Raw genomic sequence first — 288,358 nt, forward strand, 5'->3', positions numbered from 1 at the left:
GATTTGATTTCAGACGACGCTGAAGCTGATTTTAGGGTGGGTATGGTACAGTGGTTGTTGTGTCGCGTGTTCGCTTTAGAATAACATGCTTTCGTGGAATAGGTTCGGTATTAGCTGTGCTTTTCAATTTTTTCAATCGCTTAAGCTCTGAATTCGACCAGACGGTTTAACTGGTTCGTGGCTGGTTCGTTTAGGTACGAATTGATGGATGGCGTACAATAGAATGTTGGATGTCGTCGATGCGGCGAGGTAAGAATCACAGTCACGCAGTGCCTCTTCCAAGTCGACATTTGAGAGAAAATCGTTTATTTAGCTGAAGTTGGCTTCGCTAAAGCTATAGAAGACGCTCTCTATAGTGTCTTTGAAATTACGATGATCGTTGAGCTTTATGCTCACCACACTAAACGAAAATCAATTATTTTATTCATGTGTTTCACTTATACATTTTTGCCAAAACATCAGCCTTATACATTCCATAAGACAAACTACATAGGTCCTATAAGAATGCATAAAAGGTATGTGTGCCCGCTTATATATTTCATTTGACACATGATCTTCATTAACTTTTTGCAAGGCGCCTGCTTATTAGTTGACTTATACATTTTATGAATAATCAGCAATAGAAATTTGCCAAAAGATATAAGGAGATTTCCATCCGTGCAGCAAAGGAGGATGATGTATACAGTTTTAAACAAGCGGGGAGGGGGCTGATATGATAGAACAATCGAACATGCGGTTGTTATGGTTTGGAATTCCATTCATCTGTCCGAGTCTTGCAGTGCAATAGGCATCCAGCAAGTTATAAGACCAAATCACAAATAAGGGAAGTGCAATCCAATTTAATTAATTAACCACCACTCCACTAGAAATTTTAATATTATTTCAACAACATGCTCACTGTTATACCTTTTGCTGAAATGAGCTCTTTTTCGCATCAGTTGAAACCAGGGTTACTTCCACTCACTTGCTATAAAAAGATGTTTTTCGGAATTATGAAATCGTGAAATAGTATAATGCTAATTAGTACTTGTTTTTTTACAAGAAGAGGTCATGAAGTATATGTTTGACACATAAAATCTGTCAATATTGCTTTCAGTGCGTCACAATCAGCGATTTTACGACTCGTGAGCGCTCACTCAGAGTGAACGCTCACGAATCCTAAGATCGCTGATTGTGACGCTCTGAGAACGAAATTGACAGGTTTTATGAGTCAAACACATACTTTACACCCTCTTCCTATTACTTTAAAGTAGAACATACCATAATAACATCTAATGATTGCATAATTCCGAAAAATATTTTTTTATAGCAAGTGAGTGGAAGCAACCTTGGTTGAAACTAGAAAGGCTATATTAACGAAGGAGGTGGCACCCCTATCTCTACTAATAACAAGTAGCGGTAGCGAGCATAGGCAAGGACCCACGCTCTGGGACCGCTAAGGTTTTTGTGTGATCACGTTTTTATGCTGGCTACGAAAAGAAGGTGGCATTTCAGGCCCTTGATATTTACGCACACATTTTTTTTTTCTCTGTTCGGGACATAAAACCACTGCGACCAGTAATTTGATCTATTGTAGTATATCCCGTGTCCTTAGTTTAGTGCATGTCGTATTACTCCATCACTATTGAGAAATAATGAAGTATTCGGTTTTGATACAGTTGTCATTCTTGCCTTTATCGCAAGGAATCGACTCTAATTGAAAGGTCCCGCTATTTATACTCTTCGGAGTGTTGAAACACCCTCCAAAGGCGCGCCCATTTTGTCAGTCAAAATTGGATTCCTTAGCAAAAAAAACAAGACATGACACCGATAATGACCATGCATCAGAACCCTAGTCTTAACCACTTCAAACTAGGAAACAACGAATAAAAGATTAGGAATCACATAGGTGAAGACTAACTAACTCATTTTTTCCTTGTTTCAAGATCATCCTCGGTCCAGGCAACCCGAGGACTTATCACTATCAACAAGGCATAAAAAGTAACAAGGACTAAGATGTGTTCCTTTGATTACTGTAAAATCCTGTTCCCCTAGTTTGAAGTAGTCAAGACTAGGAATCGGTGGTAGATCTTACATCCCGTAACGTACCACGAAAAGGTGATCTACCCACGTTACGGGGTATTACGCACACATAAACTACAGACTTCAGATTTCATTTTGAATATTAAATTAAGCATATTAGGCAGAGACAACTAAAGTATCATTGATTATTTAAAGATTTTTTTTCACCATTTCATAATTTCACTATACATTTTGTTGAAGCTCGTGCGATTGCCTTACTAGCAACTTGCAAATAAAATCGCTTAATTTGTTCAATTGGATTGAAATAACGAGGAAAAAAAACGCAAACGAAAGTGGACTGTATTTGAATACTTAATCGTTCATAGAATGGTTATTGATAATCTTATTGTGTAAACTCATGTCCGCACCGCTGCTATTTGTTTTTGTCAGCAGCACTCTGCGATAAGATAAGCTCAAAAGTTGTAGTTTTCAACGTGCCATTAGCACCTTCACTGTTAGAGTTTATCACCTTCCTGGCTTAGTTTCGAACTTGACCTTGATCTTTCCGCAGTTGTTATCAGGCGGAATCGTTCCTAAAAATAAGAAAATGTACTATTTATTTAACTTAAAAGCCTTACCTCCGCTAGTCTGAGTTCAATGCACTACTGACGACCGACAAACTTTGATTACAATCCCAGCTGTCAAAATGAAACATTTCGTCGGACCACAGTAGATTGCCGATTCGAGCAGTTTTATTTCCAGCCCACATCCACTGTGACAATTCAGCTGACCGTCGCAGAGAATGATATGCTCCAATCTGTGCAGTCGCAGTTCAAACAAACTCTCTCGTTCTCCCGTCGATCACAACTACAGATGCAACCGGACCAAGTGTTGACGTTGCTCTTTTCCTCCCAGTTAGTAGGCAGGTAGTTGATCCCATTGGAAAAGCACAAACCACAACACACCAGGAAGACGGTTCTGACAGTTCGTTCATCCTTGCCACTGTTTACACTTGAGTCAAGCGTGGAGCGCGTGAGAGTGAGAGAGAGCAGATCCATCCGGACGGAGAGTCCTTTTGTACACAGAATAGGTAATCTATGGTATGGTGATTCAAACTCTCGCTGTCGATGGCACGAATCTCGAGAGCGCGCGAGTGCTGGAAAATTCGCAAAATATTATCCTTCGAGACGAGTTCCCTGCTCGCACTGATGTTTGTAGTATGTTGTAGTCAGAAAGGGTCGGATGAGTATCACTGTGTTTTCTCGGTGCGCGACTAGAAAAAGGAAGTAGGATTTTTTTTCCTGCTGCCGAAACGGGGTAGTGTTCGAATCGGGAAAAGTGTGGTGCAAATTTGCAATCCTTTCCGGAAGGATTTGGTCCGGGGATTTCTGATGGTTGAGGGGTGATTTGCCATTCGGAAAATTGATAAGTGCAGAGTGCTCGCACAGAAAATGTCTACTATAAGTGAGCAGGTAACGAAAAAAGCAGTGCAGTGAAAGAGATAGAGAGTGGAGGAAAAAAGGAGTTTTGAGGATCGTTCTGAAAAGTGGCGAAAAATGAAAATGGATAAGCTCTCAAAACATAAGAATCCTTGGTGCGTTTTTGCTTCTAGTAGTGGGCCTGTGCAATGCTAGTAGTGGAAATCGATTAAAAGCCTTAGAAAGTGGTGTTGCAATGGAAGCAATTATCCTTGAGAAAGAGATCTAATCGGTGACGAAATTTGTGAGATGGAAGGCTGGTGACTGGCGCCCGCGCTGGAGAGTGGGATTTGAGTGAAGACGGAAGGAGGGTGTTATCCACCCACCGAGAGTTTTCGGCCGTTCGTTCGTTCGTTTGAGTTCGTTTTGCGCCGTACCTAGTTGATTGGAATATGCCATCCTATGCCAGCAGTGAGATGAATCAGGAATAATACGCTTCGAATCGGAAATGTTTTTCTTTTCCCCTCACAGATCCATGATGTATCACACTTCAACTCTTAATAATTTCCAATTTTCCTCTCGTGAAAACTCCTGAGAAAGGCAGCAAAGTTTTCATTTCTTCGTCCTTACCATCTTCCTGCTGTCTCCCTATCTTTTTCCTACCAAATGGTGCTTACACAACTTCTGACGAACGGAAGAATTTTTTTGTCATCATTCCAGTATCGGTTGAACTGCTTTTTTCTTCTACTACATAGCGAAAAGTTTAACTCTCGTGCAAAAATTCAAACAATGCTTCCTTGCTGACACCGAGCAATGGCAGCAAAAGGGGTTTATTAAAAAAAATTATAAAGCTCATTATTGGCACTGGTGAGATAACTCCCCGGAGGTTTTTTTTTCTTCTTTGAATTTCCTTTTTCTGCAGAGAAAATATCGTCGAGAAAGTTTGTGACTTTGTTGTAGAAAAAAGTGCGGAAAACATAAATTGCGTATAGACAGAACTTGATGTTAAAAAGCATTGAAGTTTGTGTTCGATTATACATGATTTTGTAGCATAATTTGCTTTCACACTCTACCGTTTTTGATGTACACCTTTAAATGCAGTTTCAAAATATACTTTTTTCAAAGTTGCACACTATGAAAAACACACGTACACATTAAATTTTAGCATAAAGTCGTGAAAATCAGTTCATTTGAACGGATTTTCCCCAAGCTGCTAGTTAACGAGAAACATTGCAAGTTTTATCAAGGTTTTAAAGCATGCTGCAAATGTGAATTGAGGTCTACCGAACCCTAATAAAACCAAAATTGTTACTTGCACAGCTTAAAAAAGTAGTGTAAATTTCCGTTACTATGATGCACATAAATGGACCATCATAAATGATTCAAGTTTACATTATAGATCGTGTAAATTTATAAGGAATGTCTTGCAATATTCCATATATTGTATGCAACTGTTCACCTTTGTTTGCAACATGTCTTGCAAGTTGCTAGTTTACGTGAAATGGAAGTTTTCACCATCAGTTAAATTTTTTTTTTTTGCGTGGGATATGTTTGTTTACCTTTCATCCTTTACGTCAAAAATTAATTCCGTCTTGTGTGAAATTCGTTTTTCTAAGTCTGAATTTCTCAATTAAGAGTTTTCTCAGGACTACATGTCTTAATTGGAAAAGATCGTTTAAAGTTCAACATAGCTTGATTATTAAATCTGAGTCTTAGCATTAACCCTTTGTAGATCGTGATTGTCCCTTTCACCAGGGCATGGTAATACCTTTTTTAGACAACAGACTTGTGACATGTTATAATAAATATCGACAAGAAGAATGTCATCGAGATAGCCTTATAACATGTTATAACGGTTAAAATCCAAGCAACAATTCAAGCTGAACACTAAGAGCTGAACACTAAGAGCAGAATCTGGTTATTGGTTGATTTAAGGAGTACAAAACTGATTAACATCAGGCTGAATATATAGTTGATTAGTAGTTCATGAAGCGAATTGTATCCCCATAATCCAACCTCAATAATTTAGCTGATCTTAAGGTTGAACAAGCCTTATTTAAGTTTAACTCAATACCACAAATCAGCAATACGTTACATATATTTTGATAGCTTGATTTGATAAATGTTGTCAGTGTCTGTGTCACTCGTTCCATTTCCGGCATTTAAGTTCTTCTAAATTAACTGCCTATATGTCTAATTACAAGTAGTGGCAGCAGTAGAGACAAGAAAGAGGAGATTTTTAGGAATAACTCCATGTAGATGTGGGCTGCGACGACATCGGAAGTATTAACATTTGTATTCCTGTGTTTTGTCTGTTATATTGCACTGAAGTTTCAGAAAGTACTGCACTTGAAAATGAGAAGAATGTTTTACTGTCATCCCTTGTTGTCTACAATTCTGCATTGCTGCATAATACTCTTCCGGTTGCTATTATTCAACTAAAATTTGAAGTGCTTCAAGTTAATGATCATACCTTTTGCCCCACATATGTTTGAATGGCCCATTATATATGATTGACGCTGTGAGTCAGTGACAGCCGGTTCAAATCTCGTAATGCAAAGGTAATTTCAAGACTTAAGTTAACAATATAAATATGTAAATCCAATTTGTCAGCAAAAAAATTGAAGCAGTTCCATATAAATGCATAAGATATGGAGCGATCTTCCATTATTATATTTCAAATAAAACTTGAAGGCTAAACAAGGGTTGGAAAAGACTGTTATTTAGCTTATAACGTATATTACTGTTAAGTTTTTGGCTGATTAAAATCACCAGATTTATATGTTTAAAAGCTGAGCTAAGGTTCACGTGGTTTATGTACAGCAGTTATTTAATCCAAGGCCGAATTAAAATCAATTAAAAAACACCTGTTACACATACAATTGTTAACTGGAAACTCCTCAGTCCGGCCAGTGTTTAAGCAACTTCTGAATCAGAATTGCAGTTGCATGCATTTTTAATTTGTTTTATTTTTTTATAGTTACTTTAATGCTCTTGGGTCATTTGTGACTTGTCTGGGGGAGAGATTTGAACTCGTGACTTTGGCTTGAGAGGTATGGATTCTACCACTAAGCCAGGGTCGGCAGGTGCTTTGAGGAGGTAAGCCAATTTATATGTTAGAATCTCAAGCCCTCTAATGCTTTTGATTTGGTCTTGTGCAGACTACCGGGAATGCTCTATTATTGACATTCTCCCCATGTTTGAGTGGATTCAGCGTCTTTGCTCTGTTTTTGCTTGATAGCATTTTCCTTTTTGATAATTATTATAGCAGTTTATAACGCTGTAATAATAAATACTTTATCTTCCGCTATCCAATAAGCCTCCACCAGAACGGGAGCCGCTTTCAGTTGTTTCATTGTTTGGCAGATTCGCCAACGGGGGTCAGAGCGCTTCCATTGCAGCAATGGACGCAAAACGTGGTCATCACTCACACATTCATCACGAAACGGTTGCTTTCCAAAGTCGACGACGCATCGACTGAAAGAACTGCTGATGAAGAACAATAAGAAGGACCAAACAATGGTTGCTGCTGAGTAAACAGACGATCGCATGACACACATTGAGATTTGTCTGCTTCTGTTGACAGCCGAGTGAACACTCCCTTTTCTTTTGAGATTAGGCGCCATGGCGGCAGAAGGGAGTTTCTCCAAATAGACTTCCAAGCAGATTACTATAAGAATCCGCATTATCGATGAGGAATTTTACCTCGAGTAGGGTTCAAACAAAGGTCGAAGAGGAATAAGAATTGAACAAGGTAGAAAATGCACAGGTTGTGTGTGTGTGTTTGTGTATTCCCTCTAACCCCCACTGGCCGGCAGTGTTATTATGGAAGAACTCTCTCTACAATGTCGCATTTATGGTCATTGTAGACAGCTTTAGTCCGGGAGTTAGAAGGTGATAGCTCTATTGCAGATCCAGCAACCCATTTCAGAATGTCTGGAGAGTCACGCCCATTCCGAGGTTACTTTCACTCACAATAAGCCACGCATGTATGTATCACCGTTATCAAATGGATATTGGTGATACATACACACTTCCAGGTTCGAAAATATTCTTTTCAACCCTGGCATGTATTTAGTTAAATAAATGGAAAGCTCTCACCATATTATGCTCTTCCGCCGTCGTTATTTGCTTCTTTTGGAATCCCTTGGACTTTTTCTCTAACGCTTCGTATTTCATTCCGTGCTTCACCGGAAATTTCCTTCCGTAGACCGTCCTTGGTTGGTTGGTTCTAATATGATTCCGCCTTTTTTGGTCGGTTTGATGTCCACCATATGTTATTGAATTGCCATGGTGATCTGGGACGAGGCCCACGTCCAATGTCACTGGTCCATCGAGCGCTCCGTTTGCGAAAGGAGAATGAAAGAAATACGAAAGGGATCAGTTTAAAGAAGTGACAGTTTCATCAGATTCCCCAACTAACCATACTCAAGCAAAGTAAGAATATACAAGCTATATTGCGACTATATGGTTACTTCGGTACTCATAAGGCCGTCAGAATGGTTCATCGGTTGCGAAGTGAAGTATTTCTGAAAGTGATGCGTAATATTTCTCAATGTTTTGAATTTATCCTAACGTAACCTCAATGTTATATCACAGACAAGCAGACACAACACATTGAACATTTATAATTGTAAACCCTACCGGCATCTGTCGTATACTTTGATGGGCTATACACTCAACAGATGGTTGTAGTGTGTAAACGTCAAACGCTAGGGAATTGATTATGTGCACCACAAATGGCAGTACTAGCAACAAAGAAACATTTAAATTGACCGTTAAAGATTTTGATGAACGTTTTAAGAGTGTTATGTCTGCTTTTCTGTGATTATACCTTCACTATCGCAACTTCGGGTGATATGCAAAAGTACTTGAATTTTTCTCAGGCACTTTTGATCTAACTGCAATTATTCTCTCATACTCGAAATGTGCCACGACCAAATTGGCACAACGACGCCCTATACGCTCTCTGACCGAAGCGCAGGGAGGTAGAAAATGCACAGGTTGTACTGAAAGTGCTGGTTAAATTTGTTGTAGCATTAGGTAGCAGTAACACTTCCTTCAGATAAAAGCAAATAGAGTCACACGGCAAGAGAACACGATGCGGACAGAGAATAGCCTAGTCGGTAATGGCACGGTTTTACCAAGCCAAAGCAGTGATCGGTTCCCGGTCTGGTCGAGGAAATTTTCTCGACTTTCCTGGACATCTAGTAGAGTATCTAGTATTTGCCGAAACATATACAAACTCATGCATTTCGTTGGCATAGAAAGCTCCTAATTAATAGCTGATAAAATGTGTCTAGAACACTATGTTGAGAGCCGGAAAAATGGTAGCTTCCTAAGTGTAAGTAGGTCATGATTAAGGTGCAGTGAATCCAAACACATAAAGCAACCAACGATACAGACAAAACGGTTGCTACGACTAAGAAAAGACATAGGGGGATGGGGGCGAGATGGGCCACTGTTCGTTTGGGCATAATACCTATTAACTCAATCTAATTTTTTTACAAACTTGTTGAAAAGCTTCTAATATGCATCTCCATGAAAACCGTATCAAAATTCACTTACATGTCTAAGATAATAATGGAAATGTAACATTCGCTCAAAATCTCCAGAATATTATAAGATATGCAGTCAAGAAAACAAGCATTGCCTTCACTATATTACATTTTACTGATCCGCTGGTTCTACAGCGAGCAATACACGTAATTGTTGCTAAAAGAACTTATGTTTCTATTTCACATGATTCCTGAATGTTATTTTCTAGAGAAAACCTGTCAAAACGTTAACTTTTACTAGGGTGCTCGTATTTCTCCGGATGGTTGTTGATCGGAGAAAAAACTTCAAACATAATAATTTATTGAGTCTATCATATTTTATCCATATTTTGAACATTGTATATTATCAAACATATTCCAAAGCATGAGCATGATCACAGCTATCATACATTTATGAATGTTTTTCATATGATATGATGTGTTTTTCTTAGGGGGACCATATTGCCCCTATCTACCCTATCAAAACAATTTCCATTAACACACGTGTATCATCTTCGGCTTTACTTCGTGAAGCAGCTTGTCAACAATTTGCTCGTTTCCTTCTACCGCGAGTGAGCTGTGTCGCACGGGCTGCTTTTCATGAAAAACAAAGAAGAAGATTATATCATTATTGCTTTCCACTTCTGACATAGCGTTATCATTCGGTTTGTTGATCGCTTATCATTTTGTCATTTAGAGAATTTTTTGATTTCTTGTTAAGGTGAATAACTGCGGGAACCTTGTTTCTGATTGATCGCAACATCACCTAGAATTTTTTAGAACACAAATATCGATTCTCACAAAACATGCAACAATGCTTCTGGAACTCCACTGAGGCAAACATGAGCTCAGATTTCGTGGCCGTTGTTGCAAAAATGGCCGAGATTCGAGCTCTCAAAAACACGGTGAATTAAAAAGACCCAAATTTGAGTTTTTTTTAACTCATAAATCGCATAAAGTGCAGGAACTCAGCGATGAGTAAATTTTCCTCCATGTTTTTCCAGGTTCGTCCAGGAAAACTTCCTGACTATGAGAGAGGTAAAGATTGGATTCACTCAGTCTATTGGTACTACTCATTTTCCGGCAGATTTTTAAGATTTTTCACAGGGAACCAAAAGGCAAATTTACTCAACGCTGAGCTCCTGCACTTTTGGCAATTATGAGTGAACTAAACTAAAATTTGAGTCGTGTAGGGTATATCAGCCGTCATGCCGTTTCAGGAATCATCTTATCACTAGTAGAACACTTTTTTTGTATTCACTCTTGGGTCGTTCTTGACTTGTCAGGGGATGAAACTTGAACTCGTGACTGTGGCTTGAGAGATATGGTTGTTAATTAGGGCCGTTTCCTACACCTTTTGAATAAATCATGTACATTTTTGCAATATATATTGTCTCTAGATTTGGCTTAAATTTACACGATATTGCATATAGTTAGCTAGAGAATGGTCTTATGGTATTCCGCAGCCGCAGGCAGTGTTTGAGCAAAGTCAGGCGCACACTTTTTGGCTGTAGATTTGAAGACATAGGGGAAATGGATGTAATGTCGACCTTAATGCCTCTACTTTAGGTCCATACATAAATTCAATAATCGACTAAATTATCAATAGCGACCAAAAATATCCATTAGTACCGTCCCAATGACGCGTTCATCTAGATAAAATGGATAAATAGCAGATTTTTAGCGATGGGCCCAATCCTAGATCCATAGGCCAACATTATAACCATTTCCTCTACTTCAAATCTCCGCGTACATCGTACGGGTTAGGCAAAGAGTGTGCGCTTGACTTCAACTTCTATTCAATTTTCATACTGCCGTACTTTAACGGAACTATCTACCTACCCTCTTCTAAGACCATTCTCTAGCTAATAAATTATCACACTAAAGCTTCATGTTAGATAGCATCTCCAACCAACTCTGAAAATCGCAAACTTTGCGTATGAAGTAACATAAAAACACTTCGAACATGTTTAAATATTTCGTAACTTTCTGCTACGTTTATTTTTTCAAAGGCGAAGATACACTCCGCAGGATACTAATATTATCCTTTGTCAAATTGTGCCCCTTTGAAAAGATATGTTCTGCAACCTTTGTGATGTGCTCCTAAAACCTTGTTTCCAAAGTCCTTTGCGTCTGACAAATGTAGACACCGGCTGACATTCATTGATTCTTTCGTTGATCCTAACAATGATTTCAGCTAATTTGTCCTGCTGCTGAATACTAAATCTAGGCCAAAACTTTTTTTTGCTAATGTTTTTGTTGAAATTCACCGCTATCTGATTTAAGCCCTCAGTTACTGGTGTAAGAGTTGTCAAAGTACGCCTAAAATGTTCCCTTGTTCTTACATCGATTACTGCCTAAATTGTTTTTTTTTCTTGATACCCTTTAATACCCCGGACAGACTATGGCTTATATCATGTAATATAGGCTGGCTTGCAATGAGCACTTATATATAGGATTTCCAGTGAAAACTAGATGTATGATTGCTCATTGCAAGCCAGCCTATATTACATGATATAAGCCATAGTCTGTCCGGGGTATTAGTCTAGTGATTTAAAAAATGTGAGCTATTTCCTTTGATTTACCTGTATCACTAAGAGGAAGAGTTTGCATCCTGTGAATCATGTGGTTAAAAGCGGCCATTTTGTATTGATGGGAATGAATAGCTTGGCATTACTCTCTTTATATTTGTTTATGTTGCGCCCAACGCTTTTACGGTGAAATGTAGTTGTAGAAAAATGAATGTAAATTTAGGTGAACTGAGACAAACATATACAAGCGCCCAGTCAGCGCCGCCAGGATGTTCTGAGGCAAGTAAAGCCGTTGGTCCCCGGTTCATGAGTTGATGGGTTGATAGGTAGGGTCCAGGTGTGAAAGCTGCCTTTCTGGCGTCGGTAGCATTGGTGCTCACCACGGAAAACATGATCGACGGAAAACAAATCAAGGAAAAAAAACATATGCAAGCGCCAATTTTGACAAAAAATTGAGCCATAATAGACGCGAAGTGCGAACGTGCTTTTCGTAGAGTACCGAACTTTTCAGTCTAGGAGCATTTAATTTTACATGACATGCTTTGAAGTAATGATATTGGGTTGTTAGTGGAATGCTTTAATAAAACAGCAAAAAAGGGTTATCTTCCATTAAATTCCACTTAAATAATTTTGGTATCCATGACAGATACGTATTTCGACTACAATGTGCAGTCTTCATCAGTGTCATTCCCACTAAAGGCTTATCAAGAACCTAACCCCCTTAAGTACTCATCCTCTAGGTAATCACAAATATAAAATTATTTATACCATTTTTATACCTGTGATCTTGACATTTTTATGTAGGGGATGAGTACTTAAAGGGGTTAGGTTCTTGATATACGTATCTGTCATGAATATGTTCTAGCCCGAGTAGAACACTTTCATCACAATAAGACACAGCAACTTGTTTATGACTGAAATAAGTCGTATAAAGTTGATTTGTGACAAGCGTGCTACTAGGGAGGTTAGCCATGAACAATTTACATACAAAACTTTCAGTTACCGTTTCGACGTTAATCACAAGTATGTCGAAACATTCCATCCGTAATTTTGGAGTAATTCTGATGGCAAACGAGGTCAGGAAAAACTTTGACCGTAAAACCACATTACTGACCAATGAACCGTTGGCTCATTCTCGTTATTATAATGACACATTCACTCACTAACGGTGATCTCTTACCGAGAGGACTAACGAACTGCAATGATGAAAAGCAGCGAGCATTCGTGTGGAAAATGAGTCTTTCCTGGTGCTTCTGATGCAAGAAACGAAGAGCGGAAAAGCGCAGCAAAATGAGAATGTTAATTTAATGTTGGCCGAACAGCAAAAGGCTATAATATCAGATGATAATCAATCTGGTGGATTCACCTCTGATCCAGCACAGCGATGCTGTATTTGTCTCTTGGAATTTTATCCCAATCAGACATGTGGTTCCGAAGGTAAAAGCAAAATAGTATAATTTATTCCTTATTCTTCGTTTTTTGACGCTTCATCAACGTGCGTTTTTATGCTCTCAACTTAGTGTTCTTTTGAAGCTAACCAATGCATGAATTTGATAATCTAAATTCCAATCCGATAGATTTTCAATACTGGACCGGATTGCAAGACTGAGAAAGGATCCTTCCCTCGTTAGGTGGATTCATTTGGATTTTTTTAATTAATTTTTCCTACTTGTGGAGGTTAATTGGTAACCGGCAGGGGGATAAAATGTTTCACAGCAGATCCGTGTCGGCCGTCACCAAACTCATTTGGCTATGTTTGTCAATAAGGAAGCCCTATAACTTTACGGGATCTTTTCCCGGCCATTACTCTTATTTGGGTCAACTGCTTGGATTTCAGATTTAATAAGTGTTCAGACTGAATTTTCTGCTGATATGGAACTAAATGGTTTTTATAATCTTGTTAACATACAAAGCTAGATCCAAAGCTGCTTTAGGATTAAGCGATTGGACTTAAATACAAGCATAGGCCAACACTGTTACACAGTTACACTGAGTTTCCGATGGTAAAAAACGGAACTTATTTTTTCAACATGGTCTCTTTGTTCGATACAAAACTCATTTCCAACTTAAAACATACGATTTCGGAAAAGAAAGGTATATCACGTACTGCAGCGCAAAGCAAGTTCCGCACAATGTTGTTTCTTGTTGGATGGTTGTACTGTATTCACATCAGTTTCTTATCATTGCCAACCCACAACAACAAATGCGAACCAAAACTGCGACGTGCTCCGAACTCTCTACACTTTCACACACCGCCGAACCAATCTGCCAGTGTGCTGTGCTCTGTATTTGCCTTCCGGGCTCGTCTCTCTCCGACGCACAGTGAGACAAAATCAAAAAAAAAGTGGGACATGGCCATTTGCGACAAAACTACTGAGTGTAGCATTTTAACGGGGCCTCCCTTAGCTCAGTCGGTAAGGGCGTAGCTACAAAGCAAGATCATGCTGGAGATGACTGGGTTCGATTCCCGGTCCGGTCTAAGAATTTTTCTGGTTGGAAAATTTCTCGACTTCTGGGCATAGAGTATGATTGTGCTTGCTTATACTAATGCAAAAATTGTAGCAGGCATCGAAAGCTCTCAATTATTAACTGTGGAAGTGCATCTAGAACACTTAGTTGAGAGCACGCAATAAGCTAATATGTCATAAGCAATAAGCTTGAAATGCGAAGAAGAAGAAGAAGAAGAAGAAGAAGAAGAAGAAGAAGAAGAAGAAGAGAAGATTTTGACGTCTTCTCTTCTTCTTTCTTTTATTTAACGTCGGTCTCTGTTCTGCAATCTCTGGAGGCGAACCAGCCTAAGGCTGAAAGCCTCCTAAATAAAGCTAAATAATAATAATAATAATGTTCTGCAATCTAGTGCCAATCACCGACGGACATCGATTGCCATCCATTGACCAGAGATTTTTATGCCTTGGGGTGAGAAAGCAGTCACTCTTACCACTACACCATCGCCGCCGGCGCATTTTGACTTCTTCTAGAATGTTTCTTAAATTTGTAAGTACTTTATTTGAATAGTGAAAATTTTTGTTTAAGGAGGGTATACACTAAGATAAAAAAAAATAACTTTTTTATGTCTCGTTAAAATCGATAAACATCTATTGAGAGATTGTAGATGATACTATTTAAAGAAACTTTGTCGAAGACGACAATTTCCTATCTCTCAACTGGACGAAGTTATAGGGTGGAAATTGAGTATGAACGGTTGTTCAATGTTATACAAAGTTGTAAGTGCTCTAAAAAAAGCACATTTTTGTTAAAGAAAATAAATCGCTGTCTTTTCGCTTTAAGAATTTACGTCCGTTTTAATAATTTTTGAACACTATCTTTAAGGGGGTGTATCTTGCAGGTTAGCAGGTATTATCAGCTAATCTCAACATTATTTTGTTCAAGATCGTATACCATACTTTTACACATACAATTCGTAGGGGGATCCAAGAGGATGCCAAATTAATTTTCTAGTGCCTCAATACCTAATACCTAATGCCTAATGCCTAATACCTCAATGTTTTGTTACGTTGTTGCTGATTGCATGACAATTTTTCCAAGTGTTTACATTATGGTGGGCTCCCCACTGCTTTTTCAATGCTTATTCAGATTCCCAACAGCTGGGCAAAATTTGAACGAATTTGGTTATAGTCTCAATTTGTGGGACAATTTAAAATTTGGTACACACTTAATCTAGCTCGGTAAAATCTCCAACAGTCGATTACCTCGGCATTTAGTTTTGCTGATATTTCTGCAAAATATCTGTTTGTTAGCTGATATCTCAGCAAAAGTTTATTTGTTAGCTGCGTCTTGGCAATTGTTTTACTGCATCTCAGCTAAATAAATTGCAAAACTACTCGGCTGTTGGAATCTAGGCGAAACAATTTAAGTGTGTATGGGAAAATGTATGGAAAACGGAACGATCCTATTTATTTGCTAACCAAAAATCCAAATATTGCCCAAATGTCACCAAAATTCGAACTTAGATTGAGAATATTATACCAAATACCTTTGTCCAAGCTGCAACCCACCCTAATGTACATACTTAGAAAAAATGTAATGAAAACTGCAAAACGTACCAAACATGGAGGTTCTTTGTTAGAACATTCATAAGGCATTCCCTAGGATCCCCCAAATGAATTGTATATGTAACAATATGGTATAAGTTGCTTAACGAAATTACTTGGAGTTTAGCTGCTAATACTTGCTAACCTGTAAGATATACCCCCTTTAAGATAGTGTTAACAAAATTAGAAATGCGGATGTAAATCTTTTAATCGAAGAGATAGCTATTTGCTTTCTTTTACAAAAATGTGCAATTTTAGAGCACTTATAACTTTGTAGAATATTGAAAAAAAAAATTAAATTCATTCAAAAAAGTTATGATAAGAAAATGGTTTTAAAGGAGTACTACCGTTTGTACTCCATTTTCACCCTATAACTTCGTCCAGTTGAGAGATAGATAATTGTTGTCTTCGGCAAAGTTTCTTAAAATAACTTCATCTACAATGTCTCCAAAGACGTTCATCAATTTTAACAAGACGTAAAAAAGTTATCTCTTTTATCTGCGTGTACTAGCAAAAATGTTTACTTTTAAAATAAAGTACTCAAAAAATGAAGAAACATTCTAGAAGACGTCAAAATGCTACACTCAATACTTTCGTCGCAAATGGCCATGTCTCACTTTTTTTTTTTTTTTCGTCCCACTGTGCAACGAGATCTTGTAGCTAGTGGTTGGTATGTAAGTAGGGTTAAGATATTATTTCCATTGTACTAAGCACATGCTGCAATTTAATAATGTTTCTATCAAAGATGAACGTTTAATTTATTTACCTTTCCATACGTACCATTATCCTAAATAAAAGTTTCAACTTACTGATATAGGGGAAATGGCCCTCATGTTGGCGTGATCTAAGGATTGGGCCCATCGCTAAGAATCTGCTATTAATCAAATGTATCTAGATGAATGCGTCATTGGGACGTTACTAATAGATATTTTTGGTCGCTTTTGAACATTTAGTCGATTGCTGAATTTATGTATGGGCCCAAATTAGGAGCATTTAGACCGATATTACATCCATTTTCCTTATTGTTAACAATCTAACTCTGCTTCTTAATTCCAATTCCGTCATACGAGTTTCAATTCGGTCCAAACACATTGAATCGTTATTGGATTCACTTCGGCATACGGATGATGGCAGAATAGATGGGTTCTCTTTTGGCGCGCTTCTATTGTTTTTGAGAATGACAGATGTAAATATTCATATTGTTTATCAGGTTTGAGTTTGCCGTGTGATCTAATGATAGGCTATTTAGATTAGTACTGATCGGCAATTAATTAACTCAAGCTATTACGAACGGTAATCAATGTTGGATAATACTCCAGGATAGTAGCGAGTACGAGAGGTAGAGTGAACGACCATATGGACAACAATTATTTCCGTTCAGTCCTGGTTGGAGTCCTGGCGATGCGTCTAAGCTCTGATATCGAACGGGTTTTCCACGCATGGTTCCTTTTTACCTCTATAATGATGCGAAAAGCAAATGGTTCATTCTTTCGAAGAGATTTCAGTTTCTAAAAGATAACACACGAATTTATAAAAAAGTTATAACATGCTTGAAATCGAAAACGAATAAAATTTCGAATCCTACTAAAGGGTGTATTCGATAAAAATGGCACACCGAAAAACTTCTGTAAGTTTTGAACCGTATGAGTAAAAAAACTCATAATTTGAGTGAATCTTATTCATGGGTATTGTTAACATCTGCCAAGTTTCATAGTTATTCATACAGTAATTCCAGTCATGTCGTCGAAACAAGAAATTGTCCGTGAAAAAAATGCAGAGGCGTCCCACCGATGGATCGCTAAAAAGCTTGCAATTGCTAATACAACTGTGTCTCGTGTGAAAAGAACTTTCAAGAAGCGTCTGAGTGCCCGAAGGAAGGAAGGGAGTGGTCGTAAAAGTGGTCCACTGGACAGTAAAATGGCCAGAAGAGTGGTGCAAAGTTCAAGAACCGTCCAAACATGTCAATTCGAGATGTCGCTAAACAGTTCAAGGTGTCAGTCGGTTTTGTGCAGAAAGCCATAAAGCGTGCTGGGTTACATGTTTACAAGGTGCGAAAAGCCCCAAACCAGAATGAAAAACAAACCATCCCTGCGAAAACCCACGCCCGGAAACTTTACACGATGTTGCAAACCAAATCGTGTTGCATCGTGATTGATAACGAAACTTACGTCAAGGCCGACTTCCGTCAACTTCCTGGGCAAGAATATTTCGTTGACAAGTTCAATGTTCCACAGGATGTTCGATAGAAGAAATTATCGAAATTTTCAAAGAAGTTCCTGATCTTTCAGGCGGTTTGCGGAGTTCCTTAAGAAGCGTCTCTTGCCATTCATAAGGAAGCACAAAGGATCAACTCTGTTTTGACCTGCTATAGCATCCTGCCACTACGCTCGAATCGTGTTGGAATGGTACCGAGCCAACAGAGTCAATTTTGTGCCAAAAGATATGAAGCCACCAAATTCAACGAAACTTCCCGGAACCTATTTGAAAAATTCTGGGAAATTATAAAAACGGAACTTTGAAAACATCCCCAAACTATTAAAACAGAGTTAGAGTTAAAGAAAATTTGGGCCAAAACAACAAAAACACTGGCAAAATTTGATGGATGGAGTGAAAAGAAAGGTGCGTTCATTCGGGATGGGAGACGAAATATATTAAATCTAATTTTTTAAATAATTACCTGTTATTATCGGTTTAATTTTGGTGAGTAAATATGTATGTGCCATTCTTATCGAATACACCCTTTATCAATTCAAGCTCATACCACCGTTTTTGAAGATTTTTTTACGCATTAGGTATTCAATTTACGTCCCTCTTTTTACGAAGTATATTCCAAATAAAGATTATTTTTGCTCCACAGTATGGATATTTTTGGAATCCGCTGATGTCTGATGTAATTTTGAAATCCAAGATGATGGCTTCCGGTTACATAAAAGCTTTGAAATTCTGTCAAATACCCCACAATATGGGAGTTTTCGGAATTGGAACTACGTGGAGGGACTGAAAATCTATTTCTGATGCCATTTTGTAATCCAAGAGGGTGGCTTCCGGTTACCTATACACTTGAAAACTCTGTCAAATACCCCAAAATATGGGTAATTTTGGAACCGGAGTAATATGTAGGAACAGGAAAATGTTTGTCTTTCGCCATTTTGAAATCCAAGATGATGTCTTCCGGTTACAGAAAAGCTTTTAAATTCTGTCAGCTACCTCCACAATACGGGTATTTTTTGAATCAGCGTGAACCATTAATTGATGTCTGACGCCATTTTGAAATCCAAGATTACTGCTTCCGGTTTAAGAAAAGCCTGAGAATTTTGTCAAATACCTCACAATTTGGGTTATTTTGGAATTGGGGTGACGTGTAGGGTCTGGAAATCCATGTCTAACGCCAATTTGATTCAAGATGGTGGTTTGATGCCACCATTTTGGATTTAAAAATTGCATCAAACATGTATTTCCGGTCTCTACACTTCACTCCGGTTTAAAAAAAATATAGGGTTGTGTCCTATACACGACCGTAGTATGACGTACAACCACGCAAAATTGATGTGTGTCATGCATTTTTCACTATTATGCTTAATCTTAAATTTTTCAACTATTTCAATGTTTTGGTTATGGTCCCATCAACTCATGAACAGGTTTGGTACACATAACTTTTCACGTTTCGGTTTAGTGAAACGGAACCCAAGGATCATTTCTAATTGTGCAAGGTGATTACGCCGTCCACCTTTAGCCACCGACTTGGTCCTGCTTGTTACAGGACCAAGTGCCACGCCGTCTGAAGCGGTAATGAGCAAAAGCACGACAGCAGCGCTGTTTTATATCTTTTCAAGTTCAAGCAAAACGATGTAAAGGGCGAACACGAAATTATTGCGACACATTCAACAGGGCATAACTTTTTTACCATTGGGTAAAAATCAACCAAATTTTGCACACTTTCTCATTGATGTATATTGTGTACATCCTGTCAAACTCGAAGTCGTGTTTTTCGATTCAACGAAAATGGAGGTTGAGAGAACAAATTCTTTCCAAACACCTGGAATTTCCTGACCTGTCGCACCGGCAGTTGGGAAAAATGTTGAACATTCACCATTCAACCGTCTCCAGAGTGTTGAAGCGGTTCCAGGAGCGGTTGACGTTGGACCACGGCAAAGGAGCTGGAAGAAAACCGAGACCGGAGAACAAAAAGACGGAGGGAAAGGTGAAGCGGATGATTAAAGCAAATCCCAACGTCTCAAGCCGTGATTTGGCTAAAAAGATCGGTATGTCGCAGAGCTACGTCCAGAATGCAAAGAAGAGAGCTGGACTACATACATACAAGGTACAGAACTTCCCAAACCGCGATGAGCGGCAACAATCGACGGCTAAAACTCGGGCACGGAAGCTCTACGAGAAGATGCTGACAAAATATGGCTGCTGTGTGATGGACGACGAAACGTATATAAAAGCCGATTTTAAGCAAATTCCGGGGTTGGAGTTTTTCACTGGCAAGAGCAAGTTCAATGTGGACGACAAATTTAAGAAGAAGAAAATGTCGAAGTTCGCCTCCAAATATTTCATTTGGCAGGCCATCTGCTCTTGCGGACTGAGGAGTGAGCCTTTCGTGACAAAGGGCACAGTAAATGGCGAGATCTACAAATCTGAGTGCCTCGAGAAGCGCCTTTTGCCGTTCTTGCAGCAGCACGACAAAGCTCCGCTATTTTGGCCAGATTTGGCATCATGCCACTATTCTAAAAGTGTCCTGGAGTGGTATGAGGCCAATTCTGTCCATTTTTTTCAAAGGACATGAATCCGCCAAACTGTCCGGAGCTGCGCCCGGTGGAGCAGTACTGGGCAATAATGAAGCGGGAACTTCGGAAGAGCAAGAAGACAGTCAAAGACGAGATGGACATGTTAAGAAAATGGAAAAAAAACTGAGAAACTGGTACCGGATGACACTGTAAAGACTTTGATGGAGGGCATCAAGCGAAAATGCGTTCAATTTTACACTCAAGGCTCCATCGATTAACTTTTCTTTTGATTTTTGAAGTAAATATATGTATAAAACTACCCTAAAATTTTGGTTTGATTCTAAACATTATAAGAAAATTGGCATGACATTTTCGGTGTCGCAATAATTTCGTGTTCGCCCTTTACAACCCAATGATACTAGATTATGACGACTGGGTTAGGGAAAATCGTTTATTTAATGAAAACAGGATAAATTATCATTTGTACATTTCTAAAATGTTTTTTGTGGAAAATTGAAAAAATATTTATTTCAGCAGATTCGTAATGTAATGTAATTGATTTTATTTTCATCTATAAATGATAAAGTTACAAGCGTTCAAAACCTAACACTATTTCACCACACATATTTTTTGATTTGCACCCCAGTATTGTCGACAAAGACGTAGTTCTACGTCAAAACACTCATATTGTGGGGTATTTGACAGCATTTTTCTGTTTTTCTGTAACCGGAAGCCGCCATCTTTGATTTCAAAATGACGTCATACATGGGTTTGCAGTTCTAACACGTCACCTCGATTCCAAAGATACCAGGAAAATGGCCTCAGACATGGGCTTTCAGTCCTCATAGGTCACCTCGATTCCAAATATACCGAAATTCTGGGGTATTTGACAGTATAGTTTCTACGCTGGTTGGTATCAGGAGAACGTTCTAAATGACTTCTGAAAATTGTGGAAGGTTGATCTGCAAGCACAGAGAACAGAAGAACGTTAAGGATGACTACAGATCTCCTCCCTAATATTTTTGGGGATTGATCTGCAACAGCAGCGTGTTTAGGGTGTCTATAGAAAACGTGCTGATTTTTTGGATTATTTTCAAGTAGCAGAAGGACGTTTCAAGTGACTATTGATCACTTTTGAATATTTTAGAATGTTGAACTGCAACAACAAGGCTTGTAGGGTGTCTTAATAAATTTGAATATTTTTAAATGACTGCTGGATTACTATGAAACTCATACTTAAATTTTGGAAGGTGGATCTGTAACAACAGGGCGTTAGTAGTGTCTTGAGAAGTGTCATGATTTTTTGTATTACTTTGATGTAGCGAGATGGCTTTAGGCGTTGAAGGTGTCGTTAGAATTTCGAGTATCTTTTGATAACTATGAAGTGGTAAGAGGGCGTAAATGATGACTACTAGACTTCGTATTCATATTCACATTAAGCAAGTTGCACAAATTCGTAGGTGCTAAAAAAAAGTGCCAGACCATTCCCAACAGTTTTAGCTGCAGAACAGCTTCTACAGATAAAAGATAGCTACGTAAGACAATTTTTGACTATAGAAACTGGTCTGCAGCTTAAATTGTTAGTTAGGTTGTTTTGAGAGTATTTCCACCTCCGCCCGTTACCGTATTGGCCTAAATTTGGGATTGCTCTCGGCCTCTTAGATGCAAGTAGCACTATCTCCAACAATCGAGAACTATCCTGTCCACGTCTGCAACTATTAACTATGTGAAAGATTTTTAGTTGGACACTTACTTAAGAGAGATGTAGAGAACTCTATGACCTCTCATAAGTCTCATATGAGTTTGGAGGATTGTTAGTGGGAAGGGTGTAGTGCCATAGGATACGTTCGGTAAACTTCTTGATTTTTTTTTGGATGATTTTTAAGTAGCAGGTGGACGTTCTAAATTACTATTAACATCTTTTAAAAATTTAAAGAGATTGAATTGCATTAACAGGGAGTCTAGAATGTCTGTATAGGGGAAATCGATGTAATGTCGGTCTAATAAAGCATTCGAATAAATTTTCAATAGCGATCAAAAATATCCATTAGTACCATCCCAATGACGCGTTCATCTAAATAAGATTGATGAATAGCAGATTTTAAGCGATGAGCCCAATCTTTTAGATCCACATTAGAGCCATTTCCCCTATATAAATTTTATAATTGTTTGGATAGGGGAAATGGCTCAAATGTTGGCCTATGGATCTAAGATTGGGCCCATCGCTAAACATTTGCTATTTATCAATCTTATCTAGATGAATGCGTCATTGGGACGGTACTAATGGATATTTTTGGTCACTATTGAAAATTTAGTCGATTGCTTTATTTATGTATGGGCCCAAATTAGAGGCATTTAGGCCGACATAACATCCATTTCCTCTAGCTTAAGAGTATTTTGTGTGCATGAAAAACTGTGCTGGGGTGCTAACTCAAAAATTTTTGAGGAAGGGCATGGCCCTGCCTTGCCCACGCCACTGGCTCTCCCTACATACCAACAAGACAAATGGAAGTAAATATCTCAACGGAGCGCTTTATGCCCTTTTCGCCATTTACCCATTTACCGACAGCGAAAACAGAAGCTGAAATCAACCACATGGAACGAGCCATACACAGAAAGGGGCAAATGCAGGAGCAATTCACGTTTCTAGCAGGGGAAAGGAAAGAAGAGTAAGACAGCAAGGCACAAGATTAAACTATAATAAATAACGTTTAAAAGACGCTGACATGATTACAGCTCAGCTGTGTGTGAAGCTCAGCGATGTGTATTTTATCAACCGAGCTCCAGCCAGCCGTAGCCGACAGTCGGGTTAAGCTCTGGAGGCATTTCACTCGGAAAGGATGATGTGTGACTGAAGTTTGTTGAATGATTGCAAGGTTTCAGTGCCTTGCGGAACAGTTCTGTGGAGGGAGATTTTTTAAAGGTATTCTTCTGCCTGACTTACAACGGGCGTAGTTTTCTTTTTATATAGAACACTAGGTACTAATGAACGGGTTCAATTTAATTGTTATAACCATTATCATGTCAATTGGTCCGTTACATGTTGGATATGCCACAGATTTTGTTGGAAGAATAGTTGCGGATGTCACCTGAATTAACCAAATTCTTAACTTTTATTACTGAGAGTAAAAGGGAGGTTCCACATAATACTGCGAATGCGTCTTGAGCATTTCTTGCTATGCGCAGCTTTAGCGTTCACTTGTGTAATATGTAGATCTAGCAGTAGTTTATACACGCAAACCAAAAATCTATTACAATGAATGTTAGTTCCGTTTCCTATCATCCTCTGTCAATTCTAACGACCATGCAGGCGATGTAATGGTTTTTTGTCTTTTTTATTTTGTGTCCTATCTACGCTTTCGACTATACCAGTAAGCTTGTAGAACGACGCACATTGTAGAACATTGTAGAACAACGCACACACTTGCCTCGAATCTCTCCAGCAGAAAAAGCATACGAAGTCGAGTATGCGAGAAAATGAGCGCTTCATGTTTGCTTTTAGGCTATCCATATTCAGAAGCATGGAGATAGCAGTGGAGAAAGCTCAGGTCTGATAATCGCAACGCTCGTGGTTCGAGTCAGCCGCCAGTCTGTTTCCAATTTTTTTGACATAACTAATTTACCTCACTAATACACTCTACATTTTTCGGTCTCCAATTTTCTTGCATTGGACCGCAGCTTGGTATATCGCATCCACGGTTCATGCGGCAAGCAAATCTTACATCCCCCGGTGACGGAATACATCTTTGACATAAATAATGAGACGTAAACAAACATGTCATGTAAAATTACGTCCGCGTCTATTATGACTCAATTTTATGTATAAATTTCCGTTGGGATATGTCAGTCTCAGAACACCTAAATTAACATCAATTTTTCTAAGTGTTTAGGTTTTAGCACTAGATTATAAGACAAATTTAGATTTTAATAATAGACTAACTGCACTATAGCATGTAACTAGTATCTTCTTTTGTCTAATTGGTTTGTTATTTATCCTTGGTATCGCAGCCGATCCCTTTACCAGCGCGAGGTGTGGCGCGCAGTGATGCAGCGTCGAGTGGGAGCACCAACGCTCTAGGGGTGTAGTCAACGGGGCGTAGTCAATAGATTTTATTTTTTATTTCCTTTGTCTATGGGCCATAATCACTGCCACCAATATATTGATATTTTTTCAATGTTAACAGCATGTCATAGTACCTCATTACTACGAAACAGTAATGAGCTATTTGTTTTCGATTCAGTTAAATCATTAATACTTGCTCTTCTTACAAGAAGCCCTATTCAATTGTGATGTTCCGCATCATTCGAAGCGTACTGGTACCATTCCAAAAACGCGCTCTATCTTCAATCAACATTTCTTGTTTCCAGTCTCAAAACCGAGGCTCATAATCGTCAGCAAAAAGAGTCGTAATGAAATAGTTTCAACACTTTTTCAATAATATCAACATAGATGACAGAACGCATTTTAAAAAATAGATCAGTTTCTGAAGCCCAACGGTTAGTGACAATTGTCTTAAGCTATTATTATAATTCTAATTGTTATTAAAGATTGAATTTTTGCCATGCCCACAAGATGTTTGTTCTAAAATCCAGAGATTTCGTCCCAAAACACTGGAATCGATCTTGACCTCATCATCCGATCTTGGATGTTATCCGATGGTACTGAAAAATTCCGGGTAAATGATTGTTCATAAGCTAGTTATACCGTTTTTAAAGGTATTAGTTACCCCTCACTATTAAGTAGACTAAGAGATCCGCGATTTTTTCTTAATTGCATACAATCATGCCAACACCATATCGATTTTGCTACTGGGGCCAGAAAACGGTCCTCTGGACTTCCAGAATCATCGGGAAATGGTCAATTCCTGATAGTAGAACTGGGAATCTGCATTTTTTCCTAAATTGCATACAATCATGAGCATAGAGAAAATATGTCATCACCATATCGATTCTTCTACCAAGTGGCCAGAAAACGGTGCTGTGAATATCCGGAATCACCGGGAAAATGGTTGATTCCTGAAATTAGACCTAGATATCCTCGATATTATCTAAATTTCAAGCAATCATGAGTTTAGCAGAATTATGCCATCAGCATATCGCTTCTACTGCTGGATGGTCAGTAAACGGTCCTCGGGATATCTGGTATCTCCGGGGAAAATGGTCAATTCTTGCAACTTGGCAAGAAGAACGCTATTTCTGCTAAATTGCGAAGAGAAAATATGCCAAAACTATATCGATTCTGCTACTAGGTTGCCGGGAAACGGTTCTCCGGATACTTACTAACTGGATATAATTTCTTTCGCGTCACAGAGTTAGATTCGGACAGCAGCAGGAACATGGAAATCGAAGATCTCAGATATTTCATTGAAGCGTGAAGCCATGAATCGTATCGGGTCGTGTTCGCCGTATCTACTTTTGCGGGACCTCGTTGGTCAGGACCTTAGCAACGAAAACTGATTGCTCGTTAGACTACGTTTCTCCAGAGTCTCGATACCTGGCAGCATACATCGATGTTCATATGAGTGCAAGTTAGAACGGTCACACCAAGGTAGATTAATTAATTAATTTATCTTTATTAGGGAGGCTTTCAACCTGGGGCTGGTTCGCCTCCAACGCCAAGGTAGATGTCACAGAGCTAAGCATACAAATTTTCTTTGTATCGCCTCTAGTCGATCTGACCATACTCTTGTATATGGGCACCAAACCAATAAAGGGAGGAACGGTCAAAAATTGGTCAATCATAATTAAGTACACAGTGATCAAACTTTATTCTTTTTGAAGTTCAATGACTACAAAATACAGAGACATGATTTGCGCAGTACGGCGATTTTAGGCATAGAGGGTCACGGAAGCCATCGGCGAGCTTAAATATGAATCCAAGTTGTCTATTCACTTTCGAAATCATATCATTGTAATGTATCCGGAAATTGAGTTCAGAGTCCCGAAATCACACCGAGGTGTCTGACCTGATTCAATCGCTCTTGAACGTGGCCAGCCTGACGATACTGAAAGTGGATCAGATGACGCTTCCTTGTGAAGGAAATGGTATTGCACCTCGCTACGCACACCTCAAAGTAGTTTCGTCAGCTTACTTACCTTATCAATCATTTTTAGGCCTTGACGTCCTCTTCTGACCGAAGAATTCACGTCTCCACTCTACTCGATTTATCCGGGATCCGTAGGTCACCTTCTACTTGGTCGATCCACCTTTCCCGCTGCGCGCCTTTTCTTGTTCCTGTTGGATCACTTTCGAGATCCATTTTCACTGGGTCGTCGTCCGACATTCTAAGGACGTGCCCAGCCCACCGTAGTCGCCAATTTTTTACATTGTGGACGATGGATGGTTCTCCCAGCAGCTGGTACAATTTGTGGTTCATTGACCTCCTCCACATTCCGTCATCCATCGAAAACACCAAGGGAACGATCCGTTGGTCCTCGACGAGCAAAGTCCAGGTCTCGTGGCCGTAGAGGACTACCGGTCTAATCAGCGTCTTGTAGATAGTCAACTTCGTGCGGTGGTGAATTTTATTCGACCGGAGCGTCCTCCGGAGTCCAAAGTAGCCACGATTATCTGCCATGATGCGTCTTTGAATTTCTCTGCTGGTATCATTTTCGGCGGTCACCAGTAAGCCCAAATGCATGAACTCGTCGACCTCCTCGATTTCGTCACCATCAATCTGAACTCGGGGTGGAAGGCTAACATTATCTTCCCTAGAACCTCTTCCTCGACATCCTCAATCCTCGAATGAATCCAACAGTTTCTGCAGGTTGATACAGTTCTGAATACATGTAATAACCATGAAAATTGTCACGTCATCAGCATAGAACACCCAAGTTCCAGATGGTAGAACAAATGCCACACCCCAGACTACAGATACTCTGAGTTTTTCAAGTTTTCGAAGCAGAACATCATGGTTCCCTCGGTCGAAGGCAGCTTTGAAATCCGTGCATATAGCATCTGCTTGCAAACCGCCGTCCATCGATCGAATACACGATGAAGTGAATTGCGCGAGATTTGTGCTCACCGATCTTTTTAGGAAGAATCCATGTTGGTCAGTGGAGATGTAGTTCTTTCTGGTTTCAAACAAGGCATCGTTAACGACAATCTCAAACACTTTCGAGCAAGCACTTAACGAAGTTATTCCGCGATGGTTGGCTATGCTACATTTTGCTCCTTTTTTGTGAATAGGTGTCATAACGGAACACTTTCACCCGGAGGGGAAAATCGATCGTCGCAATGAAGTATTAAACAATTTCACAAGCGGTGTCAACAGAGCCATAGAACATATCAAAATATATCCAAACAGATTTATGGTACAATGGTAGATCATTGAGATGCTCATCAAATGATTGTACAGGGTGCGTGACGAATTTTTGCAGTAAATGGCATATTTGAGAAAAATACACCAGTTAGTTATTCTAGCAATGAATTTTGTGCGATTTATTTTCTTTCGCAACATATGGAAGTTGTAAGTAAATTTATTCAAAAAAATTGCCTTCCCTTTCGACGACTATAGTTAGAAGCTTCCGGAAACTGCAGTATGCACGTATTAAAATGTTTCGATCCATAGATGTCATCACTGCCTTGATTTTAGCTTTTAGCGACTTAAGTGTGGTGTGAGGGGTTCTATTGGGACTGCTTGGGGGCCAAATTTCTTCCACCCAAATTTACGAAATATTTTCCGTAAGCCATTTCTGTGCTTTATTAGCAGTATGAGCAGGTGCTCCGTCTTATCACTTTCCCAAGCCTTTTTTAATATTATACACTGTTCTTTCAGACACATTTACCGACCGAATTATTTCTTTCATGCATACTCCGGCGCGCAACTAAGCGACAACGGCTTACAGATTGCTCTCTTGTTTCGACATCTTTACGTTTACTCAACATTGTTTGTTTAAATCGTACACCTAACAGTATAAGCTATCCAGTGCTGCCAAATATATCTAAATCATGATGCACAAGAAATTACTATATGAAATTTACTGCAAAAATTCGTCACGCACCCTGTAGACTTTTGTATGACGTGAGTCAATCTAAACCATGACCTCCAATTTTAGTAAATAGGAGAACGAAATTCGTCCCAATTACTGAATTTATTGGTAAAGAAATCGTTGCGATCAAGATGGACGTTCCAACGACACGGGAAAAAACGGAGGTATGTGTTACAGCTGCTTATTTTCCAGGAGTCCCTCCTTCTTCGGTCGCAAATTGTGTCTACTACTGGAAAAAAATTAAACACTAAATTTATAATAGTGTTTAATCACATAATGTGGGGAAGTACCGATATTAATAAAACAGGTTAGGACCTTCTGAATTACATATAGTCTAACCATATTGTCATATGTAATAGAGGAAATTCTCCAACATTTATCAATGTAATTCGACAAGAGGTTCTCGATCATACGATTTGGGGTGACCTTTTGACAGAAAAAATAGTGAATTGGCAAGTTTCTGATGAAAAATCGTTGTTAAAATGTTCATTTAAGTAGATTTATAGAAAAATTTCCAATCGATTGACTTGTTTAGAATTAAAATCCATCCACTATTGACAGAGTTATAACGCCTGACCACTTTTCGTAACGCAGCCAATTTTTTTTTTTCAATGCACCCCCAATATGTTGCAACGTCAAAAAAAGTTTCTTTATTAAAGAGACATACGCAGTAAATGTATTTTAAGATCTCTAATCTACATTTTGGCTTAAGAAAATTTTACAGTTCTTGTCCTTATTTGGCATTTTTACTAACCCCAAACTTGAAAGTTTTATCGAACTTTGAAAGTTTTCTACAAGTCTAAATCTGCAACCAATATTGTTATTTGGGACCTAGTTTGGCTTATTTCGTTCTCTCAACTTAGTTTTCTTTGAGCACTTTCACAGTTGATGAAGAGCTTTCAAATCCTGCACTATTTTTGCATTAGTATTATGTGTGGTAAGTATGAAAAATCATACTGTATGCCCTGTAGACTGATGCAAAATTTGAAACTGTCGCTCTACAGTGCTCCAACGGTTCCAAATTGGGTCCTGATTAGCCTTCCAATATTTGAACTCATTTAGTAAGAAACATTTTGACCTAGAACTACGTCTGGGATGGGGGTTGACAAAACCGAAATTGGAACATGTAACGAAATTATGAAAGATTTTGAACTTTAATAACTCTGCTACCCCTGGACCAATTTCAATTATTTTATCACCAATCGATAAGAAATATTTCAACGCATCGCAATGCTTTTGACCGTTGATTTTCAACAAGAAACTATTGAAAAAGTGGTAAATGTTAAGCATTGTCCAAAAGCGTCGAAATAACTAACGAATCCACCAATTACGTACCTGCATATGCTGCTTCCCCAACATAGTCATCAGAGAATCGTTTCTAGACGAAACATGCCAATGTAGCATTTTTGTTGCCCCAGCACTTTCATCAGAATCGTTAGTACATCAGAATCGTTAGTAGACGAAACAAGTCGAAGTGGCATTCGCCTCCGATCTTCGGGCGCGTGCGAATAGGTAGGATGCAATTGCGTAATATTTTGCACACTTATCGTCATATTCAGAGCCGCATGCCCCCAACGACCACACAAAATGTTCTCCAAAGTTGTAATCTTGTAACCAAACTTGGAAACAGGGGGGAAAAGTGATTTTGATCGATTCTCTTCATAGACTTTCTGGTTCGTTGATAACTCGACGGCAAACACATTAATTGATTCGTTTGTTGTTCTGGATGATAGAAGAGCATGGCAGAAGTAGTGCGAAATAGGTTAGTGAAGCCATGGTCATCAAATGAGGAAATCGATGAAGAGAATTGACTTTCATCCCTCTGTTTCTAAGCCCCTTAATTTAGTCGTAGTCATTGCAATGAAAGCTTGCATCGCACCGCTTTTGGTTCTTGGGTTACACTTGCTGGTTGCAACTCTGCTGTTCGACATTTTCAAAGGACCACCAAAAAATATGAAATTACACTATTTACTAGGGATGGATCCAATTTTTCGTTTGACGATTAATCGAAAAGATTTTTCTAGCTATTCGTTTAAATATTTATCGAATTTTCAATTATTCGAGTGCATTACCCTTGTCCAGCAGCAGACGGGCCGAGATTCTTGCGAGTCCGGTCCAAATTTGCTGATCAAGCTACCTACACTTCATCATCATCTTCCAAAGGCTTTAAGCCTATTCAGGGCAATCATAAAGAGTATAAACAGAGAGAACCCCGCTTAAATTCCTATTCCTACACAAAACACAAGCTCCTGCTGCAGTTAACAAATAACATTTATTATATAAGACCACTTAGTCCTACGTCACCACCAAAAGTTATTAATGATTCAAGTAACTGATGTCTTATGATTATGCTTAACGAACTGTTCCGTAGGCAAAATTGGTGATCTGGCCTGTAGAATAGAATACAAAAGTCATGGCTACTGTCACACTGCAGAATACAGTGTTGCCCGCAAAACACCTGCTTAATCATGCCATAATATTATTAGACTTTTAAACAATTAATAACTATTTAAATTTATGTTTGCCTGAAAACTGAAAATCTGCTAAGTTGTAGATAAGAAAATTTTCCAGAAGAATAGATCTAGAACTTTTTAACAGAGCAATATGGAAAAAGGCTAGAAGTTAATGAACAAAAATTTGAGTTTTCCCATAGTAATTTCCAAATAAACTTCAAATGGTTTGTGCCTAGTCAGTTTCTTATCAAATGAGTTCACATTTTGGGTGGCTTATCAGGACCCGATTTGGAACCGTTTGAGCACCGTGGAGGAAAAATTTCAAGTTTTGCATCAGTCTAATCCCCAGGGAAGATGAAAAACTTCCAAATCATAGGCTTGGTAAATAAAAAGATGAATAACTTTGAAGCATATTTTTTAAAACTTTACCTACCCTAACTACGATCTTAACGTTTTGAAAACTTTTCTGAACATGAATCATTCAATCATATTTTTTTCATGGGATGCTCATTAAAGCATCCGAGATGGTCTTTTGACCCTTCATTCAAAGCGTTGCTCGGTTTTAGAATGTCCTAATCTTTGTTTCCACTGTGTGAGTCTCTTCTTACTCATTCCATTGAAGTTTTAGCTATTTGAGCCGTCCGCCGTCAATCGTTCGAGGATCACATTCTCGGAGCCATCCATCACTGAGAAAAATGCGTTTGATGTTACTTTGCTTCGCAGAAATTTCAAGGTTACCTATTTACAAAGCGCTTTCATGCACACTCTTGAACCGGTGTTTCTGTGCTTTCATCTCTGTAGGCACCTAGGGGAAATGTCGGCTTCGGCAATACCTTAACCTATTATCGTCAGGGGGGGGGATAAAGAAAGTCCTGGAGCACTTAAATTTGGCCAATAGATGCTCTGAAACACAATGTATCCTCAAGTCAAAATTGAGCTCTCAAGGACGTTGTTTACCCCCTGACGATAATAGGTTAAGGTATTGCCGAAGGTGACATTTCCCTTAGTTATGTTTGCTTCAATACGGATTGGATGGTGGCTTGGGTTCGATAGCTTTTGATAGGCCATAATTTTGCTTTTCCAAGCGCAATGAATGCAAAGTGGGGTCCCCTCTGGTGTGCCTTTTCTGAGCGGATTGAAACCACGATGATTCTTCTGTGTTGTTGTTGCAAATTAGGGTGGGATTTATGCAACAGTTTCTATCGATATACATTGCAAAAAATGGGTTCAGGGTTGAATGTGAACACATCATTGAAAAATTCGTATGCAAATCATGACTGTTATGACCAGATACATCCCTGCCCTCACTTTTCATCCGTCATTATCCCTTACCGATCGTGGATATGCTTTATGTTTCCACCCTTTGGATTCGCAACGGTCCGCAGCGAATACCGTGTGGCCATTATGTTTGTGAATTTTCCCAGACTTTTCCCACACCGACCGTAACCGTTTGTGGGTCGTTTCTATTTCGTTACGCTCATTTAATCTCAAGTCCCAAACCGCACACCTCGCTACCACCCGGTATAATCCGCTCACTGTTCTTCAAAGTTGCAGGCACGTGAAGCGAGTTACACTGGGGATCGTGATTTGCTTCTGGTCTTCCCTTCGCAAAATGGGTGAAACATTTTCCTTGCCGACCCGTGTAACACCGAGAAAAAGGAGGAAAAGCAAATTTTACGCGCCCACTGCCAGTCATTCGTCGTCATCAGCCTTCTTCCGCATGAGCACATCGCAATGGGATAAAGCTCTCCCCATTAGCACCCTGACCGGTCAAAGATAGACACCCTTTCACCTTCCCACACATTCACACACATACACACATGCGCTAGTGCTATCAAACGCCTTTTCAACCCTCGAAAAAAAATCGCGCTGAAGCATCCCATCTACAACACACAAAATGTTTCGTTTCGCAGAATTGTGATGTGCATCTGCATGCCGAGATTGAGGTGCTGAAGAACGCTCTCGCCGATAAACACTCGCAACTGTTGGCCATGGAGAACGCCTGCCTGCAGGAAAGTGACCGGCAGGTCGAGCTAGAGGACAGCATCATCGCCTGGCAGGACAAGTACGAGCGGCTGTATGAGTCGCACAAGCGGGTACAGAAGGTGAACCAAAATCTGGAGGATAAGCTGCTGAAGCTGGTCGATAGGAATTCCGGCGAGCGGGCACAGCTGACGAGCGATGTGGCCACGCTGAGCGTACGGTTGGCACAGGCAAACTACAACATCCAGAGCCTGAAGCGGGAAATTGTAAGTACTTTTTTTTTGTATTATCTCTAAGCCCTAAGCTGCCCTGGGATGGTACGATCATCTTGGCAATGTTGACCATATTTACAGGTTAAATCATTCACAGATGATGTGAGGCTTTGCTAGCAGTGAGCTACTATACCGTGTCCAATATACGCTCATACATTTTTGTTTGTTTTTTCGCATCAGTTATTCAGATATTATTAGTAAGATTATTAAATGAATGGCAATATAATATTGATTAATTACAGCATATGTTTTGGAATTACTCTGCCTTCAACTTGATTGCCGTTTCTCAAATGCGTCATAGGCATTTCGTCTCATCTTCGTTTGAATATGGCTATGAATTGGATCAAACTTTGTGCTCGTTCACCTTCGACAGTATTTATGACCACATGAAATAATCCAATTCCAAACGCTACCCCCTGGAATGGTAGTTTGGGGGGTCAGAAACAGCCTGCTAAAATATGAAGTCATTTGGTTCTCGGGAACCCCTCGTCAAACGGCTTGAAGTTTGTATTGTGAAAATCACCAAATTTATGGGGAACGAGCCACTATCACATTCGTGGCTCAAGGTGGCGCTGTGGTTTGTCGATTTTTTTCGTGCATAAAATGTAGAAGCTTTCGAGTATTGGAAACATCTTGGCTGAAGACCGCATGGATTTCGAGTTAACCCCGAAATGTTACTAGCGTTTCAAATGAAAACCACCTCCCGAGCAGGAAAAAATAACTTATTAATACCAAATTCAGGTATGAAACTAGCATAACTGGCAACCGAAATATGGTATTAGTGAGGCTGACATAAGAGGTAACATACCAAAAATAATACCTAAAAAATGTTCTTCGAATAACGAACTAATACATAATTTAGTTATTACAATAACAAACGGATAACAGATGCTTTTTTATGCAAGAATACCAAAGTTTGTTTTGAAGGTCTTCTAATACCAATCCAATAACTCTTTTAGGTGTTATTGTCTAAACACTGAAAGATCACATTTTGTTATTTTGGTATTCATTTGATATTTTCCAAAATATTTTGATAACTGAATAATATCAAAACAAGGTTTTATACCCCAAGCAACCCAAGTAACATTTTAAGTTTTATGAAGTAATACAAAGCTACTAAAAAACAACATTCATAAAACTCTGGTCAAAGCTAACTTTGCCAATGATGCATGCACCAAACCTCATTAAGACTAGAATCTGTCTAGTTGGCCCATTCTGGAGAAGATTCTGAAGGGTATATTTTCGAAGCTCTTCAAGTCACTGGCGTGCACAGGGTGGGGCAAGGTGGAGCAATTGCCCCACCTTTTATAAATAAGATTTTTATTTCCACATTTTCAAAGTTATGATAAAAAATATCTAGATTTCTTGATAACTTGATTTGACGGTAAAATTGAGACCCTTTTATTGCGTCAATTCCTTTGAGATGGTGCCTGAAAATTGCACCACAAAGGTGCATGAAGGGACAAACTTCAATGAATTTTTTTGGTCAAAAAATTGCACCACTGTGGTGCATGCAAAACATTTATGGTGTAATTTTTTTTTCAAGGTTGTTCATGGAACGTTAAAACAAAAGGGTAAATTTAAGGTTAAAAAAATTCACCTTCGTGGTGGTAAATCGAAGAAAAAGCTTTTTATTGAATATTTCTGGTTCTGGTTTAAAAATTTCTGGTGGAAAGTTTGCAACACTGTGGTGAATGTAAAAGCAAGGTTTATTATTTTTTCTGGTGCATAATTTGCATCGTTCTGATGAATGCAAGCTTCATTGACAATTTATGGTGGAAATTTTGCACAATTCTGCATGAAAAGGCAATGCCTAAAAATTGCACCACAAAGGTGCATGGTGAAATAAACTTCACTGACAATGGAGGAGCATGCTCTATTGAAAATTTCTGGTGTGAAATTTGCATCGCTTTGATAAATGAAATGAATAGAAAATTGTTGGTGGAAAACTTGCACTAATCTGGCAAATGAAGGCACAAGCTTTATTTAAAATTAAGCTGAATTTAAAATTTCTGGTGGAAAATCTGGACCGTTATGGTGAACGGATGGGCAAGCTTTTCGGAAAATTTTTGGTCTTAAATTTGCTAAATAGAGAAACAAATTTTAATAATAATTTCTGGTGTAAAAAATGCACCATTCTGATGATTGGAGGGAAGCTGCTTTACTGAAAATTTATGATGAAAAATATGAAAACAGGGGCAAGCTTTATTTGAAAATGTCTGGTGGAAAATGGAAAAAGGATGTCGGCACCAATCAGAAGATTTTGGAAGCAATTTTAATTGAACATTAACGGTGGAAAATTTGCATCGTTCTGGTCAGTTCAAATTTTCTGGTGTAAAATTTTCTGGGGGCAAGTTTGTATTGAAAATTTCTGGTGTATGATTTGCAAAATTCTGCTGCATGGAGGGGTAAGCTGAATTGAAAATTCCTGATCTAAAAACTGCACAGTTCTGGCGAATTTATTGCAAGCTTTATTGAACATTTCTGGTAGAAAAACTACGACGTTTTGGTGAATGGACAGACAAATTAAACTTGATTTCCGAGAAGAACGTAAAGGGTATTGAATTCTGAAGACAGTTCCAAAAGAAAATGTTTCTGGGAATGATTTGATGAAAATTCTGCCAATAATTTCTTGAGAATCCTGACAGTTCCAAGATAATTTCGAAAAGAATGCCGAGAGAATCAAATTTTCAATGAAATTCCAAAGGGATTTTGAGGTAAATTTCAAGAGAGTACCCATAATTTCCAGCTGATTCCGAGAATAATTCTGGATAATACTGAGGAGATTCTTCTGAAACTCCAAAGAATTTTAGTTCCAAGGTGTTCTGAGTAAAAGTCAAGGAGAGTTATAAAAATAATTCCAGGGGACTTCTGACAAGAATTTCAAAAAAGCTCATAGAGTTCTAAAAATTTCGAAAAATCATAAAGGAATTCTGAGGATGGATTTTTTTGCAATTGTACAAAGTATAAAGACAGCTTTTGCATTCCCTAATTCAAAAGTGGGTATTAGTTTGCCATTGAACTTTAGTCTATTGTTGTGTTACTAATAATTCGACTAGGAATCTTCTCTGAAAATTTAAAGTCATTTGTGAATTAATGAAATTGGGTAGTTAGCGGAATGCTTTAATAAAACAGCAAAAAAGGTTATCTTCCATTTAATTCCACTTAATTAATTCTGGTATCCATGACAGATACGTATTTCGACTACAATGTGCAGTCTTCATCAGTGTCATTCCCACTAAAGACTGCACATTGTAGTCGAAATACGTATCTGTCATGGATACCAAAATTAATTAAGTGGAATTAAATGGAAGATAACCTGTTTGCTGTTTTATTTAGCAGTCCGTTAACAACCCAATTTCATTACTTCACCAAAATTGTTGTCAATTTTTTCATTTCCCGGCAAATTTTTTAGGATTTCCACAGGAAATCATGAGGCAAATTTACTCATCGCTGAGTTCCTGCACTTTTGGCAATTATGAGTGAGCTAAACTCAAATTTGGGTCGTTCTCATTCGCTGTGCAGTTGGTTACTAACTACGAACCTGTGCTGGAAAAACACTTGGCGGAAGGTGCCAAAAATTGCCAGTACACAAGTAACCTTATTAAAAATGACATGATTACATCGTTGCACAATGTAATGTTGCGGAACATTGCGAAATCTTTGCTAGGAAAACCATTGGTAATCATTGCAGATGAGACGAGCGATTGTGGCCACCACGAGCAGTTGGCGATTGTCATCAGGTATATTGATAATGATCGGCCGACGGAAACATTCGTGGGTGTGAGACGGGTGTTGAAAACAGACGCGACGACCATCATCAATACTTTTGCTGAGGTTCTGACAGCGATGCAGATTAAATCTTAAATCAAGAAGAATTTCTTGGGAGCAGGTGTTGGCAGTATATTTTGACAGTACCAGCTCAATGGATGCTGGAGTACAAGCCAAGTGCAAGGATGAAAACAGCTATATGTATACTTTTATGAAGAGCTTTGAGCGTGTTGGTTTATTTTCTTTTGACAGATACGCGTATTTCGTCTACTACTAGCAGACTTCATCAGTGCCAAGTACTCAACACCACTGATCAAGATTGGATTGATCAAGAGCAATATACTGTTTGTTCACTGCTATGCGCACTGTTTGAACCTTGTACTTGTCGACGCAGTGTGCATGCGAAAGGAGAATGCGATTCTTATTGGTCATTCATATTGGTTTGTCGGTGCTATCACCACCATCTGAAGTGACTTCAGCTGAATCCAACCACCAAGGCAACAACATTGCAGCAAATATATCATTTCGGTTGAAGCCCTACTATTGCAACCATTTGACGAACTGATCATCATCGACATTGTCGATGGGATTAAATTGTCAGATTAAATGTACCATAGAAAAAACAATTGCCCCTCCTTCACAAGATTCCTGTGTTCGCTAGTGTTCAAGATTGATTTACTGCAAAAGGTTTTATGTCGAATAAAAGCTATTGGGCAACAATAAAATCCTTTTTCAAGCCATTTTCAAACCATTTGCTGAATCCACTAGAAAAATCATCAATCAAGAAAAGGATTCATAAATACCATCCCATCGTAACAAAATAATTGAAATATAAACTAATCATATGAAAATCCAACTCATTTTCAATATTATTGAAATTGTTCTCATAAAATGGCCAAATTGTAGATGCCATATTAAATGTTATGTAAAATGTACTTGAAAACATGGATACAAATAAGTCCGCCCTGGGAAAACGTTGATATTACTTATTATTTTTAATGAAGAAAATAAAAATTAGTTATTCTTCAGATTGATCATTTTTTATGATAAACGTGTTTCAAATATCTGCTTATTGAAAAATTTACCAAAATAAAGTTACATCCAAGGAAATACACATTGAAAACGAAGATTGTAAAAATCAAACAAAATATATGTAATATGGCGGTGGCTGAAAAGTTGGTTTTCATGGGCCACTTGTAAAAAAGTTGTTTTGCTTTAATGAAATCCTTAACAAATTCATAAGGTTTTAAAATGGCTTGATGAAGAAAACTTTCTGACTGAATTGTATTTATCTAAAGCCATTTCGCTTGATCCAAACCTGTTCAGATTTATGGCAGCATTTATGAAGGTAAAGTTGCCTGCAAAAAGTTAAACGTCAGAGTTTGTTTATCTTTCGATAGTTGCGTTGTGCGAGGTTTTGCGAGGTTTTACTCCATTGGAAGCAGCTACTCAGGAAGTGTGCGTTACTGTTTTGCAACATTTCGCATATATAATGGAACAGCTAGAAGCTCAATCGCTCCCGTAGAAGATCTCCTTCTTCCTGATGGTTCCTGAAGTGTAGGCCATCGAACGATGCAGTTTAAAATAAGCACGCTTGAATGAAATTTTGACCATTTCGCTGAATACAATCACTGCTATGAATCGGAAACCAGCCAATCTCTGGTTACTGGCAGTTTCATTGGTTTGCTGCCGATACAAATGCAAGTTACTTCGATCGTCCGATCTGGAGAAGGCTAGTCTGTTTTTAGACTGTTTCGTATAGGAGACGGTTAACACCGGTCAGAACGTGATGCAAACGCCAGATGCTCAGTCGCTGCTGAAATGGACTTCCCTTCAGTCGTTAACATCGCTTGAATTTTTCATCCTACTTCGTGTACACTTCGAGATTTCCTTGTCATAAATTTTGCTATTATTCACTATCAGGATCCAACTTTTAAGTTCTGTTTGTAAACAGAGTAATTGGGGATTTAATGATACACTTTAACAAGTCTAAAAAACAACAATATATGCTTTTTGCTCTCATTTAAAACCGAATGATTTTATAGCTGCCCTTATAATGATAGAACAACTTTATAGAGTATTTTATCAAGGCATTAATAAAAAATTGCTAATGCAGTTTATGATTGAATTACAGAACAGTTTTATGGAGGGATTGAGAACTGCTTTCAATTTATTTTTAAAACAAGACAGTTTTTGACTTGCTTGCAGTTTGCTACCTGTTTCTAAATACTAAGTGCCCACCGGAAGGCACCTTAATCTTGATTATTATGTATTTTTGATCAAAGTATGCCTTGATTATTCGCTGCAACAATATGAAATGAAGTAAAATAGTATTTTTTGATATATCATCTGGACATTGGCTCCAAATGGTCATGAGATGGTCTGCCGGAAGATTCGGAATATTCCTTTAATTTATTGCATCGTAAATTCGATCAAAGTAGGCCATGATATTTCACTGTATTTATATGCGATGTGGGAAAATGATGTTTGCTGATATATTAGCTAGTCATTGGGTCCAAGTGGTTCCCAGATGGTAAAATTGACTGTTGTGTAGATTTAATCAAAGTTTGCTTTGATTTCTGCATCTATATGAAAAGTAATTTAATGGTGATTTTTACATAGGGGAATTTACGTATTCTCGGCAACCTAAGCAGCGACCTTCTTTCTATAGCCTTTTTCTCTATGGAACGCACACATATGCAGTATTGGTTTGTTTACAATCTTTTGCTGCCAGCTGCTCTAACAATTTCAGTCGAAAGAATTGTCAAAAACTGTTTTGAAACGCTTTTACAAAGCTCCAATCTTCTCTAGTGAGAGCGAGTATTGTCGGCAACCAGTTTTTCTTCGACAACCGTTCCATTTGAACTGCATGTAAATCTGCTGTTCTATTATCGGCAACTCGAAATCAGCTACAATTTGTAGTGCGTGTGTTTCATTTCAAGAAAACCCTGCTAGATTGCTTTTCTCAGTGGTAAAAATATAGTCAAATTGAAGCTGAAAGCATAAAGAATCGTTTGCATGCATTCAGCGAAGTGTTTTCATAAGAAAATCCAGTGAAAATAGTGTTTCAATTTGGGTTGCCGAAAATAGTCTGTCATGCCGAAGCCGTAATTTCCCCTATCACCTGATGTTCACCAGATGGTCCGCCAGAAGATTAGGAACATCTGTGAAAATTTAATAAAACTACCCGAGCAAAGTCGCATATCAAAATTATATGAAATAACGAGTTTTATTTTGAGATTTTAGGAATCTGGTAAAAGCTGTGAAATACCCCACAATATGGGTATATTTGAAATCGGGATGACATGTAGGAACGGGAAATCTATGCCTGACGCCATTTTGGAATCCAAGTTGACGGTATCCGGTTCATCAAACACTGAAAAATAATGTCAAATACCCCACAATATGGGTATTTTGGAATCTGAGTGACATGTAGGAACCGGAAATCCACGTCTGACGCCATTTTAAAATCCAAAATGGTGGCATCCGGTTCATTAAAAACTGGTAAATACTGTAAATACCCTACAATATGGGTATTTTTGGAATCAGGGTGATGTGTAGCAACTGGAAATCTATGTCCGACGCCATTTTGAAATCCAAGATGGCGGTATCCGGTCATGAACAACTGGAATATACTTTATTATTATTATTATTATTATTATTATTATTATTATTATTATTATTATTATTATTATTATAGTCACATTAACACTCTTGGGTCATTCGTGACTTGTCCGGGGGTGATATTTAAACTCGTGACTTTGGCGTGAGAGGCATGGATGTTAACCATTACGCCGGGGTCGCCCCCACTGGAAAATACTATATGGTTAAGACACCAACTCCCTTAAAAGTAGTTCGTAAGATGGAGTCAGAATTTATAAAAGCGAGCATTCAGAGTCTCTACTCAAAGTTACTACAAGTCGTTGGAATGTTATTCCCTGCATTTGAAATTGGCCAAAGAATTCACACTTGAATTTCCACTGTTTTTGACTAATGCTTTTATTGGAGGACTGCAAGGAAAAAAGGAAAAGAAAGTTACATAACAACAAACTGAAGACACTACCATACTATTTGAATTACACAACACAGCAGAGAGACCAGAAATCACACAGTTCAGTTAGCACAGCTGTGGTTCAATCCGTCGAAGGTTTTGTGGTAAATCGCTCGACGCAGCAGTTCTCAAAAGAACAATTGACACTTCTCAGCAAGGGATTAGGATATGCGATCTCCTCAAAACCTGACGTGCAAGAGACCATCGTTGACATGAAGACTGCAATCACTCACACACTTCCTATTCAATTACACGAGATTGCCAGCAATATTATTTCAGAGACAATACAAAACGGAAAGGGACATTCACTTAGTAAAACCGAAAAAGAGAAAATTCGAATTCTCAAAGAACTAAAAACAAAGCCGGTATTCTATACAAAAGCGGACAAAGGTAATGCAATAGTGATTTTGGACAAAAAGGACTAAGACAATCGGATGACGGAAAAAAATACTATTGGCCCATACAGACAGTTGAGGATTGACCCCCTCTCATCTATGGTTAAACATGTGGATAAAACATTGAAATAGCGCAAGGCGTTTATTGGCAACACTACGAATCAATTGAAAGTTTCAAACCCTATTCTACTAGGATCAAAGGTTTACCAAAGATACACAAGCCAGGATACGAAATGAGGGAGATTATCTCGGCTGAAGGATTCCCCTTTAATAAGCTTGTAAAATGGCTAGTAAAGGAATTTCAAAATATGCCTAAACACTTTACCACTCGCTCAGTTAACAGCACACAGGTATTCGCAAATCAACTTCAGGCATCCGAAGAGATTCGGGAAGATGAAGTCATGGTTTCATTTGATGTCACAGCACTTTTTCCGAGTGTACCAGTTAAGAAAGCCATCAACCTTTTAGAGGACTGGCTTCTGAAACAACGTGAGGATTCTACTTGGAAAAACAGAGTTCGGTCATGTCTCAAGCTAACTCGTCTTTGTATGGAGGAAAATTATTTAATTTTCAGAGGAAGTTTTTATAAACCTATGGACAATCCGCTTTCTCCATTTTTTATGTAAATTGTTCATGGCTAACCTAGAAAATACTCTGGATGATATGAATTTGTTGCCCAAGTGTTGGTAAAGGTACGTGGATGACATTTTTAGCATTGTCAAAAGGGAAGATTTATCAAAAACTTAGGAGGCCATAAGCAACGTTCACATGGACATCAAATTTACTTACGAAGAAGAGAGAGACTGCAAACTCCCCTTCTTAGATCTTCTCAGCGTCAGGGAAACGTCTTCGTTCAATTTCAAAATCTATAGGAAACCAACAAATACAAAGAGAGTAATACCAAGCACTTTAAACCATTCCCATCAACAAAAAGGCCGCTTTTCACCACTTGGTTCACAGGATGCAAACTCTTCCTCTTAGCGATACAGGTAAATCAAAGCAAATAGCTCACATTTTTTAAATCACTAGGCTTCATGGGTATCAAGAAAAAACAATTCTAGTGGTAATCGATAAAAGAACAAGGGATCTTTTAAGGCGTACCTCGACAACTATTACACCAGTAGCTGAGGGTTTAAAACAGGTGGCGGTGAATTTCGACCAAAACATTACCAAACCATTGATTTCGAAGTTTAGAAATTTTGGCCTGGATTTAGTATTCAGCAGCAGGACAAATCAGCTGAAGTCACTGTTAGGATCAACAAAAGATTCAATTAATGTCTTAGGGAAAGCCGAAGTCTACAAAATCTCTTGTCCAGATTGCAATAAAAACTACATTAATCAGACGAAAAGGACTTAAACAAGGTTTAAAGAACACATCGCAGAGGTAAAAAAGGCTATTAAAGAGATGGATAAAGGACTTCATTATGAATTTAAATCCAAGGTTGCAGAACATATCTTTAAAAAAGGGCATAATTTGACAAAAGATAATATTAATACCCTGCGGAGTGTATCTTCGCCTTGGAAACTAGACGTAGCAGAAAGTTTAGAAATATTTAACATAATCCATCAACATTGCTTAATAGAGATCAAGGAAACGGATACTCGAGACTCTTTAGCATGCAACCTTAAACCACACATCATAGCATGCCTGTACATGTTGGAGGCTGAATTAAGGTACATGGTTAGGTAAATTGTCACATGGCAGTGGATACCTACTGATTTGTAGTACCTGTTGATTAGTATATAACTCAGGATTCTTCAGTGGTGTTGAGTACTTGGCACTGATGAAGTCTGCAAGTAGTAGACGAAATACGCGTATCTGTCAAAAGATAAGCAATTATAACGGAATGTAAAGAAAATAAACCAACACACTCAAAGCTCTTCATAAAGCGATTCCGTTAAGAGGTTCGACACAATATGGGTATTTATGGAATCGGAGTGACGTTTAGGGACCGGAAATCGATGTTTGACGCCATTTTGAAATCCAAGATGGTGGACCTGAAAAATCTACCATTGACATTGGCTTGCAAAATCTTGAAGTTTGACACCCATGTTGATATGGTTCCGGTCATGTCCCAAATTGGCCACTTCCTAAGAGGAACCTGCTCTAGGATGGCCATCGCAACTTGTGATGCTAAAAACGATTCTGGAGGCATCGCACTGAAAAATCATGAGGATTGATACCCATATTGACGTGATTCAAAAGATAAACACTGCGGTACCTTAGATGAATCTACAGCTGTTCTTAATAACGCTTTGAAAATGTGTACCAATCAACTAGTTGAGCAAAAGTTTGTTTCTTTGAAAAACTCGAACAGCTGGTACAATTTGGATATCTTGCGTCTTAAACGGAAAAGGGACAAATGGTAAAAAAAGTTTTGTAGATCAAATAATGACAATCATTGGAATAGGTACTCAATCGCGCCTAATAAGTATTCACAATCGATAAAGAAAACTCGTTGTGAATATGTTCAAAGGAAGATTGATCAGCTTCAAAACAACAGCAAAGAGTTATGGAAAATTTTGAAATCTGAAAACCTAGTAATTGCAAACCGCGGTCCATAACTTTTAATGGCAAATTAGAACAGTCAGAACAAGTAATTGCAGCTAAGTTTAATGATTATTTTGTCGACAGTGTTTTACTGATTAATCAATCCATTCAATTGGTCGATGATCCTGACGAAATGAAACAGCCAGTACTAGCAGATAGTAGCAGTATAGTAGTTGTAAATTTGAAGGTTTTCACCCAATTACATTAGATGAACTTAGAGTTATTTGCTTTTCATGAGGAAAATCAGCTGGAGTAGACAATGTTAAAGCTAGAGTTATTCAAGATTGCTTTCATGTCATTGGTCACATCTTGCTAGACCTTATTAAAGAATCATTGCAAACTGGACATGCCATGAATTTGGAAGGAATCCTGCTGTTGGAGTATGTAAATAGTTATAGTTTGTTGTTACCAGAACAATCGTGAAATTGGGAAGGTTATTTTTGTGAAACCTCATTGAATTTGGTATTAGCGAAGTGGAAAAATAACTTGGAGTGTAAAGATACGATTTTTGCTGTTTTCTTGATTCTTAAACGTGCTTTTACAACAATTTCTAGGCCCTTATTGTTAAGATCAATCAAGCGCTTTGGAATTACGAGTACTGCATATAAGTGGTTTGAAAGCTATTTGTCTGACAGAACTCAACGGACTGTTTTTAATGATTCTGTTTCCAGTCCCGTGGGGAATAACCTTGGAGTGCCCCAGGGAAGTGTATTAGGGCCCCTGTTATTTATTATGTATATTAATGACTTGCGACGTGTTTTACGATACTGTGTTATTCATTGCAGCTAACGATTTAGAAGTTGCCGTCTCACACTTGAATGAAGATTTGCGTTCTCTAAGTAGATGGTTGAAGTATAAGCAGTTGAAATTTAATACAAGTAAAACTAAATGTATGGTTAATTCGCGGAATCGATTAAATGAGAACGTCTCTGTTGTAATTGATGGATTTTTAATATTTGATTTAATAGTAGTAAATTAAAAAGAGTAGTCTACAAAGGTTTGAGCCTCGCGTGCGGATATAGAGGACTGAATTTAAAATTTGATAAAAATAATGCAATTTTGAAGCTTATTTGGACGATACCTTGAGTTAGTAGTAAGTTTTCTGGCAAATGTTGAAGGTTTGTGAGCATTCCTGACATTGCTGAAAATAATGATAGCATCAGATTGCGACATTGCTAGTGTAACAGGATGCTTTATTGATTGTTCATTAACTCTTGATTTCTTGTAATACTTATTAATATTTTAGGTGGACAAAAAGGCGAACTAAGAGGTGGAAGCCTTAGCTTTTACACATTTACATCGCTGTGAAGTAACTGTAAACTCTAGAGGGAATTTATATCTGGAACTGCAACAAGTTCGATTTTGTTTGCTAACCTGGTTGAATTGTCATATTTAATTATCTTAAAGATAAATCGTCCAGCTCAAACCTTAGTAGAGGTCAGAGGCAGGACCATCATCATCATCGTCATCATTTGAATTGCTATAAATTTCCCGTCCAATGCATCCAGTTACATCAACATTGGTTTATTTTTCGAAAAGTTAATGCCATTTGGATATTGACCAAAAGTTTACCTGTCACGATCATTTTGTCTATCCCTTTACATATTTGTAATCTGTATTCAAAACGGAACCGAAATCCAAAATTTCATCCAATTTTGGAGCAGTGGAAATATTTTAAATAGTACTAGTACAGTAAATACTATTGACAATAATCATAACAATCAACTCTTATATACATTGAAATACATATACACAGTTCGAAAAAGTAGTGTAAATTTCTGTTCAATATGATGCACATAAATGGAGCATCACATATCATATAAGTTTACATTATAAATCATGTAAATTTCTGAGACATTTCATGCAATGTAGCAAATATTGTATACAAAAGCCCATCTTTGTAAACAACATTGTTTGCAAGTTGCTTGATTGCGTGAAATGAAATACAAGTTTACGTGTGTGAATGTTTACATCACAATTAAAATTCAGAATTTTTATCTGTGTATAAAAGGGGAGGGACGGTCCAACAGGGCACCCGATAGAAGCGATTTGGACGGGGTGAGTGGGAATGCCAACTCCCTGTTGATAACATTTCGTGGATAAAAGGCGGGCTCTTCTCCCCACTCATTGGGGCATATTCCTATTTGGGGGCTTGTCTTTTTGAACAATTGGCTGATCAAGTTGCTGCAAGGAGACTCTTTATTGTTCCGTAGATGCGTATAGGCGAATTTGCCTATAGATCTACCCAATCCGTTTTTGGACCTTCATACAGCGACATGTTGAGGACAATCAGAGGTTATTAAGCTTGATCATGGCAAACAGAAAAGAGATCCCACTGCTGTCGGACTTAGTTTCCATGCTTCAATGGGTGGTAAACCACTATCATCACCAGTGTTCGGAAAAACTCAAAAACTCAAATCTCATGCATGAGTTTATACGCCTATGAGTTTTGCCTGCCAAAATTTAACGTCGCAAAAATCACCGCTGAGTTTTCAGGTTCAAAAATTCATTTCTTTATATGTCGGCGCTATTAATTGTTATTACTCTTGTTTGTGCAGCAGGGGTTGGAAAACTAATACAACATGCATAAGCATGCTAATAATTGACGTTTGAGTGGTTTTTATGAGTTTAAAGCTGGAATGATTTTACGGCGTTGTGAGTGTGAGTGCGTGAATATACATGAGAATATCAAGCATAAATTTTGCTTGCCACATTCGCATGCAAGTTTATTCTCGCAGGGAGACTCAATGAATAAGATTTGAGAGTGATTTACCGAACACTGATCATCACCATCATCAGTGGAACTTTTTTAAATAAGTGAGATTAAATAAGCAAAAAATACAATCTTAGCGCCTCTCGGATGTATGGAAGTGAAATTTCAACTAATAGATATAGTGTCGAAAATCAAAAAAATAAATAAAATCTAGATCTATAAATCAAGATAAATGTCTATGGAGTCGATAAAAATGTCGTTGTGCTCAGAAAACGAAGCTCATTTAGATAATGTATTAAAACCGGTATGTTTTTCGGATTTAAACTACCCCATTGTAAATGTCCAAGGAAGTTCAAGAAACCACAAAGATTTTAAGAAAAGGTCCGTGCGCATTAAGGTAATACGCAACCTTTAAAGAACTTCAAGACATTTCTATAAACTTCAGGAAATTTGTGGGAGCTTTGTGAAAATAATGTCAGGAAAATACAAAGAAATTCTCAAAAGTTGGAACTCTATGGCTTATGGCTTGGAACTCTATGGTATCTGTTGGAGATTCATATTCTCGTTTGAATCAAAGACGTTTATTGCCTAGCCCACTGTAATGCTGCGAAGAGTTTCGTTATTATCACCGCTTCCCAATTCTGATTTGTGAACAAAGACAGTGAAACAAGCATGGTGGGATAAGTTCTTTCCATATTCCAATGTCATTTAGAGGGAATTCAATTGTGTGTACATGAAGTTGTACATTCCTATTTCACAATTATGGTGGGCGGAACACGCACATGAATATAATCAGTGTGTAACCAGCTCCAAATTTACTGATCATTATTCAGCATTCGGCCAAATGACCCGAAACTCCGTCAATCCTGTTGTGATCCGGAATCAATTTTGAACCTCAGGAAATGACAAGAAGTCTTACTAGCAACATTCTGAAAAAAAATAAATCAACTTGTATTGAACCTAATGAACACGAACAGACAAAAAAGCACAATTTGCTTGTAAGCAACACTCTCGCAGCTCCCATATTATTCTAGCGCTCATGCTCCCGTCACTGCAGCAGACATCAAGTCTGTCGGTTCAACCCCACCACCCTCTATTGCCCCAAGCAAGGGGGTTCATTTCAAGCCAGACGCGATAAATTTTAAACACTACCCCCAATCAAATGCCTGTGCGCGTTTCTGACGACTACCCGGGCGCAGAGATCCATGTTCGCTGTCACAACCCATAAATATCTAGGAAATGCATTTCACATGTAGATTATACTCCACTCATGCAACCCAGCACGGACTGTACTACTGCTGTTAGTGGGTGTGATACAAATGCCACCGTCTATCCATTCAGAACTGACACGTCCTCTTCTTCGTCTTGTTGGTTCCTTCTTGGCAACTGCGCTGATAATAAAGAGAACAGCAATCCGAAGGCATTAATTCAATGGCGGTGACCTCCATTGTCCCGTTGGGAGTAATTTGATTATCCGCACCAAATTCATCTCCATATCAGCAGACAACGGGCCCGGCGACGTGCTACGGTTTTGATAACCATTAGGTACGAGAAATGGCAGTATTTAGCTATTTTTCTATCTCGGTGGTGGTTGCTGTGTTTATTTGTATGTCTATAGATTTTCAGCAATCATAGTTCCATTTTCAAATTACTAAACAAAATTCATTTCAGTTCCAGTATATGTACATGGATCAAAATGTTGCTGCAGCCCTGGTGTCGCCTTCTGTCTACTTAGCGTATCGCGTTGTATCGTCGTGTACTCTTGTCGTACGATGTCCTCTCTTGGCAGGCACGCTGTGATTCATTGTTGTGCAAATGAGTTCAAACGACCCAATCTCCCTCTTCCAGTGTCCCTGTTGCCTCCTCCGGTGTTTTTCTGCTGCTTCTATCGTGTTTGCATGTTAAAATAGGTTACCCAGATTGGATCGAAGAGAATGGTGCGCTCTGAAAACGCAGTTGCTTTCTTTTAAAGTGATTAGTTGGGTCCACATGTAGATCCGCATTCACTGGTTTGGGTGGACCATAAAATGGACAGTTTCATGAAAACAGGACAATGACAAATCGATTTTAACTTTAATGGAACGGTGTTTGTGAGGTGAAAAGAGGCTTTGTGAAGGATCGTGTTTTTCTCAGCTTTCATTATGTTAGATCTACATCTTGCTTGTGAGTGCTTTAGATGACAACATTCGTGAATTTATTTAGCAGTCATCCAAAATATGTTTGAATAACATTGCTGTTAACGTAACATTTCAGCAAATTTTATTCATTTGGCGCCACATATACAAAATCAAAATGGCGCTAACGTGATTAAAATCGTGGCGTCAACAAACCAATTACATCAATTAAATTCGTAAATTTACCATGACAGTGACATATCGTAATAATTCATAATACTTCATAATCGTCAACTGGTACAAGGTGATATGACCGGGTGTCTGTTGCATGAAAAAAAACCTGGAAATACAAATCATTTATTTTTTCCTGAAAACAACTGGGATTTTCAGGAAATCACATCACTGCACGGAGAATTTTCAAATTCTCTTACTAAGGATATTTAATGAATGCAAAGTTTTTTTTTCAATGCAAACATTTAGTTTTCAAATATTCAGAGCCTTTGAAGATTTTCTTTTCCAGTTCTGCAACATACATATTTTCTAAAAACGAAAAAAAAAACTTTAAGAGGTTTTTAAAATTCTGGGCTAAAAGTAATTATACTTCAAGAAATGTTCAAGAAGCTAGAGTTAAACCGTGATCGAAAAAAATATGGTCCTGGATTTCATTAGCACTCTAAACGCTGTGTCATATGACTTCCGTAGAGCTGACCATCGCAGTATTGTCCATATACTACTGTCTAACCTAGATTTGGAGCATATTCTAGATCCTGTAGACGTCAACATTGCTGCACAAACCTTTTCTCACGTCTTGGCATATGGGTCATTCCAGCTCAAGTGGGCACAGAATTTAAAAAAGTTGTGGTCGATGTCACCGATTTGAGCCAAACTTGGCCAAAACGCTTATTTGGCATTCTGAACAAACTCCTTTTTTTATTTTACTCTAAAGTGCTTAGATCCTTCTGCTTTCCTTATTATGTCCCAGGCGAATGTTGTCTTCTGAGCACTAACACAACTTACTACTTGTTTTATTTTTTTATTTCTCTAAATGAACATGGTTTGTCCACTTGTATGCGTGCAAGCCTAAAAATATATACTAATACTTAGACAAACATATAAGTCTGCAACTGCTTCCTGTACGTAGAATCAAATGCGTAGAAAAAGAAAATGACAGTTACTTTCATGAATGAAAAGTGTGTTTTCAACAAATGAAAAATAAAGGTTCAACGTTTATTTTTCTTTATAACTATAATAAAAAATAATAATTACTCAAATAACGGTATTATTCAAGTAAAAGCTGTCATTCCCAACTGAAATTTTATATACCTGCTAATCTATCTGATTTCATCGTACTTCTAAAGCACAACGTTTTGACTGTATCCCATAGGAACGAATTTTCACTTTTAGAACAACAATCAAATAATGGACAGAAGTAAATAAATGAGCTAGCTATGATTTCATATAATGAGAATCCTGCCCAGAATATGTGAAAAATAATATAAAAATATTATTGTTCCATCGGCGTGAAGGAATTCAAGAAAAAATAAAAAAAATATAAAATTACATTGATTTTTCACCAGAAAAGCTCAAAACTACCACTCACTCATCTGGTTATATCTAAAAAAGTATTTGTCCAAATTATTCGCCCTTGAAAACACATCAAGTTGTATAGTTTTGCAAAGTGTAGTGAAAATTTGAGCCCAAAATATAAATAAATAAAAAAATACCGCCCATCTGAAAATAGACCATTTTTTGACAATTTTGATACCTGTCGGTAATCAGCCTGCTTACTGTACTAACTATAACAAACACAAAATGTGGGTACTCTTTCAAGAATCTACATTAAAAATCCTTTAAATTGACGCTCTAAGAACACGAATAGCTTATTTGGTTGTGAAGTAATCTCTTCTGTGAGCCCAGAAGGATCTAACCACTTTAGAGTTAAAAACTACAAGGGACAGCCCTATGGGTTGTACGCAATGATGGCGTAGGACAACGTGGTCTTATATAATAAATGGTAATGTGTATCTTCATTGAGCCAGGTATTAATCTGAACCATATTTTAATTATTTTCCCTACCTCATTTTTATATTTTGATTTTCTGGTCTATTTCCAGAACAACATGTGAAAAGGGCATACAAGCTTTTTGTAAACAAACCTTTGTAGGCCCTTTTCTCACCAACCGAGGGTCGCTCATGCAAACCAGCAATATCATCGGGAAGGGGAAAGTGTCCCCTACCCGGTGATGTTAAAGGTTTGCATTGGTGTCATATGGGTGGCGAGAAAAGGGCCTACAAAGGTTTGTTTACAAAAAGCTTGTATGCCCTTTTCACATGTTGTTCTGGATTTACTATCGTACAGATTTGTCATACAAGCAGAAGTAATACTTTTGTGCGCGGAATCTGACGAAATATTGCTTGGAGCCAATGGCCATGATTGTGCTTGCTGGGTAATTTTATCATGAACCTCATGAAATATTTGCACCTGGACATGGATCGTGAGTGGACTTAATTTTCGTTCGCAACGTCCGCCTTGACAGTAAAAAGTAGAACTCTTACACGTTAAACCATCACTGGCGTGCACAGGCAATCGCCCCTCCTTTTTTAAACAAGATGTTTATTTCCACATTTCCGAATTACGATATAAAATAACTTGTTTTCTTGATAACTTGATTTGAAGGTAAAATAACTTCGTTTCATACTATAAGGGCACTGTAAACCTTTTATTGCGTCAATTCCTTTGAGATGGTGTCTGAAAATCGCACCACAAAGGTGCATGAAGGGACAAATTTCAATGAAATTTTCTGGTGCATACAAAAAATTCTGTTGTAATTTTTTTTTCAAGGTGGTTCATGGAAGGATAAAAGAAGAGGGTTAATTTAAGGTTGAAAAAAATTTACCTTCGTGGTGGTAAATCGAACAGAAAGCTTTTTATTGAATATCTGGTGTTAAAATATCATCAATCATGGAGGGACTAATCAAAATGAATAACCCTGGTGGAAAAATTGAATCACGCTAAAAATTTGGAGGTGCACATTTAACTGATTATTTCTTGTGGAACGTTCGCAATACTGCGGTGAATGTAGAAGCAAGGTTTATTCATTTTTCTGGTGCATAATTTGCATCGTCCTGATGAATGCAAGCTTCATTGAAAATTTATGGTGGAAAATTTCCCTGAGAATTGCACCACAAAAGTGCATGGTAAAACAAACTTCACTGACAATTGTTCGTGCACCATTCTGGTGAATGGAGGAGAATGCTTTATTGAAAATTTCTGGTGCAAAATTTGTATCGCTCTGATAAATGAAATTAACAGAAAATTTCTGGTGGAAAACTTGCACTGGTCTGGTAAATGAAGGCACAAGCTTAATTTAAATTAAGCTATATATTGAAAGCTTCTGGAGGAAAATCTGCACCGTTCTAGCGAACGGATGGGCAAGCTTTTCGGAAAATGTTTGGTCTCAAATTTGCATCCTTTTGCTCAATAGAGGAACAAACTTTAATTATAGTTTCTGGTGTAAAATTTACTCCATTCTCATGATTGGAGGGATGCTGCTTTACTGAAAATTTATGCTGAAAAATCTGAAAATTTGCATCGTTTTGGTCAATTGAAATTTCCTGGTGTACAATTTTTTGGTATAAAATTTTCTGGGGGCAAGTTTGTATCGAAAATTTCTGGTGTAAGATTCAATCTGCTGCATGAAGGGGCTAGCTGAATTGAAAATTCCTTATGTAAAAATTGCACAGTTCTGGTTAATGGTGGGGCAAGCTTTATTGAACATTTCTGGTAGGAAAAAAACTATAATGTTTTGGTGAATGGACGGACATCTTAAACTTGACTTCCGAGGCTACTGACCTAAAGGGTATTGAATTCTGAAGAGAAGTTCCAAAAGAAAAGATTTCTGGGGATGATTCCATTACAATTCTGCGAAAAATTTCTAGTGAATCCTGCAGATAGTTGCAAGATAATTTCGAAAATAATATCGAGAGATTCAAATTTTGAATGAAATTCCAAAGGAATACTGGGGAAAATTTCAAGGAAATTCCGGAGATAATTTCAAGTTCATTTTGGGAAGAATTACTGGAGAATAGAGAGGAAATTCTTCTGAAACATTAGGGGAGTTTCATTTCCAATGTATTCTGAAAAAAAAAGTTCTTGAATATTCCGAGAAGAACCTCAAGGATATTGAATTCTTAGGAAAGTTCCAAAATATTTCTGGAGAGATTTCAAATAAAATTCTGCGGATAATTTCTAGTGCATCCTGCAGATACACAGTTCGAAAAAGTAGTGTAAATTTCTGTTCAATATGATGCACATAAATGGAGCATCACATATCATATAAGTTTACATTATAAATCATGTAAATTTCTGAGACATTTCAGCAAATATTGTATACAAAAGCCGATATTTGTAAACAACATTGTTTACAAGTTGCTCGGTTGCGTGAAATGAAATACAAGTTTACGTGAATGAATGTTTACAGCACAATTAAAATTCAGAATTTTTATCTGTGTAGTTCTAAGATAATTTCGAAAAGAATACAGAGAAAATCAAATTTTGAGTGAACTTCCAAAGGGATTTTCAGCAAAATTTCAAGCGAATTCCGAGGATAATTTCTAGCTCATTCCGGGAATAATTTCTGAAACTCTAAAGGAATTTCAGTTCCAAGGTGTTCTGAGAAAAAAATCATGAAGAATTTTAAATATAATTCCAGTGGACTTCTAAGAAGAATTTCAAAAGAGCTCTTCGGAGAATTCTAAAAAATCCGAGAAGATCCTCAAGGATATTGAATTCTGAGGACTGTTCCAAAAGATTTCTGGGGAGTATTCCAAGAAATGTCTGCGAATAATTTCTAGTGAATCCTGCAGATAGTTCCAAGATAATTCCAAAAAGAATACCGAGAAAATTAAATTTTGAGTGAAAAGGGGATTTTGAGGAAAATTTCAAGGGAGTACCAATAAGTTCTAGCTCATTCCGGGAATAATTTCTAGATAAAACTGAGGAGCTTCCTCCGAAACTCTAAGGGAATTTAAGTTCCAAGGTGTTGTGAGAAGAAGTATTCTCAAAATAATTCCAGAGGACTACTGAGAAAAATTTCAAAAGAGCTCATAGAGTTCTAAAAATTTCTAAAAGAACCTAAGGAATTCTGAGGATGGACTTTTTCGCAACTGTACAAAGTTTAAAGACAGTTTTTCGTTCCCTAATTAAAAATTAGGTATAAGTTTGCCGATTGTTGTCTTACTAAGAATTTGTCTATGAATGTTCTCTGAAAATTTCAAGTCATTTGTTACCGTGGTTGACATGCTCAATCCTTCGCACAAGTCGTCATTCCGTTAACAATCCTGTACTCGTTTATCAAAATAGTTTTGTGCGCCTTTGGTCCAATCGTTATAAATTTTTTAAACCTTTTAATGATCCTATTAGCCTTGATTCAATTTTCGCTGAAAATTACCAAGTTCAACGTACTCGCAACGGTAACAGTAAAGTGACTATAACAGCATATAAGGGCTTACAAAAACACTTACTTGAAATATTCAAAAATTGTAACGATGCCTTCAAAATATACCAAAACGTACTGCACAAAATTTCAGAAAGGTAACTGAATAAAATATGATACCAGTACATTGAAGAATATATTTTCTTTGATTTGTATTTTTAACCTGTAACGCAAAACATTATTACAACGATTCTTACGGGGTTCAGAAATTTGGATGAAATCGACCGAGTTGCTGGGCAAATACAATCGCAGAGATACCCATGTTCGTGGACATTCGGAAGGAGCGGAAAGTGTGCCACCCAGTTGTTGGCAAACTACGATCCTGTGCTGGAAAAACACTTGGCGAAAGGTGCGAAAAATTGCCAGTATACAAGTAACCGTATTCAAAATGACATGATTACGTCGTTGCACAATGTAATGTTAAGAAGATGAACCACCACCGGAGCAAAAAATAAATAAAATGAGCTAAATTGAACAGTAGGGAAAAAGTGGGAGGAGGACAGCACTATCTACCACGTAGTTTGGAGTACTCCCCATCCCCAGATTAAATGCACCATAGAAAAAAAATTCCCCTTCCTGAACAAGATTACTGTGCACGCTAGTGTAAACCATCGCCCAGTTTTGTCACTTTTAGAGCTCTAAGCTCTTAACTCAGGGCGTTTATCATCGTTGCCAATCTGCACCGTATCGGAGTGTGAGCCAACAGCAAAGCCATGCTGTGTTCATCAGAACTCATCTGACAAATCAAACGGTCCTTTTCAGGGTCACAAAAATTTTCTGGCTATTTGAATTTCTTTCTTCTCAATGCAATAAAGTAGTTCTGTGTCAACCATCCTTAGCTCCCTTAGCTCAGTCGGTAAAGGCACAGCTACAAAGCACTGGAGGTGGCTGGGTTCGATCCCCGGTCCGCTCCAGGAATTTTTCGGGTTGGAAAATTTCTCGACTTCCCTGGGCATAGAGTATGATTGTACTTTTGCCACACAATTATACTAATGCAAAAATGGTACAGGCCTCAAAAGCTCTCAATTAATAACTGTGGAAATGCATCTAGAACACTTAGTTGAGAGCACGCAAAAAGCTAATATGCCATACGCAATAAGCTTGAAAAGCGAGGAAGAAGAAGAAGTGTCAACCATATAAGATCATTATAAATGCTTCTTTGTACGGCTACGCTGGACACGGGTTAACCCGGTGGTTGGAAAGACACTCATTGCTACGAGAAATGGACACTCAGAGAGCCCAGTTGCTTCTGGATTAGAAGCTTGGTTGTTACCGTTTTGCTGGTTCCAGGAATTTCATTCATGCCAAGATTAGTAGAATTCCTTAACAATCTCTGTTCAAGTTAGTTGGTGGCCCTGAACACGGCCGTTTCGGATAGGGAAAATGAACGAAGCTTAACCTCAGGTGCGTCCCTGTCGCTTCAGGTAACAGCGCCACGAATGACGTTTTCCAGCATCACCTTACCTTAAGCACACTCGGGTTTTAGATCAGACCGGAGATACGCTTGACATCACCACGACGAGCCAGACGACGTACGGTAGACTTGGTAATACCCTGTAAGTTAACATGCAACACAACTGGCTCCTCCTTTGCCGAGTCCTTTGCCGAGTCCTTTGCCTCACTTGCCACGTCCAGTCATTGTTTATGCTGTTGATGTTTCTTCGGGTAAGGTTGAAACGAATTTGACAAGAAATTCCAATTTTCTGCTTTTTTATACTTATTCGATAGTAGTGTCTTTGACAGGGCCCAGAGAGGCTGACTTGCAAGGACCCTTACAGGATACCTTAGACAATTTGTCTACTTGGGCTATTCAGCTAGGTATCGAATTCTCCACGGAGAAAACTGAGTTGGTCGTTTTTTCTAGGAAGCATAGCCCAGCACAACCGAAGCTTCAACTTTTGGGTAGGCCGATCACTCATTCCATGTCTTTCAAATATCTTGGGGTCTGGTTTAAATTCCAAATGCGCCTGGAGATCCCACATTGAGTATCTGAGACGAAAATGCCAACAAAGGATCAATTTTCTTCGAACAATTACCGGAACGTAGTGGGGAGCCCATCCGCAAGATCTTCTAACGTTGTACAGGACAACGATTTTATCGGTTTTAGAGTACGGTAGTTTTTGCTTCCAGTCGGCGGCTAAAACGCACATCATCAAACTGGAACGGATCCAGTATCGTTGTCTTCGTATCGCGTTAGGATGCATGCACTCGACTCATACGATGAGTCTCGAAGTGTTAGCGGGCATGTTGCCACTCTCTGATCGGTTTTCGGAATTATCCCTCAGGCTCCTGACCCGTTGTGAAATTATGAACCCACTGGTGATTGCAAACTTTGAGAAGCTTCTTGAGCTAAACCCTCAAACTCGTTTTATGACATTGTACTACGTGTACATAACACAGGATGTCAGCCCTTCGCAGTATAATCCCTATCGTGTTTGCTTCTCCGACTTCGACAATTCTGTTCGTTTTGATTTATCTATGACGCGGGAGATTCGTGGGATCCCTGAACATCATCGTTCCATGATTGTTCCGTCAATTTACGCTGCAAAGTTTGGCCAAGTTGATTCCGCAAGATCGTTTTTCACAGATGGATCATTAATAGAGGCATCCGCTGGTTTTGGTATTTATAACGAATTTCATAGCGCCTCTCGAATGCTTCAAGCTCCTTGCTCCGTATATGTTGCTGAGCTGGCGGCAATATATTATACACTAGAAACGATCGCCTCACTTGCACCAGATCATTATTTTATTTTTACGGATAGTCTCAGTTCTGTCGAGGCTATTCGCTTATGAGGCCGGTAAAGCACTCCTCTTATTTTCTAATGAAAATACGAGAGCTTTTAAGTGCTTTATCTTTAAGATCTTTTGTCATCACCCTTGCATGGGTCCCATCTCATTGCTCGATTCCGGGCAATGAGAAGGCGGACTCGCTTGCAAAGGTGGGCGCTATGGAAGGCGATATTTACGATCGACAAATCGCCTACGACGAATTTTTCTTCATTTATCGTCAACAGTCACTCGTCAGCTGGCAGAATAAGTGGAGTGAAGGGAGTTTGGGACGATGGCTATATTCGATCATCCCTAAGGTGTCGAAGAGTCCTTGGTTCAAGGGGTTGGATGTGGGTCGAGACTTCATTCGTATGATGTCTCGCCTCATGTCCAATCACTATTTGTTAAACGCTCACTTGTTCCGTGTTGGGCTGGGGGACAGCAATCTCTGTGAATGTGAACAAGGTTACCAGGACGCAGATCACATTATTTGGTCTTGTGCTGAGCATCGCGGAGTCAGATCTGAACTGTACGATTCCCTTCGGGCTCGACGTAGACAACCTAATGTTCCAGTACGGGATATTTTGGCTAGACGCGATCTGGAGTTTATGAAACTCATATATGTTTACTTTAAGAATATTAATATTAGATTGTAAGTTTGATTAACCTTGTGTTTAGTTTGTATTTTGTACGTGTGGGTTTTTTTATGTTTGTTTTCAAGATGAATAGAAATTAGTTCATGTTTTAGGATTAATTAAATATTTGTATCGTAAACCACATCTCAAACATCCCTCTCCCTTTTCCCATCAAAAAAAATTGTAAATCTCAACTAACCTCGAGACAACCGCGAGTATCCGGTCCAGCTCCTTTAACTTTAAAAATAAGACATCAATAATGTATAACGAAAATGATAACTCGGCTCTGTAAAGTTTATTCGATTGAGCCTGTACAAATAAAGTAATTAATAAAAAAAATATACTTACTCGAGGGTCAAATTCTTCTTGTTGTTGTGTTCTTGTTCTTTCATCGTTTATGATTGGTTGAACATAGCAAAAGCATGCTATAAAAGAGAATGGAAATCAGAGAAAAAAAATATTCATCAGATTGCATTCAACGTATCCACATCGTCGTCACCAGAAATCGACCGAGCTGCTGACTGCAAGTTGCCTTTCCAGCGTTTGGTCCGTGAAATCGCCCAGGACTTCAAAACCGATCTGCACTTCCAGAGCTTGGCCGTTAATGGCCCTACAGGAATCCAGCGAGGCCTATCTGGTCGATCTGTTCGCCATCCACGCCAAGCGTGTCACAATTATGCCAAAGGAAATTCAGCTGGCTCTTCGTATTTGTGGTGAACGCTCTTAACTTCCCCGTTGAAATCAAACAAAACCAGCCCTTTTCAGAGCCACTAAAAGATTCCACAAGAGAGTTGGGAAGGAAATTTCTGCTGCTTACAACTGATCGCATCACAGTGAATCCTGATGTAAAAATTGCAACCAGCAAGTGCCCTAGAACCAAAAGCGGTGCGATGCTATGGCGATGACTGTAAGGGGCTTGGGGTGATTATCGATTTCCTCTTTTGTGATGACCATGGCTTCCTATTTCACACTATTTCTGCTATGCTCTTCTATCATCCATAACAACAAACGTATCAATGAATGCGTTTGCCGTAGAGTTAACGTTATCTGACCGTGCACTTCGTAGTTGCTCCTCCGTGAATGATCACAACTAATCCACTTGCACAGAGTACTACATAGATGGTGCATGGGATAAGCTTTCCATCTTCAAAGTACAAGCACATTCATAGCGCCGGTCACGTCCTCACGGTCTTTTGGGGGAGGGAAGGATAATTAGTTCGACGTCCGGTTGTTACTAGAGACCGAGAATACCTCTACATCTCCACGGCTGTCTCGGGAAGGATAGTTGTGTTAGTGAGGTAGGTTATTTTTAGATCAGGATTCACTGTGGTAAGTGATGTGATCGGTTAAAGCAGAATTTGTTTTTATTTAAATCTAGTGGGGATCGAATAAGGCAAAGTGAAAAATTGCAAGGAATGGGACAGGCCTGGGATTGAACTCCCTACCTTCTGCTCAGTAAGCAGAAACGGAAACTACTGAACTACCGAACCTCGTCGTAATGCTACATCGACATGTTTCGTCTAGAAATGATTCTCTGATGACTGTGCTGGGGAAGCAGCATATTCATTAGACTGATGCAAAATTTGAAATTTTCGCTCCACAGTGCTCAAATGGCTCCAAATTGGGCCCTGATTAGCCTCTCAAAATTTGGCACAAACCATTTTAAGTTTATATGGGAATTACTATGGAGAAACCACAATTTCGGTTCATATCTATCTCAAAATTCACCAGTTTACTCTTCTTTAGAAAATGATAGCTAAACTGGTTGAAAATTTGTTCAGCTACAACTTTGTTCAAGACCACTTTTCGATCAAACGTAAGGAACAAACATTATTAATGATTCAAGTCATGGATGTCTTATGCTCAATCAACTGTTCAGCAGGCAACATTGGTGTTTATGGCGCGTAGAATAGAGGACAAAAATCATGGCTACTATGTCACACTACAGAATACAGTGTTGCTCACAATACAGTTGCTTAATCTTGCCATAAGATTATCAATCTATTAAACAATTAATAACTATTTTATTTGACGTTTGGCTGAAAAACGATTTTGGGCAAAGTTGTAGCTGATAAAAATTCCCATAAGAATAGCAAACGAATTTGTTAACAGTTCAATATGTAAAAAGACTAGAAGACAATGAACAAAAAGTTTTGTTTTCCCGTAGTAATTTCCATATAAACTTCAAATGGTTTGTGGCAAGTCAGTTTCTTATCAAATGAGTTTACACTTTCGGTGGCTAATCAGGACCCGATTTGAAGCCGTTTGAACACTGTGGAGCGAAAATTTCAAAATTTGCATCCGTCTACGTAATTGGTGGATTTGTTAGTTAACTCGACATTTTTGGACAATGCTGGACATTTACCACTTTTTTAATAGTTTCTTGTTGAAAATTAACATTCGGAAGCATTTTTATCGATGCGCAGCCATATTTCTGATCGATTGGTGATAAAATTATTGAAAGTGGACCGCTGGCAGCTGAGTTATTAACGTTCAAAATCTTTCAAAATTATGTTTCATGTTCCATTTTTGGTTTTCACATAGTTTACCCTCATATAGAAATCACAGACGTAGTCCTACGTCGAATAAGCGTTTGTTCAGAATGCCAAAATAAGCGTTTTGGCCAAGTTTGGCTCACATTTGTGACATCGACCACAGGTGGTGTACCCACTTGAGCTGGAATGACCTATATGTCAATGACAGGCACGTTTCCAAAAAGTTCATCCAAATCGACTCTCGTGTCCCGTGGATGACGAAAAATCTTATACTACTATGCGCTATGCGTACCGCTGGTGACTACACTACTGACTACACCGTTAAATTTGTGAACAATGATTAGCATGTGAAATGATCTGTCTGTTTGTCTAAGATATTAGACAATGGAAAACGACAATGGAATTACATAAAAGGTATGATTGCAATATATTTGAAAAAAAAATCTAATTTATATTTTTCAGGGGCGAAATAATTATTATGGCAACACTGTACTAAAAATTGCTGGTTGTAGATTCGTTGTTCAGTTATCTTCTTTATTCATTCAAAAGAGTAGGTCTGAAGTGGTTTTTATTGCTTTAGAAATTGCGTCAAAAAATTGAAAACTCTTTTTTTTTCTCTAAATGCTATATCACGTGCACTATGCTTTGAACTTTAGGTAAGATAATCTTTATTATGTAAAAAAGGCTGTGGATCACGATGGTGCTAACAAAACAAATATTTGGTGGCATATACTTAAAAAAACTCACGTTTAAAATTTTCAGTCTCTAAATAAAATATAAACATGGCAACACTGTAAAAAACTTAAAATAACCATTCTATACTATAGATGAGGAGATGAAAGTGTAGAATTTATAATTCCGTTACAGTATGGCAGTTTGAAAATAGTATATTGTAATAAGAAAACATTCCCTTTACCAAACTCATCCATTTATAAGGGGCCCTGAGGGGTGTCTTTACATGGATTCGGGATGTCTTTTACAGCATGTTGACCCGTAAAGTACCAGGACGAACGAATTTTTTTCAACAAACTCGTTCTCAGCAATGCCTTATCCGATTTTCATAAACTTTAATTTTTATTCAAGGGGAATAGTTGAACTAACTTTTGTCGTAGGTACCGCCCCCTTAAAACCCTCCTCGTTCTAGGGAGATGCAAATATTTCTGTGTTTTTTTTGTACTTTTTTAACCAGTTTGACCAAATGTTTTAAATTTTCAAGCGAATCGGTTGTCTGGTGCAGCAAATGATATCAGATAGATGAAATATGATTTGTAAGACTGAATGTAGATATTTCCATAACGTATGGCTACGATAATACTATGTCCTACCGAATCGATTTTCGGGACTCCGGGTACCGATAATACCCGGAGTCCCGAAAATCGATTCGGTAGGACATAGTATTATCTCAGGCAAACGTATCTTGTGACATGTCAAATCATGTCAAAAAGATAGAATCAAGTGAATGAAGATGATTTGGGATGATTTTGGCCAGTGTGACATCGTTTCCGGAACGTGGATCTGTTTGAACGGTTTGTAGGAATATAATTTCATGGAGGTTATGATATCATATTATGCCAAAATGACAAGCTATGATCACTGAAATCAGGTTGTAGTGTATCTGATGACACATGGACACATTGGCATCGGTTCCGGGAAATCCGTGGAATCCGGTTTTATACCCCAAAAGAAGCAAAAACCACGATAGAGCGGGTGAGAACCAGAGGAGCCAAGAACGAAGCCTATCAACGGTAGTCGGCTCTAGAGAAGGAAGTAAACCGCAATTGCAGACGGGATAAGCGAGTGTGGGTGGATTCCCTGACCGACGAAGGAGAGAATACAGCAACAACCGACGATATCCACCTCCTCTGCGATATATCACGACGTCTGATTGGAGCAAGGATGAATCCAAAGATGCCTATGAAAGACGTGACTGGACAGTTGCTTACTGATCCCAGTAACCAGCTGAAACGTTGGAATTGTAATATTCACTTGGGCTTGTTATGTTTCACTCCTTGGAATATTTCAGCCCAGACCATTAGTTCAAAATTACTTCTGGAGAATCTGGATCAGATCCGGTATGAAGGAATGTGTTCACAATTTCCTGAATGATTGGCATTGTAATATTCGCATGGGATTGCTATGGTTATTGAAATTATAAAATATTTTAGCCTCGTTTATTGCGCTGGAATTATTTCCGGGGAACCTGAATCAGATCGCGGATGGTCATACTATTTTGAATATAAATGACTTCCGGAGCACCAAGATCAGATCCTGGATGGTGACTACTGTCCTCAGATTATTTGCATAAGGAACGATCCATGTATTATGTCACGCTGAATTGAGAGAAAACTAACCCCCTTCCCTCTTTCGTCATGTTTTTCTATACCTATACTATTATAATGCATTGCTTGTCACAAAATCATAACCCTCTCCCACCCTTTAAGTGTGACTAATATATCAATCACCCCTTATAATATTCACCTCGGTTGAACATGCATGATTTTACATACCACGCGATATAGTAGTTTCATATATATCATTTCTAGTCATAATCCAGAATTTACGGAACCAGATACTGTAAGCATTGAAACAGAGGCCAATGTGTCAATATGACAATGAAATTATCTGAAATAATTGTTCATGCCCATATCCTATCATTGGATATGCGGTATGATTCATTTGCCTCAAATATGACTTAGGCCTAAAAACTGGATTATAAGATCCCCCCCCTTACCGTATCTTATTGCGGAATCTATGAAATGAAATTCTGGAATCCCGGAACCGATGCCAATGTGACCCGGGTACCGATTATATTGTAGCCATACGTTATGGAAATATCTATATTCAGTCTTACTAATCATATTTCATCTATCTGATATCAATTTCTGGTGCGATTCGCGTGAAAATATGAAACATTAGGTCAAACTGGTTAAAAAAGTACAAAAAAAAAAACACAGACATATTTGCATCTCCCAAGAACAAGGAGCGTTCTAAGGGGGCGGTTCCTACGACAAAAGTTAGTTCAACTATTCCCTTTGAATAAAAACCAAAGTTTATGAAAATCGGATGAGGCATTGCTGAGAACGAGTTTGTTGAAACAAATTCGTTCGTCCTGGTACTTTACGGGTTAAAGATTTTGTTTTTGAGAAATTTCCTACGAGTTTTAAAGATACGAAACTTTCAAGATGGTCACGATGAACTTTGATGGGTACGCTGACATTGAAGGTGTATTTCAAAGCTTTATACATTGAAATAACGCGTCCATATAATAAAGGGAGCTCAAATGATCAAAAACATTTCCAGAAAACTCGCCAAATCAGGCTAAAACTTGACGTGGCTCCTAATGAACGTAAATACACGTTTTTTCAGGCTGATGTAACTGTCCGCTCATATTGCTGGTTGTGGTGAAAATCTGAATCTTTTGGTTATATTCCCTGCCAGATCATCAGATTACAAGCAAACTTGTCCGCAAAACAAATTTTCATTTCTTGGGGACAGGCATGGAAAATCATTTGAATTCATTTCGTGCATTCATTTACATTCATTTGTCTCTAACATTTTTCTACGACAGCATTCCGCAAAATGATGCATAGAGTGTTTGTAGGTTTTGTTATTAGCTACAACTTTTCTTAGCAATTCATATCCATATCTCTTATGCATGACGAACCAGAGCGAACAGAAGCCCCTACTGTTTTTCAGTGAATGTATTTTACATTCACTGAAAAATAGTAACAAGTTCTGCCCGCTCTAATTCGTGATGCATAAGAGATACAGATTTGAGCTATGCACAAGAATTGTAGTTAATAACAAAACCTACAAAAGCTCTAAACATCATTTTGCGGAATGCTGTCGTAGAAAAATGTTAGAGACAAATGAATGTAAATGAATGCACGAAATAAATGCAAATGATCTTTCATGCCTGCTTGGGGATATCTCATAAAACTTCTGTCTCGGAAGCTGTTTGTCCATAAGAATGCATTCGTTGAGTTAGGTCAAAACCTGGTCATACAACTTTTGGGTCCGCGTTTTGGCCGGAATGTTTTGCTTTACGGTCCGGTTTTGTTGCTTAATAACCCGATACATGCACAGCTAAAAAAAAGTAGTGTAAATTTCCGTTACTATGATGCACATAAATGGAGCGTCATAAATCATACAAATTTACATTATAAATCGTGTAAATTTATGAGACATGTCATGTAATATTCCATATATTGTATGCAACTTTCCACCTTTGTTTGCAACATTTCTTGCAAGCTGCTAGTTTACGTGAAAAGGAAGTTTACATGCATGAATGTTTGCATGCATGGATGTTTACATCACCAGTAAAATTCAGATTTTTTTAGTGTGTGAAGAAACTTTCCCGAATGCGTATATTTCGAGCTGTACTGCGAACAGCAGCGAGTTTGTTGGCCACATCGACATCTAAAAGTCCTGGAATCGCTTTGAAAGCCTTCAAGGCGTCATGACGCAGTTTCCGGTCCACTGTACCGCTTCGACACCTTGATTGCACCTTCCGGGAAATAGACAAACGTTTCTTGAAACGTTTCAGCACTGCACAGACGGCGGTTTTGGCCATTTTCAACTTATTTGCCATCCTTGTACCCTACCTTGTCGGATTTTCATATCTTGTGGGCAAAATTAATTCTCTTCTTTTTTCTTCCATCGTGTGGCAGAAAACATAAACTTTTTTTTTTTTTGCGCATGATTTCAAGAGAAAGGCATGAGAGATCGAAGTGTGCGCTATACGTAGTTTAGTACGATTTTACCCAGAAAGTTTTCAAGAATCGCCAATGACGAAGAGAGGTATGCTAAATCTGCAAGATTTTGAAACTGGTCAGAAACCCAAACCAATGGAATCCCATGAATTTACCATGAAGGAATTCAAATAAAGTAAGATGCAGCTCTCAACATCACAAAATTGATACAATTTATCCATTTTTATTTATTAAAACACTTACACAGTCACTCACACATACACACATACACATTTACTTTATTTTGACACATAAATATAACATATCGTTTTCCGAACGTATGGCCTTACCCTGTCCACTAAGAAACCTACAAGCTCCTGTGACACTTATGAGCGGTCGTAGAGTTCTCTGCATCTCTCTTAAGTAAGTGTCCAACTAAAAATCCTTCCCATCCCCAGCAGTTGCAAGGACGGGGCCAGGACAGTTCTCGATTGTTGGAGATACTGCAACTTTCATCTAAGAGGCCTAGATCAATCCCATATCTCGGTCAATACGGTAACGGACCAAGGTGGCAATACTCACATAAAATGGTCTAGGACTTGTACCACCTATGAATTTGTGCAACTTGCTTAATGCTAATGCTAATGCTAATGCTAATGCTAATGCTAATGCTAATGCTAATGCTAATGCTAATGCTAATGCTAATGCTAATGCTAATGCTAATGCTAATGCTAATGCTAATGCTAATGCTAATGCTAATGCTAATGCTAATGCTAATGCTAATGCTAATGCTAATGCTAATGCTAATGCTAATGCTAATGCTAATGCTAATGCTAATGCTAATGCTAATGCTAATGCTAATGCTAATGCTAATGCTAATGCTAATGCTAATGCTAATGCTAATGCTAATGCTAATGCTAATGCTAATGCTAATGCTAATGCTAATGCTAATGCTAATGCTAATGCTAATGCTAATGCTAATGCTAATGCTAATGCTAATGCTAATGCTAATGCTAATGCTAATGCTAATGCTAATGCTAATGCTAATGCTAATGCTAATGCTAATGCTAATGCTAATGCTAATGCTAATGCTAATGCTAATGCTAATGCTAATGCTAATGCTAATGCTAATGCTAATGCTAATGCTAATGCTAATGCTAATGCTAATGCTAATGCTAATGCTAATGCTAATGCTAATGCTAATGCTAATGCTAATGCTAATGCTAATGCTAATGCTAATGCTAATGCTAATGCTAATGCTAATGCTAATGCTAATGCAAAAAGAAGTGTACTGATTATAAATTGATTAATTTAGATGGTCAAGTTTTGAACCCACCAGAGCATGCTTAGGCACTACTGTATATGGACGATCAAACGTAAAATACTGTGATAGCCAAAGCATAGTTCTGTCAAAACCTCAGCATTTTCATTCATCCATTGCAAAGCAACGAGCTTGTTCGCATAAAAGGCCGGCGCCGGTGGTGTATTGGTAAGCGTGACTGCTTTCTCACCCCAATGGGTCTGGGTTCAATCCCAGCCGAGGTCGGTGAGATTTTTCTGAGGCATAAAAATCTCTGGTCAACTCTTCCTTCGGAAGGGAAGGCCCATGTGTGTTGAATTTGAATGGATGTGATATCCTACGCAGGTGTGGAAGCTGCCTTCCTGCACATTCTCTTGCCGTCAATGGATGGCAATCGATGTCCGTTGGTGATTGGCACTAGATTGCGGAACAGAGACCGACGTTAAATAAAGGAAAGAGGAAGAAGAATAAATTCCCATACACTGATCACTTCTGTATTCGCACCCACTCAATGCATAATTCAGCCACTGACTTGTCGTTTTCAATAATTTCCCTGAAGCAACAAGCAGCGCCCATCATCATTATTTTTCCCTTGCAAAACCAACACAAAATAATTCATAAAACATGAACCCGCGCAATATTTATCGACAACACCGCGAACCATATTTCTCCTTATCAGAGTCATTAATATGCTTCTAGACGGTCTTGTTTTTGGCAATTGTTTCGTCGCTTTTTTCCACCCCCTTTGCCAGAGCACCACTGATAGACCCTCAGAACGATTTGATGGCAGAGAGTCAAAATGACTCGACCAGTGCTCCATAAATATGTACCAATCAATCAACCTGTTGTATATCCGCATTCGATGTGGGTACTGGCGATGACGATGACGGAGGGTCACAATTTCTACGTCGTCGTTGCCGATGGCGGCGGTGTCACCACAATAGCAGACGTCACCGATGAAGACCATTCCAGGCGCTTTTGATGCCACATCGATATAGACGTATTGAAAGTATACATAGCTGGTAGATTCAATCCCAATTGGCAATAATAGCAAAAAACCAGGCCTGCAGAGGGGTTGTGGTTGTGCCACGATGCTTCATGTTGAAGACGGGATTACCGGTTTTCATCCATCCATCGAACCGGGACGATGATAGAACCCGGATTTATTCATTGATTAGTACGAAAGCCAACTGGTCTCTATCGTGTTTGTTTTTATGAAACATTGATCGATTCAATAATGCTTTGGAGTGTCGTCTTCATCGGGCTTGTCCGAGGCACAATTGCAGAAGAATAGCAATCCTATTCTAAATACACCAATCACAAACGAATGTGTATATAGATCCATAAGTTCCAACGCCTGAAGCTTTCAAGATTGGAAATTGATGACCATCCGTTCAGTAAAACAAATCATAAGGAACGGAAGTACCCATCGATTGATTTGTCGATAAAACTGGTGTGGTCGGGTCCGGTAGGTGGCCTATCAGCCGACAAAAACGACGACGTGCTGATATCCCACTGCTCAACATTGGAAACTCAGCCAACCTGAAACTAAACCATCTGGAGGCAAGGAGGGCAGGAGGCTGTCCGTAGCCTAGGACTATAAATATCTGAATGTCAATTTCGTTTAGTTTTCTCCGCTTCATCCCAACTTTATTCGCCCGTACCTACTCCTGTTGTTTTTGTCGATAGTTGAGAAGGCATGACAACGAATCTGGCCAATCATCCGCTCCAGTCGGGGAAGGCGGAAATATAGTTTCAGTTTGCTTTTGTCTACACTTGGAATTGGAATTGATCGTCAGTCTGGAGAGGCGATTCGTGCTGTTTCACAAGAATGAAGAGTAAATGTGCTTCGCATTTTTTATTCTTAAAGCATCGTGTTGAAATCAAATAAAGGTTAAGTGCACGGTGAAATAGAAAATGGACACGGCGATTGGCAGTAATCAATTTGCTTCATTGAGTTGGCAAATTGTATCGGAGATGGAATGAAAGTGCAAGAAATTGGCGTGGCTGTCAAGAAGGTGCCGAATTTTTCAACTTCAGATGGCTTAGAATCCATTTGTTTCATTTGAAGACAGTGTCGAAGATCTCTTTTTTTTTTCTTTATTTAACGTCGGTCTCTGTTCCACAATCTAGTGCCAATCACCGATGGACATCAATTGCCAGCGGTACCGGTGGTTTAGTGGTAAGTGTGATTACTTCTCACCCCAGCAGGCCTGGGTTCAATCCCAGTCGGCGCCGCCGGGATGTTCTGAGGCATAACATCTCTGATCACTCCTTCCTTCGGCTTGGTCCCCGGTTTAAGAGTTGATGGGTCGATATGTAGGGTCCAGGTGTGTGGGAGCTGCCTCCCTGGCGTAGGTAGAATTGGTGCTCAGCACGGAAAACAAATCGAGGGAATCCATCCATCGACTGTGCAGGAAGGCAGCTTTCACACCTGCGTAGGATATCGCACTCATTCAACACACATGGGCCGGGACTACCGGCTTTACTCCCTTTCCGAAGGAAGACGTAACCAGAGATTTTTAGGCCTCAAAAAAATCCCACCAACCTCGGCTGGGATTGAACTCAGACCCATTGGGGCGAGAAAGTAGTCACGCTTATCACTACACCACCGGCGCCAGCTTTTTGAAAGTTTATAAACGTCTTTATCCTCATTTATGCGTTGGGCTATGTGTATGTATTTGGTATCGTTTGGGTTAATTTGTTTAGGTTGTTCGTGGTTTTCATATTTGTGTTTGAAAATTTGTTTTCTTTAGCCAGTTATAGTTTAACTGCTGAGTGAATTTTATTGGATTGCACAATTAAATCAGCTGCGTTAGTAATGTTGGACGTGCTTAATATTAGTTTGCGGGGTTTTCGTTTGTTATGGAGTGAAATGTATTATTATTATTGCCAGTAATAATTTGCACCTACTCGTTAATTGGAAGTTCGCTATACTTTGATTTAAGAGTTCTGTAAAGTTCGATTCGAGTTGAATAGAATCTTTCTGCGTAAATTCATATTTACCGTAAATAACTGAAAATGTTGTCTTTCGGTATCGTCGTTGGCAAGTTTGATTTGGTGAAATCCAGATACCAAGTCGATAGTAGAAAATAACACATTGTTCCCAGTTTATTTAGGATGTCAGTAATTTGTTCTTCCCAGAAGCATCACAACCCATATCGGAGAGGTGTAGGGCAATATTGATTCCTTTATGAACCTTAAGCATTTTTTATATCCTGTTCCTGGACTTCTGCTTCGAAAATTGGGTATGTGTACTATTTTGTGTGAATTATAATTTTATCTATAGTTCTAATACTATGCTTTATTTTATGAGTGAAGCACTTCTCTGTTGGCATTGACTACCATTTTGAGAGTTATTTTATCTTCATCGTTCATCGTTCATCGTTCTCTAAAATAATACATTGCATTATGATTTTCTCTTGGTACGAACATAAACAAATCTTTAAAATAATACTGGATCATCCTGAGGTCTTGAAAAATCATCTGAGAACTTTAGAACTGTTAGTTTTTCAAATAGTTTATAATCATCTTCGTATCAGAGGTGAGACTTGAATTTTTGGACAGTTGAAGGTCTTCAGAACAATACTTTATACATCTGAAAACTTTAAAAAATATCCTGAGGATTTCAGAGATTTCATCTGTAGGCAGGCATGGAAAATCATTTGCATTCATTTCGTGCATTCATTTGCCTCTAACTTTTTTCTTCAACAGCATTCCGCAAAATGATGCATACAACTTTTGTACGTTTTGTTATTAGCTACAACTTTTTTAAAAAAAGTCAAATCCGTTTTTCTTATGCATGACGAACCAGAGCGAACAGAAGCCACTACTGTTTTTCAGTGAATGTATTTTACATTTACTGAAAAACAGTAACAAGTTCTGCCCGTTCTAGTTCGTGATGCATAAGAGATACAGATTTTAAGGTTTGAGCAAAAGTTGTAGCTAATAACAAAACCTACAAATGCTCTATACATCATTTTGCGGAATGCTGTTGATGAAAAAAATTAGAAGCAAATGAATGTAAATGAATGTATGAAATGAATGCAAATGATTTTCCATGCCTGTCTGTAGGTTTTTGAAATAATTTCTGATCATACTGATATCAAAGGTGAATATCTTAGAGACGCTATTTGAATTTCTCGATAGTTGAAGATCTTCAATATGAAACCTGATCTACCTGAAGACTTTAAAAGATAACCTGAAATTAACTGCGGGAAAATTGTACCCAGAACTCTAGAAACTTGAGGCAAGTTTATCGTACTGTAAGAAGGTTCTTTCCAGAATTTTAGATTTTTTTTTTTCAGAACTCCAGAGGAATTCTTCTCAGAACTTCAGGGATGTTCTTCTCAGAATACCAAGGAAGTTCTTCTCAAAATTTCAGGAAAGCTCGTCCCAAAACTTCAAAGAAGTTCTTCCCAGAAGTTTTGGGATGTTCCTCCCTTGGAGGCGAACCAGCCCAAGGCTGAAAGCCTCATTAATAAAGTTAAATAATAATAATGTTCCTCCCAAAACTTCAGAAAAGCCGTTCTGAGAACTAAGGAAAAGTTCTTCTCAGATCTCCAGAGAAGTTTTATCCAGAACTTCAGAGATGTTGTTCCCAAATCTTGAGGGAAATTCTGTCCAGAGTTTGAGCGAAGTTCTCCCTAGAACTTGAAAAAAGTTCTTCTAAGGACTTCAGAAATTGTATTGCCAGTTCTCCAGGGAAGTTCTTTCCAGAACTTCAGTAAAGTTCGTAAAATAAACTTCAAGAAAGTTTTTTCCGTGAACTATAGAGGTGTTCTTTCCAAAACTATAGGAAAGTTCTTCAAAGACCTTTAGGGATGTTTTTTTTTCAGAACTTCAGAAAAATTCTTCCCATATCTTCAGGGAAGTTCTTCCCAGAACTTTAGGAAATTTCTACTCAGACCTATAGGGAAGTTCTTTCTGGAACTTTAGAAAAGTTTTTCTCAGAGCTTCAGTCAAATCTTCCCAGAACTTGAGGGAAGTTTTTCTCAAAACTAAATGGAACTTCTTCCCAGAATTTTAGGGAATTTCGTTTCAGAACTTCAGGGATGTTCTTTCCAGTACTTTAGTGAAGTTATTCTCAGAACTTTTGATACAAGTTCAGGGAACTAATTTTTACAATTCTAGCGACGTACTTCCCAGAACTTGACAAGAAGTTCTTCCCAGAACTTTGAAGAAATCCTTCAAAGATCTTTATGGAAGTACTTTCTAGAACTTTATGAAAATTTGGCCACGAATTTCCCAAAATTAAAGGAAGTACGTCCCATAACTTGAGGGAATTTCTTCTCAAAGCTTGAGGGAATTTCTTCTCAGAACTTCAGAAACCCAAGTGGCACAAAGCAGTGGCAGAATCTTGCAGAAACTTGATTGTGACTAAAATAAGTGGCATACAAGTTATTTCAATCGTTTAGAACCAAGTGTGCTGCTAGGGAATCTTCTTCGCAGAAATTCAGAAAAGTTCATCACAAAACTTTAGAAAAACTTTTCCCAAAATTTTAAGAATGTTCTTCCCAGAACTTGAGGGATGTTCATCCCAGAACATGAGGAAAGCTCTTCCCAGAACTTGGGGGAATCGCTTCCCAGAACTTGAGGGGATGTCTTCCCAGAACTTGAGGGAAGTTCATCCCAGAACTCCAGGGAACTTCTTCCCAATACTTCAGGAATAAACTTTTCTGTTCTGGCAAGTTCATCCTCGAACTCTAGTAAAGTTCTTCCATGAACTTCCGAAAAGTTCTTCCTATTACTTCAGGGAAGTTCTTCCCAGAGCTTTAGAACAGTTTCAATTATTTAGGAACATTTCCCAAGCTGCATTGAAGCAACTTCATGGAACTTTCATTCCAGAACTTCAGGGATGTTCTTTCCAGTACTTTAGTGAAGTTACTCTCAGAACTTTTGATACCAGTTCTGGGGACTACTTCTTACAATTCCAGCCAAGTTCTTCTCGGAAATTGACAAGAAGTTCTTCCAAGAACTTTAAGAAAATTCGTCAAAGAACTATATGGAAGTACTTTGACTATATGTTTTAGTATTATTTCTACGTGAAGTCAACGATTTACATAGTTGAAGATGCTAATTTCAAATAACAGACTGTAGTGGTTATTTTTATACGATAGATGGAGTAGATGAAAGCATAGAGTTGATAGTTCTGTTAGAGTACGGCAGTGTGAAGATTGCATATAGATATTAGAATAGCGAGCTAGAACAACTTTTAAGGAAGGTACAAAATCGGTAGAACTGTTTCAAACACACAGTTGGTACTTGAGCGGGTCGGTTTTCATCTCTTTTTGCCAGTGATGGCGGGGGGGGGGGACACCCCTCACCATCCCTCTCCAAAGGGGGAGTTTGGTAAAGAGAGATGAAAAAACCGATTTGTACCTTCCTTAAAAGTTGTTCTAGCTCGCTATTCTAATATCTATATGCAATCTTCACACTGCCGTAATCTAACGGAACTATCAATTCTATGCTTTCATCTACTCCATCTATCGTATACAAATTACCACTACAGTCTGTTATTTGAAATTAGCATCTTCAACTATATATGGAAGTATTTTTTAGAACTTTATGAAAATTTTCCCTCGATTTTCCCAGAACTTTAGGGAAGTTCTTCCCAGAGCTTAAGGGAAGCTCGTCTCAGAACTTGAGGGAATTTTTTCTCAGAACTTAAGAATACCAAGCATTGCCAGGATCTTGCTGCAACTTTATTGTGACTAAAATAAGTCTCATACAAGTTATTTGAACCGTTTTGCACCAAATGTGCTGCTAGTTAAACTTCTTCGCAGAAATTCAGAAAAGTTCCTCACAAAACTTTAGAAAAACTATTCCCAAAATTTTAAAAATGTGCTTCCCAGAACTTGAGGGAAGTTCATCCTAAAACATGAGGAAAGCTCTTCCCAAAACTTGGGAGCATTACTTCCCAGAACTTGAGGGGATGCTTCCTAGAACTTGAGGGAAGGTCATCCCAGAACTGCAGGGAACTTCTTCCCAATACTACATGAATAAACTGTTCTGGCAAGTGCATCTACGAACTCAAGTAAAGTTCTTCGAAGAACTTCCAAAAAGTTCTTCCCAGAACTTTAGGAAAGTTTCTAAAACCCTCGGTATTTTTAGAGGAATTTTCCAAGCTTCATTGAAGCAACAAGAACTTGAAAAGTGTTTCCAGAATGTCAACAGAGCTCTCACAAATTCTGAAATCTTCTAAGGAGCTCCCAGAATTTCAACAGGCTCGTCACAACTTCTTCGGCATTTACAGAACTTTTTTAAACTTGAATAAACTCCTCAAAATTTATTTACAAGACAAGAACAAAGATTCTGCGAATTTCAGAAATTGATTAACAAGCTTGTGGAAAGTTTTAAAACAAACAGACATTTTTTAAGAACTCCAAGAAAATTCTGAAAGCGTCAGGATAGTTTAGCAAATGTTTGAAAAGTTCTGCAAACTTTCTGTGACATCAAGCTCTGTTTACAAAAGTGAATTGTTTTTTTTAATGCCGTTGTATGAACAGTGTGAATAGGATGTAGAACTACGATAAACTATAAAAATTATGGTGGTATATGTGTGCAGTTTAAAGAAAACTAATTTTGTTGTTTCGACGCAAGAAGTGTGCTTTTGGCAACAATCAATTCTGTTCCAGTATTTTGGATATGATGAAGCACATTTTTGCTAAAATAAGATCTGTGCTTTCATTGGTTTGTTTGAAAGTAAAGTGTATGTTGAGAGCCGTCGTAAGGCTCCAGTTGGTGCGTAATTACGAAATGAAGAAATTGGGATGTTTAAGGTGCATTCAATTGATAACAAAATAGGTCAGTAAGAACAATTAATACAAGAATATAATGTTTAAGTGTACATTAAACACTGGCGTGAAAAAGTTATTTATTCAAAAAGTTGCAAAACGAAGATTTTTTCAACACGAATCGTAGTTTATCCAACGATCCAACGAAAGTTCAACGTACTTCTAAGAAGTTCCTTACAATATTTCAAAATTCCCTGAACTTCAATGAAGTTTAACGAAGCTTCTCGGAATGCCAAGTATATAGCAAAACATATTTAAAGTTAATTGAACTACAATAAAGTTCTACTAAGTTCCCTGACCTTTTAATGATTTCATTGATTTTCTAAGAAGTTTCCTAAACTTCTACGAAATGCCCAGACCTATTCCAAGTTCATTAAATTTCCACGAAGTACCATGATGCTAAACAAAGGTTCCCGGAACTTTTATGAAGTTCCCAGTAATTAAACCACTTCCATGAAGTTCCCCAAACTTACACCAAGTTCCCGTTTCTACGAAGTTGTCCCAAATGTTTACAACGTTTCCTGAATTTTCACGAAGTTCGTTTTAGCTCTACAAAGTAGACCGAATAAAAAAAAAACTAAAAAAAATCCTGTATTTCTACGATGTAACCTGAACATCTACAAAGCCCTTGAAGTTTTTCGAAGATCCCTGAAGTTAAGAAAAAATCTCTGAACTTCATCGAAGTTCCCCGAATTTCTTAGAAATTCGCTAAGTGAAGTCGTACAAAGATATTTGAACTTCTACAAAAACCTCGGCCCATCGAAGAATTTCACTGAAGTTTCATGAAGTTTTCTGAACTTCTACAAAATTGGCTGCACTTCTATGAAGTTTCTTGAAGTTCTTCGCAGTTCCCTGAACATCTTCAAAGTGTCCTTAACGTTTGCATAAAAAAATGGACTTTTTTTTTCGGATGGTGATAAAAAATAGCTAAGATAGATAATTTCTTTTGATAAATTTCCCATGGAAGGTAATTATTTAAGCTTACTTGCAAAAAAATTCTACGCCCTTGCGAGCGGCCTTCCGGCAGTCAACCGGAACATTCGCCATGGCTAAGGAAACATGCGTGTAGGCAGGTTTTTGAGTTCTTTCTTCGTTTTATTTATCAATTCCTCCTCAGTTTTCGCGACAAAATTGTTGGAGTAGATCTTACGCTTTAGGTTGGCCCAGAAATTCTCGATGCTGGTGGACGTTGGGTGGGTTCGCTGACCTGGGTACCACATCGATATTCAGCCGCTCCGTCTCCTCCAACGATCGCTTCGAGGAGTGCGCCGACGCCAGATCCGGCCAGAACACCGCGTCTTCGCCCTTATGGTCAGTCCGGAGCGAAAGAAGAGCGGTTCTGACATCCCCTTCTCGCTGCTTGTCAGCCACAGCAGCACCTTCTTGGGGAACTTGGTGTGTGAAATGAACTTCACTGCGAGGTGGGGGAAGTAAAATACGAAATGCCCTGCCAGTCGTTGCCATCCAGGGTGAGATAGGTCTCGTCGTCCATCAACACCGCCACGTCGTGATTCGCCGGGAAAAACGAGTTGACCATCTTATTCAGCCGCTGCCGCTGCGTCATTGCCTGCAGCTCCGAAACCAGTGGACGTGACTTCCGCTTCCTGACATGTATTTCATGTTCACCAGGTACTTTTTCACTGTTTGGCCGGTTGCACCGACCTCCCGGCCAAGCGCACGCAACGATGTAGCCACTTTTCCCTCGGTATTCCTCTTCAACATCCTTTGGAGCTTCTGGGGTCGTCGGCCGTCCGGAACCGGGCTTTTTTTCGATGCTCTGAGTGTTGTAGATGCCGGAACGGGCGTATCGGGCGTCCACAAAGTGCCGCACGATGTCCGTTTTCGACGCGGCGGGGTGTCGTTCTTTGAATGCGCACATTTCTGAACGGAGTTGCTTCACTCTTTTTGCGATCAAGGTTAGAGTTCGACTGATAGAGCTGTCAAATTTTGTCTGCTGACTCATGGGTTACTATGATTGATGCTGCATGGGTAGTTTCGTCAGAGCGGGTGAAGGTAAACCCATGACAATTTTTCTCCATTTTTTTAAATGCAAACGTAAAGCTCTACGGAGTTTCATGAAGATCTACAAAGAATATTGAAGTTCTACAACGTTGACTGAGCTTTAACGAAGTTCTCTGAAATCATAACTTCTAAAAATTGCCCTACGTTTGTAAAGGATCAGTATTTAAAATCTAACCTCTCTTGATACTATTCGGTAAAGACAAATTCGAAGAAATTTAGACGATCTCGGTGAAGATGGTTGTGGTTGTGGGAACGGAACGTACTAACCAAGACGAACGAGAAGAAGAATGACAACGTCTGTATTTAAGCTTCATTCGGGCGGAAAATTAGTCCAGTATGATAGAAGGATGACGCCGTGGGAAAGGAAGTGGGTGACAGTATTGTAATTTCCTCAAATTTACCGAAGCACTCCATCGTGGATAAGAAACGGTGCGTGCGGTTGAATGAACGGAATAAGAAGGCTGTATCTAGATTAGAGCAACAATTTTCAGTCGTAAGCTTGTCTTATCTTGATGTATACGTCGTCATCGACGAATCGTGACATTCTCATAAAATACCTGGGACTCCTGGGAGACACGTACCGTGAGGAAGAGTGCAGTAGGGTGGCTCAAAATTTTCCACCAGCAGATTGCAGCAATGGAAAAGTTTGCGATATTTCACGAAGTTCGTCATTGGAAAAGTTCGCAAGTCATAGCGTAATGAACTTTTCCAATGGTGTGATGGAGACATGTATCTAACGATTTAATATGAACCACCCTACGATGTATCCAACATCGATTGAAGAAGAAAGATTAACCCCCTGGCTGGGGAGTTGGATAATAAACAGTGTGCTAATATTAAATAATCCTTGGCGCTGGGGTCAATGTGGATGCTTTCAGTCAACTCGAGTTTGAATGTTCAACGGTGCGAATGAAACACGTCCCTTTTATTTGGTGTACAAATTTGAGCATCGGGTAGTTAGGTTTGGTTAACTGTCGGCGAAATGGTCTGTCACTGAAAATGGGTTTACCGGGCTTAAAAGTTGAAACTTGTCAACTTATGTACAACCTAGCTGTAATGAAGATATGCTGCTGATGCCCTTACTGATTGATTCCATCTCATTACGGTGCTTGGCAAAACAATCCTTCCTAGTCGAGAAATCTAATCACTCTCTGAAATAGTAATTTTCCATTGAAAGCATCTTCATCTTCGCCCCCCCCCCCCCCACGGTTCCCCAGCCGGATCACGGAACGGTGCTATGTAATCACTTTGGTAATTTAATCAAAACAAAACGAAGCGAAGCTTTAAATTTGGCGAACGTTTCTCGAATCCATGAACGAGCTGAGAAGTGGCAAATTTCTTCGCGTTGTACCAATGTCGAAGGCAAGGAGGTTAAAATTGTCGGGTCTGGAATGAAACTGGTCTGTTTTACCAACGGGTGAAATTTTACAACCATTTCGAAATGTTTCCGGTGGAAATGGCTGCCATGCGATGGAAGCGGTTTCAAATGGATGAGGGACGCATGGATGGGAAGAACAAATATGTACTTAGTTTGAAAATTGTGTTTGAGATTGGAATTGTTATCATATTTACAACGAGCGTTTCTGGAATGGTATTTAATCAAGAGTTGATATTTTTCGAACCTATTTAGGTATATTGTAAAGCCCCTCGTAAGTCATAAGTAAGCACCCAAGCTCACTCAATCATGAAAACAAAACTGAAAAACATTAGTGAAGATATACATTGGGGGAAGCGATCCATACATTTCCAGAAGATTGATTTTTTCCTCGAAATCCTTACTGGTTGGTACTTTCTAATTTATATCTTAATTCTACCTTTTACGTTCTGCCACCGGGAGCCAAAAAAAGGGGGGTTGAATGCTTGTGCATGTGGTTATTCTGCTAGAAATGTTACTCTTACCTACACATCCACAGACAGATGTCGATTTGAGCATTCCAGAAAAGATTAATAGGTGCAATCCTTCATGCAGGCAACCCGAATCAGGAGTGCCACTGCAAGTGATACAGTGCTTCTGGGTTGATGTGAAGTAGAAAACTTTCCCATTTGAGATGTAAGTGAAACTCGATGGGATTTCCTAGGGGGATTGATGAAACTTTTAGTTGGATATCGAGATTAAGTGCAGTCTGGAAAAATTTTAATCCAAAATCGATCACAATGAAAGCAAGCAATGGAATAAGTTGTTGGATTTGTAACTTTTCCTTGTGCAACGGAACGACCCATATTCCAGCACTTAACGACCTGTCCCAAACAGCTCACCATCGTCTTGGCCGCTGCTGATTACTTTCCGTAAATATCGGGCGAGCCACAATGCAAACTTACTGTTATTGTTACTTCTAACTGCTGTTTGCCATATCCTGAAAGCAGTGCATGCAACCCGCTCTGAGATTGACCGAACGAAATGGCTCGTAATGGCATTGTGGTTACCGGCTCTTTGCTACCAGCTGGATTCGGACTCAATTGATATCCCATCTCAGCGGACTAATTAGTTAGCTTGAGGTGGTTGATGTTATTAGCACTGTCAAGCAAGCGACAGTATTTACACTGAATTATGGTTTTGAATGCTGCATGACTAATTTATGTAGGTACCTACGTTTGGTTCTGTAATTCCGTTGCATGACACGTATTCGACATCTCATCTAATGTGCTTTCCAAGGAAAGCATGGCCGAAGCTGACTTTGTGATGCTGGTTGCATTGGTAAAACAGTAATTACAATTGGAAATGCAAAAGGTAAACTAGGTATGACAATGACAAGATAATAGTGGATGGGGATGTACTGTACTGCACCGAATGTCTAACAAAATTGAAGTGAACTTGGATGTTGTGGGGACCGTGATTACCACAGCGTCCATACAAACTTTATAGGGTGGAGATTTTGTCGGAAGGTGGATTCATGTTGATAAAATATTTGATCTTGGATACAATGTTTTCCGAAACATACGCGGATTATGTTTGTGATAAGAAAACTATGCAACTGAGAAAGAGTAAACTTATACTTTTCACTTTCATGAAATTTGATGTGATATGAGCAGTTTCAGGTCAAATAGCGGAAAACATCAAAATGAAAAAAAAAAACATGAAACTTTCCATAATTGTTTGTTATGGTCAGTCATTCACATATTTGCTAAAATGAGGCCTTTTTGGATCTTTGTATTTTTGACGTAGGATTACGTCTTTCGGCAATATATTGGGGGTGCAATTTCAAAAAGCCAAAATCAACCGCGCTACGAAAAGTGGTCAGGATTTGACCACTTATAACTCTGGCAATAGTGTGTGGATATTAATTTTATGTCATCTACGAATCTGCTTAAATGAACACTTTATCAATTTTCAAACGGTCACTATTGAAATGAAAATTATCACCAATTGACTGCGAAAAGCACTTTCCCCAAAATATATTTAAAAATAGAATTCACTCCTGTCTCACATTCAATCACCGCGTGTGGTGAGTGGTGGTGTCCAGTTGTCATCAACAGCAGCAGCAGCACCAGTGCTTTCGGCGCGTGGCGTTGTGGATTATTCTCCACGACGAAAGCCTGCCCGCAAGCGCGAGCTGCCGCCCACTGAGCGATCCATTCGCCGAAGAAAAAGGAAGAAGTTGCACCGCTACTGATCGAATTTCAGTTGCTCGTCGTGAAAGCCGCCAGCGCGTCACCATTCTAAACAACATACAGCTCGCCAGCCTTATCTGTGTAAAACAACATAATAGCTCAGCATTACTTAACCATCACGACAAAACGGTCCATTTCTGGACCACCATAAATTTGTCAAAGAGTATTTTCTGGACACTTCCCGTGTTAACTTTCAAATAGACCAATCTGCATTGATCGATTCTCTTAATCGACTTTCTCTGTCGTTAATATTTTTTTATTATTATAGTCACTTTAACGCTCTTGGGTCATTCGTGACTTGTCCAGGGGTGAGATTTGATCTCGTGACTTTGGCGTGAGAGGTATGGATGCTAACCACTACGCCGGGGTCGCCCCCTGTCGTTAATAACTTAGCTCCAAAAACATGTTCAGCTGTTATTATCGTCTAATACGTTTAATAATAGTTTCTGTTAATAGACTATGTAGAAAAAGTAGCCCGATATATGAATGCAGCCAAGTTATCAACGAAAGAGAGAGTATGTTTTTTTTTTTTAATTATTTATTTAGAAAATGTTTAGCCGTACTAGTTCATTTCCCTAAAAGGTGGGAAGCCTAAAAAAGAAGTCCCCCAGCCCCATTGCTAGAATGTCATACTACTTAAACATTTCATAATCTACTTAGCTAAGGGTATGAACAGTTAGTACAATAGCACAGTAGACAGCATACGAAAGAAACAGACTGAAAAGGTACAAATTAAGAAAAGAAATCAATAGATAAATACACTAAAAACCAACAACAAAAACATTGCTCCACTGTAGGAGATTCGTGGAAGCCCCCGTCCAGCGGGGATGTCCTGACGGTCGAAAGGACTAAATCCTGTAATATGGCGTCGCCGCCTTTAGGGCGTGTCCTGTCCGGAGCCTGGAAAAGATCCTCTGGTCTCGTTGGTTCACAAGGTCCGTCCACTTTCCGATGACGCCTTTGAATTTCCTAATCAAGGTTGAAAATACTCATTTCAGCTAAAAACATTTTTTTTTTTAATTATGAAATAGTTAGATGCTATGATCATTTTTTGAACTGGTAAGATACAAGAAGAGGTTGCAAAGAATGTGTTTGACATATTAAACCTGTTTATTTCACTTCATGAGAGTCACAATCAGCGATTTTTCACACACTCACTCACTCACTCAGCGATCAGCAAATCGCTGATTGTGACACATAGAGAGCAAAATTTACAGGTTTTATGTTTCAAACGCATACTTTGTAACCTCTTCTTGTATGTTACAAGTAAAACATGTCATCATACCATCTTTTGGTTTTATTATTCCGAAAAACATTATTTTAGCTGAAATGAGTATTTGCAACCTTGTTCCTAATGAAAGAAGTCTGGCGCTGGACCATGCCGTTGCCCACGCTGCACTATGGGGCATTTTCATACTACCAGGCGGTCAAAAATATTTCTATCATTTTTTCACAATTTCTGCTATTATTCTTGCTTTGTTTCATCAATATAAGGTGTGCGTTATCACTTTTCAACATTTTCACGACCAACTTTTGAAAAGGGCCTAACTTTGATTAATTAAAATTTGATTTTTACGATTTTATAACGGTTACAGTTTCAAGCTTGTTTTCAGAGAATAAAATCTTTTGAACAAAGATAACCTACCATGGTTTTATTGGGGGGAACACCGTAAAAACAAAAAAAAAACTCTTTTTTTGAAATATGTTTATTTTCTCAACAAATCTTCTGTTAAAAAAATACAAAAAGCCATGATACAATTATCAAAATCAAATATGATTCAATGAATTTCTGTTTATTCCTCTGTTACAATATCATCATGAACAAATTCTTCTTCAATTTCATCGACTGCTTTCATAAGTTCCTCCAAGGCATTGAAGTTATTAGTATCGACTACTGAATCACTTACAGAATTTTCAAATATCATGAAACTTTTCACGATGTCGGGATAATCCAGGGATACTTTTTTCTGTCGTCTTTTTGCCATCCAAATGGAACTGATCAGTGGGTCCGATTCATTAATGGCACGAATAAAGACATCATGTAAATATTCTACTCTTGATCGTTTCGATATTTTTTCAATTGTTTATGTTGACTTTCTGCTGCCTCTTCCGCTAATGAACCAGGTGGTGCTGGTGAATGTATGATTATTTCTCCGGCATGAGCGAGAACTTTATGCACGGTTGCAGGAATTTTGTACCAATCATACAATTTAAGATAGAGCCTATATGTTTCCTTGCAATATGCATCAAATTTTTCCGGGTTTATTGGCTTTTGGCAGTTAATAGCAATTAATATATTCCGGAATCTTAAAATTAACTCTTCATCAATGTTCAGCATGGAGCTTAAAAGCTTGGGATTTCAAAATGCTCTTCGACAAACGTTTCCTGTAGTACTGGTACCTGCTCCACCCGATCGTGGTTGATCTACTCTTACTCCAAATATTTTGTAAAGCTGTGCCGTCACATGTTTTTTTCTTTGTTCATATAGTTCTTTGAACGGTTTCGTTACCTTCCATTTTTTGATATCCATTCTGTATGCAATATGCAAAAGGCATTCGAAAAATCTTATCCAAGCATGAAGTGGAGATCCTTCCTCGAATTTCTCTGCATCATTCATTACATTTGGTGTTGCCCCACATATTGGACAATTCTGTATCGACGAATTTCCAGTGATATAAGTTAAGACTTTTCCGTCTATCATACTGAGGACAAAATCAAAATCAACAAGTATAAACTTGTCGTTTGAGAGTTCAATTTTCATTGGCGTTAGTTCACTCATTTCTTTTTCTACATCCTGTTTTGTAGTCAGAATAACTTCTTTACTCTCTTTAATGAATTCAAGGATGAATGGCCTACAAAATCGAATACTTTGAGGCATGGGATTAAACCACTTAGTTTCCTTTCGATCATTGTACACGAACAACTGAATTGGTGTTAAAGTGGACGAAAATACATCTGAATCGTCCTGACATCCTTCTGGTAGCACTTGATGATATTGCGAATATCCAGTTGATCCATCCATACCCCAGCTACATAGAAGAACCAGTTCCGTAGAAACTAGATCGTTGCTATCCATATACTCGTTGAGCTCTGCATCAATTATTTGGACGATTTGTTTCACTGTATTTTCCATCATCGCCTGGAGTTTCACTCTTATTTTCAATGCACTTTCTTCGATGAATTCACTAGGAGGGGCTCATATTTTTTTCACTGCTCCGATCACATAGTAAGGTGGAAATCTTGAAGGTGATTCACTATGCATTACTTCGTATTGAAATCTACTCAATCCAGCCTCGATAAGTACACTAAAAGCCTCTTCTGGTGACATCATTCCTCGTTGATCAGTTAGTTGAGCCATCATGGTTTTAGAGCTTTTTTGGTTTTTTTTTTAAATATGCCCAATAACTTTAACTAAATTAAAATCCTTTCGATTATAAGCGGTCCGTCTTGCAAATAACAAAGCTTTCTCGATGGTATCTAATTTTGGATCAACTGCTTCTTTATCGATGACGCGACGTTTTCCTCTTACACTCAAATCCAAGAAAGGTTTTGAAGGTCGTCCACATTTTGTTCCCGAGACCGAGGTTGAGGCAACACATTGCTCCTGTTCGATGAATTCCTCGATGCCAAATTCTCCATCAAGCCAATTCCGAAAATACGACTCAAATCGCTCTTTCGTGCGATTAGCTTCATGCCATTTGTTGATGTATTTAGTAACGATTTTTTGGATCTTTTCATCGAGACGTTTACGTTTTTCCACCGAGATGTTATAATTTTCACAAATGAATTTAATGGCTCTGTGAACATTGTCACTATGGCTTAATTTTGCGTCTAATAGATTAATAATGGTTCTATTATCCATGCTCACACTTGGTCTCAACCGTAAATTTGAATTACACTGTAGTAGTTTAAATAAAAGCTACACAAAATACACTATGGCTTCAAATTGACACTACAGTAGGTTAAGTACAGACTTAGGTATGAATTAAACTCATCCGCGCATATGCGTAGGTACATACTTACGCATATGCTTCTATAATCGTCATAACCCAGGTACTTACTTTAGAATAAAGCATAAACGAATGTAGTTTTACGTTCATCCAACAGTGAACTTTATGATAATGATGACTTATTTTTGTACAAAAGCTTAAGCCCTTTTTAAAAGTTGGTTATGAAATATTAGAAAATGTTCTTCAACAATATATTTTGACTATACCAACCGAATATAACTCCAAAAGTTGCAAAATAATTGTTGAAAAAGTTTGTTTCCAAACCGGCTCTTGTACAATTTAAAATCTCTAATAACCGAAAATTTTCAAATTGCTTATATTTCCAATGGGGCAGGTTGGGGCAGGCAAACTCTTCAGTACTTGTTAGAGTACACTCAAAACTTCATCCAGAGCTGAGAATTAGCCTGGGAATGTGCGAGACTCGAAAGTTTGTGATCAATAAAGTTAAATTTTCATTAATTTTCAATTATTTTTTTTTCTATTTTTATTTATTATTGTTTTTTATCTCCATCAAATTTCCAAATGGATTTTATTTTCGGAAAGCTTATTAAATTACCTTTCCAACGATATATAATGATGTGGTAGATATATGATAAATAGTGGATGAAATTTTATTTGAGTGGTAGTGTATTTTTGCGGCAAAATTTGTACTTTTCTTACTCTTTTTTGACTTCGACATCCGATATCTCACAAATTAAAACTGCTAGAAGCTTGAAACTTTCAGATTCTCTTAGTTGAAATGTTTACTATCGACCAAAAATAACAAAATAAGGATTAGTGAAAGTCGATTTTTTGATTGTTGATTATGACCGTCCACACTGTGGAAGTGATCCATCTCTGCACGTTCTGCAACGGCACCTTGTGCGAGTACCGAGGACCGGATGGGCCTGACCCAGGTAGGTTGTCCGCCTCGATGGTCCCCATGATCCCACAGTGTCTGGGAATCCATGCATAGGTAGTTTTTTTTTTTAAGAGAGAGTCGATGAAGTTAATTTATCAATGTAGATTGTTCTATTTGAAAAGTGACGCGAGACTTGTCAAGCTCATCATTTGGATGTCAGTTCCCATCAGTATAAATCTAACATACCATGTATTTTAAAGGCAACGTTGGGGGTGAAATTTGAAAAAAACCAAAGTTGGTCGCGAAAGTGGTCTGATTTTGACCATAGAAGATGAATTTCAATTCTTAATTCGCCAATCGATAAGAAATTTGCTTGGAAATTTGTCTAGGAATCTGGTAAAATTAAGAATTTATTACTTTTCAGAATGTCTATTGAAAATTTCACGAATGTGCAACTGTTGCTATTATACAATAAACAGTTTCTGCTTGACAGTCTGGCAATCATTTAATCAGAACAAATTAATTTTGTAATTTGTCCCTACGTTTCGGCTCTGATTAGGGCCTTCTTCAGGGGAAAAATTGTTGGATTTGTTCTTTGTCTCAATACTGTTTGAAGTCTAACGTCTGTTTTTCTGGTGGTAAGTTTTTATACATAGCGGTTTTTAGTTGAATATTCAAAGTTTTTTTTTGATTTTTTTTATATAATTTGTGTCGGGTATAAATTTTTTTGCGGTTGTGCACTCTTCGAGGGTTATGATAGCCACCATAACCCTCGAAGAGTGCACAACCGCAAAAAATTTTATACCCGACACAAATTATATAAAAAAAAAAACTTTGAATATTCAACTAAAAACCGCTATGTATAAAAACTTACCACCAGAAAAACAGACGTTAGACTTCAAACAGTATTGAGACAAAGAACAAATCCAACAATTTTTCCCCTGAAGAAGGCCCTAATCAAAGCCGAAACGTAGGGACAAATTACAAAATTAATTTGTCCTGATTGAGTGATTGCCAGACTGCCAAGCCAAAACTGTTTATTGTAAAACCTCACAGTCGAACACTCCAACACAATATGTTGCTATTATAATTAAAATTATCACTTATTGCCTGCAAAGAGCGCTTTCCCTAACACATATTTCAAAATTAAATTCCATCCGGTCTCACCAAACGGTGTTCATTCAATCATCTTTGACATTTTTCAAAAAATTGTAGCGGCATCTGAGACAAAGTTGTTGCTTATTGCTTATCGTATGTTATCTCATTGCGTGCGCTAAGCTTAGTGTTCTGGATGCACTTTCACAGTTGATAATTGAGAGCTTTCAATGCCTGTACTATTTTTGCATTAGTATAATTGTGTGGCAAGTACAATCATTCCCTATGCCCACGGATGTCGAGACATTGTTCAACCCGACTGGGAACGAACCCAGCCACCTCCAGCATGGTCTTGCTTTGTAGCTGCTCCGACTGAGCTAAAGGAGGCCCTCAACTCCTAAAGTCAAAAATGTTCTTGTTCAATTTTTGCATTATTTTTTTGAAAAATCGTTGATAGCTTAGTTGCCCCTCCGGTTTTTGATCAGAACAATTGTACAGAGCACCGGCGCTTGAGATTAGTTTATCCATCTTCGATGTGCAAGTTTATTAATTCAAGCTATTTATAGATCAGCACCGGCGCTGGCCATGTCCACACGGTATTTTGGGAGGGAGGAAGGATGTTTAGTATCCCAAGTACCAAAAATCCCAAGTGATGATGATGATGATGATGATGATGATGATGATGATGATGATGATGATGATGATGATGATGATGATGATGATGATGATGATGATGATGATGATGATGATGATGATGATGATGATGATGATGATGATGATGATGATGATGATGATGATGATGATGATGATGATGATGATGATGATGATGATGATGATGATGATGATGATGATGATGATGATGATGATGATGATGATGATGATGATGATGATGATGATGATGATGATGATGATGATGATGATGATGATGATGATGATGATGATGATGATGATGATGATGATGATGATGATGATGATGATGATGATGATGATGATGATGTTCACCCTTTTGTCACCTCAAAAAATTCACAAGCGTTCCCAGTGATCAACAGTTTATGAATAATCAACAAAGCTTTCTAATACACTAGCAACCCAGCAATCTGAAATTAAATTCAGTCCTCTATATCCGTAATACACATGCGAGGCTCAACCGTTTGTAGACTACTCACAATTACTTCTTTTAAATTAATTTTAAACCAAATATCAAAAATCCATCATCACATCGTGACGAGCAAAATAGTTTCTGCAGTGCAACATAAATTATTGAAAATCCTTATGAAGCTATCCTCTGTCATCAGCTAGAGATAACTTCGTCATGCTACATAATTTGTCATATCATAAGAGAAATCAATGGATAACTGTTCAAAATTTAAGTTAAATGCGTGAAATGCAGTGTCTCTTAAATTCTGTAAGTGTTGCTGAACGTTTGATACGTCTAGGCATCGGATTGAAAACATTAATTCCTTTAAAATAAAATAAATTTTGTGAAGCACAAGTCAAGAAATGTGGTGTCCTTATTTCATCCACGTTTCAAGTATTATGTCTATGAAAGTCACCTTCTCTTTCAATTCGATCACACAAATATCGAGTCACCATATCGTTAACTAGGTACTTCTAAAATGAACACCATAGCAAAATATACAATTCTTTGCCTCACCGACAACCATTTTAAAGCGTCTAGCATCAAAGTTGAGGAAGTGAATCTATTACACACACTTATAAATAATTACTTTTACGCGAGACGTTATCCATATTGGACGTAAATCATGGAACGTAAACAAACATTTCATGTACAATTGAGTGTTCAAAAACCGAAACATAAGCAATTCGACGAAGAGAACGTTTGATTGAATTGATTTTCTCGTTTCTTTCAACTGATTCTTATGTCAAAAAGGCCGCTTACATGTGTCGATCTCAGGGAACCGAAATTTACAGGACTTTTTCGTAGTGTGCATCTCTAAATCAAACGTATTATTTTATTCTGCAAGCGCTGTAATCTCGATATTTGTGTTTCATTAAAAAAATACATAAAATGGATGGGCAAAAGTCTAGATGAAGAGCGATGACTGATTTGTATAGATATATTTTACCTATTACCAGTAAAATATATCTATGCAAATCAGTCATCGCTCTGAATCATTTTTCAATCTACAAAGAATGCCATATTTCTTGGCAATCTGGTAATTGGTTACATTGCCAATGTGATAGTTGAACTTAAGTTTGTCATCATTAATCACGTTAAGATATTTAATCTTCCACATCATCAATTACAACGGAGACGTTCTTATTTACTCGATTCCGCGAAATGACAATGAATTTAGTTTTACTTATATTTAATCTAAATTGCTTATACTTCAACCATCCGCTTAGATAATGCAAATATTCATTCAAGTGTAAAACGGCATCATCTAAATCCTTAGCTGCAATGACTAAGACAGTACCATCTGCAAAAAGATTAATGTCGCAAAATCGTAAGCCACGTCGCATGTCATTAATATACATAATAAATAAAAAGGGCCCTAATACACTTCCCTGGGGTACTCCAAGGTTATTCCCAACGGGACTGGAAACAGAATTATTTAAAACAGTCCATTGAGTTCTGTCAGACAAATAGCTTTCAAACAATTCATATGCAGAGCTCGTAATTCCAAAGCATTTGATTGATCGTAATCATAAGGGCCTAGAAATTATTTAGGCCCTTATTATTTCGATTACGCGTTTTAGATCAAAGAAAACAGCAACAATCGTATATTTACGCTCCAAGCTGCCTTTCCACCTTTCTGATATCAAATTTAATGTGGTTTCACAATAATGACCTTCTCTATATCCCGATTGATCTGGTATCAACAAACTATTACTATTTACATACTCCAACAGCTAGCCTTTCACAACAACTTCTAAAATTTTCTCTAATGTGTGCAACATTTTGATGGGACGAAACTCTTCGGCATTAATAGTTTCTGCAACTTTTTTGAATAGGAACCACTAAGGATTCCTTCCAAATGTGTGAAACATGTACAGTCTGCAATGATTCATTAATAAGGTTCAGCAAGCATTAACATTATCTACTCCAGCCGATATTCCTAATGAAAAGCAAATAACTCAATGTTCATCTAATGTAATTGGGTTTCACCCATTCACCCAAACCTACAACTACTATTAACCAGTTGTTTTACTTTGTCAGCTTCATCGATCAATTCGATGATTAATCAATGCAATACTGTCGAGAAAATAATCATAAAATTTAGATGCAATTACTTGTTCTGACTGTTCCAATGTGCCATTAAAAGTTATGGACCGCGTTTTGCAATTTTTTAGGTTTTAATAAGGATCAAAATTTTCCATAACACTTTGCTAATGTTTTGATGCTGATCAATCTTCCTTTCAGCATATTCACAACGAGTTTTCTTTATCGATTTATTTATTTATTTATGATGTTTAAGTGAATAGCATTAAAATACATAGTCCAGCTTACTAAAATACACAATACAATAAAATACATGGTCAATCAACTGTAGCATCTCTCGTGTCAAGTTGAAATCGAACACTGAAGAAACTCGATTGAACACACGTTGAAGGCCGTCTAAAGCACCGATTATATATATATATCTTCTTAAAGCAACGCCGACAGTTTCACTAAATCCGTTTGGAGATGGCCAGTATTGACATCACGGCTTTAAACCTTGTATTGAAAATGCTTTTAGTGGATCCAATAAGCATTTCTTACATCTTGATTACAAGCGAAAATAGGAGGATCGCTTGGAATGTTGACTTTTTGACAGGTGGTCATGATTTTTGTTTTGTTTTGATTCGCTGTACCGAATAAAACCAGCAAGCTAGTTATATAGCTTAAATATAACTTAACGCTCTCAATTTGGACTACGAAATGCTAAGATACAACCATTAGGTTTATGTTATGCTATAGAATTCCAATCTAGGAGAATATGTTATATTGAGGTATTTTTAAGGAGTAGCAAGTTATAACGAAAAAAAAATATCGCCGTATGAACAAATTTCACACAGTATGAATAATTACGCTTTAATTGATAGGCAATAAAACACTTTCATACATCTATGCATAATTAAATAATATGTGACTGGTTATTGCTCAACAGTAGTAACAGTTTTGTACTAAATAGATAATCTTTTAATGAATCTTTAATGCATGGTGCTAATGCAGACAAATTAAAAATATCTCTTTATTTTAGTATTCACATGGCGCACTAAATTTATGCTCCTATTTGGTATAATAATCACCATAAATATTGCACGGCATGATGTGAAGCATATACAGATTTGTTTAAAATTATAATAAAGTCGTCTTATTTTCAATGTACAATAATATCAGCCATTATTACCAACGGACAAGGATCATGATTTCACATCAAACATCGAAAGAATAAAACCACAATAAAATATTTCTCAATATTAACTATCATCCAAAAACCCTAACTTAAAACCTTCAAAGTTATCAAAATGTTTTGCGTATCATGTTTTATCAACTTCTTCAGGAGCGATTTATGCGGTTGTAATATAATTTTATGGTAGTCATTAGAAGGCTGTTAAAACTTTCTGACCTGGAGGAGGTTTTATGTTTTCATTTTTAACAATCACGTCTAGAGTGTGATAAAACTGACATAAATACTATGCTCCTAAAGAAGTTCGCATATCAAGTTTTAATGACTGCATTAAAACTGGGCCGATTGGCCATGACATGGCTGTATTGCGGTTCTCAGGAGATTGTTAAAGCAATGTGGTCGTCAGTGAAGGTTTTATAATTTGGTTATATCAACTGCTATAAAACTTAAATAAAACAAAAATTGTTGCTTGGGTAGTGCGATGCTGAGGCAATCTTAACATAGCGTTATTTCGCAGCGCTCGAGGTTGGACGTTCACGTTGATCTTCTCCAGGATTGTAGAACAATAAATTCTTCCCTGTATACTATCCGCGATGAGCAGGGCCCGTGAAGTGTCTCTCCGAGTACGTAGAAGTTTAAGATCAATCAGTTGACATCGACTTTGATAACTTGGGTAGACGAAAAGGGTTTCTCCAAGGCAGCTTCCTCAGAGCAAATCTAATAAATCGACGCTAAACGGACTCAACGCTTTCAGCACCATTGTTATAGCTTGGGTTCCATACTGCAGAGCAATATTCCAGGGTGGACCGCACCAGGGAACAGTATAGCGATTTGAGACAATATATATCGGAAAAATTCTTTGCAATCCTGAAAATGAATCCCAAAGATCTTGACGCCTTGTCGACATTGAACGAGATGTGTTGCTTATACGTTAACTGGGAATCCAGAATGACTCCCAGGTCTTTTACGTGGTTGACACGGCTGATAGTTGTTTCCTGAAGTACAAAATTGAACATGATCGGTTCCTTCTTGCGAGAGAAGGTGATACCTGAACACTTCACGGGGTTGAGCTCCATTAGGTTCAAGTTGCACCAGTTAGCAAACGCTTCGAGCTGGCATTGGAGGAAGTGACAGTCATCGATAGAACGGATCCGGATATAGATTTTAAGATCATCTGCATACGATAGACGAGGGTCTTCGAGGACCAGATTCACGTCGTTAAAGTACAACAGGAAAATCAACAGGCCTAGGTAACTTCCTTGAGGTATCCCTGACGTGGCTGGGTAAGTAGCAGACTGACATTCACCAACGGTTACCATCAGCTGACAATCACTGAGATAAGAGCGAAACCATCGCAGGAGGTCTATCTAACTTAGCAATCGCAATTGCATGGTTCAGTTTATCGAATGCAGCCGACAAGTCAGTGTAACTTACGTCTGTGTGAGCCCGTTCTGTCATGCTTTCCGTGACATACGATGTCAGACAAAGAAACGAAGCCGTGTTGATCACTACTTAGATACTGATTACAATGAGAGAGCAGGGGCTCCATGATGACTAACTCGAATAACTTCGAAACTGAGCTCAACGATGTGATTCCACGGTAATTATCCACGTCCCGTTTGTTTCCCTTTTTGTGAACAGGAAACATATGTGCAAATTTCCAACAAGATGGAAATATACCACTCGAGATGGACATGCGGAATAGATGCTGCAACGGTGTCAGCAAGCTGGCGATATGCTTCTTCAGAAATACTGATGGGATACCATCCGGTCCTGGGTTGAAGGACGACTTAAGTTGTTGTGCGGCAGTGGAAATCAGCTCGACGTCGATGCCAATTGCACCCAACGCTTGACCGGAGAGTGGTACATTACTAGCTGCTAGGGTAACGTGGTCGTCGGTTAATAACTCATCAGAGAATACGCTGGCAAACGTGTCTGAAAACAAGCGACAGATCTCCTAAGAGGTGGAAGCAACTTCTCCGTTGAACATCATTGACGATTGTAGGCCAGACTCTTTGCGCTATTCGTTAAAGTAATTACAGAATTATAATTGTGAATACTTATAACGCGCGATTGTGTACCTATTCCAATGATTATCACCATTTGATCTACAAAACTTTTTGTACCATTTGTCCTTTTTCCGTTTAAGACGCAAAAGATCCAAATTGTACCAGCTGTTCGAGTTTATCAAAGAAACAAACTTTTGCTCAACTAGTTGATTGGTACACGTTTTCAAAGCGTTATTAAGAACAGTAGTAGATTCATCTAAGTTACCGGCCGCGAATGAAAAATCCACGCTCCTCTCAACAAGATTTGAAACAGCCTGCAATTTAAAAAAAAACATCTCTGAATTATTGATACTATCTGATACTTTAATCACTAAGGTGAAATTGATTGAAATAAAGCTTATAAGTTTCCAAAAATGAAAATTTTTTGTTTGATAAAAATCCATGATGCAAACGAAAATTTCCACAGCTTTTTTTTTTTTTGATTTTCTTTAACAGTGGAATTTTTCAAGATGAATTTGTTTCCAACTGTGTTTTTTATCAATAGCTGACAAAATTACAAATTACAAATTACAGTTTATCAAAGAAACAAACTTTTGATCAACTAGTTGATTGGTACACGTTTTCAAAGCGTTTTTAAACAGTTGTAGATTCATCTAAGTAACCGGCCGCGAATGGAAAATCCACGCTTCTCTCAACAAGATTTGAAACAGCCTGCAATTAACAAAAAAATCTCTGAATTATTGATACTATCGAATACTTTAATCACAAAGGTGAAATCGATTGAAATAAAGCATATAAGTTTCCAAAAATGATTTTTTTTTTTGTTTTATTAAAATCCATGATACATACGATAATTTCCACAGCTTTTCTATTGGATTTTCTTTAACAGTGAAATTTTTCAAGATGTATTTGTTTACAACGGTGTTTTTTTTTTATTATCAATAGCTGACAAAATTACAAGTATTTTTTTTTATTTGACTTTGACTGTGCAATGCTTGGTTCAAAAGTTATGATAATTTGAAGTTGATGGTGTCCGAGAAAATCAGAAAACTTTAACTAAGGTTGTGCGGAAAAATGTTCAACCCTGATGTTTTTGATTTTTTTTTGTAAATATATCTATTAACTCTACCTATGGGCGAAGAATTCAAAGAAATCCAAGACCCTTCGGCCCAATTTGCTTGATAATTTAAAAGCAAAAATCCCCAATTCCAAAATAATATCAAATTAAATGCTCAACAACTTTGTCTTTTTGACAAAGACTAGGGTAATTGATTCTGGTTGGACCTATCCAAAAACTGATGATGGTTGGACCTATTTTTCAATCGCTAGTTTAGTCAATCTTCGCTAATTTTTTTTTTTTTTTTTTAATTTCTTTAATATAATAAAAAACTCATTTTCTTCAATTTGCATGGGTGTTTTATTGAAAAAACTTCAAAACAATTGAGTTTCAATGAGTTTTCAAAACAGTTCACTTTCCACGCATTAGCTCGTCATTATGCCTTACTTTCAAACATTCAAAAAAGGAATACTTTTTACATTTATTTTTATTTTCATGCAGTAAAATACTGCTTTAAGGTGTAAACAACACGTTAGTATGCCATTTATCCATTGGTTTCACTAAAATGTTTGAATAATTGACGAAATTCGAATAGATAAATATGATCATGGTTGGACCTACGCATGATGATGGTTGGACCTATGTGTTTCCTAAGACGGCCGCTAGGTGCGCTTTGGTTTGCCTGCCTCTGCATCCTTCATGCGCAACTGATTTGAAATCCGATTTCGTTTTGGCCGAGTGATCAGCTTTTCGATTGAAAAAAATGGCAAAAGAAAAGAGTTATACGGTCGAAAATCTTCAAGAGGCCGTTCTTTTAGTAAGAAATAAATCACTTACCGCGTATCAGGCACAGAAAAGGTACAATATTCCGAAAACGACACTTCACGCAAAAATTAAGAGAAGCCACGGCAAGAAATATGGAAGGGAAATAGTGTTGAGTGTTGATTTGGAGAACCAGTTAGGGGATTGGGTTTGAATGTGCGCTGCTTCTGGCAGTCCCAAGACGACCAAAAAGATCTTGGAAGCTGCTAAAGACCTTGCGTCACTAGTTGGGCGTAAATTTAAAGGAGGAATTCCATCGTCAGGTTGGCTGAAAGGGTAACCACCGATTTCCGAACTACCACGAAAGCGCCGAAAGAATCTGTTAATATGAATTTACATTAAGCACTTCTCATACACCTTCTGTGTGTGAATTAACTTGAAATAAAAAGTTATCAAACTAAAAATTGTTAACTGAAACCAGGGTTACTTCCACTCACTTGCTATAAAAAAATGTTTTTCGGAATTATATAATCATGAAATAGTTTAATGCTAATTAGTACTTGTAAGTTACAACAAGAGGTCATGAAGTATATGTTTGACACATAAAATCTGTCAATATTGCTTTCAGTGCGCCACAATCAGCGATTTTACGACTCGTGAGCGCTCACTCTGAGTGAACGCTCACGAATCATAAGATCGCTGATTGTGACGCTCTCAAAGCGAAATTGACAGGTTTTATGAGTCAAACACATACTTTACACCCTCTTCTTGTTACTTATAAGTGCAACGTTGAATTATAACTTCTAATGATTGCATAATTCCCAAAAATATTTTTTTATAGCAAGTGAGTGGAAGCAACCCTGACTGAAACCTATTTTCGAAAAAAAAAACACCTAGGAGAAAAAGAACTATAAAACCGGAATTGAGTTCTGATATTCGGTCATTTTAAGCCCCTTAATTCCCCGGGGGCACCCAGAACATGCCCGAAAGTGGCCAATGTGGTCCAAGGCACTCAATTTTGTTATTGATCTTGTTATCGAATTTGGAAGTAATGTGAAGTGTTGCATGATAGGTTTTATTCCTTCCATGTCAAAATTAGGTCCATGATCCATATACCCTGTAACTTTTTTCGGCCATATCTCCGAAACCAGTTGACCGATTCCAAAAATATTTGATAGCTTTCAATGGGACCACAATACCTATAGTTTGACGTTAAAAAAAAATTTCAAATCGGGTCAATGATTTCCGAGAAAATGAGCCATGATGAATAGCTAATGCGTGGAAAGTAAACTTTTTTAAAAACGCAGTTAAACTCAAATTTCTTGATATTTTTTATAAATAGCAAATTTATAAAAACTGTATAAAAAGGGTTTTTTCATGATACCAATAAGCTCTAAACAAAGTTTTTGAACAAATATGGGCTAAACTAGCATTTGCAAAAATAGGTCCAACCATCATCATTTTTTAGGTCCAACCAACATCATAATTCTTTGCTGAACAAAAACGTTTTATAAAATCATTTGTTCATAATATTTAACTTTTTATGTTATTATTAGAAACAATAAAGGTAGATCTTTCTCCTAATCACGCATTTTTTATAATTATATGTAGAATTCATAAAAAAATATGACATGAATGTTGACGTCGTGTGAAACCGGCCTCAATAGGTCCAACCATCATCAGTTACCCTATGTCGAAAATCTAAAACTTTGACCGTCACGAAAAGGTGTTAGGTTTTGAACGCTTGTAACTTTGTCGTTTATAGATGTTAGGATAGGATATAGGATTTCAACAAATACACCAATCGAAAGAAAATAACTCTACAAATTTAAGAAAAAAATTTCCAGCTATCCATAAAAAAAACTTTTAAAAAAGGTATATGTAAAAGGTGATAACGTTTTCACTGTTTTACTGTTTTCATTAAATAAACGATTTCCCCAAACCCAGTCGTCGAGCACGACTTAGTTTATATCGTTCTGTTTTAACCTGAAAAGTTATAAAAGAGCGCTGCTGTCGTGTCACCGCTCATTTTCGCATCGGAAGGTCTGGTTACCAGCGGCGGTGTGGAATGAGACTCACCTCTTCAACGAACTGTTTTTACATTAAGCTCAATTCGCCCCTACCCGGTATCCGGTTTCCGGCAGTTTTCTATATTTATCTCGCCCTCTTATTCAAGTTGAAGCAATACATTAATCGATTCTCTTCATTGTCCTTCTCTTTCGTTAATAACTTGGGTACCGAACCGTTTCTTGTCGTGCTTGTCATATTAGAAGCTAGATAATAGCTCCTTTCATCGATATGTGTGCTGAAAATAACTGAGAATGTCTAAACATAGCCGTGAGGATGCAAAAAAAAGTCGACGATGAGAATCTGTCAATGTTACTTAGGACCTAAATCATTGATCAGCTTGATTTGTGGAGATGTGATCGGATGATATCGGGCAGCTGTGGGATGAGCTTTAAGTTAAGAATGATGTCGTACCTATATCCTGAGCAACTTAGTTGGAGGTGGAGCCTTCTGACTCGGATTGAACAATCGGTCCTTCTCAGGGCCACCAATTATGACCGGTATTGCAGTATAGGCCTATTTTCAGTAAGGCCGCAAATTTATTTCGCGAAAAATGTAATTTTTATAAACCGCCAGATTCAAATGTTTATCAAAATTCATATAGGGAAAATGGCTCTAATGTTGGCGTATGGATCTAAGATTGGGCCCATCGCTAAAAATCTACTATTTATCATTTTTATCTAGATGAACGTGCCATTGGGAAGGTACTAATTGATGTTTTTGGTCGCTATTGAAAATTTAGTTTATTGCTGAATTTATGGATGAGCTCAAATTGGGGACATTTAGGCCAACATTACATCCATTTCCCCTATATAGAGGTGCATAGTAGAGAAAGAAACTCTATCTACTATTTCCAATTAGCGCAGTATTACTCAGTAGTGCTTGTGCTACATATACTACTTGGAAGTTGTATGTCTCAACATATGACTGCAAAATGCATGCGTAAATCCCGGAAGCACGCAAAGGATCGTCGGGCGGTCGGTTCCCCAAAATGTCTCAAGACCGCTGTAGAGAGAGCTCGCATGAAAGCAGTCAGAGGTACTGCGTAACCATTACACTGATGCAAAGTTTGAGATTTTCGTTCCACAGTGCTCAAACGGTTCCAAATTGGGTCCTAATTAGACTCCCAAAATTTGAACTACATTAGTAAGAAACTGACCTGGCACAAACCATTTCAAGTTTATATGGGAATTACTATGGGAAAACTTATGTTTTTGTTGATATCTATCTAACAATTCACCACAAAATGGTAGCAATAATTGTAGCAAATTTTCTCAGCTACATCTTTGTTGAAAACCACTTTTCAGTTAAACGTAAGAAATAGAAGTTATTAATGATTTAAATCACTGATGTCTTATGATTATGCTCATTCAACTGTTCAGCAGACAACATTGGTGTTTCTATTGCGAAGAATAGAGCACAAATATCATTGCTACTCCGTCACACTGCAGAATACAGTGTTACCCATAGAACAGCTGCTTGATCATGCCATAAGATTATCAATCTCTTAAACAATTAATAACAAATTAATTTGACATTTGAATGAAAAACGATATTTCGCAAAGTTGTAGCTTAGAAAATTTTCCGTAAGAATAGTTATGGCACTTTCCAAAAAAGCAATATGGAAAATGGGTAGCAGACAATTAACAAAAAGTTTAGTTTTTGAGAAAATTCCTAGTATCACAGATAAGCGTAACACTTAATTATATAATTATTGATCATCATTCACGCCTTTAAGGACTGATTTGAATATTATCATTTCGGTGAACTACTCACCGCAGCGCCGGCATTTGATCAATTTGACGTTTCTATATATTATGTTTAACTTGCATTCAAAATTGTTTGCGACTTATAGTATGTTCAGACTACAGAGTTATAACATGTTATAGCGCTATCTTGAGGTGGTTTCTATGTTGCAATTATTTCACAACCGTTATAACATGTTATGACTGCTCAGTCTGGACAGAGCTTTAGCGAGCGGAAAAAATGTTGTAGAAAATTACCTAGTTGGCCGATCCTTTTCAAACTTTCAGACAATAAAATATAACCCATTAGCAAAGACAAATGCTTCGAACGAGTTTGACAGCAAAGATTACATCCTCAGAAGAAGGGTTTGTGTATTTGCTCATTTTTCTATGCGTTGCTTCCACCTTCACTCAGGTGCAGTGCCATTGTATCTGTGGCTTGTATTCTGGCAAAGTTGCCAGTCTTCTTAATTTGTTGTCTTCGCCATTAGTAAGCTTGCGGCATATTTATTTCATTCAACTTCAAAACCATAACCGTACGCTCGCACCTTACGCTTAACTCCACTCATTAGGTTCCGTACAACATCTGGCTGCAGATCTGTACGGAAACCCACTTTTTCTTCATGTCTTCCTCAGATTTGACCTCCTTGAGATGCTTTCGTAGTGTCTGCTTCATAATAGCCCAGTATTTTTCGATGGGCCTTAGTTCTGGTGCGTTGGAGGGGTTCATGTCCTTGGGTACGAAAGTGACCCCGTAGGCTTCGTACCACTCCAGGACAACATTTGAATAGTGACACGAAGCTAAATCCGGCCAGAAGATCGTAGGGGCCTAGTGTTAATTCAATAGATGAACCAGACGCTTCTGTGGACACTCCTTGAGGCAGATATCCCTGTTTACAATCCCGGTAGTCACGAACGGCACACTCCGTTTGCCACATCGCTTGCCAAATCATGTATTTCTTGGCAAACTTTGACAGTTTCTGCTTCCTTACTTTCTCCGGAACATCAAACATGTGCTGGACAATGACGAACAGTAGCCCCGGAAGTCCGCCTTGACGTAAGTCGCTTCATCCATGATCAGACAATGAGGCTTCGTCCGCATCTGGGTGTACAGTTTCCGGGCCCGTGACTTTCCCACCGTATTATGTCGTTCGTCACGATTTGGAGCCTTATGCACTTTGTACGTATGCAGTCTCTCCCGGTCCTTGGCTCTCTGAACGAAAGACTTGGACATACATAATTAGTAAGATCTCAACGAATTTCACTAAAATCGCCATAAATCGAAATGTATACATTTCGAAAGCCCTGACTATTTGCTTTCCAAGACAGTTTAAAAATAAAATAAATGTTTGAACCTTACTGAGTATACAATTTCAAATGTGGTTTCATGATGTACTCGACTGAACTAACAGTCTCCAATAGGTCACTTGAAAATTATTCAAAATTAACTTGGTAAGTTATACGTAAATTAAGCCACAGCTTGTTTCAGAATCAATGATGCCACCAATAGCTAAACCGAACCGTAAATCACTTTGTGCTAGATAACTATTTCCATTCTAACCCTTCCCAAAAAAAAACCCACTTTCCCAGTAAACGAGTTGTTTTCAAACAATTAAAAGCAAACCTTCTACAGATCCCAAGAAATGTCCTTCCCACAACTTCATTATGTTAATTGCGTACCGGTCAATCTCCTACAGTTCTAATTTCCTTTCTCTCTATCTCGACTCAATTTGCAGGAACGATACAAAACAGACATGAGCGTCGCCATCCAGCTGCTGCAGTGCAAACCGGATAGTTTCGTTTCGCCAAAGCTTTCCACGGTAAGTTATTCAAGACAACTGCATCGAATCTCACTTGGGCAACATTCCCTGAGCCATCCGGACCCGAGCAGCAAGTCGTTCAAAAACTCCATTTCGTCGTTCCGTTTCTCCACGCAGCTTCCAATCGAAATCCAGTCGAAGGTCGCCACGTACATGCGGCTCGATACCAACTCCCACTCGGACTCGGAGGGCAGCACCAGCGGGGTGGGAGTGGCCACCGCCAGTTCCTATCACGTCCTGCCAGCCTCGGACAGTCCACCGCCAATGTGCCCCTTCCCGCCAACTGCCATGGTCTATTCGATGCGGGGAATGGGTAAGTGTTAGTAGCCCGGAAAAGTGTAGCTGCTGCATAGTTTTGCTCCTTCTGTATCTCTTCTACACCTTACTACTACTATTAGTTGTTTGGATTGGCTCTGTTTTCGGTTGCTCCTGCTAGCTTTTCTGGATGCCTGATCTCTGGCGTGGGTTCCTTTGCCACCAACACCAAGCACATAGCACACAGTGGGTCATAATGGAAGAAATCGGTCGCAATTATTTAGATGTCCGTAGCTTTCCCAACCATTTTGATCACGATGTGCAGTGCATGGTATTGATATCACTATCGATGTGTGTATACTTTGTTTTCCACGACTAAACTCTTGCACCTGGCTGAGTCAACTTAATTTTACTTGCTTCCCTTCTTTGGCCATCGTATATACAGTGTATCTCAAAATTGAGCGTACAGTAGAGCTTAAATTTTATAAAAACAGCCGTTCGAGCACAATTTAAAAATATTGATAGCGGAATTTTTGGTTGCTGGCTCATCAAACATTTATTGGCTATTGATAAAGTGCTGGGTTTATTAAGTTTACTGTATAAGTAGTTAGAGCTATTTTAGAAAAACACCTTTTCTCATAACATATTTTAAATAATTTAGCTCATTTGTAGTTTTAATAATTGATGTCGCCATTTTTACTAAAACCCATCCACTATGAAAAAATCCGTAGACCAAAATTTAATTCTTTTTAACCTCTCCCTCTCCCTTTTATAACAATACATAGTACCCTTCCTCCACCCCTTTGAAGTCTGCGTAGACTTTCGTAATTATATAAAAAAAAGTTAAAATCGCAGATTATATTTTATTCATCATTTTAAATCGACGTTTCCAGATTATATATTCAATATGAATCAATGAATATAAGTTCTTCCGGCTTGTTTGTCGGCATCCAGAATACTAACGTTCGCAAGATTTTTGGTTTTACCGTACTTTTGTGAAAACTTTATACAAATGCGATTCAGTATGGAGCAATTCCCTACAAAATCGCAAATCGGTTTATTTTTGTATATTTGGTTGAAAATCCCTGCAACTCTAGTGTATAACGATAATACGCGTAAATTCTGAAATCTGCGTTAATAAAAACCAAAATCCGCTTAAAAAACTGCGTAAATTCCGAAATCTACGTAAAAAAACAACCGTGTAAATTCCGAAATCCGCGTAAAAATAACCCAGTAGAAAAACCGTGTAAAAAAAACCGCGTAAAAAGCGACTCCAGTGTACTTTACTTTTCTACTACAATCTATTCGCTGCAAGAATTTTTTTTTCATTACTGGGCTTTCAGTTGCCATGGCTCGACATTAAGCGACCTAATGGCCTCCTCAACAGGAAAAAACGAGTTTGTGTGCGGTGTATTTTTGAACGGACGCACGATGAAAATACAAAAACAAAAATAAATTTTGATGAGCCAAATAAATCTTTTCGTTTATTTAGAGAAATAAATAATGAATTAATCAATTAAAATCATTTGTTTTTATCACTCATTCAGGAAAATAAAGTACAGTCATTTCGGTAAACATTATACTGAACGCTAGTGCAAACTTTACCGATAATTCAGCAAAATTTACAGTCCAGATCAGCAAATTTTGAGAGCTCACAAAGGAAGAAAATTTACTGAACGGTAAATAAACAAATTACCGAATAGATTACCGAATGTTCAGCTGTTCTATATTCGGTAAAAAAAATTACAGTGTACTGTAAAAAAATCTAAGTGTGTGAATCTGCTTTATGAGCAAATGCCTGTGATATGAAAAAAAAAATGATTCGCTACGTAGACATTTTTAACTATTCCCTCCCCCCTTCCTCCCACCTCTTAGACTAGCGTAGACTTTTTGCTACCCTCTCCTTCCCCCTAGAAAGTCTACGTGGTTTATGAACGGTCCCCAATAAAGTCCAAAACTATACCGATAAATCAATAAATAGTTGTTAAAGCACCAGCCGAGATTTTAAAAAAATCTATCAATTGAAAGTTCATAAAATTGTACATGTATTGGCTTGCGCAATTTTGCTACACACTGTAGGTAACTTTCTACAGTTCTTCTTTTATTATAATGTTCATTATTTCCCCCTCGAGCAATGAAGCTTTGCATATTATTTTTTCCGGTTTTCTCGCTGGAAACCTCTTCGCCAACATAATGCTGGTAAATGGTGGAAGCTTCCGTGCATGGTTGGAAATTAAAAGAACGAAAAAATAGCACAGAAGCACCGCATTTAATATAGGTATAGGAAAACTGCGGGGAGGAAATGATAGCTAAACAGGAGTGCCTCCAGGTGAATGGCAATTTGCAAACAGGATCACGGTAGCAGTATGCACAACGTACACTCTTTCCTCTTTTAGTATATATGCTTTACATGCTTGAGATGCTTTCTATTAATAAGAAAATCTAATTAAAGCTAATGGGTTGTACGCTGCTGATTTATGCATGAAATAATTCTAACTCAAATATCACGTCTCCGCTCATCGTCGCGCTAATACTTGAAACGCCAAAGGATTTTCATTCAATCTAAAAATAACAAAGAGAACTTGATATCTACAGTAATAACAACTACTAACGGATTGATTATAATAAAATAAGATACTAACATAGCATAACCATGATATCACCCTAGTTTAAGAAATTTTACTTAGTTTTCAACAGCTTTTAGCATTTTCTGGTCAGGAATCACTTAGTGGGGATTTTCAACATGATGTTGCCCTCTCCTTGCGAAAGTACCCATCTCTCCAAAAAGAGCCTTATAAAAATGCTGATCACCACATTTAGGTAAATTTTCTCTCATTAGAATCACTGGTATTTTATCTCAAATATCATTGAAATTTTTCGTTGATTTTTCTCATATTCGAAAAGATTTATGAGGCCGGAAAATTTTACTCAGTCTACAAGTAAACTACGTTCACTAGAGTTTAAGTAATTTAAACTTAAATTTGAGTCGATTTTATATGCCAAGCACACCAGCAGCGGGGGAACGAGCACATTTTTGTGAGAGGTTCAACTTTCCACAACCTAAATATGGAGGATTCTACCATCAAAAGAGCAATGTATTAGCTTGTTAATACGATTTTAAACACTTCGTGCTCAAAAAATCTTGATGAATCAAGATCAGAGTTGCTGAAACGATTCAAATAGAAAGGAATATCGAAATACAGATCATCGAGAAATGGAGAGTACTGCACACTACTAAAAAGCCATGTAAATTTCGGTTCCCTGAGACCGACACATGTAAGTGGGCCTTTTGACATAAGAATCAGTTGAAAGAAACGTGAAAATCAATTCAATCAAACGTCAAATCAATCAATCAGTGTTTCGGTTTGAGAACACTTAATTTTACATGAAATGTTTGTTTACGTTCTATGATTTACGTCCAATATGGATTACGTCTCGTGTAAATGTAGTTATTGCTTAGTGTGCGTACAACGTGAACGATGAATTGGCACACTAACACTGTGGTAACTATTTTACAAATACAGTTTTAAAATAAGATATATCATATTCATTACATTTTGCAAAATAATTACACACCTGGGGGAGAAAAACTTGGCTAAATATAACACAAATAGCTGATACCAACATTTTTGCCTTTCTCGTACATCAAGGTGTGCCGAAAGGCTATGATATCACTTGAAAAACACAATTCCGTTCCAAGACCCGGAGAGACGAATGACATATACCAATAGACTCATCTCAACGGGATCGGAAAATGTTTCTGTATGTGTTTGTATATTAGGTTGGGTCATCATGATCATTTTTTTTTCAGACTAATGTTTTTTTTTTGGGTCCATTTGGGGACCCAAACAACTGTGAAAAATTTGGGAATGATTGCTTTTAACCCGGCTTTCCGCATTGCGTTTGAAGTTTGTATGGAAATTAGTATGGAAAACCTACTTTTTGATTTTTTCATTCCTAGGGACCACAATTTAGAACCATGCCAGTAATGACGTTAAAGTATATCATGAAGTGCCTAACAACAAATACAATTGCTCAATTTTAAGCGGCACCGGTGGTTTAGTGGTAAGCGTGATTACCTCTCACCCCTGTAGGCCTGGGTTCAATCCCAGTCGGCACCGCCGGGATGTTCTAAGGCATAACATCTCTGATCACGCCTTCCTTCAGAAGGGAAGTAAAGCCGTTGGTCCCCGGTTCATGAGTTGATGGGTCGATAGGTAGGGTCCAGGTGTGGATGCTGCCTTCCTGGCGTCGGTAGCATTGGTGCTCAGCACGGAAAACAAATCCTAGGAAAAAAAAAATTGCTCAATCTCAAAAACGTAGATGTAGGGGGAGGGGGAGTAGATGTAGGGTCGAAAACCACATGCTCCGGCGTTTCATCAACGTTGCCACACCCCGGACAGAGAGGTGACGCTGCGTGTCCGAACCGATGCAGGTATTTCCTGAAGCAGCCGTGGCCAGACAGGAACTGCGTTAGGTGGAAATTGACTTCTCCGTGTTTTCTTTTCACCCAGGTCGAAAGAATCGGTATTAGTCTATGTGTCCATCTACCGTTCTCCGTCGTGTTCCCCTCTTGTTGCCACTTAGCCGTACTCTTCCGGCTTCTCTCCACCTGTAGCACTCGCTGTACTCCGCCAGGGTGATGCCGATAGGGATCATACCGGCGATAACACATACTGCTTCCGACGAGATGGTTCTGTATGTACTCACGACTCGCATGGCCATGAGCCGGAACGTACTGCTCAGTTTCCTTTGGTTCTGCTTCGTTTCCAGAGCTGGAACCCAGGCTGGACCTCCATATCTCAGTATCGATGATGACATGCTGGCCAGAAGACGCCTCTTGCTACTGCTGGGACCAGCGTTGTTCGGCATAATTTTAGCTATAGCGTTGATGGCCTTCGAAGCCTTCTCACAGGCATATTCGACGCGGTTATTGAAGTTTAGCCGGTCATCAATCATCACTCCCAGGTATTTTAACACACGCTTCGAGGTTATGGTGTGCTCCCCGACGGTGATTTCTGCCACCTGTACCGCTTTACAGTTACTGACCAATAACACTTCCGTTTTGTGGTGGGCTATCTGCAGCTTCGCTCCTTGCATCCAGCTACCAATCATGACGATCGCCTCGGTTGACAACACTTCCACCTCTTCCATCGTCTCGCCTGTTACCGTCAAGACGACGTCGTCCGCAAAGCCAACGATCTCAACTCCTTTGGGCAGTTTCAGCGTTAGCACGCCGTTGTACATCCAGTTCCAGAGCGTTGGACCAAGGATGGAGCCTTGTGGAACTCCCGCTGTGATCCTAATCGATCTCTGTCCCATGTCTGTCTCGTAGACCAGAACCCGGTTCTGGAAATAACTCCTCAGGATCCTGCACAGGTAGTCAGGGACCCTCATTCAATGCAGTGCTTCAGCGATGGCCTCCCAGCTGGTGCTGTTGAACGCATTCTTGACGTCGATCGTTATCACGGTGCAATATCGATCTCCTCTCCGCTTCTGTTTGGACGCCTTCTCAGCTCTCTCGGCCACTGTCCGAATTGCATCCACCGTCGATCTCCCTTTCCGGAATCCGAACTGCCGCTCCGACAATCCGTGCTCACTCTCCGTGTTTTCGTCAGCCTGTTTAGAATGATCCTCTCCAAGAGTTTTCCGAGTGTATCCAGCAGGCATATAGGCCTGTACGATGCTGGATCCCCCGGTGGTTTTCCACCTGTCAGGGAAGTGACCCTCGTTCAGGCAGTTCTGCAGCATCATCCTGAACATGTCCGGGGATGACTGGATCGCCGCTTTCAACGCTACGTTGGGGATTCCATCCGGACCAGGAGCTTTCATCACCTTCAATCCTTTCGCCACTGCTACGAGCTCCTCGTTGGTGACTTCGACGTTATCTCCCTCTCCTTCTCCGTACGGTGTAGGTGGCCAGGTTGTTGGGCCGTGCTTCGGGAAAAGTCCTTCCACGATGACTTTCAGCTTCTCTGGGCACATTTCAGCGGGCATCGTTGGACCTCTGATCTTCGCCATCACATGTATGTTTTTTTTTTTTTTTTTTTTTTTTTTGGCAAGGAGGAAACCTTCAAAAAGGCCATCGTGCCACCGCTTGACGACTGGGCGCACAGTCGCGGTGACACGGTGTGTGGGATTCTTACCGCACTAAAACCTCCTTAGACGCCTTGCCCTTTTCCCCCGGAACCACTTGTCGTATTACTTCGGAGGGGGCCGTGCATTACGCACCTCACTTTACCTCAGCTAATTGGCGCTTCCAGTTCGCTGATCGTCTCTCCAATTTGTGAGCCATTTATCTCCCAGCGTCACGTTCTACTCGGTTATCCCTGGTGGTGGATACAGCCTACTCTGACGGAGAGTTCTCCCGGCTTCGGCTTTCAGTTCGCACTTGTGTGAGCACATTACTACTTTCTAGTTGGTCTTCCCGCCATTTTCGCTGCAGCGCTGACATGATCTGCGTTACTGCTCTGCTGACGGCGTTAAAGGTGCCCTCCTCTCGACACATTTCTTCGACGACATTCTCCGTGCTAAGGGCGAGCATATCCTCTCGCACATCATCAAATCTAGGACATTCGAAAACCACGTGCTCTGGTGATTCTTCCACATTCCCACACTCCGGACAGAAGGGTGACGTTGTGTGTCCGAACCGATGCAGGTACTTCCTGAAGCAGCCATGACCAGACAGGAACTGCGTCAAGTGGAAGTTGGCTTCTCCATGCTTCCTGTTCACCCAGGTCGAAAGAGTCGGTATTAGCCTGTGTGTCCATCTACCGTTCTCTGCTGCATCCCACTCCTGCTGCCACTTAGCCATCGACTCCGTTCTCACCATTTTTCGTACTCCTCTGGTTTCTCTCGTCATATAGCACTCGTAGTCCTCCGCCAAGGTGATGCCGATTGGGATCATACCGGCGATAACGCATACTGCCTCCATCGAAATGGTTCTGTACGCACTCACGACTCGCATGGCCATGAGCCGGAACGTACTGCTCAATTTCCTTTGGTTCTGCTTCGTTTTCAGCGCTTCAATCCAGGCTGGACCTCCGTACCTTAGTATTGATGAGGAAACACTAGCCAGAAGACGTCTCTTGCTGCTGCTTGGACCAGAATTGTTCGGCATGATTCTGGCTATTGCGTTGATGACCTTCGTCGCCTTCTCGCAAGCATATTCGATGTGGCTATTAAAGTTTAGCCGGTCGTCGATCATCACTCCCAGATACTTAAGCATGCGCTTCGAAGCAATGGTGTGCTCTCCAACGGTAATTTCTGCCCGCTGCACTGCTTTGCAGTTACTGACCAACATCACTTCTGTTTTGTGGTGGGCTATCTGCAGCTTCGCTCCTTGCATCCAGTTACCAATCGTATCTATCGCCTCAGCCGCCAACATTTCCACTTCTTCCAGCGTCTCACCGGTTACCGTCAAGACGACATCGTCCGCAAAGCCAACGATCTCAACTCCTTTGGGCAGCTTGAGCGTCAGCACGCCATTGTACATTCCGTTCCACAGCGTGGGACCTAGAATGGAGCCTTGGGGAACCCCCGCCGTGATTCTAAGCGATTTCTGCCCCGTGTCTGTCACGTAGACAAGGACCCGGTTCTGGAAATAACTACTTAGAATCCTGCAGAGGTAGCCTGGAACCCTCATTCTATGGAGCGCCTTGGCGATGGCCTCCCAGCTGGCGCTATTGAATGCATTCTTGACATCGATCGTAATCACGGCGCAGTATCGATTTCCTCTCCGCTTCTGTTTGGAAGCTTTCTCGGCTCTGTCAATCACTGTCCGAATTGCATCCACCGTCGATCTCCCTTTCCGGAATCCAAACTGTCTCTCCGACAATCCGTGTTCACACTCCGTGCATTTCGTCAGCCTGTTGAGGATGATCCTCTCTAAGAGCTTTCCTACAGTATCCAGCAAGCATATTGGCCTATACGATGCAGGATCCCCCGGCGGTTTTCCGGGCTTCGGCAACAGCACAAGCTTTTGTACCTTCCACCTATCAGGGAACTGACCATCGTCCAGACATTTCTGCAGCACCATCCTGAACATGTCCGGGAACGTCTGGATCGCCGCCTTCAACGCCACGTTGGGAATTCCATCCGGGCCGGGAGCTTTATTCGCTTTCAACCCTTTCGCTGCTGCTATGAGTTCCTCGTTGGAGACTTGTTCAACGTTGTCTTCATCTACCTCGCCATATGGTGTAGGTGGCCAGTTCGTTGGGTCATGCTGTGGGAAAAGTCCCTCCACGATGACTTTCAGCTTGTTGTGACACATTTCAACCGGCATCGTTGGGCCTCTGATCTTCGCCATCGCAACTCGGTATGCGTTGCCCCAGGGGTTGGCATCGGCATCGCGGCACAACTCCTTGAAACTATTTGACTTGCTCAGCTTTATCTTTCGTTTCAGTGCAGCCCTGGCTTCTCGGAACACCACCCTGCGCTCCTCTCTGTCTGCTTCTGTTCTTGCTCTCTGAGCACGCCTTCTGGCTAGAAGACAAGTAGCACGGAGGGTGCTAATTTCCTCGTTCCACCAGTAGGCTGGACGCCGCCTGTTCGTTGGCTCCAGTTTTCTCGGCATAGTTGTGTCACATGCCCTTGCTAATAATTCGGTCAACTCATTCGCGCTTAGGCCCGGGACGCTGTTGTCTACCCTTAGAGCTTCGATGAAGAGATCCTTATTGAATGCCTTCGTCTTCCACTTCCGCTCGCTTACTTTCGTCCTCCGCATTTCCACCGGTGTTCGTTCGCCGATACTGTACCGGATCGCCTGATGGTCACTATGGGTGTACTCCTCGCACACCGTCCAGTTCATATTTGCCATTAGCGACGTACTGCAGAAAGTAACGTCGATAATGGATTCCCTACCATCTTTGCGGAAGGTGCTGATGGTTCCTTCGTTGGCCAGACTGACGTTCAACTTTGCCAGAGCTTCCAGCAGGCTATACCCTCTTGCGTTGGTACATCTGCTCCCCCAATCCACTGCCCAAGCATTGAAGTCTCCTGCGATGACGACTGGTCTCCGTCGAATGAGCTCTTTGGTGAGCCCATCTAGCATCTGGTGGAACTGCTCAATTGTCCATCTCGGGGGTGCGTAGCAACTACATACAAAGATTCCATTGATTTTGGCGATCACGAAACCTTCATATGAGCTTGCCACCACTTGTTGTATGGGATACCTGCCCATGACTTGTATGGCCGCCATTCCTGCTCTATCCGCCACCCAGTTACCATTATCGAGAGGGACTCGGTATGGCTCTGCAATGATTGCAACGTCGCACTTTGTTTCCGTTGTTGACTGCCACAACAGTTGCTGTGCTGTGTTACAATGATTGAGATTTATTTGGGTTACCTTCATTATTGCTGGCCCACCATCGCCTTCTTGAACTCAGGGCACCTGAAACTTCCCGTCACATGGCCATTTCCGTCCTCCTTTTTGCAGAGCATGCACCTCGGTTGCTTTGTACAGTCTTTTGCAACGTGCCCCTTCTCTCCGCATTTCCTGCACAGATCAGATCTGTCAGCCCTCACATGTATGTATGTGTGTATGTATGTATGTATGTATGTATGTATGTATGTATGTATGTATGTATGTATGTATGTATGTATGTATGTATTTATGTTTGTATGTATGTATGTATGTATGTATGTATGTAAGTTCGTATGAGTGTAACTCACTCAATTTTCGGAGAGATGCCTGGATCAATTTGAGTGGAACAAGTTCCAGAAGATGTGTTTCAGATCCCCATAGATCGCTATTGATTTTTTCTCGATAGTCTCACCACAATCGCCTCTTTCGGGTGTACCGCGTACTCCCGGGAAGTGAACATATTCTGACATGTGTCAAAATGCATCGTCAATACCTCAATGCACATGGAACTCAACATAATGATAAGAGAATATTTTTTTTTTGCTTTATTATAGAGACTTTCAGCCTGGTTTGTCTCAAGAGCAATATTGATTTTGATTAATTTAAAGCTTACCTGATTCTTTGAAAAAGTTTGCTATGGGGCTTCCTCTCGGGTTCCCATTGATTTTTCTCGATTCTTTTCCACATTTTTACGACTCTTATTTAGGTTCAAATCGGCGAAAATGGCTGCTTCGTTCAGCACTAAAACTGCATCCGGGTTGGGTGTTCTCGATTAAAAAGATGGAATAGGATGGACTATAGACAGTCAAGTTATAGACCGGACAACGCGAGTTGACCTATCCAAACAAATCGTATTGACAATGTTCTTTTTGGATGCAATATGGCAGCACATTGATCGGTCTATAGCTATGCCGTCTTTAAAAGTGACAGCTCGTTCGTGTGGTGGATTTGCAAACGCATGAAATTCGAATGCCTGTTGTAAAATGCATCGCACGTGTAGTTTGATTAAAGATGTAAATCAGTGTAAAATTTTCCCTTGATTTCAAATGTATGTGAATAAGGTTTTTGATCATATTTCCATCCTACTAAGCACCACCCGCGCTTTACCTCTCTTTTCTGAACGAGTTTTAACAAATAATGGAATATTTTGTCAAAGATTAACTTTTGGATTTGATAAAGAGTCACAAATTGATGAGATATTGTTCAAAATCTAATACTACTTCTTGATTCTAAATTCGTTCTACGCGTTTCAATTCCGTCCTAACGCATTGAAACACCATTAGATTTTCTTCGTCCTACGAATAAACGTAGAAAATCCCCTCGCTAGGAGCGCTTCTTTTGTTTTGAGAGCAATGAGCGAAAATATTCATACAATGCGCTCTAACAGGATTTATGTTGTAGCTAATGAACTAACGCATCGGAACAAACCTATTATTGATTTGTGCATGGTGAAATCATTAATATTATTGATCTTTTCTGATCGATAGAACGGAAATGGGCGATTACGACGAAGTAGTGCTCTACCCTATCTGTGAAAAAACTTAAATGTCTGTAAATGTCTGTAACGAAAAAAATGCCTGTGAAAAAAAAAGTCTGTAAATTCAAACATGTCCGTAAATCTGGCATCTCTGGCGATCACGCTGATTTCACGAATCGTAAATTCGCTGATTACGATTGTCTGAATGTGAAAATAAACAGGATTTATGTGTCAAACACCTACTTCACAACCTCTTCTTGTAACTTGCATGTAAATAATACAATAATAACATGATTTCATTATTCCGAAAAACATTGTTTAACGCGAAGTGAGTGGATGCAACCCTGACCCCAGCTAATAATATCAACAGTAGGTTACTTTTCTTCATTGATTTTGTTTTCAGAAATCAAATGTCACGATTACGTGGGATTTGTCAAATAATGTAAATTGTATTGCCCCGTGCACCAATGAATGGTCAACCGTTGAAATTTTTACTTCACTGCGTGCAAATTATCAACACATTGAAACGTAGTTTTAAGCATAATGTCTTCAGCAATCTCATCTTAGTTCATTAGGTATGCATTGCTCGTCCATTCTATGCAAAGCTCTTAAGACGACCGGCGATGCTTACATAAACGCCAGAAGAGCACAGAACATTGGTTACGACTGTCAAAGCACATCAACTTCAAGACGTTGAAGACACACCACGGAACCGCTTACCCAATTTCAGCCACGTGGATGAAATCGATTAAACCCAACGTCTTTCGGGTTGCGTTAGCTCCGCCCGCTGCCGGTTTCCAAGCAACATTCCCACGCAGCACCGACGAATGTCTCTCGTTAGCAGAAGAATTATTGCTATCGGTGAATTGTTCCTCTGGAAGTGGCAGCCCAATGGGGGGTTTGATCCGGTAATTTCGCTTAAATCTAAAAAGCCTCAAACATCCAAATGTGGTTTAAAGTGAGTAAGATAGATGAAGTAAGCTATGTCAGTTGGATCTGTTATGCTTCGAATAAGGGAGATTCATTACCGAACCTTTTACCGAAATTACCGGATCCGGTAATTTCGGTAATCGGGTCAGTAATGGAGTTAGTGAGGACCCGAATTCGAAACAAAATAGATCCAACTTACATAGCTTACTTTATCTGTCGCTTTCACTCGCTTTAAGCCACATTTTGATGCATAAGGCGTTTTAGATTTAATTTTGATATAAAAACTTGAAACTTGAACAGCAGCTAAATTACCGGATGAGACCCCTAAGCCCAGCTGCGGCGGCTGCTACGGACAAATATAGGTTGGTGTCCTGTCTGACGGCAGCGCAGACCGTCGTACATTCGAAACATTCAAGAACGGTGAACGTGAAGCATAGGGAAAAAGCACCAAACCACCAGGAGTATAAAAATAAATAGACAACATAAAATTGACAAATCCATGTTTCAATCGACCACCGTGACGCTGCAATCGCAGCGGTGATAAGTCCGAAATAATGTGTCAAACTGAATACATTTTTGAAATTTCAACCAAAAAACTATTATTTTCTATTTATTCTAGCGAGTTTCTGTGGAAGTCAAAACATGACCCGAGCAAAAAAGTAGTACTCGTAATAATGGTATATAATGCTGAATTTTATCTTGCTTTGTTTCGAAAATATCTTCCAAATAAACAAACATCATCCAAATCACCCGAATCGTCCACCGACTAAATCTATTGTCACTTAAAAATTAATTTCAGTCGGTGTATTAATCAGCAGATTAAATCGTTTTTCGTCTGGTGCTACACCGAGCAATCGGCCTATTTAATAGTTTTTCGTCGATTGATTTAGTCGGCCAACTTTGTCTGTTGTTTAATCGGCAGATGATTTCAAACCTTAACATGTTTTCAGTAATTTATAAGTCTTGAAGTAGCTTTTTATTTAAGAACAATGCATTACAAAATAGTTTTATGCATTTTGTACAAGATTCATCCATGCTGACAAGAAATTTTCATGAAATTACATTGAAATTAAATAATTTTGCAAACAATCAATGAAATTTTCAAGGGCTGTCACAGACTTATCACCGTCGGTTAGTGCTTATTCCTGCCACCAGGCGCGCATGAGTTTAAGTTGGATTTCTCAATTGATGGTGAGAAGTGTAGGTTCAATTCGTAAACGATTCCGCACAACTCATCGACCAAAAAGACGTGGCCGAGGAGAAAGCAAGAAGCATCAAGAGGGCAATAAATTGGTGCACCTTGTGGGCATGTCTTTGTCAGAGTGTTGGTGGGAGCTATGGTACCGTAAACAGTTGGAACGTTGCCAACCTTCTGTTGGTCTTGAACTACCAGGACACCGGGGGCAGAAAATAATGCTCGATGTAGCATTTCTGGTTGATGAAATGGGAGAAATGAACCGAAAAACAGTGTTTCCTGTAATTTTCATGTGCCTGTTGTTGTCGAATCGAGTTGAATTTTGAGCGTCTTCTGTGGAAATTTGATTCCATAACCATGTGCAGGATTTAAGTCGAACTCACAAAAATGTGTAGAGGTTGCGAACTGAAGTGGTTTTCCTATTTCTGCACAATAAGTTCCATTTTGTTGTTCTAAAAACACAACCGGTAGAAGCTGATGCAACATCCTGAACAAAACAAAAAACGTGTATCATTGTACTACACAAACTCTACCTACAAATACACCGAGGAAAAGCTTTCAATGCTACAGTGTTCTGTACTCTCTGACTTGGCTTTCCCAACGTAGGGTAAATTGTCCTATTATGGACCCACTAGTAGTTGTTTTACCAACTGGAGAAATTATCTTTTAATTATCATTTGAGTAACTTTTTTTCTTCTTCTATTAGGTACGTGTTAATCCTTTGCTTATTATGGCTGATACTTTATATAAGTTATTGTTTTGATTTTACTTATAAATATCACCATTACAAGTTGGAGTCATTATTTATTTTTTATGGATTATTATAAAATTGATTAAATCCTATGATGGGCCGGCTAGAAAATAAAATCATCCGATTTAAGATGAAACTTTAGATTGAGTTTCATTACATTGAATTGAATCCAAAAACAGGCAAAAATGCCTCAAATTTTGTTTAAATGTTATCGTGGTCCAATTGTTCATTTGACAACACCTGGCGTTCGCCACAATAAAATATGATTTTCTCCTTGGTTTAAATCAGGCTTGCTGAAACTTCTCAAAATCACTGGAGGTTTTAAAACACTCTTGTCCTGCGACTTTAGCCAGCCCTCACCTCGAGTGAGTGGCGGCAGGAATATGGAAGAAGTAAACAAAAACTCTTCGAAAGGAGAGGATGATTTGACGTAAGGTGCACTTTTCGAGACTCCGGATCAGCGTTGCCAGTATTCCAGATTTATCTGGATTTTACAGATTTTCAGTCGTCTTGCCAGATACACAGATAGATCACGTTTATTTCCAGATTTTTAAAATATGTTCCAGATTTTCCCAGATTTATAAAATGTGTTGCTTTATAAATATCACTGCAATTGATGGACCCTCTAATCAAAAAATAAAAAGACCAAACTTACTACTTTAATTACTAGAGGTTATCAACGTTCGACATTATTGCAACATCATACATGTAATTGTTACAACATGTTTGCAATGGGTTGCAGAATCATGAAAATTGAGACATTTTCTAAACATTTTAGGCTGTCAAAAATCTTAAATTTTTTAAAAATATCGAGCCAGGAATTTTTTTTTATTTGTAGTTTTCGTATAGATTTTGGCTATGATTTGTTTTTTGAATCTTGGATTTTTAAAATCAATGTTTCAATATGGAAGAATTTTCCTAATTTTTGAATTTAGAGAAATCGAAACCTGTTCAGATTTGAAAACAATAAATTGAGCTTTGGAAAATAAGCAAGGCTTTTGAATCTAGACAACCACCAGGACTTTGAGGTATGTTCGTTATATTTTTGAGGATAATTAATTAGATAATTAAATAGAGTTTCAAAGTACCTGTGAATATTGAGTTACCTTAGCAGCCTGAAATACTTTAGAATTCTGAATTGCCCTAGATTTCAGAATTTTAAGGTAATTCTGAAAATTGTCTACAGTGAAGTGTAAGTATGCAGTCTTTGCAACCTTTGATTGAAGTGAAGACGGTATAAATTGTCTTTTGCAAACTCTGATGACTGGAGATTTTGTGAAGAAAGGAAATAGTAAGAATTCGGAAGAGAAATCATAGAAATATCTTAATATGAAACTTAAGGAGAATTCTGATATGAATCGTGAGTATAATTTCAATGGAATTCTGTCCAATGGTTCTATGGAGATTAGGTTTTATCAAGTTTTAAGAAATCTGGCAATTTCTGGGAGACTTTCAAGGCTATTTTGGCAAAGTACTTGAGTACTTAGAGTATACTGAAGAGGATAAGTTTGAGAAGAATGTGGCGGTCATTCTGAAGAGCGTACCAAGGAAATTATTAAGAATATTCTAAGGGAATTTCATACAGACAAATTGAGACAAAATTATGCCAATTCTTGGAAATTATTACCAGTTTGAAGGAATTTTGGAATCAGAGAGTGATAAGAGATAATGCTAAGCACTCTAAGAATGTTATAAGTTTGGATATTATCAAGATTAGTTAAGGGGAATCCAGAATAGAAGTATGATGAAATTCTAGGATGATTAAAATTGAACTCTGTAAATGAAGTGCATTCAGACTAACAAAAAAAAATCAATTATAAAAATAATTGGAAAAATATAAATTCCAGAATTTAGAACCATGAGGCTTCATGGGGCCTCCCTTAGCTCAGTCGGTAAAGCCGCAGCTACACAGCAAGACCATGCTGGAGGTGGTTGGGTTCGATTCCCGGTCCGGTCTAGGAATTTTTCGGGTTGGAAATTTTCTCGACTTCTCTTAGGGCATAGAAGTATGATTGGACTTGCCACACAATTATACCAATGCAAAAATGGTACAGGCATCGAAAGCTCTAAATTAAGTACTGTGGAAGTGCATCTAGAACACTAAGTTGAGAGCACGCAATAAGCTAATATGTGGTATGTAATAAGCTTGAAATGCGAAGAAGAAGAAGAAGAAGAAGAGACTTCAAAAATGACGCTTTCAGACTTTAATTTAGTTATATAATAACATTATTCTTTGTTATAAATTATTGGTAATGGTCATGTGGAGTTACCTTTAGTTTAGGTAAACTGTGTATGAGTGCCCGATGTAAGGCTTTGATTCTCACTTCAGCCAGAAGAAGCTTGCTAGCTTGAAATAAAATTGCCTTCTGGTCTACCGAGTGTTGTGAGTTGAATAATGTCAAGAATGAGATGTAAAGTCTGATCAATCTCAGAGTAACATTAGAATTATTTAGAACTAATTAAATCTTTAAGACATATTCTGGTACTGCATCAAATAGTAAGGACTATATCGACTTTTAGTAAAAACAATCATCCCATCAAAGTTGCTTAAATCTTTGCTGCGTCAGAATCCTAAAAATATTTTCTGTAGTATTTTACCAAAAATTTAAATCAATGTTGAAATGCTGCGTAATGGATATTTAAACTTTTTGGGAACACTGTGTCTATACTTTTCTTAACTTTTGGATGATTTTAGCAATGCTAACAAGTTTGCTTTTTATATATTATTTTAACATGGAATTCATAAACATTCTATTATACTTTGAATAAATTCGATGATTATCCTGACCGATTTTTACGGGAGATTGGCACATCACTTTGATTTAAATATCATTATGTTAAAAACAGATTTTTCCAAATTTTATATTTTGACTGGTCCAGATTTTTCTGAAAATGACCTAGCAACGCTGCTCCGGATGACTTTTTGGTTCGACGCAAGAAGCGTTCACCCAGAGTGAGAGTAAGAGCGTGTGATAGAAAACATGAACATGAATGGGGCAGCAATCATCACTCTCATTGTATCCCCCTTCGCTCACAAGCTCTGAAGCTCAGTGGAATGATTTGGCAGTAGGCATTCTACTCCTCAGAAAAGAAACCTGGTTTAAATAGTGTTTGACCAATATTTTCCCACTATCCGATACAGATGAGAGGCAAAAGGTGTATCCCGATGGAGTTTTCCTGTAGATCGCTTCAATTTTCCGATAAAACCGCATAAATCCGTAAGTGATCTACTTAAAGGAAGCGGTCCATAAAAGAAAAATTTACCCTAGGATCCTGAAATGAAAAGAGACACCGAAGGAAGGCGCACCGTAGAAAAATTAAATCGCTGGAGGTGCTTTCTCCGGACAAACAAAAGCTCAGCTCTGTGCCTTTTCATCAGTGTTGATTTAGCGTTGAGCCGGAAGAGAAAGCACGGGCGACAAGACGGGAGTCATTTTTCCTTCCATTTTCGTTCTTTTAGCGTTGTACACCTGAGACGGTTTCTGTACCTATAATTGGGGAGGAAAAATCGTGATCCATATTTTTATATTTTTTTAGCCGTTGTAAACTTATGGTTCACTGAGCTTATGAATATGTTTGTTGTTTTCGTTTTTGTCTTCAATGGCAGTGGTTGAATGGTTTTGTAGTGGCTTCCAATGGTTTTTGTTTACAAAGTGTGACTAAAGTTTTTTTCAAATTTCATGAAAAACATATGAACTATGCATTTTTCATTGCTGCTATCGTCTGTAGCTATAGTGTAAAACTAAATATTCCACAGTATATTTTTTTTATAATTTATTGGTTAAATTGTCTTGAATTATTCCAGAACAACAGTCGTTGAGCCTAAAGGTTGAACCCGACAAAATCTGGACACGAGCTTGTTGGTGTTTAAAAATACGTTTTATTTTTCATAGTTCAATGTAACAGCTAAATATTCATAAGTAGGTATTATGCTTATTGTAAGACCATTGATTCAGTCTACCTTCTAACCAAAAGCCATTGCTCGATCTTTTCTTCGTACACGGCCTATCACGAGCCCTGTTCCCACTTGTTTGGCTGCCAAATTCCATTTCCACTTGAAATCCTTCAGGTCAATAGCAGTTCCACCCTTTTCTTCAGTATGTGATTCACAATTGACCAGCTCCGGAGTATTGGCCGGATTCATCTCCTTGGAAACCACTGTGATGCCATTTTCGATCTACCACTGTTTGGTGGAATTTGAGTAGCGTCAGCTTGCCAAGTCCGACCATAATACGCAATCCACCTCATGCTGCTCCAGAAAAGGCAGTAGCCTCTTCCGTAGGTACTCCTTCTGAAAAATTTGCTGGTTCACGGTCCTAGAAGTAACGAAAGTTTCGCTTTTCAGCCCACAACTGCAGATTGCTTGCCAAACAAGAAACTTTTTGGGGATTCTCGACTTCTTTTTGATTTGACATTCCATCGGGCACTCTTTCCGAGGTATAAAATTCCTGCCCAGAAGTTTGATCGAAAACTGCCAGGAGTGGATAGGCCAGTATTTTTGTTTCGAACGTACAGGATCGAATCGTGACGTGCTTGCTCCGGTGAAGCCATAATGTAAATAAATGAACTTATCCCGACAACTAATGTCTACTGTGATTTAGCTTGATTCAGTGGATTTTTGAAAAATTTTACTTAGAAAATGCCTTAATGGCAGCGTTTTTATTGCGTCTATATTTTTTCGTGTTCAACTCTTATCTCTTCAATTTGAATGTAAAAAAAATAGTCTTGTCTTGACAAAATTGGGAAAACTAACTTTTTGTTTGAAGCTATAAAGGAATGCAGTCTTCAGCAAAGTTAGCTTAGCTTAACTGCATTGCAAAGCTTAATGTGTTATCTACCAATTTTGTGACCAAAGGTTAAATATTCAAAGTGATATTATTGAAGTTTCAAAGTCAATGAGTTTCATGCTCGAAGACATCTTAAAAAGTGAAGAATTTTAAAGTATTTGTTCTACAAACTTTCCACCCGTATGATATAAAAATGTGTAATCTACGTCATAATGATCCTCATATTGTTCTAAAAATATCTTTCAAACAGTGAGAACAATTTCGTGCAGATTCCAGAGATAAAAAATCAGAAAAGAGGCCATTATAGTTAAAATTCACAAGACAACAGAGCCAATTAAAGTTTCAATTAGATTGACAGAACAAAGTTGCATTGCTTTTCAATGACGACCGATGATTGTTTCATTGATAGATGATTTTTTTTAGTAATATGAATCTTCAGTAGACATGTTTTTTTATCAAAGGCAACTGTCACTCGAGCCATCCAAAATGTTCTTTATTTTATAAATTACTGTTATGGCTCGAGTGACATTTGATGATCCGGCCAGAAGATCGTAAGGCCCTCGTGTTGCTTCAACAGAGGAAGCAGACGCTTCTGTAGACACTCCTTGAGGTAGATCTCCCCGTTCACAGTCCCGGTAGTCACGAACGGCGCACTCCGTTTGCCACATGAGCAGATCGTTTGCCAAATCATGTATTTCTTGGCAAACTTTGAAAGTTTATGTTTCCTTACTTCCTCTGGAACATCGAACTTGTGCTGGGCGGTGAAGAACAGTAGCCCCGGAAGCTGCCGAAAGTCCGCTTTGACGTAAGTCTCATCATCCATAATGAGACAATGAGGCTTCGTCCGCATCTGGGTGTACAGTTTCCGGGCCCGTGACTTTCCCACCGTATTTTGCCGTTCGCCACGATTTGGAGCCTTCTGCACATTGTACGTATGCAGTCTCTTCCGGTCCTTGGCTCTCTGACCGAAAGACTTGGACAGATTCAACTTTTTGGCCACATCCCTGACCGTACTTGCCACACAATTATACAAATGCAAAAATTGTATAGGCATCGAAAGCTCTCAAGTGATAACTGTGAAAGTGCATCTAGAACATGGTAGTGCATCTTGAGTTGAGAGCACGCAATAAGCTTCAACTTGAAATGCGAGGAAGAAAACAGTGAACTTTATAGTAGTTCGAAAAAAAAAATCTATATGGGGGTACACTTTGTGAAAATTGAAAATGGAACATGTCACGAAATTATGAAAGATTTTGAATATTAATAATTCAGCTGCCTCTGGACCAATTTCAATAATTTTATCACCAATCGATCAGAAAAGTGCCCACGCATCAATAGCAATCCTTTTGACTGATGATTTTAAACAAAAACTATTGAAAAATTGGTAAGCAAGCACTGTCATATGTACAAATAAAATAAGTAATTTTATCACTGTTTTTTTCATGAAATAACCGTTGTTCCCAAACCCAGTCGTCATAATCGCGTACCACTTGGTTGCACATCATTCTGATTTATCCTGAAAAGATATAAAAGAGCGCTGCTGTCTAGCCTCAACTCATTTTCGCTTCGGACGGCGTGGTGAGCAGGCAGCAGAAGCATCAATAGCAGCAGGAGAAAGGTGGTGGCAGGTTAGGTAGTCCCTTATTCTACCCAACAAGCAACAATGACTGGTCGTGGCAAAGGAGGAAAAGGTCTTGGTAAAGCGTAATCGCAAGGTTCTTCGTCATAACCGCCATCCGTCATCTGGCTCGCCGTGGCGGTGTCAAACGTATCTCCGTTATGATCTACGAGAAAACACGGGGTGTGCTGAAGGTGGACAGAGTCAATATTCGAAGTGAAGCAAGTGTTTATTGAGAAATTCTGTAAAAAAAATCTTCAAAATGTCTCACCACATGGCTGCTAAATATAAATTGCTGAACGCGTTCGACCTAAGTAACAATTCAGTAACCATTTGGCATCCACTCTGATTTATGATGGTTTTATAACAGCAATGAACAATCCATTTAGTATAAATACAGTATTTCAAAGTGTAAAACATTCTTGCTTAGTAATTCAGCTTTTTGCTGTTTTAAAAACTTTTTATAGTCAAAAACTGCCTTGTTTAAAAAATAAATTTAAAACAGTTCTCAATCCCTCCTTAAAACTGCTCTGTAATTCAAGCATAAACGTCATTAAAAATTGTTTATGAATGTCTTGATGAAATTCTTTATAAACGTGTTCTATCATTATAAAAGCAACCATAAAACAATTAGGTTTCGCATTTGAGCAAAAAGCATTTATTTTTGCTTTGTAGGCTTTTTAAAGTTCATCATAAACTCTCCAATTATTCTGTTTACAAATTGAGCATAAAGATGGTTTTTCATAGTTAATAAAAGCCAAATTTATGACTAAGAAATCTCGAAGGATAGACGAAGTAGGATGAAAAATTCAAGTCAATTTCAGCAAAACTTACTTCTTTAGAAAAACCAGCACACCATAAACGACTGAGAAGAGTAAAGTGAGCAACGCCCTCGAACTCATAAAACATTATCTAAAGTTGAAAAACATACCAGCCTTCTCCAGATCTTGCGATGACAATCGAAATAACGAGTAGGTATAGTGACAAACACGAGAAAAAGGACGAGTCTGGGATTGAACTCTCGATCTTCTTTAAGCAGAAACGGTAACAAATAAGCTTGGTTTCTGCTTACAGAGTCAATTTGAATTTGGTATCGATTTTAACTCTCAAACCATCAGCGTCAAAACAATACCCTTTATAAATTCAAATTGTTTTCAAAATTGACAGATGTCCAGATGTTCATCAAAACATGAAGAGTTTGCGTTTTTATTTTTTTCAGATGGATAGATAAAAAAATGTTTAAAAATGTCGAAGCTATAATAGTTTTACCATTTTTCAGTATCAGTCATTGGGGGTTTGAGAGTTAATATCGAAAAACCAAACTGTCCATCCATCTGACCATTCTCCATGTTGCAATTAGAAAAGGTGATTAGCTAGACTTGCAAAGCTACAAATCTGGCCAGCACAATTTTTACAGAGAAACGAGTTGAATGGGCGATTGATTCTTGTGAACCTTTCAAATCACCAGGTAGGGACGGATTTTTTTTTCCAGTATTACTCCAGAAAGGGAAATAAACAATGACACCTATTCTTACAGACATGTTTAGAGCAAGCTTAACATTAAGCTATATTTCAAAAACCTGGCGTCAAGTTCAGGTTATATTTATGCCAAAGGCTAGTAAAAAGGATAAAACGTCTCCTAAATCCTTCAGGCCGATTATTTTATCTTCCATTATGCTGAAGATAATGGAGAAAATAATAGATGAGTATATAAAGTAAAAGTACTTGGCTACAATTCCTTTAAATATATATCAGTTGGTAAATCAACAGTAACAGCTCTTCATACGTTGGTTACAAAACTAGAAAAATCTTTTGAATCAAAAGTAATTTCCCTAGCAGCGCTCATTGATATTGAAGGAGCATTTGATAATGCATCTGATCACTCAATGAAAAACGCTCTACGATGTTCTACTTTATGTGCTTCCGTTGCTCAATTTATTCAATTAGAAGCCGAAAAGAAGTTCATTAAGGATCCGACGGTCACAGCACTTCCTTGAAGGTGATCTTAGAGGACATATGAGCATCCTAAAAATGTTCAATATTGATTCTCTTGTGATACACAATGAAGATTGGATGAAGAAAAAATATCACTTTACAATGTAGCATATCTGGATCGTGATTTGTGGGACAATGGGGGACGAAACATTCGTCCAGGATCAATAATCTTTTATACAGACGGCTCTAGATTGGATAAGCGTGTAGGAGCAGGGCTAATAGGTCCGGGAATAAATATCTCAATATCTATGGGCTTCTGGCCTACCGTGTTCCAAGCAGAAGTTCAAGCAATTCTTGAATGTTCTAAAATTTGTTTGCGTAGAAATTATAAACATTCAAATATCTGCATTATGCCTGATAGCCAAGCAGCACTAATAGCTTTGAAATCAGCAACATGTAATTCTAAACTTGTATGGGAATGTGCAATGTCACTCCAAAAATTGGCCTGCCAAAATCAAGTGAATCTATTCTGGGTTCCTGGTCACTGCGAAATTCAAGGGAATGACAAAGCCAACACACTAGCTAGGCTTGAATCATCTCAACAATATATAGGACCAGAACTATTATGCTTGCTCTCTTAGAATGGAGTTCAAGAAATCGGAAAAAAATGAAAGTGGAGACCAATTGGAACAACACTCTCATTGCTAGGAAGTCGAGCATTTTAATGACTAGCAAAACTCTTGAACTATCAAAGAAAGATCTCAGTATTTACACTGGTTTAATGACAGGACACTGTCCATGTTAATATCTTTTGAAGCCAATAGGAAAACTTCAAGAGGACATGTGTCGATTATGTGGAATAGAAAAAGAAGACTCTGAACACCTGCTATGCTCTTGTACAGCAATCTTCAATAATTGGCTTTTTTCTGGATAAGGGGCTGACAGAACCCTTTGATATTTGGAATGCAGTTCCCAGTCAAGTAGTGCAATTCATTCAAAATGTAATACCTGACTGGGAAAATGCTTTCGGTCAGTCTATGTTGGTCGCTTCATAAAATGGTGATACGACATAAAGCAATATTAAAATGGGGAATATATCACAATAGATCTAAGGACTGGTCGCAGTGATAAAAATATCCAACACGGAAAAAATAGTTACAATTTGAGATATGAAATATTCGATGTACACGAATCGAAAATTAATTATTTATTTATGCGTTTCACTTACATATGTTTGCCAAAACATCAGCCTTCAACATTCCATAAGACAAACCACATAGGTTCTATTAGCAAGCATGAACGACATGTGTGACCATTTATACATTGCATTGGACACATGATCTTCATTACCTTTTTTGCAAACCGTCTGCATATTAGTTGACTAATACATTTTATGAATAATCAGCAATTGAAATTTTCCAAAACGTATAAGGGAATTTCTATCCGTGTTAGTAAATGAGAACATCATTAAGTCTAGACTATTTGCGTTTGCCTTTTCAACGTTTCACTTAGATACCAACCTGTTACTCTTTAATGGCTCGTCACGTTTATTTACTCTTGAAAAATTGCAATCCAATCAAATTTATTTCCCTCGTGATTAATTAAAAAAAAGCATGTTTGATCAACCAATGAAAAGACAACAAAGGCCCGCATCCGATGGAACGATCACGCCAGTGACCTCTTCATAATTCAACGGATACACGCTTCGGCAAACATTTTCCGGCTTGCCGGTGAAACCAAACAACCGACGTTTTCCAGGCATCCAAAATGCATAGGCACATTTCATCGATAACCGATTGGAGTTATAAATTCATAACATTCCAACTGTTGCTATATTGCCGTTTTCCGAATCGAAACGAAGTCGAAACTCATCACCATTTAACCCATTCCCGTTCGAAACCGACTCGAATGACATGAACCGTCCAAATTCCATCAAATGATAATTGAATTCTTCTAATCGGATCTCCATTAGCTGTCGGCCCCGTATGCCATCGAAACATTACAATTCATAATCCCTAGACGGTGTGTGATTTGTGGAATCCATCGAATATTCACCTGACGTAAGCATGGATTCTGCTGGAACATATACGCTTTGACAAAATAGATGATTTTAGCCGTCAGTCACTTCTGTGCCATACCACAGCAACAATGGTCATTGGTCGACAAGTGAAGCATGTGCAGCATCCTGATCCGTAACCGGACGGACGGAAGCTGCAGTGACTCAAATTGTATTGGTGTGGTTTCCCACTGACTGACACACGGACTGGACTACACACAGTGGTTTTCGGTGTCCTCTTCACTCGTTTCCGTTCAGGCTGTGGCTCTCTGAGTGTGGAAACACACATTCCGCTTATTCGATTAAAATAAAATTATGATAATAGGTAAATGATATCCATTCATCCGTTCAGTCGGTTGTCCTCGGTACAAGCGTTGATTCAGTTATGAGGGGTAATTTAATGGGATGCTTTTCCAGTTTTCCAATGCATTGGAATGCAGGCCTGCGATTCAAATTATTCGAATGATAAACATCGACAGTAAGAACAATAACCGAAATCGAGAATTCTTCTGCTGCTGTTGTTTCTGTTGTTTGGGAATGTCGATAAGTTGAGCACAATGGAGGATGATATTCAACAGAGCCTTGTGACGCCACGGAAAAGCGAGGACAGGTGGTGTGTATAAAAGCCCTTTCCAAGCTCCATGAATATATTCAACATGCTTCGGAATGGCATTGGATTTAAAAGCCTTGCGAAAAGCCAGACAGAAAAGAATATATATACACAAAGAAGAGGTGTAGCGAAAGTGGCTGGATGTCTTCTGAAATGGAGCCAATCAGAGGCATGGGATAGATTCAACAATTTCGCCTGTTGGAGGCGGTTGATTAAGAATCCATAAAGGAAAATTTGGCGTCAGTAATAGGGATATAATTTTCTGTGACGCAAACGAAAGCAAATTGTTGATGATCACGAAAATAAAGTAATACAGGTATACTCCGATATAACGTAACTGTCGTTTTTGGCTTCCATCGCCAATATCTTCCTAATAACAATTGAATCAAACAAATTAATATTACCAATAGATGAAAGATTATCTCATCTGTCCGATGGTGTTATTACTTTGCTTGTTTGAATGATCGTTTGCGAGAAATCGGCGATGGAAGTCAAAAGTGATAGTTACGTTATATCGAGGTAAACCTGTATTATGATAGATTCGGAGCTAGGAAACGTTTCTTGTTGATTAGTTTCAAAAATGGCGGCGTTTGAAAAAAAAAATTGATTTTCCGTTGAAAAAATCGCTACTATTCGACGCATTAGATCTGAAAAATCCTATGTTAGAGGTTAGATAATTAATTTTTACATCGCAGATTGATCGAATAGTCTCCGAGAGCACTGTCTCGCAAGGTAAAAAAATGGTGGGGTTGCGTACAAGACACGACCGCATGGTTGACGAAGATTACACACTTAGAAATACCTGATCTTACACGTGACGGAATCCACCTTTGACATAAAGGATGACACGTGTCATGTAAAATTAAGTACTCCGAGACTGAAAAGTTCAAAAGTACGTTTGATTGAGCTGAATTTTGTGTTTATTATCACTCAATTATATGTCAAAATTGACGCTCGTATATGTCAGTCTCAAAACACCTAAATTTACATTAATTTTTCTAAGTGTCTACGTTAAGCTGTTTAGCGAAATTCTCGTGCCTTTTTCTAGATATTGGTTTTAAAAACAGTAGAAGTTACCTATGGTTTTGGTCAAATTTAGATATTTTGGATTTCCTACTTAGCAAAACTTGGTTAAATTCAGGACCTCATAAAAATACGAGTACATATTCAATTCCTTTTGGTTACTATTTTACAATTAGATATGAAGCATATAAAGATAGGGCTATCTTCAGGTGATTCTTCGAAGCGTCCAACAATGACCGTCATGATGGCTGATATTCCCAATCACTTCAAGATTTCTAGAGCACAAATCTTAGACGCTGTTGTGATATCACTCATGAAATTGGAACTCCTTGAGTACTTCACTATAGCAAACGTGAAGTTCCAGTTTCATTGTTATCCGTTTTGTGAGAGCTGATATTTGTGCTCTTGAAATGTTTATGTGTTAATGAGATTGATCAGAAATAAGGTTTCTACAGCGATTCTCCTTCAGAACGCTAAAAAAATTCATTCATTAATTCATTCATGCATTCATTTTCAATGAGATGCCACTGCTGTTGTTTGCGGTGACATCTATCGGAAGCAATGCATAATCTGTTTTCGGGAAATTGTTCATAGAGGGCAGTGTAGTGCAAAACATGTCTGGTATCATTTAATTTGCTTTTAGATTAACGTCCGAAGTCCCTCATTTTTTACATATTTTGCTCAAAAAATACTTAATAAGCCCCGCCCGGAAAGGATTTCTCACCGTAATTTATGAATGGGGCGGGGCAGAAAGTATCTTAAGTGCAAAATATGTATATGGATGGTAATCTAAATGCATATATAGAGGTACCAGACATGTTTAGTAGTGTGAAGTACTCTATGTTGTAATCTGTGAAAGGGAAATCACAAATCGAGTGTTATCAAAATGCATACCATGTTGAGAGATTGAGCTCGGGATAGAATTTTCTCTCATAACTTTAATTTTTTTGGCTCTCTGTGGACGGTTTAAAATGAATGAGAAAAAAAAAACTATGTTCATTTCATTTTAGCTTGTTGCACTAATTTTTTGGAAAAAAAAATGTCAGGCAAAGTTCTTACTTACCTTATGTACCAATCAGGCTAAGGCCTTGTTGCCCTCTACTGTCCGTTCCACTCTACTCGATCCATGGCCACACTTCGCCAGCCTTGTAGTCTGCAAAGGGTCCACAGGTCGCCTTCTACTTGATCGATCCACCTTTCCTGCTGCGCGCCTCTTCTTGTTCCTGTTGGGTCGCTTTCTAGAACCATTTTCACTGGGTCGTCGTGCGGCATTCTTACGACGTGCCCAGCCCACCGTAGTCGCCCAATTTTTGCAATGTGGACGATGGATGGTTCTCCTAGCAGCTGGTGCAATTCGTGGTTCATTCGCCTCCTCCACGTTCCGTCATCCATCTGCACTCCACCGTAGATAGTACGTAACACGTTCCGTTCGAAAACACCAAGGGCGTTTTCCACGAGCATAGTCCAGGTCTCGTGGCCGTAGAGGACCACCAGTCTAATTAGCGTCTTGTAGACAGTCAACTTCGTGCGGCGGCGAATTTTATTCGACCGGAGCGTCCTCCGGAGTCCAAAGTAGGCACGATTCCCTGCCATAATGCGTCTTTGAATTTCTCTGCTGGTATCATTTTCGGAGGTCACCAGTGAGCCCAAATACACGAACTCATCGACCACCTCGATTTCGTCACCGTCAATCTGAACTCGGGGAGGGAGGCTAACATTGTCTTCCCTAGAACCTCTTCCTTTCATGTATTTTGTCTTTGATGCGTTGATGACAAGTCCAATCCGCCTTCAGTCTGATGTACGTTTCCGCCATCGTCTCAAAGTTCCGTGCCATGATGTCGATGTCATCGGCGAAGCCAAGAAGCTGGATGGCTTTCCTGAAAATCGTGCCACTCGTGTCTATCCCAGCTCTTCTGATCACACCTTCTATTGCGATGTTGAATAGCAGACATAGCTGATCTCGATCGATTGTGTCGTATGCGGATTTGAAATCGATGAACAAATGATGTGTGGGCACGTTGTATTCGCGGCATTTCTGCAGAACATGCCAAATCGCGAAAATTTGGTCCGTGGTAGCACGGGCACCCATGAATCCCGCCTGGTATTGCCCCACGAACTCACTTGCAAATGGTGACAGGCGGCGGCATAGAATTTGGGAGAGTACCTTGTAGGTGGCGCTCAGCAGTGTGATCGCGCGGTAGTTGCAGCAATCTAACTTGTCGCCCTTTTTGTAGATTGGGCATACGACACCTTCCATCCACTCCTCCGGTAATATCTCCTTCTCCCAAATATTGGCAATTACCCAGTGCAGCGCTCTAGCCAGTGCTTCACCACCGTATTTTAATAGCTCACTTGGTACTTGATCTACACCAGTTGCTTTGTTGTTCTTCAGCCGACCGATCTCCTCCTCAATTTATTGTTGCCTGTCGTCTGCTGCGCGTGCTCCAAGGTCTGTTGCCGTGCCACCTTCGTTTTCTGCTGCTTCACCGTTGAGGTGCTCGTCATAGTACTGCTACCACCTCTCAATCATCTCACACTCGTTCGTGAGAAAACCGTCCAAGTCCTTGCTCATATCGCCTTGCGACACGTAGCCTTTGCGCGAACTATTTAGCTTCTCGTAGAACTTCCGTGTGTCGTTTACGCGGTACAGATTTACCATCGCCTCGCGATCTCGGTCTTCCTGCTGACGCTTCTTCCTTCGGAAAACCAAGTTTTGTCTGTTCCGCGCTTGTCTGTATCGCTCGACATTCAATCTCGTGCGGTGTTGCAGCATTCTCGCCCGTGCTGCATTCTTCTCCTCTACTAACAGTTTGCATTCGTCGTTAAACCAGTCATTTTTTCGGTCCTGGATTGCAGGAGCTAGTGCCGCTGCAGCAGTACTACCTATGGCGGAACGGATGTCCCTCCAGCCATCTTCAAGAAAAGCTGCTCTTCCGTGGGTAGTGCAACTTCCAGCTGCTGCGCGTAGTTCTGGGCAACTCCGGCGTCCCGCAGTTGCTCAATGTTGGGTCGCGGCGTTCGACTTCGACGAGTGTTATGCACCGTCGAGAGTTTTGAGCACATGCATACTGCAACTAGGTAGTGGTCCGAATCTATGTTCGCACTGCGGTACGTGTGGACGTTGATAATGTCGGAGAAGAATTTCCCGTCGATTAGAACGTGATCGATTTGGTTTTCTGTGTGTTGGTCAGGTGATCTCCAGGTGGCTTTGTGGATATCCTTGCGGGGGAAAAAGGTACTTCGAACTACCATACCCCGGGAGGCAATGCAGGCCCGATTGCCGGTCTATACATTGCCTCCCGTCCTACCAGAGCGTTCATGTCACCGATGACGATTTTGACGTCCCGTTGCGAACAGCCGTCGTACACCTGCTCCAGCTGCGCATAGAACGCTTCTTTCTCGTCGTCGGGTCTCCCTTCGTGTGGGCAGTGCAAGTTGATGATGCTGTAGTTGAAGAAACGGCCCTTAATCCTCAACTTGCACATCCTCGCGTTGATCGGCTGCCAACCAATCACACGTTGGCGCATCTTACCCAGCACTACAAAGCCGGTTCCCAGCTCGTTGGTGGTGCCACACCTCTGGTAGAAAGAAGCCACTCGATGCCCGCTTTTCCATATCTTTTGTCCCGTCCAGCAAAGTTCCTGCAGTGCTACGACTTCGAAGTTGCGTGGTTGAAGTTCGTCATAGATTAACCTATCGCAGCCTGGTATGCCGAGCGATTTGCAGTTCCATGCTCCAAGTTTCCAATTGTAGTCCTTATTTCATCGCGTAGGTCTGTGCCGATTGTACCGATCCGTATTTCTTTCTTCAGTATTTGCAACTTTCAGTTTTTTTTTTTTTTCCAGGGTGGCTTGTTAGGCCTGCCCCAACCCCCTGTCTCACCGGGGGACCATCGTGCACAGCTCTGTTTAGAGTCCCACGCTGGCACTGGGACGGTGATCAGCCGCTCCTAACATGGAGAACAGACACCGTTTTGAGCCGCACCTCCATGGTGAACAGACGCTCGGGTTTGGTGAAGCATTTCCTCTATCACCGTACTATGGTTACCACGCCAGTGTTCACGTCACACCTCTTCACTTTGCTATTGCCGGACTGGCAACATTGCCCAGGCTACGCCACCCAGCTGTGTCCATGTTTCAGCTGGTATTCTTTTGTTATCATATGACTCGGGGAGGCGTGAAGTAGGAACTTGTGAGGACCAGGGCTAGGTATTCCGCTCCTTCCAGGTTGTCAACTCACGATTTTGTAGCCCAAAGGGAGGGGGGGCAAAGTTCAAGAATGATTTATTTAGGTTGTTGACAAGGTGTGTTAAAAGATCTAAAAAATGCTACGCTTTTTATGAATGGTCCCTTATTTTACTTCCAAACCTGTGTCTCAATTGGCTAGTTAAATTTAACTTGTGGTTAAAATTGGCAGATGGAAAGTTATCGAGTAACCCTACTATCCGAGCGTGGTTGTTTCCAACCGGCTAGAAGTTAAATTTTGGCAACCGTGGCTGAGTTCTGTTTGAAAACCGATCGAAATGTCACTTTTAACCACGAGTTAAATTTAACTCGGCAACTGGGACACAGCCCAAGAAGTATTTGTAGAACGTGGGATCGTTTTCAAATCACTCAGGCAGAGTGCTTGCGCCATCGAGGCGACAGGGCTCGCTGCCAGCAGCCAGTGATCTCGTCGTTCCCGTCGCGCAAGATTCGGGGCTCAAACTGTTGAACGCTGCGGTTGACAGGAACTGCTGCTGCTGCTACCTTCTCCCACGCCTTCCGAAGCAAAAATGAGTTGAGCCAGTAGTCGAAGCAGTAATATTATGTTTATTTCTGTTGATTATGATAGTACATTGATTTAACATTTTAAATGATTAGTCTACCTGGCTCTTCATCTTTGTTTCATTTGCTGTTCTAATTTAATATTTGCGTTTTCGACTAGTCTACAGAATACCCCTTGAGGGTGTGTTTTGGTTGAATTTAAAGATTTGATAAGCTACCTACTTAATCTAAAGCTTAACCTAACGTGCCAGATTCCTAATGATCAGCTGTTCGGATTGCCTACAGCAATCTCTGAACCTTTGGATGGTAGCTGTTCTCCGTAACTCCAGCATCAGGACCTCAGAGTTCCTCATTCGTGGAGGACTGTTGAGGATCATTCTCAAAAACTTGATGTCATTATTCTCAGACGGAACAAGTCTGGGTGATTTGGAATGAGGAAAGATGATGACCTGGGTCTTTGCCGCGTCGATGCGGATCTTCTAGCTGTTGAAATATTCAGACAGGACGTCCAGGCCTCTCTGAAGTTTGGCAGCCAGAGCTCCGATGACCCTACCCTTGTAGACGATGGATGTGTCATCTGCGAACAGAAACAACGATCCACCATCAGGGAGAGCCGGCATATCAACCTGTTCAAATAGAATGGGGCCAAGGATGCTTCCTTGTGGAACCGGAGCACCGATGTTGAAAGCATCCGATGTGATGCCATTTAGAGATACTCGGAACGTCCTGTTCGATAGATAGTTGTTAATTATCTTCAGATTGGAAGACCTTAGTGCTGCAATTTGAACACCAGGCCATTATGCCAGACATTGTCGAACACTTTTTCAACGTCCAACAACGCCATGGCAGATGTTTTCGAAACAGACTTGTTCCGTCTGAGAATGTTTGTTACTCGAGTCAACTGGTGGACGGTCGAACGACCTTTCCGAAAACCAAACTGTTCCTCGAGTAACAAGTTGTTTTCATCGGCAGATGTTAAGAGCCGGTGGTACACTGCTCTTTCGAACAGTTTTGATAACCCTGAGAGAAGGCTGATTGGTCGATAACTTGAAGGAGAGGACGGATCCTTCCCAGGTTTCTAGATGGGTATGACTTTAGCTGACTTCCAGCACGAGGGGAAGTAGCCAAGTCGAATGCACAGGTTGTTGAGTCTGGAACTCAAGGGTTTGAGTTCCAGATTCAGGATGTTGTCGAAACCTGGGGCCTTTATGTTTTTAGATGATTTGATATAGGCTAACAGTTCGTCAGTCGTAATCTCGGATTCCTCGGAAAAATATTGGGAATCTGATAGAGGTTGGTTGCGTTTTCAGCAACCTCAGCTTCGTGAGGGCTGACGATGTTTTGTCCGAGATTATGAGAGCTGCCCAAGTAACAATTTTGGATTAATGAAGGTTCTGGGAGACCTTGATTTAGACTTGAAGCATGCTTTAAAACCTCGATAAAACTTGCAATGTTACTTGGTTGACGAAGTGTTGACCTATCGCGGCAGCCTTCTCTTCAGGAGCTATCAGATGGGTCGCCGGGACTATCCAGTGGGGTCAGTGGTGCAATGGGTCTTGGCTTATTTTTAAGAATTTTGGTTAGTTTCCGAAAGGGCTTTGCACAATCTGGGAGAGAGCGGATTCTGTTAGCAAAGTCCTGATTTCTGAGGTCCACCATCCTGGCTTGTTAGGCGATTACAGTGGGTCTTAAGGACACGCAGACCAGAGCGATGGTACTGCCTTCGGATGGTGTTACGGAGTCATATAACTTCTTCTTCTTATTCGCATTTCAAGCTTATTGCTTTGCGCATATTAGCTTATTGCGTGCTCTCAACTTAGTGTTCTAAATGCACTTCCACAGTTATTAATTGAGAGCTTTCGATGTCAATACCAATGCATGAATTTGTATATTCTGTGGCAAGCACAATGATACCAACAATCAATACGAAACTAACGATTTTAAATTGGCTCACCACTTTAGTAGCCTATTGGTCCCAAGCAAACGATTACCGTACCCTATTCTAGTCGAAATTCTAGTACTACGCAATGTTTGTTTTGATTCGTTATGAAAGTTTGACAGATAAAATGAGGGGTTATTGGTTTTCCCTATGTTTCGAGGGGTGAATCGATTAGCTCGGGACCGAAGAGAGTACCAGAGCTGAGCCAAAAAGTTGAGCACGTTATTTCGGGACCTTCTAGTCTTAGAGTTACCTCTATGATGATACTCTATGTCCAGGGAAGTCGAGAAAATTTCCAACCCGAAAGATTCTCTCGACCGGACCGGGAATCGAACCCGCCGCCTCCGGCTTGGTAATACCGTGCCTTTACTGACTAGGCTATGAGGAGTCATATAAGGTCTTTGGTAAATCTGTTAAGGTTCTGAGTATTACTCACCTGTCTGGATACTGGCACGTGTTGTTCCCTGGCCCGGGATATCGCCTCCTCGATGGAATGCAGACACTGGTCAACGTCTTCGGGCGTCTCCGAAAGGATACCGCCCAACTAACATTTTCAGCTTTGTAAGCCAACTTTTCCAGCGTTGTGCTGTAAAGTAACTGAAAAGAAGCTGCAGATACAGCTACAAGCAAAAACTAGCAAAATAGTTTTGGAGAGCGTTTACTCAACTTTCTCACAACCATTATTCAATTTGTCAGTCGCACTGAATAACATCAGCCAATAAACGCTAATGTCACTTTTAATCAACTTTCAACTTGTAGCGGCAAAACAAAGCTAACAAAGTGAATATGTTACTCATTTGATGGCTTCTACACAACCAACCACTCTTGCTGAATAAAATAAACATCAAAAGTGCTTTTTCAACAACTCAGCTTATAAACTGTGTTAGAGCAACTTCGGAAGCATTTTCACAGTCAACTAGGTTTATTTTTAGACGTGTGCAGTTTTACAACTTTTACTCTGCTCTTTTATAACTAGTCGAGAAAAGTGATTCATGTGCACTATTATACAGCCTCTACTCAGTGATTTTGTTGTAGAAGAGAATGTTGATTTGTTTACATAAGTTCAAAGTGTTGGCGTAGCACAGTTGGAATTGTCAAGGTTTGCCAATGAGGTCGTCTCGAGTTCGATTCCAGGTTCCGGTGCAGGGTAAATAATTTGGTGATGATTTGTAAATTAATTCCGATTAATTTGATTCACAGCAAATTAAACTCAATAAATTCCTTCATAAAAAAGCGTAAACAGTATTTAACCCGGCTTCAAGAGAAAGCTGTGTAGTGATTATTGTACAACCGGGAAGAGGTTGAATAAGCGCCTTTCAAGTTCACACACAACTAAACAGCAGGATAACAGCTGTATAGAAGCGTTAATGGATATGCAATAAGAGCTTCTCTCGACCGTTCCAATAGCCATAAGTAGCTGACTAAGTTCGCCAGATTTGCTTGTAACAGATTTGTTGAGTAAAGGTTTCCTCATATCGTACAACGTTTGAATACAGCTTGAGACTGTATAAATGAAATGAGTAAAGCGTTTACATTGTGAAAATTGTTAGTTGGGCGTAGTCGACAGTGGAATCGACACAGTGTTGGAACTGATCCCAGCTGACGCGATGGTAGTTGCGTCGTCGGGAAGCTTGGAATCGGTTGACGGATTGGCCACATTGGCCACCACCGGATAGTGGTCCGAACTCAGCTCCTGGTGGGTCACAGGTTGTGAGATGTTATGGTGGAGTGAACGCCTGACCGGCTCAAGCGGGTGGGAGAGTTCAGCGCTATTAAGGTGTAATTTGCCTCTTGCAGGTCATCGTTCAGGATTGCGTCGACTGTTGCTCCAAGCCTGGTGTTTGGCGTTCAGGTCGCCAGCGATGATGTACTTTTCACGGCGTCGAGTTTGTTTGATGATGTCTCTCCGCAGGTCTGCTGCCGACCCAGCCCTGATGGTGACTTGTTTGGGACAGTAGGCCGCAATGATAGTAATAGGGCCGACAGGAGTGGAGACTTCCACATCCACCGCTTCGATCATCTTCAGCTGGAAACTCGGTAGTAGTCGACAGCCAATATTTCTCCTCAATGCGATAGCCACTCCTCCTCCGCAGGAGCTGGTCCGGTCTAGCCTTACGAGCCGAAAATCGAAGAAGTGAACATTTATCCCCGGCTTCAGGTGTGTTTCGGTGATGACAGCGATGTCTATGCTATGTTCATTGAGGAAATCAACGAACTCAATTATTTTGCTCTTGAGCGAGCAAGCGTTCCAGTTGGCTATTTTGATGACTTCACGGTCCATACCTTTGCAAGAGGGTCATAACTGCACGAAGCTGTTCAGGTAGTGTCTTGGTGGTGCGCAAGATTATGATCACCTCAGTCACGAGGATCACTAGTTCGTCGCTTGTGAGTGGAGAATTTTCTTCTGACTTTGCTATGGTACGCCGCATAAACAGATTCTGTAACGTGGTCGTTTGATGTTTTTTTTAACGATGTTGTAATTTGTATGTTTGTCAATTTTTCGAAAAAAGTTTGTTTCCCCAAATGCATTACGACTAGACAATCATCTCATGTAGGTTTTTTACGAAAATATTCAGAAAACAAATTGACTGGGGGCCATCCATAAATTAAGTCACGCATTTAGGAGGAAGGTGCTCGAAAAAAATGTTTTTACTAAGCTCAAACGAGACATAACATTTGCTTACGTTACAAAAAATAGATATTGACAAATTGGGTTTTTTTTAAATCGAAATCGGATGAAACATTATTTCTTATTACGGAACACAAATATTTTCCATCATATACCAAAACTTGGAATCTTACTGTTGTATTTTTCCGTTAAAAGTAATAGATAAAAGTATGTTGATTTAATCTATTAATATTTTGGTATATTTTTTCAAATCAGGTTATAATGGTTATAAGTATTTCAAATCAGTGAAAAATTTCATGGTTTTAGTAAACCTGCTTTATGAAATATCAATTTTCAGAATACGTTGACATCAAAGCATAAATAACATCTCACGCTGAAAGTCTTGGGTTTGAATCTCATGCCGGGACAAGTTACAAAGGACTACAAAATTGGTTAAAGTGGCTGCAGTCAAATCTCCATATACCGACGTGCTATATCTCAATTTCATTAAAGGAATTTTAACTCTTGGTACAGTCATTCTTCTTAACTTCTACACATTTCATACTCTCGCTGTGCTGATGGGCACAAGCTTTAACAGCGTCGTATTTAGCTGCATGATCGTAGAAAATTAGCTAAAATAATAATATTCCTTCTCTTCAGCATGCTTTATCCTACCAACATATCATACTTGATGCCTCCTAATACAATAATTTAGCACTAATCCTAAAAATCATCATTAACATCGACACCGCAAGAGGCAATCCACTAATCGATATTTTCTGCTTTTCCCTTTTCATCTCGCCTCATTATCCACCCGGATGGATGGACGCTATGCCCTGCCAACTGCAAACGGGACAACGAAAATACATAACCGCCCCAACTTTTCTCGCCACATGTGGTTGGTTTTCCTGTGCCACATTTTCTCCGGTCATCCAATAATAATCGCCAACAGATGCGAACCAGTCCTCCTCTTCGCAGGAGGGTGGCGGAGGAGGTGGAGGAGGAGGTGGGGTCATCAGCGGTGGTGTGGGAGTAGCCGGAGCAAAACTTCCCTCGCACCAGGATCTGCTGTCCCTAGGTCATATAAATAGCGGTGACAGTCTGCTCGGAAGTAGCAGAGGCAATCGCAATGACCACAATGTCGTGTCACCGGCCGTGATGGCAAAGTTTCTCGAAGACGAACTGAAATCGAGTGAGGCTTTGCTTAATTCCTGCGTGAAGCATTGCGAGACCTGTGTCTGCCCAAGGAACGCCAACTTTACGAGTGGGTCACTAATCTTGGCTGATTTACTGGGTGATGGACAGAAGTACTACAGCATCGGAACGCAGACCATCATCAAGGGAGAGACAAACAATTCGCTGTGCTTAAGGTGTAACAATAATTTGAACTCGCCGTCCCACAACAATAGTCCTTATATCATGAAGTTGATCAAATCGAGCGATAGCGTCATATCGGAGACGAAGAGTAGTGTGTCCGACTACTTGACGACGCCGGACAAGACCTCGCCCAACAACGGGGGAAGTAGTGGTCAGTTGGCGCTTCCACCCGCGAAGAAGGATGACCTGATGGTGAATCCCATTCTAGGTCATCACCGAATAAGTGAAAGAACTAACAACTATAACAGTACATCGCCCAACTCGGATCCTCCAGTGCAGACGGGAGTTGGATTGGCCAAAAGCAGTAGCTACTCCAGCGGCAATGGAGGAAAATTGCCTCACCTAAATCAAAGCAAGAAGCACCTGGACATAATTAAACCGAAATCTCAAGCACCTCTAGCTGGGGGGAACAAGTTCACCGGTGAATCTCCATCGTACATTATTAAGGACATGGATCAGATGAGCGGAAGTCTTGCACTGCAGACGCCCAAGTCCGGCGTTGGGGGAGGATTTGGAAGTGTAAGTAGCCAGAATAAGATGGCAAGTGGAAGCGTTGGTAGTGGACTGTACCATGCGGTTGGCAGCACAAACAGTCTGTGGAGTAGAACCAGTAGCCGAGATCCTGAACGGGATGGGGCGAAGATATTTGAGAGTTTCAATAGGAACCTCATCAAAACTATCAAGGTAAGGCACGGCATGACATATATCCGATACGATGGATGATTGATTCTTTCATTTTTTTTAGGCTGAAAATCCAAAGATGTCCGGACCACGGATTTGCGCTCTCCGGATTCAAAACGGATCTAGTAATATTCTACTGGACAGTATGCAAGACGACGTCGTTGATGATCTACTTGATACCAAATCATCAACGGGACCTGTGATCTACACCAGACGATCCAAATTTCTGGACGAGGAACTGTTACTAGATGATGATCCGTCGATAGGACTGAATGGTGCCATAAAAACGACAAGCCTTCCGACTGCAAGCACTAGTGTAAATAATAGTAGTAGCAATGGTAGCAAGCAGACTTCAATGATTGCCAATGGCTCGGGTAGTGGAGTGCTGAGCAGTGGTCATGGTTCCGGTGGTAATCAAGGTGCGGACACATCCCATCAGGATAGCTCATCAAAAGACGTGTGTAACATGAGCACAACTACGTCGCCAAACTCTTCTGATCGCCTATGTACGATCGGAGAAGAAGTCAGCAATCTACTGTTGAACACAAAGATCATCTCCACCATTGCCCCCACCAAACTGAGACCCGATATCAGTGTGAACAAACTGGACGGCATCGATTTGAATTCGAAGAAATCCTGCACGCAATCAAGCTCAATATCCAGCGAGATAGATATTCAGGAAAGTGCCATGCTCAGAAGGCAGCAGTTGTCTCGAGTGGCGGAATGGGTACAGAACAACTCCAAGATTGGCCACCCGGAGAACTTAAGCAACATCGAGTCGGATAACGAGAACCTAGCGCTGGCTTCAACCACTCCGCTCACCCTAGTCGATAGCATCAACAATAACAATGCACCTAGCAATGGCATTGCGACGCTTGATCCCAAAGGAAACAGTAATAGCGACACAAAACTGGTAGCTAGTGATATGAAAATAAGTCGTAGTAATAGTAACAATGCCACGGCACAACCAATACTTAGCGATAATGTCCTTAGCAATAGTAACTCGTTCAACAATAACCACATCGTCAGCAGTAACAACAACAACAACAATACATTTGCTCAAGCCAACAACAACAATGGATCCGTTATGCGAACATTTGGCCACGCTAGTCTTAAGGCCCAGCTAGACTTTAACAGCAACAATCACAGTGCGTATCATGGAAACATCAGCAATAGAGCTATCTACGGCAGTGGAGGCACAACCACCAGGGGCAGCAAGCTTTCGCTGTTGGAATGTTCCCGCCAGATTGAAGAGTTGAAAATGCTTCCGGAACACCCGTTACGGCCGAACCAGGGCTGCGATCTGGACGATAGCAGCAGTGTGGATATAGCGCAGATGGAGTACAATGTGAAGCAGTTTCTGTTGAAGCAAAACGAGTGGTCGTCCATATCGCGACGGCTTTCGTCGTCCAACACGTCCGGAATAAACGAACCGCAGCAGCACCAGCAGCTGCAATCGGTGGTGGTTGATGAACCAGGAAAGAAGAACGTATCCGCTAATGGCAGAAGCAGTGAGGGTGGCGTGAAGGGAAGCTTCCCCGGGACAGCAGTTCAGCAGACGTCGTCACAATTTCACATGAACAAGTACCCGATTAATCCGCACAGGACGGAGACGAATCTGTAAGGTGGTTGGTGATGTGCTAGTGGATTAAGGGAGGGTCTGGAAAGGGCGGATGGGTGCTGTCGAGTGTTGTGGTCGCTACTGAATTGGCTGTCGGAATTTGTTGACGGCATAGAAGCGTGAAAAGTAGATCCAGTTGGTAGTTGGTACAGACGAAGGCAGTTGTATGTTTTCTTCGGCAGAGTTGCTTTTTGTTAAATATGAAATCTTTTAAAGATTTGATATCTGGTAAATTTAGAGTTATAATCATATGACGAAGTCTATACAAAATATTGTGGAGCTCAATCACAAAAATCAGCGAAGCCCAGTGTAATGATACCACTATCTAAAGATATCCATCTGGGTTCATAGGTCTATAATATATCATTTAGAAAACAATTCAATGTCGGAAGACGTACTCGGTCAATATGTGGGATATTAATCACTGCTAGGACATCATCTCATTCTTGACCCATTTAGTAGATCAAATGATCTGATTTTTGACGTAGGACTCCGTCTGTGATTTCTATATGGGGGTACACTTTAAGAAATCCGAAAATGGAACATGTAACAAAGTTATGAAAGATTTTGAACGTTAATAACTCAGCTGCCCCTCGACCAATTTCAAACATTTTATCACCAATCGATCAGAAATATTCCTACGCATCTGTTAAATTCACGACTTTATAATTTCTCAAAATGTCACTTTTGAAAATTGCAACTGTTGCTATGATAACTAAAATTTTCACCGATTGCCTGCGAAAAGTGATTTGCCTAGCACAGATTTCAAAGTTCAATTCCATCGGGTTTCACCAAACAGTGTTTATACAATCACCGCGTGGTGAGTGGTGGTGATCTCCAGTACACAACGAAAGGCTTCCCGCAAGCAGACAGCTATCTAGGGTGCCCACAACCGCTGATCAGCCATGTGAGCCATCTATGCCAAGCGCGTCATACAAAAGAGTATAAACAGAGAGAACCCCGCTCAAATTCCTTTTCCTGCACAAAACACAAGCTCCTGCTGCAGCTAACAAATTACATTTAATATATAAGACCATGTAATCCTACGCAACCATTGTGTACAACCCCATAGGGCTGTCCCTTGTAGTTTTCAATCATTCGGAAACTAAGAACACTTTTTATCCATGAAAGTTGATCCACAGTGCTCTTAAACCCTATGAAACTGTGTAGATAATTGTTGCTGAAAATATTGAAAATTATCAGGATGGAAACTTCCCAAGAGTTCCCAAAATCTTCCAGATGTTCATGGATTTCCCTGAAACTTTTGGACTTCCCCGAACTTCACGTAACTTCTGTGAAGATTTAAATCTTTGATTAAATTCTATCAACCTTTTATTGCTCTCTGGATTTTCCTGAACTTTTATTGACTTTTCGATGATCCTGGACTTCACAGGAATTCGCATGACTTTCAAAAATACCCTGGACTTCCCTGAATTCAACAGAACTATTAAAATTTTCTACAATTTTCCTGAGGTTAATTGAACTGTTGAAGTTCCTTGATCTTCCCTGAAGTTTGCTTCCGGAATTTCTCTTAAAATCTCCATTCTTTTATTGAACTTCGGTGGATTTTCCTGAATTTTTCAAAATTTACTAGATGTTCTTGGAATTCCTTCTCTGACAAGGATCGTCGTATGAAAGAAGCTCTCGATTCCGGAAGCTCAAGATGCTCCAAAAAAAGCTGAGAGTTTGCAGGAGAAAATTGTTCTGCTCAAATGATAAACATTTTTAAAAGTATTCAAAAAATAAACAAATATTCAACTTGGAATCTCTCGTTGTAATGTAAACTCACCGAGAGAATAAAATGTTAATGATAATTAAACTTACATTATTTTGCTATGTCTGCGGTTGTCATATGGAGTTCCAGAGAGTACGAAACTGACTAATGCATGAGCAGTGCATCCTCAGGTTCGTTTGTCAAAGCAAGAATAATCACTGCTCTGCTATTTTACAATAATTTATATGTTAAGAGAAAGGATCGTCCACGGGTTGATTTTTATTTGGTTGTGAAATTATGAACACAAATTAAGAGCTTGGTGACATTGATTAAATAGTCCTTTTATTACTTAGTAATGAATAGTGAGCCTAGTTATGAGCAGTAGTTATTCATTATTATATTATAATATGTATTTATAGGTAGTCGGTAGTCGGTCATATGTTCTCTAAAAATTGTATTAGTATCAAGTTCTGTTGTACGTGCCATGAGTATGCTAACTAACCTTAATTTACACTACGGTAAAGCACATCACGAAGTTTTGATGACTGGAATATTTCTGAAAACCGACTGGAAAGTCAAGGAAAGTCAGGGAATTTTATTTTCGACTTTGAGTCGACACCCGGCCGCGTTTTTTTTTTTGTGAAAACATTAGGAATTGTGATAAAAGATAGAATTTGGGGTCGTGACATAAAAAATGACCCGAATGACCTTGGGACTGTCCTCCGGAAGATCCATAAAAGTGGTCCATCCATAAAACTGATCCTAGATCTCCGCAGTTTTTTTTTTGTAATATTAGGAACTGTGCTATAAGAATGAATATGGGGTTGTGACATAAATATGACCCGGATGGCTATGAGTATCAGCCAATCAACGATCTTGTTTATATGAAACTCCTCGACATTTTTTTTAACAAAGTGTTCAACATGAGCTGAGGATTTCAAAATGGCTGAAGCTTAACTAAAAAACTTGAAATGAACCAGTGAAACTGCCTATGTGTGTCTATGCCCATTTAGCAATATAGTTGATTTCGTGCAAGCTGGTGGTATGAAGATCTAACCCTCACGTATGTATTGGTTGAGGAAAAAATGTAAACATTTCAGAAGACGTTAAAATAGAAGCTCTAAAATCAATTTCATGGAATAAGCACTCTTATGGATGTTCCGGATCTCACGGAAAATGGTCTCATAGCCATCCTGGTCCATATTTATGTCACGACTCCAAATTATTTCTTATATCACAGTTCTAGGATCAGTTTTATGAATTTACCACTTTTACAGATGTTCCAGATCTTCCAGAGGATGGTCAAATGGCCATCCAGGTCCATGTTTACGACACAACCTAATTTTTTTTCTCTTATATCACAGTTCCAAGTGTTTAAAAAAAATCCGTGGAGCTCTAGTATCAGTTTTATGGATTGACCACATTAAAGGATGCTCCGGATCTTCCGGAGGACGGTCCAATGGCCATTCAGGTCCATGTTTATGTCACGACCCCAAACTCATTCTTATATCACAGTTGCATGTGTTTTCGTGTTTCCTGTGGAGCTCTAGGATCAGTTTCATCGATGGACCACTATTACGGATGTTTTGGATTTTTCGGAGGATGACCTCAAGGCCATTCGGGAGCATGTTTATGTCACGACCGCAATTTCTTCTTATATCACAGATCTACGTGTTTTCGAAAAAAAAACTGTGGAGCTCTAGGAACAGTTTCATGGATGGACCACTTTTAGGGATGTTCCGGATCCTCCGGAGGACGGTCCCATGGTTATGTTTATTTCACGACCCCAAATTCTTTCTTATATCACAGTTCCAAATGTTTTCGAAAAAAAAATGCGGAGCTTTAGAATCAGTTTCATGGATTGTTCATGTTTATGTCATGACTCCAAATTCTATCTTATATCTCAGTTACAATTTAAAAAAAAAAAAAAAAAAACGCGGCGCTCTAGGATTAGTTTCATAGATTGACCACATTTATGAATGTTCCGGATCTTCCGGAGGACCGTTCCGTTATCTCCAGGATCCATATGTAGGAACCATGACTGTATTCTGGCTGATTATGAACATTTGTGCTAATTAATTTAAATTATAGATCTTAAGCCACTTGCAAAGCCCACAATCACTCCTTTTTGAAAAAGGGGGTAACGACTTTTTTCGCTTTTAAAAAAGTAGACGACCCTATTGTCATTATTTCTAAGACCAAAACAATCTACAGACGCTAGGAATTCTAGAGGTACTGCAATTTTTAAATTCATCAAGAAATGGCTAAGCTATGCCATTGCAAACTTGTCGTTACAGGCTTTTCGGAGGCATCGTATTCGGAGCTTTCACACATTGGATGTCCATCCCAAGTTACAATTTAACAGCCTTTTGGATTTCACTCTAATTGATTGTAGTTTTATAACGGCAATAGGCAATCTTTTTAGTTTAAATGCAGAATTTAACAGCGCAAAACATTCATGATTAGTAGTTCAGCGTTATGCTGTTTCAAAAACCTTTTAAAGTCTGACGACAAAATCATAAAGTGTCTGGTTTTAAAAATGAATTTAATACAGCACTCTATTCATTTAAAAAACTGTTCAGTAAATCAATTGGTATTTGTTTTATTGATGTCATGACAAAATTCTCCCTAAAGGTGTTTTATCATTATAAAAGCAATTATGAAACCGTTCGGTTTCAAACGGGATCAAAAAGCATATATTGATGCGTTTTGGTGTCAATTAAGTGTATCACAAAACCTGCCACTATTTAAAAATAAAAATAAAAAGATGGATCAACCTAGAGACAGAGAAAAACATAATCGAGTGGGGCCTTCAAATGCAGAGTCACTTGGAAATGCGAATGGATAATCGAGTAATAATTCTAGCAATGCTGTCGACGGAAGAGAAAATCAATCCAATTCTAGAACTTTCTGACAGGGCAGCTCCGACAACATCGGTCAACAACAACTGAGAGGAACGAAGTGAATGCGGTTTGCGAAGCACTGGAAGCCGTCAAATTATACGCTTAGAATTGATGGGAATAAACAGCATATTGTCAATGGCAGCCTTCTCCAGAAATAACGTTGCGATGAAGATCCGAATAGCATCAGTGCCAAACTGGGACTGCGGAAAACTGCTGACAGGAAATTCATCCGGAAGAAGGAAAATTTTTCGGGAACGATTGAGCTTCCACCTGTTCCAAGTTACGTAGACTCAGTAACTGCTTCCAAGTAACTGTAACTGAGTAACTGCTTCCAATAGATGAATTGCCCTTATCATGGATGTCACGCAACTTGTTGATATAACGATGGAGTAGAACATCGTTGCAATGACCGCACAACAAAACTATCGAAAGATAAACAAATTTTGACGTTTAATTTTTTTCCAGCCAACTTTGCCACAATTAATGCCGTCATAAAACTAAACGGAATAGGATCAAGCAAAATGGCTTCAGATAAAAACAATTCAGTCTGCAAATTATCTTCATAAATGTCGCATTCAAATGTTTTGCATTTGCATTATCTTCATAAATGCCGCATTAAAATGTTTTGCATTTGTTAGCGATTTCATGAAATCAAAAGAGCTTTTTGACAAATGGCTTATGGAAAATTAATGTTTATGCTATCGCCATATTGTTATTATTCCATTTGCATTTTTACAATCTTCGTTTTTCAAGATGTTTTTCCTTTAAATTAACTTTATTCTCTTCAATTCATCAATGAGCAGTAATAGAAATTACGAAAATCATCAAATTGCCTCGGCTGAGAGCAATGATTAACATAACATTTTGTTTTCTAAATTAAAAATAATTAGTAAAATCAACGTTTTCCGAAGGCGGACTTATTTTTTTTGATCTTCCGAAGCACACTTCACATTAGTTTTAATCTGTTACCTAAAAATAGACCACAATATGAGTTTCGATAATTTTAGTAATTCTTACACTTGATGAGGATGAGGAAATTTATGAGGATTTTCGACAGATTCATTTTTGAACAATGAATTCGGCAAGATGGGCCGATATTTATGTATCTCTTTTTATCTTGATTGATGCTTTATTTTTAGTGCGCTTCGTAAACGTCAAAGGCAAATGGCACAAGTATTGATGCCAAATGGCTTTTATTGTAGTGATGCCAAATGGCTTTTATTGTAAGGATTTCAAATGGTTCTCAATGCATTTGTCATATAACCTTTTTGCAGCAAGTAATTCTTGAAATGTCTCGATAATGCACTCTTTAGAACCTTCTTCAGGGTGGGTCAACTGGACAGATTCTAATCTTAATGAGGTTTTGGTGGATGCAAAGCTATCTTGACCAGGGTTTTATGAATGTTGTTTTATAGAATACAAGGCTTCATAAAACGTTAAATGTTACTTAGGATAGAAAGCCCATCGATGACAAAGAACCTGTGGAAGTGTTTCGTAATAACATTAAGTTGGGATTTGATGATTTCTGTTCGATAGGCCCAAAATTGGTGATAAGGTCGAATAGGTTATCTACCCTATTTGTAAAAAAAAAAATATTTAGGATTTTGGAGATTTTGAGAATTTTATCTTGGAGCAACTAAAGCGAGTTATTTATTAATATGCAAATTTTCTTTCACACACACACGTCTCTTACCGATGATAAGTGCTTTCCTCTCCGTATCTTCTAACTTTCTCATCTGAGGAGAGTTCCAAGCGAATGCAAATTTCTAAAAGACTAACACTCATAGTCATAGGGAGCAGTATTTAGTACAGTGATGAACCAGCTGTCAGCTGAAAATCACTTAAATAACACAATTAAAAAATGCAATGAGTGCGTCACGTGAAATTTACGGTCACGTTTTTCCTATACCTATACCTTGCTACACAGTTATAAAACCAGCTTTATGATGCTCCCATAAGAAAGTTACAAATGCATTCCAAGGTGAATATAAGGAGAATTTAGAGGCTAATTTGAGGAATTTACCAAGAGCCTTCCATAGGAATTTTAGTATTGTTGCAATTTGATATATAATGCAGAAGATAGTCTCGAGAGAGTACCTACACAATTATGATAAATTTTAAAAAAACTTCTGGAAAGATTCCAAAGATAATTTCTCGGAAATTTCGAGTAGAGCTCCCAAAATATTCAGAATAAAGTTCCAAAACTGAGAATAAATCCATGGAATTAGATGGTTTCAAGGTGAGTTTCAAAGGATATCTGAAGAAAATGGTAAGGAAATTCAAAAGAGAAACCTGACAAAATTTTAAGGATGATATGATGAAATTTTTTAGCAGAACTGAATCTGAGGTGCATTTTAATGGAATTTTGGGAGGATCCTTTGAGAAAAAACGTAATATCCATTGAAATTTTCAGATAACCTCAGTAAATAATTCCTACATGATTCACATTAGACAAATCTCAGGTGCTCTCCAAAAGAACATTACGGAATAATCCAAGAGCAATTTAAAGACAATTCCTGAGCAAAAATATGAAGATTATTATAAAGTGAGAATCAAGTGTTTCTTAGAGTGAATTTATTTTGAATCAAATTTGTCTCAGATATCCTTTTGATGGGAAGTGACGTTTTCGAGTTATGATTTGTTGAAACATATCGAATACGCCATTTTGAAATTTTTTTGTGCGATTCAAAATGGCCGAATTTTTACTCAAATGTTATAATGCTTCATTGAAATTCTAACGTGGTTAAATTTTGTTATACTGAATATCCCATCGCTGACTCGCAATACAAATCCTCTTTTTGTAACTTTCAAGTACAACATATCATTAAAACATCTAATGATTTCATAACTCCGTTAACACATGTTTTATTGCAAAGTGAGTTGAAGCAACCTTGCCTTTAGCAATTCCCAATGAACTTCATATGAGTCACAAATTCGACGTCTTTGAAATCGAGTATTATTCCAAAATCACTCAACAGCACCCTCCATCGACCAAATGCCAACTAAACGTTTAGAGAGCAGCTACGATTTAATCCTCGTCCGAATTGCTTGATTTTAGGAATAGAAAAATACACAACTAATTTACTTCAATGAAATAAACTATGTTTACAAGCCAAAATAAACGTCCCGATGTCGAAACCAGCAACCCATATAGCTAGTCAATGTAATCAAACAAAACAAAACGTATCATTCCCTGTTCGCAGCTTGGAATGCGGATGAGAACCGATCGGCAAAACATGAAAAAGGAAACGTCCATGAGCAAAGCAAAAAAAAAAAATGGGGATAGCTCTCCAAACCTTGGTGTTCAGTTCCAACACATTATCATTAGGCTTAGAGACTAGAGAATGTCCCACTCGTGTCCTGGTTTCCGTTACCTCGCCACCCCCACACACCGATAGGTGTGCTAGAGAAAGCCTGCTTGTAAAGTGTAACATTAGTGATCCCGCATTCCGCTGAAATCTACGGAAATAATGTAAGTTTAAGATTAAGAGAACCCGATAATATCAAGCTAATTAAAACAAAGTAAAAATAAACGGGAAATACCAATGTGTAATGTGTAATCAAACAAAAGTATGTGACGCAGCAGCTACGTGTAGGTGCATTTAATTCAGTAGAAGCGAAAAGCCGTTTGCATTAAATGCCTTTTTTTTTAATAAATTTCCAAAAAACAACCAGTGTAAAAATAATATATAACATTGCACTGAAGCGAAAGAAAAAAAAATACAATGTTGACAACCCAAATAAACAAACGTGTACCAAAACTAAGTCAAACTGCGAAAACATCCCAAATGTATCCAAGTGTAAGAAAAGATCAACTATTTAAAGGACTATTATAACTAACTGCAAAATGCATTCGTTCGAGAAACGCCTTGGTCGCTTTGCCAGAAAGAAACCATAGTGAGAAACGCAAATTCAAGGAGCGGAAGAGCCTAGTCAAAACAGGAACGAAGAACTAATATTTGCTAAATGCCAGCAAGCATCCGGTAAACTATAACTAAGCCAAGTACGTAGCAAAAATATATGCTTGAAAAGTCGCAACCCATCAGTGCTTGTTATTTCTCTATCTTACTCAACTATTTCTAGGTTTTTGAATCATCCTACTTCCACTGTACACACACTATGAAACTATATCTATCTACATTGACTATTACGATTAGTAACAAGTATACTACCGGTCTCATCGTTAAAGAAGAAGAAAAGAAAATCATCACCTAGTTGAACTATTGATAAGTGAGGCTTATTTCCTGCTGTGATTCTATTTGCATTTAAGTAGACAAGCTTGTGCGGGCTTGATTTTGAAGTTTAGTATGGTGTGATAATTTGTGGGTAGGTTATTGTGTTCTCGTTCTGTGAAAAAGTTTAGTTGCTCAGCATAATCATGACCAATCCTTCACCAAATAATTTCCCGGGCTTAGATCAACAGATTTGGATTGGATTGGGTTGAAATAGTGTGTAGTGATGCCAGAAACATTAAAGATGATATAAACTTCTAACCATAGGTGCCAAGCAGTGCAAATTAGTGTGCCCATATCTTTTTTTGGCACAGTGTGTGGAGTGACCAACTCCTTGATCACTACTTCTTTTCCTTTTCAATTGAAGTTGATGAATTATTTAATATTTTGTTTAAGGATTTCGGCCAGTGACCCAGGCCATTCGTATTTCATCGTCAAATTTCGTGCACCGATCATAAAGGCTTTCCTTTTCGCCACATGGCCTCCAGTCAGGCTATTTTCCATTTTGTGGTGCCAAGGCGTGGTCACTCGAGAGTGTCATCAGACTGAGTTTTTGTTTGTATAATGGTATGTTTGGCAACCCGATTAATTTGACAGTTCACATGTTTTGTTTTGAAAAAAACAAAATAACAAGCAGTGGAATCCAATCCCAGATCCTAACTGTCGTTACTCTCGGTTCGTTGCTCTTAAAGTCTATCAGAAAAGGACTACACTGAACCTAATGGGCAACGACCTCGGTCACCGAATCGAAGCTTCGAGCGAGAACGTTCTCCGGGGGAGGCACTTCCAAATTCCGACAGGTCAATACCGTAATAAAATTGCTATGATTATTTTGCTTAACGACGTGTTCGGTATATCATCCTAACCATGTGTGGAATAGTTCTATGGTATTTATTTATTAGGGTAACTTCTACTGGATTGGAGTATAATGAGGACTCGAATGAACCACTTGTGACGGTGGTAAGTAGACGAAGCGAGCGTGCATCATTCTGAGGAAACTGATCCAGATGCGTTTCTTTTTCCTTGATTTGTTTTGACTCCCCTGAGGCGTGATCAGAGATGTTATGGCTCAGAACATCCCAGCGGCGCCAACTGGAATTGAACCCAGGCCTGCTGAGGCAATCACGCTTACCACTACACCACCAGCGCCACTGGTCCAGATGCTCTTCAGATTCTGATGAATGCTTCCGGGATGAGTTTCTCCCGAAAGCCATCGACTCAGTCAAAGATGTGTCGCCAGCGTTCTAGTGGGAGTTTCTACCGGAATCAGACTTTCCTGGTGGAGGTGGGGTTAAATTTGTCCACATGGTCAGACAGTCCAACGATCGGACAAATGGAGAGAAGTCTCATAATCAATTCGTACCTCATAGAGTTCAAAAAGCTGCGTTCTACGAGAATTATTGCAAACATCGCGATGTGGAAATGCTTACCGAATTGCTCCAATCGCTGGGCACCAATGAAAACACCGTTCATTTTACACTTCACCGGGACTTCTTCTCCGCCAAGCCTATAAATGTTCTATTTCAAAGGCTGGGTTACCAGGGTCATGTCCAAGAGCTAAATCTATCCTCCATCCAACTCACCGATGTCGAATTTCAAGAGATCACCTTGTTGCAAGTGCTCCGGTAGAGCGAAAATTACCGAGAGGCGGACAAAAGCACAAACACTAAAGGGCAAAGGTTCCAACAAATCCAAAAATGAACTCCAGATGCATTTTTATACTTATATTTAGAGTCCTCCCATTGGTCCCTTACATTGAAGTTGTTCTTCCTCCTACTTTCTTACTACCTTACAATCGTACTTTCACCAAGAAGCCGGTGCCTCCTATTATCTTTCCAATCATATTTTCTCTTCTTGTGAGTACTCACTGTTACCGGCACCCTCCCATCGCTCGCTTTTCGACGAACCGCTGCAATCAGACACCGAACCGACGCTACACGACACCACACATCGATGCTTTCTCCTCCTCCCGTTGATCTAAGACCAATCTGCAGTGGTCTGACCCTTTGGGTACTTCCCGTCCGTCGTGTCCGCCGATCCTCGAAGTGACCATCTCTTGGCGGTGGTGATGAACTTCGCCTCCTTGTCGGTCTCTTGCCAACGGCGTTCCTGGCCGTCGTACGGGCAGCTCCGACGCGTATGCTTCGTCCATCTCGCGAAGGGCCACGACTTCGTTTCGTCCTCGAAGTGACCGTCTCTTGACGGTGGCTAAGAACCTCGCTTTCTGGTCAGCCTCTTGGCAACGTGCCCTGTCGATTGAACCGTCTTCGTCTGCGCTGCTCCGAATCGATGGGATAAGCGAACCTGCAAAACACGAAACGGAGCCTCCCTTAGCTCAGTCGGTAAAGGCACAGCTACAAAGCAAGACCATGCTGGAGGTGGCTGGGCTCGATTCCCGGTCCGGTCTAGGAATGTTTCGGGTTGGAAAATTTCTCGACTTCCCTGGGCATAGAAGTATGTTTGGACTTGCCACACAATTATACCAATGCAAAAATGGTACAGGCATCGAAAGCTCTCATTTAATAACTGTGGAAATGCATCTAGAACACTAAGTTGAGAGCACGAAATAAGCTAATAGGCGATACGCAAAAGGCTTGAAATGCGAGGAAGAAGAAGAAGAAGAAAACACGAAACAAAAGCCCTGGGGCGCTTTCCGCATTAGGCTCCATTTGACGGCCATCTTGTTGAGTAAAACTCACTTCTCTTGGAAGGTTTTTTGTCCAACACGGCGACCCGCCGCAATCACGTGTCTCTTGTCAGGGTGCTCGATTCCCAATCTGTGTAATTGTTTGACTCATTGTTCGTTGCTTAACTGTAGTCACTTACCGTGTATTCCAGAGGTAGGGTAGTTCCATAGAGGTAACCCTAAGACCAGAAGGTCCCGAAGAAACGAGCTCAATTTTTTGGCTCAGCTCTGGTACTATCTTTGGTCCCAAGATAATCGATTCACCCCTCGAAACATGGGAAAATCCACTAACCCCTCATTTTATCTGCCAAACTTTCATAGCGAATCAAAACAAACATAGTGTAGTACTAGAATTTTGACTAGAATGGAGTACGTTAGTCGATTTGCTTGGGACCAATAGGCTAGTCAAGTAGTGAGCCAATTTAAAATCGTTAGTTTCGTATTGATTGTTGGTAGTTCCGCGCTCTCTCACCGGTTGTCGACGACCGATTTGAACCGATTCCCTCAAATAACCGTGCACTGGTGTGTGCCGATCGTGTGACGCGAAGCTGTATCGAAAACCCCGTGTTAGTTTTGGTAATTGTTTATCATCATTTTCCTGGCCTAACCTTTCGACAGCCATCAAATCACGCGGCCTAATCCGCGTTTCGGCTCGATCTGCGTGGCAATCCTGACACCCACTCTCGAGAAGATAATTTTCCAAAGCACGGCAGATTCGGTTTGCTTGGAAAACGGCTATTGCAGATTACTTGCTACTGCGCAATCGGACGGTCTTCCGAACAACGGGTTTTCCCCACGCACTTCCTGCGTGCTATCGGAACTCGGTTCGACCACGGCAATCTGCACCACGAAGGAAAATAGCTTCGATCTCCAACAGCAGCACTCACAACGAATGGAATTCTTTCCACCACCGGCAGCTCGCACAATCGAGAATTGAATTTTCACACGGCACTACAAACCACGCCGTTTCGCGTGCTATTCGGACGAGGACAAGCAAACTTTTGCTCTGCCGGTTTCTCTGTTTCGTATGCCGGTCTATAGTGGTCGGTGTGCGTGCGGCGGAAGCGTTGTCAGCGGATCACTTAATACAAATAGCTTCAAAACTTAATCCAAACTCTAATACATAGCAACCTTCAAGCCCAACAACTGACCAATCAACATCTTACAATTCCACCTAACCTCCTTCGGCTGTGATTTTAGCTCCGTCACAAATCTCCCCGCCCCAAATCGATCTACCAACGTCTTCAGGGTCAGGGGGGTTCCACTAATCAACTCACTAATCACATTCTGAATCGGCATTATGACCAGTAGCAGTCCCTTCATGGTCATCTTTTCAATCAGCTTCCGGAACGATGCCACCCCCTTCCCAACTTCGATCAAACTGTTCTGAAACACCAAAGCATTCCGCAGCAGATGCTTGAACAGTTCGGCTTGATGACCTCGCTCATCCCGCAAGCATACCGCGTTGACTTTTTACCGGTGTTTAGCTAATGTCTTGAAAATATGTGCGCTGTGAGGAATCCATGGCAGAACTACGCCAGAAATTCACGGTTGAAGTTATGAAATCAAAAAACAATGATTAAAATTTTGACACATGCACAGAGTAGGCGCAGATATAGCACAGTATTGCCAGTAACTTTAAATATCATGAAAATTTCTAACCATGCGTGCCAATGAAAGTGCCCAGGGGTGCCCATCTGTAATGTTGGCACACTGTGTGGAGTGACAAACGGAGCTCTTGGGTGGTGGGCTTTTGGTGACAGCTGCGTTATACAGAATGCTTCTTTCCTCTGGCGTAGCAGGGAGATTTACTTCATATACGATCACTCCTGTACAATAGATTGATGCTAAATTTGAAATTATCGCTCGACAGTGCTCAAACGGTTCCTATTTGATTCCTGATTCTTCTTCTTCGCATTTCAAGCTTATTGCATATCGCATATTAGCTTATTGCGTGCTCTCAACTTAGTGTTCTAGATGCACTGCCACAGTTATTAATTGAGAACTTGCGATGCCTGTACCATTTTTGCATTGGTGTAATTGTGTGGCAAGTCCAATCATACTTCTATGCCCAGGGAAGTCGAGAAATTGTCCAACCCTAAAAATTCCTAGACCGGACCGGGAATTGAACCCAGCCACCTCCAGCATGGTCTTGCTTTGTAACTGCGCCTTTATCGACTGAGCTAAGGGAGGCTCCCGTTCCTGATTAGCCTTCCAAAATTTGAACTCATTTAGTAAGAAACCGACTTGGCACAAACTATTTGAAATTATATAGTAATTACTACGAGAAAACTAAATTTTGTGTTCATATCTGTCTGCTCATTTACCCTATTACTCTGCTCTAAAAATTGATAACTGTACTTGTGGTAAATTTTCACAGCTTCAACTTTGTTCGAAATCATTTTTCGATGAAATTTAAGGAGTAAAAGTTATTAATGGTTCAAGTCACTATTGTCTTATGATTATACTCAATCAACTGCTCAGCAGGTGTTTCTGGCGCGTAGAATAGAGCTAAAACATAATGGCTACTATGTCACACTGCAGAATACAGTGTTGCCCACAAAACAGTTGCTTGATCATGTAATAAGATTATTAATAACCATTTAATTTGATGTTTGGCTGAAAACCAATATTCCGCAAAGTTGTAGCTGGGAAAATTTTCCAAAAGAATAGCTATAGAATTTTTAAACGGTGCAATATGGAAGACGAATAGAAGACTACAAAGAAAAAGTTTGGTGTCCCCATAGTAATTCCCTTATAAATTTCAAATTGTTTGTGCCCCGTCAGTTTCTTACCAAATCAGTTCAAACCTTGGGAGGCTAATCTAGACCCAATTTGAAACCGCTTGAGCACTGTGGAGCGAAAATGTCAAATTTTGCATCAGTCTACTGTACAAGTCCAAGGGATTCAACAAAATAACCTAGAAATACTCGATACTGAAACTTGACCATTGACAGATTGGATTGTGTAAGGGAGAACAGCCCATAATGCACCCCTGGGGTAAAATGCCCACTTATAGAAAAACAGCGATAACTTTTCCTCAGATGCATTTTCCGGGTAACGGTTTGTGAGTGTTTTCAACTGGAGGTTTAACAAATAATTCTTGATCATAAAATCATGTATTGACCAAGGTTGCAAAGACTCATTTCAGCTAAAACAATGTTTTTCTAAATTATAAAATAATTATATGCCATGATCAAATTTTGAATTGGTAGGATACAAGAAGAGGTTGCAAAGAATGTGTTTAACATATTAAACCTGTTTATTTCACTTCATGAGAGTCACAGTCAGCGATTTTTCACAAACTCACTCACTCACTCACTCACTCACTCAGCGATCAGCAAATCGCTGATTGTGACTCATAGAAAGCAAAATTTACAGGTTTTATGTTTCCAACGCATACTTTGTAACCTCTTCTTGTAAGTTACAAGTAAAACATGCCATCATACCATCTTTTGGTTTTATTATTCCGAAAAACATTATTTTAGCTGAAATGAGTCTTTGCAACCTTGGTATTGACCTACTGATTCCTTAAAAAAATTGCATTTTGTGCAAAACAGGACACAGTTGTTAAAATCATCGACTGTAAATTAAGCTTTTATCATCATGTATCACAAAAAAAAATTAAAACATTTACGTTTCGTATATTTTTTAGATATTTTACTTGATGAATCACAGTTTAACATTCTATTGAGATTTTGAGACCTTATTTCTGATGTAACATAAAGAAATAATCATTTGAAATACCGCATCCCTTTGCATTATCTACTTGCAGGGGTTATGGTTTGTTTACCATGGGGTGCATTTTACCCCAATGTTGTGGTGCGTTTTGGCCATTGTTGTCGTGGGTCTTGTCCCAATGTTGTGGTGCATATTGCATCATGAATCAGGCGTTTTGCCCCGATATCATTTTGGAAGCAATTTAAAAAATACCTTGAAAGTCATAGAAAATCATCCTTTTGTAGTTCTAAATCACTTGATCTTTGTAGAAAACATGGTAATGAACCTAACGCCATTACTTTCTTCTTGATTTTAGCTTCCATTCGCCAGCCATTGACGATTTTGCTTAAACGGTGCGTTTTGCACCATCCTACCCTACTAACGAATGAAAACATTCCGTTTGTCTTCGTTTAGTATGTAGCACACCAGATTGGGCTTAAGTCTGCTCTTAACATCTTTCTATGATGCTTATTCTTTATACACGATGAGCTGTTGATTGAGAGAAGTCCTCAGCAAGGAGTGGATTGGCTGGTTTGAGCCAACCGAACTGTCAAAGCCAGAACCAATCGAGCAGCGTCTGTCAGGGCAGTTTGTTTTGAAACCACCCCTCTCTTATACTTCTCCCTCTCTAGTCTCTACAAGGGGTTGGTCACTCCGCAAAGTGTGCCAAAAACACATATGGGAACACCTGGGCACACTAATTGGCACTGTTTGGCACCCATGGCACATCATATTTATGATATCTAAAGTAAGCTAGGCGGTTTCCATTGCAAATGTGGCAAACTTGTCGGCGTAAACTTGGTATCCACATGATATTGTTTTGAGAATAATTTTCAACCGGTGAATGCGTCGAATGTCAAGTTCTGTTATGGCTGCTGACTTTTCTGGATTTGCAAAAAAATGCGTGACGTATTGCCTTCGTTAGTGTTCCCAAAGCCAGCTTTGGGAACGTCAACTATTAGCCCCATATCAGATTTGAATGCTTTCCGAATGTCAAGTTTCCTGCGCTTAACTATCTGTTTTTCTGACCTAATGGAAGTTTAATTGAAGATGATTTAGATTTAGATTTACTTCAAAATATCTTACCTGCTATTTTTTCAAAGTAAGTTTGAAAGAAATATGGAAAAAATCTAATCCTTGCATGTAAAATCGACAATCCAAATTTGAACGATTCTGGATTAGAAGGCTGAAGTTCGTCAAGACTGTTGAAACTCTTAAAAGTTTTTCCACAAATGTAGCATCTCATTGTCGAAGAAGTATTTGTAGCAGAGCTACATACTTTGCCGTCCACCATTGCTGGAAATAAGACATGACTAACTTTTTCTTATTTATCGTTGTTTGTCTAGATCTCCGTTTGTTAAAGGTTCTCTATTTGCTACTCAATATACGAAATTTCCTCAATTTCCTATGACGGAACCGGATTCTGCCATATCAACTTTGTCTCACCACCAACTATAGTAATCTGGCACTTATGAACTTTGGAAAATATTTGTATCGTCAGCTTGCGCATCGTCAAACTTCTGCTTATACTGCGTCTACTGAGATCCGTTACACCCCCCACTTGGTCAACAGCTGCATACTGCATTTTTCTTCGTCCGATAAGTGCTCCAAAACTTCATCCACATACTTGCAAATCCGTAATGCCGTGAGATCCAGTAGATTCTTAAGATGCACTTCTGCGAGTTTTTCGGCTGTAATGGCTTCTTCCTTTGGGTAACAGTGATTCTATGCTTGTTTCAAAACCGAATAACAAGGGTAGATCGTTTTATCTGCCATGTTAATAACTTCATATTGCTTTCTCGTCAAGTCAGCCTCAACAAAAATAGCTAAAGCTTCTTCAGGCGTATGTTGACGAGTATATTTTGGATAAGGGTTAAGAATAACTCGATTAAGTTTCGCAGCTGTCGAGGGGAATGCTGCTACTGATTTTATTACATTTTCAGCAGCTGTATTTCCAACAGCTTGCTGACCCATTTGAGCAGCATATATCAATTTGTTAACAGAAGCGGTTGCTCTGAGCTCTGAAGTTCTCCTACGTTTTGATCTCTCACTTGAATCTTCAAGCTTCTTAGTTGGACGTCCTTTTTTGCATGCTGGAGAACCCCAAGAAGTGAATTGAATTTCAGAATTCAACCATTCGTGGTTGGCACTGATGAAAAAACTTTTGCGATAAAGGGAGGCAATCCATCTCTTTTTTGAAATCGAATTTGAAGTGGCAGAACTCACGTTTAAGTGTAGCTTCAGAAGGACATCTCAAAATGTTGGCCAGCTTGCTTTCAACAATCAATAATCTGTCTTTTAGCACCTTTTTGGAACATGTTTCCATAATTTGGCATAAATATTGCCTTGATATAAAACGATGAGATGTTCCAGACTCTGGAAAAACAGTTCAACGAACAAAATTTAAAAAAAAAACATCTTTACGTACATTGGCAATAAATCAAAAAAAAAAAACGGAAACATGAGGAAGATTTTATTATGTCATTGTATTCCTTAAACACTGAGCTTTCAAATGGTATATTACAACTTGCTCGGAAGTGCCCGAAAAGTGTATAAACCGTTAGTTACATTTCTTGAAATTGCTCACTGATTTCAAATGCATTGCAGCACGTTCCTAGACCGGAATCAATCCTACACTTCTTCAGTTCCTCTCGTCTGGGATCTACCTGTTTCCCTGTTCGAGAGCAGCAGACTAGTGTCAAACACCTGCTAGATAGGGGAAATGGATGTAATGCTGGCTAATTTGGGCCCATACATAAATTCAGCAATCGACTAAATTTTCAATAGCGATCAAAAATATCCATTAGTACCGTCCCAATGACGCGTTCATCTAGATAAAATGATAAGTAGCATATTTTTAGCGATGGGCCCAATCTTAGATCCATAGGTCAACATTAGAGCTATTTCCCTTACCAGATACCGGTCCGTGGTGCTTATTGTGATATCTAGATTAATTTTATCGCTCCACGATAACAGCTGCTGCTAGCACATCAGCCATGCAAACATCCATCAGCATAAAAAAAATCTTTCCAGTTCATGTCTCAGTTCCGATTCGTGTACTTCCGATATTCCTATCAGCGTTGCCAGATTCTTTTAAAGCTTGTCGGTATGGAAGGTATTAAAAAATCGGTATTTATCTGTATTTTCTCTTTATTTAATTTTATATTTTGCCGTTTTTGAAAGCGAAAATTTTAACGATGGTGACGACTGGAATTTGAGGGGAATTGCTTTGTTTGACGGCTTTCTCAGTCTTAAAACACTCTTTATTTTTGACGTAGGACTACGTCTTTAATTTCTATACTGGGGTACACTTTGTGAAAACCGAAAATGGAAGATGAAACAAAATTATGTAAGATTTTGAACATTGATAACTCAGCTGTTCCTGGATCAATTTCAATAATGTTATCACCAATCGATTAGAAATATGTCTACGCAATGTTTCCAACTGATGATTTTCAATAAGAAACTATAAAAAGTTGTAATGTCAAGCATTATCCAAAGTACAAATAAAAAGTGATAATTTTTTCACTGTTTTCATTAAATAAACGTTGTTTCCAAACACAGTCGTCATAATCGAGTACCACTTGGTTGCACACCATTCTGCTTTAACCTGAAAAGATATAAAACAACGCTGCTGTCTAGCCTCCACTCATTTTCGCTTCGGACGCCGTGGTGAGCAGGCAGCAGAAGCAGCAAAAGCAGTCGTCTGGCTCACCGTGGCGGTGTCAAACGTGTCTCCGGTCTAATCTACGAGAAAACGCGAGGTGTGCTGAAGGTGTTCTTTGAAAATGTGATCCGTGATGCTGTCACCTATACTGAACACGCCAAGCGTAAGCGGTCATCGATGTCGTCTACGCTTTGAAGCGACAGACGAACTCTCTACAGTTTCGGAGGTTAAATCACCACCAATTTTGGCAACAAAACGGCCGTTTTCTGGGCCAACAAGCTTATTATAGTAAAAAGTTAGAATATAATTTATATTCCTGTTAGTCCATATTCAGAACCACATGCCCCCAACGACCACACAAATTGCTCTCCAGAGTTGTAATCTTGTAACCAAACTTGGAAGCAGGGGTGCAAGTGATTTTGATCGATTCTCTTCATCAACTTTCTCTTTGAAAAAAAAAATCCTACAAATTTGGTACGCCTACAAATCAAAAACGGAAAGGTTTAAGATAATAGATGATCGATCAATTAAAAGAACTAAATTTTCTTCACATTTGTTCCGTATTTGTTCCGTACCCTAGCGGTCCTACGTCAAGCTCCCGTTCGTGTTCCAAGGCACAGACCCTTCTACTTTTTTATTTTTATTTTTAAAACTATCGTTGTCCTCAAGTGGTGATCAAAGTTGTGACCAAGCAGTGTTTTTTTTTCAATTAAATATCATTTAATGAATCCAAAATATGGAAAATCAGCCACAACAACGACAAACAATATTCTCCCTTGAAAAAAACCACAACCCATGGCCGAAATGTCCGGCAGATTACATCGTAGTCATTGCAGTGTTTTAAGGTTGAGAAAGCCGTTAATCAAAGCAAACTTTTTGAACCATGATCGGAAAATTCCGGAAGAAACTCCGGGGAATGTTTGAATTAGATTCTGAATGGAGCTGAAAAAACATCCAGAGAAAGACGAAAGAATCTGTCCTGAATAAAGTTCGATAAAAGCTTGGAAAACATCCGGGAAACTTCTAAGATACAAATTGAGAAACTTGTGGCGAAAATTTAAATAAACTTTCGGGAAAAATCGGATGTCACATCCAAAAGAAGCCCGAAAAGTTTCGGAAACCAGAAGTAAATTTCCAGAAGTAGCCATTTCCAGGGAAAGCCAGAAGAAGCTTGAAAAAACCTTCCAATAGAAGTCGATCAAAAAAACCTTTAACTTATGGTCAAACTTCCAGAAGAAGACGAAAGAAACTTCTTAAGGTAGACTGGAAGAAACATCTGAAGAAAGTCGGAAGCCGGGGCGGTTACGGAACAGTCGAAAGAAACAAGGACATAATTCCGGGAGAAAGAGATTCCTGGGGGATGTTCTACTGATCCAGAAAATTTTCCTGATATTCATAAAGCATCCTCGAAGACTCCGCAATTTGTCTGAAGTTTTCGGAACATTCCTGAAATATTCCATAATTCCTCGAAATTCCTTTAAAGTTCTTGTAATTTTCCTGAAATTAGGGGCTGTTTCGGAATTCTCTGGTCATCCTCGAAGCGCACGGAACATCCCTGATTATAATAAGACTACCGAAATATCTCTTATTATCTTTGAAGGTCTCTGGGCTTTCTTGAAGATTACGAAATCTTCTAAGTATTCTCACAATTTTTCTTAAATTTATTGATCTTCCCAATTTTTTAATCTTTTAATGTTTTCGACACTGCCATAACAAGGCATAGAACTTCCCACAAAATGTTCTCACAATGTTCTAATGTTCAGGTAACTTCCCTTACGTTTCCTAAATTTGCATGAGCCCCTCAGGAGATTGCTGAAGTTTTTGGAAAGAATTTATAATTTCAGCAATTTCATTGAAATTAATTGATTTTTTCTGATGTTCTCTGAGCTTCACTAAAGTTCGTGAGGACCATTAAATTTCCCTGAAGTTCTTTGGACTTGTGAAGTTTCCAAAATATTTATGATGTTTCTTTAAGTTCACTGGACTTTTCTAAATTTTCCGGGTTTTCGAATATTTACAGAAGTTAATGAAACTGTCTGTAATTTATCGAAACTTACACAAAACTCTGGACTTTTCTGAAGTTTCAGAACTTCTTAAATGTTCCTGCAGCTAGTGTGGATCCACAATAAAAATCTAATAGCAAGATGAAAGAATCATTCGAGCGAAGGCTGAAGAAGCTTCCAAGGTAAGGTGGAAGAAAATTCCAGGGGAAGTTGGATGAAACTTCAAAAAGTTTAAAAATGAATGAAAACTTCCGGAAGTTAAATAATGTTTACAAAATATTTCTCGATTCCCTAGAAATTACCGGAAAGAGCCGTCGACTATTTTTCGATTGATGGGTAGCCAAAAACGGTGAGGAAATGCAAACATTAGTCGAAAGAGTATCAAGCATAAGGCATCTTTAAAGATGATTGTTTAGAAATTTAAAGGCTCAAAAAATATAAGGTATTAAAAAAGAAACAAGTCTCTAACAAACATTTTCTCCGAAACTCGTGCGCGGGCAGTCAAAAATAAATTTGATTATTTAAAAATAAATCGGTATAAATCGGTATAAAATCTCAAAAATTGGTATTCTGAGGAACCTTATCTGTATATCGGTATCTAGTTCGGAAATCGGTATTAATACCGATAAATCGGTATATGTGGCAACGCTAATTCCTATACGCTCGCTTTCAGTTTGCAACATTGCAGCAAGCTAAGAGGAAGAGGTGACAATTGGCTTCTTACTTTTTTATTTCTATCTCTATCTCTATCTTAGGCACATGAAATTGGCCAATCAGGAGCTGGTTCACGCTTGACAGAAAAGTGGTTCATTTTCGCCCCCGTATTGTCACCTCTTCTCTTAGGCAGCACACAAAACAAAACATTTGAACTGTCAAAATACCGGGTTGCCAAACATATGGTAATTCACAAACAAAGCCACTCTCGGCACAACGCATAACACTTGATCCATACTAAGAAAAATGTTGGTGCAAAATGAGTGTGTAGAGTGACCACCTCTTGCGTCTCTATCAGTCTTGAGTCAAATCAAACTTCCTTTAAAAATAAGAAAAAGCTCAGTTAAAGTCACACAGAGATAAAGCCAATGAAATGTTTGCATTTCATATGGGAGTTCCTGTACTTGTCATTACCGATTATATCACCTGAATGTGATTCAACCAGTTAATAACTTGTGCAGACATTTCTTTGCATCGCCCTAAAGCAATTAATGGAGAAGAGCATTTCCAATCAATCATCCTGTCTTTTTCTGTCATTCTCCAAATTTCCAATATCCATAAAGCATAAGAATTCTATAATCATTTATAAGTGAAGAAAAAAAAAACATCATTATCTATCATTATCACACGTAATGTCCTAAAAGCATATTCTGCTTAAACAAGCAAAACACAGAACAACAAAAAGCAAATCCATAGTGTAGTAGGTGAAAAAGAATGCGTTCCGAATCAGAAAGGTCAATAAACGGCACAGAGGCGTCCGACTGCCACCACATGGAAGACACATGCGACAAATATGAATGGAATTCCTGTCGAAGGAAAAAAAAACAACAAAGAGCGATAAGCTTGAGATTAATGCATTAGGGAAAATGTATTCTTTTGCTTGAGGGAAAAAATGATGCAACTTTACGATTTGATTTCCCATCGGTTTGATTTGTAGGGGATTTTTGGATACTTTTTTTATTCTATAGCACATTTTTTTTTTATAATTTGAAACTTTATCATCGCAAGTGACTGCTTGGATGCCATTAAACTGGTGAAATGAATATATTTAAGCAAGCTGCATTGGCTTAGAGAATAGAAGCGAAAAGAATAACTTAAAAAGCAAAACACAAAATAAAACTGAAGCTAAAAATCTTGCGCAAAAAAAATGAAAACATCCACTATCGGATGATTCAGTGTAACAAAATCTGTATTATTTTTTCAATGTGAAAAAAAGTATAAGCAAAACCATATATATTGAAACAAACAAAATAAATGTGTTTTGAAAAATAGCACCACCTTAGCCCTTAGCACTTAGCAGAAAGAAAGTCAATTTGAGGAAACTTCTCAACCAAATTATGATCATCGAATCGGGGATGTGGCGGGATGCATGTTCCGTGTCAGATTGGTAATTTATCGATGTGTTTGCAATTAATGTAAGGCTAGTTTTCCTATACTTCTTTTGTTAATGGGGGGTTTGTTCTCGAAGCTTGGGATCACTGGAGAACGTAATGAAGGAAGACTGAAGCTTATTAATAATGCATGTGGTCAAAACAATTTATTATGTGGCGCCAATCGCTCGTATCGCGTATTTTAATAGCCACATTTAGCGAATGCTGGTCATCTGTTGGCACGGGTTTTCTTTTGCAATGGTACTTCTTTTGAAATAAACGATGCCACATGATGGAAAATTCCCTTCAGTGTTGTAGAAAGTGGCTTAAGATGTCCAATATGCAATGTCAAAACATGAGCCCAAACCCCCTCGTCGCCATTAATCATTCATAGCAGCGAACTGCCCTTTCCTCCGTTTGCGATGTGAAGCATTCAAAAGACATCTGCAACCTGGACTGGGCAGCGACGAACCCGTTGTTATTGCCGTCGTTCACTCAACCGAAAGCCGCAAGTTCGCGGTCTCCGTCGTGCAAATCTTGACACTGTTCCTTCATGCAAACATCCACAGCACCAAATGCTCCTTCACTGACTGCTAGAGAGAGAGAGGGAGAGGGAGAGGGACTGTGTGTGTGCGCGTGACTTTCTTGATAGGTGCTTTCTTTATTTCTATCCGACCGAGCCAGCCCGATTATTGCGGCCGGGTGTCTTGTAAATCATTTCTTTTCATTTGCGGTGCGCTCGTTGCTCGGATGCCTTTTGGCTTTCCTCTGCGACGGTGTATTCAAATGAGCATTTTATTGGCTGGAAATCCAATCAATCCGCATTGGTAAAGGGGCATATTGATGTTCTTCTGTGAGGATACGTGAGTGTGAATGTTTGGCTGGTACAAAGTGAATGCCCTCGAGCTCGTGTCCACTCCGGGGACCATGATATTGACATTCGTTTCGAAAACAACTTAAAACTGGGTTATCTCGGGCACGAATCTTAAATTCGATGAACGTGTGATTTATTTTCGCCTGTCAGAAAAGCGTGGCGCATATCATTAGCAGAGTGGAAGGGAGCCAGAGGGTTTTAGGTGCTGTTGTTGTGTCTGTTATGCTTTTCGCAATTAGTGAAGGAAGCAACGGTTAATCGCTTGTTTCAAGATATGTCAGGTTGTAAAAGTTATTTTTAGCACTGCTGACTCCCCGGGCGGGACGGGCACATCAATGTCAATGCTTCAATGTATACCGTGAGGTTATGGCGGAGTGCACAGTCGTCCATGATGAGAATTTAGCAACACATAAAAAAAAACTAGTGCTTTTAGAGTTTTAGAGGTTTAGTGACTTTTGTAATCGTTTTTGCATAAGATGCTTTTTCTTTTGGCTGTTTTTTTTTTTAATGAGGGTATTCCTCAAATTGATTGATACTGATAAACTAACTTTTTCATTTATGAGAATTAAGATACATGTCCTTGGGCCATATTTGGGCAATTTGAGAAATACCCAAAGTCAGTTCAGAAAAAAATGCTCTTAAATGCTAACGATAAGACCAAGACAAATGTTCTTCAGCAAAGTAACTTGCAAACATATCAGCTACAACTATGTCAGAGATCATGTATCATTAGCATAGCATAGTCCAAGTAGCACGATAGCGTAGGTGGTACTTACCCCAAACTGTTGTTAAGAAGCAGACCCACTTCGATCTGGTGCTATCCGATAGTAGTTTGGAATTAACCTCATTAACATTTTCTGAAGAAAGATGCAGAGAACTCTACGACCTCTCATAAATACCACGGGAGAGGTATTTTTGTTAGTGGGTAGGGTAAGCCAAAAGATACGCTCAGTCGGGGTTTTTTTTCCTCTGTTCGGGACCTAACACCACTGCGACCAGTAACTTGATCTATTGTAGTTTATCCCGTGTCCTTAGTTTAGTGCATGTCGTATTACTCCATCACTATTGAGAAATGATGAAGTATTCGATTTTTTTTTTTACAGTTGTCATTCTCGCATTTATCGCAAGGATCCGACTCTAATTGAAAGGTCCCGCTATTTATACCCTTCGGAGTGTTGAAACACCCTTCAAAGGCGCACCTCTTTGTCAGTCAAAATTGGATTCCTTAGTAACAAAATTAAGAATTGACACCGATAATGACCATGCATCAGAACCCTAGTCTAAACCACTTCAAACCTAGGGAACAACGAATAGAAGATTAGGAATCACATAGATGAAGACTAACTAACTCATTTTTTCCTTGTTTCAAGATCATCCTCGGTGGGCAAAGCCGAGTCTTGTCACTATCAACAAGGCATAAAAAGTAACAAGGACCCCTAGTCCGCATCGTGCTCTCTTGCCGTGCGGATCTATTTGCCTTTTGCTGAAGGAAGTGTTACTACTACCTAAAGCTACAACACATTTAAACAACACTTTTCAGTGCTCAACCTGTAAAATGTCTACCATGTTTAACTCTTATTCCTCTTCGATCCTTGTTTGGACCCTACCCGAGGTAATCCTTCTTGGATATCGATTTGGAAAATTCCTCGTCGATCCTTCAGATTCTTATAGAAATCTGCTTGGAAGTCGATTGGGATAAAAATTTACTGCCGCCATGGCGCCTAAACGCAAAAGAAAGGGCCAAACTCTTGACCCCCCTTGTGATGAAATTAATTTGAGTAATCAATTTGATTTGCTCACGGATGATGAGAATGATCCATCATCTAAGAAAAATTCTAGTAAACTTTCCCGGCTTAATGCCAAGAAGGAAAAAATTCCCCCTATTGTGATAACCACTTTCGATTTCCATGCTCTTCGCATTGAACTTTTGAACTTCGTGAAAGTTAAGTTTTCACTGCAAATTGGACGTCGGGGTGAATGCCGTGTATTGGCTGAAACCTTGGACGGATTTAAATGTCTTCTCAAGTATCTTACTGAGAAGCAGCACAATTTTTTTACTTACGACACCAAAACTGAACGTGTGTTCAAGGTTGTCATGAAAGGACTGCCCAGTGGTGAATCCCTGGATCAGATCAAATATGAACTGGCAAAATTACTTGGAGTTGTGCCACTCCAATTAATCAAAATGAAAATGAAATCCCGTCCTGGCGATTCGCGTAACGGGATTTCTAATGATTTTTATTTAGTTAACTTCAAGTCTAGTGAACAAAACAACCTCAAGGCCTTAGAAAAAGCTAGCCTTATGCTCCAGGCTAGGCATTAACATTTACTTGACTTTTAACTCCTAGAGTTATTTCGTCAAGGGTGTCTCCGTGAGGGCACTAGTAATTGGTAATTGTAACGGCAGCTGGTAGAGCTGGAAAGGCACATACAGGATGGCCATGGAAGGTCCTGCTGGTCATGGCCTAGCTAGTCAGTTTGATGGCCACGTCCCTATCTTTGTGGTTTCAGTTTGTGTTTCTGTTTGGTACGCGTGAGTGTTTGTGGTATAAGTAAGGCCCAAGAGATATTGTTTTATTGTGTCCCTGTGTGTGTTTTGATTTGCTACCGCTTTTGTTGCATATGTAGTTCTTATTTGTGTTTTACATTCTGTGGAAGGTTGCTGTTTCTCTTAGGAAGTTTATTAGGTTGTTCTCGTTCTCATGTGAGTTATTGTATATTGATATATTTGAGGTTTGGTGTTTTTCTCTTGCAGCATCATACGCTTTGCATTCTCTTATGACGTGGTCTGCTGTTAGCCGGGTGTATTTGCATATGTGGATTATCTTCGACTTGTTTAGGGCTATTGTTAATCCAATGTCGTTTACCCATTTTACGGTTTTGTTTACTGTGTTTTGTAGTTTAGCTTTTAGTTTCGTTTTAACTATGCCTATTACAATTATGGCAATGTAATCTGCGTAGACTAGTATCTTGATATTTTTGACTTGTTCAAAGGCTGTGCCATGGTCCCATTTATGTCCTACTCACATAGTTTATCCATTATTTGTCTACGCCATGCTCTGTCGTATGCTTTTGAGATGTACAGAAAGGCACATTCAACATGTTTGCTCTTTCGGATGGATTTAATTAGTGTGTTCTCTAGATCTATGAAGTAGTCATCAGTACTTTTTCCAGGTCAAAAAGCGAATTGGTTGTGGTTCAGTCTTTTATTTTCTTCTAGTTCCGTTATCAGTCTTCTGTTGACCACCTTTTCTAGGATTTTGCCAGTATAGCTGAGTAAGGTTATTGGTCTGTAGTTTGATTCTATTTGTTTATTTTCTCCTCTTTTGGGAAATGGGATTACCAGACCAGATTTCCATTCTGTTGGTATGGACCCTTCCCGCCAAATTCTGTTGTATTCCTCCAGTAGTATTATTTTAGTGTTAATGGGTAGTTTTCTTAGCATCTCGTAACTTATTTCATCCATGCCAGCTGCTTTACCTTTTACTTCACTTAGAGCTTTTTCAAGTTCTTCTATTGAGACGTTTTTGTTGTATATTTTTGATTGGCCCGGTAGGTTCATATCTACTGGTGTAATCTCGTGTGCAGTTTTTCTCTTTTGAAATTCGCTTGGGTATTTGTCTGTTGCCGATTGGTCATAGAAGTAGTTGGCCAGTTTATCAGCTATTGCCTTTTTGTTGCTTATTATTTGTGTTCCCTCCGTAAGTGTGATTTCATCTCTTTTCATTTTTCCGCTTAGTATATTCATCTTGTTCCATAGGTCACTAGGATCCGAATCTGGGTTTATACTTTCTAAGAATTCGGACCATGATTCTTTTTTGGCTTCCCTAATGATTTCCTTGGCTCTTGAGTTTGCTCTTTTGAGTTTTATTACTAGTGATTTTTCGATGTCATCATTTTCTTTGTGTTCTCTTAGTCGTTTAAGTGCTTTTCTTCGTTTCATTTTTTTTACTGCTCTGTTCCACCAGGGGACCTTTCTGTGCTTGGTTTTACCGTCAGTTTTGGGTATGCTGATGGCTGCAGCCGTTTGGATTGTTTTGATGATTTTGTCTATGTGGTAGTTCTTCAATTAGTGTCTCTTGAAATTTTTCCCAATTTGCCGGGTTAATTAACCAGGTTTACCAGTGTTGTTGTTTTTCATGTTGTTTGTACTCAAGATTATTGGGAAGTGATCAATTCCTCTGTTGTCTATATTTGTTTCCCATATGAGGTTGTTATTATAATCTTCTGACACTAGGGTTATGTCTACTGCCGATAGGCATGTGTAGTTTTTGCTTATCTTGATGCTATTTCCATTGTTGAGTAGTTCTAAGTTGTTTTCTTGTATGAGTTCATGTATTGCTTTGCCCCATCTATCATTCTTGAAGCTACCCCATTGTGTACTGTGGGCATTGAAGTCTTCCATGAGTATAAATGGTTTAGGTAGTTAATCGATTAGGTCTTGTAGTTGTTTTTTCGTTTCTGTGGGTGTTAGTTTTCTTGGTGGTTGTATATAGATGTGTATGTTGTGGGCGCTTCTCCTTTGGTTCTACATGCTGGCACTTGTAGGTTGGTTTTTGGTGTTATTTCTTCGTGTAATATGGATTTTTCTATGGTTAGGGCTACTCCGTTGCTTGCAAGGTTTAGACCTGGTTTTAGGAATAATTTGTACTTTCTTCGTTGAGTATTTTCACGTATTTTTATAATTGAACAATGTCTCTTGGGGTGCTATGATATCGTTTTTATATTCATTGGTTAGTAGCTGTAGTTCTGGAATTTTGCTTCTGAGCCCGCAAATATTCCATTGGATTACTTTTGTTTCTTTCGTTTCTGACGTGGTTGTCTTGTTTTGTTTCTTTAGTATTTTTTTTCTTTCTTTCTAGTGCTTTTCCTTCTGGTTCTTATCTTGCGTTGTTGAGTTTGATTGGTTTGGTCTTGTATGTTAGGCCCTTTCTGATCCTATCTTACTTTCTTCGGGTGTTGTAAGGGCAATTTTACTGTTGGGGGTGCCCTGGTGCCCTACAGGTTCCGTTAAGAACTTCCAATGCCGGTAGTCCGTTGTGCATCCCCTCGGCACGGTTCACCTCACACCTTGGGATTTTGACCGAATGATTGTATCATTGATTGTTATTTCTTCATCCGTTAATACCCGGATGTTAAGCGTTCTATGTAGTTAGTTGTAGTTGCGCTGGCTGAGTTTTTGTATTAATTCTGCTGGCGCTCTACTTGTTCAGATTTATCCGTTAATTATCGAATAGTAGGTGTTCAACTTGAGCACATATGTTGGGGCTAACTGAGTGCTTTTCGTACTCCGTTATGGTTGTGCTCTTCTCTTTTCATCTGTTAATGCCTAGATGGTTTTCGTTCTATCTTGTGGTAGTTGTTGTTTTTGGTCAACTTTTTTCATCCGTTAATATCCGGATGGTGTGCGTTCGATATGAGCATATGCTCTTGTTGTTGGGTGCATTATTTTCTTTGGTGGAGGTAGTCGTTTGGATTCTATCTGTATTTTGTTCTTGTGTTATTGTTTTAGGTTGGGTATTCTCTTTATCTTGCTCTGTTGGGGTTCTTCAGTATGCTTCGGCCGATTGGACTTCCAGAATTTTCTTTTGTTTATTTCAGTGTGACCGGCCTCGACCGACCTCATCGTGATGTAAAAACCTTCCGATTTGGTGGTTTTTATGGACGTCGGCTTCATGACTTTTAGGCCTGGTTTCATTGTACGTATTGTTCACTTGTTTTGTTATTGTTCGTTTTGTTTTGCTCCTTTTACTGTCGGCTGTTTTGAGAAGACAGAGAAAGGTTTTGTGTTAGTTTATATGTATTTATGTTCAGTGTCCTATAGTCTGGGATTGTGCTTTGTGGAAGGTAGCAAACGAATACTTTCCCTTACTCTAAGGAGTAGTACTATGTTCTTGTTGTGCTAGTCCCATAGCAACGCCAACCAAGTATTGATGGTGTTTTTACTACTGTGTATCTTTGCCTAGCCTCCCGCTTGTCCAGATAGTCGCCTCGTACGACAGGAAAGGACGACCCGTGGATCTATTCTTACTCTAGTCTGAGTCCGCACGGGAAATACCTTATGCTCCATGTCCGAGTGAAGTGGGAACACTTCAGGAAGACTGGAGGAAATTTCCAAAACTTCACCCAGTGCCGTAAGTGCCAGAGATGGGGTCACGGAGCTAAAAATTGCTACATGCCAGCTAAATGCATGAATTGTGGTGATTCCTCTCACGCAAAGGACGACTGTCCTATGAAGGAAGATCCTAAGAAATTTAAATGTTCAAATTGTGTTGAAAACCACAAATCCAATTTTTGGTAATGTAAGACTCGCAAAGCAAGCCTTCAAACTCGTTCTAAGCGCCAGGTAGGAAACGCTCCACGTTTCCGACCAGGTACAAATTACTCTGCTGTTAACAACGGTCAGCGAGGAAAAAATTCTACATTCGTACCCGTAGGTACAAATATCACCCCTGCTTCAAATTTTTCATCTGTACCTACTCCCCTCGCTGCTAACAATGTTCAGCGAGTTAATGGAGCTACCTATGCTGCTATTTTACAGAATTCATTAATTGACATGATTTCTGATATGCTTAAATCTAACTCCATGTTTGATGCTATTCAAACTGGAGTAAAATTTGCAAATAATATTGTCATGACTTTAAAATTCAGTAATGGATTTTAAAGCATTAAACATTTTAAATTGGAATGCTCGATCTCTTAAAGATAATGAAGACGAGCTATTTAACTTTTTGAGAATTCATAACGAGCATATTTCCGTTATACCTGAAACGTTCCTTAAACCTGAGCATAAGGTTAAGCAGGACGCAAATTATTTCATTTATAGATATGATCGTCTTGATGGACCCTGTGGTAGCGTTGCCATCATTTTTCATAGGCGAATCAAACATAAAATTCTTTCTTCATTTGAAACCAAAGTTTTTGAAACTTTGGGAGTTTCTGTTGAAACATAATTTGGACAACTTACGTTTATACATGCCTATTTTCCATTCCAATGCGTAGCCCAGCAAAATAATTTTCTCAAGGGTGACCTTCAGAGACTTACCCGCCATAGGTCTAAATTCTTCATTATTGGTGATTTTAATGCAAAACACAACTCATGGAATAATGCTCAAAGCAATTCCAATGGTAATATTCTGTTTGATGATTGGTCTGCGGGTTATTACACTATTCAATATCCAAACAACTCAACATGCTTTTCTTCTGTAAGAAATCCCTCAATTATTGATATGGTCTGAACTGATTCATGTCAACTTTGTAGCCTACCCATGCTGACTCCGGTTTGATCACCTTCCAGTAACTTTTGAAATATCTCAAGAAATAATTTTTAAGCCAAATGTTGAAAGTTATCTATAAGCAATATCGAACATTTATGGAATATAACTTTGATCCAAACATTCCTTTGCAAACCAAAGATGAAATTAATTATGCTCTTGAATCTCTGACTACTTCTATAGTTGAAGCAAGAGCTGCCTCAGAACCAAAATGCGAGGTTAAATTCGATTAAATTATAATAGCCGCCAATCTTCAGCTCTTGATCCGTCTTAAAAATGTCCGTAGGAGACAACATCAAAGAACACGCGATCCTGCCATGAAAGTTATCTGGCGGGATTTACAAAAACAAATTAAAAAGCGATTCTCTGCCCTGAGGAACAAAACTTTTGAAAATAATGTTTCTAAATTAGACCCGAGTTCCAAACCCTTTTGGAAACTCACAAAAATTTTGGAAAAACCTCAAAAGCCTATTCCAGCGCTTAAAGAAGGTGGCAAAATTTTGATCACAAATTTGGAAAAAGCTCAGAAACTTGCTAAGCAATTCGAGAGTTCCCATAATTTCAGTTTGGGTCTTACTAGTCCTATTGAGGTTGCTCGGGATTATCTGAATATTTTCTCTCGGGAAAATATTTTTGATGATTCCTGGGGGACTGATTTCGACGAAGTGAGGTCTATAACTAAAAAATTTCATAATATGAAAGCTCCAGGTGATGATGGAATTTTCTATAGCCTCATCAAAAAACTCCCAGAGAGTACCTTGTCTTTCTTGGTAAAATTATTTAACAGATGTTTCCATTTGGCATACTTTCCTGATAAATGGAAAAGTGCAAAAGTTGTTCCAATTTTGAAGCTGGATAAAAATCCAGCTGAAGCTTCTAGCTACCGTCCAATAAGTTTGCTTTCTTCAATAAGTAAATTTTTTGAAAAGATAATTTTAAATAGAATGATGCTTCACATCAATACGAACTCAAATTTTGCAAATGAGCAGTTTGGATTTCGACATGGGCATTCAACTAGTCATCAACTCTTAAGAATTACCAATTTAATTCGTTCAAACAAATCTGAAGGCCACTCAACTGGAGTTTCTCTTCTAGACATAGAAAAAGCATTCGACAGTGTTTGGCATGAAGGTTTGATTGCTTAATTGAAAAAGTTTAATTTTCCACTTTACATTGTGAAATTAGTTCAAAATTATTTAACTGACAGAACTCTGGCAGGTAAATTATCAAAATTCCAAATCTAATCGACTACCTGTTAGAGCAGGAGTTCCTCAGGGTAGCATTCTTGGGCCTATATTGTATAATATTTTCACTTCGGACCTCCCTGATTTGCCTCAGGGTTGCCACAAATCTTTGTTCGCTGATGACACAGGCATTTCCGCTAAAGGAAGAAGTCTTCGTGTTATTTGCAGCAGACTGCAGAAAATTTTAGATATTTTCTCTTCTTATTTACAAAAAATGGAATATTTCTCCCAACGCTTCCAAAACTCAACTTATAATATTTTCACTTAACCCTAGAGCTTCGTTTTTGAAACCTAGTAGTAGTCACATAGTCACTATGAACGGAGTTCCAATTTCCTGGTCAAACCAAGTGAACTATCTTGGATTAGTACTTGACCAAAAATTAACTTTTAAACAGCACATTGAGGGCATTCAAGCCAAATGTAACAAATATATAAAATGTGTGTATCCTCTTATAAACAGGAAATCCAAACTTTGCCTGAATCATAAACATCTAATATTTAAACAAGTTTTAAGACCGGCCATGCTTTACGCTATGCGAATATGGTCTTGTTGTTGCACTACCAGGAAAAAAGCACTTCAAAGGATTCAGAACAAAGTTCTGAAGATGATTTTGAAGTTGCCTCCCTGGTACAGTACTACCGAAGTACATAGAATTTCGAATGTTGAGACTTTAGAGCAAATGTCCACCAAAATAATTAATAATTTCAGGCAAAAACCGTTGCAATCCTCAATTGCAACGATTCATTCCCTTTATACTTAGATAAGATTTAGTTTTAGTTTTAAGTTTTAAGATTTCAACTTTTATACTGACATGCAGGTTTAAAAAACCTGTTTAAAATACTGAATGTCCAAGACAGGAACAATGTAAAAATACTTAGATATATATCATAACAATTAAGGCTGGTAAGTTACTGTAGTAACTGGAACACCTAGGTTAAAATGAAATGTAATTTATTTTGAATTTGGAACAAATAATGAGTTAAAAAAAAAGAAAAACCACCGGGGGATCACTCTGTCCGGAGTGTGGCAACGTCGATGAAACGCCGGAGCATGTGGTATTCGACTGTCGAGGCAGTGCAAAGGAATATGCCCGTCCTTAACGTGGAGAATGTTGTCGTTGAAATGTGTCGAGAGAAGGGCACTTGGAATGTCGTCAGCAGGGCAGTCACGCAGATTATGTCGGAGCTGCAGCGTAAATGGAGAGAAGACCTGCACTAGGCAACTAGTGGATACCCCACCGTGCCAACTTCACTACAGGCCAGGCTTCTTGAAGCTTTCCTAAACCTTACTATAAAAAAAAAAACATAACGCACACATATAAAATCTCTGATCACGCCCTCCTTCGGAAGGGAAGTAAAGCCGTTGGTTCCCGGTCCATGACTTGATGGGTCGATAGGTAGGGTCCAGGTGTGGGAGCTTGTTAGTTTTGGTAAATTCCTGAATGGAGTCCAGCACCGGTCAAAATTTAATTTTCGATGCAAATGCAAGGTATTGTTCGGTTTTCTGTAGATATGGATCACTTTATGTTATAAAGGCCTTCAAAATGTGCTGAGAGTGTCAATCAAGTTCAAGAGAATAGAATATAATGTTCCATTATGAATTCAAATTTGTTAGTTATTAAATCTAATCTAATTATGCTTAACATCGATTGACTCATAAATATCCATGACGATAGCCTCTAGATTAGCGCTTTCTCCTTTTATATAATTTACGAATCATTTGCATACCATTTGCATGATATGTTCTTTATAGCAACCTTTGTTTATGTGGAATTTAAAAACATTTTATTCCTTTGGTTGAGAACAGTTCATTAAGGTCGTAGCATTCCAAACTAGGTTTTTTTTTCGAAATCTGTAAAGATGATTAAAACGAAAACATGAAAGAATACGATTAAAAATTTCCTTAGCAACATGGAATCGATCTTACCGTCTCGGACTGGCATTTCTTTATTTTCTTCTTACGTACTGTAAAACGTTTCAGATTCCGACAGCGAGATAAACTCGTTTTCTTATTCGCAATCTGTCCCAAAAGAGGCATCGACATTGCCGGGTTTTTTTCCATTTCCATAATGATGCCAAATCTCGCGGAATCTTGTGTTATTTCAGGCCGGGAGTTCAAATGATTCAGTAATAATAAATCGATGGTAAAATCTATTTAAACGCATAGAAGTGCTTGTCAGAGCAATGCATTTCCAAAGATAGACAAGGAATGCAGTTTCCCATCAACATCAGCAGAGGGTGAGAAATGCGTTCCATCAACTCTACCGTACGTGTAAGCTTTTCCCTGTGCATCAATTCTGCTTACAAATGTTGTGTTATTTTTAGATGTTTTTATGTTCATCGCAAGACAGCGCGCAACTGAGCTTATTTATCCCGGTGGACTGCTGGAACGGGTTAAGGTTGAAATGAAATAGAATAGATCAATCCACCTAACGGTTTTAGGTAAACTACAGATTTATTTAAACGGAAAACTTAGAGAGGAACGAATGCATCATTTAAGTAAAACTTTTATCCGATGAAGTTTCATAATTAAAAAAAAAAAACATCTAAAATATGCAGCTCATTTCAACTTTCATCCAATAGTCCATAATAGCTTGCGGCTATCTGCAGCAGGGAACTAGTTTGAAATTGCATAATAACATACATAAGACAGGGAATTTCCATCGCCTCTCGCCACCTTACCACGGGTGAGCTAGAAAGCAATCTGGTCGCTGCAGCATCAGCCCCGATGCGCTCTGCCAAGATAATGTTACACCGGAGGACAGCGGCCCTGCAACACTTCATGTGATCTGAGAGCTTCCCCGAGGAATAGTAGCCACAAAACGAGATAGGTTGGTTGCAGGTATATTTTTTTCCTTCTTCGAGTTCAAGTCCAAGATCGGATGGTCTCTAAGCATAGCTTTTATGCACAGAAAGCCAGGCATAAATTATTGGAATGGAAGAAATGAGAAAACGCAGAAAGGGGAAAAATCTGAAGATAAAAATAAAACATATTTCCCTTCCTTTCTCCCGAGACCACACGCTTTCAGTGCGCGGGTTGTTCACATTCGCGTTCTCTTCAAAGTGTTGACCATCGGCTAGGGCCTCGACAACGGGACGCTCGTGGCCATTATGACGCTGCATTTCATTTCAGTCGCATAAAATTGCTTAGCGACGCCGTTTTCCTGGCCTGGTGTCCAGTTTTTCTTTCCACTCACTAATTGCGGCAATTCCCGGCAACAGAGTGCCACAGAAGTTTTCCACGAGCGAAGATGGTCTTTAGATGGCGAAAAGTTGTGCAAAATTGTATGAGTGTTCGTTGAAGGAGGAGAGCTGTATTGGGTGCCATCTATTCCATGAAGTGCTATCTCATTTATCATCTCATCTGTGGCATTAAACTTGTTAGGTTTATTGCGCTCACAGGTTCTGCTGGCTGGTGCGGTGAATCTTGCTGGCATAACTGGTCTAAAATGGGATGATGGAATGTGTGGACATATTTCAAATTAATAAATGTATATTGCAACTGTACGGCTAAGATATGAATTCGGTCCTAATAAGCAAACCCGTGCTTTCCATCTCTTTTTGATTAATTCCCACTCAAGACAAGGGAGACAAAAGCAAAAAATGAGATTGGTTCCGGCCTTAAGTATTTTTGATTTTATTTAATTTGATATTTTGATCTTTGAAATCGGCTAAGTGGTTCAAAAGCTATGAATTTAATAATAAGTAATTTTTGAAAAAAAAAATCATTTTTTTGGTCTACCCTTACATGAAAATGGTCACCATAATGACAAAATAAAAATAAACGGGTCCAATATTATGCGGTAAGCAACAAAACTACACATTTTTACGAAATTCTGAGAACCGCCTTCCGCAAACTTCAGGAACTTTGTTCCGTTTTTGTTGCTGAGCTGGCAGCAATCAACTTCGCATTGGGGATGATTTCCAACATGCCCACAGACCATTACTTCATCTTCTCGGATAGTCTCAGTTCGATTGAGGCTATTCGGTCGATGAAACAAGGTAGGCACTCATCTTAGTTCCTTTCAAAGGTAAGGGAGCAGATGAGTTTGCTGGTCGAAAGATCATAAATGATTACCTTTGTATGAGTCCCCTCACATTGCTCAATCCCAGGCAATGCTAAGGCAGACTCTCTCGCAAAGGTGGGCGTAGAAAATGTCACATGATGAATTCCTCCCATTTGTATGTATTTCTCTTGGGCGGTGGTTACATTCCATTATTCCAAATTTTTCTTCAAAAGCGTGGTTCAAAGGTCTGGATTTAAGTCGGTACTTCGTTCACGTGATGTCAAGACTTATGTCCAACCACTACTCGCTAGACGCACATGCATACATTTATTTGTACAACATCACATTTATGATAAGACATAATCAACAATAGTACGCCACAATAAAGGGCGAACACGAAATTATTGCGACACATTCAACAGGGCATAACTTTTTTACCATTGGGTAAAAATCAACCAAATTTTGCACACTTTCTCATTGATGTGTATTGTGTACATGCTATCAAACTCGAAGTCGTGTTTTTCGATTCAACGAAAATGGAGGTGAACCAACGCGAGTTGAGAGAACAAATTCTTTCCAAACACCTGGAATTTCCTGACCTGTCGCACCGGCAGTTGGGAAAAATGTTGAACATTCACCATTCAACCGTCTCCAGAGTGTTGAAGCTGTTCCAGGAGCGGTTGACGTTGGACCACGGCAAAGGAGCTGGAAGAAAACCGGGACCGGAGAACAAAAAGACCGAGGGAAAGGTGAAGCGGATGATTAAAGCAAATCCCAACGTCTCAAGCCGTGATTTGGCTAAAAAGATCGGCATGTCGCAGAGCTACGTCCAGAATGCAAAGAAGAGAGCTGGACTACATACATACAAGGTACAGAACTTCCCAAACCGCGATGAGCGGCAACAATCGACGGCTAAAACTCGGGCACGGAAGCTCTACGAGAAGATGCTGACAAAATATGGCTGCTGTGTGATGGACGACGAAACGTATATAAAAGCCGATTTTAAGCAAATTCCGGGGTTGGAGTTTTTCACCGGCAAGAGCAAGTCCGATGTGGACGACAAATTTAAGAAGAAGAAAATGTCGAAGTTTGCCTCCAAATATCTCATTTGGCAGGCCATCTGCTCTTGCGGACTGAGGAGTGAGCCTTTCGTGACAAAGGGCACAGTAAATGGCGAGATCTACAAATCTGAGTGCCTCGAGAAGCGCCTTTTGCCGTTCTTGCAGCAGCACGACGAAGCTCCGCTATTTTGGCCAGATTTGGCATCATGCCACTATTCTAAAAGTGTCCTGGAGTGGTATGAGGCCAATTCTGTCCATTTTGTTCCAAAGGACATGAATCCGCCAAACTGTCCGGAGCTGCGCCCGGTGGAGCAGTACTGGGCAATAATGAAGCGGGAACTTCGGAAGAGCAAGAAGACAGTCAAAGACGAGAAGGACATGTTAAGAAAATGGAAAAAAAAGACTGAGAAACTGGTACCGGATGACACTGTAAAGACTTTGATGGAGGGCATCAAGCGAAAATGCGTTTAATTTTACACTCAAGGCTCCATCGATTAACTTTTCTTTTGATTTTGAAGTAAATATATGTATAAAACTACCCTAAAATTTTGGTTTGATTCTAAACATTATAAGAAAATTGGCATGACATTTTCGGTGTCGCAATAATTTCGTGTTCGCCCTTTACTCGGTTTGCGGCTGCCGCTCTCCATCCTCGATCATGCGCAATGCTCGCTAGATCACGCTCTACCTGGTTCGCCCATCGTGCTCTCTGCGCTCCACGCCTTCTTGTGCCAACCGGATCAGTAGCGAACACCAACTTTGCAGGGTTGTTGTTCGGCATTCTTGCAACATGCCCTGCCCACCGCTTGCAGTGAGTGCTTGCAGGTCCTTCTCGAGCATAGTCCATGTCTCGTGTCCATAGAGGACCACCGGTCTTATTAGCGTTCTGTACATGGTACATTTGGTGCGGGGGTGAATCTTTTTTGACCGTAGTTTCTTTTGGAGCCCGTAGTAGGCACGACTTCCACTGATGATGCACCTTCGTATTTCACGACTCACATTGTTGTCAGCCGTCAGTAAGGATCCAAGGTAAACGAATTCCTCCACTACCTCGACGCACATCTCTACAGAATAAATCTCGTTGACAGAAATATATATAGGTGCAGAACCGGTTATGATGACATCGATCACGCAGTTTAGTATTGCCCGGGTAATTACGCCTCCAGAGCACGACTGTTGGATACCCTAGTGGCTCGAGGTAGACAACCCTTCCGTGAAATAAGAGATGTATTGGGAACCTGTGATCTTCCTTACATGCAGGTGATCTACGAATTCATTTGTTAGTCTGATGTTAGAGTTTGATGTGACCATCCTCTCCTTTTCAAACAATTTCCAGCCACTGTGTCCCAGTCTTATTATCCTCCTGTTCCTGTGCTACTTGCCCCTGCCCAGCCAGCATTTGGTCAACCGTTCGAGAGTAGAATCTGTAGGAGGCCTCAGAAATCTGTTTCCTTCCTAGCTTCTGTTAAAATCGAAATTGTTATGCATTAACCTCGAACCCGCCACGAGTAATTGGTACCCAATACTAACCTACAACTACTGCTGTTTAAAATATAAATTCAAACATTACTTTTGGCTCCACAAAGTGTCACACGAAATAAATAAACGAACTAGTTAAAAAAAAGGATTGAGACTCGTGTGTGTATTACGGGTATAAAAGGCCTGAATTTAACATTTGATAAATAAAAAAATTGAACATTGAAGCTTATTTGCAAAATGCCTTGAATTAGTACTAAGTTTTTTGGCTGATTGTCGGGGACTCTTGAGCATTCCTGACGTTGCTGAAAATTACGATAGCATCAGATTGCAGGCTTGCTAGTGTATTAGAATACTTTTTTGATTATTCATGAACTCTTGATCGCTGGGAATGCTTGTGAATATTTATGGTGGACAAAAAGGCGAACTAAGATGTGGACGCCTGAGATTTTTCACATTTATATCGCTATGAAGCAACTGAGAAGTGTTGAGGGAATTTATAACTGCAATTGTAAGCAGTTTGTTTTTGTTAGATGATCTGGTTAAAATGGTGTACTTAGTTATCTAAAAGATAAATCGTCCAGCTCAAACTTTTGTAGGGGTAAGCGGTGGGACCATCATCATGTATGTATGTATGTATGTAAGGTAGCCACCATCCCCTCAAAGATCTTGTCTTGTATGCAGCTCCACTTTATAGCAAGATCAATTTGAGCTACCGATCTGAATTCACAATATCGCTGTATGAAGGGCCAAAAACGGAGGTGCGGACCCAAAGCAGAGACACTTACACGGAATCCACGAGAATTTAAGAATCTCCTTCCAACGATACGATCCAACAAATCGAATAACACAATTCGCAATACTTATTAAGCTTCCTACAGGATGGTTTGTAAAGAAGGGCGCGTCAATCTCCCTGAAACTGTTGAATTAGAATCCAAGTTGTGGGACCATCATCATCATCACAAAAGAACTAGTTATTTGGGACTTACTTAGTGAAAAAAGGTTTTTTGAAATATTGTCAAATTTTCCACAAAATTGGTATTTTTGGAATTGGAGAAACCTGTACGAACATTTCCAGTTTCTGAAAATCCAAGATGTCGGCATCCGGTGATATAAAAACTGAATAATACTGTCAAATACCCCACGACATGGGTATATCTAGAATCGGTGTGATGTTTAAGAATTGGAAATCCATGTCTTACACCATTTTTCAATCCAAGATGGCCATTTCCGCAAAGATGAATACTAAGATGAAACTGTCGGAAGAAAAACTTTCTATTTTAGTGTCCTCTTTCACGGTCCCTTTCATCCAATGAGTATCCCCCGTATGCAAGGTAATTTCATGGTTTTGATGCCCCCTCGGTAGAAATGAAATTTTGCGCACTTTTTTATCAAAACAATCACACCAAAATCAGAGATGTCCCATTTTTTAATTACTCGATTAACAACTAATCGATTATTTTTTGTTCGCTGTGCTGCCATTTTTCCACCAATGAGAGTGCAGCACATGTTTGAAACGATCGGTGATGATCCTCTGGAGATGTTAATGCTTATATCGGCATGATATAACCGATTACAAATATTTTACTTTTCGGTTCGTTAATCGATTAATCGATTATTCGAATAAAAATCAGCCATCACAAGATGAATGTGAAAGGTCATTTCAAATTTAAGGCCGTACATAAATAATGATACAATTTGAAAGGGACCGGGGCTAATCACAAATCACATCCCCATGGTAACTGAAATAAACATGAGTGCGGACCGGTTGATTTCCGGTTTTAAAAAACTGGAAAATCCTGACAAATACCACACAATATAGGTATTTTTGGAATCGGGGAGAAGTATAGAAACCGAAAATCGATGACTAACGTCATTTTTTTAAATTCAAGATGGTGGCTTCCCCTTACTGAAAAACTGAAAAAATACTTTAACTAATTATGTTTTTATTACTCCATGCGTGGAGTGAACGAGTTACATAGTTGAAGACGCTTAACGACAAATATCAGACTTAAAGTGTTGATATACGATCGATGAGGAGATGAAAGTATAGAGTTGATAGTTCCGTTCCGTTACTTTTGCCAGTGGTGGCGGGGGGCGATACCCATCAGCATCCCTCTCCAAAAGGGGAGTTTGGTAAAGGAGATGAGACAACCCGATTCGTGCCTTCCTCAAAATTGACATTTGCTCGCTTTCTACTCTCTATATACAATTTCACACTGCCGTAATATTACGGAACTATCAACTCTATACTTTCATCAAGGGTTGGTCACTCTACACAGTGTGCCAAAATCAAACTTGGGCACACCCGGGCGTCGTCATTGACGCTCTTTGGCATCCATGGTTACAATTTTAATGATCTTTAAAGTTACTGGCAACACTGAATTTTTTCTATGCTTACGCAGTGTGCATGTGTCAAAATTTGTTATTGATGTTACCACAATATAATCAAATTATTTTCAAAACAACCGTGAATCTCCACCAAGTCTCGCCATGGATTCTCAAAATCGTTACACCCGTGACGGCAGTTGCATCTACATTTCCTGACAGCGGTATCTTGACCTGACCGAGGTTTCCGGCCATGGATACATGAACTAGCGATGCAGCTCTTACGGCTGCTTCCAATGCTGCTGCTGGCCCGTCTTTTTTATGAATTTTAGAGGAGTCAAACCAGCAGAAGGAACAGCAGCAGCAGCAGCAACTAAAGCACGTGGGAGCTGCATCGCTAATTCGTGTAGCCGTGGCCGACGCTGGAAATCTCGGGTCGGCTACGACAAGCGGTGCTTGAGTTTTAATCGGAAAGTCAACAACCAAACAAAAACTATACCATCCGACCATTCGAACTGCTCGAATACATGCTACACCAACCGTTCCATCGTCCAACACATATAATGTTGGCAAAATCTCAAATAACCTAGTTCAAAAAATTATTTATACTCTCCTGCCTTTTTGCACTTCCAACTAACACAATAAAAAAAATATAATTACGAATCATAACATTAAGTACACAGAAAAAGGAAAATCCTTTATTTTCTCAGAAAAAGAAAGCTAACGTGTTTTCGATGTTCTCGTTGCTCCACGCACCGGTCATCTTCTTGGAGAAGGAGAAGCACAGCTTCATAATGAACGGGAATTTTGTACATTTGTGATCGCGCTGTGGTTGCTACGCTCGGGAATTCGAACAATTCGGAGGAGGAAATTTCCGATTTCAGCGGGAACATTCGCGATTGCGACGGGTGGCAGCAGATCCTCGGACGGCATACGAGTGGGGTATTGAAGAAGTGGAGAATGCGATTTTTGCTGGCCTGTTCTTGGAGGCGCTGTAGACCTCGAAGCTGATTGAGTAGTAGTTCTTCTTAGAAAATTGGCTGGTCCGTTTCGGGTCAGCGGTGCGTTCTTCATCAGTCCGACGTGTGTTCCGGCCGGAGTTGGTTTCCAGTTTTCTGACGGATGATACTCGGGTGGTGAAAAATTCGGTGCTAATCCGTTTCCTCCGCCGGCTCCCAGAAGGGTTGGTTGACTAATGATTGACGTTCGTTGTGCGGGGTCGGCTTTCCGCCGAATATGGAAGGATCGTGTAGCAACGGTGCTCGTACGTTGCAGGCATCCTTGGAGACGGATGCATCCAGTGTGTAGTCCCAACTTCAGTCCGGGTCGTTTTTGAAAACATTGAAAACAAAACAAAAACAAGAGCTGTTAAAATACCGGGTTGCCAAACAAGGCATTATTCACAGGCAATCAAAAGTCAGTTCAATGACTTCTTTGCACTGCCGGTACAACTGCGGCACACTGAGGTACACTGAAAAAAAAGTTGGCGCAAAACAAGTGTGTAGAGTGACCACCCGTTGACTTTCATCTCTTCCTCTATCGTATAAAATGAACACTTTCAGTTTGATATTTGTCGTTACGCATCTTCAACTATGAAAAATACTATCAAATAAACCACAATATGGGTTTTTTTAATCGGTGGGACATGAGCACAACCCAACAAACATCGGAAGCTGAATAAGAGCTTATTCACGCAAACATATGCTTCTTCTGCTAAAAAATAGCTCTTAACCAGTTCAAATTATTTGTTGGGTAACTCTTGACCTAGCCGTTTATGGCTTATGGTTATAGCGGGTGTATAGAATTATATAAAGTCTAGAACATAAACAATATTTTTGCACTTTAACTACTTGCTTTATATTACTTCTGCTTGAAATCAACGATTTACATATTTGAAGATGCTAATTTCAAATAACAGACTAGAGTGGTAATTTTTATACGATAGATGAGGAGATGAAAGTATAGAATTGATAGCTCCGTTAGAGTACGGCAGTGTGAAATTGTGTGTGAAGGCGAGCTAGGACAACTTTTATGAATGAAGGTACAAATCGGTTTGATCATCTCTCTTTACCAAACTCCCCCGTTGGAGAAGGATGGTGAGGGATATCTTCCCTCGCCACCACTGGCAAAAAGAGATGATCACCGACACGCTCATGTACCGACAATGTGTTTGAAACAGTTCTATAGATTTTTACCGCACTCAAGTTATCTGTAGGTTTGTAGGTAGGTTTGGAAATTGCAGCTATTGTTACCTCTACCACGGTATGTGCTCCGGTAATCGTCGACTTGACGATCTCAACTACATTTTTTTTTTTGAAATATACAACATTGAATTAATAGCGGCGGTTTTTACTACTGATGGTCTGATACCAGTAACGCACCACGAAAAGGTGATCTACCAGCGGTATTTAAGGGGCCAAGCGTACCTTAAAGCGAAGACATCATATCAAGAAGACTGGCATCTCTTCCATTTTCTCGTACGACCGCTATGAGGCAGGTACAACCGCGCCATCTGTCGCTCAAAGGTAGATGCTTCGAACTAATTTGATAGCAAAAATTACATCCTCAGAAGAAAGGTTTGTGTATTTGCTCATTTTTCTATGCGTTGCTTTCACCTTCGCTCAAGTGCAGCCATGCTGGGCATACACAGTTTTGGTCGTAAACTGCTCATTTGCTAATAACTTTGCACACATTCAGTGTTGGGAAAATATCAAAAAATCAAATCTCAACAACGCCCAAGATCACGCTTGATTTTCGTAGACGAAAATCAACAAGCAAACTACTGCGGTTGATTTTGCAAGCTGTGATATCGCAGCTCGGAATATCAAGCTAACAAAACTCACCAACTGCAAATCTCACCAAACTGTGGTGAGATTGAGTTTAATGATTTTTGTTTTACACCCGAATGCAACCGAAACTTCCATAACGGCTTGCAGCAGTCCCTTCGCGTCTGCCATCAGTGAAGATTAAAAAAAGATAGCAAACTATGCTTTCTCTTTCTAAAAAAAACGATGTGCAATGGAATCATTTTTGTGTTGAGTCAACTCTCAGCTTGATTTTTGCACGTTGTGAATAGTCTCGCAATATCAAAGGAGCTTGTAAAATCAATATCAAGCATGATATTTTGTTCCAATATCACGCGTGATATTGCGAGCGCATGAGAGCGGAAAAATATCAATTGATTTCTGATTTTGCCAACACTGCACACAGTTGACAAAAAATTGTTCTTTTTAAAGCAGTATATAGAATAAAGTTTAAGCTTGCTATAGATACGTAAAAAAAGTAGATTTTTATTTTTGTAAATACAAATACAGTTATTGTTTTTGCGTTGTAAAAATGAAGTGAGAAATGCTCGCTGCACATCTTGGACTTTGTGTGCAAAAATTCATTGGTGTTAATTCCAATGTTAAGATTATCCTACTCTTTGCGCATCTATAATATATCCATAACTTTAAAGAAAAACAAATTTCAACAACTGAGTGAAAAGTTATTAACAAATGAGCAGTTGGTGTGTGCAACGCTACTGTATCTGTCGCTTGTATTCTGACAATGTTACCAGTCTTCTCGATATGTTATCCTCGTTTTAAGGTTAAAAAACGAAATTTCGGGATTTTTCCTTGGATAGTAAGTGACATATTTCAAATCGGTTTTCACAAATCGATTGATTGATTTTCTTTATTTAGGAGATTTTCAGCCGACACAAATTTTAACAAATTTATGGGTCTTACATTCGTCTTCGAAAATTATCGCCACTCCCAGGAAAAAGCCTTTTTGAAAAGACGTTCCACGGTGGCCACGTTGGCATGAGCAAAAATTATCTAAAATCAAAAATTTCAAACTGGTTGGATTGACTATCAGTCAATTCAGGTGGCGATCGATGGATTTAAAAAAAATACACTTACTCTTAAAGCGAGGGGGGAGGGGGTTCCTAGAATGTGTTACTTTCCAAATACATGAACTAACTGGTGATAACTAAAACATAGAACTTTCATTTGGGTTCATTAAAAAACAAATGTTTGAGAAAAGAAAAAAGCAAAATATCATGTTTGTTCACGACACGTTTCTACAAAAAAAAAATCAATGAACAATTGAATAAGGTCCATTATCACTTGTTTCACGTAGCTTTGTCATGATGTGAGAACATGAGCGTTGATTTTACGAAAGCAAAGTTTGATTCGGTTCATCAGCTCATTACAAGTCTTAGCTCTCCAATTGTTTTTTGTACACCAACGAACTCATACCTCCAATTTTTTCATATTATTGAGAATAACATACGCCCTTTCAAATGCTGCAAAAAAAAAACTTTTTTTTTGTTTGCCCCAACCAGAGATATTAACATATGAAAAGTGTATATTTTACGTATACAAACGTCAATAACTCTTGATCGGCGAAAGATATTGACAAGCTTTGAGCAGCAAAAATTTGCGCTTTCTTAAGATCTAAAAGTTATTTCAATACACCTTTGCTGAGAAATTCGAAATAAGACAAATAGAGCAAAAAAACTGTTTTTTAAGAGCCACCCTAACTCAATTCAAGGAAAAAGCTTTTAATCGGCCAATTTAAGAGATACAAAAAAAGTTATTTTCAACAAAGTTGCTTGAAATTAGCTCAGCTATAACTTTGCCGAAAAATGTATACCTTAATTTATTCAAACAAAAAAGTTAGATTTTTTATTTTAATGATAATAGGAACCACCCTAGAATTCTTTGTCATAAAAATGAGGGCCTAACTATAAAGAACAACTTTGTACAAGAGACTTGTAGTCTAAAGTTTCAATTTCAGGCTCAAAACATATCATTCCACCTAAATCTGCATTCTGGAACACTGTGCATTGAGGCAAGTTTGTTGGTACATACGGGATATTTCGATTTTACAAGAAGGTTAGTATTTTCTTAGCATAATGCGATGATGCTTTACACGGTCAAAGCACGTAGTTTCCGTCTGCGTGATATTTTGAAGGAATGGAACATTTTCTTCGAACATTGATTTTGGTTCACTTCTTGGTTGATAGCCAAACCACTAGGCTTGAACCATGGCTTAGAAATTCCTCTTTTAGATATGGCGATAAACAGCATCACTTTCTGTTCAATCTTGTGTTTGAACTTGAATCTAACATTTGGAGAAGTTGTACATTTATTATGAGGACTTTTGGGTGTTTTATTGTTTTCAATAATCAAACGTCATGATTACTTGGGTTTTGTCAAAAAAGGTAAAAATTTATATGGTTTGCACCAAAGAATACAGGCTGTTGAAACTTGGTTGCTTTGACCAACATTTCAAGGTAGCATAAAGGGTGATAGGTCAAAATTTGGTCAAGGGAAAACGCGTGTAAATCGGTGAAATCGTTTATTTAAAAAATCAAATTAAATTTCTTTTTCAAGTTCAATTAGTATAAAATTCAGGAAAAATATTTATTTAGGCTTCCACCTAGCTTAGGCTGACAACTGAAGAGTGAATTCCAAAATCAAAATAGGAGCAACATTCTACACACACACACCTTCAAAATGAGGGGTGTTCAGTTTTTTTAAACGCAAAATTGAAAGAAATACGTCAAGTTGATATTGACCAAATTTTGACCGTATCACCCTATATATTTGCAGTGCTTAAATTCTTGAAATCCTCTACTAGCCTAAGCCATTCATTTGCCGGCCAATTAGAATATTCTTTGATATTTTTTTCCGGTTCAACACTTAACTGCACTTGCATGATTAATATCATTTGACACGTTATTTTCATAATATGAAATGGACAAAAAATCTACAAAAAGTGTATCGGTTTTGTTTGGTACGGGGATTTGACCGTTGCAAGACGTTCAAAAATTTTCAACATAATTTAACCATTCATCGGCAACACAACTGGCATGCATTAGCAGTGCCGGTGGTGTAGTGGTAAGCGTGATAACCTCTCACCCCAGCAGGCCTGGGTTCAATCCCAGTCGGCGCCACCGGGATGTTCTGAGGCATAACATCTCTGATCACGCCTTCCTTCGGAAGCGAAGTAAAGCCGTTGGTCCCTGGTTCATGAGTTGATGAGTCGATAGGTAGGGTCCAGGTGTGGAAATCATGGAAAAAAAAACTGGCATGCGCTGTTAGAAGGGATATTCCGTATTTTGAATAGATTATATCGGTGCGGCCTATGCTAAATAGCTGCAGCAAAATAGTAACATGAGCGGGCATCGTTGGATTAAACTCAGATGAGCATGCACACCATTGCAGGATATATTTACCATTCCAATTATTAATAGGGTTTTTGATCTAATTTCCGTCATACTAAGCATAACTCTCACTTTACCCCTCTTTTTTGAACGGGTTTGAACAAAAAATGGCATATTTCTGTCAAAGATTACTTCTAAATTTATTCACCTTTCCATACGTACCGTTAGATTTGATAATGAGTCACAAATTGTTGAGATATTGTTTAAAATCTAATACCCCGTTCACATAACAGCGTATATCACATGATATACGCTGTCTTGCAACAGGCACTCATACACCTAGTTTTCACTGGAAATCCTATGTATGAGTGCTCATTGCAAGACAGCTTATATTACGTGATATAGACTGTAATGTGAACGGGGTATAATACTGCTTCTTGATTCTAAATTCGTTCTACGAGTTTCAATTCCGTCCTAACGCATTGGAACCCCATTAGATTTTCTTCGTCCTATGGATAAACGTAGAAGCGCTTCTTTTGTTTTGAGAACAATGAGCGTAAATATTCACACAATACGCTCTAATAGGATTTATGTTGTAGGTAGCTAATGAACAAACGCATCGGAACAAACCTATTATTGATTTTTGCACAGTGAAATCATTGATATAATTGATCTTTTCTGATCGATAAAACGGAAATGGACGATTACGACGAAGTAGCGCTCTACCCTACCACCAAGTCTTTTTGTTCCGTTCGTTCAAATTGCTTTCTGGTTGGCACGATACGATCTAGGTGGCTTCTGAGTCAACTATACATAGACGCCAAGGATCATAGCTCTGCGGGATTCGATGGCATCGTTTTCGCGTCGATGTCCGTAATCGCTAAGAAGAAATAACCTTTTCGGTTCGATAAGCGGTGACATTTCCTATGTATGCCAACCGTGTCAGAAGGAAGCGCCTGAGAATCGGGACCAATTCCACAGAGCGACCACCAAGCGCCACCATATCGCTACAACAAAAGGTTGACCGGAATATGATTCAAAATCTTATCGCATTCGCTCACCGGGTTTCCGAGTATATGGTTCAAATTTGGAAAATACCGTGTTGAAAGTTTATCCATCCATTTAAAAAATTATGATATTAAAAAACTAAGCACATTCTTAAGTCATCCTTTTTTAGCAACTCACTAATTCAGACCAGAAGAACATAAGCCAATGCTGATATTTTTACCCGAGTAGCACACTTTCGTTAAGAAAAGTTGCAGCAACTTGTTTATGACTGAAATAAGTCGTAAAGAAGTTTCTACATCCGACAAGCATGTGACAAGCGTGCTACTAGGGTATGCTTCCTGGCTGTCTATGGAGCATATCTGAAAGAATATCTTGTTACTTATACAACATCTAAAAAATTTCCTTAAGTTTTAGAAAATTTCAAAGTTCCTTGAAATAAAACTATGGTTCAAAATCTTCATCTTTAGGAAGTTCATTGAGCTTTTTAAGATCTCTGACAAACTGCTTTGAAGTTCCCTAAACTGAAACGAAGATCCCTGAAGTCTTCTATCTCTACAAAATTCCCTGAACTTTTTCAAAATGCCCTGTTCTTCTATGAAGTTTTAAGCAGTTCCTCGAATTATTACACAGTCCACAAAACTTCACCAAAGTTTGCTGCACGTCTACGTTTCTCGTTGGTTTTCTGCAAACTTCGACGCACGAAATTTCCTGAATTTGTGCGAAATTCTCTGAACTATTTCAAGTCCATGAGATTCCATCAAAGTGGTCTGAAGTTATAAAAAAGGTCCCTGAATAATAAAAAGGATTCCTGACATTAAACAATTAACTTCTACGAAGATCCCTAAACTTGTATCAAGTTCCCACTTCTACGAAGTTTTCTTAACTTTTCCATGATCTCAGAACTTCAAATAATTTCACTAAAGTTAGCTCATGATTCATCTGACATATGTTCATAATACCAAAGAAACCATCAAAATCAGGGCAGTGTTCTAGTGAAAACAGTTAACGGAACATTAGAGTCAAACGAAGCATAAGCGTTATTAATCACATAAGCGTCAGAATGAATAGCCTTATTCAGCCCATACTGTCAATTACGAGCTGCGAGGTGTATGAAGCGTCGTTGTCTTATAACTTTTTTCAGGTGCGTAAAAGAAGAGTTACCGAAGTAATTCGATGAAACTCTACGAAGTTCACTGAAGTTCGGTGAGCTTCTACAAAGCTAGCTGAGCTTTAAAAACTACAAGGGACAGCCCTATGGGTTTGTACGCAATGGTGACGTAGGACCACGTGGTCTGATAAAATAAATCTCATTTTTTAACTGTAGTAGGAGCTTGTGATTTGTGTAGGAATAGGAATTTGAGAGAGGTTTTCTTTGTTTATACTCTTTAGTATGACGCGTTTGACATAGATTGCCCACGGCGACTCACTAAGAGCTACTGATTCCGATCAATAGCGGTGCGGCTTCTTCCTCCTTCTATGGATGCTCATGTGGGCTGCAGCTCACTGCTTGCAGGTAGCCTTTCGTTGTGTATAGAGAACACCACCACTCACCACGCGGTGATTGAATAAACACCGTTTGGTGAGACCGGATGGAATTCAACTTTGAAATCTGTGTTAGGGAAATCGCTTTTCGCAGGCAATCGGTGATAATTTTAATTATCATAGCAACAAAAGTGACATTTTAAAAAATAATAAAGTCGTAATTTTTTTAGATTTGTAGAAAAAAAAAACCCATCGATTGGCGTATTAAAAATAAAAACCCATCATCTCTAGATCAATATCAGACCACTCTCATGCCGCGACCGACTTTGATTTTTGAAATTGCACCCCCAATGTTGCCTTTAAGAACATCGTATGTTAGATATAAGCATATCTTGATAGAACTGGAATTAGGCTTTTGTAAACAATGACTTCTCTAGATGATTTTTAGGAATTCAAGGCACAAACACGCAAACCAACATTACCGTTGGATAAGAGAAGTCTTACCCTACCTGATGGTGGTGTTGATTTGCTTGGGCAAGCCTTGACTTTCAAGACATCATCGAAAGAAGTCATTGTTTGATAAATGTCCAAAAAATACTCGTTACGAAGTTCACTGAAGTTCGGTGAGCTTCTACAAAGCTAGCTGAACTTTAAAAACTACAAGAGACAGCCCTATGGGTTTGTACGCAATGGTGACGTAGGACCACGTGGTCTGATAAAATAAATCTTATTTTTTAACTGTAGTAGGAGCTTGTGATTTGTGTAGGAATAGGAATTTGAGAGAGGTTTTCTTTGTTTATACTCTTTAGTATGACGCGGTTGACATAAATGCCCCACAGCGACTCATGAAGAGCTAGTGATTCCGATCAATAGCGCTGCGGCTTCTTCATCCTTCTATGGATGCTCATGTGGGCTGTAGCTCGCTGCTTGCAGGTAGCCTTTCGTTGTGTACTGGAGAACAATGTCCAACGCACGCGCCGAAAGCACTGCTGCGGATGCCGACGACTGGAGACCACCACACACGGTGATTGGAACTGAATCCGATCAGTGGTTGAGGCCAGCCTGGATAACTAGCTGTTTTTGGGGAGCTTTTCGTTGTGTACTGAATAACACCACCACTCACCACGTGGTGAGACCGGATGGAATTCAACTTTGAAATCTGTGTTAGAGATATCGCTTTTAACAGGCAATCGATGATCATTTAAATAATCATAGCAACAGTTGCACATTCAACAGATGCGTAGAAATATTTCTGATCGATTGGTGATAAAATTATTGAAATTGGTCCAGGGGCAGCTGAGCTATTAACGTTCAAATTCTTTCATGATTTTGTTACATGTTCCATTTTTGGTTTTCACAAAGTGTACTCGCATATAGAAATCACAGACGTAGTCCTACGTAAAAAAATCTGCACTTCAAGAAAGTTTGCTGAACTTTTAAAATGTTCCCTGAAGTTCCGCGAAGTTTCTTGAAGAACTAAAAAATTTCTTGCAACTCGGATATCAGTTCGTACCCTGGTGTAGTGGCTGTAGGTGTATTGTCGGACAGCACTAGCAAATCAACAGAGAAGACCGATGAAGCATGCAAAAACGAAGCCCAGCATTCTCGGCAGAAACGGTTTGCGGATCTGTTGAGATTCGATGCGTTGTTTGAAAATCAGGAAATGGATTTAGATCTCCATTGTAATATTTGTTTAGTCCCTCGGCTCCACAGAGCTTTCAAAAATATTGAGCCTTCTAAACAAACATTTTGGAAAAGATGGTTTTCGATTATTATTTTCGATTCGATTCGAGATACTGATCGTTGAGTGTGACAAATATGTTGGATTCATACCAACATTTACAATCCAGTTTTCTTATTTCTCATCAAATTTTCAGGTTGACTACTACTTGGGACGAACACACCATGCTTTTTTTTCTAAATATGTTTGAACAGTTCTCAAATTTAATTACATTTTTGAATAAACTAGTGATGTTATCGGCTACAGCTTGACAGACTGAAAATACTGCTGGATGAAGTCACACAAATCAAATTTCAACAACGAAGATATTTTTTTAAAGGGCCCTCCGAACTTTTGGTTTTCTGCCAGCTGCAAAGTACCTTTTATATCATGATGGTTTCAATCCCAAGTAAAAATTCTGCAATCATTTGGCATCCACTCTGATTTATGATGGTTTTGTAACGGCAATGAATAATCCATTTAGTATAAATACAGCATTTCACAGTGTAAAACGTTCCTGCTAAGTAGTTCACCTTGTCGCTGTTTTAAAAACCTTTTACAGTCTGGCGAGAAGTCTTGTTTTAAAATTTATTTTAAAGTAGTTCTCAATCCCACCACAAAACTGTTCTATAAATCAATCATAAACTTCATTAGCAATTTTTTATTAATTTCTTGACAAAATACTCTATAAACCTGTTCTATCATTATAAAAGCAATCATAAAACCATTCGGTTTTAAATGAAAGTAAAAGGCACATATTGTTGTCTTTTAGGCTTTTAAAAGTGTATCATAAAATCTCCTCTGTTTATAAATTGAAATTTAAGGATGGATCCTCATAGTGAATAAAAACCAAATTTATGACAAGGATATCTCGAAGGATAAACGGAGTTGGAGGAAAAATTCAAGCGATGCTAACGACCAAAGGGAAGTTGATGTCAGTAAAATTTAGTTCTTTAGAAGAACCAGCACGTCCGGTGGAACGTGTACCATCAATGACTGAGCATCTGGTGGAGAATAGTGAAGTGAGCGTGGTCCTCAATTTCATAAAACATTGTCAAAACAGTCTGAAAACAGACCAGCCTTCTCCAGACCTTGCGAATAGATGAAGATCGGAATAACTTGCGTCAGTACCGACAGCAAACCACTTAAACTGTCAGTTAGCGGACACTAGTTGGTTTCCGATCCATAGCTGCGGTTTTATTCGGCGAAAGGGTCATCACTTGGAAAAAAAATTCATTCAACCGTACATTCCTGCATCGTTTGATGGTGCAATTCCAGAACCATCCGGAAGAAGGGGATCTTTTCGGGAATGATCCAGGTTACAGCTGTGCAAAATGCGAAATGTTGTGAACACTTTCTGAGTAGCCGCTTCCAAGCCATCGGGAGAGAATCGCCTGGAAGAACGCTGATTCGCACAGCGCAACTATCGAAAGATGAACAAACTTTGACGTTTAACATTTTGTAGGCAACATTGCCGCCATAAATGCTGCCATAAATCTTAACGGATTGGGATCAAGCAAAATGGCTTTAGATAAATACAGTTCAGTCTACAAGTTTTCTTCATAAAAGCCAATTCAAAACCTTATGAATTTGTTAAAGATTTCTTGAAAGCAAAATAGCTTTGTCACAAATGGCCCATGAAAATCAACTTGTATGCCTCCGCCATATTACAATTATTTTGTTTGTTTTTTTACAATCTTCGATTTTCAATCTATATTTCCTTGGATATAACTTTATTTTAGTTAATTTAGCAAATGAGAAATATTTAGAAGGCACAAATCATGAGAAACAAAAAACTCAGCTAAGCTTAATGATCGATCTGAAGAATATATTTTATTTTCTTAATGTAAAATAATTAGTAAAATCGATGTTTTTCGTGTGCGGACTCAAGTTTTTCAATGTTTTCACGTACATTTCACATCAAATTTTATATGGCACCTAAAACTAGGCCACTTCATGAGAACTATTTTATAATATTGGAAATTCGGCTAGATTTTTATACGATCAGTTTGTATTGTAATTATTTTTATTAGATCGGATGGTAATTATGAATCCTTGTTAATCTTGATTGTTGTTTTTCAAGTGAACTTAACAAGTGGCTAGGGTAAATGGCTCGGATAATGCTTTTAATTGTTGCCAAATAGCTTTTATTGTAGCTTAAATACGGTTTTGAAATGGATTTCAATGCGTTTATCGTACAACCATTTTGCAGTAAATCAATCTTGAAGAGCTTCGAAAATACACCTTTCAGAACCTTCTCCAGGGTGGGCCAACTAGACAGATTCTAGCATCAATGAGGTTTTGGTGGATGCATCAATGGCAAAGCAGGGTTTTATGAACGTTGTTTTATAGTAGCTTTGTAGTATTTCATAAAACTTAAAATGTTACTTGGGATTTTATCCACCAAACACAATCGGTTCCAAATCAGGCTGATCAATATCGCAAAATTTGAGCTAATTTAGTGTTGAACTCAGGCTCTTTGAAGTTTCTATGGGAATTACTATAAGAAAAGTGTATTTTTTTTTGCTCATCGTTCTAGCCCTTCACCATAATGATTTACGGAAAAGTTGCCCATTCCAGCCCCCCCCCCCCTTACGTGAAATTTTACCAGCTACAACTTTGTTTAAAACCACTGGTTAATTGAACGTCAAAAAAATTGGTTATTAATTATTTAACAAGTTGATAACTTTCTGGTAGGATTAATCGGTTGCTTTCAGGGCAACACTGCATTTTCCCCTTAGCACATAATAATCTGGATTGCTTGTCCTATTATTCCAATGTTGTCTACTGAGTAGTAATGGAGCATGTCAGAAGAATATCATCTTCCTAATCAATTAATAACTTAGATTCCCACATAAACTTCAAAAGACCAAGTTCAGCATGAGTTCGCATCCTAATGAGATCAAATTGTGTGAGAGTGTGAAATCGTTTGAACTTGGTGGAGCAAAGTTAATATTTTGGACCATGAAAATTCCATGCGCATGGATCGGTAACAAATAATCCCGCCGGTAATTGTTCAGCAATCGTTTAACTCATCTTCCGCTTGAAATACTTCTAAAAAAGCACAATCTCTCAACCCTTAAAACTGAATATTAAATTATTCAAATCAAGCAGCTGTACTAGCAACACGAAAATGTGACAGGACTACTCAATCAACAGCTCTCCGTTGTTTTCTTTATCACCATCCAGCCACTTTTAGCATGCACGCACGCAGGACGTAGGTACGCTGCCGATCTCCCTGGAGCTCGCCGAGCTTAGCTCATGAAACACAGTACAAGTGACACGAATGAGGCACGTAGGAACAAAAAAGAGACGCGAATTAATTCGTCTCGATATGTACAAGGCATCTACGATCTTTTTTTTTTTTTTGTTTTTTCTTCAACTTTATCTCAGACCTCACTTCGAAAAGAAATACGGTTTCCACGCTAATTTTGTTTTGAAAATATCAAGGACGCCTTTTTGAAAATTTTACAAGATCCAAAATGGCCGAACTTTAGCAAAAATGTGAATCATTGCCCTAAATCAGTTTCGCAAAATTTTAGGAGAAAGTCTTTTAAAAAAATCATGCATTTTTAGCTATTTCGCATATAACTGCTCCTTAGTAATCTCTACATCAAACCGTTTATGCGGCATCTAAACCTTCATCAATCTTTACCATTTCTTGCACAGACTCATATTTGTAGATCCTGAATCAAACTGGTGGCCTATTAGATAGCCAATACTTTTGTTCAAGATGAAGCACCCTACTAACCACTCTGCACTCGATCTGGATCCCACCAACGCCAATAACTAGCATTCCGTTCACGTGTATCATTTGGTTGCAAATTTTGATCGACGAATTTGAAGCTAGCATCTTTCTTAAAACATACGTTCATTTCTCCAATTCAAATCAATCCATTTCCCTACGGACGGGCGCTTGAGTGTAACTGATTGTGGTGGCCGAATTAATAGGCTCATCGCGATCAGCTCGTATCGTGACATGGGATTCAAATTTCAACGAATCATTTCACCCATTACTCGTTGGCGTCAGAAGCGTCGTTTTAAACCGCCTTGCTGTCACTTAAATCGTTTCTCGGTATTGGATTTGCCCGGGCAAATGAGTTGCATTTACCGGCCCTGCAGGCGCCACGCCGTTGAACTTGACAGTCGGCGGTGGCGGTGGTGGTGGTGGACCGAGCGAATAGCGGCCATCAGCCAGGGGTTAATCGTAGCATTTCTCTTCATCTTCCAAGCTGTTTATTTTTAGCTCCACTCTCCAGTTGCAATTTGCATTAATCATGACAGCCACGGAGTTTTATGCACCAGGATCGATCGGTCCGTGGCAGCTTTGCACCATTTCTAGGCATTGCGGCCCATCGAAGAGTTCCAACACGCGGAAGAAACATGCACTCCCAGTGCGAAGTCATTGCATATCATTAACCGATTTTGAGCTCGAGCGCGTGAAATTGTGGCAGATCGGATGACTTAGATGCATTTAAGGCCGTGGCTCGATTGAGTGCGTGATCTCGATTCAACCGTGGATGATAGTGAACTGAAGTGATTGATCGCTAATGAATGCCAAGGTCGCACTCTCAGTAGGGAAGCTTCGGCCTCTTTTCCCTGCCATCGTATCGATCGTTGAGCTCCTTGCGAAGAAAGCTTCCGTCAGCGTTTAAAATGGAAAATTAATTGCACAAGCGCTATGTGCTGTTTTTAAATCCTAGTATGTAATGGAGATTGTAAGTCTGGAATTATTTTGAAATATTATGTGTAGTAGGATAGTGTGCGATCATACCGACAGAAATTGAAAACGATTATCCTATTTCAATTTTTGCCACAATATATCTTTCGGAAAAGCATGCGTTCACCTCGTTTAAAAGTAAGCCAGGTAAAAATTTTCCTTTTCAATTTAAAGAAAAAAAAACCCTGAATAATCCATCTACCGGCGACAAATGCCATGTTAGTATGATATCATACAGCTTTATTTTATACTATGTCATGTTTTATCGTGGGGCACTTGAAACTTGCCTGAGTGGTGTAAATTTGAATAATTAATAGGTTGAAGTTATTGTTGCGTGAAAGCATCTTAAAAATAGGTATATTGAGATGCAGCAAATTATTTTAAATTGATCCCCGTAGATCATCGTCGAAAATATACTGTAATTGCCAAAATCAAACACAATGTCACATCCATGTGTGTAGTTTTGATCGCAAATTTGATAGGGGAAAGTCACCTTAAGAAAATCATCACTTATGATACCAAATTCAGTGGTCAACAAAGGATTTTATCCAAATTGGTAGTTTTAAGCCCTGTATGTGTAATAATGTAAACAAATTGAACATTAAAAGTAAACCTTTGAATCTTGTGAATGAAGATTTAAAAAATATTCATTTCGTAGCCAGCGCTCCTAGTGGACGTTTTCGGAAGTTTTTGACACATATTTGTTGACAATAACAATAACAGTGTTTTTTTTTTCATTTCATAAAACGCTATTGTTTTGGAAACAGTCACCATGCAAGAGGAGCGTAGATAAAAAATCGTGCACAGTCACCTGGAAAATCCATCGTGGTCCGGGTCCAAGCTGGCAAGCATATTGAATTTTCCTAGAAACACCATATGGCACGTGCTCAAAACGTACAGGAAAACCTTGACGGCGAATCGGAAGCCTCAAAGTAAACACCGGAGTGGAACTTATAGTAGATTAATTAAAAAAAAAAGTAGTCTACAAAGGTTTGAGCCTCGCGCGCGTATTACGGATATAGAGGACTGAATTTAACATTTGATAAAAAAAAATGCAATTTTGAAGCTTATTTGAAAGATACCTTGAGTTAGTAGTAAGTTTTCTGGCAAATGTTAGGGGTTCGTGAGCATTCCTGACATTGCTGAAAATTATGATAGCATCAGATTGCGGGGTTGCTAGTGTAATAGGATGCTTTGTTGATTGTTCATTAACTCTTGATTGCTTGTAATAGTTATGAATATTTTAGGTGGACAAAAAGGCGAACTAAGAGGTGGACGCCTGAGCTTTTCCACATTTATATCGCTGTGAAGCAACTGTAAACTTTAGAGGGAATCTATATCTGTAACTGAAACCAGTTCGATTTTGTTTGCCAACCTGGTTAAAATGTCATATTTAATTATCTTAAAGATAAATCGTCCAGCTCAAACCTTTGTAGGGGTAAGAGGTGGGACCATCATCATCATCATCACCAACCATCAGCTCCACGGAAAAGTTCATCAGAAGCAACCCAGGTACGTCCGATCACGATTTGATTAAAAGTATGATGCCGCCCGTAGTACAGTGCACCGAATTCTCTACCACGAAAGCTTACAAGCATACCGCGCCAGTAGGCAACCAAATCGATTGCTCAAACAGAATACCGTAGCTAGAGGTGCTCGAAAGCTATATCACAACCTGCTGACCAAGTCCGGTATGCAACGGCCAACTACGGACAGCTTCCAGGACCAAATTTTTACTAGCCGAAGGTTCGGAGAGGTGTCTCTGGCAGATTCAAATTTGTTTCTGTGGATAAATTCGCACGCAAACATATGATCTGGCAGGGAATTTGCAGCTGCGGTCAGAAGATAAAGGTTTTAGTCACTGAGAAAATGGTGAACTCAGAAGTTTACAAAACCGATGTCTCCAGAAGCGAATTATGCCCTTCATCAAGTCACTTGATGGTCCGATGACATTTTAGCCTGATCTTGCGAGTTATCACTACAGCCGTACAAAAATGGTTCAATAAATACGGAGTCCAGTTTGTTCCGAAAAGCCTCAATCCACCCAATTGTCTCCAGGTCAGGCCCATCGAAAACTACTTGGCAATTATGAAGATTGAACTGAAGGTTAAGGGACAGTCCTCAAAACGGTAGCTTAGTTGAAAAATTTGAGGGATAAAATCGCCTGAACAGTAGACGAGGCCGTTGTGCGCCACATGATCGGTCGTATTAAGCGAAAAGTTCGAGAATTCCTTCGAAACCGCGACGTAACGTATTTTTTCTTAAAATATAAGGACGAAATAGACCCAAATTAAGTGGGCCATGCTTTATTGAAGTCTTTTTGTGTTCTTAAAGGCGGACTAAAAGTAAATTAGTACGCACAAAAAGACCTGTAATTTGTGATTCAATAAGTTTAAAAAGTCCATGAATGGTTGCTTTACTGTACTTTTATTAAAACTTCAAAGTTACAGCATTATATGGTTACATTTCTCTAGCTCAAACGAAATCTCGAATGTTCCTCTTTATAGAGCCCATCAGTGCCTGCACAGTAGAAACGGACACGGAATCAGCGCGTTACTTCCATTTTTCCCGCATTTGTTGGATGTACTTGGCTGCTTCGCCGCTTCGTCGAAGTCACTGCTTTGAGATTGCTCAGTATTTTTCGATTGATCGAAATTCTGCGCAATTCTGAGAATTCATTAGCTTGGGGACAAGATCGATCTTGTTGGCAGCATACCACTCCAGAACTACCTTGACAGTAGTGACAGCTGGCCAAATTGGACCAAAAGATGACTTTGCCCATATGATTGCGGATGAACGGCAATACATGCTTTTTCAGACATTCTTCGATATAAACTTAGGATGCCATCGTCGAGGATGTGACGAATGGTTCCGTTTTCAGGTCAAAACTGTAAATCGTTTGCCAAATCATGGCCTTCTTCGCGTACTTGACGGCAAACATGAACTTGAACCATCCCGGCACATCCCCGCATCCAGTCGCGATGTAAAACTTTTGACCGGGAAACTGCTTAAAATCGAGTTTGACGTATGTTTCGTCATCGATCAAAGTGCATCCCTGGTGTTTCATCAAAACAGGGTCGTACAAGAGCCTTGCACGCTTTTTGGCCACGGAGTTCTGCTTCATGTGCTGGTTCGGAGGTTTTTTGGCTTTGTAAGACTTGTATCCGCTGTTGGCGTTGTACCTTCTGGCCACATTTCGGACCGAACGACCGGGGTTGGATTTAACGCACCTCATCACCTTGCTGCGCAGCTGACGATCCTTAGTTCCAGTTTTTTCATAGGTCCACGGATTCCTTTCCACACTCAGGGTTTCCTTGTAGGTTCTGAGTGCTCGACAAACTGTTTTCGGCACTTTAGCCAGCTTGGAACCGGACCATTTCGAATTTCCAGGTGCTTGTGCACAATGTTTTTTTTTTCGAGTTCCATTTGACGTTTTTTCTGAACGCCATCGACTACTTTGATCAAACTTGCACCTGTTCCGGAGAATATTGAGATTATGGCGTAATTGCTTTTGTAAATAGACACGTCAATCATCGATTTTTCGTGAATTTAAGCTCAATCTCGAAAATGCACAGCACAAACAGGTGGAGGAATGATTCCTCTATCATTTGATATAGTTTGTTCGTGAGATTGAGCGTTTATTCCCGAGAAATCGGTGATTGACGTGTTTTTTTACAAAAGCAATTACACCCAAATCTCAAAGTTCTCCGGAGTTGTTCTCTATAGATGTGTAAACAAACCACTGTCAAAGATTTTCAATTCCCAACACTAGAGGCGTGCTACCGGCGCGCGAGGGGCGTACCAATTTACCTTTAGTCAGCCTTTAGTGGTTTATCGGAAGGAGTGGTGAACTGTTCCACCAGAGATTCCTGTGATTGTATCGCTGTTTCCGATAGGTTGAGAATTTCCAGTAGTCTGCAGACTCCCCAGCAAGTGTATACGTGTTCCGGAATTTAAATGTCTACTTTCCAGGCTATCTAGATACATTCACAGATTTTTACTTCAAAACACTTTATTTCTCGGATACTACATTTATTACACTCTACATTAAAACTTTTATTAACTCTACAGACTATACATTTATTCAACAACACTACAGATTAATAGGATGAGAAGTAATTGATCTTCCTACTTTGACTATATGTTTTAGTATTACTTCTGCGTGAAGTCAACGATTTACGTAGTTGAAGATGCTTCACGTTGACTTCACGCAGAAGTAATACTAAAACATATAGTCAAAGTACATAACTCTGGATGGGAGCATACCATCAATTACTGTCAATGGTCGAAAGGTACAGTAGCAACACCTACCCCACCCGTGTCCCCTCGAGATCGTCAAGTCGACGATGACAGGAGCACATATCGTGGTAGGGGTAAACAATAGTTGCAATTTCCAAACCTACGACTGGATGCCTTCCTTCAAATAACAATTGAAGTGCGGTAAAAAATCGGTAGAACTGTTTCAAACACACAGTTGGTACTTGAACGGGTCGGTTTTCATCTCTTTTTGCCAGTGGTGGCGGGGGGGGGGGGACACCCCTCACCATCCCTCTCCAAAGGGGGAGTTTGGTAAAGAGAAATGAAAAAAACTGATTTGTACCTTCCTTAAAAGTTGTCCTAGCTCGCTATTCTAATATCTATATGCAATCTTCACACTGCCGTACTCTAACGGAACTATCAACTATATGCTTTCATCTACTCCATCTATCGTATAAAAATTACCATTTTTTTTTTTTTTTTCCTTTGGTTTGTTTTTTCCGTCGATCTTGTTTTCCGTGCTGAGCACCAATGCTACCGACGTGCCAGGAAGGCAGCTCCCACACCTGGACCCTACCTATCGACCCATCAACTCATGAACCGGGGACCAACGGCTTTACTTCCCATCCGAAGGAAGGCGTGATCAGAGATGTTATGCCTCAGAACATCCCGGCGGCGCCGTTTGGGATTGAACCCAGGCCTGCTGGGGTGAGAGGTAATCACGCTTACCACTACACCACCGGCGCCGTTCTAAAAAAAAAAAAAAAAAAAAAAAAAAAAAAAAAAAAAAAAAAAAAAAAAACCATTACAGTCTGTTATTTGAAATTAGCATCTTCAACTACGTGATCTTCCTAGTTTGGTGGCTGGATATGAACTGACGAAACACAAAAAAGTACTTCAAAATCAACCTGTTCAGCGACTCCACGTACGACAACATCTATATTTGTATCTCAATCTCATGGATTTTGCAATGTCGTCACTATCTCATAAATACAGATTCAAGAAGTTTGATAGCAATACAGAGTAACAAAGTGTTATACAAATTTAGATGTGAAGTAAAAAGAAAAACGTAAATATTGCCGGCCACCTACAATTTGCGATAGTCAAATTTATCATTTTACAACTAATTATTATGTTTTTACATGCCCACACTACATAATTATTCAAATATTACACTAACTGTTCAATTTTTAGCTACTGCTGGGAACAACATTGCTGCTGAAGTTGATGATCGATTGGAAGAGGAAAAAGTCTGTTGACAGGTCGAGCCAGATTTGGTCCTGATGGTTGCAACACGAACGATGCCGTCGTTGCCTGGTTGAACTGCTACAATCCGTGCAAGTGGCCAAGCAACCGATGATTTGCCACCTCCCAAAGACCACTAAAGTTTGGCGATCGTGGAGGAATGAATCGCCATGTAATTTTGTTGTTGCTACACTCGTTGATGATTGCTTCTTGGTCGCGCTGGTTATTAAGGATGTGGTACATTTCTGATAATTTCTTCTGTGCACCCTGAAAGCTAGTGCCATTATCGGATTGGATCTCTACTGGAGTTCCACGTCGAGCAATGAACCGACGAAGAGTGGCTATGAAAGCATCCGTTGACAAATCGCACACCAATTCAAGATGAACTGCCTTGGTGACGAAACACACGAAGACGGCGATGAATACTTTGTGCGGGGTTGCTCGGCGGTGAACTGGTTCTAGGTAAACAGGTCCGCAAAATCCACACCGGTGGTGGCTGGGGACGGTTCGTGCTTTAGAGAGTTGGTCTTGAGGTTGATCTACAGGGGCAATGTTTTCGGCGGATACATTTTACACATTTTCGAAACACGTGATTAACAAGAGTTTTTCCGCTGATCGGCCAGAATTAACAACGTCTAGTTGCTAGAGTCATGCGAGGGCCAGCATGAAAACAGAGAGTGTGAAAATGAGTTGCGATGAGGCGAGATAATGGATGCTTGTTGGGGATGACTATTGTAGTGTCTCGAATGATCGTTGCTTGAAAATGTTGCTCGTAATCTGTTTCAACCTGAGAACGTAGTGGCTTCTCAGTCATCTCCTCGATGACTCAAAATTTCTCTATTGCTTTGTCGAGTGGTTCCACAGTCGCTAGATGACAAGTAACCGTCGGATTTGTGCCAGGCCATTCGGATTCACCAGCAGCTACCCAACCAAAAACGGTATTAACGAAAATCGGAAGTGTACTGTTGAGCTTACGAGTTTGAACCCGAACACCATCGAGCAGATGAAACTCGTTGAAGAATTGCGGCCCAAGTACCAGATCTATTGGTCCTGACAAGAATAATTCGCCCCAGAAGCAGACAATCCATTGACATAGAAAAGTCCTTAATACGTGATTTAATGGATGTCGATACATCGTGCGCAGTGTTCTTTCGTGTTTGACCGATGCCACTGATCTCAACCCGTTTTGCAGCCTTGATGCCACTGATCTCCACCCCAGCTGTCCTTGATCTTGAGTAGCACCGTGAGCAAAAAGACGTGATTTTCAGGATTTCCAACCGCCATGTTTGAGTAAATAGATGCTAACGAGCTAGTAACCGTACCACCAGAGCTTGTAGCACCTTCCGAAGTAGATGATGTCGAAACCTGTGTCCTTTGTGCGTTTGGAGCTTCCGAATCAGGAGTAAAAGTAGAACTGCATCCAAGGAATCCAGGATGAAGTAATGTGTGATGTTTCTTGGAACAAGTTCTACAACGAAACATAGAGGGACAATCACGTGCCATGTGATTTCGACCTAAACAATTACTGCAAAGCCGCTTTGAGTTGGTTAGTTGCAGCCGTTTGTCCACCGGAAGTTGATTGAAAGAATAACATTGTGCGATCGACCGCTGCTCCCCACAAGACACACAATTTTGAACCTTTCGTTCGGTAGCTGCGTTGACCGAACTTTTAGGACGTGGTTTGACTCCAAACGATCGGTAGGAGTGGTGACCGCGTGTTGGAATGCCGCAGCTTTAACCGAGAAAACCGAGCACTGGTCTGGTAGCCGAAAGAAGGTACATCTACCGGGGTCCGAGATGCCAAACACGGTTCTGCCAGAAGTTTTAGAACCATCAGTGTAGTGGTGGCGTAGATTTCGTACCCTCCCGTTCAGCAGTTCCGCAATATGTGCGTGTAGTATAGGTGAGTTTTCCCCGCTCTAAGAAGCCTGACTATTAAGATATAGATATATGAAAAAGAAAATATTTCTCGTTCCAATATGATTTCCGGGAACCTTTTGGGTCCTAGATTAACTGCGTAAAATTTCAGGTTGGTTGGTGGAACTATATTTTAGCGCCAGTGGTTTTAATTTTACATAGGATTTTCTATGGGAAAACTTACTTTTTCAAATAAAAATCTGACGTATTGGGCAAATCTCCTCAACTTTCACTAGAACTGGAATTTGAATTTTGTCCCAACCAACTGACTATAGATGAGTCAATTAGAAGGCAAGGGGCGTCCCTTTCTCTGGCTCCATTCCAGTGTACCTCGGCCACTTGGGGAGCTCCTGATGGGTTTGGTTTCTGAGTCTTTAGCAACACATCGTATCTCAACCCCATAAAAGAGCCTGCTATGAACGACCGCTTTGGCCACCTTAAGCAGACTTTCGTGATTGTTGCGCTGGTGTGGCTTAGACATTGTCCGCATTTAATGGCTGTTCGTAGGGAATTTTGGGAGGTACAGCAGATGTGGGAGACCACACTTTTCTCGGCTGAGAGCACGAAGCTTGCCTGGTAGACCCATCTTAACGACGATATAAATCCCTTTTGGAAGAGCACAGAAGATTCCGTTTGGTACCCCGGCACCTGGAAGGATGTGTTGCGGAGAAATGCTTTCCAAACGTGTAAAATGTGACCCTTTAGACCCCATGCTACAAGTTGTTGAATAACACAAGGTGTCCAAGCGCGGTTGTAGGCCTTGGCTAAATCCAGAGCACTATTGACGTGGAGCCCTTTGTCCATCACATCTTGCAAAATATGTGTCGGTTCCCTGTTCAGGCCGAAAAGCGTGTTGTCGGTGGTCTTAGAGGGTATTATCTTCGAGAACACGCATCAAGCGACGGGAGAGAGATGCTTGCCCGTTTTTGGGTATAGGGACCACAAAGCTATGTGACCACTTTTCATGTCTTGAAATATAAATTTAGTTTCCAGCGGCAGAAGGTGTAGCATGGGATATCCTAGCTCGTCCGGTCCTGCCGATTTCCTACTGCTCCGACTGAGGGCGAGATTGAGCTCGTCGTCAAGATTGATGGAAAAAGGAAAAGCATCCTCCGGGATTGAAATGCTATTGAGACTTTGAGTGGAGACGTTGTTCCGGTGAATGAAGTCCTCTTCGTAGCGGTCGATGGGCGATAAGGACTCAAAATGATCGGCCAAGGCGTTGGCAATGACTAATGGGTCACGTGTTATCCCCCCGATAGCCTAAGTGCTAGCCCTCTGGCCTTTCTCTTGCCACTCAGAGCGTTGACTTGACTCCACAGTTCTGAGGCCGTTTGGTTGGAGTTGATCTTCTCGAGGAAATACTCTCAGCTGTTCTTTTTGGCATCCTTAATGCGTTGGCGGCAATTGTTTCTCTTGTTTCGGTAGTGCTGGGTAGACGTTTTGCAACACGGAGACCCTTTCTTGCATTGATTGCTGATTTTGTTTCGGCACTAGTGGAGAGGTTTTCAGCCCGGGTTCGGACTGGTCTTGGTATTGCGGTGCTCGCTGCTTCGAGGATGATCTCATTAGTTCCTCCAAACTTGTCGGTGGGTGTTCGTTGGATGCATGGGTAACACCTTAATCGAAAAGCTGGGGCGCCTAGAGGTTTCTGAAGCGGGATTCCCAGTGACACATCTACTTCGTGTGCGATTCTTGTTTCGATTTTGAATTGTTACACGGTCGGATTTCATGTGGCTCACATGGTGATATCAGTAGCTTTGTACATCGCAGTCCAATGTTGTACAATTTTCGTTTTAATCGAATTCTGTTTTACCTACTCTTAAAGAGAATCAAAAATAATAGGGTTTGGTGGGGCAATTGTACGTTCTATAAATGCTAAATAGTGGATATTTATAGGAGTTTGAACACCGTATTACAAGTTCATAACATTGCCTTTATAAATCAGCATTTTAATGCAAATAAATCTCGTCAGTTATTTACGACTTTCTTTGATCACGCCTTCCTTCGAAAGGGAAAAAAGCCAAAAACATCCCCTACGTCCCGTACGGTCCAGGTGTGACAGATTACATACCTGGCGTCGGTAGTATCGGTATTTACTACGGAAAACAAGATCTACGGAAATTAAATCAAGGAGAAAAAAAGCAGCAATTTTTCTGACATTTTGAATTTTTGGGAATTTTTGTAAAATTTTATTTTGGCCAGCACATTTTAAAATACTGCATAGGAGCACCCTGCATAGATATGTTTGTTATTAACATTATTGCGTATGGCACTCATGTCCCACCATAATAATCAGGTTCAATTACATGCACTAAACAAATGACACAGACAAATCACAAAAGATCGAAATGTAGGCCGTAGTGATTTATTACCCAAACAAAAAAAACTACGTCATTGAATTCATACTTACTTAAAATCACATTGGTTTAATATTGTGCCATTGCAATTATCACATAGGGGAATTTACATATTCTCGGCAACCTAAGCAGCGACGTGCTTTCTATAGCCTTTTTCTCTAAGGAACGCACACATATGCAGTATTGGTTTGTTTACAATCTTTTGCTGCCAGCTGCTCTAACAATTTCAGTCGAAAGAATTGTCAAAAACTGTTTTGAAACGCTTTTACAAAGCTCCAATCTTCTCTAGTGAGAGCGAGTATTGTCGGCAACCAGTTTTTCTTCGGCAACCGTTCCATTTGAACTGCATCTAAATCTGCTGTTCTATTATCGGCAACTCGAAATCAGCTACAATATGTAGTGCGTGTGTTGCATTTCAAGAAAACCTTGTTAGATTGCTTTTTCTCAGTGGTAAAAATATAGTCAAATTGAAGCTGAAAGCATAAAGAATCGTTTGTATGCATTCAGCGAAGTGTTTCGTAAGAAAATCCAGTGAAAATAGTGTTTCAATTTGGGTTGCCGAAAATAGTCTGTCATGCCGAAGCCGTCATTTCCCCTAGCTGTTACTTCTTTAAAAAAAAAAACAAAACGAAATAAAGTCTCCACAAATCGCATCAAGTTTCACCCACTGGCAGGGAAAGTTAGTTCTCGTTGCTTCCTCCTAATTGGACGGAATTCCTCACATTTCACTGATAGTCTGTCAAAAGTTCGGAGCTATCCGTCAGATATTTTTAGAGAATCAAATTTCGCTTCACTCAAATCAGCCCAGCAGGACCATCATCGGGCAGGGAATGAAATGGAAATTTATCCATCAAGGATTAGTACCGAAAACCGTCTGCATCTCAATCTCAGCCAAAAATAGACGAATGACCTCACAAAATCGGGTCTTTCAGTCTTCCTCATACGGAGCAACGAAGTTACGATGGATGGTTGTAGTTTTTTATTTTCAAAGTGACAAAACAATCTTGGCATGACTAACCCAGAAATTCCCGAACCTGCCGAACCAGTCACTGACCGGCCAAGCCAGACACGAGTGCTCATATCAGGGCTCAATCACAAATGCTACAAAACACTGCTAATCGCTCTTGACATGCCGGCTTATTTTTTTATCGCTTCAATGCTCCACACCGTCGCTTCATCCATTAGCATTTCTGGGCGCTCGTTGCTTCCATCGACCAATTTCTCTACCGTGGAGCCGTTTCTTACAATCACAAGTGTTTGCCGTCAAATGTTCTTTGCCAGTGGAAACCTTTCGCTCTGGAGTCAGTTTTAAAATGTGCAAAAACAAATTTCACCCAAAACATTGTACCCACATTTCTCTTGAGTGACCGCTCGTGCTGCTGCCAGCCAAAAATTTGCCATGCTGCTAGGTAAGCAAGATTTATGTTTTCTGATTCCTATAATATCTAGGTCAGAAAGTAGGCAAATTAGATATCACTGGTGTGTATCGTTTTATTCCATGAAAGGAGCTGCAAACCCGAATTTGAAAGGACGGGAAACACAATGAGGCGTCGGAATTTTCTATGGGTATCAAAAACTGGTTTCACGCTGGCTTTCGGGACATGGCCCGAATCTGCCCGGGTAAATGACTGTTTTCTTGTTTGCGAAAATGTAAACAATATTTCATCTTACCGGCATGTGCGTGAAAGTAAATTTCGCTATTTCTGGGAAGTGAGAGCGGTTATAATCAGCGTGGGTTAAAGGGAATCTAGAGGTGAAATGTAAATGATGTTTGATGGAGTGGATGCTTATCGGACTGAGTCGCGTAGTATGGGGTTTCTATAGACGTGACCATTTTGGCAGATGGCTCCGAGATATCGAGCTGTATGAATACAGAGAGTAAATGTAAGGCCTCTCGTGTTTTTCGTAAGAAAACTCTTTTTGTCATACGACCCATCGAGTATGCTACGCGGGGCTTCGCGGTGCTTCTACACTTTGATCTTAGCCGTTAGGCCGAGAAGCGATTCGCGGTGCTTCTGATCCTTATCATTGTTGAACAAATATTTTATTTAAGCATCGAGCTGTGCTACCGACACACACGCAACATTAATCTCTTACAAACGATAAAAAATGGAGCAAGTAATGAAATTGTACATCTCATTTTACAGCTTTTGGAGTGTAACTGCTTCAAAAATATAAATTCACGAGCTTGTCATGTAAACTTACATGATGATCATGTACATAATGTAACCTATGATATGAGATAAATAAAGAAAAAAACAAAAATGATGGTGCATGGAAAATGTTGACGGAACTTTTAGAAATTAAGAATAATTTGAAGAAACAATGATAAAGGAACTTTACGATGCTAAAGTTACATTAGAGCGATTTTCAGCCTACTTGACTTTCACCAACTTTCAAGAAAACCGTGAACTGAAACCAAAACCTCGGACAAAACAAAGTTTCCAAACCTAGCAGTAAGTTACCAAATCAAACGCTTAAGTTTTAAGTATGCTGAACTTCAACAAACCTGAGCTGAGTTTCTATCAATTTCACAGAACTTCTACTAAAATTATTTAACTTGCACAATGTTGGCGAAACTTCTATGAAATCCCTTCAATTAGCGTCGGTATTGGCCATTCTAGACCTGTGCGCCGCTACGCCACGCCGCCGCCGCCGACGATTTTCATACGCCGCCGCCGCCGATGAAATTGAGCCGGCGCGCCGCCGGAGTAAAATGGTTCACGCCGCCGAATAACTTTATGTCACGCCGATGAAAAATCCGTGACATTTTTTCGGTAAAATGCATCTTGAACGCGTTGAAATTAGAACGTGTGTGCACGCTCGTTCGTGGCTCCTCAAAATTGAGTGAAAATCCACTCAATTTAATTAAAACCAGATCTCTTCTAAATTGAATAACATCCCAACAAACAATTTGTGCTGAAGAAAGGCTGAATAAGCAATTTTTTAGCTGAAGAAGCATATTTTTTCCTGAAGAAACTCTTATTCTGCATCCAATGTTTGTTGGGATAGCCTTTCCTTTTTCGAGGTAGTCCACGAATAGTATGCCATGACAATCCCAGAAAACCGACTCCATAACCTTTCCGTCCCATCGAGCCTACCTCGGTCGCTTCAGAGCACTCGCGCTGGCTTCAGCCTATTGCCGGGCACTCATTCTGTTCTCTGGGGTTTAATAGTGGATCCAGGTTTCATCAACAGTTACCAATCGACGCCAAAAGTCCGCCCGATTCTGCATCAGCAAGTCCAAACACTCTTTCGAAGTGCTCTCGCGTTCGTGTTTTTGGTCAGGAGTGAGTTTGCGCAGCACCCAGCGGCAGGATAACTTTTTCATATGCAGATTGTCGCCCAAAATAAGGCGTGTGGGCTCAATACTAATCTTTGCGGTATCTGTTAGCTCGCGTACCTTCACTTTCCGATCAGCCAAAACCATTTCATGTATTTTTTGACATAACCGTATTGAAGGACCTGCCACTGCGGACTTAATCGGTAGTGGAGTTGCGGCCACCACGAAACTCTCGAAACCAATATTTGACGGTTTAATCTGACGGAGCATTAGCCCCATAATATTTATCCATCCTTTCTTTTGTTTCCTTTGCCGTTTTTCCTCTAAAAAAAGTTTTATGAGAGAATGAAAATCGTCAAATCAAACACGTCAACAACAAGAAGCTGTCAAAACAAAACTAAAGACATTATCGTACTGAAATTTGGCATGCCTGCCTTAATATGAACAGACAACAAGGCACCATAATCTTTTTCTAATCTTTGCAGTAGCAGTGTATTCTGGCGGTCAAGGAGGTTACTTTTCACCCCACCTAGTACATATGACCGATTTCACGTGAATTTGAATGTTTACATCTTATTTCTGAAGAACGCTGCATAACTTTCTTCTTAACTTTTCGTTGTGCTGCAGGCCAAATTTTCTTGAAGCAGTCAACAGAGCACTCTTGCATCTTTCTTAAGATGCTGTTTAATTATAGCCCAGTATCTTACGATAGGACGCAGCTCAGGGCAGTTTGTGGGATTTTGGATTTTTTCGACAAAATCGACTTTTTCCTTCTTGAGCATCTCCAACGTAGCAGAAGCATAGTGAGCAAATGCCAGATCCGTCCAAAACAATGGAAGATACGTATGCTTTCGGTAGACGTCACGTCGTCCATCAAAATGCCCCGTTTCGGCTTTTAAAGAAAACGTCATACAAGTTCCGTGACCATATTTTCGAAGAAGCTTTCTGTGAATCCGTCCTTTTAGATGCTTTTTGTTTCTTGTAGGTTCTGATTTAGTAAGGTTTTTTTAATACTCTGCACAGTTCCGATGCTAATGTCCAATTTTTTAGTAATTTCATGAACGAAACACGGTTTCTGCGATTTCAAAAGGCGAACTGCTCCTTTTTCTAGTCCGATGCCCCCTCTTTGCGATTTTTTACCGAAGATTTCGGTAAATCTTCAAGAGAACACGTTCCTCCAAACTTCTTAACAATCTTGAACACTGTAGGTTTACTGCACTTCACACTTTTTGCAAGTTCTCGAAACGGCAACTTTTCGGAAAATCATTTGTGCAGAATTAATCTGCGAGTTAATAAGCTGATCCGACCCATCGTTCGAAATTTCTCACTTTTGATTTTTTATTTTTCAGGTGTGTTGCCAAAATAAACAATGTTTTTGTTGCACTGAGCGAAAATTCACAATTTTTCGTTATGTTTTAACCCTAAGCCATTGATAAACAGGTGTCCACTTCCTTTAATGAACAGGCCTTATGAAAATGAGTACGTCTGACTCATTTTTGAGTTTTAAGGTTACTCAGGGAGCGTGTATGAAGCAGCGATTGTCATTTAGTTTTTTTATGTTTGTTCGCACTTTCTTTATTCAGCACACAGGGATGAATACACTTGTTCGAGATAGTGTTATTATTATTATTATTTAGCTTTATTTAGGAGGCTTTCAGCCTTAGACTGGTTCGCCTCCAAAGAGATAGTGTTTTGGTACGCTGATTAAACGACAAAAATCTCAGTTTGGTGGTTTCATCTCGATGAGCGAGATCTATAGGTGAGGCAGAAGGAAACTAGCTGACTCTTTCTTTCTCTCGATCCGACGAAAACACCGTATGAATGAAACAGTGAACTAGAACCTGCACATTACTCCATACCCGAACAACGTTGTAGATGGAGATATTCCATGCTTTAAGGAAATTAGAAAGTATTCTTGGTTGGCAGCCTTGGTTCGCCCACCACCAACACGCCAAGTGCACGAGTTTTTAACATAGCTGGGCTGAGCGTATCTGCACGTCGGTCAGGCATCCAATATCCACATTCAAACAATCTTGATTCATGACAATTAAAGCATTTGCAAAAATAGAGTTTTGCAGTAAGCAGTGGCTTACAAACGAGGATCTGATTTACATTAAGGTGAATAAGTGACTATTATTAACAACACGTTGATATTTGACCTTTTCTTTTAATCTCCACACAACTTGTATCCGAAAGACATCATCTTCAACTACATAAACAAAAAGTTATAAAACTACAATGCGGGAAGCTTCAAATATGTATCAGAGTAATGAAAGCATATAATTTATTAATGAGGACGGCTCAAAATTGAGTAACAGTTACTAACAGTAACAGTCGCGAAAATGTAAGTCAATCATAATGAATGAGTAAATTTTCCAATGCTTTTCCGAGGAAAACTTCTCGAATATTAGGAAAATTGATTGTTTTTTTTAGTCTGTCTACTAGTATACTTCTGATCTGTGTACAATTTTCCTAAATTTTCCCCATATTCGAGAAGTTTTCCCCGGGAAAGTGTCGGAAAATTTACTCATACTATGAGTGACCTACGATTTAGTGATGATGGGTAATCTGAACTCAAATGTGGATAGCATTTTTAGTCCATGTGCGCTTGGTTTGAAAAGTATTTTGTTCTAAATCATTAAAAATAAACTCACGCCGACCAACGCCGACCAACGCCGCCACGCCGCCGCCGCCGATATCAAACGGCGTGACGCCGCCACGCCGCCGCCGCCGGCAGAAAACGACATATCACGCCGCCGCCGAAAATATTTTGATCGGCGCACAGGTCTAATTCCAGGGAAGGAATAAACCATTGGATATCTTCCCAGGACCTATACGATCAGTTTCACAATTTAAAAATTTGTATGGATGTTCCGGACATTCTAGTTGCCCCTAGGGTCCGTAATCAGATTACAACTCTTGTTAAAATACATTAGTACAATAGCAAAACCTCGTTGGTTTCCGTACAGAAGAAGCTGCAGCCAGATGTTGTACAGAACCTAATGAATGGAGTTAAGCGTAAGGTGTGAGCGTTCAGTTATGAAATTGAATTTGAATGAAATAAATATGGCAAATGCTTACTAATGAAATATGTTCTATTGTCTGAAAATTTGAAAAGGATAGGTTAAATTTTTTACAGCGTTTTTTTTCCGTGATGCAATTTGATGTGGGACACCCTTTATTCCACTTGATCGATTTCTACTTAACCGATTCCAAAATTAATTCGACAAATATACAGGGTGTTTGGTTCCGGGTTTTACATATTTTTAGGGTAGATAGGGCTCCTAAAGTTATGAAAAAATCTCCATGAAACATAGGGTCGGAAATGACTGCTAAGTGAGTTATTCAACATTTTATGTTTTTTAACTTTGGTTAGCTATATTTTTTTAATCTTAATGTGATTTTCTGATTTCAACATACCAAATGAAAGATTAAAGTCTTAGCTATCAATGCTCTTTGAAAAAGAACTCGATTTAAGTTAATTATCATACATTAAAATTGAAAAGTATGTTGAAAGTACCAAAAAAACTGGTGAAATTTCATACATTTTAGTGTTTTTAAGTTGAAAATTTTCATTTCTGTTTAATAAGTTGTTCTACAAAACATTTTCCATGCAGTTCCCTAGATTTGTGCCTTTGGTAGTAACCTTTAGGCTTTATGGTTTCTTCGTAATTATTGATTTAAAACAGCCATACAAACTTGTGACGTTTTCATAAAATGCGCTATAGTCACCCTATTCGTTCGTACGTTCGGCTGTTGCAGTGGACTACGCACATGAAAATTTGGTAGAATGTTATTGTAATGTTTAGATACATTCTTAACTTGTGATTACCGCACATCTCCTGCGCCCAAAGAAAACATAACTGCGGAGATGTTTCGCGGTATCGAATATTGCTCAGTCTCAGCAGAAAACACAACGAGAGACACCGAATCGGCGAATTCTGAGAGCGGAAGGGAGATAAATAGGTAATGGTAATAAGTCGATGTCCTTTTTATTTCATAGCACTCGCAGCTCACCCATCCCCACTTATAATTCAGTAATACACTATTCATTCATTTCTGTTTGATATGTTTACAAAGATTGCAAACAGAAATGAGCATTGCAGTGTAGTTACCAATTTTCCAAGTCATAGACTTCAGATAACTGTTCAAAGTCCCAGATTTTTTAAAACGGAATCATGAACAAACAACCAAAGACCACTATGACAAATGCGATCGGTCTGAAGGGATCTTTACATAGAAATTGTTTTAAGGTTATACGATCCAGAACTTCGGGCTCTGGTTCCACTTCGCTTTTTCCAGGAGTCCATGATCTGCTACTGGAAAACATACAATAACAAAACTATGATGACAATTTAGTGCCTCAAATCGCAATAGTGCCCGAGATTAACTCCCTAGAAAACTCGAAGTGGCAGTGAAAGTGCCTATGATTTGTGGACGCTGAACCATACCACCTTAAGAGCTCAGTATGCCTTAAGAACTCAGTCACAGTAATTAATTGAAAGCTTTCTATGTCAACCAATGTATGCATTTGTATTTTTACAAGCTCAGTGATACTCTATGCCCAGGGAAGTTGAGAAAATTTCCAACCTTAAGGTGATACGATTCAGCGTCCACAGGCACTTTCACTGCCACTTCGAGTTTTCTAGGGAGTAAATCTCGGGCACTATTGTGATTTGAGGCACTAAATTGTCATCACAGTTTTGTTATTCTATGTTTTCCGTAGCAGATAATGGCCTGCTGGAAAAAGCGAAGTGGAACAAGAGCCCAAGGTTCTTGATCATATAACAATTTCTATGTAAAGATCCCTTCAGACCGATCGCGAGTGGTCTTTGGTTTTTTGTTCATGATTCCGTTATAAAAAACTGGGACTTTGAAAAGTTATCTGAAGTCTATGACTTGGAAAATTGGTAACTACACTGCAATGCTCATTTCTGTTTGCAAACTTTGTAAACATTTCAAAAATTTATGAATAAATAGTGTATTACTGAATTATAAGTGGGATGGGTGGCATTCACTAGCCCGAGAATACCCTCCAGATGCTAGTTTCTTCACCAACCATAAATCAGTACACACTTATCGAGTCAGTAATTTTTACCGAGTTTTTGAATTGCGGAACTCTTCGGTAAAATTTAAAAAATCTGTGAAAAATTCAAAGTTGAGAAAATGTGTTTCGAAAATTTACAGACTAACTTCTGTAAACTCCGTGTAATGATGAAAAATAAAAATTTTCGATTTTATCCAATCTTTACGAATAACAGTCATTTGAATTTTAACCGAGTCAGTTATTCAAAAATCCAGTAAAAATACTAACTCCTGTAAAAAATCTAAGTGTGTATACAGAAGCAGCGGAGTTGCATACTCCTCCTTCGAATCAGCACCGCAGCTGAGCTGCGAGTGCTATGAAATAAAAAGGACATCGACTTATTACCATTACCTATTTATCTCCCTTCCGCTCTCAGAATTCGCCGATTCGGTGTCTCTCGTTGTGTTTTCTGCTGAGACTGAGCAATATTCGATACCGCGAAACATCTCCGCAGTTATGTTTTCTTTGGGCGCAGGAGATGTGCGGTAATCACAAGTTAAGAATGTATCTAAACATTACAATAACATTCTACCAAATTTTCATGTGCGTAGTCCACTGCAACAGCCGAACGTACGAACGAATAGGGTGACTATAGCGCATTTTATGAAAACGTCACAAGTTTTTATGGCTGTTTTAAATCAATAATTACGAAGAAACCATAAAGCCTACAAGGTTACTACCAAAGGCACAAATCTAGGGAACTGCATGGAAAATGTTTTGTAGAACAACTTATTAAACAGAAATGAAAATTTTCAACTTAAAAACACTAAAATGTATGAAATTTCACCAGTTTTTTTGGTACTTTCAACATACTTTTCAATTTTAATGTATGATAATTAACTTAAATCGAGTTCTTTTTCAAAGAGCATTGATAGCTAAGACTTTAATCTTTCATTTGGTATGTTGAAATCAGAAAATCACATTAAGATTAAAAAAATATAGCTAACCAAAGTTGGCAATACTAAAAAACATAAAATGTTGAATAATTCACTTAGCAGTCATTTCCGACCCTATGTTTCATGGAGATTTTTTCATAACTTTAGGAGCCCTATCTACCCTGAAAATATGTAAAACCCGGAACCAAACACCCTGTATAATCAAAGCTTCCAGAGGGCACAACTAATACTTTTCTTTAGGCTTTCCTGACCCAGTACGCAGTTCAAAAGAAATCGGTAAAGGAAATATCGATTACATTAGTATTCTGATTGAAATTTCGCATCTCATTTTTTATATAATTATCAATATCAAATGAAGTTTTACTTTTTTTTCATTCTCTGCTGGGGCACTTGATTTTTTTAATGCACAACCATGGCTTCTTAAGACCCACTCTGCCCTTAAGACTTTTCTTATGAAGACGATTTCATACGGATTGTGAAGTCAGTTGAATGGAAAACTCGCTTTCAATCTGTTTCGCAATTTTCGGAGCTGATAGTCCCCGGTCCAGCTCCGCCTTCTTCACGATAGCTCGATCAATTCGGCCAGTTGTCTTTGAAGGACGCCCCGATCGCTTAGCTGGTGAGATAGAACCACGCTTTTTGTACATCTGCACAATTCTAGCGACCGTATCTTTGTGAAGCTGGACAATATCGGCAATATCACGGTAGCTTTTGCCAGTTTTGTGATGTTCAATAATCAAATTTCGGATTCTGATCAAATTTTGATCTTTTTTAGGCATTTTGAAACAAATAACTTCCAATTTTGAACACAAAACTTCAAGAGCACTAAATGACAGCTAGACACAATGTTTACATTCAAGAAAGTTGCAATACACACTAAAACTCTGTAAACCACACTTTAATTGTAGTATCCGTTTGGGGGTGGATAAACTTTTTTTGCGTAATTTTTTACCATTTTTCATAATTTATCAAACGGCGCCGGTGGTGTAGTGGTAAGCATGATTACCTCTCACCCCAGCAGGCCTGGGTTCAATCCCAGTCGGCGCCGCCGGGATGTTCTGAGGCATAACATCTCTGATCACGCCTTCCTTCGGATGGGAAGTAAAGCCGTTGGTCCCCGGTTCATGAGTTGATGGGTCGATAGGTAGGGTCCAGGTGTGGGAGCTGCCTTCCTGGCACGTCGGTAGCATTGGTGCTCAGCACGGAAAACAAGATCGACGGAAAAAAAAACAAACCAAAGGAAAAAAAAAAATGTATCACATGAAATCTTAAGAAAAGATATAAACGCCGTATTTTCAATGGCAATGTGATAAATAAACATAAATTGATGAGGAACACTCATAAAATTAAACTGATTTTCACCAGAAAAACAAAAAAATGTTAATTGGTAGGGGGGTGGATAAACTTTTTTTTGCATATTGCAGATTTCAGTGGAACGTCAAAACTCATGAATTGAGAGCAAAACTGTCGGGGAACGCCTAAAGATTTTGCAGCCAGTGTTGCGATTTAAAATAATCTAGATGTTTTAAAATAACTTTATAAATTTGTTTTAATTGTCCAAAAACTAGTTAGATGTATTCTATTTTATCACAAAATGTTTATCTTAACATCGAACAATATATACGGGCAAACTTAACGAACATCATAGAGAAAACCGGGATGCTAAAAATATGGCAATGATTATTTCCAAACTTTTTCCGAAAATCCGGCATCACTGCTTATGAGCACAAAAGCTGATCAGTTCTGACCGCTTCAGATAAACAAACACGCAACCATCTCATTTTCATCGTGGAAAACAACCGGTACGGTGGTTTCTTTTAAACTGTGCACTAATTTTCGGTTTTTTTTTTTTTTTTTTTTAATTTTTTATTTGTTTCAAATTCAAAATAAATTACATTTCATTTTAACCTAGGTGCTCCAGTTACTGCAGTAACGTACCAGCCTTAATTGTTATGATATATATCTAAGTGTTTTTACATTGTTCGTGTCTTGGCAATTCAGTATTTTAAACAGGTTTTTTAACCTGCATGTCAGTATAACTATTGATATCTTAAAACTAAAAACTAAAACTAAATCTTATCTAAGTATAAAGGGAATTAATCGTTGCAATTGAGGATTGCAACGATTTTTGCCTGAAATTATTAATTATTTTGTTGGACATTTGTGCTAAAGTCTCAACATTCGAAATTCTATGTACTTCGGTTGTACTGTACCAGGGAGGCAACTTCAAAATCATTTTCAGAATTTTGTTCTGAATCCTTTGAAGTGCTTTTTTCCTGGTAGTGCAGCAACTAGACCATATTGGCACAGCGTAAAGCATGGCCGGTCTAAAAACTTGTTTAAATATTAGAAGTTTATTCGTCAGGCAAAGTTTGGATTTCCTGTTTATAAGAGGATACAAACATTTTATATATTTGTTACATTTGGCTTGAATGCCCTCAATGTGATCTTTAAAAGCTAATTTTTGGTCAAGTATTAATCCAAGATATTTCACTTGGTTTGACTAGGAAGTTGGAACTCCGTTCATAGTGACTATGTGACTACTACTAGGTTTCAAAAACGAAGCTCTAGGCTTATGTGGAAATATTATAAGTTGAGTTTTGGAAGCGTTGGGAGAAATCTTCCATTTTTGTAAATAAGAATAGAACATATCTAAACTTTTCTGCAGTCTGCTGCAAATAACACGAAGGCTTCTTCCTTTAGCGGAAATGCCTGTGTCATCAACGAACAAAGATTTGTGGCAACCCTGAGGCAAATCAGGGAGGTCAGAAGTGAAAATGTTATATAATAAAGGCCCAAGAATGCTACCCTGAGGAACTCCTGCACTAACAAGTAGTCGATTGGATTTGGAATTTTGGGAACTTACCAGTATAGTTCTGTTAATTAAATAATTTTGAACTAATTTCTAATATAAAGTGGAAAATTAAACTTTTTCAATTTAGCAATCAAACCTTCATGCCAAACACTGTCGAATGCTTTTTCTATGTCTAGAAGAGCAACTCCAGTTGAGTGGCCTTCAGATATGTTTGAACGAATTAAATTGGTAACTCTTAAGAGTTGATGAGTAGTTGAATGCCCATGGCGAAATCCAAACTGCTCATCTGCACAAATTGAGTTCGTATTGATGTGAAGCATCATTCTATTCAAAATTATCTTTTCAAAAAGTTTACTTATTGAAGAAAGCAAACTTATTGGACGGTAGCTAGAAGCTTCAGCTGGATTTTTATCCGGCTTCAAAATTGGAACAACTTTTGCATTTTTCCATTTATCAGGAAAGTATGTCAAATGGAAACATCTGTTAAATAATTTTACCAAGAAAGACAAGGTACTCTCTGGTAGTTTTTTGATGAGGATATAGAAAATTCCATCATCACCTGGAGCTTTCATATTTTGAAAATTTTTAGTTATAGACCTTACTTCGTCCAAATCAGTCCCCCAGGAATCATCAAAAATATTTTCCCGAGAGAAAATATTCAGAAAATCCCGAGCAACCTGATTCTCAATAGGACTAGTAAGACCCAAACTGAAATTATGGGAACTCTCGGATTGCTTAGCAAGTTTCTGAGCTTTTTCCAAATTTGTGATCAAAATTTTACCACCTTCTTTAAGCGCTGGAATAGGCTTTTGAGGTTTTTTCAAAATTTTTGTGAGTTTCCAAAAGGGTTTGGAACTCGGGTCTAATTTAGAAATATTATTTTCAAAAGTTTTGTTCCTCAGGGCAGAGAATCGCTTTTTAATTTGTTTTTGCAAATCCCGCCAGATAACTTTCATGGCAGGATCGCGTGTTCTTTGATATTGTCTCCTACGGACATTTTTAAGACGGATCAAGAGCTGAAGATCATCGTCTATTATAATTGAATCGAATTTAACCTCGCATTTTGGTACTGAGGCAGCTCTTGCTTCAACTATAGAAGTAGTTAGAGATTCAAGAGCATAATTAATTTCATCTTTGGTTTGCAAAGGAATGTTTGGATCGAAGTTATATTCCATAAATGTTCGATACTGCTCCCAATCAGCTCTATGGTAATTGAAAGTAGAGCTGTTGGGATTACAAATTATTTCTTGGGATATTTCAAAAGTTACTGGAAGGTGATCAGAACCGAAGTCAGCATGGGTAACCAGTTGGCTACAAAGTTGACATGAATCAGTTAAGACCAAATCAATAGTGGAGGGATTTCTTGCAGAAGAAAAGCATGTTGCTGTTTGGATATTGAATAGTGTAATAACCTGCAGAACAATCATCAAACAGAATATTACCATTGGAATTGCTTTGAGCATTATTCCATGAGCGGTGTTTTGCATTAAAATCACCAATAATGAAGAATTTAGACCTATGACGGGTAAGTTTCTGAAAGTCACCCTTGAGAAAATTCTTTTGCTGGCCTACGCATTGGAATGGCAAATAGGCAGCTATAAACGTAAGTTGTCCAAATTTTGTTTCAACAGAAACTCCCAAAGTTTCAAAAACTTTGGTTTCAAATGAAGAAAGAATTTTATGCTTGATTCGTCTATGAATAATGATGGCAACGCCACCACAGGGTCCATCAAGACGATCATTTCTATAAATCAAGTAATTTGCGTCCTTCTTAACCTTATGGTCAGGTTTAAGGAACGTTTCAGTTATAACGGCAATATGCACGTTATGAACTCTCAAAAAATTAAATAGCTCGTCTTCATTATCTTTAAGAGATCGAGCGTTCCAATTTAAAATGTTTAAAGCTTTAAAATCCATTGCTGAATTTTAAAGTCATGACAATATTATTAGCAAATTTTACTCCAGTTTGAATAGCATCAAACATGGAGTTAGATTTAAGCATATCAGAAATCATGTCAATTAATGAATTCTGTAAAAATTCCATTTTAGGGGCAGTAATGCTTCCTAAGTCAAAATTGTCAAAATTTCCATTAGAACGTTGGTTAGTATTTTGATTTCTACCCGCTGCAATAGCAGCATAGGTAGCTCCATTAACTCGCTGAACATTGTTAGCAGCGAGGGGAGTAGGTACAGATGAAACATTTGAAGCAGGGGAGATATTTGTACCTACGGGTACGAATGTAGAATTTGTTCCTCGCTGACCGTTGTTAACAGCAGAGGAATTTGTACCTGGTCGGAAACGTGGAGCGTTTCCTACCTGACGGTTAGAACGAGATTGTAGGATCGCTTTGCGAGTCTTACATTCCCAAAAATTGGATTTGTGGTTTTCACCACAATTTGAACATTTAAATTTCTTAGGATCTTCCTTCACAGGACAGTCGTCCTTTGCGTGAGAGGAATCACCACAATTCATGCATTTAGCTGGCATGTAGCAATTTTTAGTTCCGTGACCCCATCCCTGGCACTTACGGCACAGGGTGAGTCTCCAGTCTTCCTGAAGTGTTCCCACTTCACTCGGACATGGAGCATAAGGCTAGCTTTTTCTAAGGCCTTAAGGTTGTTTAGTTCACTAGACTTGAAGTGAACTAAATAAAAATCATTAGAAATCCCGTTGCGCGAATCGCCAGGACGGGATTTCATTTTCATTTTGATTACTTGGAGTGGCACAACTCCAAGTAATTTTGCCAGTTCATATTTGATCTGATCCAGGGATTCACCACTGGGCAGTCCTTTCATGACAACCTTGAACACACGTTCAGTTTTGGTGTCGTAAGTAAAAAAAATTGTGCTTCTTCTCAGTAAGATACTTGAGAAGACATTTAAATCCGTCCAAGGTTTCAGCCAATACACGGCATTCACCCCGACGTCCAATTTGCAGTGAAAACTTAACTTTCACGAAGTTCAAAAGTTCCATGCGAAGAGCATGGAAATTGGAAGTGGTTATCACAATAGGGGAAATCTTTTCCTTCTTGGCATTAAGCCGGGAAAGTTTACTAGAATTTTTCTTGGATGATGGATCATTCTCATCATCCGTGAGCAAATCAAATTGATTACTCAAATTAATTTCATCAGAAGGGGGGTCAAGAGTTTGCCCCTTTCTTTTGCGTTTAGGCGCCATGGCGGCAGTAAATTTTTATCCAAATCGACTTCCAAGCAGATTACTATAAGAATCTGAAGGATCGAAGAGGAATTTTCCAAATCGATATCCAAGAAGGATTACCTCGGGTAGGGTCCAAACAAGGATCGAAGAGGAATAAGAGTTGAACAAGGTAGAAAATTTTTACAGGTTGAGCACTGAAAAGTGCTGTTTAAATTTGTTGTAGCTTTAGGTAGTAGTAACACTTCCTTCAGGAAAAAGCAAATAGATCCGCACGGCAAGAGAGCACGATGCGGACTGACTAATTTTCGGTGATTTCCTTTACTGTTTAGTAATCATCGGTGTGTGTTCTATAAATTTGATTTCTTTTGCAGCTGTGCATTCCGGAATGTCCAACAGCAGCCTGCGGCAGCATGATGATTCCACAAGTTCAAATAGTGGAAGTGAAAACAGTAACAACGACATTGATTACGAAGACATGGAGTATCTGGATGAAGATATCGAAGCCGATCCATCAGCAAATGATTGCTCTGCTGGCGGAATGGAAGGATGTGAGCCTGAGAAAGAAATATTTATTTTAGATTTTCCCATCAAGGCTCACGAACGTGAATTCCGGGCACAAAAGAAGGACAGGCCACTAGAGGTGCTTCATGTACAGGCGAACGATATAGACCAATTTGAAAAACAGTTATGGATTACGTACAGCCCTATTCTGAAGCGTGAAATATTGTACCAGCGTGCCGAGGAAGGGTGTGAAGAGCGAGTGGAATGGAGTCCCATCACAAAACCGTATTGGGAGGACAGGGTTCGGTTCTTCCTGCTGCAGTACAGACGGAGCATCTTACGACTTTCAGATCTAAGTGATGACTTCTTGAAGTGTTTTAATGGACTTACGGTCAAAATGTCCGTCTTTGTTTACTCTACTTCGCTGACCAGTGCAAAGGATTACGACTGGGCAAAGCAGGTATTGGCGCTGGGGAAAACCGCCGGTGGCTTAAAGGACAGATTTGGAGCGGATGCTAATCAAAGCCTGATGAAGCTGGTGTCCAAATTGAAAACAGTGAACCTGCATCGATTTGTGAAGCCTTTGGATGCCAGTTTCGTTTTGTGGGCGAACCAGATACGAAGCTCCCCTGCACATCTGAGAGATTCCCTAACAACTGGATCGCCACCGGATCATTTACAAAACCTGTTTATTGAAGTGGACGAAACCAGTACGCAGGCAGTACTTTCGGAATCAGTCGAGGACAGGGTTGCTTCCACTCACTTGCTATAAAAACATATTTTTCGGAATTATGCAATCATTAGATGATAAAATGATATGTTGTAACTGTAAGTAACGAGAAGAGGGTTTAAAGAATGTGTTTTACTCATAAAACCTGACAATTTTGCTTTCAGAGCGTCACAATAAGCGATCTTATGATTCGTGAGCGTTCACTCAGAGTGAGCACTCATGAGTCGTAAAATCGCTGATTGTGACGCGCTGAAAGCAATATTGACAGATTTTATGTGTCAAACACATACTTCACGTCCTCATCTTGTAACTTTCAAGTTCTAATTATCACTTTACCATCTCATGATTTCATAATTCTGAAAAACATTTTTTTATAGCAAGTGAGTGGAAGTAACCCTGGTCGAGGATGCTACAATTTCTGAAACTGTGAATGAAAACTTCGGGATCGAGATAGCGGAAATCGAGGAAGCTTTCGAAAAGGTGGAGACCAGTGTTAGTGAACTGCGAACAAAATTGAGAAACTTAAAGCTTGCAGACGGAACAACAAGTCTTTAATTTCAGCCATCAAGCATTCGCTCAAAGTTTCCGAGGGAGAAGAATCAAGACTGTACGCTGAGAAGGTCGTCGATTGTCCTGACATCGATCATATGTGATTTTTTTTATGTTTGTTAACCCCTGTTGAAACAGTAAATCGATTGGTTTTCTATTTTTAATAAATAAAACTCGGTTTTTAATGATTATTCGTGTTTATTGGCTTGGTTCAAACTTGGCTTCAAACCATCCCCCTGGATAGTAACCACATTTTTTAAAAAGCTTGGTAGCATCAAAGCTTGTGAACTTTATTAGAATTTGGAGCACAAATACTTTAAGACTGTTATGATCCATGTTGTCGTAAAAGCGATTGAACATTTGTTTGATCAGACCAAATAAAATTTCGATCGGGTTCATGTGTGGACAGTAACCAGGAAGAAAAACGAATATTATTCCTAATGACCGTAAGTACCGTACCATATTAGGGTCAATGTGAATCCTCGCACCGTCGAGAATCCATATTGAATTTTTACCTGGATATTGATTCACCTGGCCGCTCAACGCAAAATTTCTACAATGCTTCAAAAAAATCTTTCTGAAAAAAGTCCCGTCAGTTGAAAATGCTTCCAGTAATCCTCCAACTCCCATGAAACAGAGTAGTGAAATCCGCGTTTGTCGAACATGGTTACCACGGTCAAGGATTATTTTACCAATTGGGCCATAGCCCATACTTCGACCCATGTCGCGGTTGTCAAATTACAGCTCATCCAAGAAGACAATGTTGAATGTGTCCCACTTCAAGGACTGAAGTTCTGAACAATAAAACTTGCTAATAAGACTTGCTAATATCCTTTGAAAAATGTTGTTGGAATCGGTGCTGAGCCTCGTCAAGGTAGAATGTTGGATCCGTGATATACAACTGACGCAACCATTCAACCTCCTTCTCTCCAAATTTCCTAGATTTGTCATAAGGAGCGCGACTGAAGCTGCCGTTTATTTCAAATTGATGGATCCATCTGTAGATCGTAGAAGGGTTTTTTCCATACAGTGTCGCCAGTTCTCCTACTGGCTTTTCCAGCACGTAATGCCCATTTCCGCGAGTTTTGATCACAGGACTTTAAAACTTGCAGGATGTAAATAATGCACTTTGAACTAAATGCACCCAAATTTTCATTAAATTCTACCCAACGGTTAAAAAGTTAGAGCAATTTCATAGTGTGGCAATTTCATCGTGGACACCCTTTAGTGCGTGATATTTTGTGTTCTCCGACGCGTGTCGTCGGTGAACCTGTTCAACCACAAGGCTAATCCTTTTTTCCCGGTTCACTGCCATTATTCATTATCCTGGAAACATAAGGTGAGACTTTCACTACAGAAATTATAATTTTAGAGTTACTACGAGTTGCACTTACCCACATAACCAGTCATGACATATTCATAACAATTCTTTAGCCGGAATCAAATGATCAGCAGCCAAACTACATGATACTCAAAAATTTTGATCAGTTTACTTCTAACACAACCAAAACAAACTATTTATTTTGACAGCTCGCAATGATTTGACATGAAACAGTTGACAGCTCACAGCATGGGATTTTGCTTGCAAACTGTCTGCAAGTTTCTTGAATTTTGCGTTTCTGCAAAAATTTGCAATACTTTATTAAAAGAGACATGTGTAAACTCTGCCCTCTGTCAGCTTTGTTTATATATTTGTCAATTCATTTTTAAAGTCTGTGAAGTAGTGAACTTTGCTGTGCAATACTGTCGATATCACGATATGAGGCAGGTTGAATCCAAGTGTGTCACAATTCAAATCAAGTGTTCAGGCATGGTTCATAGCATAGGATTCAAACTTTTTTTTTTCCATGATTTGTTTTCCGTCGATCTTGTTTTCCGTGCTGAGCACCAAAGCTACCGACACCAGGTAGGCAGCTCCCACACTTGGATCCTACCTATCGACCTTAGACGAAAGGCTTTACTTCCCTATTAACCGTAGACCAACGGCTTTACTTCCCTTAGGAAGGCGTGATCAAAGATGTTATGCCTCAGAACATCCCGGCGGCGCCGACTGGGATTGAACCCAGGCCTGCGGGTGAGAGGTAATCACGCTTGCCACTACACCATGTGTTTCACAGTAAGTGCAAAATTAAGTGGGAGACACATTATGAGCAGCATGAGCAAGATTGACCGCCCACGGTTGCTACTCTGTTATTGCCAGATCAGCTGTAATTACACAGAGAACTAATAGACTTTGTATGGGACTAGTTATCATACTCAATATGTAAAAACTGGTGATCTCAAACTAGACAATACCAGCGCCGACCGCACCTGAAAGCAGGTCAAGAAAGGAATGGGTAGCAATGTGTTGACGTGACACTCTCTTAGATGAAAGCCGAGTAGTCCTCTGTACTTCCACGAGGAATCACTAGGATATTGTGACACGAATGTCACAGAAGTGATAAAGTGTCACTAATAAATAATAATAATAATAACTGGGATATTAAGTTATAGGGTTGGGTTTGCAAGAGGGTTCGTTTTAGTAAACGATAAGCTGAACTGATATCCTAACGATCATATAATGCGAAAAAGCTTGGGATTGAACCAACGGTATTAATACAAAAGATCAATCTTTTAAATTTGTTGAACCTCTTAACGGAATCCCTTTATACTAAGCTTTGAGTGTGTTGGTTTATTTTCTTTAAATTCCGTTATAATTGATTATCTTTTGACAGATACACGTATTTCTTCTACTACTTGCAGACTTCATAAGTGCCAAGTGGTGTTGAGTACTTGGCACTGATGAAGTCTGCTAGTAATAGACGAAATACGCGTATCTGTCAAAAGATAAGCAATTAAAACGGGATTTAAAGGAAATTAACCAACACACTCAAAGTTTTTTAAGTTTTTATTTTAATTAAAAAAAAATAGGATTCATTTTTTTTTTCAAATGGTTTTAAATTTTCCCTACCAAATGTCATAAAGTACCAAACCGATTGGACAAACATTTTCTGAGCAACAGTTTTCTGAAAATAAGTTTGACATTTTTCTATTGGCCTTTTTCTACATCAAGGCTTGATTTAAATTGGTGATCTGAAGATTCAAAATGGCATTTTTGGTCATGAAAACCGTTTCTGAAATTTTCAGCCAAACAAAAAAAAATGCGGAAATAAATGCATGTGCAAATCCGTCTGGAATCGCTCTACTTGCAACTAAGAAACATTTAAATTGACCGTTAAAAGTGAATTTGATTAACATTTTAAGAGTGTTATGTCTGCTTTTCTGTGATCATATCTTCAGTATCGCAACTTCGAGTAATCCATGCTCCGTAACGTGGGTAGATCACATTTTTGTGGTACGTTACGGGACGTAAGATCTACCACCGATTCCTAGTCCTGACTACTTCAAACTAGGGAAAAAAGGGTTTTTCAGTAATCCAAGGAACACATCTCTTTGTCCTTGTTACTTTTTATGCCTTGTTGATAGTGACAAGACTCGGCTTTGTCCACCGAGGATGATCTTGAAACAAGGAAAAACTTAGTTAGTTAGTCTTCATCTATTTGATTCCTAATTGGGGGAGAGGTAGCTCATCGATTCTTCCGGTTCGCCTCCTAGCATCGTGCCAGGCGATAACCAGGGTAGCTGATCGATAGCTCGATGACGTCATTTCGTTGGCGTCTGCAATGGGAAATTCTCATAGCAGGCGTTGACGATGGGACGTTGTCGAGTTGTTGAATAGCAACTATCGTGGTAACTCACCGAATACCTGTCGATCTGCCAAATTTGGAAAGACGTCTGCATTGAATTATCTCATATAATAATATTCCGCTCACTATATCACAAGAAATTGCGAGTAGCTGAGTGGAATGGAGATAAGTTAAGCATTGGGTACAGGACCAAGTCTCCCCTGGGTGGTGCCAAAAGATGAGCGCAATAGAATCATCAAGTTGCCATAAGGCACGGAATGAGACTATAGCATGGCTGGGTAGTCAAAGTCTTCCATTCGTTAGTCAGTTCAGGTGGATAAGAACAGGTTTTGGTTTAGGGTGGGCGTTGGCCAGATTTGGATTTTCAGATGTAATCCTGGATAGGACCCTGTCATTGAACGTAGTACTAAGTACTAAGTACTTTTTCGTAGTTTTTAGTTTTCGGATTTGAAAGATCGTCGGTTACAGTGGCCTGCTTACTGAGCAGAAAAACGCGGTACCAGGTCCTTACATATCAAAGAGATTTATGGTAAAATCGCTTGTGTATCGTGTATTTTGCGAAACTCGTTGTTGTCGTTGGTTCCGGGTTTGAATGGATACACAAAATTTGAGCAACGGTATTATGTGATATGAGAGGCTCGGTGGCCTTAGAGCAACCGTTTTTGCTTACTGATCAGAACATCATGAGTCTAATCTCAGGCCCATCAACATTTAAGATTCGTCAATCGTTTTATTTGTTAATATGACTACATGGTAATAACAGCAACTCGGTGATTAAAAAGGTGCTCGTCTGCCTAGTGTCAAACGTTTTTGCTTACTGAGCAGAAGACCGTGGGTTTAGTCCCAAGCTCCTTCGCGTTATATGATCGTTAGGACATCAATTCAGCTTATCGTTTACCAAAACGAACACTGCTGCAAACCCAACCCTCTTATCCAACATCCCAGTGATTCCTCGTGGAAGTGCAGAGGTGTTCTCGGCTTCCATCAAAGCGAGTGTCATGTCAACACAATCCTTCCTATTCCTTTCTTGACCTGTGTTCGGGCGCGGCCGGCGCTGGTATTGCCTAATTTAAGATCACCAGTTTTTACACATTGAGGATGATTGCTAGTCCCAAGCATCGTCTATTGGTTCTCTGTGTAATTACAGCTGATCTGGCAACCGTGGGCGGTCAGTCAAGCTCAAGCTTCATCTATTTGATTCCTAATCTTCTATTCGTTGTTTCCTAGTTTTAAGTGGTTTCGACTAGGGTTCTGATGCATGGTCATTAGCGGTGTCATTCCTTAATTTTGCTGCTAAGGAATTCAATTTTGAATGACAAACGAGCGCGCCTTTGAAGGGTGTTTCAGCACTCCGAAGGGTACAAATAGCGGGATCTTTCAATTAGAGTCGGATCCTTGCGATAAATGCGAGAATGACAACGGAAAAAAAAAAATCGAATACTTCATCATTTCTCAATAGTGATGGAGTAATACGACATGCACTAAACTAAGGACACGGGATATACTACAATAGAACAGAGGTAAAAAAATCCATGAAAGTTCTTGCATGTTATTCAGGCACTTTTGATCTTACTGCAATTACTCTCTCATACTCCAAATGGGCCTCGACCAAATTGTCACAACGACGCTTGACCAAAACGCAGGGATTATTTGTTTTTTAAAGTGGGATCCCAAACTTTAGATCGGGAGTGTAACAAGGTTTCGATTTCGCACGTAGTAATTTCAGTTTTTACCTAGGGGATGAATACTTAGGGGGATAGACATTGTTGTCGAAATACGTATCCGTCAAAGATACAAAATGCTAAGTGGAACTAAATGGAAAATTATCACCCTTTCCTGCTCTTATGAGTATTCCACTAAAAACCCAATTCATAGCTTATAATATCCTTGAATATTTAATATGCGTGGCTGCATCATAATGCGGGCAAGGCAGGATACTCCAATTGGAAAGTGGCACAAACAAATTGAAGCTAATGAAGAAAGCACTAATGCTGTCAAAATTTGTATCGATGACAATCCGTTGGACACGAAATGACAACTTTGATGCTCGGTTTCAAAGGTACCGGTTCAGCCTGAGCCGTGTTTTTCAATGGAATGGAAATTCCCAAAATATCCCCATTTGCATAATATCATACAAACCAATCAACTGCAGTTCTATTTTTAGTCGAAAATTTCCACAACATCATCCACTGCAAGCAGGTCCGGATTTCTCCTTTCACAGTGCCTTCAACTGAGAACTTTCTTCACATAAAGCAAGCTCTATATCGACAATTAACGTCAAATGTGAAAGAATAATCATAAACAACAAGCGCCCAACCAAACTGGACGACCTTACTGCTGCCCGGGACTAACTGCTGTGCGTGAAGATTGAAGTGAGCTTTTTAACGATCCAGCATCCGATTACCTACTGTAGCAAACACTCAGCTGCGTGTCAGTCTTCCTGGATATTATTACTATTATCGAATTGCGTTGTTGTTTGTCGGAGAAAGAGCAATTCAACGGATCGGTCACGAAACAAACGCGTACTTGTGTGTCATCATTAGGCAAAAATGTTGTCGATAGTAAAATTAATCGTTTGCCCTGCCGGAGAAGCAGTTGCTTCGAGCCGTCAACTGGTCACCATTTTCAAATGTAGCTTAAGTCTTGATCACACCTATTAGAGCATCTTATTATCGTCCACTTGCGTCGGTCACGGACGACGCACAAGGAAAGGGGACCGTGTGATTGGGAAGATTCTCCCGTTATCTTGCATGCTAACAGCATCCATCTGTTCGGTGGGGTCTTCAGTCGTAAATATTTCCGAATACCGAGAAGTGGGATTTGCAACAAACGGCACTGCAGTCATAAATTTTACAGTTTATGAAGCCGTGGAAATTTGTTCGAATTCCTTTACTTGGCGAGATGTCGTTAATTTTCGCAAGCAATCAATTTATATACGATACCACTCAACCGTTGAACCCACCGTGGCATGTTCGGTTGGCATGAGACGAGTTGATTGTGAGTAGAACCTGAACGTGGCGCCCACCGGCCACCGACCGATGCCGCTATGTAGCCATGTAGACATAGACCGTCGGAGGGTCCAGCAATTCGAAGCAGCAATGACCATGGACCGGACCGGCTGCTGGCTAATAGGCTCCGAGGGTGTTGTAGACGGAAGACCGTAGCAGAGTGACCATTCGGTTCGATCGATCGCATTGAATAAATTAATACCAGATGAATCTTGGGTGCTAACGGTATTTTTAGTTAAATGAAAACATATATCAGTGTTTTCGTTCCCCGGTTACGTACGGATGTACGAGAGGTTGACCGCGATCAGAATGAAATACAGGCTTCTAGTTTTGCAGCAGACATAATTCCATTTTGGTCCGTGTGGCCAGTGGCAGAAGCAACGGCAGCAATATAACGATTAGCGACGGTTCATTAGAATGCTCATAAAAGTGGGATGGTATTTTTTTTATCTTCATGGGGAGAAGCAAAATTAGCCAATTTGGATGATTTATTTGGGGAATACCACTTGGGGTTGCAGCGCTTTATTTCCAGGAAATTAAACAACGGTTGATGGAAACTGACACAAGTATGTGGTTTCTTATTTTGTTTTTTTTTTGCGAATGGTCCATCCTCAAACATAGGATTCTATATATTAGTTTTTTATAATCATTGTACTTGATATGTAAACTCAGAGAAGATTTACACTACCCTTCAGAAAAATAAACAAACAGAAAAGCCACGTAACGAGAACCTTCAAAACAATTATAGAGGGCTCACAGTATAATCGAAATGGAACTCCTATGTACCTAATTTTACAGGAGTCCAATTGACCACAGGTGGTCTCTGGGTAAATCCAGTCAAGTCATTGTAAATCCACATCCACTTGATTTAACGAATCCTTACTTTACAATCGACGATTAAAATTCAGCTCTTAAAAGTCTTTTCGGGTTTTGAAAAGTCTAAACGTGATATTTCAGCAGCTTGAAAAGGTTCGCTTGTTGCTCACCGTCCATGTCACTTGATTGGGAGCTGATTTTATAGTTATATTACGTCCGCCCAGTCACGCGGAGAGATGTGTAGCAGCCAAACATGGTCTCGGTCCTTTCCTTTCTCTTGGCGTCAATTTCCAAAATTTTCACTTTTATTTCACTCGGATTGACTCGAGCTAAGGTAAGGAAGAAACCAGATCCAAAGTGCGATCTGAAATCCAAATCTCCACCATCAACTCTGGTAGCGGCCCTTGCCCCGTCACCCAGTCTCCCCTCCGACCACCGTGTGGGGGTTGTTTTGCGTTGCTAATTTTCGCTGATTTCACTCGTGACCGGCATGAATAATGGTTCTTTCCTTTCAGCATTACAGCCGGAACATGTTCTGCGGCTGTTGTTTTTTGCCTCCTTTTGCTTCATCTACTATGTTCAAGTGTTTCGATTTTCGTTGGCATCAAGATTCACATGTTCCATGTCCGGATGAGAGTTGGTTGCTCTCTTCTCAAGACTAATTTGAGTCTCTGTGCTTACTGTGCGGCTACACACTGCGGGTTGCTTGTTGCTCGTATGAGGAGGGCCGATGAACTCTTCATAGTGAAGCAACAATTGAATAATAGGGGATGTAAGTATTGACTTGTATACCAGTTAAAGCATATGTGATTTAAATCGGTAGGGCCAAAACCTGGTGCATATGCCATAACTGTTTCATTTATCCAAAACAAAGGAATTAGATCAAATGCATGAAACTCAAGACATCTTAGCAGTGATGAGTAGTGATCAGTAACGTACTCAGCAGGTGGCCAAGAAGACATTTGCCACAAAAAAAACCCTGAGGGGCGGACGAATTGCTCTGTTTTAGCAAAGCGCGAGTATTCATGGTATGAAAGAAAGGATAACAATAAGCAACCAACATCCGACTGCAGGTGATTGTCAAAATCACTTCCTTGTCTGTCATAAATAAGTACGGTGGGTTTTATGAAAATTTTCCAGTTGACAAATTTAAGTGAAAATTAGTTAGTTAAATTATTTGGGCTGAGTTTCATTTAGTGATTTTTTACTTAACTTTGACAGATGACCAGTTCCACACCAAATGACGAATCGGAAATATTTGCATGAAGTTTCGTATTATTCGTTGTTATGGGCAATCATCAATTTTTCAATAAATTTTAGCACGAAAACGTTACTTCTTATCGGAATGATGTCTAAAACAAAGTTTTTTCGGTAAAAATATAAACTGTACGTAAGATGCGCAACCGATCCTGAGTAACATTTTAGGTTTAATAGTGGTTTTAAAGCATGCTACAAGTCAAAATTAAGGTCTACAGAACCCTCATAAAACCAAAATTGTTACTTGGGATATTTCCTTAGAGAAATTGGGTCCGACAAAGCTAGACTCCTTGAGCTTGAGTTGGAGTACAAAATCATTCTATCTGCAACCCATGAAAACTATTTGCTCAGTATTCAGTCAACCGTCAAGCAAAATCCTTCACGCTTCCGGGACTTCATCGAGAAACGCAAAGCTGGAAACGGAATCCCTGGCTCGATTTACTTCGATGGAACAAATTTTCGCTCAAGCTCAGAAGCAGCTAATCTCTTTGCTACTTTTTTCGAGAGCGTGTTTAGTAAAGCATCGCCCGTACAACGTCAAAACTGTTTTGAGCAGATACCGTCCCATAACATCAATCTACCGTGTATACAGTTTTCTCCAGACGAAGTTCGGAAAGCCCTCAATGAACTTGATTCAACGAATGGACCCGGAACAGTCAGCTTGCCTCCTGTGTTTTTGAAGAACTGCGCCGCTACGCTGGCGACGCCCATCGCTCCAAGACAGAACGTTCCCAAATGCATGGTCCATAAATCCGGAAGCTACAAGTGTGTCACCAATTATCGAGGTGTATCCATACTTTGTAGTCTCAGTTAGCTATTTGAGAAACTGATCCACACGGTTTTGTACAGAGCTGCTGCATTGATCATCTCCAACAGTCAGTGTAGTAATGAAGAAACCAATATTTATTGTAATCGAAATTCGCGTTTATTATCCCCTTCTTACAGAGCGTACATTTTCTCGACCAACGAATACCACTCCACATCGGTCCATCAATCCCTTTTCTCTTTCCGTTAGCTCCTGTCACACTACTCGAGAAGTGGTGCCAGAGCGTTAGATCCTACAATCCCACCCTTAATTTCTTGATGTTAATAAGGCACATAATCCTGAAACTTAGCTAGTTGACGCTTAGAACGTGTCGGTCCTATTTCACCCTTCGGAGTGTCCGTAATATCTCGATTAGTAGCCAAAGTCTGATCAGTGATGTTGCGTCGGAATTCTATACCTGATTTTGTTGAACGGATCAGATCCCACTTTCTTTACTACCAGAAATTCTTCGGGTGAATAATCGGCTTGCAGCTTATGCTCCTTTCTTATCCCTTTCATAAAAACTCGGTCGCCTTCACAAATCTCGCTATGTTGAGCTCGGCGTTTCTTGTCCGTATACTCCTTCCCTTTCTGCTTTTGTAGCTTTTCGGAATCTCTCACCGCCTCGTCATCTGCATGAACTGGAACACGGGGCAGTTTACTCTTAATTCGCCTTCCAAACATCAACGTAGATGGTGGCTGTTCTGTGATTGAATGAGTCGTTGCATGGTAGACAAACAAGTACTTATGAAGCTTCTCCCTCCAATATTTGCCAAGTTCTTGAGCAATCCTCTATCGTTTCAGGATAGAGCGATTTTGTCGCTCCACCTGGCCATTCATCTGCGGCCAATACGGAATGATGTTAACTAAACGTATCGACTATAGCAATCTACTATAACGAATAGATGTTGTCCCTCTGGAAGTGGTCCAAGGTAATCGATAGCGATGTGTTCCCTGGGTCCATTAGGCAGTTCTTTACGAATCAGTGGTTCAGGAACATCAGGAGCCGATACTAAAATACATCCTCTGCAGCCTGTTACGAAAGACTCCACATCAGCGTCAAGCTTCGGCCACCACACGGATGTACGAAGATGCGACTTGATCATGTTCACGCCAGGATGACCATCATGGGCAGTGTCGAGAACACGTTGCCGTAAAGAAGCCGGTACCACGATGCGATCTACCCGGAACAGCACTCCTCCAACGTTGCAAATCTCTACAGAAACAATACGATATGCAATAGGCAGTAAGTCTAAAGAATCGTTATCCAAACAAGAGAAGCGATATGTTTGACAATAATTTCTTCCGCTGAATCAAATGGTTCAGGGACTGTGCTTGAAAGTCGTGAAAGAGCATCAGCAGCATTTTGGTCACCACGACTGTGAACAACTTCATAGTCAAAGCACTGTGACCTGGGCCTGACCAAGATGTAAACAAGTATAACAGAGCCTTACAATCTGTGACAAGGTCAAACTTCATCCCAAGAAGGTAAAAATGAAACTTTTCAACGGCCTACACCAAAGCCAAAGCTTCTTTCTCGGTCTGACAGTAGCGCTTTTCAGTCTCCGAAGAAAACTTGAAAACGAAGCTGATGACCCTTTCCACCCCAAAGTTATCCGTCTTCACTAGCATTGCCCCGAGTCCCGTTGGACTGGCATCTGCAACCACTGCCGTTCTGTAACTTGCATCATAAAATCCTAGCTTCTGCACATCTGCCATGGCTCGCTTAATCGTCTGAAAAGCTTCTTCGTGGTGTGATTCCCAAGAAAATTTTATTCCCTTTCTGGTGAGCTCTCTTAGTGGTTCATCTCTGGTTGCAAGATCAGGAATATACTTATTGAGATATTTCGCCAGCCCTAAGAAGCTGCGGACCTCGCTATCGCTAGTAGATCGACGGAAAGCTAAGATTGCTGCTACTTTTGTGTCAGATGGTACTATACCAGATTTTGAGATTTTGTGCCCGAGAAACTCAACTTCCTCAGCTCTAAACAAACACTTGTCCCAGTTAAGCTGAATCCCTCTATGCTCCAGCCTATCCATAACTTGTTTAAGTCTAGTGTTATGCTCCTCAAGGTTTCTGCCTACTACAAAAATGTCGTCTAGATACCAATGCGTTCCGTCGCATCCACACAGTTTCTCATCAACCAACCCTTTGAAATATATCTGATGCAGTTACGATGCCAAAAAGAAGCCGTTTAAACCTATACAACCCTTTCGTTGTTATGAAAGTATGAATATCGCGAGACTCCGCATCAACCACTACCTGAAGAAAATAATAGTTAATATCCAACTTACTCCAAATGGTGCCACCACCCATTGGGCATTAGGTGATACTCCCGCAAGACGCTTCGATTCACTCTTCGAAAGTCTACGCATAGAGGCAGCCCTCCACTGGCTTTGGCGACCACCACCAATGGGGAAACCCATGTTGTTGGACCGGTCTTTGGCTCAATTATGTCACGGCTCAGCATATCGTCGAGTTTACGATTCACTTCTGCTTCAAGTGGTATCGAAAGTCGGCGAACAGGTTGAGCAACGGGCTTGATGTGTGGCTGCATGTGAACGTGGACTTCAACATCCCTAATGCAAGCGAAAGACTCCAACTTTTCCACTTGGTTATCCGTTCCCACTTTGAGCATCTCGTGCTGTTTTGCAGTTTTGTCCTTTTTCAACCACACAGAAATCGGCTACCGTAGATCTACCGTCAATTCCGATTTCTGCAGTGAATTTTTACCCCAAATATTCAATGGTGTATCGTTGCCATATGCGATAAATGTACGCCCAACAAACAATTGCCTATTGAATAAACGACTTCTTGACGATTTTATTCCACTTCATGTTTAATAATACTTGTACTATTTTTAATAATAACACACACACACATATGTCGTTAGATGGGATTCAAACCATGACCTTCCGATCACCAGCCGCTTGCCTTGCCATCTGCGCTATCCTAGAATACATCATATGGGTAGCTAAATAAGCAACAAAAGCTTGAATCTGAATACCTATCAGCACTCCCAGCCGTAACTCTAGCTAATTCAAGGAGATGTGAGAATGATTAATTCATTCATAGTTGTTTAACATGAGACCAACGTTACCTCTCCATCTCTCTAATTTTGATGGAAACGATGCTATTCTTTGCGATAGATCTATGAATTGGTTGTCGTGAGTTATACGATCTATGATTACGATTTAAATTAATTAGGCGTAGAAAATAAATAAAAAAACGGGTTGAGGCTGGGGTTGAACTCACGACCTTCTACTTGGAAACCGGAAACGGTAACCACTATGCTACCAATTTCGTTTTGTTGTTAGCCTAAAGCAGTGTTGTGGAATAATGAATGAATACGCCGTTTATAAAGCATTTACAAAGCATGAAATTAAAACATGGACGCATAGTGGTAGAAGAGCTATTCTGCTGACAGTATTCACCATTATTCAGCAATATTTTAAAGCAATGCAATGGAATCTAATAATGAAGCTAGAAAACAATTATTGAACGTATAAATAAAGCATGTTATTAAATCAATTTAAAACAGTCGAATTAAAGCGTCAATGTATGTGAAAATTACACTTATTCAGTATGTTATTAGCTCAAACTTCTGGTGTTGAATCAGGAAGACAGTCATCGTTTGTATAGATTTTAAAAAGTATATTAATCAAACCAGACCAATCAGCGGAATAAAGGCGTATCATCGATCTCAAAGAGGTTTTCTGAGCACATAATTTGACATCCCGACATGCTTATTTGTGACTCTGAATTGTTTGTCGGGCAGTGTTGTGGAATAATGAATCTAATACGTCGTTTATAAAGCATTTATAAAGCATTAAATTAAAACATGGGCGCATAGTGGTATAAGAGCTATTTTGCTGACTGTATTCACCTTTATTCAGCAATATTGTAAAGCAATGCAATGAAATTTAATAATGAAACTAGAAAACATTTATAAGACGTCTAATATAGCATTTTATTAAAGCAATTGAAAACAGTTGAATCAAAGCGTCAATGTATATGCAAATAACACTTATTCATCTTGTTATTAGATCAAACTTCTAGTTCTGAATCAGGAAGACAGACAACGTTTATAAAGCTTTTAATAAGTAAATTAATCATATCAGAGCAAACGGCGGAATAAAGGCGTATCTATCGATCTCAATGAGCTTTTTTCAGCACATAATTCGACATCCTGGTTTATTCAGCATTGTACACTGTTAGACAGCATTTATTCAATGTGTATGCTTATTTGTGACTGTGAATTGTTTCTTGGGCGATTTGTCTCCTTTGAAGATGACATAACCCGAATTTCAGCTTGTTTCAGTTGCAAGCATCCACGGTTACATTATTGGCGTCTGCCCCTGAATCAACGAGCATTTCCAACGGGACACCTGCAACTTCAAACTTGAGAACGTTGGATTGACTCCCGGAGAAGGACGCGTAGTATACATTGTTGTCATCTGATGGTTGATCCTCGGGTTTATCGTTGGTTTCTTCGACAGTTTGGATTTTCCTGCAGGGGGAGGACGGGTCAGAGACGGATTCCTCGCGCTGCGTGAAGATTTGCATTTAAACTCGAAGTGTCTGAAACGTTTACAAAATCTACACTGTTTTTTTTTTGCAGGGCATGCAACGAATGATGACCGTGCTTGCCGCAATAAAAGCAGATGATCTCTGAGGTCACTCTAGCTAGAGGGCGTTTTGGATACGGAGAGTCCGATGTTCCCTTACTAGCGTTAAACGGTTGATCGGTTGATCCTCGGCATGAATCATTCTTTGACTGGGTATACCTTGTCGACAACGTCGTTTGATTTGGTTGCTAGATCTTGAATCTGGGCATCAACTCCCTCCAGACTAGTAGCAATTGCCTCAATCTCATCCAACGTACGATCTTTCAACAAAATCCTCCGGCGAAGTTCGGTTCACTGACATCCCTCAACTATAAAGTCTGTAATCATGAGCTCTGACAATACCTGTCTAGTCCTCTTTGAATACTTTTCAAATCCGCATAAACCCGCTTGTTGTCGTAGACGAAACTGTTAAACAATTATAAAATAAATACATTGATGAAACATTCATAACAAAACACAAAGCTACCATATAATGAGCAATTTTTTCTCCTGGTAACTGTCTTATTAGCCGAAACCGATGACGTTCCAGAATGTCTTGTCTCGTTCGCTGAAAGTAGCTGCCAAGTGCCGAAATGGCCACATCGTAGTACTTTTTCTCGATTGCAACTAACGGAAACTTAGTAAAAACCTTGTCTAACTGTGGCCCACCCAAGTACAGTAGCTTGGCTCGCTTCCTAAACTGATCGACGATGTCATTCGCTTCGAAGTACCGCTCGAGAGCACTTTTCCAAACTCACCACTCACGATGGAGTCTCGACTTCTCCATGTCCTCGCAACGGAACTGTGACAACGGTCTTGAATTTTCCATCTGTAGCGATATATTGTAAATACTCTTCACTCATTGTGAGCTAAACCAAATCCAATTCCAAAACATCGAAAATCCGTTACACGAACACGCCATGTTAGATTTCTCAGGCAGGCCGTTTTTTAATCCACATTTGAACAATACTTTTTATAGTTTTCAGTTACTCACCTTGCTTTTCCTACGACGTTCCAAATTGTAGTAATGAAGAAACCAGTATTTATTGTAACCGAAATTAACGTTTATTATCTCCTTTTTACAGAGCGTAAAGGGTGATACGGTCAAAGTTTGGTCAAGGGAAAACGCGTGTAAATCGGTGAAATCGTTTATTTAAAAAATCAAATTAAATTTCTTTTTCAAGTTCAATTAGTATAAAATTCAGGAAAAATATTCAGTTAGGCTTCCGCTTTTCCAAATCCGAATTGCCGGGCCTTACGCTTGACCCCTGCCATCAGATTTTGTACAGCCACCTTGTCCACCTTCTTTGCCGCAGAAAGCCAGTTTGCCTTGAACTGCTGCTCGCCCTTAGCAGTTTTTTTGGTCTTCTTTAGGTTCCGCTTGACAATAGCCCAGTATTCCTCAATTGGGCGGAGCTCTGGCGTGTTGGGAGGGTTCTTGTCCTTGGGAACCACCTGCACGTTGTTGGCGGCGTACCACTCCATGGCCTTTTTACCGTAATGGCAAGATGCCAAATCCGGCCAAAACAGTACGGAACAACCGTGTTTCTTCAGGAAAGGCAGCAGACGTTTATTCAAACACTCTTTCACGTAAATTTCTTGGTTGACAGTCCCGGAAGCTATGAAAATGCTGCTTTTCAAGCCACAGGTACAGATGGCTTGCCAAACCAGATATTTCTTTGCGAACTTTGACAGTTTCATGTGCTTGAAAACATCTGCTACCTTTCCCCTTCCTTTTGCCGTATAAAACTGCTTGTAGTCGGCTTTGACGTAGGTTTCGTCGTCCATTACCACGCAGTCAAACTTCGTCAGCATCGTCGTGTACAGCCTCCGGGATCGCGCTTTGGCCGTCGTATTTTGTTTATCATCGCGATTTGGAGTCACTACCTTCTTGTAAGTCGATAGTCCGGCTCGTTTTTTGGCTCGATGCACGGTTGTAGACGATACACCCAGCTTATTTTCGGCATCTCGGAGAGAGAGGTTAGGGTTTCGCTTGAAACTACCGGCAACTCTCTTTGTCGTCTCAGCGGCTTCCGGTTTTCGATTTCCCCCCGATCCAGACTTCCTGGCTGTCGACAAACGTTCCCCAAACACTTTAATTACATTTGTAACGGTTGATTTGGCAACTTTTAGCGATTTTGCCAACTTTGCGTGCGAGTAGCTCGGATTTTCGCGATGCGCGAGCAAAATTTTGATACGCTGCTCTTCTTGCTTGGACGGCATTTTGACAACTGAAGAGTGAATTCCAAAATCAAAATAGGAGCAACATTCTACACACACACACCTTCAAAATGAGGGGTGTTCAGGTTTTTTAAATGCAAAATTGAAAGAAATACGTCAAGTTGATATTGACCAAATTTTGACCGTATCACCCTTTATATTTTCTCAACCAACGGATACCACTCCACCTCGCTCGCTACTCGAGAAGTGGTGCCAAAGTGTTCAATCCTACAGTCAGCACGAACTTAATGTGTTATGTATCAGCGATATCACGTAACTTAGTATCGAAACAACAGGTGGATTTTTGATGCAGTACCGCACAATCTCATCGCTGACAGGAATAGAACTTGGGAGATATTGGAGCTCACCGAGGCCTCAGAATGGAGCTGGGTATCGACAAAGATCAACGTTGCCGATGATGCCACCAAGTGGCAACGATTGCCGAATTTGTCGTCGAACGGCCGATGGTTTCGTGGTCCTTCATTTCTCTGGGAACCAAAAGATAAATGGCCTATCTATCATCAAGTCTGATCCTGGATCTACAGCCAGTTGCGATCGTATGCTCTGCACCACACGTGTCTGGAACCTGTCATCAACGTGAACCAATTATCTCGATGGAAACGTCTGGTGCGACATGTAGCATTCGTCAGGCGATTCCCAATGAACATTCGTCGGAAGCTCGCCAAGGAAACACATGTCTATGGCCCGCTCACACACGAGGAACTAGCTGGAGCTGAGAGCTACCTCTTCAAAATAGTTCAAGCCGATGCCTTTTCGGAAGAGATCCAAATACTCCAAGAAGCGGATCGGGAGCCATGGAGGAGCAAACGAAAGCTGCCAAAGTACAGCGCTCTCTATAAACTCAGCCTCAACATCGATAGTGATGGTGTAGTATGCATGCATGGCAGCATAGATGCATGCGAATTTGTAGGAGACGATACGAAGCACCCCATCTTGCTGCCTAAATGTCACCACGTAACCGATCTGATCCTGCTGGATACCCATTCCCAGTACTGCCATCTTAATCACCAAAGTGCCATGAACGAGGTACGGCAGACATATTATGTGCCATGTCTACGGACCACATATCGTCGTATTCGAGCTCGCTACCAACTATGCAAGATCAGAAATTCAACGCATCAACCGCCGATGATGGGAGATCTACCATCGATGCGACTGAAAGCCTTCACGAGACCATTCTCTTACGTCGGAATCGATTACTGTGGGCCAATTCAGGCCATGGTTGGTTGCAGAGTAGAGAAACAATGGGGTGTACTGATAACATGTACGACCGTCAGAGCAGTACACATTGAGATTGCCCAGTCATTATCGACAAGCTCCTGCATCATTGCCATTCGAAATTTCATCGCTCGCCGAGGAATGCACTGGTGATAATTATCGACCGCGGAACTAACTTCGTCGGTACCAGCCGTGAACTGAAGGAAGCATTGCATTAGATGGACCAGAACAAGTTATTCTAGAGCTTCGCAAGTGCCCAAACTAAGTGGGCTTCAATCTGCCTGCCTCACCACATTTTGGAGAATGCTGGGAGAAGCTGATCCAGTCCATCAAGAAGACCCTAAGCCAAGTCAAACTCAACCGAACTCCTACCGACGAACTGCTTCGTAACATGCTCACTGAAGTCACAAGACCGCTGACCGAAATACCGCTCGTACATGAAGAAGCCTCACCGCCAACTCCGAACCACATTTTTATCGGATCCTCTAACGGTTCCAAGCCCCCGATCGCGTTTCACGACAGTGCTGCCGAGTGACAAGTTCCTGGAAGATGTCCCAGGCAGTGCTGTGGGTGTGGGTAGTGGCGAATAGTTGACGACTACTTAACTCCAAACCGAAAAAAATAGTTTTCAAAATAGGTAAAATCAGCAATCCAATAAAAAAAAAGATTTATAGACGAAGAGCTTTGAGTGTGTTGGTTTATTTCCTTTAAATTCCGTTATAATTTCTTATATTTTGACAGATACGCGTATTTCGTCTACAACTTGCAGACTTCATCAGTGCCAAGTACTCAACACCACTTGGTACTGATGAAGTCTGCAAGTAGTAGACGAAATACGCGTATCTGTCAAAAGTTAAGCATTATAACGGAATTTATACCAACACACTCAAAGCTCTTCATAAAGGGGTTCCGTTAAGAGGTTCGAAAATTAAAAAAAAAAGATTTATAGACGTTTTAATGAGAGCAATATCTTACCGAAGAAGTTAAATGCTTAAAATAACCTAGCAACATTTGCGCTCCTGTTTCACAACTTCGGGGAAAAAGTGGAAAATTGTTAAATTTGAAATAACTAACGTCTCTGATAAACATGTTGAGGTGAAAATTGAAAAATATCTTAATTTGAAATGGCTTACTCCCCTGATATAAACGAAATGGAAAATATATAAAATAAACGTTAAATTTGAAATGGCCCTGGTAGAAATTTAGAGAAAATTTAAAGAAATTTTATTTTTGAAATGATTTGCGCCCCTTGAATACATGTTCAGGATGACATAAAATTGATAAAAAACCTTGAAATTTGAAATGGCTTGCGCCTCTAGTAGTCAAGTTCAGAAAATAATTGAAAAATAATAAATTTGAAATCACTTGCGCCCCGGATATACATGATCAGGGATAAAAAAATCGTCAACTTTGAACTCATCAAGTCAATTAGAATTTTTAAGTGAATCAGTACCTTTCGAATTAAGTCTGAACATTTTTGGGATAATTCAGTTCATTTAGTAGTGGTTTTGAAGTGGTTCAGAGCTATCCGAAGTGATTGAAACATTTTCGTTGTGATTTAAAGCTATGTCCTTTTAGAATCCGGAATAATAAAATCATCTGTATCTCGGTAACGGATTAACGTACAAATCAGGTTAATACATAAAAACAAAGGTAATTCACTGAACTTTTAGGAAAAACTATCAATACTAATCCTTTCTCTTCGTATCTAATGAAAATTTGCACTTTTTTCTTTATTCCTCCCATCAAACGCTGCACACCTGCGGAGGCACATTTGTTCCACTTTTTGGTCATCTTGGTCATTTGGTCATTTTGGTTTTTCCACTTTTCTTAAGCTTCCGCTTCATTATCGCCCAAAATCTCTCGATGGGCCGGAACTGCGGGCAGTTGGGTGGATTTATGTTTTTATCGATGAAATCTACGTTATTATCGCGGTACCACTGGATGACTTCCCGGCTGTAGTCGCCAAATCTGGACAAAACTTCACGGGACCTTTAGGGGCTTTAATGAAAGGTAGTACGCGGTTTTTGAGGCATTCTTCCTTGTACAGCTTCGAGTCCATCGTCTTACTCGTCACGAACACTTTGGTCTTTGCTCCGCAGCTGCATATCCCTTGCCAAATCATAAGTTTTTTGGCAAATTTGTCCATAAAAACAAACTTAAACTTCGCAGGAACATCTCCTCGTGCCATCGCCATGTAGAATTTTTGGCCACGATTTTTATTGCGGACCACGTTGGATTATCAACGTGGGTGTGCAGAATTTTTTCTCTCCTCTCGGCTTCCATCTGGAATAATTTTTGACTCACTGCACGAAACACCGTGAAATTTATACCACAGAAAGTGGGCGCCTAGGTAAACAAACCGCTGTAAAATAATTCTTGCAGCGGTCACTTTCCGTGCCGCTGCAACACAATAAATGATTCTGGATTCTAACTGGACAGAACTTTAGTACTTTACAAAGTGACGCCGAGCATTTCTGCAGTTATTCAATAATTTCAGAAGAGATTTCGATTATTATTAAGCGAATCAGTACTTTCCGAAGTGGTTAAGAACATTGCTCATGTGCTTCAGTACTTTCCGAAATGATTTAGATCGTTTGTAAAGTGATTCGGTACTTTCTGAAAAGATTTTGGACATTTCTGAAGTAATTCAGTATTTACCGATGTGATTCCGAACATTTCTAAAGTGATTCAGTTATTTTAGAAGTTGTTGTTTTATGAAGTGCTTTAGTATTTTACGAAGGGATTTCGAACTTTTCTGAAGTAAATCAGTACTTTTTCAAGTTCCAAAGACGCAAATTATATCGTCCTCAAGCGTATTCAGCACGTTTTTCAGCTTTTTCAACATTTTTTAGGTCTCGCTCTCGCTCTAGCGGTTCTTGATCATCTGGTAAATCTAATTGGTAATAGCGTTTTTGATCTAATTTCCGTTCTACTAAGCATAACCTGCACTTAACCTCTCTTTTTCGAACTCAATTATTCCAAATTAATTTACCTTTCTAAACGTAGACTGTAGATGTTCAAGGAACATTAGAGAGATTTTCGTTGTGTGGCAAATGCCACCTTCGCCACCTGTAGAGTACAGAGCTGCTCATCGTGCAGCAGCGATAAAGTGCAATTATTTTGCAACATATATCAACTGGATAATACACTATTTTAAACGTCATTTTTTTAAAGATCGTCATTTTAAGCAGATTTGTATTTTAAGGGCGCAGGTCAATATTGCGTGGGACTACTTAGCTCAAACTTAAGGAACACAGTACTGCTTACATTCTCAGAAATTGGATTTTTAGTTTTCACATTTGCACATTTAAATTTCTTAGGATCTCCCTCCATAGGACAGGAATTACCACAATTCACACATTTAGCTGGCATGTTCCAATTTGATGTTTTGTGACCCCATCCCTAGCACTTACGGCACTGGGTGCGGTTTTGTAAATTTCCTCTAGTCTTCCTAAAGTGTTTCTGCTTGACTAGAACATGGTGCATAAGGCTAACTTTTTACCAGGCCTTAGGGTTGTTAAGTACAGTAGACTTGGATTAAAAATTAAAATTATTTGAAATTCCGTTGCGTGAATCGCCAGGACGGGACTTCGTTTTCATTTTGATTACTTGGACTGGCTAAGCTCCAAGTAATTTTATCAATTCATATTTTATCTGATCCAGGGATTCACCTTTTAGCAGACCTTTCAAAACAACTTTGAACAGAGTTGGTGTCATCTGTAAAAAAAATATGTTGCTTCTCAGGAAGATACTGGAGATAATATTTAAATCTGTCAAGGTTTCAGCGAATAAACGGCATTCACCGCGATGGCCAATTTGCAGTGAAAACTTGAATTAACGAAGTTCAAAAGTTCCGTCCGAAGAGCATGGAAATCGAAGTGGCTACCACAATAGAGGGGATCTTTTTCTTCTTGGCATTAAGCCGGTAAAGTTTATTCGAACCCCAGCAACTGCTGATTATACCAGACGAGTACGAGTTGTAATGAATTGAGTTTATAAAATTTCCAATAAACTTGCTGCTAAAAACAATTTAAATTTGATATCAAAACTCCAATCCAGATTATTAAAAATATATTTTTTGCTTTATAATTTTGTCAAGTAAATATAGAAGTCAATTAGAGACTTTTAAACATCGCATAATTGATGGTGGAAAATGTATTAACAGAATTCGAGAAAATCAGCTTTGATGACTGAAAATCTATGTTTTCCAATGTAGGTATGAATTTTAATCACTTATAACTAATTCTGATGACATTTAGAACAAAAATGCCCATGATGGTCATCTTTCTAAATGCAGAAATTTTTGAGATAGTTTGAAAATAAATACAAGTATTTTTCTCCTGTCATCAAGTCATTTTATGTGTTTTTCGTGTTGTACCATGGGTGGCTCATGAACTTGAGTAAGTGTCCCGAGTAGCACACAATACACATCATCACAATCACAGCAACTTGTTTATGACTGAAATAAGTCGTATATAAGATTCTACAATTGATTTGTGATAAGCGTGCTACTAGGGGTATTGCATTTCCAATAATTTGTTTATGTTATGTTATGTTATGTTATGTTATGTTATGTTATCACTAAGGAGATATTCAACCAACCGGTTTGAAGTTACAGGCGCAAACAATATCAAACGCATTTTCAACAGATTTTCCCAAGCAACGTTCATTGAATATATCCCTAATAAATAAAATACAACTCTGAAAATCACGTAAGAAGTAACAACACACTTTGATTGAATGTAATAACTCAAGGCAGGAGTAACAGTCAACATTGCTGATGATGGTACAGTATGCAACATCACCCTACTGCACTTATCTCTGAGATGTCTACGTTGCACAGTGGGTCAGGAATTAAATCTAGGAGGCAACCATTAATAACACTCTGTGATTGCATCCAATTAAGTTGACGTCTTGAGTCGAGTTCTTTGGATTTATTAGGACTAACAATTTGGTGAATAAAAATAGTTCAAGTTTTTTCCGCAAAGATGGTGCAGCAGTACAAGCTTTTTTTTATTTCGCAAATAGAGGTTTGCTGACTTCGGCAAAGTTGTAGAACGTAGAATTTTTTGAAAAAATGCTGCTGAGAATTTTATGAAACATAGAAGTTGTGCACACTTAAATTTTTTTGCCGATATTTATATTGCTGAGACTCAGTAAAACAATTGCCGAGACTCAGCTAACAAGTAACATTGTGCTGAGATATCGGCTAGCAAACAGATATTTTGCAGAGATATCAGCAAAAGTAAATGCCGAGGTAATCGGCTGTTGGAGATTTTACCGAGCTAAATTAAGTGTGTATGTCTTCAAACATCTGAAATATACGAAGATTTATAAAATTAGGTTGAAATTCACGTTTGTAGTATTGTAGAATACTTTTATCATTTTTCTTCGATCGGTGCTGATCAATCCAATCTCTTCCAGATCAATGGTTCATTTTTTAAAGTACTTAAAAATATGTATATAATTTGAACAAAAAAAAAATGATTTTATGAATGAATTTTCTAAAAAACGCGCAAGTGAACGTAAAATGTTATCAATCATTCAAAATTTACCTCAAATACACTTATTTGTATTTTATTTAAACAATATATTTAATTAAAAAAATACAGCAAAACTATTATATTGATTAAATTAAAAAATAAATTTAAATTGTGATCAAACATGAGATTAACAATGCAGTTGAAGAACGCAAATTGATTGAACTTCGGGGCAAAAAGTTATTAACCCATTATTGTTGGGCTACTGCACCACGTTTTCGTACAGGCTTGTATATGAGCTAATAGGTATGGGTGGCGCACTTGAGTTACTTTCAAGTAATACTCTTTGGTGGCATATCGGGGACATGACCAAGGAATCTGAAGATAGAGTCCATCGGTAAAAATATCCAGTTTTTCAATTTTCCTTAGAACAATGCAATCATCTGGACAAATCAATTGGATATTTTTGATTAGTAGTTAAAAATTGGCAAAAAATGCCTTCCTTCGAAATTTATGTATGGGCCCAATGTTAGGGACATTAACCTTACGAATAAAAAATATTGCCTAAATTAAGCTGTAAAGAACATGCCAATTAGTAAGATCGAGATTCACCCCTTTTGTTTGTGTACAGTCTATTCTTCTACTATTGATAACCACACGAGGAAGATCTGTCCAGGCCGGTCAGCGGCGGCGCAAAGAACAAGAAGTTAGAAAATAAAATTACCCCCTCCAGTAGCATCATCGGCAGCTAGCAAGAGAGCTGGGCCGGCAGCGAAAGACGACGACTTCAACGGTGGGCACGGAGGGAAACCATCGAGCTGGGGTCAAGTGGTCGATCTAACGTTTCTGGACGGGAAGATTCTGCTGGTGCCAGTCAGTCAGCGAGAGGAAAGAAAAAAACAACAAAGTAAATAAGTGAACCCATGGGCAAATGGCACATCCAATCCCCCCTGGAGGGAAGAAAGAATTGGTTTATGAATGTCCGCCGTGATTCGAATGCTTCATGGCGCGGCCGGTTGGGCAGTAGAAGAAGGGAGGCGATGGGTGCGAAAGAGCGAAAACTCCATCCGAAGATTCTTTTTGCCATCTTTCTCGGATGTGAGCACATCAAAACCGAGTGGCTCTTTCTTCCCTTTTTTGGATGGTCTCGCTCTTGCTGTCTGTTTTCTCTGGAGGTGATCCGTGATTTGGGCTCAACATGTTATGCTGGCCGGTGTGGTGTGGGACTTGCTGATTGCATACAGAACTTTGCCACCACCTCCAGTCCCGCTGGATCGATCAGGAAGGACGGAGGACGGAAGGAATGGGAAGCGGACTCTAAAGTGAGAAAGGAAAGCGAAAAGAGGAAAAGAAAGAAAAAAATATAACGGGTCATCGGCTTACGACCAACGGTGATATAAAATCGAGCTTCTTTCTCATTTTACATTCAGTCGGAGACATTAATTGGCTAAGTGCAGATCGTCGTCGATCACAACGCCGAACAGGAACGAAGGGAGCATACACTCATTAGCAGAACGGTGGCAAAGAGAAAGTGAACAAACGAGAGTGACTGACTGATTGTGTGTAGCAACTGAACAAAAACATATTTTAGTGAATTATTTGTGCCAAAACAATACTCACATTTTCGACGATCTTTCTACGGGTGATCTCGGAAAGACTCTTGTTGTAGGAAATGAAAGTTTTATTAATTTGTGCGTTAGCCTGTGTGGCGTTGAGTGGAGTTTTCGGTGCCTCGATTATCCGAGTGGCGCGCGAAGATGTGCTGCCAGTAGCGGAAGAGATCATCAAGGAGGAAATCGTGAACGAGCTGCGCAAGGATGAAATCCCAGTTGCCGTCGAGGAAGAACCAGCCCAAGTCGTCCTGGAGGAAACCATCGTGCCAGTCGAAAATCAACGTACCGTTGAGGTCGTTGAGATCGCTGAGCCGGTCGGTGTCGTCAATGAAGATGCAGTCGTCGCCGAAGAAAAGGAATCCGTTGAGGTTCTACGTAGTGCTTCCCCGGTGATAGCCGTCGAAGAGCCCGTTGCAGTCGTCAAGGATGCCGAAGTCGTTATCGAGCCTGTAGTGGAAGAAAAGATTGTTGCTGCAGTTGATTCGCTGCGTAAGGTCGAACCAGTCATCGAAGTTGTCGAGAAGGTCGTCGTTGAAGATATCAAGGATGAGCAGGTCAACAGCAATCCTGAGGAATCTCTGCGTAGCGCTCTGCCAGTGGCTGAAGAAGAGGTGCCAGCTGTTGCTGTCGTTAAGGATGAACCTGTCGTCGAGATTAAGGAGGAAACCGTCGTTCCAGCCGTGAGGACCGTTGCCGAAGTGATCATGGATAAGGCTGAGGAAAAGGTTGTTGAAGAAGCTGTTGCCGTCAAGGAAGCTGAAGTTGCTCCAGTCGTATCGCTGAAGATCGTTGAGCCTGTTATTGCTGTTGAGGAACCAGTTGCTGTCGTTGCTGACGAATCTAAGGAGGAAGTAGTCAAAGACACGATTGTTGATGCACAGGAAATCAAGGCTTTCGAAGAAATGGTCGCTGAAGTTGAATCTGAAGTTGCTGCCGCTGCTATTGCTGATAGTATTGATGAGTCTGATGATGTTGAAGAAAATGTAACTGAAGAAAAGGAAGTGGCCCCAGTTGAATCCCTGCGCTCTGCTGCTCCAGTTGTTGGCGTTGAAGAACCCATTGCCATTGTCGAAGAGAAGAAGGTACTCATTGCTGAGCCAGTTGTAGAGGTTGTTGCCGAGGTTGCTGCCAATGATGCCGCTGCTCCAGCTGTTGCTGCTGATGTTGCTGAAGAGAAGGTTCCAGCTGTTGAAGTTGCCGTTGAAGAGAAGGTCGTTGCTCCAGTCGATTCCCTGCGATCCGTAATCCCAGTTGTAGGAGTTGAAGAACCAGAGGTTGTTGCTACTGCAGTTGCCGAGAATGAGGTAGTGCCAGTAGTCAAAGCTGTTACTGAAGAAAAGGTTGAAGAAGTTAAAGTAGAAGCTGAGAAGCCAGTTGAAGAACAGGTCATCGCTCTCAAGACCGTTCCAGTTGCTGAAGAAGTTGCTCCATTGAAGGAAGTTGAACAGGAACCATCTGATGTTCTCCGTGCTCTTGATGTCAAGCAAGATGCTACCACTGCTCGCCCCAACTTGATTCAGCAGATCATTCAGCCAGTCAATAACCTCATCCAAAATAGCCCAATCGGATCGATTTTAAACCGTGGTTCAACGACCACTGCTGCCCCAGCTGACGCTCCTGCTGCGGCTGATGCGGCTGAGATTGTTCAGGATGCAGCCACTACCAGCACTGCTGCACCCAATTTCATCCAACAGATCGGTCAAAACTTCCAAAACTTCTTGAATCCAAACTCGCAAAATTCCCAGACCGGTGAAGCCACCACAGCTCAGCCAAACTTTATCCAGCAGGTCCAGAATGCCGTCGGATCAGTCCTGAATCGGCCATCCAGCAATTCCGAACAGCCTGGCCAGCAGCAGCCAAACCCAATCCAGAGCATAGTCCAAAACGTGCAGAACTTCTTCCGACCAACATCTGCCCCATCGAGCTCCGAGAATTCAGCTCCTGCTGCCGCCGCTGCTGCCTCCCCTGTTGCCGAACAACCAGCTGCTGCTCCTGCATCCGCTGATACTCTCACAGCCGCCGAACCAGCCCCAGAAAACCCCGAACCAGCCCAGAACACGGAAAACGAAACCGCCTAGATAAATAAACTTTTAAGTTTACGCTAATTAGGGTCCTGTACTTGTTCTAAGCCATACGACTCACACAAACACCCAGAGAGATAGAGAGATAGAAAGCTTGACATTCCTTTCTTATTTTAAGGAATCTTACGTTTTTAATGGAAACTCATCAAGTCAGATCATTTCGTTTGTAGTGACAAAAAATTCTTCGCGATAAAGCTCCTTTCCTCTCCCGTCGGTACCATCAATCTAGGGCTTGCTCGCCAAGTTCCTCCCATTATGTAAACATAAATGGTTGGAAAGTTTGCGAGTGAGAGCATTTCGAGTGGGTGAAGGTATGGAGGAATGGATTGCTTTCATCAATTAATTTATTTATTATTTTTTTAATCGAACGAAACGAAATATTTATTTAATTGTGATTCTCATATTAAAAACAAACAGAAAAAAAGGAACAGATCAAACGCAAGTGCCGTCCTATCTTAAAAAGACAAAAAACCGAACTCAAAGGTAAAAAATGTAAAATGTTTGTAAAAAGCTGAAAAAAAATAATAAAACGAGTAATAAAACAAACCAACTTGTGTTCCCTTCATTTTGCTGCTGATACATTCCGAACGAATCCGATTCGATTTTATGTCCTCACAATTCAGCGGACAATAATGGAGCACTGACGTAATTGCAGGTTTGCTCAGATTGGATGGAAAACGATTTGTGGCCACCGATCATTCGCCTCCCAGCCCATCGACCGAGCTTCAGACCGATTCTAGCTAACATTTTTTTTTTCTCATTTAGCTTCTCCTTATATGTCTCAAAGTACCAATTACCCCCTTCACCGCAACATCAAATGCACTACCATTCGATTGTATAACAATAAAGAAATAAATACCTCCAACCCATCCCGGTGGACTCTTCTTCCCGAGAGCATTTTGTTTTTGTTCCAATCGTCAATTTTCCTCTGGTACGAGCTTCTTCGCACTCGGTGCGCACTGCAATTCAAGGTCAAGTTCAATGAAAGCGGTTGTCTTCATCTCTTGAGCGGTGCTTTCGCAGCAACGCCCTTATTTATTGGGAGTGGTGTGGCGACAACGACACCGTCGACCAGCACCACCATGAGGAAGGGCTCTACCTCTGCCCTGCCATATGATTGTTACCTAAGAAAATATACCGGTGACGGTCACGGCCAAGGTACTCACCCGTTTAGCTCATTGCGCATTCCCAACCAGCCGCCATCCGTTTGCGGTGGTCGGTCCGGTAAATTATAGCCTTCACATATTTTCTCTCCCTTTGTGCAGCTTCCCCAGTTGACGGTGAGGCGACGATCGTTCGGACGACCGAATGGGATGTTCAGGATAATGGCCATAAAAATAAATTACATTTCACGTCGTTTGATTATCTTTCGATGCTCGTTTGCACCGAAGGGGGTTTGCACGTGCAAAGGATTTCTGGAATATTCTAATCTCAATGTGTGCTCCTATAGAATCCATTGACCCCTCAAGAGATTTTAACATATCAGATTGCAACAGTGCTGTGTTCCTAAAATTTGAGACAAGTAGTCGCACCTAATATTGCCCTGCACCCTTAAATTTAAATCTCCCAAAAATAACGATGCACCCGCCCTTGATTACTGTAAAATCCTGTTCCCCTAGTTTAAAGAAGTCAGGACTAGGAATCGGTGGTCGATCTTACATCCCGTAACGTACCACGAAAAGGTGATCCACCCGCGTTACGGGGCAGTACAATGCTACAACTCGGTATATCTGTTCATACTTATTTCAATACTTCTTTAAACAACACCATTTACACCGTTTTTAAACAGATGTTTCATATACTGAACACTCCCCAACGCATAACACTCAGTAGTGAATGAACAGTAGGAAATTCTCCTCTAACGACATGTTTTATCTATTTTAATCCAACTTCTAAATTAAATGAACAACTGTTGTAGGATTTTGATGTGTTGCTTCGTGGGTTTATTTGTCACAGGTCAGATTTAGTCCCAAAAAACACCTTCACCGAAAGATTTAAAAAATATTGTTGGTTTATTATGAGATGAACTAGCTTATAACTAAAAATCTCAATAATAAAGAATAAATATAAAATGTGGGTTTATTTTAGTGGTTCCCAAGAAAGTCGTTTGGACAATTTCCTCACGCACAAAAAACTTGCACCTTCCCCCACCCACACACACACACTCACCTGAACTGACCGGACCTTTGCAGAAAATGCGGTGGCAATGGGAAAGTTGTGAGGGACTGCTAGATGCAACCAAGGAGCTTACTCTGCAAGGAGGACGGAAACGGTCATACGATGGTAGGCTTCCAATGCCCAGCGTCTCAAAAGGTGATGGCGGGCCAAAAGTAATGTAGGTACCAGTGTTCGGAACTCAAAAACGCATGCGTGAGTTTATTCGCCTATGAGTCTTGCCTTGCAAAATTCAACTACGCAAAAATCACCGATGAGTTTTCTGGTTCAAAAATTCATTGCTCGATAGTTTAGCGTTATTCATTATTATTACTGTGAATGTGTGAATGTGGGAAAATGCATGAGAATTTCAAGTGTGTGATTTGTTTGCCAGATTTGCACGTGAGATAATTCTCTAAAGGAGGCTCAATTAATGAGATTTGAAATGATTTCCCGCATACTGGAGGTAACCCAATTGAACCTCAATCATTGCAACACAGCACAGCAATTGTTATGGTAATTGTTAATGCATTATTACATTTGCGAATGCATGACTTAGTTCGTGGATAATCTGTATGTAAGAAAAATAAATATTGTTGATTAAATCCAAAGTATTAAAATGCTTGATTTTGTATTTAATACCACTGATTTATTTTAATTTAAAAGTAGCTTAAACATCAGAACATGGATACAGACTATTCCTTGATATTAGTTCTTTTATTTGGTTCTAATCCTCTTATTGATCTTATTTTTCTTCTTCTTCTTAGTTTTCATATTCCTGTATATTCTTCTTCTTTTTCACTAAACATCTTCCTTGATTATATTTTTCCTTTCTCTTTTCTCCTTGATATCACTTCAGCTATCACTGTATTACCTACTCTTACCTATACTCAGCAATGAAGCAGGAGCTGACTTTACAAGACGATAACAGATATGATTCCTTGTTATTCTTCTTCTTTCTAGTCCTCTTTATTATCTACATCTTAGCTCGACTTCCTTTCCTTTAAATCTATCTTCATATTCTGCTCCGATCTTCTCTTCAGTCTTGATCTTCTTTCTTCTTACGTTTTACTAACGTTATTTGTTATTAAGTATCAGATGCTGACCCTGCAAGGTCTTCCATAGTACTGTTATCCTTACTGAGCATGTAAGCCAGAGCAGGTTTTACAAGATTACTGTTTCTGCGTACTTTTAGCACATCCCGCAGACTTTTTGAGCTCAGCTGGTTCCTTGATTTTGTCAAAATCGAATTGAATAAATTTAAATCGCGTTCAATTGAGCACTGCGTTGCAGGTACACCAAGAATGACTTTAGCAATCATCCATAGCTGCGATTCCTCAAACCTTTTAGCGGCCCAATATTGAGCAATGCTAAAGGGTTCATCAGCATCGATTCTCTGTTGATATTGAACACTGCGAATTCTCATTTCCAAAGATCTCAATTGAATCGTCTGAGGAGCACCCGATCCAATGGTGCGAGTTAGATACTCATTTAGACGGAATTTGCTACATGATGGACGCTCTGTCTTTGAAACGTTCGTCGTAACCGCAGGGTTTGTATTATACTCGTCAGGTAGTTTACTTCCAGGTCGGATTCGAGCCCAAATTTGCAAACAAAAATCCTAAAGCTTAAATCGGTAAATAAGAAGAAAACATTATTTAAAAGATTTACCAGAGCGTCTTCTTTATGTGCCTGAGAGAGCAAATTCGATCCATTGAAAATCAGACGTGGGTCAAAGTATACAGCTACTCGGAAGATGCGATTACAAAACAATTTGGTTTGACGACGATCCATTGCTGAAATTAACTGCTTCTTGAATCTATTAGTTTCTTCCAACTCTTGAATACTGCCGTACGTTCGAATCCACTCGATGTAAAAATCAGACAGTGTTAACTCGAGTTTTTGAACATCGATTATGCACTGATACAAAGGATCGAACGCTGTTACATATTCTTCAATGAAATCCCAATATTTCGATAGATCTGAAAAAATTATCATCATTAATACAAATTTATTAATATAGAACTCAATACTTTTTTAAGGTTACGCAAAATTAATGCCAGAGTTGCTATAATTTCCACGCGAGCTCATATTTATAACAGTTAGTGTGCGTAAATATGTGTACATTACCTAATTCAGAGTATTGTGTTCCCAACTTTTCGAAAAATGACTTCTCCTTTTTTAACTTATGCAGCATTCTGTAATCCGAATTCCAACGAGTTTCGTTTGGAAGCGGTGGATAAGAACCTCCTCCACTGACGTCAAAAAATGCTTTGTACTCAGTGGACCGAAACTTCTTCACCTTCTTTCTTATGTCCCTCAGAGCATCTTTATGCTCGTTCTCCTTGCAGACGTCATGGACAACCAATTGTGTAGTGTGGGCTCCACAGCGGACAACAGTGATGAACTCATCAGGTGCAAACTCCTCCAAAATTTTCGCCCACTCCTGAACTACTGGTCTTTCAGGTGAATCATTATCAAGAGCGTCGAAATCATCTGCCTCAAGTTCGTTCAATAAGACGGTTTCATCGTTATCTGCGTCATCACTGTATTCAAACGAAGATTCACTCTCATCTGATAGCAGCTTCACTAGCTTGACCATATTAGACGCATTGTCAATAGTAACAGCAGCTATTTGCCACGTATCGACGCCGAAGGACTTCAGAACTTTAAGCAACTCTTCTTTGAGGATCATGCTAGTGTGACGACTATGCAGCTCAATAATGCCTAAAAAAAACCATCGTTAAAAATACGCATCAATTTGGGACAACATTTCAAAACGGCAGAAGAGACAGTTCTGTGTGGAAGATTTTAGTCACTTCGATTCTTTACACTTGTTTACTATTATGTGATTACTAAAATCACCAGTAGGTAGAAAGCCACCTCAAGTAGATTGTGTAACTATTGGAATCAAAACAAGAAGCGTAAGCTTACAAATGGCTCTTCCGCTTATTTCACAAGTTGTTCTATTTTGCCAATACTTACCCAGATTTCGCTTAATAAGAGCACCGTTATTGTTGATGTACTGACAGTTGATACCCAGCATGCTCCGATACATTTTAGACACAATTTCCAGCTTGAGCGAAATCATCACCCCGTGCAACTCTTTGTAAATCATACAATTAATGCCATCTGCCGCTTTTGACACATACTGTGCGATATTGTGTCTGTTAATGGTCAAGTTATAGGCCTTCAGCAATGGACCTACCACTTCCTGAAATCCTTCCCATTCAGTGGCTTTAAACGGAAGTCCATGTATGGTTACCATCTTTACAATTCCGCCTAATAGCCGTTGCTTCGTCATCCTACAAACTACGTAACATTACGTCAGATTGTAGAAGATAATCGTCCACTTTTGGTTTTGTTAGCAGAAACACATATTGTAGAAATTGAATCTTTTGATCAGTATAGCATTCTGGGATATAAAGCTGCTGCTTGTTTGTCACATTCAAGGCACACTGGCGGTGTTGCTATTTATGTCAAAGAATCAGTTCAATTCAATCTTCGCCAAAACGAAGTTATTGATGGCAATTGGTTCTTAGGCATTACAGTTGAACGTGGCATGAAGATGGGTAATTATGGTGTTTTGTATCATTCTCCCAGTTCAAGTAATCAGCGTTTTATTGAAATTTTAGAGAACTGGTTCGAGACATTTTTAGATTCTAGTAAATTAAATATACTTGCGGGTGATTTTAACATTAATTGGCATGATACTAGCAATTCGAACCATCTGAAGCAATTAGCTGATTTCTTTAATTTAAAACAATTAGTAAGTGAATGTACGCGTATTTCCCGGCACAGTAGAACTTTGATTGACCATGTTTATTCTAATTTTGATTCTGTCAGTTCAGTTACTCAAGCTGATTTGAAAATAACCGATCATGAAACTTTAGTAATTAATGTTTTAGACAGTGTTAACGATAACGATAATTTTGTAAAATTGAAGTGCTGGAGGAAATATTCGAAGCAAGCTGTTTCGAATCTTGTTGAGAGAAGCGTGGATTTTCCATTAGTTACCGGAACTTTAGATGAAGATGCAGCTGTTCTTACTAACGTTTTGAAAACTTGTACCAATAAATTAGTTGAACAAAAGTTTGTTTCTTTGAAAAACTCGAACAGCTGGTACAATTTGGATCTTTTGCGTCTTAAACGTAAGAGGGACAAATGGTACAAAAAGTTTTGTAGATCTAATAGTGATAATCATTGGAATAGGTACACGGTCGCGCGTAATAAATATTCACAATCAATTAAGAAAACTCGATGTGAATATATTCAGAGGAAAATTGATCAGCATCAAAACAACAGCAAAGAGTTATGGAAAATTTTGAAATCTTTGATGAAGCCTAGTAATTGTAAATCGCGGACCATAACTTTTGATGGCATATTAGAACAGTCAGAACCAGTAATTGCTTCTAAGTTCAATGACTATTTCGTTGAGAGCGTTTCACTGATCAATCAATCTATTGAACTGATCAATGAACCGGACGAAATAAAACAGCCGATTAATAGTAATTGTAGATTTAATGGTTTTCACCCAATTACATTAGATGAACTTAAAAATATTTGCTTTTCATTAGGAAAAACGGCTGGAGTAGATAATGTTAATGCTAGAGTTATTCAAGATTGCTTTCATGTCATTCGACACACTCTGCGGGACCTTATTAATCAATCATTGCAATCTGGGCACGTGCGGCATATTTGGAAAGAATCTTTAGTTGTTCCTATACAAAAAGTTGCTGGGACGATTAAAGCCGAAGAGTTTCGTCCCATCAACATGTTGCACACATTAGAGAAAATTTTAGAACTTGTTGTAAAAGGCCAGCTGTTAGAATATTTAAATAGTAACTGTTTGTTGATACCGGAACAATCGGGATACCGGGAAGGCCATTCTTGTGAAACCGCGTTAAACTTAGTGTTAGCTAAATGGAAAGAAAATTTGGAGCATAAAGATACGATTTTTGCTGTGTTTTTGGATCTAAAACGCGCTTTTGAGACAATTTCTAGGCCTTTATTGTTGAGAACGATCAAGCGCTTTGGAATTTCGGGTTCTGCATACAAATGGTTTGAAAGCTATTTATCTGACAGAACACAAAGGACTGTTTTTAATGATTTTGTATCTTGTCCCGTTGACAATGACCTTGGAGTGCCTCAGGGAAGTGTATTAGGGCCCCTTTTATTTATTATGTATATTAATGACATGCGACGAGTTTTACGGTTTTGTGATATTAATCTTTTTGCTGACGATACTGTGTTATTCATTGCAGCTAAAGATTTAGAAGAAGCTGTTTCACGCTTGAATGAAGATTTGCGTTCTCTAAGTAGATGGTTGAAGTATAAACAATTGAAATTGAATATAAGTAAAACTAAATTCATGGTAATTTCGCGGAATCGTGTAGATGATGATGTCTCTGTTTTTATTGATGATGAGACACTTGATCGCGTTCAGGAAATTAAATATCTTGGCGTGATTATTGATGACAAACTCAAGTTCAATTCTCATATTGACAATGTCATCAAGAAAATTGCCAAGAAGTATGGAATCCTATGTCGCTTGAAAAACGATTTAACTATTGGTAGTAAAATACAGTTATACAAATCAATCATCTCCCCTCATCTAGACTTTTGCCCTTCCATTTTATTTTTGGCCAATGAAACACAAATATCGAGATTACAGCGTTTGCAGAATAAAGTAATGCGTTTGATTTTAAGATGTAATAGATTCACTTCCTCAACTTTTATGCTGGACGCTTTGCAATGGCTGTCAGTGAAGCAAAGAATTGTGTTTTTGACTATGGTGTTCATTTTTAAAGTAGTTAACGGTTTGCTGCCTCGATATTTGTGTGATCGTATTGAAAGAGGAAGTGATTTTCATAGATATAACACTAGAAACGCGGATGAAGTAAGAACACCACATCTTTTGAATAATGCTTCACAAAATTCATTATTTTTCAAAGGTATAAATGTTTTCAATTCGATGCCTAGACACATCAAGCGTGCAACTACACTTACAGAATTCAAGAGACGCTGCATTTCACATGTAAAAGCTGTTTATTGAGCAGTTAATTTTTTATGAATGGATAAATCATGTATCATGACAAAGTTATCACTAACGGATTAGTTTGTATGGAGACTGTCATCAAGACATTTTAGTAATTTGTGTAGCATATACAAAAAACTACATTGTTTGCCTCGATGGTGATGATGGATTTTTAGTTTTTTTGATTTTGTAGTAGTAATAGTAAAAATAGCTTGGAGTAGTCTACAATGGTTTGAGCCTCGCGCGCGGAATACAGGTATAAATGACTAATACGTGGAAATTGTGGCAAAAGCCTTAAATTAGTAAAGGATTGGCGGGAAGTCGTTTCCTTGGATATAGTCCTGGCACTGCGGAAGCTTAAACGTGTAAATCCCAGGTCACGTGTAAATGGAAGTATTGTCGAGGACTATACTTGGACTTTGATAACTAGCTACACCTTTGAATGTTTTTGGTTGATGCCTATAGCATATTTAACAGGACATTTATATCTGTAATTGTAACCAGCTCGATTTTGTTTGCAAACCTGGTTAAAATGTTTATATTTAATTATCTTAAAGATAACTCGTCCAGCTCAAACCTTTGTAGGGGTAAGAGGTGGGACCATCATCATCATCATCATCCTGATTGTTATGGCAGGTTCCATGCTCGCATTGCTAGACTTTGCAGGAGATGGACCGATACATAAACGATCATATGCCGCCGGGTGGCACATCCGGAAATGGCGCTCAAAGTTTGTTTACCGAAATACCTTCTGGGAGTACTCACAACTATCCTCCAGCACACAATGAATCACACGTTCCTCTTTCATCAAGCGCTCTTCCGTGTAGGTACCAATGATGGAGCGTTTGGAAGGTGCTTTGTTGTTGTCACGATGTTTCCTCTTCAAAGCACCGGTTCCTTCAGAGGTACCAGGGACTTCCATGGATGATAATGGATTCTCATTAGTCACCGACTTATTACATTCACAGTTGTTCAGTAAATCTTCGGACATTTTTTTACTTTCGAACTTCTCCGCACCACGAACATAACAATCACAACAAATATGGTTGACGTTTTTTTCGACGAATACATTTCAGAAGAGCCTATATTGATAATGGTGAATCATATGTATGAATATTACCAAATTTTTATTTGAATTATAATTATATTAGCGCGATTCACTGCGCGTGTAAATCTATCAGTATATTTTTGTGTTGGTATTCAAAAAGGTTTCAAGTATCCATAAGAGTTTATTGGGTTATAAAGGTGATAATGATCTTTCGATTTTGAACCATAGAATGTAATTAGGATACAGGCACTTTTGAAAAACATCAATCTTAAGCTTTAAAATTCATTTTTTACTTGGTATGATTTGTTCATTCGATGTTCGGGGAACAATTCATTGTGAACAACATTGAAAAGTTTTGCTCACGAGTAAAAGCTGTGCAAGATTCATCCATACTCGTGAATCAACATCAAAGAGAAGGTTCATGATCGTATTGCTCGCGAACAAACGTCTGTTACTGTTTTTGATATCATATGCAAGGTTCATATATTTCCATCACTGCCTGAAAAGAGTCGATGGTTTAAAAATTTGGATCAGCAAATCAAACCGGACAATCCCATATTCTTTGGTTCAATGATTGGGCACTCGCAAGAGTCTCGGCCCGTCTGCTGCTGGACAGGAGTTGAACTGGTGTCTGCGACAGGTTGGAAGGCCGCTTAATATCAGTGTCCACCAAGCTAAAGCTCCTCCCCTTTTAAGTTTTTCTCGTTAAACTCCTTCTCTCAACAAGTTGGGAGCCTTTAGCAGAAAGACGCTTAACACTTTTTTGGGCGAAATAATGATTCTGTTTCTCGTCATGATTCTTCTCTACTGCGCTAAATAAAACGAGTATAATTAAGAAAGGATGTCGGTTACGTGCTCGAATAATTGAAAATTTAATAAAAATATAATCGAATAGCTGGAAAAATCTTTACGATAAATCGTTAGTCTAATAATTGGACATTTAGACATCCCTAGAAAATAGTGTAAATTCATGTTTTTGTGGTCCTTCGAAAATATCGAACAGCATAGAATTGCAACGAGCAAGTGTAAACCAAGAACTAAAAGCGGTACGATGCTAGTTTTCATTGCTACACTCAAAATAATCGACACGTTATTGTTACGTGAAAATCACGTGGAGTTTATCTTTTCACTTTTATGTTAAATTTGCGTGACACAAATAGCGTCTACGTATCAACGGGAAGTTTTTAAATGGAACGCACATGATTTGCACATACACAAATTATGTGTGCATTTCACGTAAACCCTAAATGATTTTCACATATGAAAATGAGTGCCTCATTCATAATGGTGGAATTGCAAGTTGCATGATTACATGTCAGTTAAAATCTTGGGGCTTATTTTCATGAGACAATTTCGTGTTGTAAATATAATGGCTGAATATTTTATCACAGACAATGGTGAGAATAATTTGTAACATGTTACTTTGTTTTAGTCTGACGGCAAGGAGTACCATGGATTGAAAGCGTCCATTTTGACATAAATTTAAGTCATAACAGACGCGAAATACAGTTCAATCAAACGTACTTTTCGTCGAGCAACGAACTTTTCAGTCTTGGAGCACTTAACAATACATGACATGTTTGTTTACGTTTCATCTTTTGTGTCAAAGATGGATTCCGTCACCTGTAAAATTAGTTATTTCTAAGTGTGCAGTTTCGCTCGAATTAATTTCTTCTTCTGTGTGTATTTCTGCCACAATAAAGATACAATGGTCAAGAAATACTGTATGATCTATTTACCCTTCTTACAAAGAAGGGTATAGATATCACTTGAAAAACCGACTATCGATCCGAGGCCCGGAGGGCCGAGTGTCATATACCATTCGACTCAGCTCGACGAGATCGGAACATGTATGTGTGTGTGTGTGTGTATGTGTGTATGTGTGTATGTGTGTGTGTATGTAACGAAATGAATGCGCTCACGTTTCTCAGCAACCGTTCAACCGATTTGTACAAACTCGGCGCCAAATGACAGGTCTTGGGGTCCCATTGAACGCTATTGAACGGTTTTGGAATCGGTGAACCGGTTCCGGAGATATGGCCGGAATAAGATCCGGTGAATATGGGCCTTCACGCTGGATTTAACGGAAATCGTATCAAAACCATCATGCGACACATCAAATTACTACAGAATTCAAAAATAAGATCAATGCAAGTCGTGTTAAGTGTTCCAGACCACATTGGACACACTTGGACATGTTCCGGGTACCCCGGGGAAGTTGCTTGAATATGAATTGAATTAAAACCCATTAAATCACATTAAAATACGATGATAAGGTGATTGGTAGCCTCACCAAATAGACTACACCCGGATATATTCCGGGTACCCCCAGGCAGTGGCGTAGCGTCACTGGATGACACGGGGGTGGGGGCTTGGTCACTGATAATGACAATAAAATAAATAAACTTGAATAAGTAAGAAGGGTCTGATCACACCATAGGTGGATAAATTCGGGGTTTTTATTTGAAATCAAGAAAAAACATTTAATTTAAACAGACGACGACTGAATTAAAGGAGAAGCAGAGGGGTGAAAGTTAATTTTCTTCATCGATTTCCTTTTTTGATGACTATGGCTTAACTAATATATTTCGCACTACTTCTGCTATGCTCTTCCATCATCCAGAACAACAAATGTATCAATGAATGTGTTTGCCGTCGAGTTATTGACGAAACAGAAAGTCGATGAAGAGGATCGATCAAAATCACTTGCACCCCTGCTTCCAAGTTTGGTTACAAGATTACAACTCTGGAGAGCATTTTGTGTGGTTCTGAATATAGCGATGAGTGTGCAAAATGTTACGCAATTGCATCCTTCCTATTCGCACACGCCCGAAGATCGAAGGCGAATGCCACTTCGACTTGTTTCGTCTACTAACGGCTTTCTAATGCCAGTGTTGGGGAAGCAGCATATACATGTATTTTATTGGTAGATTTGTTAGTTATTTCGACGCCTTTGGACAATGCTTGACATTTACCACTTTTTAAATAGTATCTTGTTGAAAATCGATCCGTAGAAATATTTCTGATCGATTGGTGATATAAATATTTCAGTAATCAACGTTAAAAAAAATTCATAATTTCGTTACATGTTCCATTTTCGGTTTTCACAAATTGTACCCCCATATAGAAATCACAGACGAAGTCCTACGTCAAAAGAAAATCATGTCTTTAAAAACCAAGCTCAAGTCGGATCTCATCACCGGTATTGCGAGGAAGTATCTGCCCAGAAACCGTTTGCCGTCAGAGTTGGACGTCATCAGGTACTTCCGATTCAAGCATGAAACCCAACAACTTTCAATCGGACAAAGCATTCAAGTTGTGGCTACCGAAGCTGTGGAGATTTGGAATCAAGCTGGATTTTCACACCAGCTCAAGCGGAACGTTGTTAGGAGGGAGCTCGTTGTGACTTGGCAACGCCAAAGTAAGGCCTTCAAGAAGAAAAAATCGGAGCTGTTTTGTCGAAGATGTGTAAGATGCAGTTGAGTTACTTCTTCAACATAAGCGTGAACCACATCGATGAAGAGTTACGAAACGATCCGTGTAGAACATTGGAGCCAGCAGGTGACAAACAAAACTGTGAACTGAGCCATACAAAAAAAAATTAAGGTTCATACAAAAAATGTGACAAAGGGGATAGAGGGGGGTTGAAAATGGGCCAAATTTGCGTTACATAATTAATAGACCACAAAGTTGTAGTGGCAGGATGCTAGATCTGACCACATCTGGGCTTTATTATGAATGGCAAGAGACGCTTCTTAAGGCACTCTTCCGTATGAATCGCACCGTTGATTGTTCCGGAAGCGCTTATTTCACCACATTCGCAAATCGCCTGCCAGATCAGGAACTGCTTTGCAAATTTCAAAAAATTTCTTCTCTCGAACGTCCTCCGCAACATCGAACATAGACTTGGCAACGAAATATTCTTGCCCAGGAAATTGACGGAAGTCGGCCTTGACGTAAGTTTCGTCATCCAACACGATGCAACACGATTTGGTGAGCAACTTCGTGTAGTTTCCGGGCGCAGGTTTTCGCAGTGATGTTTTGCTTTTCATTCTGGTTTGGAGCTTTTTGCACCTTGTAAACATGTAACCCAGCACGCTTCATGATTTTCTGCACAGAACCGCCTGGCACCTTGGACTTTTTAGCGACATCTCGAATTGACATGTTTGGATGCCCAGACAATCAGAAGTCGTATAACAATGTACAGACAGTATCGTAAATTGCTACAGTTTAAGTCAAAATCGCATATTAGAATGGCATACCTCGCATTATGTTTAAGTTAAATCGTATAGAATGCAAATTTCCGACTTATATGCGATGACTCATTTTTCCGTCGTACTGTATCACAAATTTAATCGGATTACATCGTAAGACTTTTCAAAATGGATTTGTTATTACAGATCAAATCGCATATGATGTTAAATCAACTCGTTTAAAATTAAACGAAAATATGCACGTATATGGCCTCCACTTTTGTACGTATAAGCCATTTCTTTGCATTCTATACGACTTGTTTGTTTGTATATATGTTTGTATATCACGAAAACAACTTTGAATACACGTGCATTCTGGTTGTCTGGGTGGTTCTTGAACTGTTGCACCACTTGCCTGGTCATTTTACTGTCCATTGGACCACTTTTACGACCACTCCCCAATCTTTTTGATTTTGAATGTAAGTGCACACAATTTTTTCACGGACAATTTCTTGTTTCGACGACATGACTGGAACTACTGTATGAATAACTATGAATGTTGACAGATGTAAACAATACACTATGAATAAGATTTACTCAAATTTTCTGGATTTTTACTCATACGATTCAAAAGCTACAGAAGATTTTCGGTATGCCATTTTTATCCAATACATACAATACAATCCATAAATTATGGCTCTGAATAATCGTGCATCTAAATTATCCCAACATCGTGAAAAGATTCAAGATTTTTGAAAATTCTGTAAGCTGTTCAATGATTGATACTGATAACTACAATGCATTGGAGGAACTTATAAAAGCTGTCATTTAAACGGAAGAAGAATTTGTTCATAATAATATTGTATGATCGAGAAATTCGTTGAAAATTATATTTAATTTACATAATCTGACTCTATATATTGATTCTAAATTCGTTCTACAAGTTTCAATTCCAGCGGCGCTGGTTGTATAGTGTTGAGCGTGATTACCTCTCACCCTAGCCGGCCTGGGTTCAATTCCAGTTGGCGCCGCCGGGATGTTCTGAGGCATAACATTTCTGATCACGCCTTCCTTCGGAAGGGAAGTAAAGCCGTTGGTCCCCGGTTCATGAGTTGATGGGTCGATAGGTAGGGTCCAGGTATGGGAGCTGCCTCCCTGGCATCGGTTGCATTGGTGCTCAGCACGGAAAACAAGATCGATGAAAAACAAACCAAAGAAAAGAAGTTTCAATTCCGTCCTAACGCATTGACACGTTTTTGGATGTTTTTTCGTCCTACGAATGATGGCGAAAAAAGTGGATCCGCTAGGAGCGCTTCTTTGTTTTGAGAACAATGAGTGTAAATATTCAAACAATGTGCTCTAATAGGCTTTGTGTTGCAGCCTGTGAACTAACGTTTTAATTATTTGTGCTCGGGGAAATCATTCATATCATTGTTGTTTTCTGCTCGAAAATTCAGATTTTGTTTAAGCTTTATTATTGAGATTTTCAGCTAGTTGGCTGGATCGTTAGACTGATGCAAAATTTGAAATTTCCGCTCCACAGTGCTCAAACGGTTCCAAATTGGGCCCTGATTAGCTTCCCAAAATTTGAACTCATTTAGTGAGAAACTGACTTGGCACAAACCATTTGAAGTTTATATGGGAATATGAAGAAACCATAATTTCGGTTCATATCTATCTCAAAATTCACCAGTTCACTCTACTTTTCAAAATGATAGCTGAACTTGTTGAAAATTTTCTCAGTTAAATTTTTGTTGAAGACCACTTTTCGATCATGTAAGGAACAAAAATTATTAATGATTCAAGTCACTGATGTCTTATGATTATGCTCATTCAAATGTTCAGCAGGCAACATTGGTGTTCATGGTGCTTAGAATAGAGGACAAAAATCATGGCTACTATGTCACACTGCAGAATACAGCGTTGCCCACTATACAATTGCTTAATCTTGCCATAAGATTATCAATCTCTTAAACAATTAATAACTATTTAATTTGACGTTTGGCTGAAAAGCATTTTTGTGCAAAGTTGTAGCTGATAAAAATTCCTATAAGAATATCAATTAAATTTGTCAACAGTACAATATGTAAAAAAGCTAGAAGACAATGAACAAAAAGTTTTGTTTTCTCATGCTTCAAATGGTTTGTGCCAAGTCAGTTTCTTATCAAATGAGTTTAAACTTTTGGAGGCTAATCAGGACCCGATTTGAAACCGTTTGAACACTGTGGAGCGAAAATTTGAAATTTTGCATCAGTCTACTGGTTCATCTTATTGCTCGATAGAATGGCATTAGGCGATTACAACGAAGTAGTGTTCTACGGATTTGCCCTTAATTCTCAATATACGTCAACTACTTCCCGATCACTAGTAGAATTTATTGAAACACACATAAAAATGTGCAATGATTGTTCCACACTGATCACTGTAAATAAGAGGCAAACACAGAACTGCGAAGCACGATCATATTTCATCATTTTCTATGCGGATCTGGATAACTACGACGCAGTCGAAAAGAAAATGAGCACAAAAAATAATGATCATTCTGAAAACAATATTCTCCGCCAATTTCGCGGTTTCGTTTCCTGTGCGAAAATTGGTCATTAGATAAATCTTAATTCACAACATCCAGAGCTACCTATAATGTGTATCATTATAATCAACGCTCTCTCGCAGCCAAGCCTGCATGTGATTAATTCTTCTGCTTAGAACCATCATCATGTGGTATTGTGCGCTTCTTTCTGCAAGCCGATGTCGGCTTGAAGGTATCTGTTTCCTAAATTATATTTTATTTTTATTTTTGGTAAATCCTCATCCAGATTTACCTGGATCATTTGGTTTGCTTCGATTTTGACTGCCATTCTTTTTTTTTATGATTACCTATGGTTGAACATCCGCCAGTAGATGATTAAAACCAAATCAAGACAGATCGCACTTATAGATAGCAGTTTTTGGATACACCAGGAAACAGGGTTATTCTCCCTTAGAGTGCAAATTAAGAGCTTTCTAGCCATGCAATTAGCAATATTAGTTGACGGCTTGTATCCACGCTAGTCCAAAAATACACTGCTGATAATTGCTCTACATGAAAAATTACTGCACGAACAAAGCAGCTTTCACCTGTAGATAATGTAAGCGAACGACATTCGAGAACAAAATCAAGATCAAGTTCAAATTATCGGTATCGCCTTCTTCATGGAGGTAGACGGCAGGTGGTAAGAGCAAATGTTGGAAAAAGAAATGAAAAGGTAAAAGAAACCAAGATCGGCGAGATAGATTTTCCGCTGCTATGGCCGACCGCACTGCGCCAAACCAACGCAGACCTCTGCAGAGGATTGCGAATACACGATGATTGCTTTCAATGACCCCGCGGCCCAGTAGTGCTGCTAAGGGGATGACCATGGTCGTGAAAGAGAAGCAAGGCAGCCTCACTCCGGGAATGCAACCTAACAGCGACGCACACAGTTCATTAACTTATTCCTATAAATCTTCGCCGTTGGAACGACACAGAACAGAGCAGTACCTACACGGCGATCGCAGAGGGCCCATGCTGGGCCAAGCCCTAGAGGTCTCATGACGCTGCTGCTGTGGCTAGTGGTGCAGGGCTCAGTAGGAGATTGGCATGCATTTGCTACTTCTTATTGTGGGCACATAACGAATCACTGCGATCGTGGAGAAATGTTGAAGTGTTCTTATTGCAGCACGGAGATTGGAATAAAGAACGTGATTGCGAGTCAAGCATATATTTCATGATGGTTTATTGGGATTAACATAAATTTCGTTTTGTTTGAACAATCTCAATTTTCAGCACTGATTGCAATCTGTTGGACGTTTTAAACGGCAGTCAGGCATGATTTATATTTTTGCGTGGAACAATCTTAATTTGCTGTGTTGTTTAGGTGTTATACTATACATAGGTGGTTTGACTTAGCAACCTCATGGGAGATTGAAAGCTATAATGTTAATCGTTCCACATTGAAACTAAAGTTTTTATTCTCCCATCATGGTGCCCTTTAGCTTACTCAAGAAACTTTTCCTATTCGGGAAGTGGATAGAGAAGAAAAAAAATATCAAAATAACTGGCTTACTTCAAAGGAAAAATCTGGTTCGGTCATCCAAATTATTTTCTCTGGATGTTCAAATCTTTCCTCCGTTTTTTCTTTAAAGTAGTTCTTATTCGACGATCTTCGGTGGGTCTGCTTAAGGTGCGTTCGAACCTATAGTTTCTCCATGCTGCATCATTTCGTTGTGTTAACACTCCGAATACGATGCCTCCGAAAAACGTGTAATGGCAAGTTTGCAATGGCATAGCTTAGCCATCCTTGATTTATTAAAAAAAATGTGGTTCGTCTAGAATTCCTAGGATCTGTGCATTATTTTGATTGCAAAAAATAGGGTCGTCTACTTTTTTAAAAAGCGAAAAGAGTCGTTAAAGGTGCGTGAAAGAGCTCGGTACGACGTTGGGGTAAATGCCGTGTATTGGCTGAAACCTTGGACGGATTTAAATGTCTTCTCAAGTATCTTACTGAGAAGAAGCACAAATTTTTTACTTACGACACCAAAACTGAACGTGTGTTCAAGGTTGTCATGAAAGGGCTGCCCAGTGGTGAATCCCTGGATCAGATCAAAGATGAACTGGCAAAATTACTTGAAGTTGTGCCATTCCAAGTAATCAAAATGAAAATGAAATCCCATCCTGGCGATTCGCGCAACGGGATTTCTAATGATTTTTATTTAGTTCACTTCAAGTCTACAACAACTACTACAACAACCTTAAGGCCATAGAAAAAGCTAGCCTTATGCTCCATGTCCGAGTGAAGTGGGAACACTTCAGGAAGACTGGAGACTCACCCTGTGCCGTAAGTGCCAGGAATGGGGTCACGGAACTAAAAATTGCTACATGCCAGCTAAATGCATGAATTGTGGTGATTCCTCTCACGCAAAGGACGACTGTCCTGTGAAGGAAGATCCTAAGAAATTTAAATGTTCAAATTGTGATGAAAACCACAAATCCAATTTTTGGGAATGTAAGACTCGCAAAGCGATCCTGTAATCTCGTTCTAACCGACAGGTAGGAAACGCTTCACGTTTCCGACCAGGTACAAATTCCTCTGCTGTTAACAACGGTCAGCGAGGAACAAATTCTACATTCGTACCCGTAGGTACAAATATTAACCCTGCTTCAAATGTTTCACGTGTACCTACTCCCCTCGCTGCTAACAATGTTCAGCGAGTTAATGGAGCTACCTATGCTGCTATTGCACCGGGTAGAAATCAAAATACTAACCAACGTTCTAACGGAAATTTTGACAATTTTAACTTAGGAAGCATTACTGCTTCTAAAATGGAATTTTCACAGAATTCATAATTGAAATGATTTCTGATATGCTTAAATCTAACTCCATGTTTGATGCTATTCAAACTGGAGTAAAATTTGCTAATAATATTGTCATGACTTTAAAATTCAGTAATGGATTTTAAAGCATTAAACATTTTAAATTGGAATGCTCGATCTCTTAAAGATAATGAAGACGAGCTATTTAACTTTTTGAGAGTTCATAACGTGCATATTGCCGTTATAACTGAAACGTTCCTTAAACCTGACCATAAGGTTAAGAAGGACTCAAATTATTTAATTTATAGAAATGATCGTCTTGATGGACCCTGTGGTGGCGTTGCCATCATTGTTCATAGACGAATAAAACATAAAATTATTTCTTCATTTGAAACCAAAGTTTTTGAAACTTTGGGAGTTTCTGTTGAAACAAAATTTGGACAACTTATGATTATAGCTGCCTATTAACCATTCCAATGCGTAGGCCAGCAAAAGAATTTTCTCAAGGGTGACCTTCAGAAACTTACCCGTCATAGGTCTAAATTCTTCATTATTGGTGATTTTAATGCAAAACACCGCTCATGGAATAATGCTCAAAGCAATTCCAATGGTAATATTCTGTTTGATGATTGTTCTGCAGGTTATTACACTATTCAATATCCAAACAGCCCAACATGCTTTTCTTCTGCAAGAAATCCCTCAACTATTGATTTGGTCTTAACTGATTCATGTCAACTTTGTAGCCAATTGGTTACCCATGCTGACTTCAGTTCTGATCACCTTCCAGTAACTTTTGAAATATCCCAAGAAATAATTTCTAATCCCAACAGCTCTACTTTCAATTACCATAGAGCTGAGTGGGAGCAATATCGAACATTTATGGAATATAACTTCGATCCACACATTCCTTTGAAAACCAAAGATGAAATTAATTATGCTCTTGAATGTCTGACTACTTCTATAGTTGAAGCAAGGGCTGCCTCAGTACCAAAATGCGAAGTTAAATTCGATTCAATTATAATAGACGATGATCTTCAGCTCTTGATCCGTCTTAAAAATGTCCGTAGGAGACAATTTCAAAGAACACGCGATCCTGCCATGAAAGTTATCTGGCGGGCTTTGCAAAAACAAATTAAAAAGCGAATCTCTGCCCTGAGGAACAAAACTTTTGAAAATAATGTTTCTAAATTAGACCCAAGTTCCAAACCCTTTTGGAAACTCACAAAAATTTTGAAAAAACCTCAAAAGCCAATTCCAGCGCTTAAAGAAGGTGGTAAAATTTTGATCACAAATTTGGAAAAAGCTCAGAAACTTGCTAAGCAATTCGAGAGGTCCCATAATTTCAGTTTGGGTCTTACTAGTCCTATTGAGAATCAGGTTGCTCGGAATTTTCTGAATATTTTCTCTCGGGAAAATATTTTTGATGATTTCCGGAGGACTGATTTGGACGAAATAAGATCTACAACTAAAAAGTGTCATAATATGGAAGCTCCATCAATAAAATCCCAGAGAGTACCTTGTCTTTCTTGGTAAAACTTATTTGGGCGAAGTAAGGTCTATAACTAAAAAAATTCAAAATATGAAAGCTCCAGGTGATGATGGAATTTTTTTATATCCTCATCAAAAAACTCCCAGAGAGTACCTTGTCTTTCTTGGTAAAATTATTTAACAGATGTTTCCATTTGGCATACTTTCCTGATAAATGGAAAAATGCAAAAGTTGTTCCAATTTTGAAGCCGGATAAAAATCAAGCTGCAGCTTCTAGCTACCGTCCAATAAGTTTGCATTCTCCAATAAGTAAATTTTTTTAAAAGATAATTTTAAATAGAATGATGCTTCACATCAATACGAACTCAATTTTTGCAGATGAGCAGTTTGGATTTTGCCATGGGCATTCAACTACTCATCAACTCTTAAGAGCTACCAATTTAATTCGTTCAAACAAATCTGAAGGCCACTCAACTGGAGTTGTTCTTCTAGACATAGAAAAAGCATTCGACAGTGTTTGGCATGAAGGTTTGATTGCTAAATTGAAAAAGTTTAATTTTCCACTTTACATTATGAAATTAGTTCAAAATTATTTAACTGACAGAACTCTGCAGGTAAATTATCAAAATTCCAAATCTAATCGACTACCTGTTAGAGATGAACTAGCCTACAGAAGTTCAAGTAAAGTTAATGTAAAGTTAAAGTAAAGTTAAAGTAAAGTTAAAGTAAAATTAAAGTTAAGTTAAAGTTAAGTTAAAGTTATGTTAAAGTTAAGTTAAGGTTAAGTCAAAGTTAAGTTAAGTTAAATTTAAGTTAAAGTTAAGTTAAAGTAAAGTTAAGTTAAAGTTATGTTAAAGTAAAGTTAAGGTTAAGTTAAAGTTAAGTTAAGTTAAATTTAAGTTAAAGTTAAGTTAAAGTTAAGTTAAAGTTAAGTTAAAGTTAAGTTAAAGCTAAGCTAAAGTTAAGTTAAAGTTAAGTTAAAGTTAAGTTAAAGTTAAGTTAAAGTTAAGTTAAAGTTAAGTTAAAGTTAAGTTAAAGTTAAGTTAAAGTTAAGTTAAAGTTAAGTTAAAGTTAAGTTAAAGTTAAGTTAAAGTTAAGTTAAAGTTAAGTTAAAGTTAAGTTAAAGTTAAGTTAAAGTTAAGTTAAAGTTAAGTTAAAGTTAAGTTAAAGTTAAGTTAAAGTTAAGTTAAAGTTAAGTTAAAGTTAAGTTAAAGTTAAGTTAAAGTTAAGTTAAAGTTAAGTTAAAGTTAAGTTAAAGTTAAGTTAAAGTTAAGTTAAAGTTAAGTTAAAGTTTAGTTAAAGTTAAGTTAAAGTTAAGTTAAAGTTAAGTTAAAGTTAAGTTAAAGTTAAGGTTCAATTTACTTTGATGCTTTTTTGGAAAATTTCAAAAACAGTTTTTCCAACGCATAATTTCAGGTTGCAAAAAGCTCGCACTATTCGATTCCTTTTGATATTTTACACAAAATGACGCGAGCTTTTTGCAATCTAAAATAATGCGTCGAAAAAAAACTGCTTTTGAATAAAAAACAATGCAACAAAGTAAATTGAACCTTAAGTTAAAGTTAAGTTAAAATTAAGTTAAGGCTAAGTTAAAGTTAAGTTAAAGTAAAGTTAAAGTTAGGTTAAAGTTAAGTTAAAGTTAAGTTTAAGTTAAGTTAAAGTTAAGTTAAAGTTAAGTTAAAGTTAAGTTAAAATAAAGTTAAAGTTCAATTATATATCATTTTATATTCTTATTATACTCACGAGTGCGTGTGTGTGTGCGTGTGTATGCATGCGTTTTTGTGTTTTTGTACCTATTATAAATCACTACAATCAGCATTAGTTTACCAAAAACGATCCCTGCAGCTGCAAACCTTTCCCCACATCCAACATCCCAGTGATTTCTCGTGCAAGCGCAGAGGATTTCTCGGTTTCCTTCACAGCGAGTATCACGTCAACACATTCCTTCCCATTCCCTATTGGACCTGCATTCGGACACGGCCGGCGCTGGTATTGCTAAATATTAGATCTTCAGTTTTTACACATTGAGGATGAATGTTAGTCCGAAACATCATCTGTTGGTTCTTTGTGTAATTGCAGCTGATCTGGTAATAACAGAGTAGCAAGCGTGGGCGGTCAATAATGAAATGCTAAAGCGAAAAGAGTCGTTAAACTTTTTTTTAAATTGTGTTGGAGTGTTCGACTGTGAGGTTTTACAATAAACAGTTTCGGCTTGGCAGTCTGGCAATCACTCAATCAGAACAAATTAATTTTGTAATTTGTCCCTACGTTTCGGCTCTGATTAGGGCCTTCAAGGGCTTTCAACGCACAACCCATCCGTAACCACCCGATAACAGTTTTTTGCCAAGATGCTGAAAAAACTACCAAAAAGTTCCTGAAATCAAATCCAGAACTATGTGTGCTGTCAGCTGACAAGGGCAACCGTACGGTAATCATGTACCTAGAAGACTACGAACAAAAGATGTCTAGGCTAGTCAACGACGAAACCACGTATGAAATCATCCCCAGAGACCCCACCTCGAGAACGCAAACGAAGAACAACCAAATTGCCAACAGATTGCTAAACCTCAACCTAATCACCCATAAGGAACGCCGATGGATCACCACATACAACGCAACCTGTCCCAGAATATATGGTCAACCGAAATCCCATAAAAATGATCTGCCACTCCGACCTGTTGTTCCAAATCACACAGCACCGACCTACAACCTATGCAAATTCGTTGCAAGCATCCTGAGCAGTTCACTCAAAAGTAATTACAACATCGCTAGCTCTTTCCAATTCAGCGAAGAAGTATGTACAATCACCATTCCAGCCAACCACATAATGGTATCCCTAGATGTGGTCTCCCTTTTCACCAATGTCCCGAGGATCCTTGTAAGCAGAACCATCATCGACCGATGGGATGAAATAGACACCGATATCTCCCTTGATCTGTTCCTAGAGATCGTCGATTTTTGTATGGAAGCAAGTTTTTTCTGCTACAAAAACAAATTCTACCGCCAAACATACGGAACTCCCATGGGAAGTCCTCTATCACCTATATTAGCAGACATAGTCCTCGAGTCAGTCATCAAAAGGGCTTTGAACGATCTACCGTTCGAAATCCCCTTTTTACGAAAGTATGTAGACGACTTATTCGCTATCATACCAAAAGATGCACTGGACACCGTATTGGAAACGTTCAACAGACAAGAGACCAGACTACAATTCACCACCGAAACAGAAGTCAACGGCAAACTTCCCTATATGGACACCACCGTGATAAGAAATGAAGATTGTTCTCTTCGCACAACCTGGTACATCAAACCAATCGCATCAGGCAGAATACTCAACTACCAATCGTTCCACCAGTACAAGCAGAAGATAAATGCAGCCACAAATATGATTCACCGAGTATCATCACTCACAACAGACGAAAAAGCGCAACAGGATGTCAACCACATCATACACAATCAACTGTCAGCAAACAGCTACCCAAAAGCATTAGTCAACAGACTCATAAATATGTATAAACATAAACGCAACGCATCCAGAAGTGAACCATCAATATCCAGCCGACCATCTGCCAGCTTACCACCCCCCAGCCAACCATCTGCCAGCACACAACCCTCCACTTCACCATCTGCCAATGCATCATCCATGAACAACCCAATAGGCATTATCGATAACCAACCGTCAAATCATCTATCTGTAACTGAGCCAACACCAAACCTGCAAACACCAACAACACCACAACTGGAATTCATCTACAGATCTTTCCCGTATGTATCTGGTCTCACCGAACGCATCACCAAACTACTCAAAAAAGACTACCCACAGGTAATAATAGCTGCTAGTCAACACAACACGGTAGAGAAATTTCACACCAAAGTTAAGGATCCTAAAAACAAAAAAGATATTAATAATATTATATACAACATGCCATGTAATAATTGTAATTCCTGTTACATAGGCATGACCCAAAACAAACTAGGTCAACGATTATCGGGACACCAATCACTTGTAAACAAACTAGAAACAATACTATCATCCGGCGCTGATGAAACACAATTAGCTGATCTAACAAACAAAACAGCTATGATCGAACACTGTATAACCCACGAACACAGATTCAATTTGGAGAAAACAGCAATAGTTGATCGAAGCAACAATACAAATACACTTGCATTCCTTGAAATGTGCCATATATATAGTACACCCCATACAGTCAATAGAAGAACAGACGTAGACAATTTGAACACAGCTTACGCAGCAATCTTACACTCACTAAAAGCCAAATCAATCAATGCCCAAGAGCAGTACCAATTATGCCCACCTGAATCCAACTAAAAAGCTCAACTATAATACCCGTTCCCACCATTTCACCATAGCCACCATAACCCTCGAAGAGTGCACAACCGCAAACAATTTTATATCCGACACAAATTATATAAAAAAATCAAAAAAAGAAAAAACTTTGAATATTCAACTAAAAACCGCTATGTATAAAAACTTACCACCAGAAAAACAGACGTTAGACTTTAAAAAGTATTTAGACAAAGAACAAATCAAACAATTGTGAGTGTAAAATATTTATTAAATGTGAAACAATTAATTCTAAAAATAAAATTCCCCTCAGTTTCCCCTGAAGAAGGCCCTAATCAGAGCCGAAACGTAGGGACAAATTACAAAATTAATTTGTTCTGATTGAGTGATTGCCAGACTGCCAAGCCGAAACTGTTTATTCTTTTTTTTTAAGGTCTGGTTATGGGCCTAGCAAGTGGCTTAAGATCTATAGTTTAGATTAATTTGCACAAATGTTCATAATTAGCCAGAAAACAGTCATGTTTCCTATATATGGATTGTGGAGACAACGAAACGGTTCTACGGAAAATTGAGACGATTGACAGTCGGGGTTTCACGAAAACGAATTTGAGATCCGTTCGCGATAGATATATCCAAAGCAGGGTGGAAATTGTCAAGAGGAACGATGATGTCAGGCGCTTCAGCGATGACATAGTCTTGAAGTGCACTTTCGCTTACAAAAACCAAGTCAAGAAAATGAGACTAGAAATTGGGAACAAGGTTTATCTGGCCCAGGCCATGAAAAGCAGTGGCGTCTACAAGTAAGCGGATGGCAGGAGTAGTTTAAGATACAATCGGATCTGGAAACGGATAACCCTAGCCTGAAGGTGACCAGATAAGCCCAGGCTGATAAACTTCACCAAGCAGAAGAAGCAAATCCGTGATATCAGCCAAGGACGATGCAAACTCTGCAGCATCCAGATGAAGCTGCATTATGCTGCAGTCATGTCGACGTTCAGAATGAGAATGAGAATGTTCCGCGAAGTGAGGCTGACCTTAACCCAAACCGCTTCAATTGTAGTAAACCGTTCGTCGACGATCACGCAGGAGGCGAATGCGTTAGAAACAGCGATCAGGACACTACCACCACGAGTATGAATGCTGTTGGATGAATTACGGTCTAATCTGTAGACAGTAAAATAGTCGCCAAACAATTGCACTGAATTGATCCTCCCATCAATCCAAGTTTTCGTGAATACATAAAGGTCATATTCCCCGTCAAGCGCAGCCAGATAAACATCGTCCAATTTAGTCATGAGTCCCCTGGTTTTCTGATAAAGGACTTGTAAACCGCTAGAGGGTTCGACGCGAGTCGTTTCAATGGTAATTTGTCCAGGATCCGAGCAGGAGCGAAAGATCACCTGGCGTAGAAAGGCTGGAAGTGGTGGCCATAACCGAAAGCGAATCCTGACCCATATCCTACCCAACTATCCAACTCCGTAGCATCTATGGGGGCGTTGGTTAGTCGCTGTTAAATAGAACCCAAGCAAAGTTTGAGATCAAATTGAAATCTAAATTTGATGTTGTGATTTCGCTGATAATGATTGCTCAGGCTGCTGTCGTTTTGGTCGTTTTAACGGTTAAAATATCAAAATTGAGAGCAAAAAAATCTTCCTGTGACATCACATTGAAAACTATTTCTGCTATCAGTGAGAGCAAACTGAACACTCAATTTGATATCAGTTTTTCCTGTTGATAACAAAACAAGTATTCAATTTGATGTTATGCTAAGGCAATGAAAACAAACCCGCAACAACATATTTTTGAAGAGCAAGTGTACAGCAAAATGAAAACAAAATGTATCAATTGCATAAACTGACATCAAATTAGGATTTCAGTTTGATGTTGATATCAAATCTAGATGTCATTTTGATGCTGGACTTAGCTCGGGAAGTTACATCAACAATATCCTTGCTTCCCCCAGTAACGGATAAGATGGGCGTAGCCAGTAATGGTTATTTGTATTGCTTTTTCTGTTCTGAATGGGTACACTACGTTAGGCATACGGACGTTAGGCATACGGACGTTAGGCATACGGATGTTAGGCAGGGCTACTTTCACTCACATGCTATAAAAAATTGTGTTTCCGAATTATGAAAACATTAGATGTGATAATGATAATTAGTACTTGTAAGTTACAAGAAGAGGTTGTGAAATATGTGTTTGACACATTAAACCTGTCAAAATTGTTTTCAGTGCGTCACAATCAGCGATTTAACGATTCGTGAGCGCTCACTCAGAGTGAACGCTCGCGAATCATAAGATCGCCGATTGTGACGCTCTGAAACCGAAATTGACAGGTTTTATGAGTCAAACACATCCTTTAAACCTTTTTCTAGTTACTTACAAGTACAGCATATCATTGCATCATCTAATGATCTCATAATTTAGAAAACCATTGTTTTATAGCAAGTGAGTGGAAGCAACCCTGATGTTAGGCATAATGTAATTTAATGAAAACTTGCGACGTCTTGGACAGGCAGAGTATTGGGTTGCACATTTTCCATAGTTCATTCTGATTTTTTCATTCTGATGACAACAAAAACAGATTTTTTTGTTATTGAATGAAAGACCACAGAATTCTCCATTCTTCATTTCATGAGCTGTTCTTTGGCATCATCTTTTATTCAACCTTAGCGGTTTTTTTTTTGTCATTGAATGAACAATACAGAATTCACCATTCTTTATTTTATGAGCTGTTCTTTGAGGAAAACCTTTTCTTCTTTGACGATTTCAATATGTGTGTAAGAATATATTACAACAAATGTTTGTTTTTTTAATTCTAGATGCGATTGATTTCAAGATATAGTTCAAAGCTATGCTGAGTTTTCATTGCCAGATTACTTAACCGCTATCGCTACTTATCTTGAATCTAAGTAAATATGCAGCTACGTCATTTATGATGTGATAAATAATGGATTCCAAACTGTGCTTATTGAATAAGCTATGTTTGTATAACTTTTATCATCTTTTATTCAACGCTTCGTCTAATTTAAGCATTGTTTACCATGCTCTAAACAGGATTCTAGAGTTGCACAGCAGCATGGTATTTTATGCCTAACGTATTTATTTATTTAACCTAACGTCCATTATGCCTAACGTATATTATGCCTAACGTCCATTATGCCTAACGTCCGTATGCCTAACGTTTTTATGCCAAATGGGGTACACTCGTTCTGAACTCTGGTTAGAGAGCTATTCACTCCCAAATAGTTTACCTTACGCAATTATAATAAGAACGTTAAAGTAGATACATGACAATTGCCAATATGCAATCTATGAATTACGCCGTTACAAACGCAACACAACGCAACGCAACGCAACGCAACGCAACTCAATGCAAACAGTTCCAAGTGTTTTCGAAAAAACGCGGGGCCCTAGGATCAGATTCATAGATTGACCATTTTTACGGATGTTTCGGATATCCCGGAGGATGGTCCAATGGCCATCTGGGTCCATGTTTATTAGACCTGTTCATTTTAACAGAAATGTTCGGGATGCACCGAATCAACCATGATTACTGTTTGTCATGTTAATTTGAACTTCTGTGCAAATTTTCAGCTAAATCGGTGTAGATTTGGATGTGTTTCAAGTTAATTTTATGTTTTTAAGGTAATTTACGGCTTTTTACATTTGTATCTCGAGACTGAAACACCGAAAACTGCTGTCACAACTTTCATAGCAACGCTTAATGTGTTATCTACCAACTTTGTTACCAAAGGTTGACTATTCAAAGTGATTTTATTGAAGTTTGACTTCGTTTCATGCTCGAAGATATCTTAAAAAGTAAAGAATTTTAAAGTATTTGTTGTACGAACTTTCCACCCATATGATATAAAATGTGTAGTCTACGGCATAATGTCCTTATACTGTTCTAGAAATTTTGTTCCAACATAGTTTTCGTGTAGATTCCATAGATTGAGTTTCACTTAGATTGACAGAACATAGTTGCATTGCTTTTAAATGACGACGATGACTGTTTCATTGATAGATGATTTTTTAGAAATATGAATCCTCAGTAGACGTGTTTTTTATCAACAGCAAGTGTCAGCTCATTCGGAAGTAGCACGAACTGGCGCTTTTAGTTTGAATTTTGTATAGGGAATTTGGATAAAATTCTGGATACATTCTATCGATCATAAATAAATTTCCTTACTATCGATTTGATTCAGATTTTCAAAACTTGTAGTTCAATCAATGAGTAACAACTTTGCTCAAAATTGCATCATAAATCCAGTTAGTTTTATAAAGATATTTGCTTTTGAATGTATATGAGCATTTTGTATATGTAAATTTCAACCAAATCTCCTAAACGAACATTGAACCAAAAGCGTCAGGCCATGTAACGTAAAAAATAGCTGAAACATTCAGGCAGTGGTTACCACACCAAAAGACACGAGCCTGGATATTGGCCTGTTGAAAATATAAACTTTTATTTTTAGTGGTAATGTAGTTGATACGTTGCATAAGCTGCCTGTATTTTGTTGCAATAACGAGCAAAATGCACACTAGACTGATGCAAAATTTGAAATTTTCGCTCCACAGTGCTCAAACGGTTTCAAATCAGGTCCTGATTAGCCTCCCAAAATTTAAATTCATTTGGAAAGAAACTGGGGCCTCCCTTAGCTCAGTCGGTAAAGGCGCAGCTACAAAGCAAGACCTTGCTGGAGGTGGCTGGGTTCGATTCCCGGTCCGGTCTAGGAATTTTTCGGGTTGGAAATTTTCTCGACTTCCCTGGGCATAGAAGTATGATTGGACTTGCCACACAATTATACCAATGCAAAAATGGTACAGGCATCGAAAGCTCTCAATTAATAACTGTGGAAGTGCACCTAGAACACTAAGTTGAGAGCACGTAATAAGCTAATATGCGATATGCAATAAGCTTGAAAAGCGAAGAAGAAGAAGAAGAAGAAGAAGAAGAAGAAGAAGAATGGAAAGAAACTGACTTGGCACAAACTATTCGAAGTTTATATGGAAATTACTATGGGAAACCAAACTTTTTGCTCATTGTCTTCTATCCATTTTCCATATTTTTTTTTTCGAAAATTTCTATAACTATTTTTACGGGAAATTTTCTAAGCTACAACTTTGCGGAACATAGTTTTTCAGTCAAATGTCAAATTAAATAGTAATTAATTGCTCAAGAGATTGATAATCTTACGGCATGATCAAGCAGCTGTTCTGTGGGCAACACTGTATTCTGCAGTGTGACATAGTAGCCATGATATTTTTGCTCTATTCTTCGCACCAGAAACACCAATGTTGTCTGCTGAACAGTTGAATGAGCATAATCATAAGACATCAGTGACTTGAACCATTAATAACTTTTGTTCCTTAATTTTGATTGAAAAGTGATTTCGACCAAAGTTGTAGCTGAGAAAATTTGCTACAATCGCTGCTATGATTTTTAAAAGCATAGTGATGTGGTGAATTGTTAGGTAGATATGAACAAAAACATAAGTTTTCTCATAGTAATTCCCATATAAACTTGAAATGGTTTGTGCCAAGTCAGTTTCTTACTAAAGTATTTCAAATTTTGGGAGGCTAACCAGGACCCGATTTGGAACCGTTTAAGCACTGTGGAGCGAAAATTTCAAATTTTGCATCAGTCTAATGCACACCATTAATCTTCAGCAAAGTTGTTCTAAGGAACTATAAGTAGTTTAAGCTACATTTGCTGAATTTCTGAGCTTAATCGAGTTTGCTGAATCAGTTATGTGCTCGAAAGAGTGAAGTAATGTTATTTCTTCATACATTTCAACCAATATCCCCATGCAAATTTTAAATCCAAAGTGCCAGCTCTTGCTACATCCTAATGAGCTGAAATTTTCATATAGAGGTTCAGCAAATACCACAACTACTGGAACAGTGTTTCTATTAGTGAAGGACGAGTTTTCCAAAAATGTTTAAATCAAATTTACAATGTAATATTTTTCCATCAATATAGTGATTGAAATGTTGGATTTCGTTATTTATTTTTAAATAAATATAATATCATAGTTGCTCAATTGCTGGCTCACCTACCCTATAGGTATATTATGTCACAATTATGTGTATTTATATGGAATTGGCCATCTATTTCGGTTGCATCACATATTTAATGTTTATTCAAAAAATTCACACGTCAAATTCACCAAAACACACATCCATTGATGAAAGTCAAAAGGAAGTCACGACGACCTACCTATCACTGTTCTGTTTGCGTTATCCATTTTATGCTTGAGCATTATTCTCCTCCGGAAGCTATGGCGAAACGATGACTGATTGTTGTTTACTAAATGACCAGCCGTAAATTTACTGAATCAACCCAACCGCGAAGAAATGAAAGTTATTTGCATTATTTATTCGCAGTTTGGACTTTTCTCATCACAAATCATCTTTGACAAAAGCCGTGCCATATGGAACATTTGGGAGCAAAATGTGTGGCTGCTCTCAGATTGATAACGATTTTAACCTACTGATTTCAATTTTATGATTTTACTTGACGTAAGGAACACTAAAAACTTTCAATTTCAATTTCAATTTCCGGCCTCTACACGTCATCCCCTTTCCGGAAATACCCACACGAGAACAAATACGATTCCATTTTCATGAATGAAAAAACTTGCCATCCCATGAAATCAGAACAATGATTCACGATTTCGTGATGGAAATTCATGATTATATAATGCAGCTGCATCATGATAGCTACAAGCGTTACGTGTACCTAGTAAACAGTATTCAAACTATGTAACGCATTACATAGGTATCGCCTTCTGCCTTCCATCTTAAGGCCCCCGTCTGGAAGTATTATTGATATTATTCCCTTGCTGGGATTTTTTAGAACATCTGGGAAAACCCGCAAAAATGAGCTAGAAAAATAAGCTAATCGAAAAATCGAAGCACACTACGCTCTAGCATAACTTTCTAGCAACATGATAGTTGGAAAATTTTTGGGAAAATTCAACCCACAAAAAAACTGGGTTGTTTTTCCGACATGAAGACCACCCAATTCCGGCCACGTGATTGCAAATGTGTAAACACCATGTTCTATCTTTCCCCTCTGATAGCTCGTGATCTTTATTCTAAAGTACATGATAATTATATACTAGAAGATTCGTGAGAATGTCAGGAATCTTTTGGTGTACTTCAAAGTACAATTTTCCGACTTTCCTCGCATCGTTTTTCCATTTTCATTTCATGCATACCGTTTTCCCGTTGTACCGGTACATGGCGAACAAGGCATGGGAAAGAAAAAAAAAATGTACTAAACACGAATTCTCGCGAGGAGCTTTCGGCTCACATGATTTTTACGGACGGCTGACTAAAGCATGCGAATAGTGGTGTCGTATGTTTAGCAAAAAATAATTCAAGTTGTTGATAATGAAAAAGGTCATCAAGAAATAAAATGCCTTTCCCTACATCCTCCATTTCGCCCTGAATGACAATGGGTCCAAATATGCACTGGGAAACATAGTGTTCTCTGCAGGTCGATGAAACTAGCTAGGTTACTTGTGTTTTCTTTGTTTGGAGTAAACATATAAATATTGTTTGGGAAGCAATACAAGCAATAAGCAAAATATCCTCCCACTTTGATATTGACTATATAATCTACACAGAAGGAATTATTGATTTCCGTATCTAGGAATCACATTCAAAACTTCATATGGTATAATTGCCAATACCTCAAAAAGCTCCGCGATGCGGATAGAGTCCCTATTGACGGTGTGATTTGTTGTAAGATGTAGATCTCATCGAGCTGATTCAATTAATAATTACGATATTACAGCCGATAATGACAAGACTTTGCTATGATGAGTTCTGAAACTTTGCATAACTTATATCAGCAGAAAAAAAAGGCATCAGTTAGTTACAACATAGGCAATTGCTTTATTCCAAATGTCAGTAACATTTATTGATAAAGTGAAAACATTTCTCAACTGTTGTAAAAAGGTAATGCTTTGTTCAGAGTTGGGTACATTTTAGTTAATCCACAAGGAACATTTTCGATAGCGATTATCGCTTCCGCTAATTTTCTAACTGATATAAAAAATCAGAGCAACCTGTTTTTTGAGACATTCATGATTATAATTTATAATTTTTACACTAAAAGACTCCTGAAATAATGTTGTTTAGCTATTATCGAATTATACTGACGTATTATCTGTAATAGAAGTAATAGTAATAGTTTTTGGTTAGTTTGACAAACCTCGGCAACTTTATATAGATAGTGTAACAGTCAATTTCCGGCAGATATGAAAAGCCACAATTACTTGCGACTACGATACATATCATTCTCATTAGATGTGATCATCCCTACTTTCAGAAGAAAGAAATATTTATTTGCTTCGCGAAGAACGTCGTCAGCTTAGCGTACACTACTGTTTATAAATGTGGGGTTCCCTAGATGTTTCACTATCATGTATCTCTCATATCTAACATCAGCGAAAAGGTACTTTACAAAATTATTCTAGAAAGTTGCAAAGAATATCAGGCGTAACATTTGATAACGGCACAAGCACTTTTGTAAACAAAAGTTGTAAGGCCCTTTACACGTGAACCGAAGTACGCCCACGCAAACCAATACAATTATCGGAAAGGGGAAAGTGTTCCCCAGCCGATGATGTTGTTGGATTACGTGGGCGTACTTCGGTTCACGTGTAAAGGGCCTTACAAACTTGTGTTTACAAAATTTGTTGTGCCGTTATCAAATGTTACGCCTGATATCATCAACATTTATGCATCATATCATTTTATCCTTCATATCCAAATCAAGGTCAGATAGGCTAGGTGATGTAGAATTTAATTTTTCATTTATGTGTTCCCGAACTTATCCTTGGTAGTGTACGAACAGAAACAGTGCAATGACGTGTACTAAAACCGAATATGAGCAACAGTTGTTCGTATTTTCATAAACCGGACCGACGCATCGATCAGTTTCAGTCTACAGCATGATGTGCTCCTCTCTACACATGTCGGTCGGGAGTACGTAGACTTGGAAATATGATGGTCAGCATTCTTATGTTGAACCGGCCTCCCCCGATACTGCGCCTTGAAGGATGTTTCTTATGGCCATTTCTGAGTTCAGAAAATATTTTCCAGGTTTCCGAGAACGCCAACTAACCAACTCCAGTGATATGTAAGAAAAAAAATCCGTGATTTCAGTACCTTCATGTGGTGTTCAGCATTTTCGCGAAGAAGCTACCTCCCCAATACTTGAAAAATTGTTCCTGTGAACATTCCATAGATTCAGAATTTTTTTTTTACGAGTTTTTCGAAATGCCACAAGTGACCATATTCTTTGATATTTATGTTCAACTGCCGGTGATTTCAGTGAGAGAAAATTAACCTCCATGTGGGTTCAGCATTTTTAACAGAGAACCAGCCTTCCCTGATAGTGAACCTTGAATAATAGGTCCTAAGGTCATTCATGAGATCCTGAAGTATTTTTCCGAGTTATCATGGGGACCATTCAATGATATTTGAGTTCCCACACCGCTGTTTTCAATAAGAGGAAATTATCCTAAATGTGGGTTCAACTTTTTCATGGAAAACTGACATTCTCCGATACTGAACCATGAAATAGTTGGCCATTCCTGAGATCCGGAAATATTTTTACAAGTTTCTTGAAATGCTAAGGAACCAACTTCATTGATATTTGACTTCAAATACCGGCGATTTTAGTAAGAGGAAATTTACCTATATTTGTATGGAGAATAAGTCTTCCCCTATACTGAACCTTATAGAAAAGTTCCTATGACCAGTTCTTGGATCCGCAAATATGTTTCCAAGATTTTTGAAATGTCACCAATTGCAATGATATATAAGGTTAAATTGCAGCTATTTCTACACAGGGGAATCAAATAAGTAGAGATCAATATTTTTATGAAGTTCCTCCCTTGTGCACCTTGAAGTTATATTTCCTGTGGCCATTCCTGACCGCTGGATTTTTTTTTTCAAGGTTATTGAAATGCCAAGGGACCAAGTTCAATGACACTTGAAATCAAATACCACTGATTTCAGTGAGAGGAAGTTAATCTAAACGTGGGTTCTGTATTTTCATGGTGAATAGGTCTTCCCCGATACTATACTTTGAAGGATAGTGCCTATGACTATTCCGGAGATCCGGAAATATTTTTCAGAGTTTTTTTTTAATGTCAAGCTAACTAACATCAATGCTAATTATATGAGTTCATACACTGATGTGTTCCGTAAGATAAAATCAACCTAAATGTGGGTTCTGCATTTTCATGGAATGCCGGCATTCCCTGATACTGTACCTTGACGAATAGTTCCTGGGATTCAGATATATTTTTTGAGTTTCTTGAAACACCAATTGCAATGATTTGCATTTTCATGTAGGCCTCGCTTAGCTCAGTCGATAAAGGCACAGCTCCAAAACAAGACCATGCCTGGACGTTACTGGGTTCGATTCTCGGTGCGGTTAAGTTTTTTTTAAGTTGGAAAATATATCGAGTACCCTGAGCATAAAGTATCATTGTACTTCCTACTCAATTATACAATGCAAAAATGGTACCGGCTTCGAAAGCTCTCAACTGTGGAAGTGCATATAGAAATCTAAGTTGAGAGCACGCAATAAGCTTGAAATGCGAACAATAAGAAGAAGATTTTCATAGAGAACCGGCCTTTCCTGATACTGGACCTTGAAAAATAGTTTCAAGGCCATTTCTGAGATTTGAAAATATATTTTCGAGTGTTGTGAAATGACACGTGACAATCTGCAATGATATATGAATTCAAATAAACACAAAAAAACATTCTGAATTTTACTGGTGATATAAACTTCCATTTCACGTAAACTAGCTACTTGCAAGAAACGTTGCTTACAAATATGGACAGTTGGATAGAACAAATGGAATATTGCATTTCATGTCTCATAAATTTACACGATCTATAATGTAAACTTGTATGATATATGACAATCCATTTATGTACATCATAGTAACGGTTATTTACATACAATTTACATTTTACATACACGTGAATTTACCGAATTGTAGAGTTTAGCATATTCATGGAGATAATACTACGGAACCTTTCTTAGATCAGTCCGTTTTAGCATAGATCCATTCTGGAGGCGGCTGGGTCCGATTCCTAGTTCAGTTCGGTGGTTCATCTATGCAAACATTGTATACATTTACGATATTTGACAAATCTCAGCTAATCATGACATTCACTTATTGCAAACAAAATTAATGAAGAAAACAATAGTACTGCAGTCCTGATTATCACCTGTGCATCGAATAACTGAGTATGATTGTACAGCTTTCCCCCGAAGAACGCATTGCCGACTGTGTTTTACCCACCGCTTTTACTCGGTGGATTTTCAACCAACCGCTCTGATTTTCTGCGAGTGGCTAGTTCTCTGTTGACACTACTAACATGCAAAAAATCATACCAACTGGTTGAAAACATGCAGAAAAAAAAAGTGACGTTTTTCCCCATATCATTTCCATGACATTTACTCTGGTTATGACACTATTTATTAACAAAATTGACAGACAATGTTTATAGTGTTTATCAAGTTTATCTAGTGAATATATCATGATCATCTATAATATAGTGAGCAGATGTACCTTCTCAACAACAGAAAATCACCTACAATTGTTAAATAAAAGCTTACTATGATCCAAAACTGCAAAGCAGGGAAAAATATTTATAAATAATTTTTTTTTTCCTTCGGTTTTTTTTTCGTCGATCTTGTTTTCCGTGCTGAGCACCAATACTACCGACGTACCAGGAAGGCAGCTCCCACACCTGGACCCTACCTATTGACCCATCAACTCATGAACCGGGGACCAACGGCTTTACTTCTCTTCCGAAGGAAGGCGTGATCAGAGATGTCATGCCTCAGAACATCCCGGCGGCACCGACTGGGATTGAACCCAGGCCTGCTGGGGTGAGAGGTAATCACGCTTACCACTACACCACCGGCGCTGTTATAAATAATTATAGATTTAAATTATTAACAACGATGGAATAGAATGGTGGGCTCGAGTCCCGCCAACAATATTTTTTTTTACTATTTTCTCATGCATACATTCATGCCCTGCTCATCATATGTTTCACACTGCCGTACTCTAACAGAACTATATATCAACTCTCTGTTTTCATCTTCGCATCTATCGTATAAAAAAAGGCACTTTAGTCTGTTATTTGAAACTAGCATCTTCAACTATGTATATGTAACATGTGTTTTAATATAATATGTAACAACAGCTATCAGGAAAATGTTTTATCTTATATACGAGATTTGTTTGGAATAATTTCTTTCGTTCGATAACTATGGGAATTTGAAACACTTTTATTCCATCAATAATTTGAAAAATATAATATATTGGTAATTAATTGTTGTGAAGGCAATTTACATACACGTGGATTTACCGAATTGTAGAGTTTTGCATATTCATGGAGATAAGACTACGGAGCCTTCCTTACCTCAGTCAATTTTAGCATAGGTCCATTCTAGAGGCGGCTGGGTCCGATTCCTAGTTAAGTTCGGTGGTTATTCATCTATGCAAACATTGTATATATTTACGTTATTTGACAAATCTCAGCTAATCATGACATTCACTTATTGCAAACAAAATTAATGAAGAAAACAATTGACGTGCGGATCTATTTGCTTTTTGCTGAAGGAAGTGTTACTATTACCTAAAGCTACAACAAATTTAAACAGCACTTTTCAGTGCTCAACCTGTAAAAATTTTCTACTTTGTTCAACTCTTATTCCTCTTCGATCCTTGTTTGGACCCTACCCGAGGTAATCCTTCTTGGATATCGATTTGGAAAATTCCTCTTCGATCCTTCAGATTCTTATAGTAATCTGCTTGGAAGTCGATTTGGATAAAAATTTACTGCCACCATGGCGCCTAAACGTAAAAGAAAGGGTCAAACTCTTGATCCCCCTTCTGATGAAATTAATTTAAAATATTTTCCAGGGAGAAAATATTCAGATAATCCTGAGCAACCTGATTCTCAATAGGACTAGTAAGACCCAAACTGAAATTTTGGGAACTCTCGAATTGCTTAGCAAGTTTCTGAGTTTTTTTTTCCAAATTTGTGATCAAAATTTTACCACCTTCTTTAAGCGCTGGAATAGGCTTTTGAGGTTTTTTCAAAATGTTTGTAAGTTTCCAAACGGGTTTGGAACTCGGGTCTAATTTAGAAACATTATTTTCAAAAGTTTTGTTCCTCAGGACAGAGAATCGGGTTTAAATTTGTTTTTGCGAATCCCGCCAGATAACTTTCATGGCAGGATCGCGTGTTCTTTGATATTGTCTCCTACGGACATTTTTAAGACGGATCAAGAGCTGAAGATCGTCGTCTATTATAATTGAATCGCATTTTGGTACCGAGGCAGCTCTTGCTTCAACAGTAGAAGTAGTCAGAGATTCAAGAGCATAATTAATTTCATCTTTGGTCTGCAAAGGAATATTTGGATCGAAGTTATATTCCAAAAATGTTCGATATTGCTCCCAATCAGCTCTATGGTAAATGAAAGTAGAGCTGTTGGGATTACAAATTATTTCTTGTGATATTTCAAAAGTTGCTGGAAGGTGATCAGAACCGAAGTCAGCATGGGTAACCAATTGGCTACAAAGTTGACATGAATCAGTTAAGACCAAATCAATAGTTGAGGGATTTCTTGCTGAAGAAAAGCATGTGGGCTGTTTGGATATTGAATAGTGTAATAACCTGCAGAACAATCATCAAACAGAATATTACCATTGGAATTGCTTTGAGCATTATTCCATGAGCGGTGTTTTGCATTAAAATCACCAATAATGAAGAATTTAGACCTATGACGGGTAAGTTTCTGGAGGTCACCCTTGAGAAAATTCTTTTGCTGGCCTACGCATTGAAATGGCAAATAGGCAGCTATAAACGTAAGTTGTCCAAATTTTGTTTCAACAGAAAATCCCAAAGTTTCAAAAACTTTGGTTTTAAATGAAGAAAGAATTTTATGTTTGATTAGTCTATGAACAATGATGGCAACGCCACCACAGGGTCCATCAAGACGATGAATTCTATAAATTAAATAATTTGAGTCCTTCTTAACCTTATGGTTAGGTTTTAGGAACGTTTCAGTTATAACGGCAATATGCACGTTATGAACTCTCAAAAAGTTAAAAAGCTCGTCTTCATTATCTTTAAGAGATCGAGCATTCCAATTTAAAATATTTAATGCTTTAAAATCCATTACTGAATTTTAAAGACATGACAATATTATTTGCAAATTTTACTCCAGTTTGAATAGCATCAAACATGGAGTTAGATTTAAGCATATCAGAAATCATGTCAATTAATGATTTCTGTAAAAATTCCATTTTAGTCAAAATCTAAGTTAAAATTGTCAAAATTTCCGTAAGAATTACGTTGGTTAGTATTTTGATTTCTACCCGGTGCAATAGCAGCATAGGTAGCTCCATTAACTCGCTCAACATTGTTAGCAGCGAGGGGAGTAGGTACAGATGAAAAATTTGAAGCAGGGGTGATATTTGTTCCTACGGGTACGAATGTAGAATTTGTTCCTCGCTGACCATTGTTATCAGCAGAGTAATTTGTACCTGTTCGGAAACGTGGAGCGTTTGCTACCTGTCATTTGGAACGAGATTGTAGGATCGCTTTGCGAGTCTTACATTCCCAAAAATTAGATTTGTGGTTTTCACCACAATTTGAACATTTCAATTTCTTATGATCTTCCTTCACCGGACAGTCGTCCTTTGCGTGAGAGAAATCACCACAATTTTTGTATTTAGCGGGCATGTAGCAATTTTTAGTTCTGTAGCCCCATCCCTGGCATTTACGGCACTGAGTGAGGTTTTAGAAATTTCCTCCAGTCTTCCTGAAGTGTTCCCACTTCACTTGGACATGGAGCATAAGGCTAGCTTTTTCCAAGGCCTTATGGTTGTTAAGTTCACTAGACTTGAAGTGAACTAAATAAAAATCATTAGAAATCCCGTTGCGTGAATCGCCAGGACGAGATCTCATTTTTATTTTGATTACTTGGAGGGGCACAACTCCAAGTAATTTTGCCAGTTCATCTTTGATCTGATCCAGGGATTCACCACTGGGCAGTCCTTTCATGACAACCTTGAACACACGTCCAGTTTTGGTGTCGTAAGTAAAAAATTTGTGCTGCTTCTCAGTAAGATACTTGAGAAGACATTTAAATCCGTCCTAGGTTTCAGCCAATACACGGCATTCACCCCGACGTCCAATTGTAGTAAAAACTTAGCTTTCACGAAGTTCAAAAGTTCCATGCGAAGAGTATGGAAATCGGAAGTGGTTATCACAATACGGGGAATCTTTTCCTTCTTGGCATTAAGCCGGGAAAGTTTACTAGAATTTTTCTTGGATGATGGATCATTCTCATCATCCGTGAGCAAATCAAATTGATTACTCAAACTAATTTCATCAGAAGGGGGATCAAGAGTTTGACCCTTTCTTTTACGTTTAGGCAGTAAATTTTTATCCAAATCGACTTCCAAGCAGATTACTATAAGAATCTGAAGGATCGAAGAGGAATTTTCCAAATCGATATCCAAGAAGGATTACCTCGGGTAGGGTCCAAACAAGGATCGAAGAGGAATAAGAGTTGAACAAAGTAGAAAAATTTTACAGGTTGAGCACTGAGTGCTGTTTAAATTT

At 39.1% G+C, this 288,358-nt stretch overlaps 2 protein-coding genes and 2 pseudogenes across 6 annotated transcripts; 2 read left to right on the plus strand and 2 right to left on the minus strand.

The window, feature by feature from the left end:
- The first annotated feature begins 2,952 nt into the window (after nucleotides 1–2,952).
- On the plus strand, nucleotides 2,953–139,734 carry LOC135710951 (tight junction-associated protein 1). 5 transcript variants are annotated; one of them, XM_065233676.1, is made up of 6 exons: nucleotides 2,953–3,091; nucleotides 32,628–32,963; nucleotides 99,053–99,136; nucleotides 99,254–99,455; nucleotides 135,403–136,511; nucleotides 136,573–139,734. In XM_065233676.1, the coding sequence occupies exons 2-6, from the start codon at nucleotides 32,706–32,708 to the stop codon at nucleotides 138,130–138,132; spliced, it is 3,213 nt and encodes a 1,070-aa protein (XP_065089748.1). In that variant the 5' UTR covers nucleotides 2,953–3,091; nucleotides 32,628–32,705; the 3' UTR covers nucleotides 138,133–139,734. The 5 variants fall into 5 exon arrangements, with proteins under 5 accessions (XP_065089748.1, XP_065089746.1, XP_065089747.1 ...); XM_065233674.1 differs by lacking the exon at nucleotides 2,953–3,091 and adding an exon at nucleotides 3,112–3,473; XM_065233675.1 differs by lacking the exon at nucleotides 2,953–3,091 and adding an exon at nucleotides 3,112–3,473 and having other exon boundaries at nucleotides 99,254–99,449.
- An 81,749-nt stretch (nucleotides 139,735–221,483) lies between these two features.
- On the minus strand, nucleotides 221,484–233,496 carry LOC135710949 (uncharacterized; annotated as a pseudogene).
- A 12,316-nt stretch (nucleotides 233,497–245,812) lies between these two features.
- Nucleotides 245,813–248,647, plus strand: LOC135710950 (titin-like). The gene has a single exon (XM_065233672.1). The coding sequence runs from the start codon at nucleotides 246,080–246,082 to the stop codon at nucleotides 248,096–248,098; it is 2,019 nt and encodes a 672-aa protein (XP_065089744.1). The 5' UTR covers nucleotides 245,813–246,079; the 3' UTR covers nucleotides 248,099–248,647.
- Nucleotides 248,648–251,342: 2,695 nt separating this feature from the next.
- Nucleotides 251,343–257,365, minus strand: LOC135710948 (uncharacterized; annotated as a pseudogene).
- Between the last annotated feature and the right edge of the window lie 30,993 nt (nucleotides 257,366–288,358).

The sequence above is a fragment of the Ochlerotatus camptorhynchus genome, unplaced genomic scaffold (assembly GCF_037179485.1).
Source record: "Ochlerotatus camptorhynchus isolate MF236.1 unplaced genomic scaffold, CSIRO-AGI_Acam_v1.1 ptg000408l, whole genome shotgun sequence".
In the NCBI taxonomy this organism is placed as follows: domain Eukaryota; kingdom Metazoa; phylum Arthropoda; class Insecta; order Diptera; family Culicidae; genus Ochlerotatus; species Ochlerotatus camptorhynchus.

What these genes read in the sequence shown, in the direction of transcription:
- LOC135710950 (XM_065233672.1), top strand. Translation starts at nt 246,080, where the DNA reads ATGAAAGTTTTATTAATTTGTGCGTTAGCCTGTGTGGCGTTGAGTGGA.
- LOC135710951 (XM_065233674.1), top strand. Translation starts at nt 3,453, where the DNA reads ATGTCTACTATAAGTGAGCAG. An exon ending in AGAGCCTGAAGCGGGAAATT is followed by an intron (nt 32,964 to 99,052) that starts GTAAGTACTTTT and finishes CTCAATTTGCAG; the next exon opens with GAACGATACAAAACAGACAT. An exon ending in ACCTCATCAAAACTATCAAG is followed by an intron (nt 136,512 to 136,572) that starts GTAAGGCACGGC and finishes CATTTTTTTTAG; the next exon opens with GCTGAAAATCCAAAGATGTC.